Source organism: Centroberyx affinis, unplaced genomic scaffold (genome assembly GCF_046629955.1).
Source record: "Centroberyx affinis isolate AG114_WGS23_722 - 3 ecotype Tasmania unplaced genomic scaffold, CSIRO-AGI_Caff_v1 ptg001979l_1, whole genome shotgun sequence".
Classification (NCBI taxonomy): Eukaryota; Metazoa; Chordata; class Actinopteri; order Beryciformes; family Berycidae; genus Centroberyx; species Centroberyx affinis.
In genome coordinates, this window is record NW_027280325.1 from 1 (window position 1) to 257,660 (window position 257,660).

The window sequence follows — 257,660 nt, forward strand, 5'->3', positions numbered from 1 at the left end:
TTAATAGTCCACACACACACACACACACACACACACACACACACACACACACACACACACACAGGGTCTATATACATTGACACATAGTCATAATGGCCTGGTTATGTAACATATGTACTGAGATGTATAGAGGTTCTGTGGAGCCACAATGGTCCTCTCTTCTCTTTCTCTCTCTCTCTTTCTCCCTCTCTCTAGCATCCTCTATCTGTCATTTTTTCTTCCCCTCATTCTAGTTTTCTTTTTGATCCTCTCTCACTCTCTATCTTTACACCCGGTCCATTCTTTATGCTATTGAAGTAAAAGGGCTTTACCTGTAGCTAAGATTTGCTCCATGAATCAGTCGCTCTATTTTCTCTCTTTATATACAGTTTGTTGAGTGAAAATGGGACTTTTAACATTCAGCTTTGAAGAGAGGTTTTAAAAGAAAGGTATTAGGGTGCTGGTGAAACGGGTAGACTCTCAGAAATGATGTAAGCCGGAGTTATTGGGGGGGGGGATAAATGCTGTAATGGAACTTTAATCACCTTATTCAGTTTATTCACAGTAACTACAGCATTGTGTGCATGTGAATGAACCCAGTGGCTGGTAGAGATGACAGACTCACTGGCCGCCGCCAAAATTGTCCAACATTTATTTGTCTGGTGATAATTTCCCATCTTAAGCCTAGGTCAGACTACAAGATGGTTCAAATTTTGCCCGACAAGTGCAGCTCAGACTAAACGAGCGGTCTTGCTAGCCGTCCCGTCGGGAAGCTGTGCTCACAATTTCCCCTTAATTGTAAATACATTTATGAAATAGACGTTCTGTTACTTCTTGCTTGGAGTGACATTATTACAATCGATTAACAAATACTTTTTTTGGCTGCTGGTCATTGTTTTGGGTTCTCATAATTTGTCATGGTCATTTGTCATTATTTTTGTCAGTTTTATAGACTAATTAATTGATAATGAAAATAATTGTTAGTTGCAGCCCTAGTTCACACTACAGGATAATCAGTCAGAAGAGTCCAGTCGGGCTAGTTTGAATCGGCGTAAAAATCGTCTAGTGTGACCTAGCTTTTACCAACCACAGCCAAAATTTTCCGGCATTTGTCTGGTGGTTGGTGGTAATTTCCCAGCTAACCTTGCTTCCTACCGCTGACTCACAGTAAGCAGAGCGACCACACAGCACCTGGGTTACTGACATGGGGCTTTAGTCTCCGGTTCAAACAATGATCAAGGCTTTGCCCAGCTTCCTGCCCTCGCTCACTCAGTCTTATGACAGGGCATGACTGTGGGTGACTGGATGTATGACTAGCCCTAGTGTGTGTGTGTGAGTGTGTGTGAGTGTGTGTGTGTGTGAGTGTGTGTGTGAGTGAGTGTGTGTGTGTGTGTGTGTGTGTGTGTGTGTGTCAGGAAAAGCCATATCTCCTGTGGCAGTGTGGTTCTCTTTCCTTCTGTTGTCATGTCTTTTGCATGCTGTTGTGGCAACAAACAGCTTTGCCCGCTCCCCTTGGCCTGAAGGACACACACACACACACATACTCACACACACACACGTACATATATGCACGCAAACACACACTGAGAAACACACACAGTACACTTAGAGCCACAGATCAGACTCTGTCTCCTATTCCTCGCTCTCTCTCTCTCTCTCTCCCACACACACACACACTTGCAGGCATTGCTCTGACCTCTAATTCATTTCTGAACACTGAACATTAATCTTAACTGCAAAACACCTCACCATATTCACCCAATTACTTGTGAGGACAAAAATGTCAAAAATGTCCTCACAAGTAGGCAGTTTTGAATCACATGATAGAAGTGCAACAACACACACATACAAACATGCACACACACACACACAAATAGACACACACACAAACACACACACACAGCACTGATGCAGCCACATGTACTCCGGTAATTGGCTTTGTCTCCCTTTTAACACATTCACAGTTGTCTCTTTAACACCACCCCCTGCAAATATGGAGACACACACACACACACACACACACACACACAGCAGTGCATTGCAGCTGTGCAGTGTTATCAGTGGACTCGGCCCCTCCCTGGAGTTTCAATAAACTCTTATCTAATCAGCTGTCTGGACCTTGAAACTAAACCTCACTCTGCTCCGAACAACATTCCTCTGAAACACCAAGGAGAGAGCGAGAGAGAGAGAGGAGGGAGAATGAAGGAGGGAGGGAGAAAATGAAGGAGGGAGGGAGGGAATATGAGAGGAGGGACTGGGCATACGTCTGGAGGAGTTGGCAGTCAAGGCGAGATATAATGAGGGTAATGAGGGCAGAGAGAGGAGAGGAGGATATAAGAGGAGGGGAAGGAAGAGGAGGATCAAAATGGAGGAGAGGAGGGAGAGGACAGGAAAGAAGGGGAGGTAAGAGGGAGAGATGCAGAGGGGAGATGGGAGGAAAAGGGAATGGAGAGAAGGAGGAACAGGGGGAAGGAGGGGAGTGGGGGAGGAAAGGTGAGAGGAGGAGAAATGGTTAGAGAAGGGGGAATGAGAGGGGGAGAAAAGGTGAGAGGAGGAGAAATGGTTAGAGAAGGGGGAATGAGAGGAGGAGAAAAGGTGAGAGGAGGAGAAATGGTTAGAGAAGGGGAGAGGGGAGAAAAGGGAAGAGGAAAGGAAAGAAGGAGAAATGGGAGGACAAATGAGAAGAGAGGAGAGGTGAAGGGGAGAAAAAGGGGAGAATAGTGGATGAAAAAGGTTAGGGGAGGAGAGGAGAAAAACAAAGTGGAGAGGGGAGGAGAGGAGGAGGGCCTGATTAGGAGCTGCTGTCAAAACAGCAGAGGGGGGGAAAGGAGCAGACCGGGGCTTATGTGTATCTAATGGGTTCAGGGAAATCTGAACCAGTGGAGGTGCGCCTGATTAGTCTTTCCAGACCTCCAAACAGCCTCGAAACTGAACACAACTTTTAGACCGTACGCCAAATCAAGCGCTCCTCACGTTTTTTTATGTTTTTTAGAAGGTGTTTACATTTTTGTTTTGTCCAGGTTTGAAAAATATGTAGAGGAGAGTTGGAGAGGAGGATGGAGGAGAGGGTGGAGGGTGGAAGGACAAGGGATAGGAGAGGAGAGACAGATGGAGGAGAGGTAGATGGAGGAAGAAGAGGAAGGAGGAGAGAAGAGGGGATGGGTTAAAGGAAGAAGGAGAAAGAGAGAGGGGTGGAGGAGAGAGGGATGAAAGAGGGAGGAGAAGGAGATGAAAGGTGGAGTGGCAGGGAAGACAAGTCAACAAGTTTTGGCTGCAGCAACCCTTGAGAAGATTCTGCAGCGCTGGCAACACACACACACACACACACACACTCACACACACAGGTGATGATGCAGTAATTACTGACACACACACACACACACACACACACGCAGTGGTGATGCAGCAATAATTACTGATGCTATCAGCGGTCTCTATCAACACCACTAGCGTTATAGATCCTAGTATGGGAGGGTAAGGACAGAGGTAGTCTACTGTGTGTGTGTGTGTGTGTGTGTGTGGTTTGTGTGTATGTGCAGAATGGGTTCATCACAAAATGCTTTACAGTAGGGCTGCAACTAACGATTATTTTCATTGTCGATTAATCTGTCGATTATTTTCTCGATTAATCGATTAGTTGTTTGGTCTATAAAATGTCAGAAAATTGTGAAAAATGTCGATCAGTGTTTCCCAAAGCCCAAGATGACGTCCTCAAATGTCTTGTTTTGTCCACAACCCAAAGATATTCAGTTTACTGTCTTAAAAAATTACTCAAACCGATTAATCGATTATCAAAATAGTTGCAGATTAATTTAATAGTTGACAACTAATCGATTAATCGATTAATCGTTGCAGCTCTACTTTACAGAGCAATAGAATGTAAATACAGAGAATGGAAACCATACATTTTTAAGTAGGAGACCCGTGTGTGTGTGTATGTGTGTGTGTAAATGCCTAGCATGAATGGTTCTGGATTCACTGTACTCTGTGTCTATGCGCCCCGTGGCATCCGAAGGGTTAAGCCTAGTACTAGTGAGTCAGGCGACTCCAGGTGGCACCGTTTACACGCCTCCAGTCATCCGTGACCAATGGGACTCAGGCCTGACACACACACACACACACACACACACACACACACACACACACACACACACACACACACCCACATCGATACTGCAGTGACCTGTGCTGGAAAACTACCACCTCGAACTTCAACATACATCGTCGTCTTTCTTTTCTTTCTATAATTGAATAATTGACTGGGAATGCATGCTTTTTTTCCCAGCAGCACCCTCCTTCACATTCGTCCAGTTTCACACCTGCAAGCGGCCCATTTCAGCCACAGTCTGCAGCTCCAACCTTCTTGCTCAGAGGCACTTAATCAGTAAATTCCTTGGTATAGTTGCTGCTGAAACACTTTTTCGGCAGGTTTGTGCGGACGAAAGGACATGTTTGCGGCAAAAAAATGAAGCACGGGTTTGCACAGGTTCGTTGGTTTAACTAGTTGAATTCGTCGTTCTCCAGACCCCACTCTGTAACTGCAATTGGTCTAAAACATCAAAATTGGTTGTGTCGCCTTGTGGGAAAAGCATCTCCATTTCCTTTTCCAGTTCATTGCCTTTGTTTACATCTCCGTGCTAACTTCTCATGGCCAACAATTTCAAAATGAATCGTTTGGATCTCTGCACCTTTATGACCGATCAAACAGCTTCTAAATCCTCATATTCCCTCAGCCGTCTTTGTCGTTCTTTCACTGCAGCTGTTATTGTTGTTGTGCTCTGAGTTCTTGTCATTGCTATTCCTGGTTTCCCTAGGTGACGGTTACCTCTTTGACCGTCATTCGCCCTCACTGGTGTGGACTGTAATAAATAAACCATGCGAAGCCATAGCGAGTATACATGCACCGTATTCAGCTGTGTTTCTATTTTGGGCAAGTTTGATTTAGTTGTTAACATCCCGCCGCCTTAATTGATTATTGAGGTGAGAGTGCTTCTCGTTCACCTTCCTTACATGTTTTTCCCAGCTGGTCCAGGGATTCAAAACATCTGTGTGTCTAGTCACAAGCCCACTGATCACTGACCTGTAGGCTGCCACCTTTTTCAGGCATTCCTTCTTAATCAGATAGCATGCTGTGCAAATTGACATGGAAAGATGGGAGAGAGATGACATCTGTATCACAAGCTGGATTTGAATCCGTGACAACACGAGTACATGGTTTGCACATTGGCCCACTGAGTCTCCAGGACGTCCCATAATGCCTCTCTTAGCCGAACTACTTCTGTCAAAATGCTCCCGTTATTCCTCTGTCTTTGGGAACTTAAAACAAAGCGCTTCCTTCTTTTATAACCTTTCACTTTTCCTGCTTCCCTTCCATTCAAAGATGCTGATTGGCACTCAAACAACGTCTAGAAATAGCCCAAGTTCATCTGATATATGGGTTAAAGTGGGATCACAAGGAGAGCTTTATTTTCTTGAGGAATTTAGAGCATTTCAAACTTCATATTACAAAGTTTTATCAGGAACTTGTTTCTGCACATATTTTGTTGAGATATACACATGCTGGCGTTTCAGAGCGACACCCTGAAGCAGGTCAGGGTTCAGCGTCTTGCTCAAGGACACCTCGACAGGGACGAACACTTTGTGGCCTTTGCAGGGATTGAACCTGTGACCTTCCATTTATGGGGCTGTCTCTCTAACCTCTAACATATTTGCATCATTGGTTATCCTTCCTGGTGTAGGTCAGATCTTACTGTTAGTGTTCATGGGAACAATAAAAATTACAGCTCCATTCCTTCTTTTGCCAACTTCCGTATTCTGCGCTGGCTTTCCTTTTTTATACACTTGGACCCTGAAGCTTGAACTCGTGTTCGCACAAAGCGGAAGCGTGATAAGCAAATGTTTTCTAAAAGTTTCCCATCATGGCACCCTGTGGTGCGCTGACCACATTTTACAAATCTTGGCCTGCGTGCTTGGCCTGCAACACAGACACTGTTTATACTAGAGAGTGACCAATTATGGATTTTTGATGACAATAAATGATTGTCGTTTTTGTTGTTTTTTGTGTTTTTTGGAGTCCTGCAAATGAACTTAACGACCTCTCTGTAATGGGGGTTAGAAACACTATTTGAAGAATGTTTTCGTTAAAGGTAGAAATATGCTTAGGCTAATTCTAATCATGATTGGACAGATAGAATTACTAACAGATTTATCACAATCATGATATAATAATCAGTATAATTGGTGTAATTTATTAATGGATCGTAGAAATGTCATGACACCAAAACGTACATTTAGAATGAGGAACCAAATTAGTGTTTGTAAGGAGGCACTTTGAACTTTAACTCCCAGTCGAAACTGACAGGTGCTGACACTGCAAAAATAGTTACTGAGAGACAAGACTCATGATATGATACGATATGATACAATACACTTTATTAATCTTCAAGAGGGAAGACTGGATTGTCACCATACATAAAAAGACATATACAACAGGCAGGACAATGCAAAAATACACCCAAACATACCATTTAATACAAGATCATAGTGGGGAGAGCACAGAGCCTCACAAGAATATAATAATCATATCGCTTCATCAAAACAAACACATTTCCTAGCGCAGCAAGTTTACAACATCAATAAATCCTATTCATCTGTCAAATGATGATCGAAATCAATATCATCACCAACAGCAGCGACATGAACATTGTTGGTGAAAGCTGTTATTTATTTTCAACACCGTAGAGCAGGATTGGCACTCACATCCACGATTATTATTGTAAGGAACAGCTCTAATTGGCCCAATAAAAAAAATCTGTTGACCTGTAGATTGTACTGAGTTGTGCACAGTTTAATAACTGGATAAACTCACACACTACTGACAATTGAGGATGAGAGTTTTTTTTATACAAGATGCGTGTTACCTGAAGATATGACGCTTCACTTTTGCTGCACGGCACTTTTACACTTTTTGCACTTTGGCGTAAAACAGGCCGATATCTCACATAAGAAACCTCATGTGTCTGCTTACAGAAAGACTGAGCCTGGAGATAAAATAAGGACGTCATTCTACACATAACTGGAGTTTAATTTAACAGAGACTTGCAAATTCATAATGAAAGGATCCTGTGACTAACCTCAGGCTTCAAATATTTCGAAACTCATTCAGACATTTCAAAAAGGCCTTTGGGATTGTCCAGAGGAGAATTTCAGATATTAAACACTTTGCTCCCCTACGCTCTCCCCTCCCTCAGCAACTAATGCCCTTGAGCAAGGCACTTAACCCCCAGTTTCTCCCATTAAATAAGCTAGGTGTGAATGTGTAGAACTGTATGAATGTGAAGAAGGATGTTGCTGAGAAAGATGATGGTGCTCAGTCAACTTTCCTTGGACAAATACAGGTTAAAAAAAATGTAGACCTGGATTTTGTCCAGTAGTCTTGCTGTGAAAATGACTTAAAACGTGGCAGTGTTTTGACTTTTTTTCTACTTTTGTGTTTGCAGCAACATCATAGTGAAGTTGAGTGTGTGCAGCGTCAAGTGCTGTTAAAGGAGAAAGGTTTTTGATGTGTAGCCTCGCAGGGATAACAGTAATTAAGTAGCTTAATGAAGGCGGTTAAATTGGCAGCAAGGATGGTGCTATTGCTCAGCACGATGGTCTGCAGACGAGACAGGAGCAGCCCAGAAATCTCCCATAATGATGTGTGTGTGTGTGTGTGTGTGTGTGTGTGTGTGTGTGTGCGCTTGCGGGCGTGTTTTTTGGCCACATGCTTGTGCTCTATTGATTTCTTTTTCTGTGGGGTTCACATCTCATTTGCCCTCTCTTTCTTTCTCCGTCTCTCTCTCTTTCTTTCTTCCTCTCTCTCCTCCGGTCTCCCCCTCTCCCTCCCTCCCTCCCTCTCTGCAGTCTCAGGAATGCTCTGAATGTCCTTATCTTTGCCCATGCAAACACAGGGTGAGCCAGCAGCAGAGGTTGAATTCCTCTCCAGATCCGAGGTAGACAGACCACACGCTGGCATCTAGACAGCCCACAGCCAAAACGGCTCCTTACATTAAAAATCCCCCTCCAACAGCACTTGACCAGAGACCCGCCAGTTTGTTGAGACGTAATACCAAGGTTGGAAACTTTTTTTGGTCCACCAACCACAGTGACTGGCAAATCCCAAACTTCATTGCCTACTTTGACTATTTCACCAACCAACTAGATTTTTAGAAAAGAATATGACCTCCAAATTGGTTGCAAGCCAAAGTGGCTAGTAGAATAGGGAACCCAAACTTGCCCAAATTTGGCTAGCAGCTACAGTTGGTTTCCCATTGTGGCCTTAGAAGGAATGTGTGCATGACTTGATTGTCAACAATGTGGCTAACCAGCATGTTGAGGCCTAATATGTGAAGTGTGATCCAACACACACACACACCACATCTGTGCCAAATAGTATTTGCAAATCATCTTTAGTGTTTGTTTTAACCTGCTTGGAGTACCAGATGGGTTGGATTTTGCAATATTGCAATACTGCAATACTAAAAAATGCAGTGCGTGCCACAAGGTATTTTAGACTGTTTGAAAGTTAAACTAGTAGACTGTTTTAGACTTTTCTGTGATTGACAACTTACCTGGCTCTGTGTGTGAACTGTCCAGGCAACACCACCCATCTGGTACTCCAAGTAGGATAAAACAAACAAAGAGAATTATTTACTGTTTCTGCTTGGCCCATACGCGCACACACACACACACACACACACACACACTCACTATGCTGGGTGTAAGTTCTAGGCGATGAGATGTTATTCTCACAGGAGACCTGCGGTGGTGGTGGGGTGTGTGTGTGTGGTGGGGAGCGTGGGGGGGGGTTGTCACAGGCCTGTCAGACTTAACAAGAATCATCTGCCAGCTAGCTCACTGTGTCTTACACACACACACACACACACACACACATGCACACATAGTGGTCAATGCTAACATACACAATCAGACGCAGCAGTTTGTGTGTCTGTCTGTAGTGTGTGTGTGTGTGTGTGTGTGTGCACGTCCAGACAGACAGCCCATAGACACACACTGTAGCCATTGATACCTCCACACAATACATTCTCACAGACAAACACATGGAATCACAATGCTGCGGCTGCTATACACCCTGCCTCACGTATGCCTGTGCATAAAATTACAGTGACAAGGCACAGACAAAAGACAGTCCTGTTCTGTGTTAGCGTCCGCGCAGGCCTCAATACACACACACACACACACACACACACACACACACACACACACACACACACGGTTCACCCCTGTTAGGTCTGAATGGATTTCCTTACAATGTGCTTATAAAGTGGTCTAGCCTAGCCAGTGATTGCTCAGGTTAGTGTGAGCACTCCTCCATCTATTATTTAGCAGAGCAGATGACATTCACGCCTTTCCGACTGTGACCTGAGCTCAACTGATTTTTTTTTTTTTTTTTTCACCCCCTATTCTTTACGTGGTACAGCCCGCCCGCGCATCACTGTCTCACTTTCACTGTCTGGCGTTTGGCTGGGTGTTAATTTACCACAGGAGGGTGGCACATCCTCTGACTAATAATTGATGACAGCGTTTCCTCTGCGGCTTAAGGTAGCAGCGGTGTCGTTTTGGCTTAGTATGGCTGAAAGGACAAATCAACGCTCGGATTCTCTGTTATATATAATTAATCTGTGATGTTCCACGAATTCCAGGACTTATTTTGTGATGAATTGTTGTAATTTACGTTTTTTGGTAAACCCACTTTCCCTCAACCTGCCTTGTCTACTTCTACTTCAGTTAGTGATTTCCTACATTTCCCAGAATGCCTTGTAGGTGGAGTGAGCAACAGCGATAGCATCGTAAGAGCAAGGGAGCAAGGAATTTTCCAGTTAAGAAAAAGCGCAAGTTGTGCTCTTTACTCGGCGTGCAACATGTTGTAGCTGCATTGCATTCTGGTCCGGTCGAGGCTACTGTTGGTGAAGAAATGTATATTTTTGCCTCTTCTACGATGGATTTGTCCGTTTGACTTACGTAGCGAATCTAGAAAGAAGCCCATGCTCTTTTATTCTGTGGGACTGACAACAAAACCTGAAGTTTACCGCTGATGTTTTAGATCGCTGAAAGAGTTTCTGCTGTTAAACTTCATTGTAGCTGCTGGAAATATCTCAACCTGACTTCAAATCATCTATGTTTGGCCAGTTATACAGAGAAATAAGAAAAATACACCACCAAACAAAAAATGGGTACAAAATTCAAAATACTGTATTTCACCAATGGCTTTTTTTTTAACAGTGTGTAAGTGTTAGGGTGGATTTTTCCTTTAATTCGGCTTACCTCTGGTTCCACATCCGCCTCTGTTTCGGTCAAAGTTAAGCATCTATTGCAGGTTGGAGTTTAAAAACATTGTTCTCTGGATGCCAAAACAGACCTAATCCATTAATTCTAAACAATAGGGCTTCTCTTTGTTTTAAATTTGGCTAAATTATACTGTTGCAATGTCTTGTTTTCTCTAGCAGTGGTGGTAGTGTTCTTTCTGTGGTGAAGCTGAACGAACACAGGGGAAAGAAGGCAAGATGGACGCCTTCCTTCTGTATTTTATTTCATTGGATTTTGAGTGGCATTGACATGTCTGATAAAGAAAGAGGAAAAGTGCACTATGCCAAGTTTATTTCTGTCTTTGTAGGAACGCGTATTATGATTCATTCGAGGATTATATTGTCACATCCTATTTCCTCCACCACATCTGCTGAAAGCTCTCAGCCACAACAATGGCTGTGCAGGATGTGTAGCCTCTATACTGTGTCATAGCCATAAAAACAGCCCCACAGATGGAGGATCCTCATTATATCAGTTTCCCATGCATCCATTCAGTGGCGCCCGTGGCCCTCCACTGCTGGGAAGTTTCCCTAAAAAAAAAAAACTACATTTACGTTTTCAGTGCAACTTGGCTTTGAAAGTGTAACCCCTATGAAATTGGAGGTTGAGGTGAAAATAGTTAACAGAAACCCTGAAAGCCTCTAGCCTACTGCAATGGTCTTTAAAAGGGTTTTTTGGACACTGTATCCACATTCATGAAATTAGAGATGATATTTTACAGGATTTCAGGGTTTTTGTACATTTAACTTACAGTTTTCTTGCTTTTATGTGTTCCTGATCACATCCATGTACACATTTTCTGTTTATGTGTAGGATTGTCTAACAAAATTGACTCTTTAGGTTACTAACCTACTAGCCTCCAGTATTTTACTCACTTAACTGCGCATTTTGTGTAGATATGGCAAGACTTTTGCAACATAATATAGTTTCTTCATAGCCATAGAAACAGCCTCACAAATGGAAGATCCTGCATTTGGACACATAACATTTGTCCATTTGTGATGGCAGATTACTGTTTTTCTGCTTTTATGTAATCATGGTCACATTCACAATACACAGTTTTCTTTCAAAACTGATTTTGTAAGCTATTGTGTTATGTAACGTTCAATTTACATTTTTAGGCTACCAGCCTACAAAGCTACAGTGTTTTATTTATTTGACCTTACATCACAGACTTTTGCAACCTGATGTAGACCATATCTTTTGACACCAGTTTCTCCAGAATAATTTGAGGACTGACTTTAATCTTTTTGTGACCCACTGTTCGACCTCGACCCAGACTTTGAACAACTCTGACCTACTGGATATGCTGTAATGAGAGTAAGGGGGTGATCTCGGATTTAAAAAGAAACTAAATTGCCTTTAGAGAGTAACAGCTGCACTGGCACTGAGACACCACACACACACGCACGCACACACACACCATACTGGTCACACTCCGGTGCAAGCTGTAGCATCTGTTTTTATGCAGCAGTGAGAGGCTTAAATCTCTCTGAGGAGGAGAGGAGGGGCATATCTATGATTAATGATAGTGTGGACATGGTAGCATGTTTATGCAATAGTTTGGCTCAAAACACACAAGTGCACACACACACACACACACACACAAACAGCTACACACCTTGCCAATCTGGGATAGTGAATACTGTCTGTGCCATGCTAGCAAAAGCCGCTGCAGGATAAGGCCACAGATTCCAAAACAAAATGGCTGCCAAACAGGAAATACTTCAACTTGAAATATGGGAATGGGAATCTTTTTGTTTTCTGAGGTAGTGCATAAATATGGAGGAATGCTATAAAAGCTTAGGCTACTTCCTTTTACATTTTAAGCATTCTTAGCTGATACTTGCGACTTGCAGTGAGCGAGCAGGTCGGGGTTCAGTGTCTTGGTCAAGGACACATGGCTTTTGTGGGGATCAAACCTGTGACCTTTCTCTAATAGAACAGCCTCTCTAACCATTAGGACACCCTGCCGCTTACTCCAGCCATGCGGTTTTGTTCTTACCCCCTGGTTTCCCCTTCCGATCATCAAATGTTTCCTGTTTTGGATCTTCAGTTTCAGCACAGTCAGCAATGGCAACTTAGACAAGTGGCCAGTGTTTATCGGGGAGGTGGGAGCTGGCTGGGCGTTAAACGCAAACATCTTGTCTCCTGCAAGCACTTTCTGGGAAACGAGTCGTAAACAGATGAGTTGTTGGCGGAGATGTCGAACACTAACATGGAGCTGTAGCGCTCATCTGTGGTCTCTACTGTACTTACTGACTCTTGTTGTAAATTATGATCTGTGATGCCAAAAAAAAAAAAAAAAGAATACAGTGCAATTTATTGTCCCGGGGGAAATACAGTTTGCAAGGCCAGCACAGAAATTGGTTCAAATCAACAGTGGACAATATTCACTTACATAACCACATTCACAGTTAAATCATCAGTCCGGTCTTTCTAGTAATATCAACTCTGAAAAGAACAACATACTCCGCACTCAACCGCTGATCTCATCCTATCTCCTCCCCCTGTTTTGGCTTGTTCAAATATCTGAACATAGTGGAAAATGGCAGGAGAAACAGAGTATCATCACTCTATAGAGTCTGGTGCATTACTGGAACATAATGTAACACACCACTAATACAAAATGGTGTGGTCACACAGGACAACCTTGTGGTATACCTCAACAAATGCATTAGCTTTAGGACTTAAGAGATACACACACAGGCAGGGATAAGTGAATAAAATATAGGGGGGAAAATCACACTAGCTGCAGATTGCCATACAAGCCACATATTTTTAGATTGTTGGTGAATTTTCAAAATCTCTTTTATTTTTGTTTTGTATGTCATAATTCTGGCAGTATCGACCTTTACATACTTGGCTGTCTCTATCAGACTCAAAATTGATAAAACTAAGTCTGTAACAGGTATATTATCAGTATGTTATCAGACGGTATCATTGTTTTTAAGTCTTCTTATCATAGCGTAGTAGCAGCTAACATCAGACCCCAAAACATCACTTTTAGCACTCTACAACAGATGCATGCGTCCACTACAGGACATGTGTTTGATAATAGAGGCACATTAGCTATGAGTTCTTGACTGACAATGCTGAGCACAAACGTTTTGTCTCCCGACAGGTCCTCAATGCCCAGAAAGCCGGCTACAAGGCCGCCATTGTTCACAATGTGGACTCTGATGACTTAATCAGCATGGGATCCAACGATTGTAAGTAACCTCGACTTTCTCTTCTGTACATCAACACACAAACATAAAGCACACAGTCGCCTCCTCATATGTCTCTTTGTTGACAGAGGATATGGCTTTGTTTTTCTCTTTAGCCCAGGCCGGAGGGAGCCAGGATAGCTAGTCAGATCATCTGCAGTCAGAAACCCATCCCCAGCCCCTGATGTTGTTGAGGAGGAATTTGATGCCCCGCAGCACCTTAGCACTATCCGAAGGGATTACCCCGGCCATGAATTCACATTGCCCCTGCTCTAGACTAGATTTATTAGCTACTGTCGTATGAGGGTGTCAGGAAACGTCTGGGTTTTCTTTCACTCCTGTCTCACCTTTGTCAGGCCCCCCGTCCTGACTTGGGTGGGGGGGTGTGGCAGAGTCATGAATTATCCAGAAGGCTTCTTGTCCTGGTTAGTGTTTTTCAGTAGAGCACATCTCCCAATCTGATGTTTTATACATTTGTTATTGCCAGTTGTCAGACAGATTTCCCCTGCCACCTCGAATCTCTTAGCCTAAAAGCTGTTAATACGTCCACACAGATGGACATGAGTAGCATCACAAATTCAGTCCTAAGTGTTTGGGCGCCATAGACACACAAAACATAACCTTTTTAGAATGCTAAATGTTTGTGGTTGGTCAAATTTGCAACTGTTCTGTGAGCCCTTTTGAATAACTCATTTCAGACTCCAAAGCAAAGTCGATAGATATTTAAACAGTGGTTCCTTAGTGTGCAACAAACAAATCCTATTTTTGTATTCCTCTGATGGCTGGATTTTCATTTTCATTTCCAGCCTGAAATGTAATGTTTCATGATCGCTCGAGGGAGCAGGGCATCGATACACAGTCACATAATGTATTAATAGCACTTTCCTCCTTTCTCCCTTTTTAGTGGATGTTATGAAGCAGATAGACATTCCATCTGTGTTTGTGAGCGAGGAGACTGCCAACTCTCTGAAAGAAGACTACACATATGACAAGGGGTAAGTCTAGACCCAAATCTCGCTTTCCTGCCAGTCAATATCGCGTCTAAATGGAGCCCATGGCAGTAGAGGCACTCAGAAGCAGTTCCCCCTTCAGAGTGCTCTCTTAACAATTCTGTCAGTATAATAATTTTGTTAAGAGGTGACTACTTTTATTCAGCAGCTTCACTCAAAATCGCCAGGCCATTCTTCTCTGCTCTCCAGCTCTGGGATACGAGTTTAATGTTATATTGTTACTTGATAATACCTACAACGTGCGCAGTGCTATTTCAAGGCAGAGGATTGGTCTTGTGATGTGTTGTCACTTTCTTAGCGCGCTGCTGCTGAGGTGATAATCTGGTAACGAAATGTCTGGGTCTGTCAAAAATAGCCCAAAGCGCATGCAGTCAGAGCATGAAAGCCCCGTTTCTCCACTTTGATATCAGCTGGTGTGTATGCTGCTTGTTAGACAGATACCTTACAAGTACAATCGGGTCATTCCCAAGTCATCTGCGCAGGAATGAATACCGAGCGTGGTATGTGCAGTGTTTCGTGGACCAAATTAGCCGTAAAAATGTGCGTTGTGAAGAACGTTTTGTTGTAAAAGCAGGGTTGTAAATCGGTGTTACAGCCCCGTAACCCATTATTTAACAGTGTGAAATCTCATTAGGCAGATAGAGGGGCTTTATTGTGACTTTGCAGCTTGTTTAACATGAATGACGCTAAAATGAATCTCCTCATTGCGGCAGCTGACAACGATGAGCCGTAACGAAACGCTGCCATCATCATACGGCCTCTGTGTAGGTCACTGTCATTCAGTGTGCGTCTAATGTCTGCCAACACTAAAGATTTATGTTCTTATTCTTTTCCTCACCTGACAACAGCTCTGCTTGTTTCGCTAGGGGTCATGTCGTCCTCATGCCAGACTTCAGCCTGCCGCTGGAATACTACCTGATCCCCTTCCTCATCATCGTGGGAATCTGCCTCATCCTCATTGTTGTTTTCATGGTAGGTAAACTTAAGCCAGCCTCATTTTAGCTCAGTGATGCGCTCCCTGTATGGAAGGAAATGACGACAATGATGCTTGAGGTCCTAGCGGTCTCCTAAGGAATTATTAAGCAGTTTTTAAGGCATACAGCGACATTACTTTCACTTAAATATAGTGCAATCCGTTATGTATATTTTAGAGAGAGCTTCAGACACGATTTAGATTGGGTCTCTTTTTTTCCATTGTGCCTAGATCACCAAGTTTGTCCAGGATCGACACAGGGCTCGGAGGAGCCGCCTGCGCAAAGACCAGCTGAAGAAACTTCCCATCCACAAGTACAAGAAAGGTATGGAAACATCTCAAACACCTCAGCTCACAGTGGCCATTGCTTTGGATTCAGAACAGATGGCACACTCATTGAAATCTTTGTTTTAAGTAATTCATTACATTAAGCAGGAATAAACCTAATGCAATCGACTTTGAATGTGTGGACTGTTTTCTAGTTTAGAGGTTTAAAGTTCAGTTGCCACATTTTCAATGTATTGTATATGTGGGTGTGTCAGTGTGATGACAAACTATAAAAAGTTCACTTCATTTTGTTTACCAAGCTTTGTTTATCTCACACTCTGCTTCAACAAGATTGTAAAGCTTCCCTGAAACTATAGATTGAAAATCATCTCTATCAACCTTATCCTGACCGTAACCTTTGACCTCAGGGTTGGTAGAGATTATGTAAGCTGTCTTTGGTCCTCTGCCGTGCTGCTCTTCGTCACATGATTTGGTCCAGGAGAGGGATGTCATGAATGCGTTATGACACATTAGTCCTCCCTGGAGCTCTGCACCTTCGAGCTAATCGGATTAATACGGACTTGATTTTTCCACAAAGCCCTCCCCGGCAGATTAGAGTTCCTCTCTGTTGAGACGGGACACATGGCTGACGCTGTGGAATGTAGCCTTGTTCGTGCCCCTGGCTGGACTAGGTGGAAAAGTGTAGTCTAGTTTATCTCAAACCTGTTGTGCAGGTGTACTGTATGTACCACTTGTTTGTAAAAACAGTGGGAGGAGTGGGAAGGAGGAGAGGAAAATTGGAAAGGTAAATATCTGTGTGTGTGGCTGAATGTGTGAGTGGTTCAAGAGGTGAGGGGTTTGTCTGCTACACCTCTGTCCGGACTTTAGCATTTGACTACATAGTTCTGGGGCCTTCTAAGTTTTCCATCTCTGGCTTCCCCCTCTCTCGGTACAAGGGTCATTCTGGATATAGCATTGTTTTGCAATGCAAATCCCTTTTCTGCTATGGTCAAGCTTTGTCTGTGTACAATGTACTCTGTGCATTGTGTACTTTTTTATTTATTTTTTGGTGCACTGAAAGGCATTAGTGGTAGTTACAGGCCGTCTTCCCTCTGGCAGTTGTATTTTGTCGAGGCCCCTGCCGGCTTGGACTGGAAAGCCCCTGACTAGAATCAGCTGTGCAGGGAACACCGGGGAGCTTTATAAAGAATGGGTGGCGCATACTAAGTAGCCCCCTCGCAAAGCCGCTAATTGGGGGGTTTATGAGCCGAGCTCCTCCTCCCTGCCTGGCAGTAACAGATGCACGTGCAACAGCATGGAGAGGCAAGCTGAGCAAAACATTACTGAAAGCAGTGTGTGCTGCTCAGATAGCCATTTTCGTCATGTCAGGCTATGTGGTTTGTGCACAACACTGTGTATCTGCAAGCGACAGCCAATCTGACTCATGGTTTCCACTAGATTCTGGTATAGTCGACCTTGGCTGCTGCAGGGGGTTCAGATGTCCAGGAAACGGCGTCCAGGGCGGCGTCTACGCTCCTGTTAGCTGAGTCAGAGGGTTTGGCGACACGAGCAGGGGACACCAAATCTCTACCTAATCACCTTTTAAGCCCTGCACTCTGGAGCAATGCTAGCTTGGCAAGGAACCGAGTGCCCTGTTTTTGATCATGGGGGGCTGTAACAAGAGGCCCTGCAAGCAATGGGACAGCCCATCTGTTGTCTAACGGGGTTATAGGCTGAGTGTATTCCAGGTAAGAGGAAGACCTTTAAATAACAGGAATGGAATGGAATGGAGTTTGTAATGATGCCTTGTCGTAGGGATGAGAACGATTACATCACTAGTCTGTTAATCGCTGATGTAATAGTCGGCAATAGAAATAATAGCATGTTAAACTAAATTTGCCATAGATAAAACTGCTAAAGCAAAACTGCTTCCCTGGCGTATGAAAAAAGCTTAACTCACATATTTTAGATGTCTTCAACTTCCAGGGGAAAAACTCACCAGGGTTTTATAAAGCTTGGCTTTTTTAGACACAGACGAGAGCTGTCAATTACCTCTCTTTTTTTGACATCTTTGTATTTTTAGACTAGTGGGTTCCATAACTTTATTATTTGCCAAAATTAGTCAAAATTCCCATCCCTGTTCTGTCAAGGCCTGCCATAGGTGAAGGAGTACATCAGCCTCCCCCAGTGATTCCTCGCTGTCTCAGCTAACACTGGGTAAGCTGGCACGGCCCTCCCGAATGGAAAGGCATCCCACTTAACTGGTGGCAGACAAAACACCACAGGAGTTAGGAGTTAGGCCTTAGTATTCCCTAAGGAACATAGGCCATCAACGAAAACCCTCCATCCTCTCCGGTCTTGTGCCCTTCGGTCAAGGTGTTGCCATGACAGCCCCTCAGCCTTCATCTCCTGTTCTGTGCTTCTTCTCCAGGTGGTTCTAGGTCTTCCTCTATTTCTCCTGCCTTGTGGGTTCCATGTTAGTGCCTGTTTAGTGATTGATTTACTGTGTCTTCTGAGTGTGTGGCCTATCCAGCTCCACTTCCTTCTCCTGATTTGTAGTTCTAATAGGGTTGCAGAATTCCGGGAATTTTCAAAGTTGGAAACTTTCCATGGGAATTAACGGGAATTTATGGGAATTAACAGGAATTTATGGGAATAAATGGGAATAAACCAGGAATTTACTAAATTGAAGGTATGCTCTTAATAGGGAACTTAAATATAGTTGGGGAAAATATATTTTAGCATAATCCTGACTAAAACAACCAGATATCATGCAAGTACAGTTGAATATCTATGCTATTCCTCAATCACATGCACACATAGCACACTGCTTACTGCAGGGCTATTGAGACCACGCCCCCTACATGCAACTCAACATTCATGTTTTTGTTCTTCAATGAAAGAATTGATTGTTCAATAAAATATTTAACACTTGATAAAGTTCTACTTACAAATAAATCTGTTTTAATTGTATTATTTTGGATGGATGTCTGCTTATAACAAAACAAATATTTATGCTTGGATATGATACCTTTCCATTAAATTACCCTCAATTCCCAGTTAATTCCCATAAATTCCCATTAATTCCCATAAATTCCCATAATTCCCATGGAAAGTTTCCAATTTGGAATATTTCCAAAATTCCCCAGTTTAACTTCCCATGGAAATTTACCGGAAACTTTCCGGAAATTTACTGGAAATTTTCCACCCCTTTGCAACCCTAAGTTCTAATGGTTCTTGCTTGGTGAGTTCCCACAGGTTGGGAACTCACCACAGCACAAACACCACAGCCTCACCGTATATCCACGTATACAGGAGCAACAAGCAAGAAACAGAGCAGCTGTTCGGTCGCTCAGCTGACCACCGGTGGCCATTGTTTACAGCGCGCCGATATGAACGCACCATCTTTTATATTCATTTCACGAAACGTCAGGTATTTTTAGCCGTCTGTAGCACCGCTCTGTGACAGCTCAGTGCCACACACAGCCGAGTCCCTCTGATGCTCAAATCTCACTGCTGCCACTGCTGCTTCGCTTCTTCCCATCCTGAAGTTTTCGGGCAGCGTGCCCAACCTGCGCGTTGGTGTGTGTGCAGTACAGTGTGGGAAGGATGCCTAATGGCGCCCTTGGCCTCAGCTAAAACAGATAATGCTGAGCTTGGACTCTGGGGGCTTTGAACAGATCCAGCCATAGTGAACGGGAACATTGTGATGCTGTGTTAGTTTTGCTTTTAAGTACTGGCTTATGTTGAGGGAGCAATTGATTCAATCATGATCCATGATGTCTGATTCTGTACTGTAAGGGTGGCGTTATATTTACCGCAGAGGAAGATCCACAAGCAACATCCTTTTACTTTGGACTGAAGGCAGTAAGTGTCATCTTAGTCAGGACAGGACACAAACTTGATGTTTACCAGCCAGCTAAAGTTTTTTTTCTCTTTGTCCTCTCTCCCGCTTTTCTGAGCATCTTTGTGAGGCCTCGTCACATCAGCCACAGTGCGAGGTAACTTCCTGGCACTGGCAAGATGTTCTGATGCGTCTCACTCCGCTGGTGTGAATCAGAGACTTTAAGACGTTATAATTCCAACAAATGTGCGATACGGGTCTTTTCTGAGTGGGTGAAGACATTTGGGGAAGATGTTAGCTAGCTGATTAGCCGTGGCCTTGGCTGCTGCTGCGCTGGCGGGATGCCATTCTGCTGATGTGTGCATCTCCCCCCCCACCTACTTTACCCGGCTGAGGAGCTCAGGCTGGCAAAATCAGTCATCTGTCAAATCACTTCTGCTAACACTTTCTCAGACAGGCTTTTATGTAGTTCTGTTTGTTTTGTTTTTTCTTTTGCCTGTTTCTAATTTATGCCTGACTTTTTTTTGTTTTTGGCTTTCTTTTTTATTTGTTTTATTGTCTGTGAAGCACTTCGCAACTCTGTGTTGAAAGGTGTTTTACAAATATAGTTTATTGTTATTACTACTTACTACCAAAAATCAAACAATATACACTGAGCTCAAGACTTAAAAGGACTGTTCCACCAAAAATACAGCAAATTCATATATAGGACCCAGGTGATGAAAGCTTGATGCTGAAACATCTGTTTGTTGGAAACGGAGATGGAAGGCGTCGGATGATGTCAGACTCACATGTATGGAGACGGGAGTCCACAGACAGAAATACATACAAGCGTACAAAAGGAGTCTCTATGGATGGTGCACAATGGTTGTTGATGAAAAGCACAATACCCGTGTAATTGGCACACAATACCAGTCTGAGCAGCACGCACCATAAGATCTGTGTCAATGTACAGGATTATGTAATACCAGCTGCCACAGCTGTCAGCGTACAGCGCCGCTCTGCCGTTATCTTGACTCGCGGGCTGACTTTATTGCACGGCCTTGCGTCATCCCCAGTTAGGCTGTAAACTTGACGTTTGACGGTGCTCTTTGGGGGTGGAGAGTTTCACCAGCAGACGACCGGCTAGCAGACGTGGAAACCTCAAACCCCGCACCAACACACGCCGAGTGACGGCGACGCAAGAAGAGAGACAAATGAACCGACTGAGGAAACGAAGGGGGGGATTGTTTTTCCCCTTCTCGAGCGTTCAAACCGAGCCGGTGCCCCTTCGCTCAGTCTGGGAGAGGCTGGGCTCTCCCTCTGACCCCTGACCTCCAGTCTGGTCCCTCCCTGAGTATGATGAGTCACTCCACCCCTCCCCTCGGCTCTGTGCTCAGTCCAAGCCTTAGGCGGGGAGCTGACACACACGCACACACACACACAGAGCAGCTGCAGTGGCTCAGCCGTCGGTGTGTGAGGCATGTTGATGTCGATACAGAGGAGCTCTCTCTTCCTCTTAGTCACAGCACACTGGCCTCAGCGCCAGTTGCCACTGTCTGGTTGGCTCAAGCAGTGGCAAGCTGTGCAGAAGCTTTTTTTTTTTTTTTTGTAACTCAGTTTTTCTCTCGCTCTCTCTCTCTCTTTCAGTCGTTCTCTCTCGCTCATACACACATTCACTCCTCATCTGAAGTTCAGTAGGACAGCGTGGTTCCTCTGAGAGCCAGGAATGCTGGCAGGCTGGCTGACTAATGCAAAATGGAGGGGAGAGGACAGCGCCGGCTTTTAACTTGTTTTAAGTTGTGCTACTGGCCCCGAAACTCAGATGTAAGGGATTCCCAACATCTAAGCAGTATGCAAACTGGCAAAACATTAACTGGCTGTTATTGATTGCCCAGGAAAAATACCTTCCATTACCCAACTTCAGAGCTGACTGAACTTAACACATGTCTAACCGAAGCACTTCATATAAGGGCTTGGTAGGACAGGGGTAATTGTCCATAAAGACAGTCTTCATATTAAAAACCCCAGTGGTGGGATGACTGCATCTCCCAAGAGCCGACTGCAACCATTCATTTTCTATTTTAACGCACAGTGCTCTTTAATTATGAAGAAGACAAGCTTGACGCGTCTTGTCAGGTGTCGTCGTCAAAAGCCCGGAGCCTGTTTTCGTACTTACCTTTTCAGACTCCTGAAACCGAATCCTCGGCTCACATGCGAGGTTCATCGTAATGACATTACTGAGCTGACCCTCGGTGGAAGACTCCAGAGATGTGGAGTGAGTAATGTCCACAGCAGCCTCTTTGATCTGCAGCAGTGGTATAATCCGTTCCGTGAGAAGGGATGACCGGACCAGACTGTGAATTTAACTCTGCTGCAGAATGCTGCACTGCCCGGGTTTCTCACTGGACAAAATACTGGGCTGGCTTGTTTGGAAGAAGTTTTTTCGGCTATATGCTCTAGACCAGTGGTTCTCAAACTTTTTCACGTCAAGGACCCCTAAACTGACACAAATTTGACCACGGACCCCCATTTGATAAGATTTTGTCCCAGGGTCCCCCATCTGATAAGATTTTTGCTTTCAGATGTTTTATTACAGAAAGTGTATGAAACCCATGACCAAAATAGTCATACATTCTGTCATTGTGTTACTTATGGATGGAATTATAGTGAAAATAAATTATTCTCCTTTTTGCTGGGGACCCCCTGGAACCCCCTCAAGGACCCCTGGGGGTCCCCGGACCCCACTTTGAGAACCACTGCTCTAGACAATTTAACAAGCGTGTTTTATCGCTTTTGAAATATCTCGTAGAGGTGTCAGTCTTCCGGTGTCTGCGTCTTTTGAAGGTGCTACCTTTGGAAGTTAGGGTGCAAATTAAAAAATTCACACTCGCGCTATCAGGGTCAGAGTCACTTTATTTGCAAAGTACAGGGAAAGTACAGGTTTTTGTATTGGTGGCATTGGAGCAGAGGCATACTGACAACTTGCATAATATCTATCAGTAGTACAGACTGTCGAACAATAGGACCTCACAGACCGTGCAACAGTATAACACATAACGAGAGACGCTAGACTATACATATACACGCCACATTCAGTATCTTTCATGATCTATCTTCCCAGAGCCGAGTCTCTGAGTTCAGCAGGGCACTGAACTCTTTTTCTCAGCTTCACTCAGAATAGCGCAGTCAGTGCCACAGTTCAGCATTTCCTGAGTGTACGCTGGATCCATGCCTGCATAAACGTTCCCTTTCTCTCACCCCTGTGTCCACTGGGTTAAAGGCCTGGGACAGAGAGAGAGGGAGAGAGGGAAGCTGGGTTGGACTGACGGAAAGAGAAGAGAGTAAGGAAGAGTGTTGGACAAAAGATGGGAAAGATAGTGATAGGGATGGTAGGAGAAAGAGAAGACTGAAAGTGAGAAAGGAGGAGGAGGAGGGAGAGGTCGAGTTGAAAACATCGCCTCCAGATTTAAGCTGCTGACGCTCGGAGAGAAAAGGAAGGAGGAGGAGGACGAGGAGGAGGGAGGGGGCTTTCGGCGATGTGACTCCCCATCCTTATACGGTCACATGCAGCCCTGGCACCGACACACAGAGAGCCCGGTCGGGGGGAAAACATGCTCATTTAGAGCTTACATAAACACACCGGCCCACAGCCCTGCGCCTCCCTCCCTCCTCTTCCTCCCCCCCTTCCAGCCGAGGCAGAGGAAGGGAAAGGAAGGGAAGGGAGAAGAACGCTGTGGAATTTGAAAGGGAGTGCGTTGTGAAATTCCTGGGCTTTTAGAGCACCGAGCGTCTTTCCACCTCTTGTAACGTCAGGACTCAAAAAGGAAATGCAGCGCCGGCTTGTTTGGCAGACGCTCTACCTGCTGCCTGTGGATTGGATGGGTGGAAGCGGGGGAGGAAGGGGGGGCACTTTGGGAAATGTGACGCAAAGAGTGTAAGGGAATGACACTCATGAAGCAGTGGGGTTTGTAATTACTTGGCATGTCATGGATGAGCCTGACGTCACTGATATTAAAACAACCAGTTCCTGAAGTTGCAGTTTCCTGACTGTAACTCAACATTGCTGTGCTTTACCAGTGTGGTCACTGTTCTGCCCTAGTGTTGGCCCGGCCATCCTCTATACACTCATAAAAACCCCACACACAAGCTCAGGCTTCATATCTTAAAATTGTGATGTTTGTCTTCTTATGTTTCCCAATACAGTATATGTGTCCTTAATTGCTCTGTAAAGCTCTGTGTGATGAACCTGTGTTGTTAAAAGCACTTAATGGATAAATTTGACTTGTGTTTTTGACCCAGGGGACGCCTACGATGTATGCGCCATCTGCCTGGACGAGTACGAAGAAGGAGACAAACTCCGAGTCCTGCCATGTTCTCATGGTGAGTCTGACCGGTTCAGCGCTACACTCGTGTCCCAGAGATCAGCTGTGTCCTTAAATCCGTTCCTGTCTGCTGTATAACTTCATCTTCTCGATATCTTACAATCTATAGGCAAACAAAAGTGAACATGTGCATGTGATGTAGAGCTCAGTGGCAGGCTGTAAAAGGTTTGATCACACTCCCAGGTTATTGCTTAAACTGTGACTATACATGCCATCTGTCCTCCGTGGTTCAGCCCCTTTAAGATTAGCTCCAGGGTCCGGGATGTACGTGCGGTGACATAAATCGAGTGAAAGCATCTGTTTGTAAAGCATATAGACTGGCAGGAGTTACATCTTCACCTTTGATTATTTAGTAGCCAGAATGTGGTGAGGTTTTATTGCTGTATGTGCATACACATGCTGCATAGAAATTCCTTAATGCAGTGGTTTTCAACCCTGGTACTTGGGATCCAGACTGCTGCTGGTTTTCTAACATACCAGCTAGATCATTGTAGGTAATTCACCTGCCGTCCCTGATTAGATGGTTAGAATGAAAACCAGCAGGTCTCTGGGTCCAGGATTTAAACACTCAGTCTCAACACACAGAGCAGCATCCTTTTGTAAAAAATCCAACTGTAATTTCCCTGAGCATGTTATGAAGGTTTAGGTTCGCAGGTGGTAAAATGTTTGGTCTTCTTCCTTGAACTGTGCAGACTTCTGAGAACAAGTGAACAAGTCCATTCGGCTCTACTGACTGACTGCAGCGGTGATATCTGCTCGCCTGCTAGATGCTTTCTTAGAAAGCTGCCCCAGTTCTTTGATGCCAGGCGCCGGTTCGCTTTTGTGGTATTTCTAAGCAAGCAATTCAGAAGCACATATCTGCACTTAAATAAATAAGTAAAATCTGATTTAAAATGTTTAACGGTTATGTAAATTGCACAAAGATTCATTGCAAACCTGCTAATCCAGACATTTGTCACAAACCAGAATGTCAACATGAAATGGTTAGCTTTGGGTTAAGATCTACTTAATTTATTAATAGTATGGTGATAAACAAAGCAACTTCTTAGCTGCTCTCAGTAGCATATATGAACGGATTAACGTGCCTCTCTTGATGTTGTGGAACAGCTATACGGTATTTCTGCACAAAATCCTACAATCCCCTCTTTATAAGACTATTTCGTTTAAATCCTGTTTGGCTTATAGAATTTATAGGGTCCATTTCCCCACTCATGACACATTTCTTGCATATTGTACCTTTTCTATGTAAGATACAGAAGTCCTCCATTTAGTAGAGATCAGTATCCAGTAGATTACCCTGTTCTCGTACCTTGGCCTTTGCTCTGTAAGTTACAACCACATCTAGGGACGTCAAGGGAAACGCCTTTGTCATGGATGTGCACTCTGACCTACAAGTTGGCTGCTTATCAGGCGTAATAACCTTTTTCCCCCTGATTCTGTCTTTCTTGCCTTCAGCCTACCACAGCAAGTGTGTGGACCCCTGGCTGACCAAGACTAAGAAGACGTGTCCGGTGTGCAAGCAGAAGGTCGTCCCATCGCAGGGAGACTCGGACTCCGACTCGGAGGAGGGCGAGAGCGGCCCGGAAGAGAACGAGGAGGTGTCGGAGAGCACCCCCCTGCTGCGCTCGCTGGCCTCCACCAGCGCCCACTCCTTCGGCACCATGTCGGGAGCGTCGCGCTCCGAGCAAGAGCAGGAGTCCTCCGAGTACGAGGACGACGAGCTGGACAGCAGCGACAGCGAGGAAGAGGTGACCGTGGAGACCGTGGTGGTCCAGCTGCAGCAGCCCTGCTCCGAAGGCCACGGCCACGACCACGACCTGCCCCGCGCTTGACTCACGTTATCGGACTGACTGGTCTCTAGGCCCCGCCCCCTCCCTGACCTCATCCACAAGCTCACGGCAGCAGAGACTCTCGTTGGGGGCTCGAATAAAACAGATTCATCGTTCAAGTTTTTCTGTCACTGCTTACAATATATTTTAATGTATCCTCCCCAAAAGTTAAAATACAAATCACAGTAATTGTTTTATTTTTAACCTGATTACAGGGGACTGGGTAAAGTGCTGACTTCCAGTGTGTGTCTGGAAGACAGCAAGGCAGTCAGCATGTCTTAGGGGCTAATTGGCAGATTTGACAGGACTGTTGACACTGCGATGTACAGTAGACAGTTATACTGTACTCCGGTTAGTCACTATCGGGTGATGCACAGATGTCCTCCATGGTTCATCCACTGTAAGAGGGTCCCAAGGTCCTGGACACAAGATTGGGCTTGACACAAACTGAGTAAAACATTTGTGTATATAAAATGTATAGATCACCGTAAGTTTCATCCTTACCTTTGATTATCTTGTAGCCTACGTGTCAGACGGTGAGGAGGTCTCATTATTGTACATACATACTCATGCTGCATAGACTGATCTCAATAAAAGCGCTATGCAGCATCCTTTTTTGTAAAATCAAACTGAAATTTTCCATGTGAGTATAGGAACATTTAAAAACCACCGGACTGTGGTTTTGCCAATTTATTTCTAGCCTGATATCCAGGAGCCTAGGTGCTCCTCTCAGCGGGTTTTGTGCCACGATCTGTTACATTGACACGCACTGACAAAAACACAAGCCAAACCAGCTCTAGAGGTGCATTCGGCCAAAGGATGTGCTCTACATACGTTGTTCAGTCACGTTATGTTGTGGTTATACTAGGTGAAAGGGTGGAAACACTTCATTTCAATGGTAGCTGTGTCCACACTGCCTGTGGTAAACTTCATTTGGCTGCTCCAGACTTTTCACTTCCTTGTAACACGAGCTGTTATCGGTTCTTAGGTCTCGCAAAATGCATTTGGCTGACCTAATCTCATTTTAATACTGTAAGTAGTAAATACTCTACATGTGATTTTTTTTTTTTTCTAACATGGCTTGAACTGTTTTATGTTGACAAGTCCCGTTGCCTTTCTTTTGCAGTCGATGTATTTTGTCTTGTAAATGTTTTATGCTCACCTATGTCTGTACTCGATATAATTTCACTTCAATAAAGGAAAATGACACTCCAGTTTGTCTTCTTTATGTCTTTGCCCTTGCAAAAGAGAGCATTCTTCACTGTCAGTGCTGTACTTGATTTTATGACGTTGAAAACACGTAATATTTAATATAGTGAGCCAAGAATCCATCATAGCTCACAGAGCTCAACTTACCTCTTTGTTCAGACTTGCATGTAAGAGACTGGTGCCCTGTATACCCATATATCCTGATGACATAACAGGACGTTACCTCATTTCTTGGCTCGACATTTACAGCTGCAATGTGCTCAAATTGTACACATTTTAACAGTGAAAGAAACATGTAGGCTACATTAAATAATTTGTATTGTGTGAAGAGTTTGGTTCAGTAACTTGATTATCTGATGCCAACCTGCCTAAACCAAACAACTCAACATTCAACATATGTTGAATTTTATGTCTTTGGCTCATTAGCAAGTGAAAATTTTACCCCGCGTACACAGGAGGGGTTTCTCCAGCCCAGAAATGTGCCGTTCCCTTGATATGGGACTGAACACCACACCAATCTCCATAAAAATATGGCATGGTTTATGGTGCCTTGCTTATCTGAAAATACAGCTGATACAACCTGACTCAAGACATTTTCCAAATCGTTAGGGCCCACTGAAAAACATGGCTTACAAATGATCCACTAAGCTGCTCGTTTTAATAAAATGTCACGTTTTGTAACAGTTCGCCTGTTATTTGAGCACGCCAAGGGTTTTTCCCCCCGTTTGCCACAGCACAGCTGCACCATACTTTCCACCAGCATCCTCATTCCTGCCAAGCCACTCTTCTTCTCCTGCTACATATTTTTAAGATCCCAACAAAGGGCACTGCAGGTGAACTATTATGCCGAAGGCTGCGACAGGAGCTCCGACCAATTACACAGTCTACTGCCCGGACTCAAACAATTATCACCTGTGCTGCTGTACAAAGCCAAAGAGCAGTAATTGCATGAGAAGTGAAACCAAGAAAAATTTACTTAAATTGACTCCGCTTTAAGTCCTGTCCTGACAAAACTACAGCTGGTACAGATGTGCCTGGCATTTTTATAGCATTTATATGTATATTTTTTGTTGATATGAAATCCAAACCCAAGTCATTACCTTTTCGCCTTTAAAAACAAACAAGAACAACTGCTGTTTGCCTTTGTAGGGCAGTGTGTTCAGCGGGAACAAAAAATCAGGAGGGCACACACACACTATCTGGTTGGAATAAATTTATTTGATCTGTCTGTAAACAAGGTGATAAATCAATTTATGGCATTTCTTGGTTTTATGCATATGAAATCAGATGCGTTAAAGAGACTGTATCCCAGATGTAAGAAAAAAAAGTGGTGGGGAAAAGAAATGAACAGAAATCAGCAAACAGGATTTTTTTATGAGTACACATATCCCACAAGGCCTGAACAGTGGAGCTGATGCTAAAAACATCCCTAAGAAAAAAAGTGCCAATGAAATGACTCCTTAGTGGACAGCGGGTAAAATCCATCTCACAACAGCAACAGATCTCTCTACATTATGGCACAGGATACACAGGTTCTGTAGTTAAGTTTCAACAAGACAACCAAAAGCGTCCTTATTCCAACCAATCCCATCTCCCATTAAATTGAGTGTCATTTCTACTTGTTCTTTTTGAAGGTCTTTTCAGTTGGACGTTACAGTTAGCAGTACCGAGCATGGACAGACCGTTTGATACCACAACTCAGTTGATGACTATAGAGTACAAGGCAATTTATTCCACAGTTTTGTATTCGTCACACAGCATGGGTTTGTACAAATGCAGTAATTCATTTTCCTCTTCACAAAAAAAAAACAAAACACAACAACAGCAGTTCAAATGATGACACTGCAAATTTCCTTCATAGACAAATCCCCCCCTTCTGCCCTGTAGTTTTGTGTTTTTTGTCAGTCATGATAAGTAGCCTATACTGTCTGGTTAGTGTTTTGCCTTCAGCAGAAAAAAAATGAGGTTAGCAGTCATCCTTCACAATGATTTAGAGCAATTGTATAAACACCCGAGCTGCGACTAAAATTGGTCCTATGAAAAACAATTCAAACTGGACACACTCCAGATGGTTATATGCTGGGATATCTACTGTCCGAAAATGGCAGCCTTTCAAAAAAAACAAAAACAAAAAAATAACAAACAAAAAAAAAAAAAAGAAATATATTACAGGAGCTGGCAAACAATAGTATTAAGTGCCTGAGCCGTTGTTACGATGGAATGTCCATGGGTTTGGTGATGCCGGGGCGGTCGCGATGAGGGCGTGGTGGGAGGAGACTCTACCTGCATCTGGACGACGCCGGCTCTTTGCAATGCGACTCGTGATCAATAACCGAGCCGATTCCAAGCACACACACTCACACACCCCACCCCTGAATTTATTCAGTATAAAAACAGTGAGTGTGTGAAGGGAGAGGGGGGTTAGAGAGGACTTAAAAAGGGGGATGTAGTGGTTGATTAATGAAGAAGACGGTCTCCTGTGTACTTATGGAGTGTTAACCTACTATGAGCAAAAAAGTAGATGGGGAAGCAGGGAGGGGGAGGAGGCGGACGATTTTGGCAGGAGTGAATGGGGGCGTTTGGGGTTGGGAAGAGTGGAGGAGGAGGAGGAGGGGGTGGGGTTGGGGGGCAGTAGGCTCAAAGATATGCATGCAGTCTCCCCTCCCAGACATGATGAAAAGGAAGACATGATGAGCTTGGTTACCGCTCAAGTGCTCCAAAGGCATCGGCTGCTCAGAGGGGGGGAGGGGGGGATTGAACTACCGGGCACCATCATACAAAAAAACAAAAAACAAAAATCTACTTCAAATTGTTTAAGAATTCCTTCACTTTTAATGTTAGCATTTATTCACTGAGCATTTGGCCAGAATGTTGCTGGTCTTAGGAAGTACAGATTTGTCATGATGTCCTGTTAACAACATGCGCATCTTACCTACGGTGCAACGACAGTGCCAGAATGGGGGATAAGAGTACACAGCGTGAATGCGTCAAAATTACTTAGGAAATGAGAGAAGGGAGAAGGAAGGCAGAAGGAAAGGAGGGAGGGAGGAAGGGGGGGGAAGATGAGACAGAAAAGGGAAACAACAAAAAAGTAGAGGGGAGAGGGTGGGTGTGGGAGGGGGGGGGGGAGAAACAAAACAAAAGCAACTACCAACTAGAGAACTGGAAGTAGTGTGAAACGCAACAGGGTGGTAAGGGTGAGCTGCTAGGTGGCTGGGTACAGGCTGCTTTAGTATCCAGACTTCCTCAGGTATTCAGCCATTTGAAACGCTTTCTTGTTGAGCTGCCCTCCATGGACACCTTCCTTCGCCATGACTAAAACCAATGCTGGAGCACACAAAGGAAAAACAAACAAAAACAAAATGAACAGACATGGTGGTGGCGGGGTTGGAAAAAAAACAACAAAAGGACAACTTTTTTCCCCCGCTAAATGTGGGGCTACATTGTTGAGGACAGGACCGGGGCCCGGGGAACCCCGCTCTGTCTGCTAGTAACGCTCCCGGGACGTTGCCCGATGGGACTGCTCGAAAAGAGAGAGGGGGGGAAGGGGGGGGGGGGGGTCTTGACAGCAATTGTGTTTTTTGTTTTTATGAGTTTTGTATTTTTTGTGTTTTTTCTTTTCGTTTGTTTTTTTTTTCTCTCTCCCTCAACTACACCACATAGGCTAAGTCAAGACTAAACTAGAACCCTGAATCCCTCAAGTATTTTGCCATCGAGTATGCCTTCTTATTCAATCCGCCTCCATGGACCCCTTCTTTGCCCATTACAAAGACCAAGACTGAAAGAAAAGAGACAGAAAAGGGACATTTAGAGAAGGTGTGAAGTTAGATCACAGGTGAAAAGAAAAAAAAAGCGCACAGAGCCAAAACCAGCAGGCGGACAGGACAGGTACGAGGGAGGACGACACAGGAAGCAAAGCGGCGCTCTGGCCTGCAGGCTACAGCAAGCCTAAACATTCATTTTCTTATCAGTGCTGCTGGCGCTGGAACAGCAAGACATTTGACATTACATTTAGCTGACGCTCTCACCCAGAAAGACCCACAGAGAGTGCAACAGGAGAAGAAACAAAGAAAGCATGCAAAGCCATTTCTGAGTTTGCGCGTTTGTGATGTGAGGACTTCAAATAAACGTTCATGTAGGCTCTACTGCTCTGAGGGCCTGTTGGTGGCAGGTTGACACCACTTTCAATATAATCTGCTAACTTCCACTAAGGGTAAACGCAAAGTGTGGTACTTCTTCAATTAATTACGCAAGAAGCTGCCATACCAGCTAACTTTTCAAAATCAGCTCATTCTGAAAAGTTAGGAATAACTATAAATTGGTTTTATCCTGATCTCCTAATTTCATGTCAGACACTAATTGGGACCAAATCAAAACCAAGATTTAGGCCTAATTAGTTTGTGCCACATGATTTTAGAAGATCAGGCTTTGTTAATTAATACTGCCTCTAACTCTCAGAGCATCCCAATTCTTGGAAGTTTGGCTCAAACTACAACTTGCTGCTTTTTAATTGGCTAAAAACAATCATGTAGGGAGTCCGCCATGGCAGCGCATTCATCCCTTCAATAAATACAGTATTTACACTCAGAATATAAAATAAACTTCAGTTCACTGGCCACAGTAGCTGGGGAATCCCAAAATTTACTAGCCACTTTCACTACTTTACAAGCCAGTTTCATTTTGTTACTTATCCAACGTGGCTGGTAGTGTAGACCAATGTACCAGCTACAGCAAGTATTAACCAGCATATGGCTGGTTTTTACTACCATCTGAGTTTATTTTATAGCTTTTCCGCTCCAAGAGTCTCGTCCTTTACTCGTTTCATCTGTAAACATTATGCACCATGCCAGCAGCGAAGAATAGGAAAGTGAATGCTTCTACTCACTACTAACCACCATCACTAATGTAGTACACATGCGGATACAGCAGCATGCTTGTGGTACCTCTCCTCAATACATGTAAGAACCCGTAAGTGCCACCATGTGAGTATTAATACCCATCTTCACAGGAACAGAGTCGCAATATGTGAGCAGGGGAACGGTTTCACACTTTGAAGAGCTTGGTGAGAGGGAAGGAAGGTGTATTAACCAGGAAGGAGGAAGATGCATGCGGTTCAGGGAGTATTTGGGAAATTCAGGCCAGAAGAGTCAGCCCTGTGTGGAGAGTGGGAACCAGTCTGCCCCGTTACAGTCTCACCTGTATGTTTTAGTAGCAGCAGGGAAAGTGGAGGAGGACGGGGTGTCGGGGCCCATACAGGCGACATGAAAACTGGCACAACTCTCAGGCAAGTCCCTCCATGGGACTTTGAACTTCAATTGGCTACATTGGCATCAATTATGTATGGATAATTTGGCATTTTGCACATTTCAATATCATTGCTAATGTCAATCAAGTCGTGAAAGGGGAGGTTCCATCCAAAATATTGAACATTATCATTCCCTTAACAGCAGAGTTACATGCTTACTTAAAACTCTAAGGGTTCATTGAAAAAATATGCCACCATAATCAGATTCATAAAACATTCCTTCCCTCTGGGCAGCAGATTTATAAGAAAGATACCACAGAGGGGAACAGCTAAAACATTAAATCGGTCTGTTTCAGATTGAGTTATGTTACATTTGCAATATGGATGCTAACCTAACAAACTGTAAAGCATCCAAGTTAAAGGAAATAAGCACATAGCTACAACTGAGGAAAGCTATTGGCAAAGAAGAGATTAAGAATATGTAAAGAGGAATTACCCCTCACCCTGACGGAATTAAGTTGTGACACGAACTTGCCCTTCAACTAAATCAACCTGACTGAGGATCATGCATTCCTATACACCAATTATATTTGCCTATGATGCACTTGTTCCCCTTCATAATGGGCTGACATTCAATAGCATTATCCTAAGACTCACCTGCACTGTAACATCTGAAACGTGTCATATATTGAGGAAAGGTGCATTCCAGGTCTAATCACGCATGCACAGACTACAGACAAGTCGAAAATAGCTAATCTAATGCACTACATCAAAAGTAGGCTATGGTGTCGCTGTAGCACTACTAAAACGCGAGCGGTTTAACAGCAACGTTGAACATGAACATGGCGCTCACCTTTGCCGGCTCTGCCTACGGAAACATTGTATGTTGGCTCTCCCCCTTGACTCTTCGTCCGGATGTCCATTGTCCAGTCGCCGTCGATTTGGAGGCTGTCTCTGATGACGGAGCACTTCTTATTGCCTAAGGTCAGCCCGCTGGTGAAGAATCCCTCCCGGTCCTTTCCTACTAAGACGTCAATTTCTTCACTCTGGGGGCAACACACAGTCAGAAGTTAGGCACATGTGTATATCTCTGCTAAGGTTTTATCTTGAAGGAAGATGCCTGACCATCCCGGTGGAGTGATCCCGCAATGTGAGGCCCTTGCCAGCGTTTCATCCATCCCCGTCCAAGGTGGGCATTGTGAAGCCCTTATGGGATATTCAAATAAACTCAAAGTAAAGTAAATCTAAAGTAAATCCACTACCTCTCTTCTTGGCTCCTAATTTACCAATTTATTTCCCAAGCACTCTATTATGCTACTCATTCCTGTTGAAGGCTTAGGCCTAGCTCATGAAGACTGTGATATATGGTCGGTTTGACTACTGTTGACAAAATGTACTTAATGTAAGTCATTTTGGACAAAAGCATCTGCTAAATGACAATGTAATGTAATCTTACGTGATCATTCCAGGAAAAAGATCTGCATGTTGTGGCTCTGACCCTTGTGCTCCTTACTACTGTTATTTTGGAGATCTAGGATTTGAAGCATGTTCTACTGCTGCACTCACTTTAGGTCACTCTGGATGTGAGCTAAATGTCCCACATGTAAAATACACATTTTACATACATTTTAACTTGAACATCAAAGGGAGTCTGAGCTTAGATAAGACAGTATCAGGGATGTAATTAGGAACCCAAAGCAGCAGGAGGAACTACAGGAAATCTAATCCAGTTAGAAATTAACTTAAGCAGTGTCCGAAAAGTTTTATCCTCAAAACTCTCATTCCTTAAACATGTATGATTAAGATGATTTAAAGCTTGAATTACTTAATTAATGTAGGCTAAACTCTTGCACACATCAACTACAACCATCATACAATGGAGGCAGGAAGGATGTTCACATGCTCTGGTTACGTAGGGTATTTGTGAGTCAAATGCAGCCTGGGACTGCTTCTGCAATTTACTAAGATGATGAGCATGATGAATCTCAGTTAAGTAACAGCTTTGCACTTTCACTGACCCATCTCGGGCAAAATAAGATCATGCCAGACAAAAGAAATGCATTGTCTTTTTTTAAAGGCACAGCAGACTATTATGCCATTATATTATGCCACAAGGCCTGAAATCCTACAGAGGCCTACTTCAGCTGACAATAACATATTATGTTGAGAAAATGTGATCCATTAGCACAAGTTGCCTCACACCTCTGGCCACTGAGAACTTTTAGTTACTGCTTCACCAGACTGAGTATAGAATCTGTTTCACGTCCTTGATATTATTAAATTTTTTTAAAAAAAGGGTTTATTCTGTGAACCAATCTGCAGGGTCGAGAACAAAAGGCGTCGTCCCTCAACTACAGAACTGCACAGTCATACACGAAACCCTTCCCTTCCGGAAGAATTAAAAAAAAAAAGGGAAATCAAAGGATTTGTGCTAGCTCATATAACATTTAGCATGACGGCTAACATGCCGGGGCCCAGTCAATGTATTAGCGCTCTTCCCCAAGGAATCAAATTACCCGCATGTGTACCGCAGTTTCACACATTCTGTGCGTATTGCATGCCACGCACAGCTGATTCCGTTTGGCAAATCTAATCACAGGAGGTTTGGGAAAGCCGCGGCTAACGTTAACGTTGTTAGTTGGCTGGCTAGCCTCCTTGTCGGAACATCAAAACGGAACGAGAATCCCCTTATCAGCTTGTATTAGCTCAGGCCTAACATCAGCGTTTGACACGGACGAGAACACAACCGGTTTCCATTTATTCAGCTTGTTTTTATAAAGTTGTGTAGGATACTCTGGCTCCACAGACCAGAGCGGACACTCCCTGGTCTCAACGGCATACTCGTTCATAGTTCAGTTCTCTGTCCCGTTAGTTATCAGTTCCCAGCAGGCTCGTTTAACGGGCGAGACGTTAACGTTCTGCATCGCCTTGCTTTCAACACACAAGATGTTCTAGCTCGTAGTTTATTTACACGCTTGTTAACCGACAAAATGGAGGCTCCGCCAAGCACCGGGGATAGATGTTAGATAAAAAGAAATTCGGGGAACGTTTCGTGTTTACATGTATGGTGAGCGTTAAACTGCAATGAAAATAGCTAAATGCACAGAGTTGGAGCATTGCTAGAAACGTATTCGTGACCAGGCGTCTCGATTAGCTTCAGTAAATAAAATGAATAAGAAATGGGAGTGGATGCGCCATCTTGGAAAATAAGGGGCGGTAGCGGTGGCCTGATTCACAGAGGCAACTACGAAAAACACGAACGAAAACAGCACGCCGATATGTAGAGAAGGCGTGCGTGAACCGCTAACTTTACGTAGCTAACGTTAGCTAATGATTTTCGAATCTGGATGACCGGCCTGATTTGAGCTAGCTATACTTAGCTAATCGACGTTAACATTATTCCTGCTCAGCACCCCTTAAGATCCCCGCATTGCTGTCTACAGTTTACAAAGTTACATGTTACTAAGGTGTTTTTAAGACACATGTAACAAGTAAAACTAAATTACATCTGTAGCTGGTAATGCTGCTAGAAAATGAATCCATGATTTAGGATCTGATTTACCGAATTGCTCATCGGTCGCTACCGTTAACTGAATGGCATGACAGGCTAACGCGGCTCGGTAACGTTAGCTTGCTAATGTTGCTAACTTAGCCTAGCTCGCATTGCCGTAAAGCATTAGCCTATGTTAGCTCTGTGTGCTAAACATGTTTAATTGGAAAAACGCAAAACTGGTGATTGTAAGGCCACCGATATGACAAAATGTCTGCAAAAACAACACTCGGAAAAGGCTGAAGACAACAGAAAAAATGGTGCAGAAGTGTCAATGCATCTTGTGTGAACACCGGATACCATGTGTACCACACTGCTCGCCTTATCCATTCCGTCTGAGGCTACCCATTCAACAAGGCCCGACTGGCAAACGGACCGGCATGCAAAATGTAGATCGTCCTCTCTCTCAATTTAGCTACTGACATATCAAGAAAATACTAACCGTTATGTTGACAAAGGTACCGCCGGGAAATGATGCCCAAACGTATTTGGCGTCCGTGTACCCAACAATGGCCGAGTCCTGGCAGCTGCCATCAGCCATCAGGGTTTCCACGTAGCTTTGCCAGGACATGTTTGTGAATTAGTTCAAAGATGAAAATAAGTTGGTCAAATAAGTCACAGGTGTTTCTTGAGCGACGGAGAATAGTGAGCAAGCTGTATTGTCGGTGGTTAACAGGCCTCCAGCAAATCCCCCAGCTCCGTCACGTCCCCGCTTTCTTCTGGGTCTGGGCAGCGAAGAGAAGCCACCGCAATCGGGCAGCGCTTGGGTGTAGTCCTCATGAAATCACTCCGCCGGGGCGTTGTTCGCCCGTCGTCCTCATAGGAAAATACACTATATGGCGGATGAATAACTCATGGTAGATCAAGATGAGAGATAGACTGCCTGTGTTTTTTTTTTTACACTTGCCCATTCTTGTATCTTTTATAAATAGGGATTTAGTGGAGGGCGAACGCAGCTAATCTCACTTTACCCTCCTTTAAATTTGCAGAATACAGTTTACTCACTGCTTTAGGTTGACATAAATATCTATTAATTCCTAGTATTTGTCAAAGTAGTATCAAACTGATGCAAGTCATTTGATGTTAAGGTCTTTAAAAACTCACTTTTCTGAAAATATAATTTATATTTTTTATAGGCTATTGGTGATTGTTTGCCTCATGATCACTGGCTGGAGGTCAGAGTTTACCCACCTATTTATTTACCAGTACATCTGTTTGTGTCTATCATGTGCCCATTAAGGTTTGTTTTCTTTTTTAATGACTGGTCATTTGAATTTGAATTACATTCTCTGTGAAGAAAGGCAGGGGCTTGTGAGATAATTAAGCCTCAGATTCTGACAGGGCCACCGGGTGTGACAGCACCTGTGGTTCTCTCTGAAAAGACTTAATTGCCCATCACTTCTTTGAATCTTCAGTTGTACACATGCTGCCTTTTTAATTTTATAGGAGGCAGGAATTTATTTTTGGGAGCATATTACATTAAGGTAGAACCTCTGTAGAACCCTTGGCTCCTTCTGTATCTGTCTTCATTAATGCGATAGTCATTCATTTTCTTGATTTAAGATGATTATGATGCTCAGAGCCATCGCATCATCAGCTGGACAAATTCATCGAAATACACAACAACCAATGTTCACAAAATCCATATTGTTTGTGGTGGATTGTGTTTTTTTCTGCTGACCTGACAGGTCAACATCTCTTAATCTCTTCATTCAGTCATTTTCCATACCGGCTTATTCCTTCTCAGGGTCACGGAGGGGCTGCAGCCTATCCCAGCATGCATTGGGCAGAAGGCAGGTTGCTATGTTCATCACAGGGCAAACACAGATAGACAATCACTCACACTTACATTCACACCTATGGGCAGTTTAGAGTCTCCAAGCCACCTGAGTTGCACGTCTTTGGACTTTGGGTGGAAACTCGCTGTTACAAAGCTCACTCAGACAGTTACAGCACCAATAGTTGATATCTGCACATACACACCAATATGTACACACACAAATTTGGTGTAGGGTCTCTTTCCTTATGTGTGTACATCTATATTTCAGACATAGCTGACACTCTAGAGCAGTGATTCTCAACCTTTTTCATATCAAGGACCCTTCATTTAGTATCCATTAGAGCCACGGACCCTGGATTTTGTCTCTCTGTCCCAAATCTGAGAATATTTATATTGTTAGATATGATTTTGTCCAGAATTCCATGACTTTCTGTATTGCAGGTAGAGAGATAACAGAGAAACTATGACCAAAACAGTCAAATTCTTCCACATTCTCTAACTGTGTTAACTTCTTGTAAATGAAATAATGCTGAAGTTTAACATTTCATTAATTTGCTGGGGATCCCCTGGAACCCCCTCAAGGACCCCTGGTGGTTCCCGGACCCCACGTTGAGAACCACTGCTCTAGAGCATCTTACAGTGAGTCAACAGCAGGGATGTAGTGGAAGGTAAACCAAGCTAAACTCACTTTACCCACCGTTTTATTTGCTGAATTAAGTTTACCCACTGTTTTAATCAAGGATAAATCTTAATGATATAAACTCATAGTATACATCATAGCAGGTAGTATCAAACTGACACAGAGTATATGGGGGATAGGGTGTTTTAAGGGTGAGAATATAACTGATCATTGCTTATATTGGTGTTTGTTTGCCTTATGATGAACCAACTGGAGGTCATAATTCATCCTCCTTTTTATTTACCACATCACTAGTGAGCAGGAAAGCCTTGGGGTTCAACGACTTGCTCATAGACACTTCAGTAGCACACATACCTGTTGATGGACACTCTGCTTGTTCCAGGATCAAACCTGTGACCTCTCGGTTACAGGGCGGCATCGAACCACCAGGACACCGTGCCTCCTCTTGTGCGTGGGGAAACCATCAGTAAGGTAACCACATGACTTGTCATCATTTCTTCCCATTTTTCCACCCTTTCATCCTCTCCTGCCCTATTCATTGTGTGCTATCTGCAAAATTAGCTGAACACAAAGACAGGCTGTGTGATTTGTCACAGTCGGGTCTCTTGAGCTCTCTGCACTTCATGACACAGCTTTGTAGAATATCACACTCTGTACTGGGAACATCTACTTACTTTGTGCATGGTATCTTTTCCAGCACTCTAACGTAATTTTCATATGTGTTCATGACATTGAGGATGGCACTTCACCAGAGGTGTGACCAAGTCAACTTTGCTCGAGTCCCAAGTCAGTCTCAAGTCTTGAGGCACAAGTCTCCAGTCAAGACCGTGTCATTAATGCCAAGTCTCAAGTCAGAACAAATCAAGAGTCGAGTGTCAATTTAATATCTTAAAGAGAACAAACACTTTTCAATGCAATATGGTTTTAATAGGATAAAAACTTGGTAAGAGCATCATGAGTTTGATTTCTATAATCAGTTTCAACTTCAATAAATTCAATCATTCCATACAAATTCAGAAAACAGAATTTAAATTCAGTCGTCTGCTGGAACAAATCTCATCACTTTCAATCTAAGTCATTTACACAAACTTTTATCAAGACTAGAAACGTTTTCAAGTCATCAAAGCAAAAGTCAAAGTCAAGTCCCAATTAAGTCACCAGAACCCAAGTCAAGTCTCAAGTCTTCTCTTCATGCATCAAGTCAAGTCTCAAGTCTTCTCTTCATGCATCAAGTCAAGTCTCAAGCAGTTAAAATTGTGACTCGAGTCCAATTCATGTGACTTGAGCCCCCAAGTCTGCACTTCACTGAAAAGAAAAGCTGATACGTTTAATACTTTATCTCATACGTATCCGAACACTTGTAAAGTCCTGCACAACTTTACTTATTTTGGGAGATTTATGACTGTGACGTTCTCCTCTCAGTGATGTTATCGCTCAGGATGGCTCAGCCCTTTAGTTTTAAACCTTTATTCATCCAGGGAAGAAGGGTTTTTTTTTCTGTTCTGAGCACCCAGGCTCTTTTTCAGCTCCACCCTGGTTCACAGTTACAGTATACAGTGACACACATTCACACCTGAGAGCTGCTTCTCTGTTACTGCTGGTCACTGAGCAGCAACTGGAGGTTTACTGCCTTGTTCAGGGGGAAATCGATGGTGGTTACTGAGGGAGAGAAGAGCATTATTCAGTCACTTTCACAACCTGACTTTCAATGAAATGATCGAGATGACAAATATACATTCCCAAAGCCTCAGTAAGAGATATTATTGGAAAAATATAAGCTCCAAGTTATTAAGCGGCTTCATACACTAAGAAAAGTGATAGGAATTCAAGAATTACAACCAAAAATTGAATAAACTAACAACCGCTGTAAATCAATTTATGGAGGAATCAGTTAATGTTGAAGAATCTAATGTTGAGGAATTTCAATAAGCTGCTTCAACTTCAGCGTCAATTCATATTCCAGAGATGTGCAGAGATGTTACTTGTCATTTTCCTACATGCCCTTTAAAAACAACTTAATTAATCTGTCTTTTTGAAGCCCTTCCATCATGTGACAACTTTTCCCCTTTCTAGAAACTTCCAGCGAATTCAGCCTCTCTCTCTCCCTGCAGCAGAGTAAGCGCTGAAAAAAAGTTATTCATTGACCAGGCAGGAGGAAGTGAGCGGGGCAGGAACATTGTCAATCAGCTGGCCACACCCAGATCCTATTCTCCCATTGGACGCCGCCAGTTTCCATGGCCACCTCTGTTTTGTACTGTCAAAATAGTCCCACTCAGAGCCAAACCACTCAGCCTGCGTCTGTGAGTCAGTGAGGTTAGAAAAAACATAGGGCGACACTTGTTTGCTTTACAAAAGGCTTGCATTTGAACAAAGCCATAGCATGCTGCATTATCATCACACTCTGTCATGCATTAATCTATAAGATCAGACAGCTGGATAAAACAGCAGAGAGCTTATACAACACAGTAAGTGTTTCTGTTGCAGTGTTCTAGTTTCTCCTTCAGGCTGCCGCAGCTTCTGGGTAATCTCAGCCCCTCTCACATCACTGCTGCTGTTGTGTGAAAACCACAAAACTTCCATTTTTCTAACTTGAATTGAATGTTTACACGGTCATTTATATACTGAGTGAGTTTCCTGACCTTTGGGCCCTGCATGGTAAAAACCCCATTGTGTCACAATTTCAACACAACACGTAAAACATTCTTTCAACCAAAGAATGATTTGCCTTTTTCAAGTTGTTTTATTTGATTAATTATCAGAGGAGGCAAAGAGGCTGAAAACTACTCAGTATTTCACAAGAAAAAAAGTTTTATTTTCCATACTTTTATAGCAGAAAAAAGACAATGGGAAACTGTGTATTTTTAGCAGTTACTTCATGGCGGATCATGGCAACTTCACAACTTTCAAAGTGACATGAGTGGCAACATGGTACAGTGATGCATTTTTAGATGTTCACTCCCAAAACCCCTGTTTCCTTTTCCTATAAGACATCATGTTTGCGTCCCGGTGGCTGAAATTTCTTAATTTTGAAGAATCCAGAATTTGTGTGGCTGAAGATTTTGAACAAAGTGTTTCTCAGCTTTTGAACAGCGTTTTTGCGTTTTGTCCCGCCTCAGCATCCTGCTCCAACTGGAAATACATTGAATTACAGAAGCAACACCCCATCGAAATGTTGTCTACTTGTGACTAAATTTTATTCTTGCAAACTCTGATCCTCTCACCTTGTTAGTTTTAACTCCTTTTTGCCATAAACAAGTCAAAGTCTGTCTAGATTGCCAAGTTTTCTCACCAAAATGTTAGATGGAGGGACAATCTGAGGGCTGGGTCAGTTGATAACATGTTCACAGTAATCAAGAGTGTCTGTGCCAGGTTATTTTCTACAGAGGTGCTTGTGTTTCCACAGGCTGTAAAACCGTAACTCTTATCTAGCACTGTCCTCTCTGATAGGACTAACAATGGTGTTACTCAACGCTGCAAGTAAACTCTCTTTGGCCATTTGTTAATCAGATTATTTTACACTTTAAGCATTTGTTTGATGCTTTTATCCAGGGTGACTTACAATCAACAGAATGGAATAGAATAGAATAAGTCAGTCAATTCAATCAGTTTCACCTTTTAAATCCCTTCTAAAACACACTTTTATAGACAGGCTTTTATGTGAATTGCTCCTTAGTTATAAGTAGTTATAAATAGTTGTATCTCCATTTTAGTTTTCATTTCGTAATTGTGTTTCTGGTTTTATTACCTGTTTTTATATATCTATTACTGTCTCTTCTTGTGAACAACTTCTGTTGTACTGTCTGGACATTCATGTGGTTCAGCACACACTTTTATATAAAACGCTCTCTGTTTTTAGTTGTATCTTTTTGTTTTCTAGTTGTATCTGTGTATCTCTTGTATTACCTTTTATTTCAATTTTGTTTGTTTGCCCCGGAGACGACTTGCATTAACTAGTTCATGCAACTCATCACCATTTGTTGTTGTTCTTGCTATTTTCCATACTTTTTTATCCAACTTGAATTGTGGTGCTTTCGCATCACTGTCTGTTTGTGTTTTATTGTATGTAAAGCACTTTGTAAACACTGTTTTTATAAACGTGCTATACAAATAAAGTTATTATTATTATTATTAATTCCTAGATCACCAACATTAAACGCATCCAACAGCGAGGAGGTCAAGGGTCACAGCAGTGTTGTCACTGAGTTTCTGGCTCAGGACCAGTTTTCAGGCTCCAATCTGAACCTTAACTACTGTTGGGGACGATCTGCTTTGTCTTGAACAGCCTGAACAGAATTCAGGCCTTTTTTTCACCTCAATTGGACAGAATTATTTATTCATGACTCTACTTCACTCTTTGTCTTGTGTAGCCGTAGAGAAAGTAGGCCTATTTTTACCTCAATTGAACATATTTAATTGATGACAACTCACTATATCACAGCAAGGTGAGGGCCAAAGCCACTGAGATACTGCTGTAAACTGGAGTTAAAGGCAGAAGGGAGGAATTCATTGTATTCTTCTCTACCGGTCAGCAGAGGGTTAGGGTTATAGCTTCAGCTATATCTTTGGCTGTGGCTTTTACATGCCAAGCTTCACCAGAATGACCATGAGTCAAAAGAAACCGTGAGCTCACCGCCGTTGTGTTTTTCCAGGAGCAGACCGGGCGCAGAGCATTAAATATTGAGCAGCAGCAGGTAGGGAAGATGGAGCGCCGGTGCTGCTCTGTTCCTAGAAAATGTCTCCCTTCCCCTCAGCAGGGCCCGGGCCTGTCACACACACAAAGGAAATCAATAATAACCAAGGCCGGGGGTAACAAAGGAGGCTCATGTGTCTCCACCATTTGAGAGATACAGTACCATGTGGAATGCGTGAGCTTTGACCGATGTGTTGACAGAAATCAATTTCTCCGGCTCTTCAGGAGACACTTGGGATGAGTGTCGCTGCAAGGGTGTAAGTTTATGATCTACACAACTAGGGCAGGAGCTTTAAAAATAACACCGTCAATTGATAATTTATCTGTTCTTCACAGCAACTTGGGATCAAACTTGTGACACTAAGCTCTCCTGCCCTCTGTAACCTTTGCGCCTGAGAAAGTGCAGCATGGGAGATCAAAGGTGGCCAGTGGGACGAGTCTGCATGTGGTAGATGCAGCGGGACGCACAATGAGGCCGTCTGTTCGGTGGCCTACACCCCCCCTCTGTGGAATGGATCAACACCGCCATTGAGTGCGCTCATGACTGCAACGCGTGGATGTCACACACACACACACACACACACACACACACACACACATGCAAATAAGTTCAGAAAATGGGGATCGCATTGCACACACAACAACAAACACACGCTCTGTCATATGAACGCACACATGTTCACTTATATGGCCATGCAAATACACACACACACACACACACACACACACACACATACACACACACACACTCACCACACACACACAAGGTCTGCCCGGTCCACTGGGAACACTTGTGGCATGACGAGGGCAGTGGGTGAGCATCTGACTCTGGGCTCCTCCATTTCCGCCCATCTGCAGCCGTAAACCAGCCTACAGGACAGCTGCAGGACCCCCCCCCCCCCTCCCCTCACACTCACACACACACACACACACACACACACACACACGCGCGCGCACTCACCCATAGATTCCCCCTTTCTCTCCGCCTGCACAGAGACACACCATCATGCAACTGATGATGTCCTCTCTTCTAACTCATTGTGCTCTTGTATAGCTAACTGGGTAGAACATTGCCAGGTTTAAGGGTTTGATTCCCACTGGACTCTCCCAAACTCAGTGCAAAAGCCATGTGGGAGTGACAGTGGTTTCCTTCACTGATCAGAAATTTGATGCGGGAAAGGACTTTCTTAAACCAGCAAGAAGCATCACCTGCGTTTATGGATCTGATCATTTGCTCCAGCTCTTCGTGGGAGTCGTGCCTGTTGCGGTTCGCATGTAAAACAAACGATTGACCCATTGTTTATGAATGAGAATCTGGGTGAATAATCAATAACATTGCCCTTTTCACTTGAATTTGTAGAAACAGTGTTTGTGCTGACACTCCTCCAAGTTAAACAACCTTGAACATTTTCCATTTTCCTTTTTAAACACATTGTTTTGATATTTTACTCTTGTGTTCAGCCAATAATGCGAACCGGGTTTCGACATGACTGCTCTAAACAAACTAGGTGTGAAAATGCCTCAACACAAGCATCCCCACATGAGGAGAAGTCCAACCTGAGGACTTCCTATACTGCATATTGCAACCATACTTGAGTGGTCCATTTCAGTTTGTTTCCCATCATTTTCAAAACACAAATTCAGTTAAAGGATTTCACAGGAATTTGTTGGATTTCTTTATGGCACAAAGGAAGATTGCTTGACGGCACAAAACAGGAAGAAGGAAGGCGCCGTTCTTCCAGAGCAAACAGCTAAAGCTTTCAGAGTTTCTCGCAATGGAAGATGGTTAAATGAGTGAAAGGCCGATGGAAAAATAATTTCCAATGTTTTTATTCCTTTCAGTAAAGTGAGAGAGAAAACAAACATATTGGATCAACGCCAGGGGGACTATGGTCTCATTTGTTTAGGGTAATTATACCAGGATATCACAATTTGACAATGATATATATTGATATATTGATGTGCTACATGGAGCAGCTTTAATCCATATGATGCATATGTGTCGAGACAGATGTGTGGTAAGACTGCGTGACCTTGCAGCCTCTGCTGCCCTGGTATGAAACCCTGCCTGCCTTGTTTCCTGTGCCTCCCTTTACTCTGTAAACCTCCTATTTCTCTTCCTCTGTCCATAAAAATGCTTGAGGAATGTGAATTACCCACCACCCACCCTTTTCTCTTTTCTTTTTTTTAAAGAAAACTTGTCAACTCAGTAGTTCAGTTACAGTAAATGCAGTTCTTTTGATTTGACCTGTAGTTTTATGTCCTTTGTTGCTCTGTAAAGCAATTTAAGACGAACCTGTTTGTTAAAAGCGCTTTCTTAATAGATTCTACATGAGTTAACTTTATAGCTTTGAGCGAAATCTACATTGTGAGCCTGTCAGGAAGGACGGTGCTGTTGTTGTTGTTCTGCACTGCTGCGTTCAGTCCGACTTACTTGAGCAGCATGGTATGATAATGTACAGGCCGGGAATAAAGCCCCACTGTTCTGCACAGATGAATAGTCATGATTCATAGTGAAGCGTGAAGGAGTCTCGCTCTGGATGGACGTCTTAAAGGTCTCATCTGTGATTTCAGCATGGCGCCCTCTGTTGAAACTACTGTTAACTTTGTCTACATCCCACTACTATAATTGGAGAGCAGTTTGTGTGTTTGTGTGTTTGTGTGTCCCACCATGGAGGAGAGGAGAGGAGAGGAGAGGAGAGAAGAAGAGGAGAGGAGACAAGGAGAGGAGAGGAGAGGAGAGGAGAGGAGAGGAGAGGAGAGGAGAAAAGGAGAGGAGACAAGGAGGAGAGGAGAGGAAAGGAGAGGAGAGGAGAGGGGAGAGGAGACAAGGAGAGGAGAGGAGAGAGGAGAGCAGACGAGAGGAGACAAGGAGAGGAGAGGAAGAGAAGAGACAAGGAGAGAGGAGGAGAGGAGGAGAGGAAAGGAGAGGAGAGGCGACAAGGAGAGGAGAGGAGGAGAGAGGAGAGGAGACAAAGAGAATAGAAGAGGAGAGGAGACAAGGAGAGGAGAGGGGAGGAGGAGAGGCGAGAGGAGAGGAGACAAGGAGAGGAGAGGAAACAAGGAGAGGAGAGGAGGAGAGGACGTTTTTTTTTTTTTCACTCTGAATCTTTCTGCCTGACCATTTGATGCCAGTAACAGTGTGTGTCAGCTAACCATATGCTTTACATGGATTTTGAATCTGTACTAGGGTTTTTTTTATATCTGTAATGTCTGCAAACACTGGAGTAAAACTGACCTTTGTGACCGATAAAGACAGTTCCAAGAAGCCTGTTTTCCAGCTAGAAGTCAAACTCTCAAAGAACAAAGAGAATATACCCAAATTGAAAATGGTCAAAGAAATGAGGAGGTATGGGTTACGTCAGGCCAAGCTGGGAGTGTGAAATAAGAAACCCCTTAAAAGCTTCCTAATGATGATGAATGGAGATGTTTCCACTTCCAGCGACCCAAAAATATGACTGAAGTGCCAGTATCCTTTCATCAGCTCAGCTTTCACCGAAAAGGATGGATTTTTTTTTTACCAGTAACTCATAATACAAACATATAGCCATGGAATATATAATGGTTCATTTAAAGTGGTAATCTGCGAGATCTTTGTTCTGGTTTTGGTGACATCCTCAGTGCACATCCCAGAGACCACCTGTCAATCAAACAGTGTGGGCGGGACTGTGACGTCTTTTTCCTTTGATTTACTGTTGATCAAGTTTGAGTTTCTGTAGGTGGCGCTCTTCTCTTTGTCTGTTCGGCCATGGCGGCTATCGCTGCTCATGCTAATTACACAGTTCTTCTTCTTCTGTTTATTCCAAGCAAACTGGAAATTGTGCACAAGAAGAAGACCTACCAGACACCGGGTGTTTAGAACAGCAAATGTAAAAGCTTTCATGAGCTGGGTATAGGTTGATGTACTATTGTGTTATATCAATCAGTAATAAAGAGTACCAAACGGACATTTATTTATATGAAAATGTCACAGGTTATTATTTTAAGCTTGAACTGTGTAGTTCAGTGTATAAAGTATGGCACAAACACTGTCAGGATTAGGGGTTTGATTAATGTCAGAGCCACCCAGACTGAATTTGTATGCAGTCCTGGTGCTGCAGCTGGAAAAAAAAGCATCCGATATGTTATCTTTATATTCTACTCTCCAGCACTCCAGCTATTTACGCACTTAAACTCATTAGGTGCAATGAAGGAGCCGACTTTTCAGGAAGGTCAGTGAACTGCACACATGTTAGTGGCTTTTCTCTGAATCGGCTAATAGCTGTGGAGACGGACGGTGGAAAACAGAGTGGGTTCAGTTATGGGAAAAAGCCAGGGAACCGAGACCGAGAGGCTCTCCTGCTGCGTGTTTATATTCGTGCTCGTTCAATTTACCCCGACGATAAACATGTTTTGAAATCCCTCCAGTGAGGCGTGTGTGACGGTGAAGGAGAGCCGTCTCAACAGTTTGGAGGGAGCCTCTAAATTGACCCTGCAGTTATTTTTTTTCCACCTGCTGGTTCAATGGACGGCCTGTCGGATGGTTTGTGTCAACAGTTCAGGGCCTGGTCAGCCCTTTGAGCGCCACACCCACCGATACGGACACGTGTTCACATGAGTCACAACATGACACACACACACACACACACACACACACACACATCTACACACACAGGCAGCGACCCACACACACACACACACACACACACACATCTACACACCTTGCAGCAGAAATACCACAGAATAAAAATACTCTGTTACAAGTAAAAATCCTGCATTCAAAATGTTACTTAAGTAAAAGAACAAAAGTATTAGCATCAAAATGCACTTAAAGCAACAAAAGTACTCATTATGCAGAATGGCCCATTTCAGAATAATACAGTATATATTATATTATTGAATTATAATTATTGATGCATTAATGTGTAAGCATCACTTTAATGTTGCAGCTGGAAAAGGTGGGGCTGATTTCCATCACTTTATATACTGCTGGGTAGCTTACAGTAATCTATAATAATACATCACAATTTATTAGCTGATTATATTTTGTATTAATAATCTGAATCTGCAAAGTAACTAGTAACTTAAGTTATCAAATAAAGGTAGTGGAGTAAAAAGTACAATATTTCCCTCGGAAATGTAGTGGAGTAGAAGTATAAAGTAGCATAAAATGGTAATACTCAAGTAAAGTACAAGTACCTCAAAATTGTAGTTAAGTACAGTATTCGAGTAAATGTACTTAGTTACTTTCCCCCTCTGCTCACAGCCACCAAGAAGGTCGTGTCTTCAAAAGAGCGGCTGTCATTTGCAAGTCAAATGAATAATAAATAGGAGCCACCAGCGCACTTTGGCGCTTCCCCGGCTCCACTCCAGCCCAAACACAGCCGGGCTCAGTGTGTGTTCGGCCTCGTTCAGCTGGTCTGGGGTCAGAGGGGCAGACATGATTACTGTATTAAAATCCCAGCAGCAGAAAGGTTTCAAGGATGATGAGGAGGAAGGATGAAGGATGAAGGAGCGGTCTCTCTGTCTTTTCATTCAGCGGTTTTGTTTATATCATGATGATGATGATGATGGTTTTCATGATTTCAGTCTGCAACAATATGATATAATGTGATAATGCAATAAGTGAAAGAGGGCTTCTTGCTTTTGAATAGATATTTTGATTATCTCTTTATCTGTTTAAATAGATTGATGCCCCCTCAGATATTTGATACCTAATATCTCAGAGATATGAAATAAACAGGGCTTCTTGTTTTTGCCATTTATCATACTTTAGTACTTCTTTAGTTCCATTTGTATATTGTCAAAATGTTACTATAGCCAAGCTGAAAGTGCCTGTCATATGTGGCGTTATTAGCTATGTTCTGTATTGATTTGCATGGTGGTATGTTCGTGTTCATTTGTGCCCCCCCTCAAAACCTTTAGGTGCTGTCTACGCCCCTGGTCTTCCTCACACATGACCCAGCACTCGTGGGCCTTTTCCCTTCATTTACTTATTAAATTTATTAGTTCTTGACAGTCAACTCTGATGAGATGCAGGCAGCGGTGGATAAAGAAACTCAGCTTTTACTTGTGGAATAGAGTTTAACCACCTTTTTGGTTGATGCAAATATTTGTGGTGTAAATACATAGTATGTATTATCGAAAGTGGTTTCAAATTTATGAAAGTCATACAAGGATAGGGTCCTTTAAGAGAGAAAAAACACATAAATTATTGCTTTTCTGAAAATATAATTGATGCTTTTCCCCCCTTAAAAACCCAGACTGAAGGTTATAGTTTACCCACCTTTTTATTTTACCAGAACATTACTAACTCTGAGTTTGGTTTACTGTAATCTAATTGACAGAATAGATTATAGAAGTAATGGGTTGAATTAATCGCTAGCCATTAAAGTATAAAGCTTAACTGACTGAATTCTAACAGGTCTATTTTTCCCCTTTTAGCTTCCAGGGACTGTAATGCTGTTTCACTGCTCAGTGACGACACCTTGTGGTCATAACTGCTTACTACAGTCTTTACTTAGGCGCTAAATAGGTATTAAGTGGAGTCCTGAGCACAATGTAATATAGATGGAGCACAAGAGCTGCTGGTTAGACAGGACTTGGCAGGCTGACATAGGAAATCCTCAGGCCAAAAAACAACAAAACAAAAAAAGGCTCAGAGCCAGACAGTAGCTGTTGGAAGATATCAAAGGATTCATTACATGCAAATTAACTGGCAATTTTGGTTCCCAACCACCCACTTGGTTGGGAACAGGTTCAATCAATGTAGTGTCACTGTTCTCAGTTAACTGCTGTGTATTTTACCTGGAGAGCAATTAACCGATAAACATGCAGACATGACCCAGTTTTCAAACTGTCATTTTGAATTGCATGTGTGGTTTTAGACTGAATGAGTGCCAGAGACAGTCAGTGGTTTGAGAATATGCATCTAGGTTAATAATATATTACATGTAGAGTGCACATGGTAATTTATCTTCTTCCTTTAGCGATAAAAATCTGTTCCTCTTCCATAAGGTGCTCTTGCATTTGCAGCCCAGTAACAGTTGCTGAAAAACTCAGACAGACAGGCAGGCAGAAAAGGCGGAGATTTGATTTAATAATGCTGCTCCCTCTCCTCAGCATCCGTCTGTGAAGAGTCGTCCTCGTAATTCAGTTATTCACCTTTGAATGTCATGCTGTTTTTTGGCACAAATACTTGACATAACTCAAATTAGGCTATTTTCCTAATGTTTGCTTCTTATCGAGTTACATAATCATAATCCCAAGATCCTAATTTGATAAAACTATCAGCAACATCTCTGCCTGTGCCTAATTCTATCTGTCTATCTATCCATCTATATAACAAGACTTGAATTGTAAGTGGACTGGGTATTACTGGAAATATTTTAAAACCGGTACCATCTCCAATAATTCAAATTAGATTTTCCCAGTATACCTTTCTTTTCTGAATCAAAGCACATTTCATTATTCTAGGTTAAATTATTATTTCAAAGCCATCTGCTTTTCTAAACAGAATCAGACACATTAAATTAAATTCCTTGGTACAAGTTCAAATAAACAAGAGGAAAACTTCAGCTCTCAGTGTAAAAACAGCTTTGAAGATTTTCCACACCTTTCAGTACATTTAGATGCTTTAAAACTGATGATAGGCGCCATTATTCAACAACTCAGCCTTATGTGTGGGTCCACAAACCAGCGTTTTAACACTGGCAGTAGTCATATTGTGGGAATATGTTCTTGGTGAAATGTTTTTATCTGCGTGATTCCTGCTCATATTTCATAGCTGAAATTGATTTGATGGTGCATTTATGAGAGAGAAATATGTTTTTTGGGTGCAAATTGCAACGTGATGAGGGGATGTGTCTGGTAAACCCATGTGGACTGACCATGTGCACAAGACACTGAAATAACCTGGACGAACGAATGAATGAATGAATGAATGAATGAATAAATGCATCAATCAATCAACTGGTTTTCAGCCATAACTGACTTTCAACACCAACTAACCCGCAAAACCTCTTTATTCAAAGGTTTGGAAAAATTCAAACATGAGAGCATTTGCATGAAGACGTTAACTCCATGACCTGAATTAACCCCAATATGAAATGACACATCCATCCAGGCTCTCTTAAAGGGGAATTCCACCAAAATGGACTTACGGTGACTATCGCAAAGTGCAAAAGTGACGATGTCCTAAAATTTCCCCAACCTGCCTGAGCAAGTCATGAGTTGTTTCGTTGTCTCAAGATCACACACTCCTGCCTGACAGTGATACCAATATTACTGTTTTCACAATAGAGATGAGTAAAGTAGCCAATTAGAGCAGCGATCCAACAGAAACGTCTAGGGAAGAGTTTCTATTTCACCTGGCAAAATACTGGAATAATAATACCGATTTGTCATTTGCTTTTCTTGGCTTGAGAACGAGGCTTTTATAGCCTTCGTAGATGAAATGTGACACCGGTCGCTCGCTCGCTCACAGCATCGTCCTCCATCACTGAGCAGTTGAAGATGTGAGAAGGTGGAGGAGGTTTTGTTTCAAAGCCGAGTACGTGCCAGTAATCGTTGAGTCACTGGTATTGGTCAATTGATCAGGAGGTTGACAAGGTTTATAGTCATTTCATGGAATAGAGCAGTAAAATCTTTCTCGTTATATTAGTATGGGACATGAATGTCCTTTACATTTTCTTTCAACCCTCTCATCTCAGGCAATGCAGCTCACTGACGCCATAGGATTGAATTTTCCCTTCATCTAGAGCTGGAGGGGGGCAACCGAGTGCCATGGAGGGCCGAGAGTCTGCAGGTTTTCATCCCAACCAAACCCTACACCAGCTGGTTTAACCGATTAGTTCCTCCTCTCCGGTTGAAGGTGTGTAAATCGTAAACATGGCTGCCTGTCCCTGATCTAGACCTAACTCCAAACTCTAAAACAGTGCTTCTCAATCCTGGGACTAAAGGTTTTCTATTATACCTGGTAGTTGATTACATTTACTCTCTCAGCCCCTGATTACAGCAGGTGAATGTAATCAACTACCAGGTAAAATAGAAAACCACCAGGCTCTGTGGTGCTCGAGTGCCAGGGTTGAGAACCAGTGCTCTAAAGCATCACAAAAAATGATGGGACCTGTGCAACCTGAAAGTCAGTTTCAATGGTGTTCCCCTTTAAATCAGCCTGTCTCACTGTGCACTGTGGCCCCACTTGGGACCAGCGGCTCATGCACCCAGTCCAGTGGCTTTAGATTCAGGGTTTATGAAAACATGTTGACATCCACCTCATCAGACACCCTTTAACACACCCTGAATTAAGAAATTGAGGATTTCTCAGTATTTGGAACACGATGCGAAGATTAAAAGATGGAAGACACCTGGGGCACGTTCAATCTGAAAACGGTGTGCACCGTTTTGCTACGGTTTCCGGGTCGAACGTCATGTTTCCTCGAAACGGTGTGCAACGGGCTTTGAGGTACGTTGTCTCTCGTTTGGTGGGTGTGTCAGAGGTGTTACCCAATCAGGAGCGACGTGTATATAAACCCCGTCGTATTAAAAAGGCAGTGCACACAATGGATCCAACAAAAGTCTTTTACAAATGCGTCCACTGCAGCTTGGTGTCTGCAACAACAACTGAACTAATTAGAAGACATGTTTGTATCTTTTGCTACTGTTTGTAGTTGCAACGCTTGCGTAACACAACAGGATGATCAACGCACCACCGTTTCCGTTTAAATAAACGTTTTGCTACGTTTTGTCGGGGCTGAACGCAGGGCTGCTATTATAAACCCAGGAGGCTATTATGTCCTGTCAGGTCAGAGGTCACTGGGAGGAATTAAACTTATAAAGCTGGTGGGTTTAAGGGCAGCAGCTGGGTGACACAGTGATCAAGTCATGATGCACCGATGATTTATCTCTCTTCATACCGGAGAGCACTAGTTAAATTCCTAAAATGTAAATCTAAATTTAAATCTATTGTACAAGCATAATTTATGCACCATGCAAAACTTGTTAGTGCGGATGGGGCGATGTCCCACATATCAACTGGAGACACTTTAATAAGCAGTTGATCTATAGCAAATAATGTGGATTAATGTGAACTGCCTGACCTGTCAAACTTGTGTACACCTCATTTTCACAAACAAACACTGTCATCATGGCTACAGGCCTTTCAGTCTGGAGTAATGACAACAATTATAAAGATTAAACCCTCAAACGCTCACTATAATTTTCCTCTGCGCACATAAAGAGAAAGAGAAATAGGTGCAGAGCGTGAAATTGGTGCTGTGGCAGTGTGTGTGTGTGTGTGCGTGTGTGTGTGTGTTACTTTCAATTACTTTTGGATTACTTTGCCAAAATCAACAGAACAAAAAAGTTAACTTGACAGTCTTATTTAAATTTGCAGACTGTATGAAACAATACATCAATATTTCTGTCTGTAATTTCACTCATCAAAATACACTAATTTCCTTAAAAATGATTCAGAAAAATCTCATGTTTTCAATTCACTCCTTAAAATACTTTTATAGACTTTCTTTTAAGCACTGTTTTTGACTTTTCCCACTTTTTAACCCTTTCTTTTGAATATTTCTCGATTTTTTTAATCTCCTTTGATATTAAGATATTAAGATATATAGAAGATATTTTTTTAGTCATTTAAGCATTTTTTCCTCTCCTTCTCCTTCTCCTTCTTCTTCTTCTCCTTCTCCTTCTCCTTCTCCTTCTTCTTCTTCTTCTTCTTCTTCTTCTTCTTCTTCTGCTTCTTCTCATCATTACTACTACCATTCCTACTACTATTACTTCTACTACTGCTAATATTAATATAGCACTTTTCAAAAAGCTGTATTAAGTAGACTAGTATGTGCATGGCAATTACAGTTTTTTCTTTTGTCAGTGGCTGTAGCAGCTTAGGGGCACTACTTTTTTGTAATCAGATTACTGCACTGCATTACTTCCTGTCAGTTGCTGAGGTGTTGACAGCAGCAGGTGACAGCAGCGATCAGAAAATCACAGCCAAAGGAAAAAGCCACAGTGGGAACAAACATCCAAACATCGTCTTCCTCTCTCTCTCTTTCCGTTTGAAGCCTCCACGTGTTTTGATGCCTCAGGAATGCTCGCCGGAGGCAGAGGTGAACTGAAGTTGATTTATTTACTATCCGTCATGGTGACAATAATGCCGACCTACTTTTGTCCCCACTTGTTCTCCATAATTAGTGGTGCAGTGGTGAAGTGCAATGCTCACACACACACACACACGCACGCAGGTAAATCACACACAGATGAGCTAATAACAGGGAGGAAATGGTTGACAAGTTGCTGATTGACAAGCATCTCTCTGTTTTCCTACAAAATAATATTATCATTTTGAGATTATGATACTTTTTAAAGGATATCAGGTCATTTAAATCTTTGGTTGACAGGATGATGACGTTTTTACAGTGCCATCGTGTAATTCTCCAATCTCCTCTGCCGAAGCAACAGATAACAGAGAATCACTGATTTAAGTACACTTTAAAAAATACACTTCAAGTTTCCTACTTCTTTATAAGGGTCACTGCTCCACCCTGCTGCCCACAACACTCTGAAATACTGAGTGCATGAAAACAGAGTCGCTGAATCCTTTGGAATCTGCTGCAGGGAAAAGAAAGGATTCACTCCTGTTCCTGGAGTTATTAGATCTGACCTTTAACCTTTTACAGCAAACTGAACCGAGTCACATGGATGTTTAAATGGAGAACTGGTTTGAAAAAGTGCTATAGCACGTGCAGTGTCAACACACACACACACACACACACACACACACACACACACACACACACACACACACAAACACTGTGTGTGGTATTTTACTATTATTTCTCATTTTGAAGTTCATTTTTGCAGACTGTGCATAAACGCACACACACACACATACACACATGGAGGTGAATATGCAAATGCAGACACAGCGTCTCAATGGAATGGATTAACACACACACAGCCTTTCTGAGGAACTGGAGACATTTGCCAAAACAAGTTTAGGGAGGTTTCAGGGAGGTTGGCAGCACAACTTGGTAGCAGCCTTCTCCAAAACAACTGAAGTCAACGGGGACCTGTTCTTTACAGTTCCAAAACAAAAACAGCCAAACAATCACACTGTGAATAGAAAGACCTATACACCATTATTTGTTGCAAATCAATCAGCTGTAGTTAAGATTTGCACTAAATGATGGTGTAAATATACTGTAGGTCTTTTTGGAACTCTGAAGAACTGGTCCCCACTGACTTCAGTTGTTTTGGAGAAGGCTGCTATGGAGTTGTGCTGGCAGCCTCCCTGTGTGTTATATGGACAAACTTCACCTGTGTTTCAACTGGCATGAGGGTGAGGAGATGATGACAGAATTTTTGGGTGAACTATTCCTTTACTGTCAAAGAAGATTTAAAAAAAAAATTGAGAAATATTCAAAAGAAAGGGTTAAAAAGTGGGAAAAGTCAAAAACAGTGCTTAAAAGAAAGTCTATAAAAGTCTTTTAAGAAGTGAATTGAAAACATGAGATTTTTCAGAATAATTTTTAAGGAAATGAGTCTATTTTGATGAGTGAAATTACAGACAAAAATGTTGATTTATTGTTTCATACAGTCTGCAAATTTAAATAAGACTGTCAAGTTAACTTTTTTGTAATCCAAAAGTAATTGAAAGTAACACACATACACACACACACACACACACACACACACACACACACACAACCCTGTGCGTCTGTGTGGGATTTTGGTTATGATTACTATTCTGATTTCTCAATATGCAAATCAGCCTTTCTGAGGAACCGGAGACATTTGCCAAAACAAGTTTGCCAGGCTGCTGATGGATGGATGATAATAAATCTGACCAACATCATGGAGGGAGGGAGGAGGGAGGTTTCCACTGAAAAACATTCAATCTTTTCCTGGTGAACTGGCTGTGAATACCCACATCCTGTCCAGGCAGCCTGATCTCCTGCATCACATCATATAATAGGATCAATAACATATCAGATATCCAAAGAGTAAACATTTTTTTTAAATAGTTTTGCCCTGTTACTATCGTTTCACACAGGCTCTGAACTTTTCACACTCATACACAAACATACACACAGACACACACCGTTACATGTGCCGACGTAAGCATGTTGTTTCCATGGCGTGGCTTAACACGCAACCAGATTCATCAGTCTCTCTCTCTCTCTCTCTCTCTCTCACACACACACACACACACACACACATACACACCCAAAACCACACACAGAGCTCTGGTATGGGCCATACTGTCTAAATAGAGATAATCCTATAGGCCAAGTGCTTGAATAAGGGAGATTTCTAAGACAAACAAGCAGACACTGATGGTGTTTTCATCGGTCATTCCTGCAGCTTTTTGCACAGTGAACCAGAACCTCGTCAGATTCAGGATTCAATCTCTGAAATCTGTGTTATTCACCAGTAAATATGTCTGTATTTAGAGGTTTTAGAGTCCAGTTTTCAGTGTAATTAGCATTACTTTGTGTTGTAAGGGCTTTAAGGCTCCAAGGCTCCCTGACCTTTGCACTCCTTGTTTCTGGTTGCTTGTAATGTAGCTGATTTAGGCATTTAAGCTCTTTCTAATGTTGCACTTATTGTAAGCCCGGCCCTGGTTTAAAATTGTCTGCTGAATGCCTGAAATGTAAATGTAAATGTATTTTTGAGGCGGGGTCCTTGTGCATTCCTATCTGAGCTGTTATTGATCCCTATAGTGCACATCTTCCCTGGAAATTTTTTTAAAAACATTTTTGGGCGTTTCTGCTATATAGGAGAGAGATAAAGGGATGACATGCAACGAAAGCCATGAGCTGGAGTCAAGCTCCACAGGTTCACCCCTCTACCTCTCTCCTCAGCTCTTATTTTTCTTATTTCTTCTTCCAGAGCGACTTAAACTCTCACATGCTCACGACGGCTCTGACCCTTGCACTCTTAATTTCGGCTGCTTGTAACGTTGGTGATCAAGAAACTGAAGCTTATTCTACTGCTCCATTCACTGTAAGTTGCTCTGTATCAGCTAAAAATCAAAAACCTTAATATTTAAATGACATGCTGAGCCGCCCTCCATGTACGTTTTTACAGTTATAAAAACTCTTGTCAGCTTTCCAAGCTTACAAAGCAGCGGTGTGATAGTAAAGGCTCTATTTGTCTGCGAAGACGCCAGGAGGGCACAGATGTTATCAGATCAAACAGCTTTATTGGAAATGATTCACATCTGAAATCAGATTAATAATTTCTAATCTACTTTCCTTGCTTGACACCGCACATGTTAGTCAGAGCATCCGCTGCCAGTCTCCACTCCTCTGCCAGAGGGATCAGAGAGGAGGAGTGATTATTTGAACAATCTTATCTTCTCTTATGAGTTTCTGTCAGTCACTATACTAATAAGTGTTGTGTAATCGTGGTAATGTATGGATTGAGCGTGTGAAGTTCAAGTTCAAGTTTAGTTTATTGGCCATTTGTAGAGGTGGGGACTCGAGTCACATGACTTGGACTCCAGTCAGACTTGAGTCACAGTTTTGAAGACTTGATTCTTGACTTCTTCTGGTCACTTGGGACTTGACTTGTACTTTGACGACTTGAAAAGGTTTCTAAAGTCTTGACTTGAGATCTTGTGTTTGTATAAATTACTCGGATTGAAAGTGATGAGATTTGTTCCAGCAGACGACTGAATTTAAATTCTGTTTACTGAATTTGTATGGAATGATTGAATTTATTGAAGTTGAAACTGATTATAGAAATCAAACGATGCTCTTACCAAGTTTTTATCCTATTAAAACCATATTGCATTGAAAAGTCCTAGATATTTAGTTTTCTTTAAGATATTAAATTGATACTGGACTCTTGATTTGTTCTGACTTGACTTGCTGTTCTACATTTAGACTTGAGACTTAACATTAATGACATGGACTTGACTTGGACTTGACTTGATAATCTACATTTAGACTTGAGACTTAACATTAATGACATAGACTTGACTTGGACTTGACTTGATAATCTACATTTAGACTTGGGACTTGACTTGAGACTTGTGCCTCAGGACTTGACACTGACTTGGGACACAGTTGACTTGGTCACACTTCTGATTGACACAAAACACAAATACAAATACAAATCTAAACACTAAAAAAAAACAGATAACATACATGATCAATAAACACTAAAAACAAGACACTATAAAAACAGACAATATACATGATAATGCATGACAAATGATGTGTAAACGAGGCTGTGGAGGCCTTCTCCACCCTGCTATGAATGTTGCATTTACTGAGTTATTCTTATTTTGCGCTCACGCGACTTTGTGGAGAGTGTATAATCCTGCACTGATGAGTCCTCCTATGGGCTTCTTGTGAAAGAATTCATGAGTCAGTGAAAAATACTGGGGATTAGACACATACCTCAACAGAAAAATACACCAAAGACTTCAACTCAGAGGTTGTCTCATGAATCTTGTATATTTGGAATAACCTTAAATGGCCAAACAGGGACCGAGCTGTTCCATCATACACCTCTGACACAGCAAAGCAATTTAACTCTATTTAATACTTGCTTTTATTAGTAGTCAGACACAGGGAAACAACAAGCAGACGTGTGTTTCTGTGGAAAAGGAGCCTAATAGCCTAAACCCCCCAGCCGTGCACAAGGTTCACGTGCATATTTCATTATTTCAATTTTAGGCCGGTCAAGTTGGCCTGAACCAACCCCTTGTCCTCTTTTCTCCGGGGAACACCTTTTTTAGCGCTTGCTGAGTGATGGCTGGTCAGACTCTTTGTTTACTGTGCTCTCCCGGCCCGCCGAAGGCCGGAGGTCAGCCGGGTCAGGCTGCCGAGAGCGACCGCCGGCCAGGACCCCGAGCCCCAGAATACCGGCGGCACAACGCCCGTCTTGTTGCCGCGGTGGTACCTTGAAAGCGGAGCCAGCGCCGGGGGCCGTGACACGCCGCAGCTCGCCCGGGCAGACGTCGCCCTCAGACCAGAGTAAACAAACACAACCAGCTACACAAACACTTTGGCCTGGACTGCAGAGCCACTCACGGCCCGCCGGTACAGGAGCGCGTCCAAGTAAAGAGGGCTTGTTCGGCCGCCGATGTTGCAACATTGTTTCTCCAGGGCGTTTGTTTCCAGGCCCCAACATCAGCGACTAATAGGAAGTGATGCCCCGCTTATGAACTCATATCTAATCTTGAAACAATTTAGATTTACAACGCATTTTTAGGCTACTGCTGGGCCGAATGAGTTGTGTGCGGCTTCTGAAATGCAGCAAGAACAAAAAAGCAATTGTGTGTTTCATTACCCAGTTTTGACTCATATGATAACTTGTTTTCCATCTCCTCTGTCTTATCTGAGGGCCGCATTGAATTATTCGTCGCTCAGATCTTGTGAGCAGGAGGGGACGTTATGTAACAGTGTAATTCAGTGATTAGTCAGGGATGTCAGGGGAATATGACGGCGAAACTTTTTTAAAACCACATTGTTCACACGTGTAATAAACTTTACAAAAATAGTATGCTTTATTTTTATAGCCCTTTCCCACACATAGTTTCAGAGTTATTTTACAGCAATAAATAAAAGGCAGTATGACAAACAGAATGGGAGGATGGCCTGTTGATTAAAGAGACGGGATGGAAAGGTCACAGGTTTGATCCCCGGAGTCCTTCGTTCTGGCAAAGTGTCCTTGAGCAAGACACTGAACCTCGACCTGCTTCATTGTAAACTGCTGTCGATAAGAGTATCAGCTACATGCTAAAATACAGTGGTGGAAAGAAGTGAACGGGGAGTGAACTGGTGTAAAAATCTACTTTATTAGATTATCATTTAAAATGGACTCAGAGTAAAAACTGAGTTACTTTTCACAAAGGGGAACATTGTTAGAAAAAAGATGATTCTTTCATTGGAAAAAAAATGAAAATTACAAAATAAAGTGCAAAAACAAAGTAAAGCCAGATTACTTTTCTTGGCTTCACAATTGGCCAATTAACGCTGATCCAGTTTCTGATGTTTATTGAGAGCCACAAAATCTGTCCTCTGTAGTGGATGTGAGTTAAAATGTAGCAAAGCACAATACTTCAGTCAAAATGTAAAATACTCAAAAAAGTACAAGTAGTAATGTATATAACGTAATGTATTGTAATGTAATTTAGACAATACACGTACAACATGCTCTTTAGCACAGTCTAGTGGAAACGTGATGCTTCCTGCACTCCAAAAAATAACTCATTTAGTTCAACATATTTCTATTAAGTGGCAAATTTCCACATAAAATAATAATAATAATAATTAGGTTAATCCAACTGTATCTTACCATGTTCATTACATGTAATTAAAATGTTTAGGTCTAGGTGTTTAGGTTTAGGTGAATTGTTTCCTGGATGCATTTCTTTCAGGTTTTTATATTACCTAAACCAACAACTATCATGACCAAAAGATGGCAACTCAACTGGCATTTTAAGATGTTTATTGCAATTCTTTTAAGTGCAATTGACAAATTTCAACGACCAGAATAAAGAGACAGAGAGAAACAGAGAGAGAGAGAGAGAGAAATGCAGAGAAAGAGGGAGAGATAGAGATAACAAGGAGTCCAAATCTGCTCCTGTTAAAAGGTACTTTTACAGAACATGATGTAAGTTCTATAAAAATGATGCAGAATCCTTTAGAAGCATGCTTTTGATAGGGAAATAGCAAAGCATAATTGCTCCAGTTAAGCTCCCTAAGAGTACAACAACTACAAGAATACCAAACATGAATTCAGCTTAAAAATAATCAAGCTTAAAAATAAAAAAACATGCATGATTCTGCCCATCAGTTAAGTCACCTGTCAGGTGTTGTAACATTTCAATGATAAATGCTTTAATGCTAGCCATTCTGAGAGTGACTTAAAGGAATAGTTCACCCAAAAATCTAAATTTGGTGATTACCTATCATCCTCATGCCAGTGCAAACTCAGGTGAGTGTTTTTTCTTCATACAACTTACCTGGAGTTCTCCAGGCTCGCTGCTGGAGGAGCTTCTTCCAAACAATTGCAGTGAATGGGGAGCAGGACGTTCTGCTTCAAAAAGGGCAACAAATGTCCATAAAAAGTTTTCTGATGCCTGAGGATCACTCTATGAGTGGAAAAAAATGAAATTTGATCCATTATTTCATGAAAACCTCACGAGATGCAGGTCACGCACTGTCACACACACAGTGTAGAAGTAAATGTAGTGCCGATCAACTGGATTTTCCTGAAATAATGGATCAAATTTTATTTTTATTCAGAGCCTGGAGAACTCCAGGTAAGTTGTATGAAGAAAAAACACTCAGTTTGTACTGGTATGAGAATGAGTAGATAATGACCGAATTTAATTTTTGGGTGAACTATTCCTTTAAGGATAAATGCAGAAACATTTCCTCCCATAATTACATTTCCCTGACAAAGAAAACAATAGCAACGGTAACAGATCAGAAGTTGACAAAAGGTTAACAACAGCTAAAACACCCAAACAAGGGTAACAAGGTAAACTGTCTGCACATGAGCACGTGCATGTCAGGTAGACAAAAGTTGTGATGTCTACCCACACGTCTTTATTGTACGTTTTTGGACTCCGTTGGACAGTTTCTGTCCATCCAAGTTCAAAAAAAGTTTTTGAAACACCTCAAGTGTATTGCAGACTGGTTGGGTAGCTCAGGTCCAGAGCATAAATCAAACCAAGAAGCATGGTACAGGTGCAGGAAACACTTGGAAGGCCACTGAGCACCGTCACTCCCTCAACGACTACTCCCACATCTTCAGGATCCCAGGACCATCTGCTCCTTCTCTCTCTCCACCAGGTCACAGTCCTTAAAGACACATAACACAGCACAAAAACACTGAAGTTGAGCAAATATCTTTATCATAAGCCATGTGAGAGACCAAGCAAGCAGGCAAAGGGGTCGCAGGTGTAGTTTTCAAAAATTTTATTACCAAAAACTCAAAGTACATCACATCACAAGCCATTATACAATATCTCATGATGCAACTTGGCGGGATCCATGTTTCACCAAGCTCCTCCCCACTTTCAAATTTGAGCGCGTCTGCCAGACAAATCTATAGCAAACAGCTCTTATTCAGTAAATTAATACTGTTTGTCTTGCAGACATTTTGACCTAGTATGTCTTGGAGACGTAAGCAGTCACTAAGTCCAGCTGTTGTAAGCTGCACTTGTCTAACAGACAACTGAGCAAGTGATTTGTCTGCAAGATGCTGCTGGTGGCTTAGTTGTTGTCTCTTGGACATGTAAAGGCTTCAACAGCTGGACTTAGTCAAACAAACAAAGATGATATTAAAAACGTAAACAAAATGCGCTTCGGCGACAGAACCGGAAATGATATTGTGGCCAGCTTCACGGAACTCCCCGCCTTCTCTCCTTTCCCACGTTGTGAACGACTTCTGATTGAGCAACGCAAGACCCGCCTTAATGGGATGACTGACAGGTGGACGCCTGTGACAATGTTAATGCAGTCCTTTCGAAATGCCTTTGCAATTGCATTTTCCCAGGGAATCAGTGCAGTGGTGAGTGTATTAAATGGCAAAGACAGGAGGGGCTTTTTACATTTGGATAAGCATTTACATTTTGCCACCATTACAGCATAATATTGTCTTTGATAATGAAATGTAAAACACTCTATTAGAGAGTGCAAAACCATATAAGGTAATTTTGACACCATTACTGCATAATCACATGAAACATATCTATGCAGTTCAGGAAATACATTTTAATTTTCCAATTTGCATCATCATTTGAAGAAAGCTAAAAATAAAGCGTGCAAATCTCTGTTTAAATGAAATGTCAATACTAGCATAGGAATTGTCAAATGCAAATGACATTAATGAATTTGAATTTGAATTTTGAGCCAAAAACTGCACATACAAGTGGCAAATTTTTATCCAAATATAGGATTACATGGCCATTTTACATATTACATTTCTATTTGAATTATGCATGCGATATGCTTCCATAAATAACTGGATTGAGGACGAATCTTCACAGACAGTTTGTACACAGCTGACATGCGATGTTGAGCAGATCAGCATGCAGTGGATATTTCTGCTATTGATTTCATATGATGGATGAGTGATGTGAGTCTCCAGCGCCAATACAGTCAATGAGATGAAAGATTTCAACACAATGCTGGCTTGAAGACAAGTTATTTCATGTTCATTTTGCATATTAGGTGAAACATTTCAAGATTATGTTTAAGATTTTAACACAGGCATATTGTGGTCCGATTCTCAGCACTATTCACCACACGCAAAATCCACAATTAAGCATGAAAAGTTGTGTGTTAAAGGGGAATACCACTCAGTTCAAGACTTTATATTATTCCTTTGGTGTAGAAAGACCAGTCTGATTAATGCTTCAGAACAACTTTCTGTAACACTTTAGATTAGGCAGATTAAAGTGCTAATAAGTGATTTGTAATGACTAATAATGTACCAATACACGACTAATATGCATGTTAATACGTAACTTATTCATAGTTAATATGTGTTCCCTAATCTAAAGTGTTACCCAGCTTTCTGTTTAAGCTTGGAACCAGATCACTAAAACCTGTGATGTCATCAAGATGTAACATCTGAAGCTGCTTAATTGATAATGAGCGGGAGATGGATTTTCTTTGAGCTTTCATGCCCGAATGAGTTTTAATCTATTGTAATGCTGTTATGCTGTTACAAGATGATGACTTATGAATTTGGATATCGATGTGATTTCATGACTTGGCACAGTTGTTGTAAACATGTCATTCCTTTGGTTTGGCATGCCATATTATCATCAATTTTTTTTTTCCATCCCACCAATAGGCCTAGGTTTTGTGTGTCAAGACAAAATCATTTAATTGTTCTGCAATGGGCCCACGTGCATGAAGTGTGTCCAGCTTCCAGCACAGGACTAGATATTAACACTGGCCACCTGCCAAACACTGGCACATTTTACTGGAAGTCTGTCAATCCTGCCAGCTGCTTTGGCAGATGCCCACGCTGTTGAATCAGTCTCTTCTGCTCTAAAAAACACTTGGTTAAGGAATAAAATTGTCTGGTGAGATTTCTGAATCCACTTGACATGTGACCAGTTTACCAAAAGTTAAGTTTCATGCCTCGCTCCTATATTAATGCCATCCAGCCCTCTCTGCCCGTCTCTACACTGGAAATGCTGGGTGTGCATACCGCTGTGGGATGAGCTGGTGGAAAAGAATGAGATGTAGCGTGAAGTTACCCCACAACGCTGGTCTGGAATCAGTTTTTCCGTCTCCCTACTAATGGTTTAGGTTAGGGGAGGGTGCAGTGAAGAGCATTTTCACCCTGGAGGAGTGAGTGACGTCAGTTGTGGTAGTGGTAAATTAGTAGTTCTTTTTTATCCTGTTTACTATTGTGCAACATGTGCATTACACAAAGTTTTATCCTTCAAAACTGAATTTCCCTCCAGGATAAATGTAGTATTTGTATCCATTTGATTTTTGTGGATATAGCTGTTATGACAACACATTCAATCACTATCATCCTCTTATTGTTAGGCATTATGCTGAGTACCTATAAAGAAATGTTAGTTTAGGCAACCATGTCCCAACGTTTCCCGGAGATAAGATCTGATTCATTCAAGAAAAACTCCTGCCATGACTCAGAGGGTTGAGTCATCACTAAAACTCGAGTGGCTTCTGGAGGTTTATACAATAACTATTCCAGATTTCTTTTGTGTTAGACCAAAGGTAACAGCATCATTCAGATGCTGGACGCATTCGGTCACACATTTCGGTAAAAAAAGATGCTTCCAAAATTATGCCATTTCTGCCAGTATGCCTTTCCCTGTTCGTGGTACGCATATAAATTCATGGTTGCGTAAAGACCGGAATTCTCTATCGATTTCGTCTACGACAGCAGCGCAGCACATTCACTGGCTCTGACGTCTCAGGGCAGACGTTTTAATGGAGCGTTTAACAAAATTATTACCGTTTATGCATTAGCCAGGAATGTATTCATTAAATAGTTAAAATGTCTTCACAAACGGCAATCTTATTAAACTTAACGAACAGTAAATTACGACTACTAGTTCACCAGAAAGCTGCCTTGCTAACAAGTTGTCTACCGGTTGGGGACGATAACCGGAAGTTTCTGCGACGGAAAAAAAATAATTTTATTTTTTTATTAATTTAAAATATGTTGGGACTTTTTAAATATCATATACTATCAAAATAAATGTGGAAAATACTGATAAAGCAAATATTGGCTGTGTCGTTGATTTGTAAATATTTTTTCTGAGATCCCAGAATCACGTTTGACCTCCCTACCCAGGGTGCATTTCACTCTTGCCATCTTGTCGAGTGGTTAGAGGAAGAGCGGCAGTTAGCCTGTTAGCGTACGCTTACTGCCACTGTGGTAAAGTGGATATCTGTCAGCTAGCTGTAGCAGCTCCCCAAAGTGAGCTGTCCACACGGCGAGAGGCTAAACTTCCCTGAGTTTGAGACGTTTCTCTTTTTTATCGGTGGATTATATATTCTTTTTTGAAAGGCCGATGGACAATATGGGTTTGTTTACATCATGATGTTGCACATGCTGGTGCCAAGGTAGGGTAAAGAACTAGCTAACATTAGCTAACTTAGCTAGTCAGCGAGAAATATATGCTTTAGCTGAAAAGGGAGAGTGGGTTGAGAGAACGGGCCCGCCTCAGACTAAAGTACTGGTAGCAGCTGGTGAACAAGAACTGCGACAGGGGCCTGCTTGCAACTCCGGAGCCGGGACAGTGTCTCACGGAGAAGGCCAACCAGGTGTCGAAGAGCCCGGAGGAGGAGAGCGGCAGTCTGCTGTGGGCTGTCACCGGGGGACCGCAAGCTAAGCTCGCACTGACGGGGAGACAACCGAACATATCGGGAGTTTCGGAGGGTCTGGGCTTGTTGTCACACTTTTCTACGACGAAAGAGAGAGAGGAGAAGGCTATGAAAATGTCGTATACGTGTCTGTTTAATTTTTCCCAAGTGTGAATTTCTTCGCTAGAGATTTATCTAACACTTGTTTTTATCTGGGAATAGACAAGATAGACTAACGCAGATATTCAACATGTCGAAAATGCCAGCAAAGAAGAAGAGCTGTTTCCAGATCACGAGTGTGACACAGGCTCAGGTAGCGGCCAGTAGCATCACTGACGACACCGAGAGTCTGGACGACCCGGACGAGTCCCGGACCGAGGACGTGTCATCGGAAATATTCGACGTTTCCCGGGCCGACTTGGCGGTATGTGACAGGAGTTCATCTGAGGAAACCTTAAACAATGTAGGGGAAACTCAAGAGGGCCAGCCAGCTGCAACAGGTCCTGTCAATGGAGGGTTTTCTATTAAAAGTGTAGGCACTGGTCATGTCACCCCACATGTTTTAGGAGGAAGTGTGCCTGTGCCAACTGCGACTCAGCCCTCCGTTGCCAGCTCGGCCACCCAGCCGTTAACAGTCATCAACACGGCTCCTGCTGCGCCGGTCTCTACCAGTGTGGCTCATGCAGCCCCTGCGGGCACCGGCTCTACGTCCACCGTGAGCTGTAGTTCCCGTTTCAGGGTCATTAAACTCGACCACGGTACTGGAGAGCCCTTCCGGCGGGGCAGGTGGACATGCACAGAGTTCTATGAGAGAGATTCGGAAGGCTCGAGTGTTAGCCGGACTGTGGATAGTATAAAACATGCTGTGACCCTCGATCACAGTATAGACAGGGACAGCGGACTAGGGATCACCGGTGGCTCTGTGGTCGTTCCCAGTGCCGTCTCTGCACAGGCTCAGGAGTCGACCGCGGACAGTGGCTATTCAGTCGCCCATCACACCCACCCCCCTGAGCCTCTGCAGCAAGGCTACGGCTTGGCCCCTCAGATAGGGAGCGGAGCAAGTGCCTTCCAGTCCACGGGATATTCGACCGCAGCATCGCAGCAAATACAACAGGCTCAGGTCAATATTCAGCCTGTTGCTCCTCAAACCCTCCTCCCTAGCAGCCTCAACGGTGTGCCACAAGGTGCCATGCTGCAGAAATCTCCCATCATGCCTCCTGCCACGCAGGCCCAGCAGTTTGCCTATTCTACTCACCCTACTGGCCTCTCGGCTGGCCAGCCGGACTACCGTCAGCAGCACTTTGCCCCTCTCCAGCCACAAGGCTCAAGCACTCAGAACCTTCCCATGGCCTCGCTCTCTATGGGGCCTCCACCCAGCCAGGGCCCCTCGCCTGTCATCACCCCTGCCGGCCCCGGAGCCCAGGGGCTGGGCATTGTGGCTCAGGGCGGGGAGGTGGCCTCAGCCCAGGGCCTGCTGCTCCAGGTGGGCAGCGGGACAGCCATGGCCTCCATACTACCAGGAAGTGGCCTCCAGCAGCCTGTCAGCCAGTCTCAGCCTTCAGGAGGGGTAGGCATTGCCCCTGCACCTTCCGTCACCACCGCCACCTCCCACAGCGGTGTCCAGAACGTGCCTGCCACAGTGCCCAGCGCCACCAACACCCCTCCAGGCATGCCGAGCCAGGCGTCTGGTGCAGGAGGACTTGTCCAGGCCCAGGGAGCCCGCGGGGGGGCCACGACAGGCCTTCCCTCTGGCTTCAGTAACCAGGCAGAAGACAGCAGGCGGAAGTCTGATGCCCTACCTCAGCCCAGCGCCAGCGCTTTGCCAGGGAAGGATGGCATGAAGCCTTTCATCCCTGAGAGCCTCAGTCTGCCCACTCCCACCGTCAACAGCCTGTTTGGCATCCCTATTTCCATGGACGGGGACGAGGACAGGTAAGAGAGGGTATAATGTGAAAAACCTGTGTTACACAATGAGTCCACTGCATTAACTACTGTTTACTACTTTGTGTTTTGTTCAGCTGTGTACAATCAGTGATGCAATAATGTACTACGGATGTCTGTTTGCCCGAGTCTCTGAAGAAAACAAAGCTCAGATGTCTGCCTGGAAAGCAGCACTGAGAGATCGAGCAAGGGAGTGAGAGTGTGTATCTGGAAGTTTGCCCTCATGTTAAACATTCCCATGGCATTCTGCAGCAGTGTGGTCATGCTCCGCGCTGTGGAGAACGCCTCCCCCTTTCACCAGCGCCAGCATTAGGTACACTATAACTGGAAATGTTTGGTTGTGTTGCACAGTGCTATTGAAAGAGTAAAATTGTAGTTTGGGTAGGAAGGAGGGATGGGGGACGGCACTGAGCCAATGAGAACTGGCACAGAGGGGAGGAATTTTCTGTGTTTTTCATTAATAGGCTACCCACAAAACACTGGATAGTAACCCGCCTCTTTATAGACACCCAAAGCCCCCTCCTTCAGTCCCCTGTTCAACCAAATGGGCTGTTTGGGTTGGGGGGCGTTAACGAGCCCTTGGATAAATGACAACAAACAAAGTATCTGTGTTTTGTAGCCGACAGTTTCACTGAAAGCAATAACTCAAAAGTAGCAGGTCGGTTTTTTACTCTCCTGTCTGGGAGAGATGGTTAGCGTGCTCGCCCCCGGTTATGATCCGCCGCACGTAACGTCGTAAATACCGACTCCTCAATTGTCTGCAGTACTCCACTAATGTACACACCGTAGCTATTTTTAGGGTCTGTCGGAGGGCCCTCACACAGCTTGAGCTGAAGTGTTGCCACTCTTTGCCATTCTGAGTGAGCAGGGCTGCCGGAGAGGTGATGTCTGAGCCGAGCGTGACCTAAATGAGAGCTGGAGTCCACACACATGCATGGTCTGCCCTGTATTTATGTAGGCCTCCTTGTTTATCAGTGTGCTCTCTTCCTCAGTGCTAGTTGGGAATGGCACAGGCAGAGGAGGGAGGTGTGTGTGTGTGTATGTGGTCGGGGGGGGGGGGGGGGGGAGAAAATGAGGCCTGATTTTATTGCCCCCGTCCATGATATTCCTGAAGCTAATCATTGTTTACCAAGAGACTTTGTCCCAGCAGCATCACACAGGGGTTGTTGATGTGCAAAGGGAGGAAACAGTGTGTGTTGTTCCTGCTCTGATGTCATGAGGGGAACAGCCAGTGCCCGTTTCCTAATCGTTCTCGTGTGTGTGTGTGTGTGTGTGTGTGTGTGTGCAGTGACATCAGTGGCTGTCTGTGTAACCATGGCGACGCTGGCAGCAGGACAGGACGTGTCAGGGAGGTAGAGAGGACAGACAGGCACATAGACCCACACAGACAGACTTGTGGCAATGATAGCAGGCATGTAAGCTTGTGTGGCGGAGGCAGCGATGACACGGCCGGACTGAATCAGCACCGCAAGCCTCTGCCGAACGCTCTGCCGAACGCTCTGCCGAACGCTCTGCCCCTCAGACTCCGGTCCTGGTCAGCCTGGTCCATGTTAACACATCAGCTTTGCTCTGTGTCCTTGGATTGGCTCTCTATTCACTGCTCTCCATTGCTGACTCGTACTCATTATTGATGCTTTTCGGTCTCACAAGACTTTCTATATGGATTCTGTCTTATACGCATGCCTGCTGCATACATGCATGTACACACACACACACACACACACACACGTGTAGAATAATGCTGTGCCAGTTTGGTTAACCTTGAAACGTGTGTATTTTTGAGGGAGGCTGTGGGCCCCAAGGCAACTTAGTAGTTTCTGGGGTTATTTTAACTTTCATCAGTTGTAATTAAGATGCCTCGTTAACTCATAACCCCACTCATAAATCTCAACGAGAAGCAGAAAACGGTATTTTCAGCAAAGAAACCCCTATGTAACGGTCACACGTATAAGATTTCAAACTTTCTCCCCTTGTGAGAGGTGCATTGTTCTGTGCACGAGCTCAGCCTCGTAGGGGAGTTGGTTCCAAGTTTCATTGTTTAGCTCTGGTCTGAATTAGAGTGCATCACAAAAGTGGAACAAAGCATCGGGGGGGTGGAGTCGCGAGATGAGAATGATTCCCCTTCAGCTTGGAATGGTTAGCATCCCTGCTCAATGCGTTGCGTCCCTGCCAAATAAAGTGATGAAGCTGCCCTTGGGACAAATTGGCTCCATTCAATAGGAAGGCTTGGTCTTTAACTAAATTACAGCTCCCAGGACAGACCCCTTCCCCTCGCCCTGTACAGTCTCATTGGAAAAACTAGAGGGGTGTGGCAGATAAGCATGTTCCTGTTAGTTTGTACTATGAGTAAAAGCTGTTGTACACATGTAGAGGGGAGCAGCTAACCTGAATGTTGGGCAATAGTAATGTCATGGCTCAGCACTCCACTGCTCTGTGTGGGCTTTTTTTTCCACCCTTAACCAAGATCCACACAGGAGGGAAGTTTGAGATCTTTTTCTTCTCTTTTTTTTTTTCAACTTGATAGAAAGAGTCTTTTATTCTGTTGGAGGTGAAAAGACTGGATTCAGGATTATTGTGCTTATGGACCCAGTGAGGTCCATATTTTCTTTAGGCCTAATCAGGGATGAACCAATCCTAAATATATGTGGTAAGTTTCACTGGGTGACTCAAAGGCAGAATTGGGTAATGTGGGCAGAAACCCAGCTTTTGGCCATTTGCTCTGTGCTTATGTGGACTGCCCTGCTGTTGCCCTGATGCGGTCATATTGATCTCATATCCGGGGGTGGGAGGGGGAGGTGGGGGGGGGGTTTTCTAAATCCTGCAGTTTAGTGCCCACTGATATGACAGACTGATCCACCTCACTGGGTGCCTGTGAACTAGACTTCTCCCGGGTCGCCGCCATGGCAGGATGCAGCTTTTTCTTTTATTTTTTTGATCCATTGGCATCAATGAATGCTGATACCTCTCCCTTCTTGTCCCACTGTCACTGTTTTACCAACCAGCTAGGTTTTTCGAATAGCAGAGGACCTTAAAATCAGGCTTGGCTACCTGCCGAAGCGGCTGGTTGAGTAGACAAATTTAGTAACCACAGCCAAAGTTTACCAGCTTGTGGTTGGCTGTAATTTCCCAACCTGATCACGACCATTGCTCACCCAGACCTCTTTTCCTCCCCTCCTCTCCTCCCAACTGATTAGTAGACCCTCTACCCTCCCTGCCTCCCTGCCTGTCTCAACCTATCTGGTCAGGCTCAGCAGCTCTTCCCCTCCGCTACAAGGTGTCAGATAAGACTTGTGAAGAGCCAGGCCGGTCAGCCGTCTTTCTCTGATGTCTCTCTATCTCTCAGTCTCTGTCCCTCTCTCTTTTAGTCTCTCTCAGTTTCTCACAAGTTTTCTCTCTCTTTCACTCTTTCTGTCTCTGTCTTTCTCTCTTTGTCAGTGGTTGATGCTGCTCTCTGTGGCATATTGGGCATGCACGCCATCTCCAAGGAGGGTCCGTATACAGGTCTGAAAGTCTAGAAAAATATGGAAAATGAATTTGATAATTTCCAAATGTTGCACAAAGAGTGTGCAACATTTGGAAAAGTATGGAAAGTATTATTGTTATGTTGCAATACAAATATGAATACACATCCTTTGTTTAAGACTCACTTTCATTTCATGTATTATGACATTTGTTGTTGGAAAGAATAATCTTCAGTTCAGAATCTATAAAGGAGAAGTCTGATACATCAGAGCCATGCGTGTGAGCATTAATTGGAGCCAAACCCTGCAGCACTGTTTGTATTGTAGCGGATGGGAAGTATACCTTACTTTTTGAGTTTCAAATGCCCTCTACCTTGGCAATGACACCAACAGCAATTTGATAATTTGTTATTTGGTTTCCCAGCTCATGTTTTGGGTGTTTTCATAGTACATTTTCATTGATAAGAGTGCGAGCTCTTAGACGTATTTACAGGATGTGAGTGAGACGGACCAGAAGCTGTCTTCAACTACTGCTTGGCTCTGATATATCTAACTTTTCCTTCTTTATAGATTCCTTGGCTATGACCATGTTGACTCATATTACCCTTCTGCTATCAGCATGAATCATATTGAACACCCACCAAAATATTCAGGTTCAGTCATGAGGTCTGGAAAAGGTATGGATTTAAGCCCTGTGTAAAATGGGGTTGATAGTATTGGATTATTCGGGCAATTGACAAGGGTGTCGTAATCCATTCACACCAACACACCCACCTGGATTAATTTGCCAGCTCACCTTCGCCATTATGCCTCCACCTTTTGAACGGCCCTCTTGCATTCAGTTGACGTGGGGCGTTGAGTCACATGAAAACATCTTTTGTGCACACTAGGCTTAGTGGGCCAGGTCTTAGTTTCCAGAGGGCCTCAGTCATATCTCCAGCTATCTGGAGTGTGTGCCTCCACCCTCCCTCACTCTCCGCAAAACAGCCTGACACTGTCGGTCGTTATTTACCTCGAGGCAGTTTGACTCTCCCACTGCAAAGCTGTTTGGTCTCTTTCAATGGCTAAAAATGTTGGTGGCCCTGGAAAAATCCTCCGAAATGTCATTTATGACAGCTGACTTACAGCCTCTGCAACTTTTAACACCCTCAGTAATGCTGCAGCGAGGGAAGGTATTGCGTGGGTGAAGAACAGGTAGTGTGGGAGGACCGAAGATAATCTTCCTCATCTTGTCTGTCCTGTCACCTGACTGCCTCAGCTGACTGATGTTGAGAATACACTTTAACCCAAGGAAAGGTTATGTTCAGCACGTGTGCGCTTTTTCAACTCTGCCCTGCTTTACATTTGTGCAACTGCACACATTCACACCTGGAAGCTGCCCAGTATGACAGTCTTCTACTGTTGGCCACTGAGCAGCTCCACTGGAGCAAATGAGGATTAATAGCCTTGCTCAAGGGACCTCAGTGGTAGCTGTTGAGGAAGGGAAGAGCATTACTCTTTTACTCTCTCAGTGAAATGATGAAAAATGAAGCATGCCCAAAGCCTGAGTTATTGTTCCCATCCAGGATGGAGATTTGAACCAGCCACCTTCTGGCCACATGCATAGTTTTCTAAAGTTGACGTTGTATGTTGTTGAAAGACTCAGGCTGTCAGCAGCCTTTATAGCAGCAGGCAGCTGGTACACAACAACATTGGCTTAGCAGCTAGCTAGATGACTAACTTTCAATAGCTGTCAGCTGTGTTGTGTTATCACCATAACAGCACATCTGCCAGTCGAGGCAATATTGGATTGCTTTTAGGTATAATGGAAAATCTTTCTATTTGGTTAGCTACAAGTAATTCACTATTTCTACAACACTTATGCATCTGCAGTCTGATGGAAATCCCAACATGCCGTGTTGCCCCCCCCCCCCATTATTAATAATTACCGTATTACGCTTCACTTCTTGTTGTCTCTTTAATCTTGTTTTTCTTCCCAGCTCGTCTCCTCAGAGTTGAGTGGCTTGTCAAAGCCTGTGTTGCACGACTCAAGAGTTTTCAATCAATCACACATGTTACACAATATTATAGTGGTGACATATGACTTACTGAACCGCATACATCAACATACAGTTTTATTTTTTTTAAAACTTGTTCATTCGGGCAACTGACAAACACCTGCCATTTGTATATTATTTTTTCCATTTGTCCTGGAAAATCGGACAAATGTTAGAGGAATATTTTGTCCTCGTTGTTGCACTTTGGTGCAACAACAAGGACAAAATGGTTGGTTGGTATTTTTATTTTAGATTTTTTGGGGCATTCTTTTTCCTTTTTTAGATAGTTGAAAGTGGAGAGAGACAGGAGAGACTAGGAGAGAGGGGTGTGACATGCAACAATGGTCCCAGGCCGTATTCGAACCCAGGACAGGACATTACCGTTACATGGTGTGCGCCTTCGACCGCCGAGCCACCAGGACGCCCATGGTTGGTGTTTTTATGTACGCCTACTGTGATGCAGCAACCACTAAAAATATGTTGTTTTCTAGGAAGGAAAGCTATTAGGGTTTGATTTTTTTGGCATTTGTAGTTAAATAGGTGAACGCTAGGACATGGAAAATGAGTTATTACGGTCGAGAAGTAATTTTTCACTTCATTTTGTCTCAGAAGAGCTCGCCTCCTCTGAGTGTTTGTGTGTATTTTGAACGTGCACGTGTGTGCAATGCAGCAACGCCTCCCTCCCTTTTACCTCTTGGCAGTGTTAACACGCAGGGGGGAGTGGCGTGCGATGGAGGGAGGGATAGGTTGGGAGGAGGGGGATGGGGGGGGGGAGTTGTGTAGTTTGGTTGCCACGGCGCCTGGAAACAAGGGAGCAGCTCATTTTCCACAGATAGCTGACCTGCCTGAACTTCCAGGGGACGCATTCCTGGAGCGCCCTGAATGGCTCTGATTGTCGGACGCCCCGGGCTGCAGAGCAGACGGCCCGAACCTGCTCTCTGTTTGGGGGTGGGACCGCTGGCCTGCCCCCTGTCTGTCTCCCTCTAATATCACCACTCTATCTCTCCATCTGTCTCTTATTTGACTATTACCTATCTCTCTCTTTTTCTTTCTCTTTAATTTAACTATTCACTCTCTCTGCTATCTCTAAATTAACATTGCACTATCTCTCTCTCTCTCTCCCTCTCTCTCTCTCTCTCTCTCTCTGCCCTCCCATTCAGATCTTTGCGTTTTCCGGTTTAATTAATCAGGAGAGCTGTGCCTTCATCAGCAGCCTTGATTCATACACAGACTTCTCCTCTTCTTTCCCTTAAAATGCCTAGGATTTGGGGTTGCGGGGTCGGGTGTTCAGCATTCACCAGCAACTTTTTACTAGCTTGCTAACTGAGCAGACTCTACTTTAACAAGCTCTCCAGTTCCCCAGTCAGGCTGCTTTACCTTCCATAGTGCTTATTAATGGCTGCCAACTAGCCTTGTTTATGTTTGGTCCTTTTCCCAGAGAGAAAACTACTTTTCCCGTCCAGAGGCGGATCAAAAAATTATCTCCTCTGTTGGTGGAGTGAATTGTTTTAGATTTCAAAACATGTCAAGTCTGTTTTTATTTTTGCCTTTTTTTTTTCTTTTTTTTTAATTTCAAAAAAGATCAGATGGGGCTGTCAGTGCGTGGCCGAGCAGCCAATTGAGTTAGCGTAGCAAGACCCACCCTGTTATCTCAGCAAGATGTGGTCAGGGGATCACTTCCAATTAGAGTAGACCTGCCAAAGCAAGTAAACAACCACGCTCCTGGCCGCCCGCCATAACTAACCCGGTTTGTGCTGGAAGGAAAGCCATTGAATCAGCCACATAGTATGTCGCAGGCTGTTCCAGGAATCGGGCCGCAGTGTGCAAACCATCAGTGTTTATTGTCTTTTCCAAAACGGTCTCGATACAGAGCAGGTCGGACCCCTCCTCCCTCCCTCTCCTCTCTCTTCCCACTACCACCACCTCCTTCCCACAATCTCTTTCGGGTGGTTACAGTATGCGAAGTATGTACCAGCCCATTTCAAGGGAAGTCCTAAGACCAAAGATAACTTGTTGTCAGGTCCTTGTTACCATTCTGTACCTGCTACATAGAGAAGGGGGGGCTGTGTGTGTGTTGAGGGAGTGCGTATATGTTTGTGTATGGCGGGGGAGTGGGGCATTGTAGCCAACGACAACCGATGGATACCTTTGGCACCCATCATTTTCGGAAAGTTCAAAGCGACATTTGTGATCGGCCACACTCTGTGACCCTGGCCTAAACAGCAGGTTAGGATGCAACTCCATACCTAGATTACATGTCTGGTGTGAATATCTCTTTTGTTTTATTTTTTTACCACCCGCCTCAAAGAATGGCAACTATTTTGTTATGCAACAGCAAACACACATAAGAAAACAGACTAAATTAACAAGTTGGTCTGACCGTCACTTGCTTTGTCAAAATTGAGGCCACAGCAGCTGAAATATTACCACCCCCGAAGTGGTTGAGTAATACACTGAACTGCTTTGACCTACAAGGCTTTTTCACTGCATTTTTTCTAGAAGGAATATTAGACCAAGTTTTGTATTGGATCAAGCCCATGTTGTGAGAGTGTGATTGCTGCCACATTTGAATCTTAATCCTCAATATCTAAACTAGGTCTGCTTCCAGTGTCTGTTCAAATAATTGAAGGTGTCTGTTTGTGCGGTGTGTCTCTATTTCACAGTGCTACAGCCAGTGTTAGCAGGTCTGGAAAGTCTAAAAAAGTATGGAGGATGAATTTGATAACTCCCAGCCCTTAAAAAGTTTTGAAATTGAACAAAAACTATGGAAAAAGGTTTTATCGTTCAGCTCAACTGTATATGGCGACACATTTTACATAGCTGTAGGCCCACTGTCATTTCACAGATTGTGATATTTGTTGATGTAACATATATTCAGCGTTGGAATGAAATGGCCCAGTTGACGCTCATATTGCCCAGCCACTGTCAGCATCCATCATACTGAACATCAACCAAATCCTTGGTTTGGGACAAGTATTGAAATTTGGAACAGAAAATGTGTCGGAATTCAATAGCTAATTGCCGCATAATCCAAAAGTATGTGTTTCATAAAACCACATCCTAAGTTTTTGAAAGAAGGTAAGCTGATGAGAGTTCGGGGGACGTGAAGCTAATCTTATTAATAACTGCCTCACAGAGCTGCGTTTGTTGCCATAGCCTACTGTGCAGCCAGTTATTAGGCTAACGGGCATTAGCAGCCACAAGGACTGAATCATGAGAGCCTCACACCTCAGACCGCTCTGCATAGCTACCTTCAACCTCCAGGCACAAATACACAGGAAGCATCAGACATGTGCGTTTTCCAACAAGGCGATTGGCTCTATTGGCCCAATACACACCAGTGTTGTCAAGTGGCATGTTAAACCAGCTTCTGTTCTGAAAGAGGACCAACATGGGTGTTTTTCGCGAGGTTTCTGGAGCTGCGGTGAACACTGACCTATTTTGAGGCAAACATACTTGCAAATATGATTCAATAACTGTAACATGACTAATTGTGGTGACTGAGTAATTTACAGTAGGTCCTAACACACTCGTGCAGATGTATTGACACATTGAAAATATGAGCACTATGTAGTCTAGCTAGTCTGCAAGCAATAAGAAGCAGACTGTAGAAGAGGCCATGGATTATCTTTAATGTCACTCTAAAGAAAGTAGGCTGAAAGTGCTGATAGCCGTCATGGTGGAGAAATACAGGCTGCTTCCAGATCTGCTCCATGCAGCCACAGACGGATCAAATGAAGAGCGTCAAAGGACACATGGCAGTTATTTGAATTGTCTGTCAGTGGGATGTTTCCCTGTGATTCAAGCAACAGCGTTGATGCATCTTCTTGGCCACTGTGACCCTTCAGAGTTGAGTCAGAAGTTGCCATATTTATTTCTGACCTTACAATCACCCACTCTGTAAGTTTACAGTAAAGTCAGATGTTCAGGTGCAAAGTTGAGGAAGTGAAAGAGAAATCTGCGAGTTTTGTCCGCGTCTATTAATGGTACCGTTTCTCTTCAATGTAGATGTAGTGAGGATGCTGCAACTTCTGGGCAGCCAGTGTCACACTTGTGACCTGTGTCAGTTGCAGAGTTACACAGTAGCTGATGATATAAAAAGCCAGTTTTGTCTTGATCATTTACCCTAATAATAATGAAGATGCATTTTATTTTTCATCATACTTAATTAAAAGCACATCTCAAAGCGCTACAGGAAAAAGCAAGTAAACCACAACAGGAAAAGGGGGGAAAGAAAAAAAAAAAAGCAAAGTAATTGGGGTAAATGCAGTGGTAAGGTGATTCAGCAGTTCTCAGACAATGGCTTTCTGTAGTGGAAGGTTTTTAGGCCTTTAGTCTTTAAAGAGGCGGCCGTCTGTGGAGCCCTTGGGGGGTCGGGCAGCTCGTTCCCCCCATGGATCAGAGCTTCGTCCTGGGATATGGAGGAGGAGGCTGTTGCTTCACCTGACGAGTTGGGTGGAAGTTTGCAGGTTAAGAAGTTCTTCAGTCCCACCAACCGGTTGCTGTAGAGACCGCGGAGCCATGTTTTGCGGCCAGTCAATCTCCCGGAGCGTGGAGCGAGGTTTTAACAACGAGGTTTCAGTGTCTGGGGCCCCCCGGAGCCCGAGATGTCTGAATAGTGAGTAATGAGGATGTGTGGAAAGCATGGCAGGCAGCTGCGTTTGAGTCATCCATCCCCTCTCTGTCCTCTCGCTCGCTTTCATTGGGTGTCGCCGACTGATCTGGCTCACTGGTGCCTGTGACTGTTCATCTGTTCTGCTGCTCTCTCTCTGTGTGTGTGTGTGTGTGTGTGTGTGTGTAAGACTGAGAGTGTTAGTGGCTGAGGGAGTTAGAGAGAGACTCGGTGTTAAAGAGAGAGTGAGTTTGAGAGAAAAGGCTTGGGGGCTTTTTGGCTTCATCTCAGCGTCCTCGGTGTCAGGGATTTTAAACAGAGCTTTTTGTCAATGCTTTTCTAACTACCAATCACTGCCTGCGTTATTCTTCCCCAACCCCTCTTCTCCCTCTCAAGGGGGGGTTTAACAGTTCTGTCTGCGGGTTACGTAAGTACACACACAGTGAGACAGATCAGCTCCGGGATGATGAGCAAACCTGAAGCAGATTTGGCCTGTGAGCCGCCATCTTGAAGGGGCCTTATAGGAGAGGAGAGAATATTAAGAACTAGGGATGCTTGATTATAAAGCATAATCCTTGGATTCACAGAAGAGATGCCCAATTTACTTTTTTTTCAATGTATGGAAAGGATGCAATCATGCAACATTCTCCAGTGAACACCTGCTCTGCTGTAACTGAGAAGCCACGACAGACTTCCTCTTCTGTGCTACTTAGTGGGATGACAATTACTAAACTTTATTTTTGTAGCTCTTTGTAAAAACAAATGTTACAACGTGCTTTACAGCATGAGAAAAGGCAAAAAAGTCATAAAGTGCAAAGTACGAGTGAATAAATAAAATCACGGTAGAGAAAATAGAAAACACAGGTGGTAGAAAGTAAAACGGAGCACAAAATAAAACAAAATTAAAGAGGAAATTATAAAAATGGTGATTTTAAAAAGCGTCACTCACATTACTTATGTATTATATCTCATTATTTATTATATTTTCTATAGTAAGCAGAAATTCAAAAGATAAAACAGCCAGGAGCGATCAGGGAATTAAAAGGTCTGATATGTAGTTGGGGTCCAGACCATGCAGCACTTTAAAAGTAAAATCTTAAAAATAATTCTAAAACGAGCTGGAAACCCATGTGGGGACACTAAGAATGGATGTATAGGGTTGTACAAGTAATTGTGTATGATTGGATGTCAAGATTTTAGCCTCCACAATTAATAATTGTAGAATACTGGATTATTGGCACTATTCAAACATTTAATTCAACTAAGAACACACCCTGAAGTTGAGAATAGTCAGTATTTTGGCAAAAGATATAAAAAGTGCATTAAAGCAGTTTGTGAGATTAATAGTGATTAGTGAATAGTTGTGATCACAATATTTAGTAATAATAATCGGGATTAGCAGTTTATCCATAATTGTGCTGCCCTAGTATAGTGTTTTGACATGATCATTGTGTAGGCAGAGCAGCAGATTCACCCTTCAGGGTTTTTTTTTCCATGAGTTCACATCGGGTGAGTGAAGATGAGCAAAACCTGTGAAGGCCAACTAAGGTCATATATCTGTTCTGCAAGTTGATTCTAACATCCAGAAACTGGCAATGCAAATTCGTCAGGGTGATTTTTTTTTTTTTCTTTTTTCTTTGCTTCAGCTCAGATGGGGGCGGGGGTTAGAAGAACCTCAATTTCCTGCATTGCTTTGATGTCCGCTTTCGTATTCTGTCAAACACTTCCTCCGCTCCTGTTCTCATTTTCTCGAGTCAACTTCGTTTCGAGTGTTTCCTCTCGTCAGCATTCGAGCGCTTTCTGTTCCCCCCCGTGTCTTACAGCGAACAGGCCTCTGCAGGGAAGCGGACGTGAGTCATAGCGTCTGAGCCGACCGGTAACAGTTTATTCATTCACCCGACACTGTGGTCTAGAGCAGACGGCACCTAGGCTTATCACTGAATCAGGTTGGATTCGTCATTAATGTGCCCCAACTCATGCCCCCTAATTTCATGCTTTGAGGACATCCAGATGATGTCATCATTTGTCTCCTGGCGCCCAACAATAGACGTGTCTGTATTTATGTGTGTGTGCGTGCGTGTGTGTGTGTGTGTGTGTGTGTGTGTAACCATTACCACGTCTGAAATGTTACTTCTTTTGATTCCTCTTTGTTGAGCGCATTTCATCATGCAGTAGAGAAATTATGTTTGGCACTGGTACACGGCGTCTGCTTTTCTACAAAGAATCAGACTGTAATCACTTGATTTCCTCATTAAAAAATACCCGCAAACTATAAAAACACAAGTTGTCATTGTGACAATCCAAGATTTCCAAGGCTTTTAATCTTCTTGATGCTTTAAATTTGATTGCTTTAATATTGATTTTCTCTTCCAGCCCTATAACAAGCGGTTAACTAACGTGAGCCTGTTCAGCCTTCTGATCTGCACTATGGTGCAATTCCTCGTGCCTCCAGATGATGACGAGTCAGGTGATGACGAATGTATGCGCCAGCTTTCACACCGTCATGCCTCTGTATGCTCAATCCGAGTCAGTCACAGTCACACAGACAGTACACATTTTACATTTTAAATTTTACATTTTCAGGCTTTTAGCTGACGTTCTTATCCAGTGACATACAGCCGGAGAATAAGAGTTAAGTCAGATTAAGCTCATATAAATGTGCTTTAACATTTCAAACCACTGGTAGTAAGGAGTGGGAGAGTCAAAGCCACAATGCCTAGACAATAACAAATATTTTTGTATCTTTTGAATGTTTATATATAATACAGAAGTGCTAAGTAAAGAAATATGAACTGGGTAGATGTGTGTACTTGAAACAAGTGCACATGGGAGAGAGGAGGATGTGATGTGGCTACAATGATGAAGGGAAAGGCACTACTATTTTTGTTTTGCACCCAATCTGTTAATCGGTGTCAGGTGTTTTCACAGGATCCTGAATGGTTGCCGTAAGGACGCGTGTACACAGTGAAATGATTCGATTTGAGGCATTACGAAGGATTAAGTCGAGAAAGTGCTTAGGCGCGTTACGATGCCAACTGTGACAACTTAATCGTGGCGCATTCAGCATCAAATCCCTCTCTGTGCTTCGTCCTTTTCATCCTCATCTGTGGAACTGTAGAAGGGAGGGGAGGCGCTTTAAGCTTCCCGTACTTGAGAACGCTCCAGATCAGGGGAAGTTTTCCTCGGGGCAGCCAGTGAAATATCCGAAAGACACACCCGCAGTACGGTATGTAAAGGGAGTTGGTTGTGATTTGTCACAGGAATCTGCTAGCGCTTCCTCCGCTGCGTGTTTGAGAGACTGGAGATGTGAACCTCTGCCCTCTCCTACATGTAAACTCAGTGGAGTAATGCAACAGCTGAGAAGACGTTGGATCAATGCCATGGTGTGTGTTTGTGTGTGTGTGTGTTATTGAATAGCTCAACAAATACAGCATGGCACTAACCTTGCCATGGTTAGAGGTAGGATTCCCTCCCAATATTATCGTTTATTGTCTTTCAGTAGAATCATATTGTCATGATATGGTGATTTTGGGATATACAATTCTTCTGTCTAAACTGATGATAACAAGCATGTTTTACTTAAAAACCGCACACTGTCTACACTTGCATAATACTTTATTGCAATGTTTTGGTCATAGGACCTTCATCAGGTAAACAAACATCACAGACAATGTTTGCCTGATGAAGGTCCTATGACTGAAACGTTGCAGTAAAGTATTATGTAAGTGTAGACACAGTGTGCAGGATTATATTTCTCTCTCAGTATCTACCTTTTTGGTTTTTGCCCTATGCATCTGTCACTCAAAGACGTTTAGGTGTGCAAAAAATACTTTTTCTTTAAGGAATATTGTTTGAAAATTTCAGTTTTGTTTGACGTCACACCCTAACATTATGATTTGGCACACGTGAGCCAAACTGTGATATACATCGATATTGAAAAAAATCCATATGATGGTATATGTTGGAGAATAGATGCCATTATGTCAGAGTGTTATTACACAGGTGGGTGCATGGCCTGTTAGATGAGCGGGACTCGGCTAATTTTACTGCTTTCATTGTAAAGGAATGAGGAGCTGCAGAATAGATGTTACTGCTGCTGGTTAACACAATATGTGTCTTCAAAAGATCAACTTTTCAGGAACCAGGTAATTCAAGATTCCTTGGCCCTAGATCACAAAACTTGTGATCTAGGGCAAAGACTATGTAAACGTTCAGTTCATGTAACAACATGAAAAAATTGAATGACAGGTGTTTTTTTTGTTTTTGTTTTTCCGAGAATCAGCAACGTGCTGAATCATTTCGGTCTGTCGTGTTAGTGTCCTGCACTACACTTCCCCTTTAGTTCGTGTCAGATCTGTTCTCCTCAGCTGGCCGGCTTGCCCATTCGACCCCAGGCAGAGTCACTGGAGAGTGACGGGGCAGTGTTGTTACAGAGCGGCGCTGACTAGCCCAGACAGAAACAGACCTGGGGGCCGACGTGGCAGAGTTCACTGGGTCAGCGTCACGCTTCAGGACCCAATTCTGCGCTTTATTTAACCGGCTGAGTCAATGAACTTGAGCCCTGCTTAGTGCAATTGAGCAGATAGGTTGGCTTTTGTACCTCTAGGCTGATGCTATCAGCTGCCACCCGGCTGAATGGGCCACCCCAGATTCTGAATTAGCCTGACTCATCCAGCCATGGTAACAATTATGTGTAACCTAAGCAGAAATTAACACCCTTCGCTTACGAGACTGCTTCATATTAGTGTGACATTTTTTCACTCGTCTTTCACTGACTTTACATTTTTGGCAGCCTCGGCAGAAGTGTTGCAGCCTGCCTTTAACAGAGCGAAGGCCTGAGCTGTGATCTTATTCCCAGCGCTCTGTTCAGGTGAGTCAGCGATGCCCCCCCGCCTTCTTCTCATCTCTGTCGAGGTTTAGCCGTTTGATGAGACGCTCACCCACGCCATTCCACTGCAGCCTTCCTACACGCTCCAGCCTTTAGGAGAGGCCATGGTCGGGTGGGGTGGCGGTTAACTGCACAGCTGGGACTTTGCCTGACTAGGTTATGGCTCCAGGCTTTGCCCCATACAGAGAGGCACGGCCCTGTTTCCCAATCAGCCTCTTCCCCTCTCCCACGGTGTAGCCTAATCACTGCTCTTGGAGAACAAATCCATCCACTGCAGCGTATCTCATCCCTCCATCCAGCTGACTCACCCTGCCTGCTGCATCCTGCTGTAAACCTCCCCGCACAATGAGCTTGTGTGGTATGATCAACATATAGTCGTGTAGTCATGTCCGTGTATGGATACTTTCAGCTTCATCCCGTGTGTGTGTGCATAGGAGCAGCAAAGAGCCCGCTATGCAGGAAAAACGACTTCAGGAAAACAAGGGCTCTTGCAGTTCAAAACCGCACTTGATCCTTCATGTTTTCCTGCCTGAAGGAACGGTTCTTATGTTGAGTATATGAACTGAAGACCCCTTGTTTTTAAGTTATTTAAAAGGAGGAAGTGTAATTTTTTTTTTTTTTTACCTTTCATTAAAAGCAGCACTTTTCCTTAAGTGACCTAAGGGAGTGTGCGTTCCTTGATGCCTATCGCTTCCTGCAGCAGCCTATTTCTGAGGAGGCTTTAGGAGTTGAATAGGTTTTATAGGCAAAATCCCACTTGAGACTCTATTATTCAACTTGTATGTGTTATGTCATGATTGTTAACCTGTCAGAGCACAGGGCTTTTTATGGGCCTACTTGTTTTGATAAGTACAGGGAGTTGGACCATCATCAAACCTTACTATTACTATTAGATCATCGTTATATCATCTGTATTGCATTGTTGAATTACCTTTTTTGTTTCTGAGAACATTGTCATCACTGATCAAGTTATGTAACATCCTTCACCTTGGTTGCTGCTGCCAATAGTTCTGCATGTTTGAATTGAAAGGGCCTTTATGTGTGAAAAGGGTTGTGACACTGCAACAGAGGTTCTTTATTGACAGAAGTTCTGGCTGCTAAATCCCTTGTCAAGCAGACATCATGAGACCAGCGAACGCTCTTTCAGATCTGACAGTTTGGCGTGACTCTGCTTCAGGCAATTCACCCAGTGTGAGACCCAGTTTTTGGCACCTCTTTGCAGGGTGGATACTCTGTTTCTAACATAACATAACACAACACAACATAGCATAACATAACTTACTGTTTCGTGGACACTTTTATCCAGAGTACCATAAGTGCACACATTTTTTATCGTGAGTGGCATTACGTTATGTGCTGGTTATGCAATTTCTTTTTGACTTGCAATTTTTTTTTGGGTGAATAATGCCATAACATACCTATCAAATTTATTTTGAGTGCCATATTTGATGGAAAACATTTACAGGCCATGAAAGAGTTACCCATTAAAATAAAGATTTTTGTCTTACAGTACAGTAAGTTATTACATCATCAGAAAATGCAACTTATTACATTATCTGCCAGAAAGTCTTTACATTGTGTCCAGCATTTTACTAAATACATCATGAGGTTTCATTGCATTACATTTTGCATAGTTATTACAATATATAATGGAGTTACAAAGGGCCTTGTTTAACATTTGGACTATTTTAGGGTGACTGTCTTGATTGCATTCATTCTCAAGGCTAAATTTGCTTCCAATGCCCATTTTACAACAATAACCTTTTAATGTGATTTCCACCAAATCAAAGTTCTCATTGTTGAATGTAGCTGCACTGGCCATTCAAGATTGGCCTGTTTGATTATTAAATTAATTTTACTAGTCTGCATTTACTAAGAAGATAAACTGACACAACTTCTGTAAACAAGCAGGAAAAGAGAAGCATCATACTGTTCATTACTGTCCTGTTTAGTGTTTGGTTGTGTTTTATGTAACGTCGGCATACTTTATTAGTAACTCGGGGACATAATTTCAGCTCTAATGCAACTGTTATAAAAGAGTTATAGCCCTTTTGATTTGCATTTAATGAAACTGAGGTGGCAGTATTCAATTCCCTGGAAAGTCTTCCCTGAAAGTGAATAAGTAATCCTCCTCCCTCCCTCAACAGCTACCATCGCGGTGTCCTTGAGCAAGGCACTTCACCTCCAAATGATCCAGCTGAGCTCCTCAGTGACCAACAGTAGAAGACTGGTTGTCCTGAGCAGCTCCCAGGTGTGAATGTGTGTTACTGTGTGAATGTGAAGCAGGGCATTGCTAAAAAAAGAGCATGTGTGCTCAGTCAACTTTTCCCTAGATAAATAAAGTATAAAAAATAGACCCAGGCTACCTACAATACTCCCAATTGCAGGGATTAGAAATCACCTCATACGACTCCGCTCACATCTGCTCATGGTTTTTGACACCACTCTCTCCGGAGTCACGCAAACACTGGACAAGCAGTGGCCTGAACTGCAGGTACTGAGAGGCGTTTTTCATCAGCTAATGCATAAGGAAACCATAAACACTAATTTTTGATGGACAAGCCTTCGCCTGAAAGTCAAGTGCACTTAGGCGCAGATCAGTCAACTGTGAGATAATTATTGTTCAAGTTACTGCCGCGGGGATGCACGAGTGTTCCTCTCACGTTTGCTAGCAAGAATCAACTCGGGGCTGCAGGTCAGCCAGATAAGGTTAAGTTCATTCCACCTTACCTGGCAGCTCTTTGCCTCTTACCTTTACACACACTAAGCTGCTCATTTGACTACAGGAGTATTTGCCTCCAGCAAAGATGCAAGATCCATCCACTCAAATAGGCCAAGTTTGTTTAGTTTACAATGTGGCAGAACTTTTAAGAGTGATACATGTAAAGATGCCTAAAGTATGACTGTAATTAAGTTACCTGATTTATATTTGATGACATAGCAGTGCTTTATTTTACGGTTCATATAGACATTAGGCTTAATTACAGCTTACAACTGTCTATTAAGTATATGAGATATATCAGGCCCAAGTATGATTCACCTCTCTGCTAGGTCGGTTCAGTATTTTTGTCCTTTAAACCATTAACTACCTAAGTTGTTCACTGTATATTGGCCTGTGTATGCTGCAGTGCTGCTCAGAACCCTGAAAAATAGCCTTCTTTTCTTTACAATTTATGTTTGAAGTCAAAAGGTGAACCTGCTGCAGGCGGCTCACGTGAGATGATGCGCCGCTCGTTCCTCCATCCCTCACTTCGATTTTAGGCTGCCTCTTTTCACTCAGCTTCTCTTGTCTCTTTTAGTTATTTCTGCATGCCTCTCTTTCGTCACCCTAATGAACTCATCGTGCCTTCAAAACTCTGTCCCTCCCCAATAAAACCACATATTTTGGCTGTTTCCAAAGCTGTGACAGACAGGCGAGCTCACAGCTGCTGTATTGGAGGTATGTTGTTTGCGTGCTTCTGAAACTTGCAGCGCCTAAACGCCTTACTAGTTCATGAGGCAACTCTTTAAAAACGTGTCCTGCTTATTGGTGAGGCGGGGCAGAGATAAATCTGTCATGGGCTCAGATTTGGAAAAACTCGGCTGTAAATCATCCCTGATAGTCGCCAATACAGTAGTGGATGGATACTGAACTAGAAACTGCTTTTCTAGTTTCCTAGGTGCATTCCGATCTCCCGCCCGCTTTTGTCCTCGTGAAACTGTCCAGTTTACGGTTTTGGAGACCACCCTTGCTCTTATTGTGGGCCAAGTCTCCCATAGGAAGTTTTATATTTGTAGTGCAGACAGCAAGGTCACTGACATCAACTTGGAGCCTGCGGGATTGATGCATTTGCCCAATCTATAAACTGACTTTTCATTTGTGTTTGTTTTTGTTTTGCATTCAGTTTTGTCCAAACAGCATTAGACCCATAACTTTGCATGTCATCCCTGTCATTTTGTGAAATGAGTTTTGGTTCTAAAAAAGGAAATGACTGATTTCTCTATATTGTCAAACTAGGATCAAAAATGTATCGGGTGCTCTTGGAAAACGGGGAAAAAAGAGTGCTACAAACAAAAGGACAATCCAGGCACTCCAAATATAAAAATATAAGCACGAGGAAGAAAATACTTAAAAAAACAGGGTGTTTAAAGCCCTGAAGAAGACCTACAGTGGTCGAAACATGTTTGCTTTTTTAATGATTTAGCCACTACAATAAAGGCTTTTTAAGTATTTTCTTCCTTGTGGTTATATGTTTATATTTGGAGTGCCTGGATTGTCCTTTTGTTTGAGTTTTGGTTCTAGTGAGAATTGTTTTGGGGTTTGATTTCTCATAATGGTTGTAGAACTGCAAAAGCTTTAACAAATTGTTCACATAAATGCCCTGTTTCTTGCACTCCACCTCAGTACACGGCAATCTGGAATTTATTTGACACATTTTAGTATTGCATGTTTGTCTTGTAGATGGAGAATAAGCTTTTAGGAGCCTACTGAGCCCATCAAGACATAAAACACAGATCTGTCTTACACTAGTGTGTGCAAACATTACAAATGTAAACAAACCTTTTACAGGCTCAAAATACATGGGGCCACCCATGCTAAAAATGTATGCACTCATGGTAGTGTAAGGCTCTTTGGGTAAAAGCGTGCACCAAATGGCATTATGTTACATGTAAAACTCACATTTAGCTTTGACATACTGTCAGTCCTTGTATTCAGACAATAAATATGAGGGGGAAAATGTCTTCAGTTCAATATTTTACGAACATTTTCACTTAAACAAATAGATCCTTGTTACAGCCAAGCTTATTAAGTGACCACCAAAACTCTTACTCTTTCACCATTTTTAAATTCAAACTGAGATTTGGAAGCAGGTTGTATTACCTCCAGGGTGAATACCTCCGCTGCTTGGAGTATCCTTTCTGTTCGGCTTGTAAAGTATCCAGTAAATTCATGAAAGTTATTTCCTGACAAGAAATGACACAAAAAGTTAACTTTCTATCCTGATAATCTCTGACACGGAGGTGACATGTGATCCTGTTGCCTGGAGAGGTAATGAAAGTTTGACTCGAAATTCTGTGCTACAAAAATCTGTCGAAATGCATGGTTTAATTTGCCGAAACCTGTAGTCGGCCCCTGTATGGTTTCCACTTTTGTTATTATTCAGAAATAAAAAAGGGATTTTTTTTCAGTCACAGTTGCCTTCATTCAGATTTTGCTCAAAATATTGTGATAATATCAAACCGTGAACCCAGCGTTGTGTATCGAACCGAACCTTGAGCTAAATGTATCGTGACTTCCCTACTACCTTGACGAAAAAGATAATTCTCGCAGCCTGTTGGTGTAGATCCTCTGTTTCCTAAACTAATGTCAGGACTAAAAAATTGGCTGCAGTCCCTTTTCCGGTGGGTCCCGCACATGACAAATGTAATAGTCTATTTTCAGTAGCCTGCATCATAGGGCAAGGCTAAATGTGCTATGATTGGAACACAGGGCCCAAAATGTTTAAGAGCCCTTGGCCTTAATACAACATGTGATTTCTGAATAGCACCAACTATCTCTGACCTCTCAGCGTAGTTCAGACTCTTCCTCTTCTTTCTCTTTCACAGTATTTCTCTCTGTTGGCAAGTCTCTCTTCCTCATCTCTCTCTCTGTGGTAAAGTCTCTCTTCCTCATGTCTCTCTCTCTGTGGGCATGTCTCTCTTCCTCATCTCTCTCTCTCTCTGTGGGCATGTCTCTCTTCCTCATGTCTCTCTCTCCCTGTGTACATGTCTCTCTCCCTCCTCTCTCTCTCTCTCTCTGTTGGCATGTCTCTTCCTCATCTCACTCTCTTGCTCTCACTCTCTTGCTCTCTCTCTCTCTCTCTCTCTCTCTCTCCCTCCCTGTGTACATGTCTCTCTTCCCGTACTCATGTTTCTCCTGTCTCTTTTTTCCCCCCTGTTAAAATACAGGAACCCATCCACTGCTTTCTACCAGGCTTTCCGGCCTAGCAGGTTACGAGGGTCAAAGCCTGTCAACGATAGGTATGAGCTCGGGTGTGTGTCTGCGTGTGTGTGTGTGTGTGGCCTGGACTGGCTGGATACGCCAGACCCTCCACTCCCCCACATTGCAAAATATGTCCATTTTGACCAGTCATTTAATCTGGCAAGGAGTCTTAAAATCATATTTTTTAAACAACATACTCAGTAAGGCGAGACAGTTTCACAAGTTTCTAATGCAGTTTCACTTGTTTCTGAGTTTTTTTTAGAAATGTGACACTATCTTGAAATAAGGCATTTACTGGAATCACCTAGGCTTAGGCTGATATATATCGGTTTGCCCAAATATCCGGCCGATATTGGCCTTTTATTTAATATCCTAGATCGTCTGGTTAATGTCGTCCGCTTCTGATATGATGGAAGTTCCTCACTGACCACAGCTACATAAAACCAGTCTGGAAAACATGCAGTGAGTTTTTTTTTGCCAGCATTTTATTTATTGATTTAATTGTTCAGTTATGTTTTTTTGGATATAAATTCATCAGTTAAAGGCAGAAATGTATCCCACAGTTTCCCTGCCATTGAATAAGAAGTGGCGTCACCCTGCCTTAAAGAGCTACTAACCCTGTGAGAATTTCATTAGTCTGAGTTTCAGTGTAGAGTTTTAGTATCCAGTGATGGTCTAAATGCAGTTTCAGAGGCTTTCCCCATCTTACAACAATTAAATGCTGAGGGAAACACTGAATATGCTGAAAAATGTTCACATTATTACAAGATATTGGAGATATCAGCTTTTAGCGACGTCAGTCTAAAAATATTGGTATCAGTCTTCAAAAACCCATATTGATCGAATCTTAATCTCACCCCATTGGTAGATGTTCTCCCTTGTTTACAGAATAGTAGGATTTTAAGACTCAGTACTAAATTTAATGGCTTGCCAAGCTGGACATTTTTAGCAGTGCACCCGTACCCGCGAGTGTGCAATGCATGGAGAAAGCATGGCATTGTAGGAAGTGTCAGGATGGATTCTGTGACACTCTGTCCTTGCAGCGCTTCAGGACCCGGTGACACTTTGACTGTCCACATTCTGCCAGTCACGAGGATCCGGCGCTCAGGTTTCTTCTTTTGCCCCTGCGGATTGCGCAGCGTAGCACCAGGGGGTTTTAGCGCCGCAAATAGCAGATAACATGACGCAGGCTGTGTTATGTTACGTAATACTCTGTAAAGATGGATTGTCAGTTGTATATTAGGAGAGATGAGAAGCCGATGATTAGTGTCTCATTTTGCCTCATTAACTTTGGGAAAGTGAATACAAATCTCTGAAGAATTTGATCCTAAAGCCAAAGAAATGACCGAGGAAAGAATGAAAGAAAGTAGACTTATGGTCACCATAGATTTATCAATAGAGACAACACTCATAACTGACCAGTAGTGAGCTTTTGGGTCTTTTTGTGTGAAGTGCAACCAACTAAACCGAATTCACCTCAAAGGTCAATTCACAGCACAGTGTTTCCCTTATTCATCCTGCTGTATCACCACAGCGAGAGAAACTACTCCCATGGCTCAAGAACATGTGAAATTACCAAATTTAGCTCAATGTTCTCCTATAATACAAAAAATATAGCGCCAGTGTTTAGAAAAATTATCCCCAACACTACTACAAAAAGATAAAATAAATATTTTGAGAAACACACTGCTGCAGAATTACATTGGGTTAAATAACCAATATTAACCTTAGTGTAAAATGTGTCTTATTGTTCTGCTGCATGGATTTTGGTTCCTGCATAGGACTGGAAAGTCTGAAGTATAGGAAACTGATTTGATCATTTCCAGGTCTTAAAAATGTTTGGAATTAGACATACAGTCTGGAAAAGTATGGAAAAATGCTTTGTCAATTCTGATACACGTATAAATACATGTTTTATGTAGTTGTAGACGCCGCTGTCATTTCATGTTTTGACTTTGTTTTGTTTGTTTTGTTGGTATGGAGATAATTAGCAGCTGTTGAATCATATGGGGTAGTGGACTCGTTTTGCCAAGCCGTTATTTTATTGAACCTTTATTTTACCAGGTTGTCTCATTGAGATGCAATCTCTTTTTCAAGAGAGACCTGGTCATGTATCAGCATACATCATAATGAACACCGACTGAAATCTTCAAAGTCAGTCCAGGAAATTTGTCTGGAAAAAGTACAGTTTTGAAATGGCAAATGTGTAGAAAATCCTCACCGTTAGTTTGTCTTTCTGGTTGCAACCTTGTTTTCTTCCTGTGCAACGGAGTGTGCTCATATTTGCCTCGTATTAGGATATTTTCTTTTTTACTACTTGCTTTACTTTACTCTTTACTTGCTTACGATACAGAGCATTTAGTTGTGGAGCTGAGGAACCTGCCTTGAGTAGATTAGGTTGGTAGAGTAGGTTATATTATCACATGTATTGTTAATTAATCCTCTCTTCAGTACCTGTCAAATAACCTCAGGAGTGCCAGTTGATTTTGATTTTTGATGTCATTTTGTGGTGGTTTTCCGTGGTTTGCATTAGTCATGGCCTCTCTTTTGTTATATTTTGAGGCAGTTGAAAGCGTTCCCATGTGCGGTCTCATCGAGGCTGTTTGAGGACTTGACTCTCTGCCATGGATATTTGATTTGCTGCCAACAAACACCTTTGGAGTTGCTCATAAGGACACATCCCATTCAAAGTATGGTGAACATGTGGGAGGCTTGCCGTGTCGTGAAATTATTTGAGAATGTCTTAAGCAAAGACCCCTAAAGCAGTGATTTCCAAACTGGGTCCAGGGACCCCCTGGGGTCCTTGACGGGGTTCCAGGGTGTCCCCAGGAAGATGATTAGTTTACTTTCACTGGTACTTCATTAGCCAGAAGTTAGCACAATGAGAGAATGTGTAATGTGTATTCTGATCAAAGGATTTACTCACTCCAATGTAATTTCCCATCTACATTACAGGCAAACAACAAGAACCTTAGCTCAGCTGGGGCGTCCCGGGGACAAAACCTCCATTAAATGGCTCTGGTCTAAAGCCGATTTATTTACTTGGCAGTCGTTGACATGAAAAACTTTGGGAACCCCTGCTCCAAGGAGCTGAGCTAATGTATTTTAAATTTGTTACAGCTCATGGCTGTTTATATTGGGTGGAATAGGTGGAGTACTATGGTTTATGCTTTTCTTTCCTAGTCTGATTTCACACTTGTGATGTTAGGGATTGGTCCCATGCATCAATTGATTTGTTAAGCGTTGCACACTGCATGATGGGTGGCATGTGAATATCCCCCATGTTTATCTACGCTCACATCATCGGTTACAGCTGTAGTCATGTAACCTTTAAAAAAGAAGTTCAAATGAGTACTACAGATCAAACTATGTCATGAGTCATATCCAGTCAATAAGTGTTTGTATGTGTGTGTGACGCACTGTGCTGAGCATGAAAGATGCACCATAGTCCGTGTCTTTATTTCCATAATGTTCTTCAAAGCAAGCCTGTCCAGATGAAATGTGAACGTTTGCGTCAAACAACAGTAGTAGTTTTGTAAGTGCGGTGCCTTAGCTGGCTAAGGATTTAGAGCTTCTGTTTGTTCACCATCCAGCTATAGATTGCCTCTGGGCTCCGCGACTAACAGTGAAGCTTTATTCAAAACTGTTTCAACTAACCGCAGGTAAACCTGAGGGAGCCGCCTCAATCCACCTCCCTTTGTCTCGAGCCAGCTCTCTTGCAAGGTTGGACTTGTTGGAAGTGGGGGACTTGCTTGCAAACAGTTTGAGGGCACAAAGGAGCATTCCTGAAAATGATTGCCTTGTGAAAAATGTAAAACCTCAGTTGGGCGGTGTGCTCCCAGATCACTCGCGGTCTTTGCACATCCAGTAATGGTATTTTGAGCAAGTATCTGCTAAGTTGTGGTGATCAAAACATGCCTGCCTGTTTATCTTTACAATGCCACATCTGCAGCCACTCTGCTTAAATCTCTTCCTGTTAAAGGCCCATGTTGGTGACTTTTAATTCAGTTTGTGCTGTTGGCAAATCACCTTAAAAGTGCAATAAATCACCAAAAAAAAAAGGTTTCACCAAAAACTACTGGCTTTATGCTCCCACATTGGTAACTCTGGATGTATCCTTTCCATTAACAATAGAGCATTGATTGACAAGTTGACGGCCAATCACACACTGGAGGTGACCATGCATGTAAACTATAAATAATAATGAAAATCATAAAAATTGTTGGACAGACACAAGCATTAGAGGCAATAGCATATGAAAGGTAACATTACCTGTGAATAAATAGTGGTGGCTTCCTGCAAATCGTTGCTTATTTGAGTTGATTTAATGGAATGACAGGTGTCAACCTGGCAAACTTGGCAAACCCGAGTGTTGAGTCAAATTTAGAAAGCAGTCCGCTGCATGGGGACACTGAATAGAAACGGAGCCATCTGATACGTGCCAATGAAATTACCAATCTCACCGTAAATTTTCCTCTTGGGCTTTGTGCAGGCTGACACCCTGGTATTACACAACAACGACTATCTTTCATGTTTAATGATGCGAATCATTAGCTTTTCAAAAGTAGCAATCTAGTCACAACAGACCAGTCACACTTGTGATAAAGAGGGTCGTGCATTTCCAGGAACTAGGAAAGCTGGGACAAAAAATGCAACCAATTTTACCGTAATTCTTGATGGAAAATATGTTTATGTACATTTAAAACATAACAAAACCTGATTTTCAATTTTCATTCATGACAATTTACAGCCCAAGTAGCCTCATAACCAAGCAGAAAGCTGGAAAATTGTGTTTTTCAATGTAACAGTCCTTTGACAGTTCTACTTTAAACAGCAACAAGCGAGAGATGACTCAGTTTCTTTTAACCTAACTAAATTACAAGTTGAACTTGCATTTGTAAACATTCCAGGAAGGCTATCAGTTGGCCCGCTGAATGGAACCATTGTGAGTTTGTGATTGGTCCCAACTACAGCAGCAGCGGCCCTTTTACTGCCCTCAACCCACAATGAACAACTTTATGATTATGGACAATAAAGAAAAGACAGATTTATATTCCGACTGAGCGCACCTGACCAGCGGCCCCATGCTCTGCCATGGAGAGTGATTTGATCCAGACCAGGTATGCAGCCGCTGTTTATGACATGGAAACAAACATTTCATTATGAAGAGGAGGAAGAAAGTTGAACGTGGGAAAGGGAAAGAGTTTCATTGCTGGTGTGTTAGGAAAGGACCCTGTTCGTCACCTTAGTTTGCCTGAAATGAGAAATTCTCTCATAAAATGATGGTGTTTTTATAAAATGTCACCCATTTATTTAACTTTCATTTTCACCAAATACCCCGTCTTTACTCTTACTATTGCTTCAATTGTACCCCACCCCCCATTGTAATTGCAACAGCCTGCAGGTCATGTCCTCAGTGCACCCAAACCAATTCAATTTCAGGGTTTTGCTAAGGGCCGTACGCAACACTAAGTACATAATTTTGAACGGATTATCAGTGGCTCCACTGGAGGGCCCCCCCCCCAAACCACTGACTGCAGGTCTTGATGGACATGACATGACTCGACATTGCACAGAGCTCAGATCTTAAACTTTACGAGCCTTTGAAACACAGGGAGGAATGGATGGAGATCATCATAACCACCGATGATTTAAAACACTTGCGTAACAGAAGCGTCTCTCAGACTCTGCCCTGTATGGAGACATTTTCATCCTGTCAACTTTATCTTTGGAAACCCCGCTGACATTTGACCTTTATTTATCCAGGATAAGTTTGTTGAGCACACATGTTCTTTTTCAGCATCGCCCACTCACACAGTGAAATGTATTCACACCTGGTAGCTGCCCAATATAGTCATAGGCTTCTACTTCTGGCTATTGAGCATCCTCCCTGGGTCAACTGGCTGAGGGTCAAGTGCCAAACTCATGGGCACCCCAATAGTAGTGAGGGAGGGAGGGGAGAGAGTTATTCATTTCACCTCAGTTTTATCACCTGGTCCAGCGATTCAATCTGGCCACAAACTCACTTTTCTAAACTTCAGCCACCCCCCCCTGCTGTGCAATGTCAAGTCATGACTGAACCTCAAGCTTCAGACAGCCAGGGTGAAGCCGGGGTGAGAAGCAGCAGCTGAGACGCGTATTAGCCCCGGTGTTTTGCAGCACAGCTCCTAACTACATTAAAATGACCCGGGCTGACCCGGGCCCTCCACTTCAGAGAGGAAGCCCAAATGAGGCTAAGTCCTTGATCCCGTGATAAATGCTCCGCTGAATACAGAGGCTCATTAACGGTGAGGTGCCAGGATTTTCCCATTAAGCCTCAGGAGTAACACTATTACTTTTAACACATTCCAGTGGGGTCTTAATCCTCATCGAGCCAAATGAGTGGCACAGGGCCCTATCACTTAGACAAGGTAGCAGAGAGAAGGTAGTGAAATATGATACAGGAGTACACGGTGCGTACTGAGGAGCTGGTCTTACGTGAACGCTTTTTTGGCAGTGATTATTTAAGACTGGAGGACCCTTGCCCTGCTTCCCCCGCTGTGTTTGCATATGGAGTTTGATGGTCACATTACACTCTTGCTCTTTATTGTTTAGGGGGGTGGAGGTGGGAGAGGGTTGTCAACCACTAACAAACATCCCAGCTGGCAGCTATTCTAGCCTCAAGATAGGCCAAAATAACGAGACCCTCCTTAACCCGGCTGTAACTGATGAGTGTGTGGATGAAGCTCGCCTCATTGGCCAGATTTCGGATCTGATCCCTGCATGTGTTTAGCCATTGCGGACCCCCGTCCCGTCACACACTCCCAGTTGTCCTCAAGCCGGCCCACCAGCTGTGACCCCCGTCAGAGGTGCCTATGAGTCCAGGGAGGGCGGGCCGGTGGGCTTCCAGCGCTACATGTGGGGACTTCAGCAGATAGAGGAGCTGTTTGTGCGTCAGTCCCGGGGATTATGCAACAGGCGAGAGAGTGCGAGTGGGCCAGTTCCTTCGGTCTGTTTACAGGGAAGCTCGGTGGCAGCAGAGACACCCAGCTCATGACTCCCATTTAGCACCGGAAAAATAAAACGAGTCCACAGCTTCCATCCGCAGTCCGGGGGTCTCTGAGGTCCCTCTTTTGTTTAGTTTCCGTTGTGTCAACATGAACCACACCATATGTAGACGACAAGTCCCAACAATGCAGCCACCGAAAAAAACAAAACGCCTACCTCATTCAGAGGAACAGATTACCTTATCTCCAGCATCCTGCAGTTGTCATCGTTGGAAAGATGACTACCTGCTTTACAGTGGAATCAGGATCGGGGCACGTCAAAATGTTTTTTTCGCTTTGTGTTTCAGTGCAATATGCAAATTCAAGTCTTTCTGACAAACTTAAAGCATGCATCATCCAATACCAAGCATACCTTGCGTGCTGCCTTGTGTATCTCATTTCCCCGTTGCGCTCTCCAGGTTTCAAGTTGTTCTTTTGGATCATGACAACCATGTGGATGGCCTTTTAATTTCCTTGAAACTGGCCTCCCTGATCAGGTTTATAGTTCCAAAGCCAAGCAGCTCGCGATCCAAATGATCATTTTACTCACACCTACCAGTGAAAAATAAAATCTCAACAAGCAAATGTTACATTTGGTCAGTGGTTGTTAAATCCCCTCAACCAGTCAACCCTCAGCACCTCATTAGGAACTTTACATGGAAAGATTACACTGCAAAAAATGTCTTACATTGAGAATTGAGAATATGTGCCAGTTCCATGAGATAATTTAACTTGTTTCCAATGCGGTTTAAGATGTTTAAAGATTATTATTTTTTTAAACAAAGTGCAATATCTTAAAATAAGGCAGAATAATCTAAAACTAACAAGATAGTGCCACTTACTTGTGGAAAATTCTTGTGAAATCCCACTGGCAGATATTTACACTTATTAAAGAAAAGATTTTAACACTCAGTGGCCCATGAACTGAGTTAAGACATTTATGACAGTGTAAGAGCCAATGGAAAACTGGATGTGAACGCTGCCATTATCTAATTTATCTAACTAAATAGGTAAACATGAGGGCTCACAGATCCCCTGTTGAGAACGCCCTCTTGCAAAAATACTGGCCTCTTTGTGTTTTCAGGCAGGGTGATCATCAGTTGAGCAGAGCGGTGAAGGGCCAGCATGGTTAGGCTATTCAGCTGTTATGACCTTTAAGTAAGCCAAATAGAGAAGTCGCATAAAGTTCAATTGATCACTTTTTTAAGCATTTCACATTTACATTTTAGGCATTTGGCTGACACTCCCATCCAGAGTGAGTTTCAAAGAGCGCAAACAAGCTTCAACTCCTTGATCATTGACATTACAAGCAACAAATGGTAATGAACACAAGAGGCAATGTTGTTGTGACCCTTGAATGATCATGTGAGAGACTTTCTAGGAAAATAAATAAGTTAAGTAAGAGCTAAGGAGAGGTAGATTTTTTTTACCTATTCATTTTTTAAGCCAGCTAAAAACTCCTGGAACTCCTGGTCGACTAATTTCCCTTTAAGCAGCACAATAAATGAATTCATTGTGATCATTCAGGGAAGAAATTACCCAACTGTTATTGCCTAGAGTCGTTCTCTGGGTTTTCACTGAGGTTTTGTGCCATAAGTAATTGGAACCTCTGCTGACCTCATCTGGTTTAGCAACTGTATTGCAGCTATTGAGATGATGAACTACAAGAGCCATTGTATTTAGGCTAATCCAGGTCTCTGCATTTGAAAGAGGACAACAGTGAGTCGTCAGGGAGCGCAATCATCTGTTGTTACACCCCCACCCCCCACCTCCTCCCCCACCCTTTTGTTTTGAGATCCACTCGCAGAGGGGGGTTATCACCGAAAGGCTGAGGTCTGATTTATTCAGCTGCCTCCTCCCACAGTGTGTGTTTGTATGCATTGGGACGGGGAAGTGTGCCGGTGCATCTGTCCCCTAATGGAGAACACATTGGATCTTTTTTGACGGCGTAAAGCATCATGTGATGATGATGAACCCAGAGAGACGGAGGAGACCGCACTCTGGCCCCGCACGTGTCTCCTGTGTTTCAGTGTCCCAAGTCAAACTCATTAACATTTACATTTAGGGCATTTTGCTGACACCCTTATCCAGACTGACATACTGTATAATGAGTAAACAGGTAGGGGCTCAGGAGGAAGGACCCTTAAGCAGGACACATGGCTGTTGATGGGAACACTGGCTGTTCTGGGTATCCAACTAGGGCTGAAAGATATTGACAAAAAATCGAATTGCGATTATTTGACAGAATATTGCAACTATCACCACAAGTTTTTCTTGTTGTCTACTTTTTAGAACTTTGAAATTGTGCAAAGAAAGTGATTTTGAAATAATAGTGCAGCATTTACTGATTTTTAGTATGATGAAAGGTTTTCACCAATATTGTATTTGATTCATGGACCAGAAGATTACCTGGGGCTGTTAAACACCGTCTTGAGAAATCCTTGATTAATTGCAGCCTCTGCAAGTTGGTAGTTGCAGATGTTCATATTGCAATTTTGATTATTTATTCAGCTCTATATCAAACCCGAGACTTTCTGGTGACAAGACAGGTTTGATAACCACTGATCCACCCTGCTGTCCCCCAGGGGAACTTGGATGTGTGTTGTCGCAGCATGCTGGTGGCAGTGACACAGATGTTCCCGCCGCGGTTCGGTCCCTGGAGGCGCTGGCCTGGCGCCCGAGGGTGTCGAGAGCAGGAATGCGCTGCCTCGCGGTCCTGGGGGCTTTTGTTGGGGGCAGCAGCACATGTGTGCACCGCTGCAGCCGGCAGGGAAGGCCCGTGTTGTGGGTAACACAGCGAGCGGTCCTTATATAAACCTCCACATGTCTTCCTCCCGGAATAAAATGTACAGTTTTCCTTGGGACACCGAATGCCAACAAATTTAGTTTGGGTGCCGTTTGTCTGCCCAAGACTTCTCTTCACTCCTCAGGGCCAAATCTCTGGGTCAGTTGACACGCTAAGTTGATCCAACCTGCCTGTCTCTGTTTTTGTTACTGATAAAAAACACATTCCATCCTAACCCGGTGGGCATTCTTGTATCTCTTTGTCCCAGATGTGTAAATGGTCCTTTCAAAGGGAGGAATGTCTTGTTCCCTCTTTGTTTATCAGCCTTCAGATCACAATCAAGCGAGTCCCCGGGTGTGGAATGCGACTCATTTGCCCTACTGTTATCCCATCAGCACGGACCTGTCATTCTCACTCCTGCCTATACATCACCCACAATCTGTAACCTCCACAGCAACCGTCTGTACCTAAACCCAAAAGAGACAAAAGTAGGTCATCACAGCAGGAAGAATGACCCGCCATGTTCAGCTGCTTAGTAGGGAAAATTACCCTCGGGGTTTAAAGACTTTTATTTTGGCTCATATGTTTTGTTCTTTACATTTCCTCTGGAGAGGGAAAAGAGGGACAGACAGAGGAAAATGGAAGAAATGTAGAACATTGCTTTAGAAATTTGATTACTTGATTATTTGATTACACATGAAGTGACTTGCCCTAATTTTATTGACCTAATATAAGCTTAATGTTGAAGTGGAAAAACATAAACATGTAGGCTATGCATTTCTTATTTCACTTTGATTTGGTTATTATCATACTTAAAAATACCAGTTTAATGAGTTCTTCAGATCCCTTTTTGCTGTCAGCCGTAAGTCCCTTATTTTCTGCAGATTTTACAGTTTACAGTTTACAGAGACTCCAACTTGTGTACCCTTAAAATAGAATGATCACATTGAAGGACCATTGGATAACATGGTTATCGTATCTTTAGTAACAAGATAAAAAAAAAAAAAAAACATTTCCTCTGAAGTGTGTACCCATGGGCACCGGAGAAATGCATGAAAGCTTAGAGAGATGAGGGTGAATGGAAAGTTTTAAGAGTCCTAATCAGTTTAAGTGACCCAAGTCCAGTAAATGTGGAGGAATGTGTTTTGGTGACACTGCTGCAGAAACATGTGGAGAACTTAAGAGTTTCACATTACTAGCAGGACGTCATACAGTGTAGTACAGTAGACATAAAACAACATAAATACATTTTCTCACTGTTGATTGCTTTTCATCATTTAAATAAGTCGCGCTGTGCCACGGGTGTCGCTGTGGATATGTTTTGGCTGTACATAAGTTAACTTTTATATAACTCCTCCGGATGAGTACATGAAGGGCTGAGCGAAGGAAGCTGAACTCCGCCCCCTTGTATTCACAGTTCAAGTCCCTCGCCGTGTGACTGTGCGGGTTTTAAAGACCGTTTACACTCTCAGCTCCAAGCCAAAGCACTGATCCCTGTCTTCCCTAAAAGAAGACACAGTCGCGGTTGAATTTGAACACATTGGACTTTGTTGGGTTTTTTTTGTTTATATTGGAACACTTTTGGAGAAACCATGCGCTGCAGAATGAGTTACAGTCTCCCCTGCTCGCCAGGATCCTCACCGACTTATTCGGGACGTTTGGTTTCTTACAGGGCGAGATGCATCAGGTAATGGACTCAGGATACTGTGTGTGTCTTGGCTTATATTCTACGATGTATTACCTTTCATATGATCTGTGCATTAGGTTTTATTTTAGGTTGTATTACCTCGTTTGTGGTGTGCGCATTATGTTTTATTTGGGGTTACACTGCCTCTCACATGGTTTGCGCATTATCCCACTTTAGGTTATATTTTATGTTGGCTTTGTGGCATATTCCTACTACATCAGCCCCCTTTTATTAGTTTTATATTGAGTTTAGACGTTTGGCTCCAACTCAGATGGATCTACTAAGTGCCAATGCCATCACGGACAATTACACTGGTGAAACCCGATCCTCTTTATGGCCATTTGCGCTCAGTTTGTGCCATGGATGTTTTAAGTAGTTTGCCATCAGCTGTGTGGCATTAGGCGAAGTTTTCTCCGCTGGTGGGCAAGACCACAATGTTTTCCTTAAGTGTGCAATTTGTTGCTGCAGTTTGTTTTCAGTGCGCCGTGCGTCTCTCCACGTTTTTCCTTGTGTGCTCCAAACACATGCTGGAGCGCACGTATGTTGTTGTTGGGCATCACGCGGTGATGCACAGGCCTTTCCTTTCCATACACCTATCTATTGTTGCCTGATAGTTTTAGTAGTAATCGTTTGGTGTTTTAGGAGTTTCACAGCATGGGGACTTTTATATATTTATGTTTTTTTTTCCAGTTTCACCAGTTGCGTCTCTAGCTCCATCCTGACCTAAACATAAACAAACATAAGTACACCTCTCCAAGGACGCAGCGTTCCAGACTGGCGAGATGAAATCCTGGGATGTTTGATATGTAGTTTACTTTATTTTCAACTTCCAGCATGGTCATTTGTATGTTTTTTCTTCTTTGTTTTCTTTTTCCTTTTTTTTCTTTTTTTCTTATTTCCATGGAACCGACTTGAGGAAACAAGTGTGCGTGCTGTTTGATCCAGCTTATATCTCCTTATATTCGTCTCCTCACCAGACTACAGTGAGAAATGAGTTATAAATCATAGTTATTCGAGGCTATCTGCACATAATGTTCCCTCACAGAGACAGAATCTCGTCAGAGCTCCTTCTAGCGGTGTGAAACGCGTCAGAGCTTTTTGTTTTGCATCCAGATCCGAGCAGGGCGGTGGGTTGAGCAAGAGAGACCCGTCTGTCTGGAAAAGAGCCGTTTAGACGGATAAAGACCCCGCATTTTTTTCCCTGAACTAAACTCCGATAATTGAAATAATTAAGGAGCTGTTGATCGCTGATGTAAGTTTATCGTGTTTTCTGTTAAAGAGGGTTTACGCTTTTGCACCGGGAGAAGAGGGAGGAGGCGGGTGGTAGAACAAAATGTTACTGCACTGGTCTAATATGATCTTCAATGTTTCAACAAAGTAGGATCCGTGAAGCGATTTGCATGCAACAAATTTCATTAAAACCTTTTGCATCCGTGCAAATCTGCAGCAGTAGCCACATTTACCGATGCTCCTCGAAATTGAGCGTTTGCATTTTTTGCGTTCCAGCCACTCGCAGTTGAATCCGTTTCTTTATCCATGTATTTTTTTATTTATTTTTTTTGCACTGAAATGAAAAATGGCTTACAGTAACAGTGCATGGCTGCTCAGGTTGAAGGAGTTAATTCGTGGGTGCGGCTGATTCGCCACCAGCGATCAATTTACAAATCGGGTGAAAATGTATGAATTCTCTGTTCTCGATTATGAGACATATTTGATTATTCTCTGTTTTTTACAAGCCCTGCTCTGAACCTGATTTGACTGTATTTGCCTCGGAGTGGGCACGAGCCTCTATTGTTTGGATGAAACGCGTCATGTGAGGCTCTTTCACCGCTGCCGGCTTAATGAAGGTTTGCAAAGTGAACTGTATTGTGTCATTGATGTAGGCCAGGAGATCACAGACATGTTCATGCCCAAGGATCCCCAAATTCATTTGATTTAGACCACATACCCCCATTTGATAAGATTTTGTCATAAGGAAGCCCATTAGAGAATATTTGTCTTTATAGAATTGTATTACTGTCTGTACAGCAAGTGTAGAAGCAACAATGAGGAGAGTGAAAGCTATGATCAAAGTAGTCATCCTCAACATTTTCTGATTGAGTTACTTCTATGTAATGGAATAACAGTGAAATGTAATTATTCCTCCTTTTGCCGGGAACCATTGGAAGCTCTCTAAGGGCTACTTTGTGGACTATTTTGCATGAAACCTCTTCACCTCTTGACGTTTCGCCCCTCACCCTCATACTTTTTCATGTAAACCTCTGGCACGGCTAAATTCACAGTCTGGTCTGTGTGAAACAGTTGATAAGAGGACCGTGTTCTTTACTCCCCTCCTCTCCTGTACTGAAAACAGATTTCACATTCAGCCCTGTCTCTGTGTGGGATGGAAAGCGTTCAGCACTGCATTGAAAACATTAAAATGCCAACTCTTATCTCTCTCTGTCAAGTACTTTTGGAAAAGTTCAACATCTTTCTATTTTGGGTCAGCCTCTACTTTGGAAACGATCATGTTATTCTATCTCTGTTTAGCCTCTACTTTGGAAAAGATAATATCGTTGTTTCTCTGTGAAGCTCATTCTTTGGGAGATGATGCCACTCTGACTCTCTTTATCTGCACGTTGGAAAAGGATGTCATGGTTTTGACTCCGATGTACAAGTGAAATTTTATGAGGTCACATTTGACACGCTCAGGCTTGTAATGTTGGCGGTTTTCCATTTGTTACAGAAAACCCATGAGGATCGGTTATTTGGTCATCAAAGCGAATGTGAAACAGATGTTATCGCTCAAAAGGAGTTGGATGACAGATGAGTATCGTGTTGTAACTCTTGTCTTTTCTCTCCACAGTGCATCCGGTGCCAGCGTCGTTGCCATCGATAACAAGATTGAGCAGGCCATGGTGAGTCTGTCACACTTTCGCTGTCAGTGATCATGTCTTGTCTGCCGTGTCGCCTGGAAAAAGAAGTTGGGTCAGATGACACAAATTCTTTACAGGCTTGTATGATGTTTCACAATGACTTGCGGATGTTGGAAAAATGTGACACTTAGAGAGAATGGTTGCTGACTTGAACATGAAACTCACTTGGAGAAACATTTAACATAACAATCTGAGACATTTTCAAAAATAAATATCCATTTTGCTGCTCTCTATGACCAGCTGACACAACAGTGATTTAATCTATATCCAGTTCATGAAAGCTTTTACATTTGCTGTTTGTCTGGTATCTCTTTTCCTGGGAAAAATCCTCTGCCGCGCAGGAAGTGATGCGGTTTATTTTTCCGGTGTGTTTGGAATAAACAGAAGAAGAAGAACTGGGTAGTTAGCATGAGATAGCCACCGTGGCTGAACAGACAGAGAAAAGAGAAACTCAAACTGCATCAACAGAAAATCCAAGATGTCACAGTCCCGCCCACACTGTTTGATTGACAGCGGATCTCTGGGAAGTGCAGTGCAGAAACACCACAGCAATGAGCGCTTAGAGCCAAAGATAATACCAGATTAACAAACAAATACTCCCCAATAAAACAAGGCCTTTGTCTACAAAATAACATTTTTGAGGATGGAATCCACAGTGTTTTTGAAAGATGGAGTGATGAATTGCAAGTGATGATTTTTTTTCTTAAAAATGGGTATGTGGTATTTTGAAACTAAACCCTTTGTATGCTAATGTCAGTCTCTCTCTCCCTCTCTCTCTCCCTCTCCCTCTCTCTCAGGACTTGGTGAAGAGCCACCTGATGTACGCCGTGCGCGAGGAGGTGGAGGTGCTGAAGGAGCAGATCAAGGAGCTGTACGAGCGGAACTCGGTGCTGGAGCGGGAGAACGCCGTGCTGAAGTCTCTGGCCAACACGGAGCAGCTGGGCCAGCTGTCCACCCAGCTCAGCCCGGCCGGCAGCACCTCGCCGCCGCAGCAGCAACAGCAGCAGCAGCAGCAGCACCCCACCGCCGCCGCCACCAACAACAACAACAACACCACAAACGCCCCCCTGGCTCACCACGAGGGCGGCCAGAGCGCCCCGCATCAGCCCAACGTCACCTCGGCGTGATCCCCTCCCCCCCCCCACCCCTCCTCACACGCACTCGGACAGGAGCGGAGGACCCTGTTAGAAAAAGACAATAACTTACTACCGTCCCCCTTAGCTCCTTTTAAAGCAAAAGGCTCCACTCTCCGTTTTGAGGGGAGATGGGGGAGAAAAAAAAACAACAACCCCCCCCTCCCCTCCCCAGCAACAGTGTCATCCTCGTTCGCCGCGCTTCAGTGTGCGCTGCTGCCGCTGCCGCCAACGCCGCCGCCACCGCCACCGCCGGGCCGTCCCAGTATTAAGACAATCACCATCCTGTGAAAAGTCTTCTTCTGGCCCGGGCTGCGAGGAAGCCGGTCGGAAACAAAGGGGGGGGTGGAGGGGGTTGAGGGAGAGAGAGAGAGAGAGCACGGCAGAAGGGGTGAAAAGGCGGAGAGCACTTGATTCGGTGGCGAAGGGGGGGGGGGGAACAGCGGGTGATCAAAGAGGGGGCGAAGAATCCCGGAGAGGGGTGGCGAGGAGCGTCCCGTGAAACATCCATGAGGGACTTTGGCCTCTCCTCCCCCCGATAACCCCCCAACCACCCTCCACCCCACCCCACGTTACTCCAAGGCAAGAAGTGGCCAGAGGGGCAGAGGGAGAAGTAGAGGAGAGGAGTCACCCTCCTGAAGCAGAGAAGAAGAAGAAGAAGAAGAAGAAGAAGAAGAGGAGGAGGGAGGGGGGGGGCGGGGTCGAGAGCCTTGGCTTGTTTTTATGCTGCAACAAGAGCTTGTGTTGTTTTTCTCAGAGCCACCATACTTTGACATGAATCATAATACTTTCATTAGTTCAGTTTTACTGTTTGCATTTATTTATTTCAGGGCTGCTATTTTCATAATGTAAATGAACAATGTCACGGAGATACTTATATTATTAAAAAAAAAACAAAAAAAGAAAACTTTCTCTTTGGTCTTTTGGTATGTTAGAATCGGTCAGGTATTCAATTTGGTAGTCTATTGCGACAAGTAGATCCCAAGTAGGCAATAAGTTCCATTATAGACATTTTTTCTTCTCATAAAATAGTGCTAACACTAAAAAAAGCCGAACTTCTATTAGGTGAAATCCAGGTTGAATGTACATTTTGTAAAGTGTAAAGTATTAAGAGCAGAGGAGGGTTTGTACAGGAGAACGCCTGTTGTTGAGATATGAAATATGGGATGGGATGTTTCGATAAAGAAAACTATTCATTTACTTTTTGCTAGAGTTTCTTTGTCAAAACAAAAAAGAAAAAGGAAATGATTTGCCATACTTTCCCCCGACCTTTTAGGATTCTACTTGTGCATATTTTCTTCTCTTCGGGGCGGGCGGGGGGGCGCTGGGGTGAAAAGCTGTGAAAAATTGTTCGACCTACTTTATAACCAAAGACGCGAAGCTGTGTAAGTCTTTTTATTTTATTTTTTTCCATTTTTAAATGCACACTCTATATGTATTTTTTTTTCTACTTCCTCCTTCCCTTCATTTCGTTTTTTTTGTTGCTGTTTAGCATGTTCTGCATGATCTATAATCAAACCACTTTCTTACCTCATGTTTTTATCCAGCACTCTTATTGTTCTGTCGAGTTGTCAGTCTGTGAACGATGGTGAGAGGAACTATGAAAAGAGAGAAAGGGAAAGATGGATGGAGCAAGTAGATGGAGAGAGAGAGAGAGAGAGAGGGGGAAAAAAGGAATAAAAGATGATTGTGTCAGATGGAGGAGTGGAGGGAAAGGGTCTAGTGCGCAACACACTAGACAGAAAAGGAGCCATGTTTTTTTTTTTTTGTTTTCATGTAAATGCTGTTTTGAATTTCATATGCAGAGAAAAAAAAGTTTTGTTACATTGCAGATTTAAATGTATTTAATGAATGCAACGTTTAGATTCCGATTGTAGAGTGTACCAACACGTACTTCGCTTACAAAAAAAAAAAAATAGAAAATAACTAGACAACAAATATCTGGAAAAGGAAAAAAAAATGCAACAATGGAAACTATTGTACATTTCACACAACTCCGGCTTGAACCCAGTCGATTCTGTATGAGCATATTATGGGATGTCCTGTCTGTGTTACATGTCTTTTGTGCCTCCTGTGCCGTCGCCCTGCTGCTGTCGGGCGAGCTGGTTTCTTTCGTCGTGGCTTAGAACCAAACCAAATGGTCGGTAATTGTACAATCAGTCATCTTTCTACGGGATGGACTTTGATTTCCTTTTTTTTTTTTTTTTTTTGCAGATGGGCTTCTTTCTCTCTTTAGAGTTTTTTTTTTTTTTTTTTTTTTCTTTCGTTTGAAGGAGATGCCGTGTACATGCCAAGTGTACTGTATGAAAGTGATCACTGAGCCTTGGAGAAAATATCTTAAAACGATGCCCTTGTAATGTGCTGTTCGGACGATTTTAGTTTTCAGTCAAAAATAAATTACTGTTTTATTAAGAATGTCTCCCTGTGTTTTTATTTTCCCCTTTTGCAGCCAGTGTCAAGCTATAATGATAAAACTGAGTGACAAATATGGGTATGAAATACTGAGCATAATTTTTAAACACGTGTTCCTGTAGTCACTGATGATTTCTCTCTCATCTTTTTTTATACTTTGTGTCATCATTTTTATATTAGAAAGTTCAGTCATCATATTCCACATTCAATACATTCATATCTTTAGACACTTTTTTTATATTCATTTCCCCTCACAAGTTATACAATACAATACAATACAATATACTTTATTGTCCCTGTGGGGAAATTTGTCTTGGACTCAAATGCTGCACACATATAACTGCCTCCATAGTAGTAATAGTAAAAAACAAACAACGTATAACAAAGTAACACATACTGTAGTAAATCACAACCACAAATTACACATATTGCACATTACGCATATTGCACATATTACACAACCAGTGATAACACCGTGAAGCTATTTAGACTGTATTTATGTATGACTGTACTTATTTAGACTGGAAAGAAAAGAAAAGAAAAAAAAAATAGACCAGATCCAACATATGAATCCCCCCCCCCCCCTATATTTAAATATACACACACTTTAAAGTTAGAATCGTCTTTGCGCAAGTTCATCCAGATTTGAGTATTTTTTTTGCGTAACTGGTAACACATTTCTGGTGGATGTGCTGTTTCCGAACAAGCGGGAAAGATGCTTAGGTTGCACACGTTTGTGAAATCCTAAATGACTGGATCCTTAGTCATCACAGGCCCGACGTGTTAAGGACACAAGGTGGAGACTCACTGCCCGTCCAGAAAGGCACAGAGACGACGTCAGAGCAGCGTAGGCATGCGGCTTCACATCTTTCCCTCCTGGAGGCCAAGCCAACGTCAACACGACTGCAGTTTTGAATATCAAAACTGAAATATCTCACAAATTTGAAATGTCTCTCCGTGACTTTTGTTAGATCCACTTTGTGTGCAAACTAGTGTGAGATTTTCATAATCATGCAAGGAAATAGTAGTTATAATTATAGAGTGTTTTGTTGAACTGACAGCTTGTTGGCCTTCTCCTCGCCTCCCCACATCCACTGGCCGTCAGCAGGGGCGGTCTTACCATTAGGCAAAGGTAGGCGACTGCCTTGGGCCCCACAAAAGACAAGAATAGAATTAATGTAAACCTGTTTTTAATCAATTTGTTATTGAAAAACAGCCCTCTTTTCATTACAATAAATCATTTCAATCCTACTCCCTACTCTGTCAGACTATTGTGGGTTACACAACTTCTAGTGAGATTTTGCTACTTGACTTTAAGCTCATATTCATTGACACTGCATCAGTAGTCGAGCTACTACTAAGTTAAAAACATTTTTTTTTATCAAAGCTGCCCATACTTGCCTTTGCCTAGAGCCCCCAAAACACTAAGTCTGCCCCTGGCCGCTAGTGTTTTGAAAGGCGTGACATGGCCTGCGGACCACAGCGTTCCTAATGCGTATTGATTTGAATGTGGCTCTGGTCCATGAACATTATGCACCAAAGAATGTCTTACCTAACATCCAAATCCTCAACAATTTCCAATCTTCAATCCTTCAACAATTTCCTGAAAAGTATTGCCACTTTATTGGATTTAGTCCGACAAATCTCATGCCAGACGTCCAAGTCGCTGTCGAGGATGATGCGTTATGATGATGCGTTATGATGATGCAAGTCATTAGATATGTTTGGAATATGATCCTTGATGTGAAAAAAAGCCACAGCAAGACGGTGCAGCTTCAGTTCTCCAAAGTGCAAATAACACTGAATGCCAATATTAAGTGAAACTCATCACAGATAATCCACCAACACAGTTCCAGACTGGATCTGCCAACAGAGCCTGCAGGTCTTGGCCCTCCTGTCTGGCACGGTCACTTTTACCTTTTATATCACTTCCTAAAATAAATACAGACAGGCTTTTATTGCATTTCATTTGACCTGTTCACATTCTGTTTGCCTGTTTTATTAACTGGTAATCCAGTTTTATATTAGTATATTTTTTTATTGTATGTCTTGCTTTATTTACTAAGATATTGTAGCTCTGTTTTGAAAGGTAATATTCCAAAAAATCTATTATGATTATTATTATTTTAGTAATAGTAGTGGTAGTAGTAGAAGTAGTAGTATTCGTACTAATAACAGTGGTAATAGTAGTATGCTTGTACTTTTGTTTTTAAAGCAATGCAGCAGTCTTCTTCCCTTATTGTGTAATCATGTTTATTTCTTTTTGTTGATCTTAATGGTGAGGCACTTCTAATCTTCGTTGTACAAGCAAAGTCATTATTACTGTTAATGCAACACAGGCGGTTTAACGTCAAAGGAATTACCGCAGTGTGTGACTCACTGTCATTTCTTGTTGTTGGCGCTACCTGTGCAGGTACGGGCCGCACAGCGTTGTGTTTGGCAGAGGCTCTGAGTCGTTTGTCACGTCCTACATCAAACTGTGAGTGTGCTACGTGATTCCCAACACCTAGAAAGTATCTGTGTGATCAACAGTAATCACTCCTGCTGTCTGCGATGAAAGGGTTTGGCCCGCTATTCACTTCAATCCCACCATGGGCGTTTTTATATAATCATTCCTCAATAGTTCTCTATGGGTGTGTGCAGAGATGTGGTGGAGAATAAACAGGTGAGTAACCATGGACTCCAGCTGCCAGTTGGTAATTGACATAAGGCATCAATTCACAACCACTCGTGCAAACAATAATCCACCCTAACCAAAAAAAAACACATTAAAGGCGTATTAAGTCATCAATGTCTAAAGCCGCTGGAGCCAGGTAGGTTAGGCCATGTAAGATAGGTAGGCTGTTATGTCTTGTTAAAATCCTGTGCTTTGTTCTGCTTCCTTGTGTTTGATCATTCTGTTCTATGGTTGATTGTTGATCAGTTAGATCTAGTTAGGCTCAGTCTCTGTAAAGTCCTTTGAGACATGCTCAAAGGGCTCAAAGGGCTGGTAAAAGGCTATAGACCATAGCCCTTTACCAGGAGCATGTCTATAGCCTATAGAAATAAATCAATTTTAACTTTACCTTGAACTTTTACCTTTATTGGTGACCAGTAGCAATTGCAACAACACTGATAAACTTTACAGCATCATCTACACAGGTTTCAAAATCTTACTTCTCTTTAATTTATGCTTTCTTTCCCTTTAAAAGACCAAATCCTCATAACTCACATCAGTTTGACACCACTCACTATGATGAATGCTACGAATGTAGGTGATACAGATTTATGTGAGGATAATAAGGTGAGTAAACTAAATTAAGGTTGGTTTATCCACCACTACCTCCATTAACAACAACTACAATAATAACTACATTTGTGTACTGCTACAATAATCAGCTATAATGAAGAGAAGACCCATTGGTCCATAAAAATTAAAATAAGAGTCTGTCCCCTCCGTCATGTCCTCGACCTTCACACTTCCACTGAGTGTTTTAGATGTTCAGCGTCTGGTCAGTAGCTTGCTGCCCTTATTTGCACTTCACAGAGCAAAGTGTGGCCGCTGATTTACAAGAGCCACCATGTGAATCCAGTTCCCCTTTAGAGATTTATAAAAGTTAAATGTAATCTGATCAGATCTAATTTAGGTTCAAAGGAAAAGGAAGCACCTTTTTGGCTAATTTGAGTTTTATGATGTTCTGAAAATATAATTGATTTTTGTTAAGAATGGTGGCTGTTTGTGTCATGGTGCTGTTTGACTAGCAGAGGTGTGTATCAAGTCAACTTCACTCAAGTCCCAAGTCAGTCTCAAGTCTCAAATCTAAATGTAAAAACACCAAGTCAAGTCAGTCGAGTCCAGTATCAATTTAATATCTTAAAGAAAACTGAATATCTAGGACTTTTCATTGCAATATGTTTTTAATAGGATAAAAACTTGGTAAGACTATCATAGGTTTGATTTCTATAATCAGTTTCAACTTCAATAAATTCAATCATTGATTTCTATAATCAATTCAATTCAAATTTAAATTCAGTTGTCTGATCAGTTGAAAAATCTCATCACTTTCAATCTAAGTCATTTACACAAACACAAGATATTTTGTCAAGACTTTAGAAACCTTTTCAAGTCATGAAAGTACAAAGTCAAGTCAAATCCCAAGTCACCAGAACCCAAGTGAAGTCAAGTCTCAAGTCTTCTCTTCATGCATCAAGTCACGTCTCAAGCTATTCAAACTGTGACTCGAGTCCAAGTCGTGTGACTCGAGTCCCCACCTCTGTCGACTAGAGGTCATAGCTTTTATTTGTTAGTTTTACCACATCACTACATCACTGTTTACAACCAGAAGCTGCTGCACTGACAGTGCATCAGACAGACTTTGTGGGCTCATATGCATTTGTGTGAACTTCTGCATCCAATAGAGCTTCATATTATGGTTGAGCTGCAGTTAGTTCTCTATGTTGCTGTCCTCACTGAGTGTCAGCATGACACTCAGTGAGGACAGCAACGCCCAAACACAGACTGCAACATTATTTCTCTTAAAATAGCTCTCTTTATAGTTCAAAACTGACGCATTTCGACATACTGTCTTTGTCAAAGTAGGTCGGCTCTTCCTTTTCTTTCTTTTTGTTCACTGAGTGAGAATCTTCCTGTCATTGAGACTTTTTGACAAGCACCCCTATCCCAAGAAAAACTGTTTTGTTGCACCGGCACATTATTAGAAATTGGCAGGACAAAATTGTTTGCTTTGGTCTTTTTTTTTTTTTTTTGGAGATCTTCAATATCCAAATTACACACAGTGAAGTAAGGAATTTGTTGCTGAATATTCCTCTGAGACAGATATGGGATATATTGCGAATTGAAGTTTCTTAGGACAGATTTGGATGCAGAAAGTTTTTGTCTTTCTCACTGCATGGGACAGAAAATTGTCCTCTGGCTCCTCGTGAAAGCACAAAATGAAAACATTAAAAATAATAAAACTGGAACACAAATGTTGAAAAACTGTGAAAGCATAAAACAGTTGTAAATAAACTCAAAAACCGGATCAACCTGATTTTGGTGGCATTTCCTGTTAAGACAATGCCTCTCCACATGTCTGATTACCTCTCTCTTGACTCAACATGCCCACATCTTCACTTTTCCACACTGACCCAGTTTCCATCTGTCATGTGTGCTCATGCCAGAACAGGTTCCTGCTCTGAGTCACTGGCAGCTCATAGAAAGCTCTGGTAAAGACCGGGCGTGTTTCCTACGTCACTGTGAGCAAATACAGCTGGAAAAACCAAGGCCGTGACTGAGGGTTTGAACCAGAATCAATATTTCATCTTCCCATCACTTGATCTTCAACTTCTCCTGAATCCCAGTGTGTGAAATGACGTCTGACATTATTAAATACACACTGCAGAATGGATTGTGTGTGTAATATTGGAATTAGCAGGGAAGACATACACAAGACAGTATATTCCCGAATTTCCCCAAGAGGATCAATGATCTTCTCTTATAATCACTTGACTTGAACTGGTGCTCATAAGGCATCATAATGCATCATAAGTGCATTATAAGCACATTGTGAGTGGATGATAATGATTAAAATCAGAGCATCATATAATAGACACTATGTGGAAAAACATTAAGGGGTTGAAATACTTTATAAGGCGACTGTATAGCCAATAATATGAGGAAAAATATCAATATCAGCATTCAAAAACCCATTATCGGTCAAACACTGTATGAATTATATGAGTCCTGTAGAATATTTAATTGGACCACTGCACAATTAATGACATGATATTAAATTGAATGTGATTTTCTGAATGTTGAATGTTTCTAAGAATATTTTATGCTGTTTATGCAGCTTTTCCATATAGCCAAGAATAAAATTATGGGGAAAACACTGAATATTTGTCATTTTTTGGCATGAAAATAGTCAAATGTAAAGATAGTGAATATCAGTACAAAAAATTTATTATTGGCAGCTTCAATCCAAAAATCTTTTTTTTTTTCAAATTTTTATGGGTCAAGAAGCCGTATAAGAGACCGAGTTTTCACATTGACAAACACATCCTTCTCAAAATAAAGAAAAAGAAGAAAAAGAAAAAAAAGTATATATTTTCAACACTGTACGAATTGTCCTGCTGAATATTTTGTAGGGAAACTGTATAGTTCATGACATAATAATAAATTGAATCTAATTTTCTAATGTTTGTCTGATGATTATATCGTAAAAAAAACTTTAATTACGCTTCTAACGGTTTTATAATCTGGGTGTAATGCAACACAATACACTTCAAGTAAAGTGTTATTCATATTCTGCATCTCACTCTAGATCACGTAATCCATGCAGTCCACGAACACATGAAATTCAGCTGAAAAATATGATAAAAGTACACAACTGACTCATGGAGATGCAGTCACAAGCTCGGTTTCAGCATTTCGTCTCTGGCAATTAATGACTAAGTTCCTGCAAAGCCACTGGATTACAACACACTATTGGAGAGTGGATGAAAACAATCAGATTCCCCTTCACTAAAACTGATTGGACAGTTTGTCCGCTCTCAGCATCACCAGGCAGTACCAAAGAATCTCAGTCACTTGTTGTCCCAGCAGTGTCACACTGCACAGCGGAAGGAAGCCTTATGCAATCCCATGTGGTCAGTTTTGCTTTGCAGGTCCAGCCCATATTATGTGTGTGTGTGTGTGTGTGTGTGTGTGTGTGTGTACATGTGTGTGTGTATGTGTGTGTCTGCATGTCTCCCTGCGTATGAGTATTATGCAACGACCATTAGTCACCATCCAGCCGTCCACAGCCACACCTAAAAGTGAGCAGTCTTGCTGATTGTACTGTGTTTAGTGTAGATAAGATTTACAGCTCCAGTCTGTGCAGCTCTACTGACTCACCAGTGCCATCAAGTGATAAAACTGATCAACATGAACTGGTTAAACAGAATTAGTGGTTACACTGTAAGGCTGTGGTGCCATCAGGTGGCCAGGCTAATGCTCTTCCGACTGTTTGCTCAGATTGATTTTCTCTCTCTCTCTGTTCCTCTCTGTCTCTTTATTCTGGTCGTTGAAATTTGTCTGTTGCACTTAAAAGAATTGCAATAAACACCTTAAAATGCCATTTGAGTTGCCATTTTATGAAGATGATAGTTTTTGGTTTAGGTAATGTAAAAACCTGAAAAAGAAATGCATCCAGGAAACAATTAATATCAGATCAACACAATACAGATATGTTTGACTTGGCCCAAATCACAGTGGATCAACGTGATTTATTTACAGTATGTTTGACTTTGGTACAAATCACATTGGGTCAATGTAGTTTAGATATGACTGACCTAAACATTTTAATTACATGTAATGACCATGGTAAGATACAGTTGGATTAACCTAATTACTTTATGTGGAAATTTGCCACCTAATAGAAATATGTTGAACTAAATGAGTTATTTTTTGGAGTGCAGGAAGCATCACGTTTCCACTAGACTGTGCTAAAGAGCATGTTGTACGTGTATTATTTGTCTAAATTACATTACAATACATTACATTATATACATTACTACTTGTACGTTTTTGAGTATTTTACATTTTGACTGAAGTATTGTGCTTTGCTGCATTTTAAATCACATCCATTACAGAGTGCAGATTTTGTGGCTCTCCATAAGCATCAGAAACTGGATCAGCGTAAATTGGCCGATTGTGAAGCCAAGAAAAATAATCTGGCTTTACTTTGTTTTTGTACTTTATTTTGTAATTTCCATTTTTTTCCAATGAAAGAATCATCTTTTTTCTAACAATGTTCCCCTTTGTGAAAAGTAACTCAGTTTTTACTCTGAGTCCATTTCAAATGATAATCTAATAAAGTAGATTTTTACACCAGTTCACTCCCCGTTCACTTCTTTCCACCACTGTATTTTAGCATGTAGCTGATACTCTTATCGACAGCAGTTTACAGTGAAGCAGGTCGAGGTTCAGTGTCTTGCTCAAGGACACTTTGCCGGAACGAAGGACTCCGGGGATCAAACCTGTGACCTTTCCATCCCGTCTCTTTAATCAACAGGCCATCCTCCCATTCTGTTTGTCATACTGCCTTTTATTTATTGCTGTAAAATAACTCTGAAACTATGTGTGGGAAAGGGCTATAAAAATAAAGCATACTATTTTTGTAAAGTTTATTACATGTGTGAACAATGTGGTTTTAAAAAAGTTTCGCCGTCATATTCCCCTGACATCCCTGACTAATCACTGAATTACACTGTTACATAACGTCCCCTCCTGCTCACAAGATCTGAGCGACGAATAATTCAATGCGGCCCTCAGATAAGACAATATCTGTGCTGGAAGCTGGACACACTTCATGCACGTGGGCCCATTGCACAACAATTAAATGATTTTGTCTTGACACACAAAACCTAGGCCTATTGGTGGGATGGAAAAAAAGAATAGCTGAGAATGTGGAGTGCCAAACTGATGCCAAACCAAAGGAATGACATGTTTACAACAACTGTGCCAAGCCATGAAATCACATCGATATCCAAATTCATAAGTCATCATCTTGTAACAGTATAACAGCATTACAATAGATTAAAACTCATTCGGGCATGAAAGCTCAAAGAAAATCCATCTCCTGCTCATTATCGATTAAGCAGCTTCAGATATTACATCTTTGTGACATCACAGGTTTTAGTGATCTGGTTTCAAGCTTAAAACAGAAAGCTGGGTAACACTTTAGATTAGGGAACATATCCACTATTAATAAGCTACGTATAAACATGCATATTAGTCGTGTATTGGTACATTATTAGTCATTACAAATCACTTATTAGCACTTAAATCTGCACTATTGTGTTCTACAAGTATAGCCCATTAACTATGGTTTTCCCTAAACAGCTTCCTAATCCGTGGTTATAGCAGTCAGTAAGAAAGTTGTTGCACATGAATTGGGCTTTTAGTCTGCTTTGCTCAGTATGGGGCTTATAAGGTGCTAGTATCACATATTATTGAGGGAAATGATCAAACTATTGAGGGAAAACCCATAGTTAATAGTTAATATGTGTTCCCTAATGTAAAGTGTTACAGAAAGTTGTTCTGAAGCATTAATCAGACTGGTCTTTCTACACCAAAGGAATAATATAAAGTCTTGAACTGAGTGGTATTCCCCTTTAACACACAGCTTTTCATGCTTAATTATGGATTTTGCGTGTGGTGAATAGTGCTGAGAATCGGACCACAATATGCCTGTGTTAAAATCTTAAACATAATCTTGAAATGTTTCACCTAATATGCAAAATTAACATGAGATAACTTGTCTTCAAGCCAGCATTGTGTTGAAATCTTTCATCTCATTGACTGTATTGGTGCTGGAGACTCACATCACTCATCCATCATATGAAATCAATAGCAGAAATATCCACTGCATGCTGATCTGCTCAACATCCCATGTCAGCTGTGTACAAACTGTCTGTGAAGATTCGTCCTCAATCCAGTTATTTATGGAAGCATATCGCATGCGTAATTCCAATAGAAATGTAATATGTAAAATGGCCATGTAATCCTATATTTGAATTCAAATTTGCCACTTGTATGTGCAGTTTTTGGCTCAAAATTCAAATTCAAATTCATTAATGTCATTTGCATTTGACAATTCCTACTGTATGCTAGTATTGACATTTCATTTAAACAGAGATTTGCACGCTTTATTTTTAGCTTTATTCAAATGATGATGCAAATTGGAAAATTAAAATGTATTTCCTGAACTGCAAAGATATGTTTCATGTGATTATGCAGTAATGGTGTCAAAATTATAATTTATTTTGACATTTGACATTTACCTTATATGGTTTTGCACTCTCTAATGGAGTGTTTTACATTTCATTATCAAAGACAATATTATGCTGTACTGGTGGCAAAATGTAAACGCTTGCTATGTAAATGCTGCAGTCATCCCATTAAGGACTAATCTCTGATATATTGTTCTGTTTTAGAATTATGTATTTACTGATGTTAAACCATGTTAACCATAACCTAAAGAAAATGCACTTCGGCGACAGAACCGTAAATGACATTGTGGCCAGCTTCCCGGAACTCCCCGCTCTCCTTTCCCACGTTGTGAACAACTTCCGATTGTGCAACGCAAGACCCACCTTATGTTTTTTGGTACGAATACATGACATAACTCAAATTAGGCTTATCAAGTTATATAATCATAATTCCAGGATCCTAATTTTATTAAACTATCAGCATCATCTCTGCCTGTGCCTATAGTCTCTCTCTCTGTCTCCCAGATTGCCAACAGGCCTCCTCTCTTTAACTCAATTAATGACTCGTTAGTGATGAACTGATAACGAGGGGTTATTGTGTGAGTCGAGGCCATACAAAGGCCTGCGCTCATTGAGAACTCTAGGACATTTTGTCACAAGATCATCAATTTGTGACGCGCATGAAAAACATCCGTTGACAGTCATTCAAGACCTGAGTCATGTTGTTCTTGTTATGTATATTCTTTTTATATTTATTTTTTCTGCTCCAATGCAGTGTGAAAACCAAACAGCCCCCCAGTCCCTCTGTCTCTCAAGTGCAATACACACACAAACAATTGATACGATAAAAACATAAAAACAACTATAGATCCAACACAGCTTTTATATTTTCTCTACAACTGTCAAACAACAAACAACAAACTACAAAAGTCCAGCTGTCTTAAATCCTCTGCATACAATTTTGGATGTAGAGCCACTTACAGAATTAAAACAATACAGTTGGTGCATTATTTTTTAAGATATCATTGGTGATATCTTTTATTATGGGAAAAGGGTAAAGGGGGGAGGAGGTGTCAGGGATGGGGTGTGTGTGTGTGAGGAGAGAGGAGAGGGAGTGAGCACAGATGTCAGTGTGCTGAGGTTCTTGGCTTGAAGCAACTCAAGCGGACTCCATCTTCTCCTTTTTGTTCTCCTTTTTGTTCTCCTTCCTCTTAGGGGTAAAGAGCTTAATAAATCTTCTCATTGTGGAAGCCTTCTTGGGTTTTTCGTGGTGTTTTTCATCTGTCTCTCCAGATGCTCCCACGTCTGCCTCTCTGTTGGTAGATTTGAGGGCCTCGTTTTCAATCTCATCGTCCCTCAGCTTGGTGGCCTGCTCCTCCACCTTTTGGCGTGGGGCCTCCTGCTCCTCCTTCTCCACCTCTTTGAGCTTCATGGTCTGCTCACGGTGGCTCAAAGCCTTCTCTTGCTCAAGGTTTTCATTCAGATCTATTTTTTGTAGGAGGGCTTTCTTCTCCTGGTGGAGGGCCAGCTTCTCCTCAATCTGTTCCTTGAGCTTGATTGTAAGCTGTTCAGTGACCAAGACGAGCTCCTTCTGGAGCGTTTTCATCACCTCCATTTCCTGCCGATGTGCCTTCTCCAGCTCATGGGCAGTCTGGAGCTTGTCTTTCCACTCCTTCATTTCCTTACGGAGCTCCTCGTTCTCTCGGCGGAACTCCTCTTTCTCTGCCTGAAGGTTAGTGGCCGACTCCTCATTTTCCATCTCATCGTCCCTCAGCTTGGTGGCCTGCTCCTCCACCTTTTGGCATGGGGCCTCCTGCTCCTTCTTCTCCACCTCTTTGAGTCTCATGGTCTGCTCATGGTGGCTGAAAGCCTTCTCTTTCTCAAGGTTTTCATTCAGATCTATTTGTAGGAGGGCTGTCTTCTCCTGGTGAGGGGCCATCTTCTCCTCAATCTGTTCCTTGAGCTTGTTTGTAAGCTTTTCAGCCATCAAGGCAAGCTCCTTATGGAGTGTGTTCATGTCCCCCATTTCCTGCCGATGTGCCTTCTCCAGCTCATGGGCAGTCTGAAGCTTGTCTTTCCACTCCTTCATTTCCTTACGGAGCTCCTCGTTCTCTCTGCGGAACTCCTCTTTCTCTGCCTGAAGGTTAGTGGCCGACTCCCTGAGCCCCTCCATGTCTTTCTGGAGGACCATATTCTCCTTCTCGCAGGCCTTGAGTTTCATGGCCTTCTCTTTTGTTTCTTTGCGGAGCTCCTCGTTCTCTTGGCGGAGGAAGTCCTCCTTCTCTACCTGAAGGTTAGCGGCCCGCTCCCGTGCTTCCTTGAGGGCCATTTTCTCCTTCTCGCAGGCCTAGAGTTTCATGACCTGCTCCTTCATTTTCCCGCGGAGCTCCTCATTCTCTCGACGGAGGAAGTCCTCCTTCTCTGCCTGAAGGTTAGCAGCCTGCTCTCATTCTTCCTTGAGGGCCATTTTCTCCTTCTCGCAGGCCTTGGGTTTCATGGCCTGCTCCTTCATTTTCCTGCAGAGCTCCTCGTTCTCTCGGCAGAGGGACTTTTCCTTCTCTGTCTGAAGGCCAGTGGCCCGCTCCCATTCTTCCTGGAGGACCATATTCTCCTTCTCGCAGGCCTTGAGTTTCCTGGCCTGCTCCTTTGTTTCTTTGCAGAGCTCCTCGTTCTCTCGGCAGAGGAAGTCCTTCTCTGCTTGAAGGTTAGCAGCCTGCTCCCGTTCTTCCTTGAGGGCCATTTTCTCCTTCTCGCAGGCCTTGAGTTTCATGGCCTGCTCCTTCATTTTCTCGCGGAGGGACTCCTTCTCCTTGTCTGCCTTAGACTGCTCACCTCTGCAAAAGGCCTTCTCTTTCTGGGGAAGACTGGGCCACTCGTTTTCACTCTGGAGGGCCATATCCTCCTTCTCGGAGGCCTTGCAGAGCTCCTGCATTTTCTTGCGCAGCTCCTCGTTCTCTTGGCAGAGGAACTCATAGTCCTTGTCTGCCTTAGGCTGCCCGCGTCTGCATTGGGCCAACTGTTTCCTGAGTGCCTTCAGTTGTTGTTGCAGGCCCATATTTGCATGTATTTGGTCCTCGTGTTCGGACGCCAGTTTCTTGTAGTTTCGGCGTAGGCCCGCCTTCTCTGCCTCACACGCCTTCAACTTCCTGGCTAGCTCGATGGGATCCATGGTCTCCTCATCGTGGAGCGTTCAAGAAGAACCAGCGTGAAAGCCGATTGGTTGAGAAAAGTTGGGAAGATTCCAAAGATTCCAATCATGCACACACTCAAAGAATGGCTTATTAAACTGCTGGCTGTATTTAAATATAACATGTTTCTATTCATACATGTGCATAACTTATTAGATGTACTTTTTAAATGTAAATTTAACAGGTTGCACATGTAATGAGAGTCAAATAAATTGGATTCATGAAAAAGATTTCAGTTGGCCACCGGAGACCGCCTACTGCGCATGTAAGAAACCTGGACGGCGTGCGAGGGCTGTTTGAAAGATTACAGGCGGCAAACAGGACATCGCCAGCTACGTTTCGGTGAGGATTTCGATGTTTTATTATATGTCATGAAGTAGTTTGATAAAACTTAGCTGCAAATGGCCTCATTGCATTATGTTTGTCGCTAGATTGCTTTGGAAGGCCCACACTTGCTGGCAAAAACCGATTCAAATTTCCCCTCGGGGACAAAGTTTACTCTACTCCATTTAAGCTTTATTTGACCCTATATTAATACAAATAGTAAAAATATCGTAACGGCTGTTAGAAGTAGAGTTAGGTTCAGTTTGCTTCTGTAGACACCTGGTCTTCTACCTGCTGTGCACCGCCTTGTTCATTGCTCTGATGGTAGCTAGTTCTGTCTTTGCAGATAAATGCTGAGTTCATGCGGATTACTACGGTTCCACTGCAGTCACCGGTCTTTGGGAAACTGGACCAGCAGTCTGATAAGCTGCTGAAGATCTTCCACAGCGCCAGAGGAGGAGTTGGAAGAAAGATCCATAACATCTTGGCTGCCTTAGATGAGGTATGTTTCGTCTTGGAAATGCAGATTTTGTCACACTGAACACTGAATATCCAATTTATATGTATTTTTGCTTGGGGTGGTATTACTTATTGAATGCATTTATCTGACAGTGTAAAGTACTTGATGTGATTGATTGATATGGTATAAAAACTTACACTGCGACCCCTTTGCCTGCTTGCTTGGTCTCTCACATGGCTTATGATAAAGATATTTGCTCAACTTCAGTGTTTTTGTGCTGTGTTCTGTGTCTTTAAGAACTGTGACCTGGTGGAGAGAGAGAAGGAGCAGATGGTCCTGGGATCCTGAAGATGTGGGAGTAGTCGTTGAGGGAGTGACGGTGCTCAGCGGCCTTCCGAGTGTTTCCTGCGCCTGTACCATGCTTCTTGGTTTGATTTATGCTCTGGATCTGAGCTACCCAACCAGTCTGCAATACACTTGAGGTGTTTCAAAAACTTTTTTTGAACTTGGATGGACAGAAACTGTCCGACAGAGTCCAAAAACGTACAATAAAGACGTGTGGGTAGACATCACAACTTTTGTCTACCTGACATGCACGTGCTCATGTGCAGACAGTTTACCTTGTTACCCTTGTTTGGGTGTTTTAGCTGTTGTTAACCTTTTGTCAACTTCTGATTTGTTACTGTTGCTATTGTTTTCATTGTCAGGGAAATGTAATTATGGGAGGAAATGTTTCTGCATTTATCCTTAAAGGAATAGTTCACCCAAAAATTAAAATTCGGTCATTATCTACTCATTCTCATGCCAGTACAAACTGAGTGTTTTTTCTTCATACAACTTACCTGGAGTTCTCCAGGCTCTGAATAAAAACAAAATTTGATCCATTATTTCATGAAAATCCAGTCGATTGGCACTACATTTACTTCTGCATTACCAAACCTCACGAGGCCACTGTGGCCGTGCAAGGTTTGTGTGTGCGACAGTGCAAGACCTGCATCTCGTGAGGTTTTCATGAAATAATGGATCAAATTTTGTTTTTTTTCCACTCAGAGTGATTGTATGAAGACAAAACACTCACCTGAGTTTGTACTGGCATGAGGATGATAGATAATCACCGAATTTTGATTTTTGGGTGAACTATTCCTTTAAGTCACTCTCAGAATGACTAGCATTAAAGCATTTATCATTGAAATGTTACAACATCTGACAGGTGACTTAACTGATGGGCAGAATCATGCATGTTTTTTTATTTTTAAACTTGATGGAACGAGTGCCTAAAGGAGAAAATCAAAATGTCAGGCGATCACTTTTAGAATTCATGTTTGGTATTCGTGTAGTTGTTGTACTCTTAGGGAGCTTAACTGGAGCAATTAGTGTTTACATGCTTTGCTATTTCCCTATCAAAAGCATGCTTCTAAAGGATTCTGCATCATTTTTATAGAACTCTACATTACATCATGTTCTGTAAAAGTGCCTTTTAACAGGAGCAGATTTGGACTCCTCTTTGTCTCTATCCCTCCCTCTTTCTCTTTCTTTCTCCCTCTCTCTGTTGCTCTCTTTCTCTACATTTCTCTCTCTCTGTTTCTCTCTGTCTCTTTATTCTGGTTGTTGAAATTTGTCAATTGCACTTAAACAAATTGCAATAAACACCTTAAAATGCCATTTGAGTTGCCATTGTATGAACATGATGGTTTTTGGTTTAGGTAATGTAAAAACCTGAAAGAAATGCATCCAGGAAACAATTAATATCAGATCAACATAATACAGATATGTTTGACTTGGCCCAAATCACAGTGGATCAGCGTGATATATAAATGTTTGACTTTGGTACAAATCACATTGGGTCAATGTAGTTTAGATATGATTGACCTAAACATTTTAATTACATGTAATGAACATGGTACAGATACAAGATACAGTTGAATTAACCAAATTATTTTACGTGGAAATTTGCCACATAATAGAAATACGTTGAACTTATTTTTCTGAGTGCACACAAGTCAAGTTTGGAGTATTCAAACAAAAACTAAATATTTTAATTTAGATATAGCTTCAAACTGAGCAAATGTTTTAGTTTAGGTTAGAGGATAAGAGCTTAGTACAAAAAAAGGCAGATATTCCATGTATCTTCTCCTAACATACACTGATAACCATGTTAAAGATCATGTAGGGTGGGGCCCGGGGACCCCCAGGGGGCCTTGAGAGGGGTCCCCATGTAAAATAGGCAGTGGTGGAAAGAGTACAAAAACATCCTACTCAAGTTTAAGTACAGTTACTTTGATGATATTCCATTTAAATAGAAGTAAAAGAAGTGTCAAAATCTACTGAAGTAAAAGTAAAAAAAGTAGCTCATCTAAAATGTATGAAAAGAGAACGTTGTTAGCTGTGATCTTTTCCATGCAAATCTACAAGGATGAGAGGACAGAGTTCAAAGTACATAGATTATTTTAACTGGAAAATTTGGAAATTACAAAATAAAGTGCAAAAACAAAGTAAAGGTTCTTTGTCTGACCGTTCATTGCATATGGCTCCACCATTTTTTCAAGACTTCAGTAAAAAATGTATTTAAGTAAAAGTAGAATTACTGACGTTAAAAAAATACTCAAAAAACGAAGCACACAAAGAAGCTGCTCAATTACAGTAACTTCAGTAAATGTAATTAGTCACTTCTGAACTTGAAAATAAGTGATAGTTAATTCACTAGAAAATGAGAGACCAGAATGTAAGATTGACAATTCTGATCAGAGATTTCACTTTCCTCACTGCTATCTCTCCCCCACTACAATATGCATACTGTATTTAATCCTATCTGCCAATACACAATTCATCAGAAGGGAGGCCCTGGGACAAAATCACTCCTCTGTTATATGACATTTGACACAGAAATCAATATAAGGCAAACCTAAGAGAACAGTAAGAGTGTATTCTGCTATCCAACTCTAACTGAACAATATCAGATGTGTGTGATAATGTGTGTGTGTGTGTGTGTGTGTGTGTGTGGGGGGGGGGGGGGGCGGTTAAAGAGGGGTCAGGAATCATGGTTGTAATATCCCCTTCCAAAAGCAGGTGGCAGCATCGTCAAAGGTTCAGTCTGAGTCAGAGTTTTCTAGAAAGGTCTTATGTATCTGCCGTCTCAGCAGTTTTACCAGTACATTTTATATATGCGCACCGGACTGGAGAGACACCTATTATATAATCAAAACAAATGTGAGAAAAGGGGATTATGGTTTTATCCCAAGGTAAAATATGTAAATACACGGTAAAAGCATGATTAGGGGGGTAAAAAGTGGGCAGAGCACAACATCTCCGCCCCCTTGCTGATGATAGTAGTCATGCGGCTGCTGTGGCCCCCACTGTTTTGATTCCCACTGACAGGCAGGGCGGAGATGTCAGACTTCAGGGAGTCCATGTAGCTCCTTCAAGCAGCCCTGAAGCAGATTGCGGTTTACAAAACAGGAGGAATTAGCGGGGAAGCTGGTAGCTGGCCACGTTATTCGGTTTCCCCCGCAGGACATGGAGATCACGGCGGAGGGAGAAGCGGAGGAGCGCAGGTGGGTGACAGGCTGGGCTGGGCTGGGCCGGGCCGGGGAGCGCGGCGGGGTTAGCCCGGCTAGCTAAGCTACGGCTAACAGACCGTGGTTTATCAAACTAGCAAGTGTATCAAATACAACACACACTGTGGTTAAACGAGACTTCACAGTGCAACCGGTGAGGGCGTTTGGACCCTCGCTAAAATAGAGACTTTACAGATATTATTAACATTACATGGTTAGCTAGCTAGCTGGTAGAGGGATAGCCGTGGCGGTTGACTGACGTTGGACTGCTAGCCACAAAGCTAGGCTAGCAAACCTGACATGTCAAACTTTGACATCTTGGGAGCTACCTAAAGCATGTCAAAGTGACAAATTCTGAACCTGTAGCTGTTACCTCTTTTCTAATAACAAAATATCCAGTTATCCGCTATTTGTTGAGTGTTTGTTAGCACGGAGGCAATAATACGTTAACGTGATTAGGTTGCCTACTAATCGTTAGCTAACCCCTAGCGTTAGCTTTGTGCTAGCCACTCTCAGAGCTGGCACTAGCTAGCAACTGTCAACTGGTTGTGTTTGTTAATAGCAGGCTTGTATTCACACACTTATGAATGGTCATTTAAGGCCCATAATAGCGTTTTTAAATCTGAGATGACTTGGCAAGCTAGAGCGCTTGGAAACTGTATTTAAGCTGCAACTGTTACATGCATTCAAACATAACTTTTGTATAACGTTTCCCTAGGTTTACTACACCAATACCATACATTATTTGAGAAGTGTGTCCTGCGAATATACTGCACAAGTTCACTAATTTTTCACCAGAATATGCTGCAGGAGACTCTGTTAAATTACTTTTCACAAGTAGCCACCATGCTTATGTATACTCATAGGTCTAACTGCAATAGGGTGGATATTTAGCTGCAGAAATCCCTGCGTTGTTATGGCATTAGATGGAAGGATACATACTGATATTAGGATTAGAAAGAAAGGACAAGGATTTAAATTTGGCCATGACAATAGATCTGGATTAATAGGTGAGGCTAAGTTTAAGATACTCTTTGTATGTTAAAGATTTGAACCTCAGATAGGCTAGTGCAGATGATTCAGTCTGGAGATTGGGATCACTCTTTAATGTCTGGCTCCTCTGGTAGCAAACACAAAGAGAGAGAGAGAGAGAGAGTTGTAAAGTTAATCCATAACCTCATCAACCTGTCTGAGCCTTGTGGAATTTTACTCCTTGCCCCCGGTGTACACACACATATACACAGACACACACATATACACATACACACACACACACACACACATCATGCTCTCTACAAGTAGGAGAATGATCTCTAATGTGCAGCCTTTCTCTCTCCAGGTTACTTGATGTGATTTGATTAGCTCAGTAGCTGAACTCGTGATGGAGGTGCTCTCTCTGGAAAAGGCTTGTTGTGTTGTTCATAAATGTGACGCTGTTAGTCCTAAACTTCATGTTTCAGAAACTTCACTGTTCAACCAGCCATTCCTCGCCTCCAGTTCAGTTATTCACTGAAATGTACATTTTGAGTTACATAAAATAATTGGGAATTGTAGGCTCAGATTATAGGCCTACATTGTCTAAATCGGGCTGCCCAAAGTAGGGTTTGCGGGCTCTGTCTGACTCCCCACATAATTCATGTGGATCTTCAAAGCATACCAGAGACTGATAAGATTTTAACTTGATCTATGCAAATTCAGTTATATTTGAGGACTGTTTTTGAGATTATTTACATTGCATATCAACAAACACTTTAGAAACATAAGATCTAAGAAGTGAATGATCACTCAACATGGTTCTAAATCCAGTCTCATTATTTGACGTGTGACCCATCAACCATGTTATGTCTCGGGCCTTCTATGTGTGAAAAAGTTGGGGCACAAATGTCCTCGACTTTAGGAATGCCGCGTCAGGTATTAGTACCTCCAGAGAGGATATATGTGTCACTCTGCTGATGCAACTAGTTCTCAGTAGTATCAAGTTTCAATTTACTGCTGACTTTAGGAAAAAAGAGGAAGTCCTGGATCTGAGCTTGCACTTTATGGCTCTGTGGGAATGTGACCTCATCTCATTTCGTTTTGTGTCCCACTGTATCCGAAAGATAAAGTGTGAATCATTTGATTTCTTTATCTTCATCATACTACCGGTTTCTCTGTCACTTTACCACTCTAATTCTTTCCATATCAGACCATGTACCAATCTGTTTTGTAGTTTCATGGAATAGGTGGTGCATAGGTCTGAATCAGCCAGTATTTGTGCTTTCTTATACTGGTTTCCAGTCACATATCGAAAATGAAGTGGCTAACAGTGCAGCTCAGTTCTGCTTGTGCTTTTCTAATAGGCAGTTTAGGCCCAGGGTCTTACTGTATGTATGGAGTGAGACAGTGTATTTAGGCCAGGACTTGGCACACAGCTCTGCTTGTTGTCACTGCAGTCCAGACAAGACATTTAGTGCAGTCAGCACCTCCACAGTCTCTGAGCTCAGAATAATTGCTGCTTGCTCTGTGGTTAATTTGTACTTAGCTGCTCTTCATTTACTGTATGTTAACTGTTGAAGAACGGTTTCTCTATTTTGGGAAAAGTATTTTTGGCTGTGCGACAAATGACTCAAGCCACCACAGTGCTAACGGCATTACTTTTTCACCTCCCTTCTCGTTCCTCAACTTTCTCCCCCTCTCCCCCATCGTCCTCCCAGGAAGGAGCACTGGAAGCTGCTGTCCAGCCTGAAGACCACGGTGGAGGGCCTGGTGTCCACCAACAACCCCAACGTGTGGTCGCGCTACGGCGGCCTGCAGCGGCTGCACAAGGATATGAACAACATCCTCAGCCACGGACTGAAGAATGAGCAGGTCAGCACTCAGATCTGACCCAGACCACTCTCACTGTTTTTTTTTAAACTCGCTCCACTCTGTTGATGGGCATGACGACTGATTGTCAGGGTAGGAAATTAACTTTTTCACCACAGTAAAGTAAAGAACCAAATTTAAGTTGGAAAAATGGAAATTGTCTTTTCCAGGTTTCGTATCTACTGTCAAACCTACAGTTAAAGGGTCTGTGGTACTATGGCTTCATGTTTTAGCCTCCATAGCTTTGCCCTCTTTTCCCAGGATTTTCTTGTTGTAACTTCAAGAGGTTACGTCATGAGAAATTCATTGAATAACTTGTCAAAATGTAATAAAAATGTCCCCCCCAGTTGGTTGAACATTTTATAAAAACCTGTTCATGTAACAAATTGCTTAATAATGTCATAACATCACATAATGTAATAACATCACTTTATATTAACCAGCGTTTTAAAGGGACATTTTTATTACATTTTGACAAGTTATTACATTGTTCGGCAGGTATTAAGTTACCAGTTGTTACAGACTTCTTAGAATACAGGAGAAATATGCTGAATAATGGGACCTGGTACAAAGCGCTCCATAAAAGCCCATTGTGTCTGTCCTAGCTGGTGTTCTCTGTAACTGGGTCATGCTGCTGTTCTGTAAGGGCTGGTTTTGTGTTGCAGGTGTACTACAAGCAGAGAGACTACTGGCCGTTTGTCTGGTGTGTTCGCTACATCAGCCCGCACCTCGCCTCGCATGTTGAGCAGGTATGTTGGAGTCAGTCAGTACCAACCACACTCAGGGTTGGGATTGCTTTTATTCAGGTTTAATGGGCACACAACTCTTTCATTTCTAATGGGAGATGACGTTTCCTGAACACATTCCTGAAGTAAATTTCCCATTCATTTTTAGCCTTAACGTTTCAATGGTGTAAGGTGGACTGACCCTGAGCTATCACATTGTGAAATGACTATGCATGTTCCCAGAGAAAACATCAGTCAATCTGATTTCAGCTTCGTTGTTAAGAAGTCATATTGGATTCCTCAGTACCTTGTGAAATACTACACTACCAAATCGGAGAGGTCGCTGTTACCGTAGAAATGTCACCCCGCTCCAAAGGTTATGCGTGGTTGGTAGCCAGACCAAAGCAAACTAACATTAGTCAGCTGGCAACCTGTATCGATGATTGGCACTGCTCCACCATGGTTCTGTCAGACATGATGTCTTTTTTTTAGGGAAGAGGATAATAGTGTGCAGGGGTGAAAATCATTTATTCACCTCGATTCACACAACCTGTAACTTTCAAATCTGAGCGTCTGGAGTTTAACTTTGCTGAGAGAATAAACACAGTTAATTTTACTATGAGATGGTGGAGGCCAGGGTGGGAAATTAACACTGCCTACCAACCAAATGTTGGTAAATTGTGGCTGTGCCAGGTATGTTTGTTTGCTCCACCAGCCACTCTGGCGGGCATCCAACCTTCATTTAACTCATATGTTGTATTCTAAAGATCTAGTTGGCTTGTGAAATAGTGAAAGTGACTGGTGAACTTGGAAGAACAGGTAGTTTCTTTCCTTGCTAGTTGTGTAATGTTTGTTGTTAGTTTCAGTATGCAAACTAGCATAATAGTTGGTGAATACCTGGCACCGTTCACACTGTCAGATGCCCGCAATCCCTCCCTTGCCTGCTTGTTGTGTTACCAGTCTAGTGCTTTGCCACTGTTGCTGTAGTGAAGTTCACTGACCCTTAACCCCTCGACCCCATTCCTCTCTTTGTGAAGTGTTAATGGGATTGTGCAACAGCATTGGGATTTCACAGTTGGAATCTAATTATCTCGGCTGTCCTCTCTGTTTCTGTGTGGCTGGGGAGGTAGAGGGCTTACAGCCGGCTCGGCCATGATGTAATCATCATGTGGCAGCGGGTTAGTGTTTTTCTTTTCTGTCCTGTCCTGTTCCTCCAAGCTGTGGTGTGACTCTCACCCTGATCATCAGTTTTCCTCCTACTCCGCCCATCGCTGATTCACTTCAGTCACCTGCCTCCCACTGTGGGCCTGTCTCTTAATTACTCCTGTAATGCTTTTTGTTTAGGTGAATAGATGGAGGGATAAGTTATTTAATAGACTTTATTGGGGTGTAAAGAAATATACACAAACAATTAATCCAACTGAAAAACAATCAGGAAATGTGTAAAGATAGATCTTATGTATGGCACGATATGTATAAAAAAGTAAATATATGCATAAGAACAGTAAGGTTATGTGTAAGGTTGTTACGACCCTGGCTCGGAGGGTGGTAACATAAAGGGACACTGACAACAAAATGGAGTTGCAGATTACCACTTTAAACATTGTAAAAAGCAACAAAGATTGTTGTTAAATGTAGTGTTTCATTTTTTTACCGTCTAACTGTTTCCCATCCTCCTCTTCCCCGGGCATAGCTGTCCTCCCATCTCATATTTCTTTCTCTTTCTCTTTCCGTCCACAGTTCAGTCACCTGGAGCCGGTGCTCAGCAGTGGGGTGCAGAGTGCTGGTGAAAGCTACAAGGCCGAGCGCTGGCTGCTCCACAGCTTGCAGGTTCACATGCTGTCGGCTCAGCTCCGGCCCCTGCTCAGGCATCTGGGACACACACGCAAATACTACAATGGTGAGTCTCATGGTGGTGATCAAATTTAATAAGAAATAATGTGTGTGTGGGTGGCGAGAGTGCAAAATTGAATTAAAGCAAGCCTTCAAATTGTGGAATATCTCTCTCTTTCTCTTCTGCCATTCCCTCCCTGTCTTTCTCTGTGTCTCTTTGTCTCTATCTCTTAATCTCTCTGTCTCTCCCCTTCCCTCTCTCTGTCTCTATTTCTCTCTCTTCTTGCCTCTATCTCTCTCTTTCTCTGTTTCTCTCTCTCTCTCTCTCTTTCAGAGGAGGCCTTTCTGCTGAGTGAGCCCCATGTGACGGCCATGTTTCAATGTCTGGAGGCTGTGGAGCAGAATAACCCGAGACTGCTGGCTCTGGTAGATACTGTCGGGGTGGGTCTCACACACACACACACACACACACACGCACACACACACACACACGCACACGCACTGTAAACACACTGCTGACTCTTGATATAGCTGATTGTGCTGTCATGTGGAAGTGAAATGGAGAGACAAGAAAACTTTGAAGAATTGGTTGACATGATTGTACCTTCAGCACCTTAGCAAGGTTTTGGCAGGGAAAGTTGTGCTTCACTAATGTCTGGTTACTTTGCGGCATTTATATCATGTCACCAACATTTTGTTGTTGTTTTTTTGTCTTTTGTTTCTTTCATTCGTCCTTTTTTGTTTTGAGGTAGGTGAATGTTACAAGCCACTGTTTTTTGTCTTTGGTATTTTATCACTGTAATTTTAGCCCTTCGCTACCGTTGAGGAAAAAAAAAAAATTACCCAGGTGTGCTTAGAGATACCGGAGTGGTTAAGTCCCTTGAGTTTCCAGCCCTCATTAACCTTGGATAAAAATCTGTTTAGTGTCTGAATACAGAATACAGAAAAAATACAAGATGAATGTACCATCTGCTCTTATTTAAAAAAGAAGAAAAGTCACAAAGGCATATTCCCAGTTGATGCGACTGTATCTTGTGGTTAAAAGGATTCTAACAATTTTTCCCCCCCTCTTCCTCCTCCAGTTGTCTCCGCTGAAGGGCCCTCCGTGTCTGGGCCTGTTGAAGAGCCAGAGTCTGTGTGTGCTGCCGGGGGCCGGCGGTGCCTGGAGGAGCATCGACTCGGCTTCCAGAGGAGAGTCTCTGCACCGCCGGCTCACCACCTCCAACTGCTCCCTCCGAGACGCAGACGCCGCCCGCCACAACGCCGGCACCGCTACGGCAGGCGGCTGCCAGAACGGCAACAACACCGGTGAGGAGAACCTGGGCGGACGCGTCAAACCGGGCACCCTGTCTCTATATCCGTTATGTTTGGGGTTGATTCTAAGTGAGGTCATCCTCTGACATGATTTTCAGTGGAGAGCTCAACAAAAAGAGTTTAGTCTCGGACCCGGCTTCATGTTTGTCCCTTTGTGCGAGAGAAGGATTTTGACGTTGGACATGGAATGAAGCAAGGGAAGAGAAAACGGTCTCTATTCTGTAATCAGTAAGAGAGAGGTGGTGGAGGGGAGGGTGGGGGTGGGGGGCTCAGTATGAATGCACTACAGTGTGTTTGTGACTAGACTGACTGACTTAACCATACACTGGCCTGATTGTTCCTAGACATGGTCAGTTATTAAAGAATGTGTTGAGATCAGCTATGCTCAGTAAAATGCCTTGGACAGAATTGATCTGAACAGTATAGTTTCCCTTTTGCATCTTAAAGGAATAGTTCACCTAAACATTTTGTCCTTATCCACTCACCCTCATGTCAGTTGAAACACTGGTGAAGTTTGTATGTCAACATAAGCTTAGCTGGCACAGCTTCATTTCAGCCTTTTGCAAAATAACTGGAGTGAATGGAGATAGTTTCTTTAGAGTTCGAAAAAGGGCAAAAAAATTACCTTAAAATTCCTCTGAACAGCATAATCCAAGTTTTCTGAAGCCAAACCATTGCACATTGCACAGTGGGTCCAAAAGTCCAATATTTATATAAGACACTTGTAGTACAAAATTATTGCATCAAGAAGACTTAACTAAAATAAAACCACTACAGAGGGAGGTCCATAATTGCAGTAGAAGGTACTTTCTTCATACAAAGTATTTGTTCATACAAACTTTGGTCGTAAAGGTGTAACATAAGTAACCCATTTTCCCCAAATTCAATCCAATTTGTCTTTCCGAGTTCTCAAATTAAAGGTTATCCTCTCCATTATAAATTATAAATAAAGTATTTCTGTCTTCAGCCAACTCCTAGTTAATGACTTCTTACATGCCACCAGCATTGTTGTTAACAGATGTTTATCCCCCTGCCTCCGTTCACGCCCCTCCGGCTCCCCTAAATACAGTATTTTGAAGTTAAAAGGTATTTTTGTTTTTATTTTTGTAAAAAATAAAAAGAAACAGTGTTTTTAAAACACTTTATCCACTCTGTCTCAATCTACCCTTTGTGTTGCAGACTCTACCTCTCCAGGCCTGGGCGCTCCCTGGGTGTGTGTGTCCAGGCCGGGGGAGAGCGAGCGGGGCGTGACCCCCCCCCCCGGCCCGGCAGCGGTCCCACGCATCTCCCTGACGGAGTCCCCCTCGTCCACCTCCCTTCACCCCGAGGCCGGGGACTCCGGCGAGGGCGACTACGACGACGGCCCGGAGTACCTGGCCATCGGTAACCTGGGGCAACGCAGTCGCCGCGACTCCCGAAGCTCCACCCCAAGCATTGAGCGGGGGGATGAGACCCAGGAGCAGCCACCGGGGCGGAGCTCCCTGGCCCTGGCCCCGCCCCCTCCCCGACGCTCCTCCTTCTCTGAGGGTCAGAAGGGGCCGGGCCGGGGCACCCGGGGCCACGCCCGCTCCTTTTCTGACACGGGGGTCAATCAGAAACACAGACACGGTAAGTAAGCAGGGAGGGAACTGATATGGAAATAGCTGGGTTTCCATTTAAGTGTTTTCCTGTGTGTTATGTGTGTTGAATCAGAAACGCTGAATTGAAATGGCAAATCTCAATAGAATTTTCTCAATATTGCAAAAAAGTTTTTCTGTGCTTCCTTAAGGCGGAGAAGTGTTGTTGCTGAAGAAATTATGTGATATATATGACAATTGAAACACATTTCTCAAATAAATTACATTGCACAACTTAGCCCAATGCTAATGAATTCTTGGAATGAATTCTTTATCTTGTGATTGTGCTTCCTGACGTAGCTGTCAGGGTATCCGGGTATCTCAAAAAGTCAATGTCTTAAATACACTTTGTAAGAGCTTATTTCTTTCACTGTGCAATGACCTTTGCGATGCATGTCCACTCTTAGATAAATGCACATCAGGGTTAGTGGTATGATATGTAAAACTTATTTTTTTCCATTGTATCTTGACTAAATTCAGTTGGACTTAGTAATCAATTCCCTGTTGTCCCTTTGCTTACATTGCGCATTTATAGTTTCCGAACTTTGACTATCTATGTTTGATTGGGCATACGCTGGTTTTGCCAGCATGGCTTCTTTATTTTGTTTTTGGCTGGACCGCAACAGCGGGGCCAGCCCTATAAACGCGAACGTCTGTCACTCACTTACTGACTGAGTGATGAAGTTACACCACTGGTCGGCCGTGGCACGTGGCACACCCATACACGGTCCAGCCATATACTAGGTTTTGACCCAGTCTTGTTTACATTGATCTTAAATTCAGTTCCATGTAGCATTAATCAGGTAAGAAGTCTTAGATTTGGCTTTCTGAAACCTGCAGATACCATGTACATGCTATGTTCAGGAAGCCTTTTTTCTGCTTCAACCCAAGTAATATACATTTTATTGTTTTGTGACAAATTTGCTTCAGTTGAGATCTAGAAGAAAACATAGCTAACAAGCATGTGTTTATTTGTATGCTTTGTGAGATGTGGCTTGAACCACATCCTTTCTTTCAAGGTGGAAACATTTTTCTACAATAACACCTCTATATTCTCTGCGACGAGTAACACAACCTTTCCCTTTCTTGGCTCTGTGGTAACTTTCTCTCTTTCTGCCCTATCACTCTTTTCCCCTTTCTCTCTTTTGTCTGTTTTTGTGAAGGAGGGGGCCACCGGAAAATCACCATAATAATAGAAGATCCGGTAGCAGGTTGGCAGTGCAGCTCCACTGTGCTCCATCTCTCATTCACACCCCCCCCCCCCCTTTCTTTTCCTCCGCATGGTGATGAGTTTCCTCCCTTCCTCTCATCTCCAGCCTCGCCTTCGGCTCCTCATTTGTGTGGTCGAACTTTGAGTTTCCTTTTTGCTGTTTTGGTTCTTGTATTTTTAGGTCAAAATGAGGTGACGAGGCCAGGGACGCATAAATGATCATTTTCAGTGTCCTTTGTTGTGTTGGTTTTTGTTCATGCACGCTGTTTTCATGACATATCAATGTTGTTGGTCATTCATTGAAAGTATCATGGAAATTATTTATGACAAGTGTCCCTTTCATTACATTCAAGCTAGGGATGTGCTGATACCGGTACTGGTAGTCGATGTCAGGCAGATAGCAGGCTAAGATAAGGCATAGAATAATTTTCCCAACACTAAAATGTTACAACAAGCCATGTGTAACATGTCAGAAATCAAAACAAAGCAACTTGTTTTTCTGTAATGTCTAAGCTCATATTGTTCAGTAAGCTCATATTGTTCAGTAAAAGTGAGAACTGGATCACTACTGTGTATCCGCTTAAAAGTAGAAGTTGTATCTGTGCATCCCTAATTCAAACCATTATTCTGACAAAGGTCAGCGGCCATATTGTAGTGTCTGCATGCATTTAAATGAGTCATCCCCATAGATTTTATTGATTATTATTTCCTTCGGGATGTCAGTCCACTTCTCCATTATCGAAGGCATCAGTGCAGCATTTAATCAGTTGCTTTCCACACTCTGTGTACGAATGGTGATGCATGTTCCCATCAATTTAAGGAATTCAGTGTTGATTTTAGTGACTCAGACCCTCAAGCGATAGGTCGTCCTTAACATGAACTGTTTTCCTCTCAGAATCTACAGGCGACGACTGCTGCATGAAGGACTACAGCCCCTTCTCACCTCAGAGCAGCAGTGATGCCAGCACCCCCAGTTCCCTCTACATGGAGTCCAGTGAGTATGCTGCTATTCAAATCACAAAACCTCTCTACAGTCTGTGCTTTTTGACATTTGCATAGTAGAAACGTAGCCAGTACTCCTAGAGCAACTTAAAATGAGTGCAACAGTAGAAAAAGCTTCAATTTTTAGAGCACCAACGTTACAAGCAACCAGTAGTAAGGGGGTCAGTAGATGTAACAAATATTCCTGTGTCCCTAGAATATTTTTAGCCCATTCTCCTATCCAGAGTGACTTATAGAAGTGCAAGGAAAAGATATAAAAGCCAGACAGAGAAAGCCCAGAAGAAAATCAGGTAGAGGAAGAAGAGGCTGCGGGAAACGGGGGCATGAAGTGTCTGAAGGTAGTGAGTAAACATGGCACTCTGGACCTGAGTAAAAAGGTCATGGAGAAGTAGTTAGGTGTGTTTGTGAGTATAAAACGTTTCATTAGTCACAATACTAAAGTTCAGCTCAGTACATGTAGGAATTCGTGGTTTGGATATTTTGTCTTCCTGATAGGATGTGGTTGGTTTTGGAAAGCTTCTAGCAGTTTTATTTCATTCAATAAAGTGTTTTGAAACATTTTGATAGAACTTCAGTCAACATACACTACCAGTCAAAACTTTGGACAAACACATTTTTCTTAATTTTTTTTTTCTTCACATTTTAGAATACTAGTAAAGACATCAAAACTATGGAATTACACAAATGGAATTATGCAGTGACCAAAAAAGTGTTCAACAAATCAAAACTATCTTATTTTTTAGATTCTTTAAAGTAGCCACCTTTTGCCTTGATGGAAAGGCCTTGGAAAGAAATTCATACGTAGGCATCAACTTATAAACAAACAACAAACAAACAAATTTGAAGCATTTAAGCATAACCCTTTAGATCAAAATAGCTTTAAGATAATGAGAGACATAGTACATTCAATCAGGTGTGTCCAATCTTTTGACTGGTAGTGAATGGCCTCTGGCGTCTGTTTTGACTTACTACCTAAGGAATTTTAAAAGTGAAAGACTAACCACCGATGTATATAAATGATCATCCACCATCTTTATGCCTGTGTTTGTATATATATATATATATCATGTATTTGTGTGTGTGTGTGTGTGTGTGTGTGTGTGTGTGTGTTTGTGGTTGTCTCAGACGGGTCCCAGTACAGCAGTGTCCCAGATGGGATGTTCAGGAAGCCGTCGGAGGGCCAGAGCCTCATCAGCTACCTGTCAGAGCAGGACTTTGGCAGCTGTGCTGACCTCGAAAAGGTCGGAATTGGTCCAGTATGATTCATAACTACCAGTGGGGCTGGGTGTTGAAAATCAATATCATACTGGTTGCTGTTGGTATTGATTTTTAAGGCATCGTATGGAATGGAAACGCTTCAAAATGTTGGATTCTTACAGTGAGAAGTCAGGTTTTCTTGTTAATAGGTGATTGTACGGTGGAAATCAGCTGAGCATGGGCTTCTATTTAGAAAACTCATGAGCATGCATTAGTGTTAAACAGAATGTAATTTACTCATTTTGAAATGTGCATTCGTTAGAAATATCAAAAGCGGTACTGTTATAAAGTTGGTATTTTTATTTCAATAATTGCCCCATGTACCACCCAGGCTACAAACAGGGGCTTTAAACTGCAATTACAAAGTTATAGTCACCATGGTAACCTTTTATTATGCTCCCTTGATTCACTTAATGAAAGGAATACCCAACTTTTCATCATACAGTTAAAGCATTGAGACTTTACCAGAAGAATTTACTAGAATTTGTACTAGAATTTGTTGAATTTGTATTTGGTTTTTTACAACCATCATACAGAAAACCACTCCCACCTTCCACTACTTAAATATCAGAAATCACCTCAAGGATATAATATTTTCAGTGTATTATGCCTTTTTTCAGCCACCAGCCAAATACAAGGACATTTTTGTTGTGGTTGGGAATTTAGTTTTCTCTACACTTTAATAGTAACCAGCCATTATTTTTGAGTCCTGTTGTATTCTGAAAGTCTAGTTGACTGGTAAACTGAAATTGGCTGATGAACCTTGGGATTTACCAGCCACTGTGGCCTGTGAAAGAAAAAAAAAAGGTTTCTATGCAGTTCTAGAAAGTCTGGGAAATTACGGAAAATTGATTAGGAAATTTCCAAGTCTTTGAATGTTTCGGAATGGCACATAAAGTTATTGTTCTGTCCTGATACACATGTAGCTACACATTTTATGTAGTTGTAGACTGTTATTTCACAAATTGTGGCATTTGTTGTCATGGAAAAATAAACTTGCATAGTGATATAACCAAGTTGAAAAAACAAACCTTCAAATCCAGTTAAAAAACCTGTGTAGGAAGCCTGAAAAAGTTAGTTTCCTGCCCTGATTGCTGGCCTCATTTCCCGTCTTTCCTCCAGGAGAACGCTCACTTCAGCATTTCAGAGTCGCTGATCGCGGCCATCGAGCTGATGAAGTGCAACCTGCGGCGGCGGGAGGAGGAGGGCGAGGAGGAGGGCGACAGCGACTGTGAGATCCAGCAGCTCAAGCAGAAGATCCGCCTGCGGAGGCAGCAGATCCGCCGCAGCCGGCTGCCGCCCTGCGCATCCTCTCAGCACAGTAAGCTAACGTTAGCATGGTTTATAAAATGGATAGCTAACAGATACAGTAGCTAGTAAGGTGCTTTAGATAAAAGAATCCATAAAATGTCTTACGTTATCAGTATCCAGGATAAACATGCTCACATGTTTATAACTTGACTAAAACATAGCTTGTTTCTCTCCGGGGAAATGTGCAAACAAGGTGAGAAATAAACACAAACCACTAGTCTAAACCTGTGGTTGCCAGTCTCAAGTCTCAACAGATTAATTTCATTGTTGTTACAGTGTCATTTACTGGTGTTGATTTCAGTTATTCATTTTTCTTTCTCTCTTTCTTTCTCTCTCTCTCCCTCCCTCCCTCCTCCCCTGTAGTTTTCCACTCCACAGACAGCGGAGGCTCCAGGCGGAGCTCCCAGGACTCCTACCAGGGACTGTCCGACTCCGGATCAGCCGAGGAGGTGGAGGAGTGCGAACTGAGAGGTAGAGAGAGGGAATGAGGGAACGGCAGGAAAGATTCACACAAGGAGAGAGAGAGAGAGGGGGAAGTTAATCAGGGTTCCTACAGTGACCTGGAAACTGAAAATGAATTTGATAACTTGTTTTTGAGTTTTAGTATTGCACACAGTCTGAGGAAGTGTGATATAAACTTTTGTTCAGTCCTGATACACATGACTCAGCTGCTGGCGTTTCACATGTGATATTTGTTGTTGTGAAGAACAGCCTTCAGCTACAGTGATATGAAACAGTTGACATATCACCCAGCCACTGTAAACATACATAAATTCAAATCCAGTCTGCAAAGAGTATTGAATTTTGAAATGGAAAATGTAATGGAAGCCTATGGAGAGTTCATCATTTGCCTGTGGGAATCAATCATTTTCTGTGCGAGTCATAATTCATAACCTCACTACCATTGATTTCATATTGCTCACCAAGCAAGTAACATTTCACGTTTTACCATGGCTCATAAACATGGTACTCTGGACCTGAGTAGAGAGGTCATGCAAGAGTAGTTAGGTCTGTTTGTGAGTATAAATGTTTTATTAGACACAGTATTCATACACAAATTCAGGTCAAGTTACTCCCGCACGCCTAGGAGTTATATGGTTCTGATCATTTGACTTCCTGATAGGATGCTGTTGGTTTTGGAAAGCTTGTGTTTTTGAAGCATTTTGATAGAAATTAAGTGAACAGATGTCATCTTTTGGCTCTCGGCTACATGACGAATTTTAACAGCAAAAGACTAACCACTGATGTATAGGAATGATTTGAACAAGCATTGCTGATAGAAATATTAACAGCATGGGTAGTGTGGTTTCATGTGTGCATGTACTTTGTTTATAGGTAATGTGTGTGTGTGTATGTACAGTATGTCTCAGTACAGCAGTGTGTGCATGCAAATGTGTGCTGTAGCTTGGGGCTGATGTACATGCACCTATCAGTACACTACAGTACAGTACAGTACAGTACAGTACAGTACAGTACAGTACAGTACAGTACAGTGTATGCATGCCAGGGAGACCTGTTGACAGCCCAGTGGAGTTTATGTGTGTAAAGTGTGTGTTTGTGGTGGCGGCCGACCGTGCTGAGTGTTAGTTTCTGTCTCTCAGATGGCTGTGAGGGCCAGTCCCTGCTGGCGGTGTCTCAGAACGGCCTCTCCCTGTCGCTCGCCTCCCTCTTCTCAGGTATCTGCAGGCTGGACGGGTGGGGGGGGGGGCGAGGCCGGAGGGCTACAGACAGACTGTCCACTGTGGGGGGCGGGGAGGGGCGCGGGTTGGGAGGAAGCTAATGGCTCCATTCCAAACTGAAAATGTATTTCCTTTCCTTAGCCGCTGCCCTTCATCCCTCCTGCTAAGCGGGATGGCACTCAAAGCATAACTGTGGCCATTTTCCTGCCTTTTTTTTGTCATAATGATCAATTGACAAAATCTTGTCAGTTGCTTCACTATAGAGCTACTTAGTCTTGCTTGCCAGGGACCACAGTAAGTAAGTAAACTTTTATTTATATAGCACATTTCCTACACAGGGAAACTCACATAAAAGCAAAACTTAAGGAAAACAGTACAAATTGTACAAATACAACAAACAAATACATATTACATTCACACATTGGAAGAAAAACAAAACTCTCGAATACAGACGATGGGCCAAAAGTCAACCCCAAAAGCACCCACAGCATGTCAACGTATTGACGCTCACCTTGTAAGGTGACGTGTATATATTTAATTTTCAGTTTATCCATGACCTGACAACTTTCCCTATGTATTTTGCACTACTTTACACAGCGCTGCATGTAGACAAGCAGCCACAGCTGTCTGGCAAAGAGTAAACAAGGAAATGCTAAAGCAGTAGCCAAGATAGCATCAAAACTGCATGAGAAAGGCATGACTTTAGATAGTTTTACACATTTCTTTTCTCATTTCAGAGCAAGCAATCAATGTGTTGGAAAAAGACAACTTTGGGTGCTTTTGGGGTTGGTTTTTGGAGTTTACATTTGCCCGTTAGGACTGTATTGGGGAGTTGCAAGTAGCTCTATAATGAAGCAAATGACATGATTTTGGATGATCAGAAATGGTCAGTATGAGGAAAAAACAGAATCCAGGTTCTTCTTTCTCCAAATCAGATTTGGCTGTTAAACTTTGGAAATCACCGGCTGCCATGTCGAGTAGATGAAAATATTACTTCCTGCTCGGGCTCTCCAGCATGTTTGTAGTCAAGGCAGGAGGGGAAGGCAGTAAGTTTTCAGTTTGGAGTCGAGCCAGCCGCCTCCTCGCCTCAGCTGACTTTGTGCATGGCTGCTTCTGTTGGTGCTTGTCGCTCGGTGCTGCAGGAAAACCTGTGTGCCTGAACCTGCTGGGGTTCAGGGAGGCTGGTGGGAGTAGACTAGTGAATTAGCAAGTGGTATTCTATGTCGTCTGTCACTCCAGGATTCATCCACTCATCCATCCATATATCCATCCATCCATCCATCCATCCAGTCATTCACCCCTTCATTCACTCTCTCCAAAGCACTTCCCATGAGCATGAGGTGTGACTGCTGACACACGCACATCCTACCGCCTTGTAGTTCCCTTTAGATCCCGGAGCTACCATAATGCTAGTCGCTGCTCTTTGAAAACAAACACTATGCCTTTGTTATGGGGATGGGACGATGTATGGAAATTCAATATATCACAATGCAAAAATGTGACAATAGGTATTGTGGAGCAGAAAAATGTATCACAATATTAGCTCCATTTTACTCTGCTGTTGTAATCACAAATGAGACGGCTTGCCCATCACAGTTTCACAAGCTCTCTATCCAAATTATATTATTTGCACTTTGTAATGACATTTTTACATTGCAAGACAATGTCATACTTTGTTATTCATTACATCGTATCGTGGTTGTATCGAATCGTGAACCCCATATTGTGTATCGAATCGTATCGTGAGATAAGCATATCGTCCCATCTCTACTTTATTATCACTTTGCATTACAGCCAGTCAGCTTGAAGTAGTGCTAATACTTTGCCCCAAAACATCACATGGTACAAATGCGGCCAGAGACTTGCAGTGGACAGCTTATATCAAATGATCCTCACACATTTTATTCAGGCCAATCATATTAATGATTATGTAACTGTAGCTTATCTTGATTTATTGTAGAATCATTCCAGTGTGAATTGAGGCGAATTCTGCGCATAAACAACAACAAAGGCCATTTGTTGAATTTCATCCTGGAATTGACTAACTTGCGTATCCAGCTCTTTGGCGCACTGTAACATTGCTTTGACTCTCGCCAGAAGGGCTTTGATATGAACCAGCATGTGCAGACCCATGTGAACTAACAGGCAGGAATGTTCATGTTTTGGTAGAAAGAAGTTTTCATAGCAGTACAAGGGTTCATATAGGCTAAAGCATGCTAGATTAGCTAATCTAGTTAGCTTTCCCAGTTCTGCCAAACCTGTACTGCTTGATGTCTTTGCATACATGTTGTTTTTGGAGTATAAGGAGAAAATATCTCTCTTTCTCTTTCTCCGGCCTTCCTGCATGCTGACCACTGAGAAGAAATTCAAAACATGCTTGAATTTAATCAGGGATGTGATGTTTTTTATTTTTTCAGGGATTTTCAAGGCTTCAAGTTTTTGGACACTCAAGTCCCATGTATTTTTAATGAATGCATTTTTTTTTTACTTTTTTGTCCCCGATCACATCTCTGTTAATTCATTCATTCTCATAACAGAGAAAGCCGCTTAGTTGTAGCAAATAATGTCATCTGACTTGGGGTGGGAAACTAACACCAGCCACTTGCCAACTGTTGGTACATTTTGGTGGTGGAAAGTTTGTTGTTTTGACCAGCCACTCTGCCATGTAACCAACCATCATCTGGACGCTCTTTTCCATTCTAAAACATCATATTTGGCTGGGAAAACAGTGAAAGTGACTGGTAAATTTTGGAATCCATCAGTCACTATGGCCGGTGGATGAAAATGTTAGTTTCCTGCCCTGCTGACAACATGCCAAACTCTCCTCCTTACTTCTTAACACATTTTGTTTATTTTGCTCTTGCTCTCTGTTCCAGATGCAGACATAAAGCGCAGCGTTACCTCCAGCAGCAGGTCGTTCCTCAGCTCAGAGTCCATGTAAGAAACGCAGCTACTTCCTGTTTCCCATCATCCTTTCCTGCCTGGCCTGGAGCAGTCGTTTTGCAAAACCAATTCAAATGACTTTAGTCTGCTTGGAGTACAAGATAGGCAAAGCATGCACTTGTTGTGCCAGGTTACATTAATCACTCCCAGAAAAAAAATATCCATATGGTAATTTGGCCAAGGACTCAGTTGTCATCATGAATCATCATAAATTTAATCTAAAAAGTCTAAACTTCAGTAGAAAGAACGCAGATCTATAATCTCATCCCTAACATGAACCTCACTGGAAATTTTAACCTTAACCGTAAATGAAAACAAAAAAAATCATGATCATCAATTTTCTAAAATACACAATTTTGTGTCTTAGCCAGAAAGAGCAAAATTCTACATGAAACACCGTCTTTATTGCATTTTGAAAATGTGTTTCTCTCCTCCTCTGTCTGGTTTCAGTTCTCCCTCCTTCCTCCAGTCGAACTCGGCTGAGTCGGTAGCCATGGGTTTGCTCCGACAGTTTGAGGGCATGCAGCTCCCCGCTGCCTCGGAGCTCGACTGGCTGGTCCCAGAGCAAGACGCCCCACAGAAGGTATACACACACACACACACACACACACACACACACACACACACACACACACACACACACACCTCCCCCCTACTTACTTGCACAATCCAATGCTCCACATATGGCACTGAACATGCAGTGGCACACGATAATAAACTATACCACTAAACTTGATTCATTTAGCACTTTTCCAAATATAGTCAGAAACTGATTTACAGACAATAATAAGACAACAATAAATTAAAGCCAGTGAAGCAGACGATAAGGAAGCCAGACATGATTCAAAAACAGGGTTGTGGAAGAATGAAACGGGCAAATACACACAAGAACTTGGGTTCAAGTCCCTGTGATGGCAAGAGTCTGTCCAGTTGAGTCGCCTTTAGCAAGAGCAGAGTCCGAAATTAACACCCACCAAATGCCAAATACTGATAAAATTTGTTGATAAATCAATAATTGGTGACTTTTTGAGATGATAACATTTGAATGCCTGTTATATATTGTTCAAATATTTCACTGTACAATCTCTGTTGGGCTGCTGTTCTGTTGCTGACCTCTGACCCCTGTGGAAGGGGGCAATAGAAAAGACAGTTTCCCTATGCGGATCGATGAAGTATCATATTATCATTAAGCACACACTGCTCCACTCCAGTACCTGAACTCTCCTCCTCTGCCGCCCCCCCCCCAGCTGCTGCCCATCCCCGACTCTCTGCCCATCTCTCCTGACGATGGCGAACACGCCGACATCTACAAGCTGAGGATCCGGGTGCGAGGAAACCTGGAGTGGGCGCCGCCCCGGCCGCAGATCATCTTCAACATCCACCCCGCCCCCAAGTGAGTCCACACTGAGTTTTACCTGCCTTCTGCCTTCATGTTCACTTCCTCACTTGCTTTTTGTCGTTTTTGCTTTTGGTGCATGTTCTACGTTATTGGGAACGCCGTTTAATTTAAGAATTGCTGTATGTTATTGCCATGTTCTAAAACAGTTCACTCAATATTTATGAAAATGTACAACTCTATCCCAAAGCCAGGAACCTTAGAATTGAGATTTAAATGTGTGATGTTATCAGGTAGAAAATTGGGAGCTTTTCCACTGAGAATGAACTGGGAAAGTTGGCAGAGGTGACTGGGGGAGCGCCCAGGAGGATTTTCTAGGAATAAAGGGAGATTTTCTGGTTCAGAACTGATAATAAGACTACAGAATAAATCTCATTTGCATGTAAAACCTCTCATAATCTTTTTATGGAGCCACAAAATTAAGTTTCCCCTGTATTGTTTCTAGAGCAGCTGCAGACTTTATACCTGATGACAAATTTAAGACTTAGTTCTCTGATTTTGGGAGTGTTGATGATGTTGGTCCCATTGGCTTGGCCCTAGATCAGAGAAATAACATTTCTAAATGCAGAAATTAAACATTGTATGTACTTGCCTCTCCTCCTTTAAAATCCATCTTGCTTTTATCTCACATACACTTTGTCTTTCCACCTCTCTCAGGAGGAAGATAGTGGTTGCTAAACAGAACTACCGCTGCGCTGGCTGCGGCACCCGCATCGACCCAGGTACAACCAACAATTTTATTTTTTTGGTATTTGGTTGACTCTAAAATCCTAGAATGCCAACATTACATAAAATCAATAATAAGGAGTAAAAGGGACAAAAATACAGATCCCAGACAGTTGGAGTAAAAAAAATCATGTTTTTCTACAGTGTTCACATATTAAAGGAATATACTGAGTTTTTCTGAGATTGGTCCATTGGTCAGTTCACCGGTTAAGTGATGAGAATTTAGACACCAAAAGCATCCATGTGTCCCAAGTACATTTTTAGCTCCAGTGCTTCATGCTAAAACTTTGAGTTGAGTGACCGTAGGTGACATACACTTTATTTTTCGTATTCCATGGCATCCATTTTGTGTCCAATCCAAATCCTGACCCCTTCCTTCTCTTTTCACCCCAGACTACATCAAGCGACTGCGGTACTGTGAATACCTCGGCCGCTACTTCTGTCAGTGCTGCCACGAGAACGCCCAGGCGGTCGTCCCCGGCCGGGTGCTGAGGAAGTGGGACTTCAGCAAATACTACGTCAGCAACTTCGCCCGGGATCTGCTGAGCAAGATCGCCGGAGACCCGCTGTTCAACCCCAACGACATCAACAGCGGCCTGTACAAGAAGAACAAAGCTCTGGAGGCAGTCAGGGTGAGTTTTAGCCTTTTGACTGGTGTAAAAGTAAAGAGGCGGTGACAGAGTGGGAAGTTAGGCACGGTTGTAAATTTTTGTTGTGGTCAGTAAGTTTATCTACTTTACCAGCTACTACAGTAGGAAGCCAACCATGATTTACAGGTTCAATTCTATTCTAAAAATCCTGTTGGCTGGTAACAGTGAAATTTTAGCTGTACCAGCCACTGTAGCCAGTGGACAAAAACTTAACTGCCATGCACTGGGTGGAAGTAGCCTAAATATTAAAGTAGCGGGCTTGTGATCAGAAGTTGCTGGTTAAAAATCCCCGGACTAGCTGAGAAAATCTGGGTGGAGAAATTTAATGAATAACAAACTCCCTTGAAAACTACCATTAAGGTGCCTTTGAGCAAGGCACGTTTACCTCAAATTGCTTCAGTGTAGCTGTAGAAGGACAGAGTTGTACTGGGGCAGCTCCAATGTGTGTAACTGGCTAAAAGAGCATGAATAGTCCAACCCTGCCATGGATAAATAAAAGACAAATAAAGGTTTTATATCTAGGCTATTGCTCCCAGAAGGAGAAATTCATCTTTTCGGTTGCCTGCCTCCACAGCTTGCTGTAATGGGGGATTGAACCTGGGTCTTCCTGTTTAGTGATGGTCTCCATAATCACTTTGCCACCCTGCTGCTGCCCCATCTTCTGTCATGTTTTACAATGTAAGACTGTATGTTCCTGTTCAGTTGAATTTTCCTTTTTGTTCTTGTTCAGGTGTTGAGGGTGCAGCTGTTTCACATGAAAAACCTCTTCAAGACCTGTCGCCTGGCTAAAGAGTAAGCTGTGTGTGTGTGTGTGTGTGTGTGTGTGTGTGGTTTTAGAGTTCACAATAGAAGCTGTGAGCAGCATGTTATGCTTCCTGCAATGAATGGTATTACTGGTATGTCTCTACTGTATACTCTACTCTATACAATAGTGTGTCCATTGTTGAGTTCCCACTATGACAGTTATGTTCAGTATGCTTATGGTATGTGTGTGTGTGTCCCTCAGGGTGCTGGACCAGTTCGACTGCCTGCCAGGTCACCTGACTGAGGACCTTCACCTCTTCTCCCTCAACGACCTCTCTGCCGTGCGCAACGGAGAACTGGCTCCCCGCATGAAAGAGCTGCTGAAACTTGGTTCCACGCATGTAGCTGGCTGTGTGGTGAGATTACTGTTTTTAATGTTGTGTTTTTACCTGAGAGGTGGATAATGACACATAGCTATTATCCAGTTAGTGAAGTATAAAAACAGTGATTAAATGCAGTGTTGAAACAGAAAGAAGACAAAACAAATAAACCTGTCATCCCCCAAGATGATGCTCTCTCCCTCTGGGCCAATCAGTAGCAAATATGTCACTATCTCCATATGTCTTGTTTTGTGTAGCCCATTATTTAGTAGCACAAGGGCAGATTATGAAATGTTTTAGTGAAGCATTTTAGTGTCAACAAATAAACTTAAACTTTATTAATTTCTATAGCACTTTTTCAGTTACAAAGTGCTTTACAAGCTCGAAGCAAAATAAAAACACAACAGAAGAAAAATAACTCTGCACTGAAATAAAATACAGTAAATTAAATACAAAATACAATAAAATAAGAGGGAGGACTAAACAGGGTTTCAAAGTGTGGTAGATACAACACAATAGAATAAGCAATATCAAATAAAACAAAAATAAATACAATTACAGAACATAAAATCATGTAAAAGCTATTGTATAAAAGTGTGCTTTAAGGAGAAAAGACCAAATCTGGCTATTCCATAAATTGGGGGTCCTGACAGCGAAGGTCACCTTTGGTTTTTAAAATAGACCTTTGGATGGACAGCAGTGTTAAGGAGGAATAACCAGGAATTTCTCATATTCAATACAATACATATTCATACAAATTTACAACTGAACCCAACGCCTGTTCTTCCGTCTGCTCCTGTCTCTCCCAGCTGTGCCAGGCCAAGGGCTTTGTGTGCGAGTTCTGCGGCAACGACAAAGACATCATCTTCCCTTTCCAGCTGAACAAGTGCCAGCGCTGCGAAGGTGAGCCCTCTCTGCTGCTGGCCGGCCTGGGTGGCCTGGGCGGCCCGAGAGCACCCCCCCCTCCCCGTCTCCCCTCCGCCGCACTTTCCTGGAGAGACTGGAAGTTCCCCAAGCTCCACCGTGGGCTGGCCAGGGTGCTCTCCCAAGACAAGAGAGAGGGGGAGGGAGGGGAGGAGGATGTAGATGTAAATGAGGATGAGGAGAGCAGTGAAGGAGTGGTTGAAGCTAAGAGTGGAGAGCAAAAGGAGAAGGGTGAGGCGGGAGGAGAGGAGGCGGGGGAGGGGAAGGAAGCGAAACGGGAAAGAGGGGGGATATTTGGAGCTTTCAAGCCTGGAAGGCTGGCCAAAGCCTTGTCTAGGAGTAAGGAGAGCAAGGAAGACGAGGAGATGATTGAAGGGAAAGAGGCAGAACTGAAGGAAGGAGTAGAGGAGAGGGGAAAGGATCAGTGTAGGGAGGTAGATAACAAAGAGGTTGAAAAGAGCGAGGGAAGTGGAGATGAGCAGTCAAGAAGGGAAAAGGGCAGCTTGCTAAAGATCCTTCAAATTGACCGACTAACTAAGAACATCTCAAAAAGAGACAGAAGGGAGAGTCCAGCCAGTGACAGCGGAACGCAAGGCAGCGTGGAAAGTCTAGACGAAGTAGGAACGGGGAAAGACAGGAAAGGACGATGGAAGGTATCAGGGTTTGGGAGGCTAGCGAAGAGTTTGTCAAGAAGGGAAGTAGAGGGGGAGGGGGAAATAGAAGTGAAAGAGGAAGAAGGCAGCGAAAAAGGATTGTTGGGGAAAGGAAATGAAACTGAGGGTGGCGGGAAAGCCGAGGGGAACGATGAGATGCCAGACAAAGACGAGCGCGAAGGGAAGGAGAGGGAGAGGGAGGCAGCTGTGACGGGAAAAGCTGAATCTGGTGCGGTAAAAGCGGAGAGGTTTCCTGGTATGGGGTTGCTAAAACCTCGTAAGCTGTCCAGTATTTTCTCCAGAGAAAGAAGCAAGAGAGAGGGGGATACAGGTGGAGAGAGGGAGGAGAAAAGAGAGATGGAGATTGAGGGGGAAGGTCAAGAGGAGCCAGGGATTGAAACCACGAGTATCTGGAGAGCCCGAAAAACTCGCAAAGCCAGGAGAGTAACCAGAGGCAGGAAGACGAGGGAAAGGGCAGAAAAAGACGAGAAGACGGAAGGTGAAGATAGCGTAGAGATAAATGACATGGACGATTGTATTGAGGGAGGTGCAGGACAAGAGAATGAGGAAGATAAAGCCTAGCGACTAAAGTCCTTCACCGAAAAGAAAAAGAAAGTAAAAGTTGGAGGAGGGGAAGAAAGCAAAGAGGAGTTTAATCATAAACCATGTGTAAAGACGAAGTGAAAGGGGGAAGTTAGGAGGAGAGGGACGTTTTTATTGCCCAGTCCGGTTTTGAAAAGCTGCATATCTTCCAAAGGAAAAGGATTGCAAAGGACAGAGAAACATTGCATGCAGTTACCAAAGTAAAATTGGAATCAGTCGAATTACAGCACATCAAATACCTGATTAATATTTGATTGACCTGGTGGACATTGACAAACAGTAGTCAGTGTGTGTCCAGACAGCATGTCAGATAACAGTTGAACTGATTAAGGGCTTTAGGATTAGTTAAGGGCCGTCCTTATCTAATCCCAGCAAAAGCAAAAGTCAGTTTGGGTTTACACTGGTTTTAATTCACATTGGTCACAGTCTTGTGTTAAAAGGCTCCCAACCCGCCTTCGATTTCAAGCACTTTTCTCTAGGGCTGCACAATCATAGCTAAATTAACAATCCCAATTATTAGTCTTTGATTGATAAACAATTATTTTACTGCACTTTTTGCATCTTATACCAACATTTTACAATTTTCAACAGTCATTCAAAGTAAAATGACATGTTTCAATTATTACCAATATTGCAAATTACGAAATTAAAATATGATGTACGCTAAATTCTATCAACAGATTAATTGTGCAGTCCTACTTCTTTGTTGTGTCTTCTTCTTTCATCTGCTTTTCCATGACCTTTCAACCTTTTGGCTGTTTGAGGCTTTTTTTTTTCTGTTTCTCTTTCTTTTTCTCTCATTGCCATTTTCCGTTGAGTTCTTGTCACTGCGGTGGTTGGTTGTTAGTCTCAGTTCTGTGGGTTTGCAGAGTTGCACAACTGGTGGAGGGTAGTTGCACTTTGTTCTGGCAGCTATTTGGTGGTGGATTTATTTTGGCGTAGATTCTGTATGCGGTGGTGTTGGTGTGTGAAACGTGGCCACTGATACGGATACTCTCCTCAAGGCTGTAAGCCTGAGGAGAGTAAGCCTGTTCTGCTTTCTGTCTTGGGTTCAGAGCTGGTCTCTCCTCTTGTCTTTGCCACAGTCTGTCATCAATAGATGGATAGCTATTGTTATTTTATGGTCATTTTTTATGCTAGAGATGACAAATGATACCAAAGTGCAGTGTCATTCATTAACGTTTACGGTTTTATGTTTGCTCTGGCCATTCATTTCAATTTAGACATGCACAACTTAATCTAGTGCCAATGTTCCCTCTAAACCAGTGGAGAATTATGCAGGTTTTCATTCCAACCAGACACTACTTCATCTCATTTCACCGATTTCTCCGTTCCTCGCTGATTATCAGTAAAATCAGCTTGTATAGTGTTTGGTTTGAATGCAAACCTTCTGCATACTCTTCCACTGGGAACATTGCCTGTTGCTATGCTGCCTCACCACAGAGAGTTTTAAAGCAGTTCTGTTTTTATTGTCATTTTGTTGAAGTGAGATAGTGTTTCATTGTGCGGCTGTGGATACTGTGTCGGTCAGAATGAATGTGTAATTTAAACTTTTTACTTGTTTTTACATCTGCCTGCTATTATTAGCTTCATCTTCGTGTGAATATGAAATAATAAACACTATTTTTGAATTTGAGTTGCTTGTCATTTCATTAATCATCACCTCTGTGTTCGATGGAGAGACAAACTCATGACGGCAAAGGATTACACTCATAACTATCTGTCGAAGTCGCTTAGCTGAGACATTGGAGACTTTTGAAGCAGTTTTATGGCTTCTATTGGAGGATAGGTTTTCATCTGGGACGTGTCTGAACTGGTTTCGGGGGTGGTGCGTTGATCTCAGGTGTTTCACAACCCCTGCTTCCTCCTGCCTTCTCCCTTGCTGCCTCAAACTGCTGCTCCTTTTATACCCCCCTCTTACCCTTCCTCCCCCAGGGCAGACCGTGATTGGCTGTCCCGTCGTGGCATCCTGACGCCTCTTCCCATATTAGCAAAGTGGTCAAACCGGTTGACTTTGTTGAACGCTGCCTCATTGTTTGGTTTAGAAGATGGGAACCTCCCTAAAGCGATTGTTTTCTCTTGTTAAGCATGGAGATGATGATAAATGATTTTAACTGTTCCTGATTCTACTCGTTGCTCTCCATTGACCCATGTTTTGTCCTATTTTTCCCCCTCCAGAGTGCCACGCCTGCTATCATCGCAGCTGTTTCCGGGCGGGTAGGGATTGCCCTCGGTGCCAGCGGCTGGCGGAGCGGAGGGAGAGGATGGCGCGCAAAAACATGGAGGAACAAGAAGACGAGGGAGGCGGGAGCTAGCGCCGGGGAACGAGGAAAAGACTGAGATCAAAGAAGAAGAAGAAGAGCACAACACGACCATGATTGTAGTGACTGACCACTTCCCTTTCCCTTCAGATCCTCCCAGAGCTGGGTTAAAATACTAGCTGCAAATAATCGGGTTTGTTTTGATCTCTTTGGAAGGGCAGATGGGTGGGGCTTACCGCATCGGGGGGGGCATTGGGATCGTGTCACGTGAGTTGTCAGTCAGGAAAGTAACTTCAATTGAGTTTCAAATACTTTCCTGTAATTGCCTAAACTCTCTGGCACTCACTGTACTGTCTTGTGTGGTAAAACCAATCCACCTGACGTCTAAATAGACCAAAACAAACTACTATTCAACCCAGGTTTGATTCCTCTCCTCTCTACAAGTGCAGCTTCTGGCAACTGCTTTAACTCTGGTGATTTTACAGGCTACTGGCTTAGCTGAAGTGTCCGTTTGTTTTCCTTGACCTAAAATGGCAGGTGTTTGTTTTTTAAATCAAACGCAGAGTAAAAAACTTAAGACTTCTTGTTTTTTAAGGTTTGACTAATTCTCGGTGCAGATGTTGGAGTAATCTTGCCTTTTACGTCGAGAAGTTTTAATTAGAAGGTGTTGAAGATATTTAACTAATCCCTTTACTTATCCACAGCCCCTATTGTCCTGTTTTAAGCTATTTTAGCCGAGCTTATGTGCCTCTGGGACCAATGTACTTGGACTGGCAGAGCTAGTGGAGCTACATTGGAAAGTAGACTGGACTTGAGAATGGGGTTTCTGAGTCAGTGTTGCAAATATTTTTTAGATGAGACCGCAAAAGGCGCCATGTTTGTGCTGCTTTGTATGTTGTGTGTGTGTGTGTGTGTGTGTGTGTGAGCTACTAAAAAGATTTGAGTGAATATTATAAGGAGTGTGTGTGTTTGTACACGCACGTCTGCACCTGCTGTACATGCAGCCGTGCACAAACGTTTTGCACCAGCCTAATCGGCACTTAACTGTTTCTAAATTTGTCTTTTTATTTCTGTTTGTGGATAATAGCAAGTCCGAGTCCGACATTTACTTCTTATTTAATTGCACTGATCCTTTCTGTTTTTGTTGGAGGGGCGAGTCGGGACGTCACGCTTTGGGGCTTTTCTGGGGTTCATTGTCTAAATGTGGGCCTTCACCTTTCAATGTTCCCCTGTCACTGTTGCTTTTCTGAAGCTCCTTTCACCTGGGTTGCACTGCTATATGAAGAGTTTCTTTCCAAAATGAGAGATCCACCATTTAAAAACAATTAGGCTTACTCTTACATGATTGCTTGCCTGAAAGCAAAGCATATTATGGGTTACTATTAAGTCATCTTCTGACCTTTGCTCATTAAGAAGTTCTGGTTTTGCGGATAGAATTAACTGAATTTTGATGATGATGAATTTCAGGTAGGAAAATTGTTCTCAAAACACATACATCGCCATTTGGACTGAAATCCTCCATATCTTCAATGGTGTTTTATCCCCTCCAACAGACCTGATTAGACCTTGATCGGATTTATTGATGCACTTTCACCACTCACAGCTTATCTTGAGCTGGGATGACAGAAAGGTCATAATCAGCCACAGAGGCGTTAGACAATTCCTCTTTCTGATTTATCTCAAGTGTCTCACTAGTGGCTCTTAAGTGGTGAGATTAATCCCCCAACCAGCTGCCTGACACCTCATTTATAAAGATGTTATTTGACGTATTTTATTTCAAAGATTCCTAAAAAAAATTCCTAAATTGTGTATATGACATTCATACTTTGATTGATAAAAAAAATAGTTGTGGTTTGTGATATGTTACAGAAAGTTGTGAAACAAAAACATGTAACCCACTGATTTTGGCATCAGGATATCTTTCAAAAATCAAAATTTTGGCTTGGACTTTGGTCATAAGTACAAATTTGTGTGTAGCAACCATAAACTAAACAATGTTTAAACTGTAAACGGGCTTTGCTTTGTGTGACCACTCCCTCATGAGACACTGTTTTAAGCATCGTCGTCCCTAGTCTTTCACAAACAGCCCTCCAGCAACAGAGACAGCAACTCAACCCATCTCTTTGTTCTTTTTAACCAGGCTGCTTTTAAAGGAAACACTGTAGTCTCAGCTCGCGCCCCTGAATGAAGTGACCACTCGATCCTACTGAAAGCCTCCTCAACTTAGCGGATTCTGTGTCCATTTACTGCCTTTTTTTTAACATGGAGGTGTGCGGAGGTTTAAAGTGCACTACAGAGAAAGATGTCTATTATAAATATTGATTATTGTTATTATTACGATTATTATTTGTGTTCGTTCTGCCTTTGTTCTGTAATTATGTTGACAATAAAAGACTGGCCAGACTGTTAATATGTGTTTGCGTTGGATTTGTGTGCTTCAGGGAAGGGTTTGGTTGCAGATTGGAGTTTCAGGTACACAAACATTTCTCGTAGGCAGAAATAATCTAATTGGTTGAGTTAAACTTCAATGGGCGGAGCCAAAGAAACAAATTTTTGTGGCGAAATAAAGTCCAGTGAAAAACACAAGGGGTAAGAGAGGAGGAAGCTAATATTATGAAGCCTAGTGTTCCCATTGCCACCTATATTTTTTTATGTTTTGAGTTCCTTTTTTCAAGTTTTCCAATTTGCTAACTTGCAAATACTGTGGTTCTTTGGCTCTGCCCACTGGGGTTAAACTCAACCAATAAGATTATTTCTGCCTCCAAGAAATGTTTCCATATCTAAAACTCCAATCTGCCATTTGTTTTCATGGAGGGGTGTGTTTCATTTCAGGAAGTGGATTTTGTGTAACATTGAAACTGGTAACCTTTTGCTATAAAAAATGCCCTTTTATTCAATCTATAATAAAAAAAGTAGAAGGAAGGAAGGCTCTATCATGAAATATTTTCTGCTTCCAGTCAGAAGAGCTGAGTCACCTCCCATCCTTCATCATAAACAGAAAACTCATCAGGAAGTCTCTATAACCTTCTCCCACATCTTCCTTCTCTACTCTTTAATTCACTGTCATCACAAATTTCCCTTCTCTCAGCTCTTTTCTTAACACTTCTCCCAGCATTCCTTTCTTACATGATCATATTATTGTCAGGGCACTAAAGGCTCTGACCCTTGACCTCCTCACTAGCTGCTGGTTGCTTGTAATGTTGGAGAAATATACTGAAACTCATTCAACTGTTGCACTTATTGTAAGTCAAAATACTTAAAATGCATTTTACATCTTGAAATGAGTGAATTGGAAAAATCAGCTGACATCAACCCTGGTTTTGAGAGATGAAGAATATGATGAGATAGAAAAAAATGAGGCATTAGGAAGACAAAACTCAGTACACACACACACACACACACACACACACACACACAGACACACACAGACTCGAAATGTAAGTTTTATCACAGTTTTTAATGTTTTATTACATGATATCCTGAGGAGGAACAGGCTAATTAGTCCTAATTAACAGAGCGGATAATGAGGACAGGAGTCAGAGAGTCGAGCGCACTGCAGTTACAGTGTGTGACTGTTTAATGTGATGAACTGAAGAGTTGTACTCCAAATCCACTAATTAAAATAAGTGACACCTGTACTAAAAAATGCTTGAGAGCACGGTATAAAAAACTAATGATGGTACTTTTTAAAGGATAAGAAGTAAATCCTTGGCTGACAAAACGGCAGCACTTTAACAGACTGAATCTGCTATATTTTAGAGATTTTGAATTATTATTATTATTAAGGTAATGATTTTTTTTTTTTAAATCAAAATGTATATATATATATATAAGTCTAAGTCTAGATTTGAGTGGTAGTTTGGTGATGAGTCATCATACTAAGAGATAAGACAGTCATAGAGATAAGCTAAGAAAGCTAAGAAATGACCTATTTAGTTTATTTATCTTTTAGTCAACACAATAAGACAGGAATAAACTGTTGGTTTAAGTACTTCTAAATCAGTTTGGTAACATATAAAATTGCTTTATTCCAGTGTGTTTCACCTGCATATTATTAAAAATGCCTCAAACATCAACTCTGTTCCTCCCCTCACCAGACTGATCTCTACATATCTGACTGTTCACATCAGCTGTGGGATCAATTCACTTTCAATTCACCAGGCAGTTCAGACGCCAAAAAAAAAAGAAAATCATCTTGTTTTTTTCTTCTTGGGTTGTTGCATCTAATCCGTTAGTATCATGCCCATAGAAACTGAGGTGGAATGTGGCCCCTCAGATATTTAATACATTTCTCATCTAAAAATAAATAAATAAATAAATAAAACAAATAATAGGAAATGTCTCCCCTTGATTTTCATTCATGTGTTAATTTGTCATGATTGTACCTGTGCAGTATTTGTACCTCACTAATCCACCTCCCTCTCTCTCATGTTTTAGTCCTTCCACCAATAAGTTGCACCACCAGAGACAGTTTTGTATTTGAAAATGCAACTATTGCCAAACTGTCAACAACTATACTCAATTCTGATTGGCCAATGAAGACATTCTGAAGTCTGTCATTTCTGAAAAACAGATTTGCTGTTTCACATCTAGTCATCACTCTGGAGTCAACAGGTCCAGTTGAGTTTCTAATCAAGTTAAGTAGCGACACCTTGTGGCAGAAAGACGTCACTGCTTGGTTACTGCAGTCAGTCCTGCTGGACTGCTTGTTGGAAACTTCTAAATTACTTTAGATTATAATAATTTAGTGAATATTTCTGTGTAGTAATGTACAGGGAGCTGATCATTATTGCAAAATAAGCAGCTTGAGGGTGATTGGACTGCTGGGATTTATTTTGCAATAATGACCGGCTCTCTGTAAACTGTCCCTTACATATGGTTTTTATAGTTATACATAGCTTTACATTTGTAAGTTGGACAGAGGTTATGTTTATGTTTATGTGTATGTTTCTATCTGATTGTTTTTCTGTTTGTTAGAAAGCCATCTCAAAAAGTAACAAAGTGATTTGGCTGAAAGTTGGTGGACAGATCTCTCTTGTCCCAGGGATCAGTCGATTCGATTTTGTTGATGATTTGGATTTGTGCATTCATGTGCTGGTGGGAAGGTCCGATATCCGGCATTGAATTCATGTGCTATTTCACATGCTTTTTTGTTTGGAAATTAAACCCGGAAGACAAATGTCAAACCTCTTTTAACAAACATGAACTGTTACGGAGGCTGCAGCTTTGCAAGTTGGAGAATAGTTCAGTGTTGGCGGAGGTTTGGAGTGACTTTTAGTTCTACAAATTGCAGTTTCATTTTAATTTTAGAGACCCAGTGAATTGCAAGTAAACTGACCACACCCTTTGTTGACCTTTGACCCCTGACCCCATCAGGTCTGGCTGATCCAGATGCACCACATGCAGATGATGACCATGGCGTAGCAGGAGATGAGCAGCAGGTAGATGCGGAAGAGCAGGAAGTCGAGGACGTATCCCACGTGGCACCACTGGTCCTGCCGCTCGCCCTCCTTCTGCAGAGAGGTGAGGTGAGCGCGCAGCTCGCCCAGGTCCTGGCAGATCTGCTGCAGCTCGGGCACGGCGGGCACCGTCACCACGGCAACTGGACCTGGGATGGGTATAGGGATGGGAGGGATCGCAGTTCATGAATTTGCTAGGTTGAGATTCTGCATATTCAGACTGGAATCAATACGGGAAGAAGAATACGTGGTGGGAATTGGACATAAAAGATTTTCCGTTTTCTAGTAAGTAAACATAATGAGATTTTGATATAACAATACAATAAAATACTTTTTTTGTCTTTTTCTTTGGCACAAATTGTCATGTATGGTATGTATGGTATGATAGTTAGAATAAGCTAAAAGGGCAGAAAAGTCATTTTTCATTTTTCATTGACTTTTAGATTGACTTTTATGGCATTTTGCTTTATTGGGTTGTTTACAGTGTGGAGAGACTGGAAAAGGGGGGGAAGGTCCCAGGCTGGATTGTCCAACTGAGTCTCAACTTTTTTGCCCAATTTCCTCACGAGGATCATTCAAATTTCATCTTATGCAGGGTTCCCACACCTTCTTAAACATCAAATTCAAGGACTTTTCAAGGACTTTCCAGGCCCAATTCCCTCAAATTCAAGGACCCAACACGGCATAGTTTGAGACATGGATCAAGGTTAATTACTGTTACAACACTGAGAATTTTTATAATGAGAACTAGCAGGCTTTACAGAAGCTCACAGACAACAATTAAAAAGAGAGAGAGGCTTGAATGTGTGAACACTTCTCAACTGTGCTGTGTTACAGTGATGGCAGACTATGTGGTCTCTTGCCTTCTCTAACACAAATATATAAATTCAAGCACTATCAATGGCCGATGTCTATTTTCAAAAACTTTCAAGGCCTTGATTTTTCCCCACAAACTTTCAAGGATTTCAAGGACCCGTGGGGACCTGGCTTATAGGTGATCACTAGTATTTTGAGGGTCTACAAAAGTACAATACTGGTGGCCACTGACCAGCTCCAGTTGGTAAAAGATTGATATTTGTGAATCTGTTGGATCAACCTGTTCTCTCGCCCCCGTTGCCGGCGGGGTGCTGGGCAGATCCGGGTGTGTTGGCGCTCGGCTGGATGATCCAGGGACCCGAACCGCCGTCCGACCTGTCAGGTTTGTCCTCCTGAGCTTCAGGAGGGGGCGGGACTTCCTCCGGCCAGCGGTAGCAGATGAGGTTGGCGATGTGTTTGAGGACGACGACCCTCACCCAGCGCGGGACCTCGCGGTACTTCATGGAGTTGTGGTGGAGCACGTTGGTGATGATGACCGTCTCCAGCAGACTGATCACCATGAGGGCCAGACACACCGAGAAGTAGATACCTGAGAGGGGAGGAGACTCGTTAAAGGGGCAATAAGTACCATCTTTACTGTCCTGTAGCACAAAATGACCATAACACATCTGCAGGGGGTTGATAGGATTGTTAATCAATACCAATGACTCAATGATTACTGGCTTACAAAACTCACTTTCTGGCCCATTCTAATGCTTTGGAACACAAAATTGACAGACGATATATTTCCTCTTCACCAGACTATTCTGTTGGATCACTGATCTAATAACCTACTTTAATCGTCTCTATTGTGAAAATGTGACTTTATTATTTGTGTCAATTACAGGCCACTGTAATCGGGACAGGAGGGGTGGGAGATGAGTTCCTACTGGTCACCGATAGAGGTCAATAGAATCACAGATTACTTCATGCTCTTTTAAAGATGTAACACTGATTTGAAAAAAAAACAATTGCCTTATTTTCAATCAAAAGTAATGTGTTTGGGCTGAAAAGGAGAAAACCAATCAGGAATGCATGAGACACCCTGGGCACGACTAACAGTGTGAAATCGTCCCGGTGCACAGGAGGTCATGCGTTTAATGTATTTGAAAAACAAAGAAAATCATCATGCTGCGATCTGCAGGCTGTTTTAGACTGTATATGTGCAGTGTAGCGTGGCAGTCGCAGCTCCGCAGGATTGGCTTCACTGCCTCTGTCTTCAGCTGTTCATAAAAAATAAGTTATATCTTTGAAAAGTCTCCAAGCAGGAAAAGGAGATTGATAAGCATATAACTCTAGATAACTCTTCCTGTAGATCATCAAAAGTCACTAAAGCAACCCGGAAGGATTTATGGGAATTGGAGGCAAAAGGCAGAGGTATAAGTTAACTAACACAAATGTTTTTTTATTTGTAGGTAGTCTATTTCATTCACAATTTATTAACTTTCCTGTTAAATAGAAAGCGATTTATTTACAGTAGGTTATAAGACTCGTGCTTGTTCTGGGGGCAGCTGTTTTCATACAAATGTCTTTTCTTCTTCCTCTACACCTCTGTAGAGCTGTACAACGTTAGCTCCGTTGGACTCGCCGCACAGGGAAGAGGCATAGAAGAAGAGTGGCAGCCATTTTTAAGACATCCATATGAAAACTTACTTTCAAACAATATGATTTACTCATGTAACAGAATAGGGTTCAAGGATGTCAGAAAACTTGTCAAATTGGCAAAATTCGGTCTGGAAACCTTTCCTGCACGTTGTCAAAGTGCCAGAAAAATTTAAAAACACAGGTTTTTTAATGGAAGGACCTGGGACTGGTGCCCACGCAGTGTACTCCCAGTCCCAACGGGGCTACTCTGACCTATGATGGGCGTGCCGTTTGCTGTGCTGGGCAGCAGGTCGTTCATGATGAGCAGGAAGACGGTGTAGCCCAGGATGAGGGTCATCTTGAAGGAGGCGCGGTCCACGCTGTGGGGGGGCAGGTAGAAGGACAGGATGTCGATGAGCATGAGGAAGGAGCTGGGGATGAGCAGGTTGACCACATACAGCACCGGACGCCGCTTGATGACCACCTGGTGGACGAGACAGGGAGGGACATGGGTTTCAGACGTGTGTCATTGGTTCCTATGTTATTTGAAAATGTATTATCATATGTTATCAGAGGCAAAATAGGGTGAGTCAATAACATTGGGATATTTTCAGAAGCTAAAAATGAGGCTGAATTTATTATGAGAAAGAAATTGATGGTAAGAAGTATCAAACTACAGGTACACGTAAACTTCATTATCTGTAAAAGGGAAATTTGTTTTGTTATGTGCATTAAACGCCAATGGACATCCACATGAAAGAAATGCTTTATTGGAGCTGTAAAAAGATGGCCCCATTAACTTCAATAGTCTGGGAGATTTTTTTTAATTTTTTTTTTTTTTTTACTTTTATTTAACCAGATAAGTCAATTGAGAACCAATTCTCATTTCCAATGACGACCTGGCCAAGAGGCAGAAACAGAAGGCAAGTCGGTGCAAGACATTAACACATAAATACAGCAAGTACATAACATTAGTCAAATTTAAGACATCACAATATATACAGTATATACAACAACAAAAATCTATGTACTATGGACCAAAAGAAGCAAATTCAAAAGCAGGTGCAGTGATCAGAAACTATTGCTTGTAATGAGTTATTAAAGGAGGGTAACAGAATGAAGGTGTGGAGTTTTAAAGATGCAGAGATAGAGCTACAGGCGCTAACTCACTGTGTGTTTGGTTTTTCTAGCAACTCCAGTGGAGTTTCAACTGACATGGGGGATCAGTAGTTAATGAGTGAATTTTCATTTTGGGGTGAACTATTCCTTTAAGGGAAAAAAAAAAAAAGCATACACAAATGCATTTCTGAAACATTGTTTTTTATTCATGTTAGTGGTTGTTTGCTGTACGATAATCGCCGACTGGAGGTCATAGTTCACCCATCTTTTTATTCACCGCTACATCAACTTGTTGACGGTTCAAGTTTTAATTTCAAACATAACCATAGTGAGTCCAGTGAGACCCGGACTGTACGACGCCTCACCCAGAAGGTGATGATGTCCCACTCGTCGATGCCAAACCGCAGGATGGAAGACTCTCCCAGGATGACCACCAGCTCCCACTCCCCGCTGGCCTCCAGGTAACGCTTGGAGTTTCCTGACATCTCCTCAAAGGTCAGAGCCGGACTCACCCTCACATCCCGAACTGTGAGGGAAAGACGAGCAAGACAAAGATAGATAGATTGATCTAAGATAACTAAAAGAGCTAAATCTAGGCTAGCTAAATCACTTCATCTTTTAAATGAATGATTAAGACTAATTTTATAAGCCGTTTTGTATGTAATTAATCTTAATTTGTCATTTATTCTTTGTATTCATTTTTTTAAATCTTTTTTTTTTATTTGCTTGTTTTTTTTATTGTTTTTCCATGTGTTGTGCTATTTTTTAGCATTATCACAAAAGTGAGATCTTGTAACAGCTATACAGCTAAATGGTAAGTTATCTTGAAGTCTGTTGGTTTTGTGTAGTTAATTGATAAAATTTACATACAATTTACACAAAAAACATTAGGAAAGAACTATCATGGACTACTTTCCCTGTTTAGGAAGTAAAGGTAGTGGGCAATGGGAGACTAGTGTACAGCTAAAAATCACTGCGCTGTGGATGAATATCTAAAATATTCCCAAAAGTAACACTGAGTTAAATATACATTTTTTTTTATTTATGACTCTACAGGCCATATAATACTAACAGCTTTTTATTCCTAAAAAGTCGGTCTTGTTACTTTGAAATAATACTAGTCACCTACCATCACTCAACATTGTCACGTGTGGGGAAAACTCAGGGACTGGACCCAAATGCAATGACCGGCAGAGAGAGAACTTGGTAGAAGCAAGAGCTTTAATAGCTGAACTTAGGCAGAAGAACAAAAACAAAGCAGGTGATCCATAAAGGCAAAAACTAAAACAGACCAACAGGCAAAAGGCAAAACTAAAACAGGCCGACAGGCAAAAGGCAAAAACTAAACGAACAAAGAGTCCAAGGCTGGCAGATAGTTAGTGGAAAAGACTTACTAAACAAAACAAAGGAACACAGGGAATCAGGGCAGGTAAACAGACGAGGAACACAACAGATGAACTGGCAAAGACAACTGAGAAACACCGTCCATATAAACACACTGAGGCAAATCACAAACAGAGAACAGCTGGCTGGATAGGGAAGAGTCCAGGAGCTGATTGGCAGATGACAGGCAGGAGAAGGCAGAACAAGGACACAAGGCTAACGGGCTGATGACAGACAGGTGTGGTGGTGCAGTAGGGGGGAAAGGTGATGAGGGGAAGTCCGAGGACATCTAGTGGATGTGTACAGGATGGCAGGACTGGGGAGAGAATGGAACGATAGACCAGGAACAGGGGCAAAACATGCCGACAGGGGCAAGACAGGGGCAGATCATGACAAACATAGTGTATGCTAAACTGTTAGCATAGAGCAAATGATCTACCGGGGACACATGGATAATTTTGGTTATGTTCTCATCACTAAATGTCCAAGTTAAACTTTATTTAACAACCTTTAGTGAGAGGAACACCTGTGTTTCCAATCTACATTTATTCATGCGTAGCCTATAACTGGATGAGTTCATGCTTGTATGATTATATAAATTATATAAATGTTTATGGGTGCATGGTTACTGGTGTGCATGTAGGAGCCGAAGGTGAAGGTGCAGTTCTGCACGTCGAAAGGGAAACTGAAGATCTCCAGGTTGCAGGCCGACACCAGCCGCAGCATCCTGTCCCAGCGGATGTGACCTGTGTGGTTGACGTAGACGTAGGGACAAGCCTGGGAAACATCGTCATCCACACTGAGAACAACAGAGGGAAGAGACAAAGAGGTGAAAGAAAGAAATTAAACCACAATGACAGAAAGAAAAATAAGATAAGATGAGATGATACTTTAATGATCCCCACGGGGAAATTGGGTCAGCCGCAAATAGTAATAGGATACAGCAGGGAAAAATAAAATATGAGCAAGAATATAGCAAATGGGGGCTACATAAATACACATAACCAAGAATTTAAACACTAGAATGTGTTAAGTAGAATGAAAAGTATGCAATAAAGTATGGATTACAGCATTATAAGGGTGTGTGTTGACTTAAATATGCACATCGCCATCTATCCTCTTATCAAAAACGCATGATGGAGGTAATGTATGTACAAAAAAATGACACAGTGCAAAAGGAATGTGGATTATTGTCTGTTCTCAATATCACTAAGGAGGTAGCAGACATACAGAAAATGTGCCATATACGCCATTTGAAAGAAAGAAAGAAAGAAAGAAAGAAAGTAAAAGAAAGAAAGAAAGAAAGAAAGAAAGAAAGAAAAAGAAAGAGAAATTGGTTCAGGCAAAAAAAGAGATTTAGGAGGCAAGAAAATGGAAAAGTTCAAAAGCGGTATTAAGGAGAGAGAACCATGTGAAGCGTGAGGTGTGAAAATTTGCAGAAACAGGAGGAGGATTAACAGGAGGAGGTGGAAATTTACAAGGAGGAGGGGGGAGGAGGTCAGATGTGATGAAGGATAAACCTGAACTCAGTCACACTTTTAATGTGTGAACTTAACCCTCCTTTTTTCAGTGGATATAAATGTTTATGATATATCATAAAATGTGAAGTGGAAATAGTGTCTTTCCAAGAGTATAAAACCTATATTTTCTTGTTGTTTGCTCATAGCAGTTCCTTGATGATAACCAAGTTGTTCATAGTCTATCCACTTTTTGCTCTTGTCTTGTAGCAGAAACAAACCCTTTGTAACTCTCTCCTCTGCTGTTATTTCCTTCCCTCACACTTCTTTGGATCACAGGAATATTTTGCTGCATCTATCTTACGAGTGTCACGGCTCCAACTCTTGCAATCCTTACTATTGGTTGCTAGTAATGTTGATGATGTAGGAATTGAATCTTATTCTGGTTTTATACTCTGCATAAGACCATCAGCTAGACACACACACACAAAATAAAATAATTTTACAAGTACATTTACCACTCCATCACTAGGTGGGTGATGGCTATTTTAGGTGACATATCGAAACATCAGAAAAAGAAAACCAGATTCAGATATTTTGTGACCTTGGATTATAAGGGTCTATCTGACCTTTTTGTCAAAACTGACTTAGTCGCATGAACCTATTGTTGACATATGTGTGGTGTTATTTTTTGAAAATAATGATTTTTGAGTCTGTAATTTCTAAAACAAAAGGACCTGTCTCCATTTAACTCAGTGGATGCTGAAAACTTTAAAGCTCAATATCGCAGAACTATCCTGAAGGCAGATAGAACCTTATAATTCTAAGATCACGATTAGCAGGTTATCTTTACAACTCAATATAGTGAATTATTTAGTTAGTGAGAGTGATATCTTCCCAGTGTTGAGCTGGACCCTCAGGGATCCAGCAAAAACAGGAAGATCAATTTGTTCAAACTCACAACTCGTAGACGATGATGTCAGGGGACCAGAGCTGCTTCACGGGGAGAGAAATCCTGGTGACGCCGTCGCACTCGTCAGGGTCCCAAACCAGGAACTCATGGTGCCAGTACTGCAGAGGAATAACATGTCATGAAATACAGTTTAACTCCTAACTTTCCATGTGAACTGCAAACATCTGCTGCAGCCAGTAAATCTCTCAATAGATTTTTCAAGCCAAAAGATGACGTATCTTTATCTTTGATATGTTCCATTTGTTGTAGTCTACTAGAGACTACAACACTACTAGAGTAGATTAGATTAGATCAGATTATATTACATTAGATTACATTAGATTACATTAGAGTAGATGAGGTGGATGGTAAAAAGTGCCACTTACCAGTCTCAGCCACAGGAAGGTAGTGAGTATCTGTGTCTTCTCATTCTGAAATAAAACAACAGACAAACCTCATGTGAAGCTGATTGTTGCCTACGCCACTTTGTCTCCTCCCTCTCCGCACGACTGCAGTGGATTGAACAGGATCATGGCTTTAGCCTGGATCCTGTAGGTGCTCCTAATAGTTTTTGACTCACTCACCACCCCCAGGACGGCGTACAGGGTGAAGGAGATGTTGGTGATGGTCGGATTACTGAGGTTCACCGCCGGCCTGAAGGGTTTTCGGTCAAACACGGCCTGCATGGACTCATAGGTCGGACCGCTGTGGCCTTCTTCACAGGTCAGCTCACTGTGACAGAGGCAGACTGGAGAGAGAGAGAGATAAAGAGAGAGAGAGAGAGAGAGAGAGAGATAAAGAGAGAGAATGGGGTGACAAATTTTTAAAGCGCTTGATTTTTGCATTATTTACCAGGCAGCACTTATAAACATAATAATCATCATTGATTACAAGAAATTAAGAGCCTACACCAAAACATGTAAAAAAAAGTGGCACCATTCTCATTTACAGAACTGCTGACAAATGATTCAGTAATGCAGCATAGATATAAAACAAAAGTAATTGTTACTTGAAGGGGGATGAAACTCACTCTTTTCAGCTTTTTTCAAGACAATTTTATGATGAAACATCCATTCTTCTTGACAATCACATAATGTTGTCTTCCTGGATTTTATGTGCGCAAATCTTGGCTTTTTGATGCCAACTAGCTGTGGAAAAAGTATTCTTGAAATGGTGACGTGGGTATCCTGTCATCAAGTTACCACCCCTAACTCCAAAGGCCACCCCTCCTCCTCCTCCCAAAACTGGGGAGTGGGTGCAGACAGGCAGTTTTATCACCCTTTAAATATCACAAAATATCCCGCGGCATAATTTGGAAAAGGAAGAAAAAAGGAGCTTTAAACAAATATTACATGAAACCCAATGCAAATCCTAGTTTTTTCTGGCATCACGACACTCCAGACATATAATATTTACTCATCATTACAGTTTGTGTGTCATACTGTTGACATTATATAGCTTAGAGCAGATGCTGTCTGATGGTGTATGGCTCTGTAGGACAATCTTTCATCATTTAAAAGTTAGTCAAACATAGCAAGGCATGCTACTCAAATCAGTTCACTGAGAGGGAAGGAGGTTTTTATCCTCGATTTCAACTTCAGTCTCCTCAACTAACTGATCACAGATATTCTTGTCTTCTTTTTTTCATGCCATGCTAAAATTCAAAGTAGTCAAAATTTGACTTATTTCCAAAGGCTATAAGCAGGACTAGAGGAGATAAAGCCTTAATATCAGACCACATCTAGGCAGATTTAAACCCGAAATGTACTGGATAAATTACTTTTCCACAGGAATAACAATAATAACAAAAAGCAACACTACGACTATCGATAATAATAATATTGATAATAATAAGAGGAGGAAGAAGAAGAAGACGAAGACAAAACTGCATTTGTATGAGTTTAAAAGTTCTTCACAGCATGGAAAATGTATGTTCACTGAAATCAACAAGCAAAGCAGTGAATACATGAATTAGAAATGTAAGCCAAGGACTACAAAAATACCACAGTAGTAACATAACAATAACTGTCTGAACACACAGTAAGTTCTCATTACCTGTCATGAAGAGTAAGCCTGAGATGAGGCTGAAGTTCTGCTGAGACAGATTCATGCTGGCTGGTCAGACGCTTCTGACGGACCAAACATCCTCCAGAAATGCTGATCTGATCACTGTGTGAAGCATTCGGTGTCCACACACACACACACACACACACACACACACACACACACACACACACCCACTGTCACACTTGGACATACGTGCAACTACACACACGCACAAACGAACGGACGACAGATGTGTGCATGTTCATTTAGTTTTCTGATCACAAAAATGAAAAGTGTTGGTGTATTTTACTTTAATGCAAACTCCAATAAAACGGTCACATCTCAAATTGCAATATTGTAAAATTAACTGCTCTTTCTTTTGCTCAAACATGGATACACACACACGCACGCACACACACACACCTTTGTATTACTATCCTTATGAGGACCTTCACTTTCTACATTCATTCCCTGACCCCTAACCCTAAATGTAACCCGTATACCCTAACCTAAACCTAATCTTAAATCTAACCCTAAAGTCCTAACCCTAAACTAGGACCAGCAAATAGTCCTCACTTTGCAGGATTTCCCCATCTTTCTATCCTTGTGAGGACATTTGATCCTCATAAGTATAGAAATACAAAAACACACACACCCACCCACATACACCACATACATCCAGATGGGTCTAACCCCACACCCTCTCCCCAACACAGGACTTGTTGTTCAACACCTCCGGTAACCACTCACCCATTGTATTTTTGAACACCTCTACTCATGGGATTTACAATCTGTTCCCTTCTCCAGTGTTGTGTACTTATCTTGTGTCTTACTGTGGGCTTATATTTGGTTTAATGCCATCTTAAAAACCTGTAACTCAATGATCAACAGTAAAGTCTCAGATTAAAATCATAATCATCATTATAATCACAATTATGCCCTACAAAGGCAAACAGCAGTGTTTTAAGATCATGGCTAGGGTTTACATTTCATATCACCAGCAATTAAACCCAGAAACAATATGAGCTTCCACTCTAGGATGACATTAATATTAAATGAATAAAGTTAAGGCATTGGATTTAAGATCCAATGGATGCAGATCCTTGTGGGTTCAAACCCCACTCCTGGTACACTGCTGATCATCAAGTGTGGTCTTTGTAAGATTTTCACCACATTAACAGGTGATGCTGAACTCTTTATCTTTAAAGTGACGGTTTTGTAGGGTTAGGGTTAGGATCAGGATGGCCAAGTATTAAAAGTCACAATGAAACAGCATTTTGAGACCGCCTTAATTTTATGTATTTCCAATTGAAACAGGATGCAGGGAGGGATCATTCAAAAGTGTAAACCAATGGGAAATCAATTAGGGAGAAAAAGGCAGTTTAATTAGATGGAGGGTGTTCAAAAATCTGTGATGGTTTTATTGGTTTGAATTTGTATGTAAACCATTTTTATGTACAACATGAGGTAACCATGTTTTCCAGGAACTAAAAGTAATGCGATTTTGATATAAAAATATATGAAAAATAAAGATTTTGTATTTTATTTTTACATTTTTTCAGGATTTATTGTTAAATAGGTATACGTATATTATGACATGGAAACTGAACTTAGCTAACAAGGTGACAAAGTATTTTTTTATTTTATTGTGACTAAGAGTGAATGTGAGGGAGAAGAATCTGCTCCCTCAACTGTCAGGTGAACGGCCCTCATACATTTACTGAGCACACTTTATGTTTGTACAGTATATGTAGTTTAATAATTATTATGGTTTGACTTGTTATTCTTTAAGTGTTTCTCTACTGGAAGGGGCCCATTTCAGTTGAGCCATCCACTTTATTTTGTCATATAGGTTCATGGACTGTTTTCTGTGTATGGTTGTGGTTTGTTTCTAACCCTATTCTCCTTTGAGGTACACTCCCTGGTTGAGGCCTAGATGAGTGGCAGTGTAATCACCCTAGCGGCAATGTGGGAATGCTGCTGCTGATTAACCTCATTGGACTATATCAAGTGGACTGAATTGGGGAGGGGGGTTGGAATGGGTTTTCTTTATGTAGTTTCTTTCATTTGTTCTTCCTATGTAGGCAGTAGTGTATTTACCGCCTGTGATTAGATGTTGAACACAATATTGATAATAATGTTTATTAGGCCACTACCTGTGAAATGACTGTTAAGATGTTAACTGAAAACTCCCCTGCAGCTAAAGGTAATGGAAAAGTCCGGAGAGTATTTAAGCCTAGCATTTGGATAAGGGCAGTCGCTTGGCTGGGGGTAGGGGAACCCCTAACATCTTGATGCCATCCTAGGCAGTGGGTTTCACCCAGCAACCCAACAGTGAATAAATACAATCTGCCTTGTAAACAGCAGTAAGTGTGCGCTCCACCGTGAGATATCTCAGTGAAAGAAAAACTTGAGTAAAGTACAGATACTTGAAAATCCTACGTGAGTACAGTAATGAAGTATTTTTACTTTATTACATCCCACCTCTGGGAGTAACCTTAGACAAATAAAAGTTAGGGCGCTTTCCCACCTGATAGTCTGCTTCCTGGGTTCGCACCTGATGCGAGAATGACACATCGTTTCCTTTTTCAGTTGCTCCGGTTCGCTTTCACAAAGGCAAAAATCAAAAGGTCCAGAGCTTGTAAACAAAGCCATTTGGTTGAAAATGCTGTTTGATTATTGGTCAGTTAGCGGGTAAAAATACAACAAAACCCTCATAACGTCTGCCTATACTATATCTTACATCATGGAGCAACGTCAGGTTCTGTTCATGTCGGTCTTGATTTGGAGGCAGATCAGCAGACTCTAGAGGAATGCGCATATGAACGCCTGTCAAGAATGGTATTAAATAACAGTGGTGGAATGTAACTAAGTGCATTTACTCAAGTACTGTACTTAAGTACAATTTAGAGGTACTTGTACTTTACTTGAGTATTTCCATTTCATGCAACTTTATACTTATACTCCACTACATTTCAGAGGGAAATATTGTACCTTTTACTCCACTACATTTATTTGACAGCTTTAGTTACTAGTTATTCTGCAGATTTAGATTATTAATACAAATTATAAATCAACTAATAAATTATGATATATTTTTTATAGGTTAAGCTACCCAGCAGTATATAAAGTAATTAAACTTAGCTCCACCTTTACCACCTGCTACATTAAAGTGATGAACACATTAATGCATCAATAATTATAGTCCAATAACATGATATATATGATTCTGAAATGGGCCATTCTGCATAATGACTACTTTTACTTTTGCTACTTTAAATATATTTTGATGCTAATACTTTTGTACTTTGACTTAAGTAAGATTTTGAATGCAGGACCTTTACTTGTAACAAAGTATTTTTACACTGTGGTATTGTTACTTTTACTTAAGTCAAAGATCTGAATACTTCTTCCACCACTGTTAAATAATTTCATAATACAGGCATTTCGAGGAAGACGCTCGAAATGGTGTTCGAATGGTGTTCTCACCAGAAATGAACCGCTCCACAGTTCACTTGGAAGCGGCCTGAGACCATCTCTTCCAGGCGGACCAGAGAGCTGTTGCTTGGTCTGCACCAGGGTTCGATTAGGGTGTTCACACCACCCCAAACGATCCGAACCAAGGGGGTAAACACTCTGGGGTTCGATTCAAACAGCCTAAACAAGGCTGGTGTAAAAGCACCCTTAAGTAACTAAAAGAAAAACTTCCCAAGATCCAGTCGCTCATGCTTTGCCCATCTCAGAAGTACCACATCTCAGAATATTACATGCAAGCTGTTGAAACAAGAAAAACTGTACACATTTATGTTCTTGGTGAAAAAGGTTGTTGTAATTTTTGTAAGTCCCAAAGTGCAGCCATGTCAGTTGAACGTGTTACTCCAGGTCCAGATACAGATGATGGTGACAAAGCTGGTGGTGATGAAGATGATGTAGAGGACGAACAGCAGGCGGTCGATGACTATCCCGATCCTGTGCCATTCCTGCGAGCTCTGGGTCCCCTTGAAGTGTTTCTCCATCTGGCGGCGGATGGCCAACAGATCCCTAGACAGCTTGCTGAGCTCCTCCAGCACCGGGTCCGGAGGGGGTTTCTCTGGAGGCGGACTGCTGGAGAGGCTCCGAAGCTCCACTGCTGAGATGTAGATCTGAGGCTCCGCAGGAGGCGCGACGCTGATACTCTTCGCTGGGTGTATAGAAAAGGAAGAACAGAGTGATGTTAGAATTTGTCAGATGGTGTGACACCTTTTGTCAAATGGCTAATTATTGAGTATTGGCAATGTAAAATATAGATAACTGGGCATCAACATTATGATACCTAATACACTTTGACACTCCAAAATTAGATATCCACTATTTGAAAAAAGCTCATGCTCAAAAAATCACTGAGAGCACAAAATCAAAGCAAATCTGGTACATTTTAAAGAATAGTAGGCTAGCTAACATACAGTTTTGGTTGACAAATTCTTCTTCTTATTATTGGTGGTTGTCGCATGTTATCGCTCCCAGTCTTTCCTGTCTCTCTAATGTCTACTGCACAGTCAAGGGAAAATGCCCCACAAAATAATCTAAAAAAAGATAACACAACCTACAACCGAACACCTATAGCTGCATGCGTTTCTCACAAGCCGCTTCACTGGAGAAGATCCTACCTACAAAACTTGAATGGATAGAACGGTCATTTCCATTCATATCAACGTTCCTGGATGGTCAGAGTGGCGGCCATTTTTACACAAACCATTGGGCTAACTTTGTTTGTTGAAGAGTTCCATACAAAATTGTTATGAGTAGGCCTAGTAGTAGCAATAGTAGAGTTGATAGTAGTAGTAGCAGAAGTAGTAGTGGCTGTAGTAATAGTATAGTAGTAGTACTAGTAGTATAAATATTAGCGTTAGTAGTAGTCACGTTATTATTATTATTGTAATTATCATTATTATGTGCCCACAGTTACCTCTAGCAGATGAGTTGATGCTGACGGTGACTCGGTTGCTCTTTGCTTGGGGAGGGAGGCAAACGACCCGAGCCAGATACTGCAGCACGAGGACGCTCAGCCAGTGAGGCACCGCACCGTGGCTGGAACTGAACTGGATGTTCGTGATGAACACCGTCTCCAACAGGCTGGCCACCATCAGAGCCAGACTGATCAAGAAGAAAACGTCTACCGGAGACAAAAGGAAGGCAGAGTGGAAAGATAAAAAAACCCCACTTTTTTATTCAAGTTGTATGTTTAAAGGGTGGGATGCAGTGGCAGACTGGAGTTTTTACAAACATTTCTTGGAGGCAAAGCTGCTTGAGGCAGAAATAATTGTATTGGTTGAAATAATACTCGGATATTCAGAGATTTTCAGAGCACAAGTTAGCTAACTGGAATCCTGGAATGGCAAAGAAAGGAACTCTGGTCAAAATATCAATAAAAATAATAACAATGACAGTGACTTCTTTTTTCATTCATTCATGATGTTGGAAGGTCAGTCGGCTAGCTAACTAGCTTACCTACATAGCTATGGCTAGTATGGCTATATAGTATGAACTTTGAAGGTCTGCTAGGCTAACTAGCTAACCTAAAAAAATGACTAGATTGCATTTTTTGTTAGTAGCAAGCGTGCTAGGTTCAAAATATTAGCTTCCTCCTACCCCTTTCATTTTTCACTGCTCAGTCTAACGTTACTTCTGGTAATTTTTTGCTCCGCCCATTGAAGTTTAATTCAATCAATAAAATTATTTGTAAAACTTCAATCTGCAACACCATGAGAGCAAGCATTCTCATCTTCTTATGTGCACAGATCAAATGGCAACAATTATAAAGCACAACAATGTAATATAGATCAATCAATATGAAAAGCAAGGTGCATCAGTATGGATAAAATATGTAATCAGCATCAAACAAACAATATGAATATTACAAAAACATGCACATACATTTGTTTGGTGCATAATAAAGATCCATCCTGATACAGCATGTGATATATCCAAGACTAGATAATATCGGGATCTAGTTTGATAAGTTGGCAGCCAAAATTACCAGAGAGATACGAGATAGTGCAATGATTTATGCAGTAATGTACCAACGATAAGCTCACCATGTACCAACAGTTAGCCGGTTTTATTTCTGATATAATAATAACTGAGGTGTATTTCCCTAGGCTCTTAGGGATCTGCACTGCCCAAACAGTTAAATCCCCTTAGCACTGCGCATTGCAAAAAGCATTACACTCCTGCTCCTCCCAAGCAGCTAAAATGCTAGTTAAAATGCTAATATCAGTTCGCATTGATGTGCCATCCTTAATGATGCAGAGGCCATCATGGTAGGCAGCATCTTAAAGATATGCAGTATGTTGGAAGATGTTGCATAATCTAACACAGACATTAAAGTTGCCTGACCTAATTTCTCTCTATTGCCTTTCATAAAACCTACTTTGTTCCTGTAAAAGAAGCCACTGAATGAAAAAGCCACATAAATGAATGATTGTTTCAATGCTCTTCACCATCAGGGGAAAATAAGAGTGAGTTTTTATCTGTAATGGGATTGTTTGTCTGCTGTTTGTGTCAAGCATTGCAGTCCAGGTGCAATGAATGGATTTCCCTACAGGCTTTCATATTCCAATTCTGTAACAACAATGAAGGTTTCTTTGGGTTTACATAAATGAATGGTTTCAATGCTTTTGAGTAGCTTCATGGATAAATACAGCTGCTGACTGGATCATCTATTGTTGGTTGATATTTGACCTTCCAACAAGCATTGTCATGGGACCAGGATGGCCGAGTGGTTAAGGCGTTGCACTCAAGATGCAATGGACACATGTCCTCGTGGGTTCAAGTCCCACTCCTGGTATTCCTGTCTGCAAGTGAGAAATCTCCTCCCATTGGTGTCGGGTCTGTCAAGGCTTTGCAGTATAAGCAGGCATCCTTGTTGGTTTCTAACAATACAGAGTTCCGTGCTTTTGAGTAGCTTCATAGGTAAATACTGCTGCTGACTGCTTTATCCTCAGTGGGGTGGTTTTTGACCTTTCAAGCAGTTGTCTTGTGTGACCAGGAAGGCTGAGTGGTTAAGGAATTGCATTCAAGATGCAGTGGACACGAGTCTCTGTAATCCTCTTGCCAGTGCTGTTGCTTTCTCTGCTTTCATGACTGACAAAATGGAGAGAGATACTCTTCAAAACCCCACCTAATGTTACAGCTTAATTCCCAACCCATCTGCAGTTAAGAATCCTAAGTGGAGTGTATTCTATTCTATTCTATAGGCATACATTTTCATTTTGCTAACAATATGAACCCCCATCCTAGGATGACATTAATAACAAAAGATGAGCCAGGATGGCCGAGTGGTTAAGGCGTTGGACTTAAGATCCAATGGATGTATATCCTCGTGGGTTCAAACCCCACTCCTGGTACACTCCATTCCTGCAATATCAGCAGATGTTTAAAGGTTTTGTAGGAGTTGGGATTGAACCAGTGAGGACATGTGAGCATTGCAGTGACTTTACGTTTTGGCCATACTGATCATACATAAGACACACTTTTAAGATCAAAAATCAATCCTTTAAAAAGGTAAAGAGCTCAGCATTGCCTATTAATGTGGTGAGATTCTTACAAAGACCGCATGTGATGATCAACAGTGTACCAGGAAAGGGGCTTGAACCCATGAGAACATGCATCCATTGGATCTTAAGTCCAATGCCTTAACCACTCAGCCATCCTGGTCCTTCATAAATAAATATGAAACTCAGACCTTTGTGGTGTTTCAGTCACATTCAGTCAATAGCTGAAACTGCCCTTAGGCATTTGGGGTGGTAACCGTTTGAAGCAATATCTTTAAAGTAAGGTGCTCAGTTACTGATACTGTGGTAAGTTAGAGGTATGGGTTTAGGGACGCCTGCTTTCACATCTGTTCAGGCGGATCAGAATTCCTACCTATGCTTGAATGTTTAACTCATGGCCATATTCACTTTGAGCAGACCACACGTAAGTCAGGTGTTCTCAATGTCTTCATTATCTGATCATTCAATCTTGGATTAAAATGTAGATTATTTTTAAATCATCATAGAGTGATCTCAATTCCACAGCGCATTCTTCACCTCTTCAAATCCTGCATAATGTAGGCTTACATTTAACTAAATGTAACCCACAGTGGATAATCCACAAAAATGCACCATGATCCACAAACAAATACTTTTAAAAATGTGTTTGGAGAAACTTTAAATTGTGTTTGCAGAAAGTCACCAAACAGCGCAAGCCAACCACCAATGCAGTGCGTTTCAGAAAAGAGAAAAGGTGGAGCTTCATCTCCCCTCAAGGCATCCATGTAGGCTATTTGCAGATGTATATTAGCACACTGCTGCAGTAGAAAATGGACAAAATTCACAAATAGAGGAAAATGCAAATGTCATGTGGTTCACAAAACAAATGTCATATGATCCACAAATGATCCACAGATCCACAGCCTTTTGTATGCAAAATTTTGCTTTGAAATAGCACTTGAATGTCACCATAAAAACATGCATTTGTAAATTTGGATACAAATTACAAAAATTGTATTACTTGTATTGTATTACTTTTATTTAAGTCCAGTAAAATTTGCCATAGTACTGTGCATCCAGCTGTGCTGTAAACACATTGACAAAAATGTATTTGAGCAGCAGTAGCTCAGAGGTTAGAAAAACCGGGCTGGTGACTAGAAGTTTGCCAGTTCAAATGCCTGGAGTGGCTGTGGCAATCTAGGCAAAGGAAGGTTAATGACAAACACTCCTCCCTCCCTCAAAAGTAAACAACAGGAGACAGTTGTGTCCTCTGGTTAAGTTATGGATTATATTATCTGAAAGTAACTTCAGGTCTGCTATTTTTAAATAATTTCCTAGAAAGGAACTGTTAATTTTTTAGGAAGTTTCCTGCAAAGAACTACGACATTATGTACTAATTGAGAAGAGTTCAATGGTAGTTGGTAGTTGGTAAGTTCCTGGTTATTTCTTGGAACCATGAAATTATGTAGTAGTTATATAGTTTTTTTTAAATTAGAGGAAGGAATTCACCAAATTACTATATTATATAATTATATGAATAATCACTTGGTTTACCAAATTGACCTCTGCCTATTATTTTTTCCAATAAATAGTTTATAGTTTTGCAGTTCTTTCCAGGAAACTTGCCAAGAAATTATCAGTTCCTTTCTAGGAAATTATTAGGATATTGTGGACCTAGAAAATAAAGTGTTACCCACACACCTGAGCTGTGAGGGGGTGGGGGGGTGGGGGGGCTTCAGGAAGTATTCAACAGAGGAACTGAACTTGCTGCCGATCCTACCTGTGATCCAACGTTAGACTCGTTATTGCATATGTAGGCCTAGGCTGAGGTAGGCGCCAGATAAGAACGTCTATGTAGCCCACAGCAATACTTGTGTCAAAGATGGTGTCGCATGAACACTCTCACATAGATAAATATATAAAAAAAACGAAAACACGCCAAACAAATCCACTAATATCACACGTCACACTCACTGATAAGGGGTGTCGTCTCCCCGGTGATGGGCAGCAGGTCGTTCATTAGCAACAGGAAGACGGTGTAGCCCAGGATGAGGGTCATTTTAAAGGCGGATCGGTCCACGCTCTGGGGAGGCAGCAGGAAGCTGAAGAGGTCCACTGTGATCAGGAAGCAGCTGGGGATCAGCAGGTTCACCACATACAGGATCGGTCTACGCCTCAGAACGAGCTCATGAAGACAAACAGGTACAAGGCCTTAAGGTTTTAGTCAGGATTGGGGCATGGAGATCATCAAGTTAGACTTAGTTTGTTATTCTGCAAAAGCTGACATTTCCCTTAAATGTGCTGTGTGTAGCATCAATACATACAATTACCATAAAAAAAACTAGACCATCGCCAAGAAGATTGTCAGCCTCTAACGGCCTCTACTAGGGCTGGGTGATAATTCAATATTATCGTTTAACATCGAGTGGAATTATATCATGATGATATGGTGATTTTGAGATATCGTGACACAATTCTGCTGTCTAAACTGATGATAATAAGCTAATTTTATTTAAAAACTCAGACGAAATTAGGTATTGTAATTTTGTTTGACATCACACCCTAACATTAACAATGAGATGAACATTAATTATCGTGATATACATTGATCTCAAAAAAATTTGTATGATTATCGTGATATTGATTTCGACCATATTGCCCAGCCATAGCCTTTACACTGTGTTTCACATTGTGTGCCACCAGGTCAGATTTTGTGGGAAAACTGTTGGTTTGCTTTACAGCACAAAACAGAAGGAGGGCGCTGTTCTTCTCTTTTCATTTGTTTACAGTAATTATAACAAGATATCACAATTTATTTGACAATGTTGTATTGATGTTTAAAAATGCGACACATAGCATCTTTAAATCTCCCAAGATTTATTCTTCTTGTTTTATGAGTTTTGAGTTCTCAAGAGTAAGGAAAATGCCATCCAATGACATTAAATTATATTGATGGTTGAAAGAAGATGTTGTAGACAGGTTAAGCATTTAATATAATAAAACATAATTTAATATACAGGAAGATGCCCATTTATAACATTTTCTTTCAACTATCTCAGGAAATGAAATTTGAGCATTGTATTTTACTTGAGTTTGAGAACTCCTGACTAAAAAATACACTAAACTTAAATCTAAAACTAGACCAACAGAAAAAAATATTTTTGTTAAAATGTCTGCTTTTGAAGCATACCAATTTAAAATTCAAATTCAATCATAATGGCTTTGGTGTTAAGTTATTGAAGAGTGCAATTAACGATTGAAGACAAAATATCCATCATGTGAAAAAAAATTGACACCTACTCTGACATATGGCACATTTTGGGTTACTATTGAATTCATCGAATCATCTGCTCTTTTGAAATATTGACCAATGCATTTCAGGTCGTAACATGTTAATAACCCAAAATAGATATATCCAGTAGCATTTTTGGAATGATAAATGTGCTTACAAAGTATTCTATCTCATAGTAGCTTCCCTCAGTTAACACCAGGACAGACGGAGATCCTTTGATGTCGAGGAGCTCCCACTCCCCGCTGGTCTGTATCACTTCTCTGGACTCCTCCAGAATTTCCTCGGTTTTAGAGCCCATAACCATCCTTATGTCTGAACCTGGAATGACATTTAACAACACAGTTTACTGAGAATTATTAGACGCCAAAAGTGTTGTGTGTGCTCTGATAAGGGATACACTACCAGTCAAAAGTTTGGACACACCTGATTGACTGTACTATGTTTTTCATGATCTTCAAGCCATTTTGATCTAAAGGCTTCTGCTTAAATGCTTGAAATTAGTTTCTTAGACAAATATAAATAGTGAAGTTGATGCCTATGTATGCATTTCTTTCCAAAGCCTTTGCCTTTCCATCAAGGCAAAGGGCGGCTACTTTAAAGAATCTAAAATATAAGATAGTTTTGATTTGTTTTTTGATTTGACACTTTTTTGGTCACTGCATAATTCCGTTTGTGTTATTTCATAATTTCGATGTCTTTACTATTATTCTAAAATATGGAAAATAGTAAAAATAAAATAAAATGTGTGTCCAAACTTTTGACTGCTAGTGTAATTTTATTGTCCCCATGGGAAAATGTATCTTGGACCCTGCGTTGCTTTGTCACTTAATAAAAAGCATCAGTTCCATACACAGCATCATACATACATACAATCATGCATACATACACTGTCATACAAAAAAAAGTAGAATTTAACACACATTTCTACATACCAAGAAAAGAATGCAGAGCAACCCATTGCGCAACTCCATTTTCATCATACTATGCAACTGAAACTGCATTGAGGTTGCTATCTATCTATCTATCTATCTATCTATCTATCTATCTATCTATCTATCTATCTATCTATCTATCTATCTATCTCACCAAAGTGCAGGTAGGATCCGAAGGTCAGAGAGCAGTTTTGGATGTCGAAGGGGAAAGTGTAGATTACTAGTTTGCAGGAGTTGACCACTCTGACCGGCCGGTCGTCAAACACATTACCCTTGTTGTCCAAGTAAACATAGGGAGTATGGGGAGATTGGTCCTCATCCATACTGTAATAGAATAGAATAGAAGTTTTTATTTGCACATACATATAATTATTGTAACACTTTACAATAAGGCTACACTAAGTTAAGGGTTAGTTAATGCTTAATAAGGGTTAGCTAATGCTTAATAAGCATTAACGAACCCTTAATTAACAGTTAACTGTTAATTAGTTTGCTGAGATTTCTTACTTTCAAAACTCACTTTCCAGTCTGTCCTGTGTTTTGGAACAAAAACTCCCTTATAAAACTTATAAAAACTCCCCCCAAAAATTGTATTTAATTTTATTGTTTGTGTCAATTACAGGCCACCGCAGCTCAAGGGGATGAGAGAAGTAAAGGGGGGGGGGGGGGCACTTCTATCCATTGCATCCCTCTGCTCGCTGATACAGGCTGATTGCTTAACGCTCCTTTAACTTACAACTCAGAGATGTGGACGTCCGGGACCCACAGCTTCTCTCGAGGGACCGAGACTCTCCAGGTTCCACATTCCTCCGCATCCCAAGTCAGCCCCTCTATATTCCACTCCTACACAGAGGAACAGCAGTGTAACAGCGGTCGGTACGCAGCGTAGAAAACACACCTTTAAAACCTTAAATAAAACCATCTGAGAAGTTTAGACTATAGTGTGTCTTCTTCATACTTTCAGAGAGAAGGGTTTCATTCCAAAATGCCATATATCCATTTTAGGAAGAAAAGAAAAGTTACCTGATGTTGATTGCCTGTAATTACATCATCTTAAGTCTCAAGAGACTTAAGAATATATTGACTGAAGAATATATATTTTTTAAATGTTGGATATCTTATTTTGGAATGAAACTCTTCAAATTTATTGGGAAAAAAAGAAGATATTTTGAAGACTGGGAGACTTACAAGGAGCTGCCATAAGAAAATCGTAAGGGATTGCGATTTTTCATCCTAAAGATGAAAAACATTTTGATGTTTATTGGTCCGAGCCATCAATGATCAAATAATATGAAATTAGATCAACTGAATTCAAACATGATGCATTTTATATGCAGACATGGATGGAATAGCTGTGAACTCACCACTCCTATAATTCCCACCAGGGTGAAAGTGATAGAAACATTAGTTGGGGTTGCAAAGTTTTTCACAGGCCGCACAAGGTTTTTAGGGAACAGATCGGTCTCCAGTGCGTTAAACAGCGATTCAGGAGTTGGGCTGGTGCAGTTCAACGCTGCTGCAAAACCTGAGAATAAGAAGGAAGAGTAGAAAAGAAAATTAATTTCATACACCAAATAAGCCTCCACCCAAAATCCTTCATACCTCCTCAACAAAATGTTTCAGTCCTCATATTATCTTTCATGAGGTTCACGTTACACTTACTCATGAAGCAGCTTTCAGACACTACATACTATCATTTTCTTAAATTTTGAATGATTATATTTTTACTATATTTGTACTTGTGTATCACGCCATTATACTTTTATTTGTGGCTCCACTGCAGCGTTCTATCTGTCTGTTTTATACATTAACTCTGTTTTCTGTTTTCTATGCTTTTAATTTTGCCAAAAATAATGACAAAGGCCCATCACAAGTTACCAGAGCCCACAGTGATTCTTAAAATTGCTTAATTTGTCTGACCAGCAGCCAAAAAAAACCGAGTGACTTCATTTTATAATGATATGAAACAGAGAAAAGCAGCAAATCTTAGCATTTGTAAAGCTGTAACCAGCAAATGTTTGGTATTTTTACTTGATGAGTGACTAAAACGACTAATCGATTATCAAAATGATAATCGATTCATTTTCTATTGATCAAGTAATCGATTAATTGACTAATTGTTTCAGCACTAGTTAAGATATTACCTGTTGTTGGTATTTATTTGGCTCATATTTCAGCTGTACAGGAGCAGAAATCCCTGAAAAGCCTTTCAAACTACCAACTTTCTTTCACTCAATATCTTCCTTTTCATTTTGATCATTTTTGTGGATCGTCATAATTTCCTTCTGCCTTACCGTGAAGCAGCATCACCCAGATGAAGAAGAGCTCAGCTGCTTTATTTGGCTCTGTCATCTTGTCAGTCTCTGCTCAACCATTTTCATGATAAATCCCTCAGATTCAAAAGCAAAGGAAAAGGAAAATCATCAGTCTGCTTCGTCACCACAAGAATCCCTCAGCAATGAACTTGGATGGATTTAGAGGCTAATATTGACTCTACATGATGCTACACTATCCACATCATAACTCCCACTGAAAACACTTCCTATCCATATCCAAGCTTGAGGTCCAACCGCCTGCAGAGCTCCACTCCATCTGACGGCTGTGTTTGCATAATGAGTGTTTGGATTGTACAACAGGTTTTTTGGGACATCTTCAGGCACGGCTGTCATATTTGTATTCATGACCGTTTAGGCAAAAACAAACACAATAATATTCAGATGGTTGATTGTTGTCCCAGCCTGCCTGCCCAGAGGGATTGGGACTAAAACACACTCTCAACTTTTTACATGTAGCAATCCTATATGCATCGACAAACTGCTGTAAACCACCGGGGGGGAAGCAGCAATGTTTTCAGGTCAAAATTCATAACGCAAATGTGACATCACAGACACCACTGGTCCGATTTTTCTGTTTTCTGTCATTTAAAAAACACACTGATTGGCCTGATGGGGTTATCAGCTCTCCCTCTCGCTGATCTCGATGTAATTACAGGTAAAAATGTCAAACATCAAAAGGCCATAACAGCTGCACCACCGGTCCAATTTTGACGAAACTTGGAGGGATGAAGCATCTTGTTACCGATTGGCCCAAAGGCTGCCTACATCATTTGTGGGGGACGATATTATTACAGAAAATCAATTTAGCGAGATCGTTTGATCACGCTTCACACAGGACACAGAGGTGAAATATTCCCAGATGGCTCCTTTGAGATACTGCAGCGCTGACTGACTGCATTGCCTTCTGAGCTGCTAGCTTGCATGTCTAACCTATCAAAACACAGTTTTGCATCGTTACATAAAAGACTAATCAAACAAGGATGTGGGTTGTCTTCTTTGCATTTCATTGAAATGATAATCAGATTGTTATTTTAAATGGGATCTCCAGGAACAGCTTTGACATGTCAGGTGTATTAACTTTGGCTGTGAGTCAGGCCTTGCACAAATATAACATATATATAGACACTATATAGATGTGTATATAGATACATATATAGATACATATAGTATAATATATATGCTATATGTAAACACACAGCTCATCACAGTGGAATATACATCAGGTGAGCTCACCTTGTTAATCACATGACGTATGAAATAAAAAGGCTCCTGCAAAGACACATTAACGATACACAAATATGAAACAAGTACTTGTTTCATATTTGTGTATCGTTAATGTATTTTGTGTATGTTCGCTCCAGTTCTGTTGTTGCTGATATGTAAATATGATAGTTTCTTAAACCTTTCAATGTAAACTATTATTCCTGCTCTAACCAGCACCTGAGAAGAGAATCCACAACCTGCAGTGTCATTGTTTGATAATCTATTATGGGACTATTTATTATTTTTTTCATTTTGAACGGGGCAGATAACCAGTCTGAAGGTTTTTTATACCACAGGTTTTCCATTATATGTAGACTATTCAAACCCAGTGCACATGCCTTACTTCTCTTCAACAGCTTACATTGGTCTGCAGTGATCATTTAGGCCCACATGAATGTTTTCATCCTCTCCATAAAACCATAAGACACTTGCCTCCTTCTCTTATCCAGTCTGTGCAGAAACAAATCGTCTGTATCTCCTTCAGATGAAAAAATTGCGAGATGCCAAAACCTGGAAACACAATTGTAAACCTTCTCCATCAATTTGACTTGTCTAATTTTTACACCATTAACTGTATGATCATGTTTGGTCTAAATATCTGCCATATTTTTAAAAATGCCAAATTGCAAAATTATCAGTAAAGTGATTATCAAAATGTCTCTTCACTTTCAGCAACCTAATGCCGATTCTCTTGGAATTCTTAAGGGTAAAAAAAGTTGAGTATTGACTCTTATTGACAGAACAGTGCAACTTCTTATGAATGTGGAAGTTTCAATTACTGAATAGTTTACCAACTAAGTGACATAATCTAGAAATACTTATACTATAAATACTGGTTGAGTATCTTGTGTGGAAACATTTTTACTTCGTTTCAGGAAAATGGAAACATAAACTTTATTGGAAACTACTTTGGTAGGGTCCTATTTGATATTCCAAAGTTGATCAATTACACATTACATTTAATTTTTTTACCTGTAATTTTTAGATTTGATTACATTAATCTTGGTGAGAGGTCAGAAAGAATGCAAGTTTATCTCATTTTCTCCCTTGAAAGGGTACATGAAACTATGCAAAAGTCACCCAAAATGATGAAAGCATCATGCCCCCATATTCCCCGAGCATTTCAGTGTAAAAGCTTTTTTTTAAAGATAATTTTCATGGTATTTCTGCTTTATTAGACAGTTCACAGTGAAAAGGGACTGAAAAGACTGAGACTAAGACACCAGTCCAGAAGTTGCTCTTTCAGAGAATTTCAGAAAATTCACTGGGTTTATCTGATTGTAATCTGATGTAAAAAAAAAACAAACAAACACAAAAGAGATTATTTTCATAAAAGCCACAGTATTTTATTACCCCCAAAATGCAAATTTTTCTACAATGGCATGCAGAACTTAATTACATTCATGTGAAAACGCATACTGTACCAAAGGGACAGGGGAAATTAGGGCAGTTTAAGGGAACACTTCCCTGAGGTCTAAGTGCCACATATTATAGAATGCTAAGTCTTATTTGTTTCGCGTGACACAGAAAAAGTGACACAGAAAAAAAGCAATTTGCATTTCAAGCAAACCTCACACGAACAGTGCAGTCTTAATTACTGCAAACTACTAATCGGTCAAAAGTATTTACATTTTAGGCTTTTGGCTGAGAGTGGAACAGTAGAATTTCCATTAATTCCAAGATTACAAGCAACAATAGTCACGCTTCTGAGCCTTAATGACCTGACAGTATAAATGTAAGAATTATCTTGTTAAATAAAAGTAAAATAAATAAAATAAGAGCTAAGAAGAGAGATGGGATTTTTGAGCGCTTTTACAATGACTAGAGGAGAGGGAAAATGTATGTAACTAAAAATGTATAATGGGAAAAAACAGCCAAAAGCAAAATCACACTATGCTGTACGACTGCACCCAAATGCAGGTGATGGTGATGAAGCTGACTGATATGAAGAGGATGTAGAGGCCGAACAGCAGGCGGTCGATGATGAAACCCACCTGGATCCAGTCCTCAGAGCTCCGGTTCCCAGTCAGCTGCTGCTCCACCTGGAGGCGGACGGCCTGGAGGTCCTTCCCCAGCCTCCTCAGCTCCTCCAGGGCCTCGTCCTCCACCGCCGGCCCCTTGTGCTCTGGAGGTTTCCCGTCAGCCACTGGAGGGCAGGCTTTCATTTCTGTTGCAGAGGGAATAGAGCTGGTGATGGCATCTCTGACTGGTTATATGGCTTTGCACAAAGACACACAGTCCAGAATTACTTATCACTGTGGTAGGTGGCAGCCTAAAAGCTGAAGAGGCAGGATTGTAACTGGAAAGTTCCTGGTTTGAATCCCTAAACAGTCTTATCTACTGCACTGGAAAGCACTTTGAATTGCATTCACTTATACGAAAATTGCATTATAAATAAAGATTATGATTGATTGATTGGTTGATGAAAATGAATGTGCAATGTGCTTTCCTCCCTCAAAACCAATTGTTGAGCAAGGCATATAACTCATAATTCCAATGGGGAATGGGGTTGTTCAGTGGCCAACAGTGAGAGACTTGGACTGGAAATCACTTTATTACCTGTCTTAAGGCCCATTCACATCTAGTACAATAACTATAAAAATAATTAAATCATTAGAGTAAATAGAAAGTCTGTGTTCAACTATAACTACAACTATAAGTGTAAAATCATCCAAAACGATAGTTATCGCTTTGGTTCGATCTCAGAGCGATTTTTGGGACGCAGAGAAAGCGATAAAACATTTTCAACCAATCAAATTAAAGTTGTAAGAAAGAAGGGTGCATAGAATTCGGTAGCTCACTTTTTGCTGAGGAACTGATCACCGATATCGTTGTAGTATGAATGCTTGAGCAACAATGTATCGTTACAGTTCATAGTTATCTTTATAGTTATTGTTCTAGATGTGAATGAGCATTTAATCTGGTTGCTTGAAAAGTTTTGCCGGTGCAAAACCACATCCCAGGTCTGACGTTTTACCTTGTGCTGCAGGATTTTGGATGATTGTGTCTCCTGGATCTCTGGGCTTTGGAGGAAGCCGCACCAGGCGACCCAGGATCCGAAGAACGAACACTCTGACCCAGCGGGGGACAGGAGAGAAGTTACTGGAGCCACACAGCAGGTTGGTGATGAGGATCGTCTCCAGCAGACTGGCCACCATCAGAGCCAGGCAGAGAGACAGGAACACATCTGAGACGGAGAGAGGAGAGAGGAGAGAGGGAGAGATGACTGACTCTTTCTATAGCAGTGGTTCCCAGTGTTTTTGTTTTTTTCTCAGCATCCCTATAATGCACCTTTGAAAGAATCTGTGACCCACTGTCCCCACAGGTAATGTATATGTCAAAGTAAAAGTCAATGAAAGATAGATTTCACAACATCTTATGTAGTTTGTTTTACTAGAAATAACATGTGAAAATGATTGCTGTCCTTTGTCTCTCTCTAATATGATTCCTTTAGGAGTGTCCCGAACCAGAGGTTGGGAACCAATACTGGAGTCAGTGGACATAATATTCTTCAAAGACTCTTTCTTGTGCCATAGATCCATTTGTGCAAAAAAAAAAAACTCTTTTACTTGAAATTCCTCATTCAGCAGTTCAAAACTATAGGTCATTCTATTTTCAAAAATCATACTATTTTGTAGACATTTTGAAATGGACAAAGTTTTTCAAAACATTTTTTTTTTTTCGTTTTTTCAAAAAAAAAAAATTCTTGTGAGCGATTTTTATCACAAATGGATTTAGAATTTTGGGTCAAAACTATTAAATTTATTTTCTTTTTTTTTCAGAATCAGGAGTATTGCAGCATTGCATACTTGGGTCTAGGCCGGATGAATTGCTTTTTTATTACTAATGTTTCATTCACATTCAGGTCAGGCATTTTGCTAACACTTTTATCCAGTGAGACTTACAAAGAGCGCAACAGTAAAAAAAAAAGATGACTTTCCTGAATCAACAACATTACAAGCAATAGTAAGTACCAATAGTAAGGAGTGCAAGGGTCAAAGTCACAGAGGCCACAAGAAACAAGACATTTCACTGAATGTATCTGCAGTATGAGCATTATACTGACTCATGAGAGGAATGGTGTTCCCGGTGATGGGCAGCAGGTCGTTCATGATGAGCAGGAAGACGGTGTAGCCCAGGATCAGGGTCATCTTGAAGGAGGAGCGGTCCACACTCTGGGGAGGCAGCAGGAAGCTGAAGAGGTCCACTGTGATCAGGAAGCAGCTGGGGATCAGCAGGTTCACCACATACAGGGTGGCTCTGCGCCGCACTGTGATCTGGAACGGTGTAAATAAATGTACAGTAGACCGTCATGTTTATTGACACATCTGGTGCTGTGAATGTACTGTGTATAAAATGAGATATACACTCCAGATTATGTCTCATGCCTTCCCACTCGACATGAGGTTCTACTCTCATTGTACCATATTGTGTGTCTGTATGTCCTGAAACTTTATGTCTCGGCTCTAAAGTCACCAAGACAAATTCCTATGTTGCAGAATGTGATTTAAATAATTCTCATTATTTATGTGCCATATATGATCACAATTCTGTAATGATATAGCAGAAATAACAAAATAGCCAGCGGTTAAAGGCCCAATATGTATTTCAGTTTTAACACTATCACCTCACCGCTGGCTTTGTTTAGATACAGATTTATTTAACTGAAATTTACTGTCTGAGCTTTTGATGCAATGGCGGTCAGTATGTAAAAGCTAAACATGAGTTTTATATGTATTTTGAGGCTGTAAAAGGCTGGTTTAGATTTGTAATGCTTAGAAAACAGAACTGTCTTTTAAGTTATGATGGGTTACATAAAGCTGCAAAAAGCTTATTTTGCTTGTACAAAATGAACCCATCAAGAACATTATGTGTAAATACCCAAAATGGCAAAATTCATTCTAAACTGCAGCTTTAAATATAGCAGCCAACTGCATTATCCTGTCTGACAATACAAAGTGACCAAATGTCAACACTAGTTTGACTAAGTACTATCCATTTGTATGGTGGAAAAGTAAACATTGTTATTGTTCAATGGTTGTAATGGCTTTACATACAGCATTCATGTTCAGGTAACTGAATATGATGTTGGTCATGCACTTTTAGTACGGTAACTGTATACTAATAGCCTATGTTACGCTCTTTCAGATTAACATTCAGATGAAAAAGAGAAGTAAATCTCAAAGTGATTTCCCTGGCTAAATAAAGGATAAGCAGTGAAATAATAAGCTACAGCCCAACAGTGGTGAAGTTCATGAAACCCCTATCTCTGGATTCACATGATCCTGAGATCAAATCTCACCAGACTTTTTTATCCTGTGTCCCTCCCTACTCTCTGTCTGAATAAATAACATTGTTCAACATAAAGTCACCTGCTCACTAAAAGGTTACAAACCACAGTAATTCCTTACGTAGAAGCGGATCTTGTCATAAGGGTCATCGGGGGAATGTTCTTTACCCGAAGCAGGTGGCTGGTAATTCTCTGACCTGATGCCGACCAGCTCCCACTCACCCATGGTTGTGATCACGTCTTTAGAGTTTCTCAGAATATCCTCTGCAGACACCGCCAACTTAATCTGCACAGCGGACACTGAGAGGAACATGTAGTTATAGTCAGACTTATGTGAGATAAAAGGTGCTTTTATTATTATAAAACATGTCCAATGTGTACAGTGCACCTTATAACTTTCAACTTGCAGGATAAGAATTACTAGACTGACTGATATGAGTTTTTGAAGGCCGATACAGATAATTTTAGATTGAAGGTGCTGTTAAACTGGGGTACTTACACATTGTGCTGATATTCAAGATCTTTAAACTTGACCATTTTCATGCCAAAACAGTATTAAATAAAACATTACAAGTGTTCAGTGTTGCACCCAGAATTGTATTCTTGTCAAGGTGGAAAAGCCTCTGAAACAGCATTTAGGCCATGGGACACTGAAAATCTCCATTGAAAAACCAAGGCAAATAATGATTATGATAATAATGATGATGATACTACTACTGCTACTACTACTACTACTACTACTACTACTACTACTACTACTACTACTACTACTACTACTGCAAATAACAAAACTCTTCTGTGGAATCTGATCAAAATGTCACATAAGAGTTATATCAAGTTAAGGGCTTCCCTGTCTGGTATTCATTAATTCTACAATAAATATGTAATCAAACAAACTGCATCATATCTATCATATTGGAGGTGGATGACACTGATTGGCTGATATCTGATTTTTAATAAAAAGGCCAACAGCGGCTTGATATATTGGTCTAACCCTAGTGTTATGTTCTGTAAGGTTGAATCACCAAAGAACTGACAAATACAAAAATAAAGATCCACAAAGTTCCTACTTACTACGGTGAAAGTAGGAGTTGAAGGTCAAAGTGCAGTTCTGGATGTCGAAGGGGAAGTTGTAAATGTCGAGCCTGCAGGAGCTGAGCACTTTGACAGGCTGAAAGTCTTTCACCGTGCCGTCAGACCAGAGATAGACGTATGGGACAAACGGTGCCGAGTTCTTCTCCATACTGAAAGACAGGAGAAAACAGGAGTTCAAAAGAAAACATAAAATCAAAGGAAACACAACGCTTTCTTTTATACAAATAAGAATGACTATATTTGCAAAGCATTTTTATTAAACTTGCAAAGTTCTGCAAAATAAAAGGAACAAGTCAAACATATTAGCTACTTTATTATACAAGGCAAGTTTTGGCTGCTGCTCTTAATAAAGGCCCACTCAGCAAAATTCAAAACCCACACACATCTCCTAACAAATAAATTAACAATGCTTTCACTGGCTATCGCTGCTCATGCTAATTACCCAGTTTTTCTTCTATTTATTCTAAACAAACCGCTGTTGCTGCTGCTGGAAACATAAAACGCATTATACTAGTTCTTCTGTCATGTGGAGACCCAACAGGCCAGTGACCTGTTCAAAGTCCAATGTGATCTCAGAAAATTTCATGAAATGAGCACAAAGTCTGAAACGAAGACTACATGTTGGACCACGCAGACCATAATTACCTCCGCCAAGGAGGTTATGTTTTCGGTGCTGTTTGTTTGTTTGTTTGTCTGTTAGCAGGATTACGGAAAAACTACTGGCCCAATTTTCATGAAACTTCGTGGAAGGGTGTAGCATGGGCCAAGGAAGAACCCATAAAATATTGGAGCGGATCCGGATCCGACTCACGAACAAGCAATAATAGCACGAACCTTGGCGGAGGTCTGCGCTCTCCGAGTGCCCTTCTAGTTTGGTTTATGTGACAACAGCATATAATTGGAATGAATTGGACTATTGAATGAATTGGATACTGTTCATCATGTGAAAAGCTAAGTTGGTTAAGGTTAGGGGAAAAAACCCAGGTTGTTGTAGTTGAAGGTAGTTTACCATCACCCTGACCAATCATGTTGCACCGCTACTACCTGTTCCTAGTCGTGCCTCCTTCACGGAATCATGGTGGGAAAGTGTATTTCTCTCACTTTTCTTGCACGGAACATGGATCAGGCTCAGTCCTGATCCATTTATAGCTTTTGTAGAGATCTAGATGGAACTTACAATTCATTGATCACCAAATCTGGCACCCAGAGCTTTTTTCTTGGAAGACTAATCCTTGAAGCACCGCACTGATCTGGGTCCCAGCTGACAAACTCATTTGTCCATGACTGCAACACAAGACAATCACAGGCTTAATTGTCCACAAAAGATGACCTGCTGAATATCAGGTGGTTGGTGCACAAGCACAACCACAAGGACACAAGCAACTGACTCACAGCATTTGCTAATGTCAGCTAGCAATACGTCCTTAAAGCAGTCTGATATAGAGAGCTTTCAGGTGACGAAACACCCTTCAGTCTTCAGCTCTTGGGCAGCTAAAGCTCTGAACAGCTGGTTAGATTGCATATTGAGTACTCACTACCCTTTGCCAGATATACGTTGACAGGACTTGGGCCTTTTCATCCTGAAAAAGAAACCAACATTTAGCTTTTTTATGTTTGATTCACAGATTTTTTTAATGAAAGGCTTTTTTGACCCTACAGTATATTTCAACACATGACTATTTAAAGCCCGGTGAAAATTAGCTGTGTTGTCACCCATAGCCTCGGTAAAGGTACGGTTATTAGATGGCACATGAGTTCGAATGGCATTGTTCTCTTCTGCCAAAATAAACCAAACTAAAGGAGTAAATGCTCTAGGGTTCGGATGAATCGAACCAAACAAGTGTAAAGACCTAACAATTTGTTAAAACATTACTTTAAGCTACATTATAAACTGTTTTGTACATAATTATACTTACAAACAATTACTAATAATACTTTATAAAGTGCCCCGTACCACTCCCAGTATGCCAAACAGGGTGAAGTCGATGTCGATGTTGATGGGAGTTGACAAGCTCCTGACGGGTCGTATGGCGCTCAGGTTGAAGACCGGGCCGAGAGCCTCCAGGAGGGCCGGCGGGTCGGGTCGAGAGCAGTTCACCGTGAAGGCACTGCATGGAGCTACGGAGGGAAGAAGAAGAACGCTTTGTCGGCAGACCAGTCGTATGGTTCTTGAACCTGCACTAGGCGACTTCGCTCCAAATGGCAGCGAGAGGAAAAATGTTGGAATTTCACTACACAGAAATAACAACATACTTCTACCAACAGGTCATACAAAGCACTCGCTCAGTGCTGTTTAGGATAAAGTTTGTATTTTACGATTTTGTCATTTTGTCATTTTAGAGAACTTTTCCCGCCAGTGACCAAACCCGAAAGAATTTCATTTGGGCAAATAGGGCGAATCTACGGCGTCTCATGGGGACGCTCTTCTCTGAAGCCCCCAATCATCTAAGATGATTTGACAGGTGTATTTTTCCTAAAATTCTTGCCTAGTGTAGCTTTAAATAAGAGATACACTAGATCATGCCTGCTGATTAACTGAGTAATGCTTTACTTTCAATGTGTTTTTCTTTTTTGTTTGTCAATATGTTTTTCTGCTTATTTGATTGCACACAGTCGCCTAGAATCTGCTGAGCCACGAGGATGCCCCAATAAATTCATTATCTTTGACATCTTCTGTATGTTAGAATACTAGAAAGTTGCCAGTTATTATTGATTGAGATCATAACAGTACCCTCCATACTCCATAAAATAAACCATCAGTTTCACTAACCCCCCTGAATTAATTCAACCAATGACTTAGGTAGGTAGTTAGGTAGGTAGAGGTAATCAACTCTGTCTTGAACAAGATCATCAGGAGCTGATAATACTACTAAATCTATGAAAAGGAGATTTATGTATAATACTGTATTGTAGGAACTGTACTTACCATGCATGAGCACAGAGATGAAGATGAATAGAACCTTAGAAGGCTTGACTGTCAGCGGGCAGCGCTAAAACATTAACATTGGGTCAAAAGCAATCGTTAGTTTTAGTTTGAGTGGCGTAAGGGCTTTCCTGCAAAGCTGTCTTCACAGACTTTAAGTGGCAAATACAAATATTCACTAGATCACTTGTAGAACATTCTTAGTATCGGTTTTTGACATTTACTTGTCAATATCAGTGTTCTGAAGCCCCACAACTAGGAGTTAGTTAATTGAGAATGTGGCAGTCAGCCATATTATAATTTAAAAAACAAAAACAAAATAGCTCTGGCCTGAATCCCCACAATTACTTAAACTCCAATCAACAGGGAAAACCATACAGCATCAAGAAGATGCAAAAAGTATTTTTCTATTTAAGACTGAAAAGGAAATAAAAAAAGAGTGCAATGCCTAACATAAAAATATTAAAGCAATTTGTCATCAGTGCTAATTTGCTGAAAAAATATCCCTTTGTTCTAAAATTTTAATTATGGATTATGTATAAGGGATTCATCCTTCCTGCTTAAATGTCCCATTAAGAAAACTCCATAACACCTTACATCCTAGGATAGTTCTTCCTACAAGCCAGATAAATTCGATTTTCCAGTCACCTAATGTGTAATGCCATCAAGAAACCCAGTTTGAAATTTACTTACTTTTCAAAAAGTAAAAAAATTAAATGGAGGAACAGAAAAGCTCAGTTGAAGGATATTGTTTTACTAACTGGTGACAGAAATTCTGAATCTTTCTGTAGGATCAGTTATTTATTTATGTATTATTATTATTATTATTATTTTTTTTTTTACTTTGAGATTGTTTTTAATCTTACAGGTAAGGATTATCCTGGTATGAAGGTTTACTTTTGCAGACAGCATGTATTTCCTTTGTTGTTTTTAAGTGGGATAATATGTATTTTATAGATATGCTAATGCTATGTTAGATATAAGATACTCTTAGTAAGCACATTATTTGTTCAATCCATGGGTTTTATTTATTTGTTGGATTGAATGTATGTTTAGTAATGTATCTGCTTTTTTCAGGTTCCATATTTTGACACTTAAAAATGATACGTTAACCACTGTTTATCTTTCGGCATTGATAAGATTTTACTTTGGGGAGCAATTAGCCTATTTTGCTTATTATGTAATTATGTTTAGCTTACTTTAGCTTATTTTAGTGATGCCTGCACAGCCTGGCATAGATGTTACAATTGAAGGCTGATATTAAAAATAAATAAATAAATCAATACAATTTTTGAAACATGTTGATCATTTTGGAAACTTTGTGGAAAATATTTGTATGGGAGTCAACATAATTACTCTGCACACACCACACTGACTGGATGTCAATCATCAAAAACTATGAAATTCTTTTTCCAATAAATTTTATTCTGTATACAATGGTTTCCTCCATTCTACAACGGCACAATATAACACAAAAAGTTAGGCCCATGGTTAAATAGAAACTATGTCTAATAAATGTAGTAAAGCTATTTTTTGTGTCCACTAGTAATAATATGACAATTCATACTTACAGTAATGGTTATATATATAAGTATATATATGAGCTACTGTATAGTATATGTATAGAATAAATGACTTGAATTGCAGAGAAGAATATCAAGAATATCATCATCAGAAGAAAAGTCTAACAAAATTTTGATGTAGGCTATTGAGCAAATTCAACAAACATTTAAGTCACTACATAAATGGAGCCCCTTAAAACAGTCAGCAGTTGTCTACCGCCTGTATGAGCTCGACCAGATAATGATGATGGTAATGAAGCTGACTGATATGAAGAGGATGTAGAGGCCGAACAGCAGGCGGTCGATGATGAAACCCACCTGGATCCAGTCCTCAGAGCTCTGGTTCCCAGTCAGCTGCTGCTCCACCTGGAGGCGGATGACCTGGAGGTCCTTCCCCAGCCTCCTCAGCTCCTGCAGGGTCTTGTCCTCCACCGCCGGCCCCTTCTGCTCTGGAGGTTTCCCATCAGCCTCGCTCTGCTGTGCTGCTACAGGGCCGGGCTTCACTTCTGTTTTTCAGGGAAACACAAGAGAGCCTGTGAGAGCCGGGAATGGCAGGTAATATTGTCAGATGGTTGTGAGTGGTCAAGGTGCCAAAAGATGCCGAGCTTGAAGTCAATTGGTCCTCCTGGCCCATCCCACAATGCAATGCATACCTGCCATTCACTGTGCCAATTGACTGCTGTTCTGAATTTCAGAATTGAAATATTTCAGCCCTGAAATATGTTCCTGACTTTTCCTAGACCGACTTTTCCTAGTGTTGTTAGATTTTCATAATTAATCAAGAAAATGGTAATCAAGAATATTATAACTACATTTACCCACTTTGATATGGTTTCTTGGACTTTTCTTAGACCCCCAAAATCTATTGGCCTTGAAACAGTCATGTGAATGCATTTGTCCCAGTATGTTCTGTTAGCTTCTGTTGATTTAAATTAGAAATTTTTCAAGTTTCAAGGGCCAGGAACTTGGGATTCACTTACAGTAAATGCCCTTGCAATTTTGTTGAGGTGAGATAGCCAAGGCCACACCTGCACCGTATTCAGTGTTTCTATTGTCAACGTTGTTTAAAAGGTCTGTATTGATTGTCTTGTCTTGTTTCTTGTGGTGAAGCCAAAGACAAATTTTCACATCATAGACAATAAAGTTATCGTATTGCATCGCATCGTATCACATCGCATCGCATACAAAGCGCATAACAAAGAAGTTTCAAAAAGTGATTTTGAAAAGTGATTAAAACCTGATTACTTATTATTTCAAGTTTGTTTTAGGGTTCTATAGTCAAACACTTTTATTAAAATACTGTATATCTCCTAACAAGTCTTATACCTGCATCTGTTTGTTCTTTAGGCTTTGGAGGCAGGCCGACAAGACCGCCCAGGATGTGAAGAACGAGCACTCTGACCCAGTGGGGGACGGGAGAGAAGTTACTGGAGCCACACAGCAGGTTGGTGATGAGGATCGTCTCCAGCAGACTGGCCACCATCAGAGCCAGGCAGAGACAGAAGAACACATCTGTGATAGAAATGAGAGAGGGATAGATGACTGAGCCTTTCTACAGCAGTGGTTCCCAATGTTTGCTTTGTTTTTCTCAGCGTCCCTATAATGCACTTTTGATAGAATCTGTGACCCACTGTCCCCGCAAGTCATGTATATGTCAAAGTAAAAGAGAGGAGAGAGAGAGCACACTGAGGATTTGCACAGGGAAGAGCGTGTGCTGTATCACCAAAATGAACAAATCAGAATGCCATTCACTAAGCGTGTAAATTATATGTAATCAATGTGTTATATGTGTCAATATGTTGAATCCACCCTCAATCAGCCTGCATTCAGTTCTAAGACACTGTATCTTCTGCAGAAAATGTTTACGTCACACTTTGCACTTGTAATTACGAGATAGCTAATAAGCTTAAATTCCTTGATTGGCACATTAGAAGTGACTGATAATACGGAGTGCAAGTGGCAAAGACGCAGCAGCCCCGACAACAGATGTAACAGATTTCATTGAATCACTGGAGAGTGTATTTTTGAGTGTATAATACTGACTTATGAGAGGAATGGTGTTCCCGGTGATGGGCAGCAGGTCGTTCATGATGAGCAGGAAGACGGTGTAGCCCAGGATGAGGGTCATCTTGAAGGCGGATCGGTCCACACTCTGGGGAGGCAGCAGGAAGCTGAAGAGGTCCACTGTGATCAGGAAGCAGCTGGGGATCAACAGGTTCACCACATACAGGGTGGCTCTGCGCCGCACCGTGATCTGGATTGGAAAACAAAACAAAACAAAACAAAACAAAACACATTCTTGGTTTCCTTTGTGTCCACATTTGAAGATGGTCATCTTTCCAATGGCGCTTTGTTGCCTGATAAACAATAATAAAACAATGGTCTCTGAGTGCCCTGAAAAGCATTACACAAAATGTTACTATTGTTATTGTTACTAATTTGACTCCCTTTATACCTTCATATAAAGATTTAAGAAGAGATGAAACTTTTTGGGAATATTGGGCCGTTGCTGCAGCAAACGGTAAAGGGATACAGCAAAGAAAAATAGTTACAGTATGTTTACGTACACATCTGACAATTTCCACTCAAGGACATGTTTACATTACAGTTTTTCTCGATCGCTTACACACTATAACTGGGCCTACTAACTAAACATCCCAAACCATGATGTCATCTACCAAAAGACAGACCCATTTCCCAAAACTATAAACACTATTCCCCTGTTTTCACACATGATTCACATTTGTTGAGCTTTTTGTGAAAAACTCTACACACAAATCCCTTCATATATCACTGGCTGCACCATGTGCTCAATTAGAAAGCACTGGCGTTCAATATCATTAACTCAAGTCATCACAGCTCAAACCCAATTAACACACAATTCCCCAGGTGCAAACACTAAGAGTCAAAATTGTTCACACACCAATCAGAACCTCAGGATAAATACATAGATAGATAGATAGATAGATAGATAGATAGATAGATAGATAGATAGATAGATAGATAGATAGATAAAAGGGCCATGGGTCAGTTCACTTGTTTTGGAACAATGGATCCACAAAGACCTGAAGGTAGAGGAGGAGGACACAGGAGAGGAGGTGGAAGAGGAAGGGCAAGGGCAATGAGACAAATAGTTTCTGATGAGATTCTCAAACTGGGATGCTGAGGCAGAATGAATGTGATTTCTTTCTTTATCTACAAACTTTTTTTTTTATATTGGTTTATATTGGTAAATACATGGAAATTATTTTACTGTATTCTACGTTCTTTATCAGTTGCATATTTTTGCGGTACATTTACTTTTTCACTCAATTTCAGTTTATTTTACTACAGTACATAGCGGAATTAAAAATGTTGAAAATGTATACATGTGTTGTGTCTTTATATTGTGTTCATCATGTAAAGAGGTTGTTCTGGGGGAAAACCATAAGTGTCATTATTCATTGCAGTAACAGGTTTTTACAGTAGTGTTTTGAATTGATCTCACCAGTGTGTAATGGCTACTTTGTAGTGTGTGTGTATTTGGTGGCTTTTGTGTGATGTCTGAAGGCAAAGTTTGGTTTAGATGTAAGATTACATGGTTTTGAGTGGAGAGTTTGGTTTTGACATGGAAGTTTGAAGTTTGTGAAGATGAGTGTGCAGTTATGCATTTGTGTTTAGAGTTTTGGGAAATGGAGCATAATTTCAAGAAATGTGTCTTAGCAATCAAGAAAAACTGCAATACATAATGTGTGAAAAATGTGCACATATTCACATTAATGGGTCTAAAGTAGGCCACATATGTACAGAAAATGTACAGAAATCTATTCTACTCTACTGTACTCTTCTCTACTCTGAACTCCAGGATTGGCTACATAAAAAGTATGTATTATTTAACAACAACAATACCACTACTACTACCAATTATAATTATATAATACTAATAATCACCATCGTCAACATCCTTTTCATCCTCCTCATCATAATGCTACTACTGCTACTACAACTACAAATAATAATTATCTAAACTTTTACTTGAAATTTGGCCATGGCATGCAATTTCCAATCTAATCCAAAAAAAAAAAAACAGTAGAAATGGTCTCACTCCAGTCAGACATTAAACATACGTGGAATGCAAGCTCATCGTAAGTAGCATCTTCATCATCATCATCTCCCAGAATGTATTTATGGTAGGTGATGTCCAGCAGCTGCCACTCCCCCATGGTGGTCATCACCTCCTTGGAGTGTTGAATAATGTCGTCCACTGCTCTACCCAGTTTCATCCTCACGTCCCTCACTGAGAGGAGGAGAAGAGAGGAAGATGAGAGGCGGAAGAGAGGAGGGGAGAGGAGAGGAGAGGAGGAAGAGAGGGGAGGAGAGGAGAGGAGAGGAGAAGAGGAGGAGAGGAGGGGAGAAGAGAGGAGAGGAGAAAGAGAGGGGAGGAGAGGAGAGGAGAGGAGAGGAGGAAGAGAGGAGAGGAGGGGAGAGGAGAGGAGGGAGAGAGGAGGGGAGGGGAGAGGAGAGGAGAGGAGAGAGAGAGGGGAGGAGGGGAGAGGAGGAAGAGAGGGGAGGAGGGGAGAGGAGAGGAGAGGAGGAAGAGAGGAAGGGAGAAGAGAGGGGGAAGAGAGGAGAGGAAGAGGAGAGGAGAGGAGGAAGAGAGGAGGGGAGAGGAGAGGAGAGGGAGATGAAAGGAGAGGAGAAAAGAGGAAAGGAGAGGAGATGAAACAAGAGGAGAGAGGAGAAGAGAGGAAAGGAGAGAAAAAGGAAAGGAGAGGAGAGAAGAAGAAAGGAGAGAGGAGGACGAGAGGAGAGGAGAGAAGAGAAGAGAAGAGCAGAGGAGAGGAGATGGAAGGAGATGGAAGGAGAGAGGGAAGAGAGGAGAGGACATCTTCATTATCAATTTGTCTAACAAGTGCAATAATATACAAGTGGCATTTCTCATGGAAAGAAAAATGCAATATCAAAATCATTATTGTCATTGACACTGTCAAAACAAATGACTCATCGTAATCAATGTCAAAGTAAATGGCCAGCTTGCCTAAGCTGTGTGTAATTACAGACACTTTCCAGCCGAAACATTAAACATCAGTTATTTCAAACTGGGGCCGCACAAAATTTGTCTCGGCACTTCATTATCTCTTGGCAAGGATGGAAATGTAGATGTGACTTGTCTCATCTGAAACTTAGAACTGAAATAGACTCATATCACTGCCCAGTTTTTCTCATGGTGCATCTGCAGTAAAACACTCTCCGAACACAAATTGATTGATTCTAAGTTATCTGTAATTGTGACAATGATATCACTCTTCAGTATTTTCAGTAAGATCAATATGCACTTGGGAAATGTTTCAGGAAAGTATATGACTATGTAAAATACAGTATATAATGGCCCAGATAAGGAGATACTCTTCATTAGACGTTTCTGTTGGACCACTGCTGTAATAAACTAGCTTACTTGTCTCTGTAGTGCAATTTTACTTCATTGTTTGTGTCAATTAGAGGCTGGGGTGCTGTGCCAGAGATTTATGTAGGAAAAAAACATTCTGCTGTATTGTAGCCTACTCAGCTACATTTTAAATCCCATCCATTACAGAATACAGATTTTGTAGCTCTACATAAGCATCAGAAACTAGACAATCGTAAATTGACTAATTGTGGATCCATTCACAGTAAGAAGAGAAATCTGGCTTTACTTGGTGCACTTTATTTTGTAATTTCTAATTTTTCCAATTAAAAGAATATAGTTTCAACTCTTTCCTCTTGTCCTTTTAAAATTGCATGGAAAAGATCACAGCTAACAATACTCTCTTTTCTAAAAAGTAACTCGGTAACTTTTACTCTGAGTACATTTTAAATTAGCTACTTTTAACCTTTACTTGAGTAGGCTTTTACACCAGTAATTTTACTACTACTTAATAAGTAAAATATCAGTAAAGTAACAGTACTTCTACTGGAGTGGAATGTTTTAGTACCCTTTCCACCCCTGCATATTCTACTGTAAACATGAAGCGCCTCACCCACGTGGGTGTAGGGGTTGAAGGTGAGCGTGCAGTTCTGGATGTCGAAGGGGAAGGTGTAGATGTTGAGGTTGCAGGAGCTGACCACTCTGACGGGCAGAGCGTCGTGGACCTCGCCGTCATGGTGCAGATGCACATACGGGACGAAGGGGGCGGTGTTTTGATCCATGCTGCAAGACAGGAACAAGCAGACGGGTTATCCATGAAATGTTTGCAAAATGAAAGCATGGGATCTTCAATTCAACTGTTTGCACACTGAAATAGATGCAGCTTCTCTTTTACTGATTTCTCTCTTTTTATGATTTATAGTTTATTCAACTTTTCAAAGCAAAAGTACAACAGACATATACTCCCATAACAGCAAGATACAGAAGTACAACAAGAAAAGAAAGAAAAAGAAAAGGGAAAAACAAAATAGATGCAGCTTCTCAACTGTAGCCCCAGTTTGTGATTAAGGCTGATAAGACGGGTTTATGTTTACAATTACAGAATGAAGATTTTAAGAAAATAGATAGTAGATAAAGAAATAAATAGATAGCCCATAATTATTCCTACTGGTTTCGTTTGCATTGAGACTATTCCTTTACCCAGTTACATACTCTGAATGTAAGAGGACTTAATAGCACACCCATTAGGTGACGTATAGAATATGTGACTGGGTCTCTTCACTCCAACAACACTACAAAACTACACTGTAACCAATCCAATCTTTTCTTTCATGCTTTTCTCATTTAGCCTGTCTTATTTCACTCATTTGATTATGTAAGTTAACTATCACATGTACCTCTTTACTTTCTATTATTTTCTTCTTTTAATGACATGTAGGTGATTTACATGCTCATGACTTATTGATAAAAGAAACTAACTTCTGCATGAGATTTTGTGTGTGTGTGTGTGTGTGTGTGGGGGGGGGGGATTACGGTGTCTTTTATCCTTGATTCTATGTTTTTTGTTTTTGTCTTTCTATCCTTTCTTGCCATGTACTCTATGTTGTTATAAATGTCGTAATGTTCTAAATGTTCTAAATGTTTGGTTAGGTGTAAGCTTCATCTTTACAAATTATATTGTACTGCTCCAATTTCAATGCCTAACAAAGCAATGAAAATAATTGATCACAAAAAAAACAACAGTAGCCTATACTAGATTGTAACATTCTATTATTTTGCCTAGTGTAATTACCTGGTTATACTGTAGTAGGCTACTGTTAAAAACACATAGTAACCTAATATTTCCTCTGTCACTACATTGTTGATATGTGATTTATAACTTAGCTGTACATGGAACTCACAATTCATTGATCACCACATCTGGCACCCAAAATTTGTCTCTGGGGAGAGAAATCTGGTCGGCGCCGCACTGGATCGGGTCCCAGCTGACAAACTCATTCCGCCACTCCTGAAACAAAAGACTGGGTGTAAGTATCATTCTGAGCATTTAGTTTTTAAGTATTACATGAGCAGTGTTTACTATTAGGTACTTTTTTTGTATTACTGAAAAGTATCCTCAAGTAGGCTATACTTGAGGATTGAATTTAAGACAAATTTAAAAACCTAAATAAACAAAGCTGGAAAAACAAGGCTATTTCTGATTGAACATAGCTACTAAAAGTTGTGAAACTATAAACTGGCAGGATGAGAAAAAGGACATTGATTAATTAATTGATCAAGTCCAACTGGGTTTAGTAAAGCAGATAGCATATTGTACTACCATGTTTTTTTCATCTAAGAGTGGAAAAAATGGTGAAAATAAGACCTCTAACATATACATCTAAGACATTTTAATACTTTTTAAGACCTTAAATTTCAACAGTTTATTTTAAGACTTTTCCAGTCTTTTTAATGATCCTGTAAAGTATACTTGTTTTCCTTGTGATATTCACTGGGAAACTTACTTGAGATGTTAGTTTCCTGCCGTTTTATTTACCACTACATCGCTGATTGAGATATGAGATGGAAGAATGTACTACTTACAAAAGTTAACCAAATGTAAGTCGTCAGGAGCTGAGCCTTTTCATCCTGGAAAGAAAAGATAGCTCTCTTAAGGCATAAAACAAAACCGACAGTGGTTACCAAAGTGTGGTCTGGGGACAGCAGGGGTCCTGAAGGGAGTCTCAGGGGGTCCCCAGCAATAAGGAATAGATTAATTTCAGTTTAGGTGCATTTGGTAGAAGTTAGCAGCAGACTTTTTCTGACCTCTCCCTCCACTGTTATCTAACCCACCAGCAGTAGAGCAGACATACATTTCTGCTGTAGATAACACCATGATCCACATAATAACACCAAAATATTTTCAGAATGATGTCCCTGGCCTAAAGTACATCTAATTGGAGATTACTAATATTAAAAAAGTGGCACCTACTCTTACAGAATGATAAATAGCACCATCTTTAAAGAAATTACAGTGATTTTGAAATTATAGTAGATAAGTTCACAGCTCTTGACACAACAGCAATGCTGGAGGCTGTGTGGACAAATGGACACATGGATGCTAATCACTGTCATATATTTTGGATATGTGAAAAGATCAGTGTTTTCTGGGATAAGATATGCTCAGCTTTGAGAAAGATCTTAGGATACGAAATCCCCAATGATTGTAAGGTATTTTACCTGTGTAATATCAGAGGATGTGGTATTAAAATGTGACTGGTACCTTTGTAAGATTTTACTTGTCGGCAAAAAAGCAATCACCAGAAACTGATACAGAAGTGAAGCCCCTGGTTCTTGAACAATGGACGGACATTGTAGGGGAAATATTTGATATGGAAAAATTAACATTTATCCCAAGGACTAAGGAGGATTTATTCCATAGAAAATGGGAGAAATGGAATAGCTACATCACAAACAAAGAGGACAAAGCCAACTCTTGATATGAATAAAAATGGTTTAAATGTAGAACAATGCACAAGATATCTATGAAATATGTACCCCATGCTGTTTAATGTTCATTGTTAACTTTTGTATGATACAATTCCCAATAAAAAATAAGTGATAAAAAAAACATGAAGTCCTCAGCTGACAAATTGAGAACACCTTTACAGACTGGATCCTCTGTATGTTGGAGATACTGAATGATGAACTTCAGGTAATTTCTCAAAACGGACACATACAGTATACAGCGTTTCAGAAACATATACTCCTCGTCTTTATCTTTTGCAGAAGATCTATTGAGCTCTACTGAACATCTACTGAACATACCACTCCCAGTATTCCGTACAGGATGAAGTGTGTGCTGACGGTGGTGCGGGTCGACATGTTCATGACGGGTCGGATGGACTTCAGCTTAAAGACCGGAGCCAGAGCCTCCAGCAGGGCGGGGGGGTCCGGCCGGGAGCAGTTCAGCATGACGCCGCCACATGGAGCTGATGGAGAGATCCAGAAATAACACCATGAATATGCTTCAACTGAGGGGATTATTCAACCAAACAATAGATCTGTGACCAACAGAATGGATTTAGGTAACACTTTACAATAAGGGTACATTAATTAAGTCAATTAATTAAATAATTAATTAATTAACAGTTAACTAATGTGTCTAATGTGTTTACTAATGGTGTTCATGTTAACTAAGGTATTAATTTATACATTATTTAATAGTCATCATTATAAACTATTAAATAATGTATAAATTAATACCTTAGTTAACACCATTAGTAAATTACACATTAGTTAACTGTTAATTAAGGGTTAGTTAATGCTTATTAAGCATTAACTAACCCGTAACTTAGTGTACCCTTATTGTAAAGTGTTACCTGGATGGGTATATTTTAGGGACTTGCCAAATGTTTAACTCGGTAGATTAATTCTTGGTTGGATTAATTTATCATTTTCTTTTTTCTTTTCTTTTTTTTAACTTAAGGACATAATTTATCATTTTCAATTTAACATACAATACCTGGGAATTTAAATCAAATATTACCAGTATTACATTACAAATTGCTTTAATTACAATAGGGTGTCCTTATTATTGTGCATTCATTTTATGTCATATCATGCTTGTCTGTGCTTTGACTGATGGGATATTCAATGAAACAATGATCAACAACCAATAATTTAACAACCAGTGAAGAGACTGACAATCAGAACAAGAGAGGGCTTCATGCAGATCTTTAAGTATTAAATCAGCATAAACAATTGGCCTTAACTGTTGTATTTCTTATTTTATTTTGCTTAAATTCCTTGTTTTATATTTTTCTGTAACTTTAACATTTGCCATTGATGCTGCTTTGTCGGCCAGGCGTTCTTGAGCAAAACTGTAGATTTCAGTGGGACCTCATGCTTCAATAATGCTTAAATAAAATAAACATAATGAGTGATGATGAATGATTATTGTGCTTACCTTGTATGACAGCGAAGGCGATGATGAAGAGAGTCAGAGAAGGCTTGACTGATGGCTGGAGCCACTAGAATTAATATCAGTTAGGGATAAATTATTAGAGAATAAGTTAGGATAGATGCTTGTGTTGTATTAAAATCTCATGTGTACATCGCTTTGGATAAAAGCGTCTGCCAAATGGGAAATTGTAATTGTAATTGATATAATGTCACCAAGAGAAAAGTGTTTATCATAATCATTGATCTTTCAGATGATTATTTGTTTCAAAAATAACCTCACAACTTATGTGCACCATGAAAAGACACTTTACCTTCAGTGTCATATCTTTGGACGCCATCAAAGGGAGATTTTCTGTCCCTGGACTTGTTAGAGAGAAGCTGTTTCTTCAGTATCGCATGCCTGGAGAGACACAGATTTACACATAACAAAGACACATTTGCATAAACCATCACCTTGATTGATCGTCACATCTTCTGCTGCTGCTACATTTCCCAGAAAGTTATGGGAACATTACCTTCTTAGTTGCCCTACTGCAAAAAATGCTTTTTGTGATATTTTTAGTCAAATTATTTCACTGCATTGGCCAATGTGACTTCTTTCAAGAAATCATCACAAAACAATGATGACAAAGAAAATGTTTCTTTCTCCAAAACAATTTCACTTTTACCAAGTAAATAATCTGAAACAAGTTACATTATCTTCAAAATAAAAAAGCTGAAACTGGTCAAATTATCTGCCAGTGCAGTAAGACGATTTCACAAAAAAAAAAATCCTAAAATAAGGTTGATAAGTCTGCATACAAGATAAAATAACTTAACAAGTTTGTCAGTTTTTACAGTGCGTCTAGATAGATATCCATAACTACACAGCAGAGACACAGGTATCCATTACCTACCTGGCAGACAAACTCTTGCAAGTCTAAATTCAGTCCTAGCGGCAAAGATATACATAGTATCCCTCTAAACCCAGCGTGACTCGGATAAAACCCCCGCGCAAATGCTGTGGTTTATGGAAGGCTTTGCCAGGCTGCTGCTTTCCCTGCAGGTGGTTGAATACAAAACAAGTCTTCAGCCACAGTTGGTGCTTGATAAACCGGTGTGTGCCATGCAGATGGTGAAAACTGACCGCAGCAGCATCAGTGTCACACCTGCAGCACCCATGCAAATAAGCAGTGGGCGCCCTGTAAGAAACAGGTGTCCCCCAATTTCACCCCCTGCCCTCCTGCCATCAACCTTTATGCAATTTTCATGTTACAAGTTGATTGTGCAATAATTCCTCACCATAGGTCAGTTACTCTCAACTTTTTTCATATCAAGTATAGTATTTAGTACACATTAGGACCATTAGGACCCCCATTTGATGAGATTTTGTCTCTCGGATCCAGAATTACATGACTATCTGTATTGTAAAGTGATAACAGTGAAACTATGATCAGAACAGTCATTCTTCTACATCCTGTGATTGTGTTAACTTCTTGTAAATGAAGTAATGGTGAAGTATAACGATTCATCAGTTTGGGCCTGGGGACCCCCTGGAACCCTCTCATGGTCCCCTGACCTCATGTTGTGAACCACTACCATAGATCATGGCTATTTTTTTTCCAAGGTTTTTTTTTTTCCAAGGAAAGAGCTAGCAGACACCGGGTGTTCAGAACAGCAAATGTAAAAGCTTTCATGAACTGGCCATAGGTTGAATCACTATTGTGTTATATCAATCTGAGATAGAGAAGAAAAACACACATTTATTTATATGAAAATGTCACAAATTATTACGTTAAACATTTTGGATCAAAATAGCTCAACTTGTAAGAGTTTTCCAGCTAGTATTCATAATTTCAAAAATCCTTGATTTACCTACAGTGAATGCAAATTGGTTTCCATTGTTATTTCGTCTGAGTAAATTTGCATCTTATGCAACTATTCAAGGATTGTAGCAAATACTTTCTCACCACACTATCAAAACACAAACTAGGTATTTCCACCTTGACAATAGATCATATTCACACGACACAAGTAGCAATTAAATTACTTATTTGAATGCAGAAAATACCCACAGTATATACACCACATACAAAGAAAGTTACAGTCTCTTGAATGTATAGGCTTTATTAAATTATTAAATTTTTGTTTGCAAGGCAGCTTGTTTAATGCTTTCAATAGGCATATATTAATATGAAAGAGAAAAGAGATTGCCAACTGTAAGTTGCCACAGAAATTTATATTAACAACAGTTATTCAGTACCAGTTATCTTGATTTTCATGTTTCTGTTTACGTTTTATGTGGTCTTTTATAGATTAGATGTGTTTCATGACATTATGACCCATGACATCCATTCAGAACTCATCATAAAATTTCAAAAATACAAGGCAGTCAATCTGAAACAAATGCTTTTTCCCTAAATTCCTAAGATAACTTAAAAGGTATAATGAAAGCATTACATTACACTACACAATTCCGGTCAAAAAAAAGTCAAAAAAACAAAGTCCCATTCATTGAACAGATGCCCTGCTTACAGGCCTCGCAATGGGCAGCCTCATGGGGTCCTCTGGCCTCCATGATTCTAAAAGGCCGGTTCCTTTCGCCCAGGTCTTCATGGTAGCACTTTATTCTTATCTTTTCCAGCAGCTTCTCCAGGAGGATGCTGATGTTGTCGGCGCTGAATGTGGCCTCCTCCATCGGCGCTTCACTGCACTGTTTGCAGTTCTGACGGAAGCGCCTCACCTTCACTGTTCCCTGGTTCTGCAACAGGCGCATGTGGAAGACCACCATGACCCGGTTGGAGGGCCAGCTCCTCTTACACTTGGAACAGGAGAACCTTCAAAGGAGAGGGAATATATGGATTTATAAATTACAGCATAGGGAATGATGTGATGTACAACGTAGGCAAGAAATCAGTGGTATCCCACACTCAACTGGTCTTTCCTTCTTGCTGTTTTACTCACCCACTATTTAAACACATACAGACACACAATACATCCATTCCCCTACCCTATCTAACCTAAACCTATCAATAATTCTGACCTTAGGACTGACTAAAGTGACTGCAGATTGGAGTTCTCAAAATTTCTCAGAGGCAGAGCTGCTCTGGAAGAGGAAATAATCTCATTGGTTGAGTTAAACCTCAATGGGCGGAGCCAAGGAACCACTTTTTCTAGCTAAGCATTACATTGAAGCCCAGTGAAAAAGACAACAGGTAAGAGAGAAGAAGCTAATATTATGAAGTCTAGCACTCGACTACTAACTGAAAAAATGCTAATTAGCCATACTAAGTTATCCAGGTTAGCTAGTTAGCCTAGCTGACCTTCCAAGTTCAAACTAGCCATACTAGGTAAGATATAGATGCAAGGTAAGATATCTAGGTAAGATAGTTAGCTAGCTGCTGACCTTCCAAGATCATGAATGCCATGGACATGAATGAAGGAAAAAAACAAGTGATAGCCATTTATATTTTATTTATATTTTGAACACAGTTCCTTCTCCGCCATTTAAGTTTGTCAGTTTGCTAACTTGCGTTCAGAAGAACAAATTCTTTGGCTCTGTCCATTATTCAACCAATGAGATTATTTCTGTCTCCAGAGCAGCTCTGCCTCTGAGAAATGTTTGTGTAACTAAAAGTTCAACCTACGAAAATACTTCACTCCAAAGGTCTAAAACTCAAACTGGTTCTCAGAAGCAGAGAGAACAGAGTAGACGTACAAGAACACACACACACACAACCATGGGACACACTTCCAAATAAACATAATGCACATATTATAAACCATATACTGACCATATACCATACAGTATACACATTACTCGACAGCTCACTAACCTTGCACATGCACTCCTGATGTACTGCTCCCAGCCCGGGTTTGGAAGATCAGGCACAAGAGAGTCATCAAACTCCAGACACCAGGAGTCTGTTCGATCCAGTTCGCCTATTTTGGTCTGGAAGATACTCGTCCACTCCAATGTTGTCATTGCTGCTGCCTGGGAAAGAGACAAAACTCTGCCAGCTGATGAGTACAGTGCGTCAGCAGCTTGAGAGAATGACACATCGGTCTCAAGCTGGGGGTATTTGACATCATCCTGGCACTGGAAACAGAAAGTATGCCTATGGGGAAAATGAAACTTATAAGTGAGCCCTCCTGGTCTCCTTAAGTTTCAGTTTCATCAGAGTGTCATTGCTTCATTGGATTGTCTAATTGCCAAATGATGCATATGGTGCAAAGGTCACCTAAACTTTACTCACCTTTTTAATTATAGGAATAAAGTCTTTTACGGGGAAAATATTAATTAACACTTAACTGAAAATAATGTATTTTTGTTTATATTGGTAAACACAAGAAAGCTGATTAGTAAGTGATTAGTGAGTAGTAGTAGATTATGAACTGAGGAGGAAGATTGTTGTTTTAATTTCCTTCTTTAAAATGTGTAAAAAAAAGTGAAGGAATAGTGAAGGAATGCAAGAGAAACGAAACTAAAACGTTTCCAGTTGTACATGTGTAACACTGCCACCTGCTGGAGCAAGACTGCCACAACCTTTAAACAGTACATATTGTCATATGCCCACCATCTATCTATCTATCTATCTATCTATCTCTCTATCTATCTATTTATCTATCTATCTATCTATCTGTTGATGAAGTTTGAGTTTCAGTAGGTGGCGCTCTTTTCTTTGTCTGTTCAGCCATGGTGGATATCGCTGCTCATGATAACTACCCAGTTCTTCTTCTATTTATTCCAAACAAACTGCTGTTGCTGCTGCCAGGAGTCTAAAGTGCATCACTTCCTGTGCAGCGGAGGATTTTCCCGGGAAAGACCTAGCGCACACCGGGTGTTTAGAACAGTAAATGTAAGAGATTTCATGAACTGGATATAGGTTGCAAAACAGACATTTATTTATATGAAAATGTCAATCACAGATTATTACTTTAAACATTTCGGACCAAAATAGCTGAACTTGTAAAAGTTGTCCAGCTGGTAACTTCAGAAATCCTTACAATGATTTACCTGTACAATTACAATGAATGCAAATTGGATCACATGAGTTGTTACCAAGGCAACAGCTGCTCTTCCTGGGGTTCATATAAAAACATATATAAACGCTTACACACATGCATACATACATACTACACTTACAGCGTACGTAATGCGGTAATGCGGGTAATTGGGGTGGGGTGGCACCCCAATATAAACAGCATGAACATTACAAAAAACAAATACAATTACAACATTTAAAAAAAAAATCCATTATTGCAGTACCATGATGTACTATTGTAACCTATTGTAACAATGAGTATTTCTAACCATGTTTACATGTTTATGACCGTGTTTACCAAATGCTATGAGCTACCAATTTATCAGTTTCAACAAAACCAAAGAGAGAGTGCTTTAATTAGAACAGAGTGTTTTATTCTGCAGTAACTGAAGCTTACAGCTCTTCACCAGATTGATGGGCAGTAGTCAAGATGATACAATACTAAGGCTTGTTTAACCTGCAAGGTGGTTCTTGTCTGAGTAAATTTGCATCTCATGCAACTATTCAATAATTTTAGCGTATGCTATCTCACCACACTATCAAAACGCAAACTTCATGTTAGAAGGCAGGAAGTGACGCAATTCACTAGGTATGACCTCCAAGATAGTTTCATATTAATCATATTCACACAAGTAAGACTTCAATTATTTATTTGAATGCAGAAAATACCCACAGTATATACTGTACATCACATATAAAGAAGTGTAGTTAATGTATAAGCTTAATTCATTACATTTCTATGTTTTTTTTTTTACATTTTTCTATGTTTGCAACTTGTTTAATGCGTTTAATAGTCCTATATTAATATGAAAAAAGAGACTGCCGACTCTAAGTTCCCACAGAAACTTATATTAAAGCTTATGTACACATAGATAATAACTTGATATAGAAAGCGATACAATGAAGGAGACCCACAGGAGAGAAGGTCTTGGTGGGTTTGATCCCAGGCCAACATGAGCATAAGTGGCTCCACAGGTAACAGACAGTAGCATCAACAATACAGATCAATGGGCACAACAGATGCTCAGGGAATGTGAATCTTTAAATGATAGCACATCACATCACCGCTACTACAGTTAACACCTTGTAACTTCAGTTTCTTGATTTACTCTACATGAACTATGTGATCCTTAAGCATATTTCATGACCTTATGACCCATCTCATGATAAAGTTTTCAAAAATACAAGGCAGTCAATCTGAAACAAATGCTTTTTTCCTAAATTCCTAAGTTGACTTACAAGCTCCAGTGAAAGCAACAATAGAGAATTGCAGAATCAGAAATGCCTGATGGTCTGATTCATTGAACAGGTGCCCTGCTGACAGGCCTCGCAATGGGCCTCCTCATGGGGTCCTTCCACGTCTATGTTTCTAAAAAACCGGTTCTTTTTGCCCAGGTTTTGATGGTAGCACTTTTCTCTTATCTTTTCCACCAGCTTCTCCATTAGGATGCTGATGTTGTCGGTGCTGAATGTGGCCTCCTCCATCGGCGCTTCACTGCACTCCTTGCAGTTCTGACGGAAGCGCCTCACCTTCACTGTTCCCTGGCCCCGCGACAGGCGCATGTGGAAGATCACCATGACCCGGTTGGAGGGCCAGGTCCTCTTACACGTGGAACAGGAGAACCTTCAAAGGAGAGGGAATATATGGATTCATGAATTACAGCACACAGAATGATGTAATGTGCTATGTAAGCAATAGAGAGTCAGCGTCAGTCCTGTTGGCTCTGGTTCACTCCTGTCTATATACATTGCAGATGACTTGACATAAGCAAAATACAAACTGTACGGTTCCCATTTTGAATATGTTACAGACCAAAATTATATTTATTATCACTCAGCCTGATGTTGGTAGAATCAATAGAGAAACAAACAAGACAACATCCTAGTTTGGAATGTTCCAAATATGTAGCGGGAAACAGGCTTGCTAGTGACAGTTCCTTGTTTGCCAAAACTAACATGATCTCATAAAATTTTGTGAAAAGAGCACAAAGTCTGAAACCCAGATGGACAGGAATTATGATTACGTTCCTCCACCTCGAATTGGATTCAGTGACAATAACACAAATTGGACGCGCCATTTTCACCTAAAGGTTGGCTAACGGTTAAGTTTAGGCAACTAAAACAACTTTGGTTAAGGTTTGAGAAAGGCTTTAGTCATGGTTAAATAAGAAAAACCTTCGCTAAAAATTAAAACTTCAATCATAATATAATCTTCTTTGACTTTGTACAAGATAGGAATTGAACCCAGAGCATGTATTTGCATTTTAAGACTATACTTCTTTCACCAAATTTCACATCAGGCTGGAAGAACTGTGATTCTTTGGCTCCGCCCATTGAGGTTTTATTCCACCAATGAGATTATTTCCGCCTCCAGAGCAGCTCTGCCTCTCAGAAATGTTTGTGTAACTAAAACTCCAATCTGCAAAATGACCTCACTTCACAAAAATTTCAAACTGGTTCTCTGAAGCATAGAAGTACAAGAACACACACACACACACACACACACACAAACATGAAACTCTTCCAGATAAACCTAATGCTGCACTACAAATGACCATATTGTATAAACACAATTTTAATACTGTAGTTATTGTTAAATGTATTGTTTTTTATGTACTACTAACATCTTAGTCCCTGTCCTTATCTGTACTGTATTTTAATGTTTCTGTACTGTATTTTAATGTTCCTGTACTTTCTGATTTAACTCCAAAAGCCTGGCCAGGGACAGGGGTTGCAAATTATCCGTGGCTAAAAACCCGTATGCATGGCATCTATTTTGTATTTTATATATGAAACAATGTTTAATGCATTTGTCCCTGTTAAATAAATGAGTAAATACATAATAAAAACCATTTGCATTGATTGACACTAACCTTGCACATGCACTCCTCTTGTACATCTTCCAGCCCATGTTTGGTTTATCAGGTGAAAGAGAGTCATCAAACTGCAGACGCCAGGAGTCTCTGCGATTGAGTTTCCCTCCTTTTGCCTCAAAAATGCGCATCCAGTCCTGTGTTGTCATTGCTGCTGACTGAGCAAAACAAAATACAAAACTCTGCCAGCTGATGATTACAGTGCACCAGCAGATAGTGAGAATGACACATCAGCCTCCAGCTGGGGGTATTTGACATCATCCTGTTCTCTGTAAACAGAAAGCTTTGGAGAAAATGAAACTTAAAAGTGAGACCTGGTTTCCTTAAGTTTCGGTTTCATCAGAGTGTCAGATGTTAAGCATAAACAACATAATTGTTTAACAACATTATTGTTTATGCCTAATATTGCCAAGTGATTATATGCAGAGGTGTACTGGAGGGTAAACCCACCTAAACTTAATTCACCTTACTTTTAAGGGGAAAACATTAATTAACAGTTAACTGAAAATAATTGTTTTTTGTTTATATTGGTGTTCACCAGATGAAAGCCATGGTTTACCCATCTTTTTTTATTTATTTGTTTTTTTATTTACCACCACATCACTGCTTATATGTAATTAATATTATTCCTGTTTGTGAGCATCACATTCATCTTTGAAAGAGCCAGTATTATGCTCCTAATAATGGCTTTAAACACAAGAAAGCTGATTAGTGTGGATTAATTGAGGAGGAATGTTGATTTAATTTCCTTCATAACAATGTGGAAAAAATAAAAAAGCAGTTGACTAGTGAAGGGATGCAAGAGAGTTGTATCCGTGTAACACTTTGACTATCGAATCGCAACATCCTTTTCCTTCTTAGGCATCAATCACCTCTTTGACTTCCTCATTTCCTCATTTCTGTACTTTGTAGCCTATTTCATGCTAGAGATTAGATAAAGTCTCTTAGTATGCAGTACCACTTCGACTACTGTACGCGCTAAATATATACGTCCATTTTAACAAGTCTTTTATACTTGTATTCCGTCTGAAACCCTTATCTTTTGAAACAAGAGAATAAAAAGGATTCTATAACTTTCTGAAGGGATGATCTCTCGAAACAAGCTGATCTCTCTGCTCGACAGATGAAAACAGAGAGCCTCCCATTAACCTGACTCGATTTCAGCCACCAGTGGAGAAACTACAGGCGTTAAATGGCGCTTGAGATTAAACAATAAGCTCTGAAACCTTTAATCACATGCGAGAAGATTGTGCGTGTAGACTCGTCTTCTCAGCAGCCCTTTATAGTGAATCAATAGAAAAACACATCAAGGCGCTTCTGGCTCATTTAACCTAATTTGCAGGTTTAACGTTACAGCACAGAGTTATTAGATTCATTTGTGAGTCGTAGTCTACCTGGGTTTATTAAGGGCTGCTGGATATTGATGATCAGTACTTAACATAATGAATCACACCCTGTTCAATCATTAGCCTCCATATTAACCCGGGTCATCATGCAAATAGGCCTACGTTCCCCTCCTTTCTTCTTGCCCTGCAGCTGACTGATGAACAATTAACCTGAGCTCACCGTGTTTATGCCTCTGGCTTTTTGACTCAAACGCAATTGATTTGGAATTGAAAATGAGTAACTTTGATTATTCTAATACATCTTCATGTACATCTGAAACAGAACTGTTAGACTGTAAGAAGTCCAACTACCTTGCATTGTTTGTCCTGTCTGGTATTTTTAGGTGACTGCACTGCATTGAAGTGTTTTCTGGATGGAGCAGCTTGGGGAAAAAGCACAAGTTTGACGATAGCTCTATTTCTTTTCTTTTTTTCTTTCTTGGACAATTTAGGCTTCCGTCTATTTAAAGCAATCATCAACATCATCATCAACATCATCATACCACAAGTGGGAGACACAGGAGGCATTTTCATTCCATTCAGCAATCTGTGACAAGGACAGGAATAAGTCTGGGAGGAGATATGGTTTGGTTAAGATGACAAGAAAGCTGAGGCTAGGTCACTATGGCTTGAGGAATTGGGAAACATTCAGATGGGAAATGAGAGTGTTGGGAAATAGAAACTCTGCCTCAAACTCTGAGAGGAGTCTCCTGTTTGGTCTAACTGTATACTCATTGAACATTTTTATTGGAATGAGCGATTGCAGAATAATGTATTTCTCCATAACTGGCTTCTACCGCAGGTGCAGACCAGAATAAGACATGAAGGCCTAAAACCTGTAGAGGGGGCAGCAGTGCGCCATCGCTGCGTTCAGGCTACCAAAAACTCCAAAAGAAGAAGAACCAATTCCCCCATGTAGAAACGTTGTAAAGGTACTCTTATTTTGAAACAGGAAGCGAGGGAACGACGTCGCTATGGTAACAGATACAACCCTGCAAGCCAAAGATGAGCTAGCTAACTAGTTAGCCGTCCAGTTTTTTAATTGATCTCCTCTGGATTGCTTTTTTAATTTTGTGGCATGCTATGGAGGGGTCAGATACATATCTGATACGACCTAATCACCAGCAGAAGTGAGTTTGTCCAAGTGTTAGTGCTAGCAAGAGAAGTTTGTGTTTAGCCAGCGAGTTAAGCTAACGCCAACTCTGATGATAGAAAGCTAGATAGTCATTAACGTAGCTAACGTTAGGGTTAGTTAGCTCACCAGCCGCTACAGTGCAGACAGTTTGTCCAACGTTGGTTTGTCCGAGCCTAGCGGTTATATGGTATATATATAGCTATACATAACCATGAAGACGTTCGTTTTACACCATGTCAGTCTGAATATAGTTTTGTTGTTTTAAACGTCATTTTATTGGTGTCATATGAGTTAACTTAATTAATGGAAGTTTGTCAGCAACGTGTGTTAATTTGCAGTCGTAAATTTTAGGTTGCTAACCAAGGTGGTGCTAACCAAATTTTAGTTACCAGCCTAAGGGTGGTGCATCTGTCTGTGGCTGATAAGTTTGTCTCCTTACTGGTCATGCGGGCATTTAACGAACCATCATTAGGAGATCCCATTCTAAAAATGTAATAATAAAGTAATAAATAACTGGTAAAATACTGAAAGTGTCTGGTGAATTTGAGGATGAACCAGCCACTGTGGACCTAGAAATTAACATTCTGGCTTGCTGCAAACTGTTACTTCTCCCAGGTTTAAGCAAGCCGTTGTGAAGGAGTGTATTCGTGAAATCCTGAGGGAGCGACTGTCTGGGCTGCAGTACGACCCAGAGCAAGTCCCAGACCTGACCCGCTCCCTGGCAGACAGCGTGAAGGACAAAGTGAAGGGTGAGAGATGCATCTTCACTTTAGCTGACTCTCCATCTCTCTCTTTCTCTTTCTGTCTCTCTTCTTTCTCTACACACACACAGTGTCACCTCTCCTCTCTTGATCAACAGGTGCAGGGTTTGACAGGTATAAGCTTGTGGTGCAAGTCGTCATTGGAGAACAACGTGGAGAAGGAGTCAAGTGAGTGATTACATCGTATTGGTGAACTACAAATGACTATTTCAATTTGCTAAACTACTATTTTGTCTAAAGTTTTTCTTTCTATTTAACATGCCTTTTGATAGAGGGTGGGATACAAGTCTATTTAAAAAAGTTGTGAGCCGACACAACAATAACACCTTTTTGTGGTGGGACAGGGGTGCCTGCCAAAAAACAGTCAGATATGCATTAAGAAGACAGCAACTCCCAAGAATGAAGAGCAACCACAATCATCTTTTTTTAATGCACAGTGCTCACAACGCTTTTCATCATTCCCCCTAAGCACTAGACATCATTTCAATGTCGCTTCTATGCTTTACCTCTCAAACAGCCCAGGATCGTTTTGGCTATGTATAGCCCAGTTTTAGGCCAAGCAGTAAACACATTGTTATGTAATTAAACAATGCATGAACAGCTCTAAATATCAAAAATATGCGCCAGAGAAGTCCATATGTACTAAGCTAAGAAGTAGATGTCTGCTAAACGTTCATTTTGTAGCCTAATTTTACTCTAGACAGATATAAACCATTTAGACATCTTTTTAAATGGCCAATCAACGTAAAATTGCTCTGTGGGTTGTGTGTCTTTGTCAAGGCTTGCATGGTTTTGAGTAGACACGCATCAAAAAAGAAGATTGTAGTTGCGATCCGGTCTTGGGTGTTGCTGTCTTGCTGCCAAGAGGGAATCTTTATTCATTGTATTTGATGCACTGTCAGTGACATGAGCGAGCCTGAGCAGGGAATATTAAGTATTGTAGTATATTCTATTATACAGTAGGGTGTCATTATTATTTTTGGCTATTTTCTAGCTTTTATTTATCCAGGGAATGGTGGCTGAGCATACATGCTCAGTTTCAGTAATACCTGCCATCACATTTATTCCACACAGTCACAGCTGGGGGCTGAGAATTGTAAACCACACCTCAGTCAATCACACTCTTCTACTGTCACTGCCACTGAGCAGATCCACTGGACCAGTTTGGGGTTCACTGCCTTGCTCAAGGGAACCTCAGCAGCTGCTGTTGAGGGAGTGGAGGGTGTTACTCACTTACACCGCCTGTCAAAAGTGTGGGGACACCGTGCCTTTTCTACATTTTGAGAGTAGTATTTCATTTTCTCTGTTATTTTTTAATTAAGAAGTAATGAAAAAAAATGCCTGCAATGCTTTTGTTAACATAAAAAAGCTATTTCCTACTTCAATACTTTGGATATATTTATTCAACACTCAGCTTCATGATCATCAAAGTGTCTTCTTTGGTATGAAGAGTTTTTTCTGAAACTAACTAAACTTCTCAAACTAAACCTAGTTAGTCTTTATTGGGGTTAAGTCATTGCAAACCGACAAAGACAACATGCTCATTTATAAAAAATCTTCAAAAGCTAGGTGTCCCCAAACTTTTGATGGGCAGTGTACATGCCCAGATGTTCCCAGCAACTGCAGGGATTTGAAGTGGGGATCCTCTTTCACAAACCTTGAGGCTATCGACACCCCACTTATAAAGAATTATGCCTGACATATATCGGCAGTTCAGAGGTTAAGCATTATTTGTGAATTTTGTCCTTCAAAAGTGACAATCTGTGACCTCCTGTGTATCACCAGGATGTCTTCCAGGTGTTTGTGGGATGCAGACACAGACAACTACGCCGAAGATGTTTTCATGAATGTAAGTGCCTTTGTCCCAGATTTATTCAATCAGTCAATTTCGAGGGGAAAAAAAACAGACTTCTCAGATGGCATCAATTTATTTCATGAACTGTGTTTTGTCTTTGTAGGACAGCTTGTTCTGTGTGGTGGCTGTTTTCGGATGCTACTACTACTGAAGACGAGGAGGACGGATGACAGAGCTTTCTTTCAGAACAGAAAGACGTGATGTGGACTAAAGGTGACAGAACATTCAGTGAATCTGCTTACTGTCAGTGTCCATCATCCAGAGGCCTAATTGTTAATGCTGGAAAGTTGTGTAGGCGACTCCACCAGAGAAACGACCGTTGTTATTTGAAGCGGAAGAGAAGAGAGCATCATTTAAATTCTCACTGTAACAGTGTGTTTAAATTGCTACGGTACATACAGTACTTATGGCTATAATTAAAATTCTGTTTAGAATAACCAATTTTATCTTTGTATACAGTATATTTGTTCGGAAGGTATGTTTTAAATTTGAAATGTGTTTGACTGCTTTAAATTTGTTCACCACAGTCATCACCAACATTTCATCAGTTGTTGGATACAAATTAGGAGTACATTTTTTAATTTTTACACTGCTATCTTCTTAGTCTGGTATTCTGCGGTTGTCTAAGTTAATTGAGCATATAGCAGCTCAGTGGAAGTTATGTAAAAATGTTTTTTACGTGCATATTCATCTCTACATTCTCATTTATTGTGATGAGCAGGGTTCCCACTGGGTTTTAAACTCCTTTGAAAGTTTGCAGATTTGAAAAAAAAAAAAAAAAAGCCTTAAAAGTTTTTGAAAATGAATGGATGTAATTAAAATACAGTGCTCAAAACATCAATATGCATCAGCTCTCTGGCCATCCCAGGATCAACACTTCACATCCTGATGGATATTTGCATTGATGTAGCAGCAGACCACAGAGTATTGAAAAGAGACAAAACTATAGAGAAATACACAGAAAAAAATAGTATGATGATGCACTGAATACATGGTGATCAAGTCACATACTATGCTGACAGTTAACTATTACCTTTCTGTTCTTTTTATTTACCACAGCTTCTACAGTAGAGGTCAGTGTTTGTGTCTGAGTCTCAACATCAAGACAGGAATACTAAGGGCAACTTTTTGGGCAACTCTGATGAGCAACAGTGCCCAAGGAGTTGCAGTGCACCTTTAATCGCACAGGGCATCTTGTTGCTTGGAAACAGAATAGATTTTTGACCCAGTTTCTCACTTTTTTTGCCCAAAATATTGCCAAGTATATCACCACCGTTATGGTCATAAACATTTTTCTATTTTTCTGTTTTTCTACACACAACAGCTATCACTGCATCCTCTGAAGCAGTAGGGGTTTGTTACTATATTTGTCTTATATATATCTTATACTTATATCTTATAGCTATTATTATAGTTAAGGTGTCTGATCCAGGAATAAATATCCAGAACAGAGGCAAGGTGTATTGATAAGTAGAAGATGAGAACAACATCTGAAGAGTTTTGTTTCAAAATGAGATGTGAAATTAACTTATATATCCTATCTATATACACGTATATGTATATATATATGTATATATACTTATATATCCTTAGTAAACAATAGAAAGTAACCTAAGTCCTTGGTTGACAACACAATTTCACTTACAGACTGGATCATTTATAGTTCTGAGATATTAAATGATGAATTTCAGGTCATGTTTTTTTCAAAATAAATAATTTTCACATTCATTTTGAGACATTAGTATCATTACCGTAAACAAAGGAGACCGCTGAGAAGATTGACAGCCTCTACACTGCATTTTATGTTTTATGGCACCGGGTCGGACTTCACCCTTTGTGCTTTAAGGCACAAAACAAGAAGATTGCGCTGTTCTTCTAGTGCAAATGGAGCAAGAAGCAGTGTCCACTTTACCACAGGAAGCAAAGAAGTTTATGGGAAATGTGGTCTTTTTGAGAAACACTAGCATTAACAATACCACTGCTGCGAGACAGAGGGTAACCAATCGTCTCGACCACAGTCTCATTTGTTTACGGTAATTACCTCTACCAAGGAGGTAATGTTTTCACCTGCGTCTGTGTGTCTGAGCACATTTTCAAGGAACAATTCATTTGACAGTGTACACATGGCACCTTTAAAAGATTAAAATATATACTACTACCAATAACTAGAAAATGTGCTCAGTAGGGCGCAGACCTCCGCCATGTCTGACAACACCCCGCAAGGCAGTTATTCACCTTTTGGTGATAAGCCACGCCCACCACCACGCCCCCTTTTAGCCAATCGACATGAAACGTTAATCAGTTCTTCCTTGGCCCATAACCAACCTTCATACCAAGTTTTGTGCCCAACTTTTTGAGATATCCTGTTAACAGACGGACGGACGGACAGACGGACAAACACACAGATGCAGGCGAAAACATTACCTCCTTGGCGGAGGAAATAATAATAACTTTATTTATATTGCACTTATCAAAAACAGAGTTACAAAGTGCTTCACAGGAATAAAAGAAAAGTAATAATAGTAGGAGGAAGGGATACAACACATAATACAAATACATTCCCAGAAAAATAAGTTAATATGACATTTTAAAATATAAAATCTACCTGTTTAAAGCCAGTATGAATTTCCAACCACAGTTTTTTAGAGTTTTTAGAGTTTCTTGATATGCAGGGAAGAGGTCAGTGAAGACTGGTCAGCTGGGAGACATTTTTATATCATTTTTATATCCAGCGGCGAAGTTTGTTGGATTGCTCAGTCTGGTCACTGTGAAAGAATCCGCCTGAGACGCCTCCTGAAGTGACCCAGAGGAGACATTTTTTCCACCTGGCCTTCACCGCATTTGATGGTTTCAGCAGCTTGATTTGCTGGAGGACCTGTGTCCGGCATGACAATGAGGATTTTCATGAGAAAAGTGTCAGAATACAACAACATCATACTATAAAGCTGTCTGTATGTGTGTCCTTCGCATATCTTGGGAACCGTTCGTCCGAGCTACTTGGCGGGTGTATCACTGGGGACCCAAGGACGTGCAGTGTCGGATTGGACGTGCGACACGTTCAATATTAATAAATTTTGAATAAACAAGCGAACAGCGCTCTGTGCAGCAGCGGGGCTCAAAGCGAACGGGCACTGCACTAGTATAATAAATCAAAATAAAAAGTAAATGAAAATAAGAAAGTCAAGGTTTTTCTCTCTCTCTCTGAAATTTTTAAAGGGTCTTTAGAGTGTAGATATTACAATAGTGTTTTTTTTTTTTTCCTGAAGCAGATAGCTTGATGAGGCAGCAGCACATTTTTGTTAGCTTTACCAAACCATTGTGTTATTTTTTTGGGGGGGTTTATACAGTAGGCTATAGATTTTATACAATAGGATAGAAGATTGAGTAAATAATTACATGAATACTTTCAAAATGACTTCTTTATCCTGGTGTCTAATGCTGAAGGTTTTGTTATTTCTGAGGAACAGCAGCAGCTACAGTGAGGCTACATATGTCAAAAATGGAAAATAACTCAATCGACTGCACTCTCTGTTTTATATAATGTGTAACGTGCATTTTGCATTTCTATTTCGGTTATGCATTTTGCTAGCTGCTTTGCGAAGAGCTAATTTTCTCATTAGGTAATACAGTCTTGAAGGCCCACTTGTAATCGTAAAATGTAATTTATTGGCTCTTAATTTATGTATTTTTTCCCCCAACAATATATTACTTTCTCTTTATTTACATATGCATTCATCGGTGTATTTATTGAGTTGGTGCGTTGTAGTGCATTATGCAGTGTATTATAACAAATTTCTATTTTTTCATCCATTTCTTGTAGTTGCCTTGTTCCTGTAACTGATATTTTAAAGTTATCAACTCTAGCAATCAAATCTAATTTAATGGTTTTTCTAAACCATCCTCAGCTACAACACTTGAAATTTAAACTAATTTTGGGATTATGCCCATTATTTTCTACAGCCCGTTATATCCATAAATACCTAATTTGTATCCATTGACACTTCCATACAGTAGCTCAACCTTCATGTATGTGACTTTAAAACACACTGTTACTCGCTTGAGTGATGTTATTTTCACACGACAAAATATTGATCCATTCTGTTATAGGGTTTGCACATGGGGGGAACTACTGCCTGTTATCTCTCTAACAAAGATAATGGATTAGCCAAGCCTCCCTATAATTTGTTGGTCAGACAGACACCGTGTCTGTCTTCAGTTAGACAGGAGGTCATTTCTAGCCATTCATAATTACTCACAGGTCTCTTCCATTAATTTGATCATGCCCACCCGCAGGCTGGAAAATTAGATGCTTTTCAGATATATAAAGAGTAATGAGATAGAAGTGAGTAGTTGAAGTGATCAAGCTCAGATGAATCAATTAGCCAATTGACTCGGATCACCTACAGATGCCACAGCTCATTATGCCGCTCTATTTCTAGTTGGCAAACACTTCTTCAAAAATCAACTCAGATGCAAATTGCTTTTCAGCGGGCCAAACACATCGGTCCTATCATCTGGACATAGGAATTCCCACTCAAATATAATAGTTATTTTGCAGCAATTTGTAGTAATATGTGCCAAGCACTCCTGTATTATTATCGTTATTGATAATGATAGCAAATCTTTCTTAATGAAATATTGATGGAAGCCGTTGATATATGAGTCAATTGCCACATCTATCTAAGCATCTCCCATTTACCAGAGTGACTCTCGGCAGCCCTCAGAAAATAAATGTTCAGTTATTCAATCAATTATTCAGTGAAATGGTCTCTGTTTCTGCTGGTATAAAGAGCTTATTCATGTCAACAGAGGACCTACTTGTCAAAAATAATATAGACCTTCATGCCAATCTCCTGCACTGCACTTCCTTTCCCTTAAAAATCTCAAGTCGAAAATGTATTTATCATTTAATCTTTTCAGAAATGTTTTTATTTTAATTATTTAGTCCAATCTCAATCTTAAAAATTCTGCTCTGTGTGTTTCTGAAGGTTGAGTGAAGGTTGACCGCTTTGACAAATACACTTCCTCCTCCTGTGGGAAGGAAATTTATGCATGAAATGATTTTGGAGTGGATCAAAGATCGTGCAGGGTCTTCCAGATATAGGATGAAAGCGGTAATCTGACTGACCCCGCGCTGCTGGGCCTCTTGTTTCCCAGTCTCATCTTCTCCGGAGCCGTTTTCATCCCAAGCGAAAGAGCGGAACTCACAAACGGCTGCTTTTGCCAAACAAATACCTGCACACACACACTGAAGAAAGACCTGCGTGCTTTTCATGTCTTTAATATCCTGCGGGGCTCAGAAACGATCTGTTCTCCCCTGACAGTAATGAAAGTTTGAATTTGGAGGGGTTGCTACAAATTATAATCAACCTCCATTATCGCATAAAATAAAATCAAACGGCCCGGTCTCTGTCCCTAGAAAGTGATTTTTTTCAGTTTCGGTTCGTGTTCGGACGTCTAGTGTGATGTGTGTGTGTTCATCTGTGTCTAACTGCTTCGGTTGAATTGACTTTATCACTGCAGCAACAGTGTGTGTGTGTGTGGCGGTATTCAGTATGTATCTTAATGCATACGGCAGTTTAGTTGATATAGATGTGCAGCAATATTGGTGTGTATTGTGTGTGTAAGGTATGTTTATTGCATTTGACTCAAAGATGATGTCATTACTTTACATTTCATTTCGCAGACGCTTTTGTCCAAACCCATTTACAATAAGTACATTTTGTCAACAGTAGTCAAATGGACTGTATATCACAGTCTTCATCAGCTAAGCCTGAATAAGATAGGAGACAAGTGCCATCAATTATAATGCTGTACTGCAGAACTGTTTGAGATTTTATTGATGCTGCAATCTCTCTGACAATAGGCCCTTTTCACATCCTCATGGTAACAGCTAAACCGGTGCTTTACAACTGTGCTTTACAACATGAGCTGGGGAATCTAAGCAACCGGTCCAGAAGGTTTAAGGCTTTTAGGAATGTTTCAGACAAATGCAGGACCAGAACCTCACACAGCCCTGAAGCCACTGTGTCCAACCGCATGGACAGTTTGTGATAGAGCTATCAGTGCTGTTCTCAGACAGTATGAAAATGTCTTGACAACTTTAGAAGAACCAGCAACTTTGAGTAGAGCTGATCCTGGTACAAGGGCAAGTGGTCTGCAAGACAGGCTCAACAAGGGGAAGACTGTCCTTGGACGTTAGCATCCAAAGTAATTGGGGAGCTGGAGTGTCTGAATAAATCACTTCAAAAACAGACACTAACCGTGGCAGGAATGCAAGAAGCTGTTGAATATTTCAGATCATCTCTCCAATCCAAGAGAAATGAGGAAAACTTCCACAAATTATTTGAAAACGCTGAGGGAATGGTCAGTTCACTTGGCATTGAGCATATCCAAATGCCACATCAAAGAAAGCCACCACAACGATACACAGGAGGAGCGGAGCATCATTCACCAAAATCCACTGAACAGAACTGAACAGAGCTGAGTTTTATGCAATGCTAGACACTGTGGATTTACAGTTTAAAGAGTGTTTCAGTCAGGTGGACTTAGAAACTCAACACAAAGTGGAGACAGTTCTTCTTACTGGCAATGAGGTTGTGGAGCCACACCCTGAGTTGGACAAGGACAGTTTGAGGGTGCAACTCCAAATGTTCCTCTCAAAAACCAGAATCAAATCCAGTGTGGAAGCAGCTGTTGTTCTCACAGGTATGCCAGTGGAGGTTTGGGGGTCATTTGAACAAGTTGAGGCCTTGGTTAGGCTGCTGTTAGTAATACCTGTATCATTGACAGAGGCAGAAAGGAGCTTCAGTGCACTAAGGTCGGGTTCAGACCGCATGCGTAAGCGCCACGAAGCGCAGCCAGTTTCCCTCCGGCGCCCATGTTAACCGATTTGACCGTTCAGACCGGCCGGCTCGCGATCTGGAGCGCCAGTTTCGGCGTCTGGTCTATTTTTTCCGTGAGTTGCGGCGCGCATTTCACAGGAAAACACCATAGAAAACACTATAGATGGTCATATCTCCATTATATCACCACAGAAGCACAAATATATTAAATGATCAACTTACCAGGGTCTTCACTGTTGTTGTTGATGAATCCATCTGCACTGATGCAAGTTTTAAATGCAACACATTGTAGGATGATGATCTATCTGGTTTTTAATTATCACTTGCCTTTTGAAAATTGCGTCTGTTATTGAATTACCACAAACGTAAACAAGGATACATGTTTAGGTTTGTTTATTTATAGGCTACTTAATTTATTTAGGCCTATATGTCATTATTTAAAGAGATAGAGAGAGGGAGAGAGGGAGAGAGAGAGAGAGAGAGAGAGAGAGAGGGGGAGAGAGCAATATCTAGGTCCCCTAGGCTTTCCTAATTATTGCCTGATCACAAGTCACGACTCTTGCTAAGAAAACAAATAAACATGACAGCTTTGATATGAGGGAGTTTGTGAAGAAAGGGAGAAAGTGAAGAAGATGGAAGATAGACCAGGAGAGCTGCTGGCCGCCCGGAGAAATGCGCTTCCTGTGTGAACAACCCAAATGTAAAACGTTTGTGTCTGTCAGTGACAGGTCCAGGCATTTGAGCCATACACATAGACATTGGTGCCAGTGTTAGAGATTGGAGGCTTGTTGGTGTTTCAGTGTTTGAGGGCTTGTATAGCGTTGTATTGATTGGAGGACTGCTTAATTGCAATAAATTATTCAAATGTGTTTGGACTGGTAATTATCCAACTTTTATTGTGTTCAGGAGTGCTAAATATAGGCATAGAAAGCCCTACTGATTTGTCCCTGCCACTTTCCAAAGTTAAACCCACCTACGCCCTTGAGCACCTGGATGGTTTTTCTAGGTGGGCGAGCTCGTGGAGTCTCCATTCAGATCCGACTGAACACCTGTCCCGACGCACATCTGCAGCTCAACCAGAAAGGGCCTCGTTCAATTATCCAGGCACGCTGCCAGCTCAGGCTGTAATGAATATTCTATTGCTGTGACTGATCATAATTATTCAGGTCTGAAGAGCATTTATAAAAGAGCTGTAACCCCGCAATTTAAATGTCAACCTTACTCACAACCCCTGTTTTCCAGTTTGTGCGCTCCCGCCTCCTTTACAGCACAGATACCACGCTGTCTGACAATAAATGTCTAAAAGGAATAAATGAAAATAAACTTAAGTTTTCCAGGTTTTATGATTGGTGGAAATGTAATGTTTAGTAAGATTCATTTCATTTCGTTTTAAATGTTTTCCACAAGCGGAGCCAAACGCTGCTTTCCCCTCAATATTGTTTCCCAACTTCTGGAAAGGCTGATGACTGCTTTTTGCTTTTGTAAATGTGTGAAACCTTGAATCGATGACACCCATAATTCAGTAAGACATAAACAACCGGCCAAAGAAGCATAAAGCGTAAGGAATATGAGTGAGGGCAACCCGCTGTCAGTATTTTATGTCATATTTTATGGATAAACACTGATCGCTGATTGTACTCTTTCATCCTCCTTTCGCTGTTTGGATCAAAGATAAAATCGATTCGCGTTTTGAATTCAAAGGACCTTTCAAAGTCCCTCATGTCACACTCTCCCCAAGGAATCACATTCTCTCTCTCATACAGTATCTTCACTCCACTTTCATCTTTAAAAATAACTCCCTTCCACCTCTCTCCAGCTCTTTTTCTTTATTTTTCCCCCAGCATTTCTCTCTTACATGCTACTTCTATCACTCTATTGCTCTGACCCTTGCACTTCTTACTATCAGTTGCAAGGAATATTGATGATGCAGAAATTGAACATTATTCCACTGTTGCACTCACTGTAAATTGCTCTGGATAAGAGTTTTAGCCAAAAATGAAATTGTGTGAAATGAGCACACTGCTGTAAAATTCAAATAACGTGAGAAATATGTTTCCCCACCATGAAAGGAGGAGACACGACTAGAAAGAGGCAGCAGTTTAGTTTCACATGGACATGGACTTTTCATGTGACAAACACATGAAAATGAAGCGTCCAATTCATTGTCACACAATTTGTGGTGGAGGAATGTGACCACAACATGGCATCTGTGTTTCAGCGTTCACGCTCATGTCACGAAAGATTTTTTTTGGGGGGGGGCATTTATAGCCTTTATTTGATAGTCGATAATACAGAGAAGCAGGAAGGACTGGGATAGAGAGAGGGGGATGACGTGACAAGGGTCCTGAGCGGGGTTTGAATCCTGGATGTTGCAGGTACATGATTTGCACCATTTCACAAAAGCTTCTGAGACTGCGTTGTCTCGTAGCAGTTGCCATACAAAGTTTGTAACTCAAGCTTAGCCAGAGAAGGTGGCTGACTTTCCTACCTCAAATTAAGTCAGTCTTAATATTTATGTGACAGACCTGAGAATCTAAGAATCTAGTCTGAGGCTTAGACTAGTCTTAAACTAAGTTTATGCAACTGGCCTCTGGTCTTAGATTTCTAAAGTTAGAATAGAATCTAAGATTGTCTGTTGCATAAATATTAAGACCGACTCTTTTTGAGGTAGGAAAATTAGCCACTCTCCCCTCTGGCTAAGCTTGAGTTAAGTATTTTGTTGCTATGGAAACGAGTCGGCCTAATGGTGCATTCAGACTATGGGCTACAAAGCAACAGCAAGTCATTTGTTTTCAATGGAAGCCGGCGACACAAAGCTTCAAATGCCCGCGTGTAAAATGTAGCAGCGTGCCGGGCGAGCACAGCTACAAACTGGAGCTCAGCTGGCTTCAACTTTTGTCCGCGCTCTGATGATGCCGTGAAGCACGAACCAATCAGAGTAGAAGTGTACGTGTTTCACTATTCCCCTTTCCAACGGTTGTTCCCAACTGAAGGTTCGATGTCAATCTGGAGACATTTTAGAACGTGATGACGACTTGAAACGTCAACGACCGCCAAGCTACATTGTCACCAATGCTTAACTCTGATTTAGAGTCAGAGTTAAGTCTAAGACTAGGTCTATCTTTATGCAACTGGCCCCGGTCTAAGGCTTAGACTAGTCTTAAACTGAGTTTATGCAACTCAGACCGAGGTGACTGATCCTCTAGAATGAAAAGAAGAAAGTTCAAGTTCACTCAAGTCTTTTAATCTCATATTGAACTATAATCTCAAATGAAGCCTTATTTTGTAAATTAATATATAGTGTATCAAAAGGATTTATGCATTTATCATTCAGTCCCTCTCCTTCTGAAGCTGATATACACAGCAGGACACTCAGCTTTACTCCACAGATTGATTGAAACAGTCGGTCGAAAATCATTTGGTTGTTGGCCGTGGCAACAGATAGCAGCATAGTGACAGTAACAGATGGGCAGTGAACTGTGCAGCCTGAGTCCAAGAAAAATCCACCAAGCCCAATTATTCATTTGTCTATAAGAAGAAGCATAGTCCTCTTTCAAACGCAATTATTTGTGTCTCAAAGTACACAGTTTTCTGCAACACACTGGGTATCCTAACTGGCTATCCTAATCCTCCACATTAGGATATTAGTTGTAGAGCTCTGAAAGGAGGCAGTCAAATTAGTAATAAGCATAAAGGGAGACAACCTTTAATCCAAAAACAGTGAGTGCTATAGAAAATGTTTCATATTAAATTAATTTGTGTGCATGCGGCATTTAAATGAGGCCCCAGGACTTTTAAATTTAATTAAAGAAATAAAAAAAAAAAAAAGAGCTGCTGTAGTATAACTTTTAAGCATTCTCCAGTGCTGCTGAAGTTTGATACTCCAAACACATGGCATTTAAGGAATATGGGAATAGTCGACAGCTTGTGGCATTCTGCCTTTCAATCTCTCATACAAAGTTTGGTCTAATCCTCTGTAAAACTTCATTTAAAGTCAAAAGGCTTTTGGAAGATCAATACATCAGGCTCTTCACAGCAGAAGAAACAAGCCACAGACTGTAAAGTAAGAAGGCATGCTGGTCTGTGAGAAGGATTATTTAGACCCACTACACAGAGATCACCGTCTATTGATTGCTGGACTGCAGCTTTCTCAAACCCTTTTTTGTCTCAAAGCCTTTTCTGCAGTTTGTTTTTCTTTTATTGCAACAGCTCAACAGCCGAGTTGTTTGTCACTGAGCACATAATATGACCATCATATAATTTAAAGAAAGTGCCTTTAATTGCAATGCTCACATCTGGGTAACAATTTACATTGCAAACTCCATTCAGAATGATTCAAAAATACTACTATAAACTACACAAGAGCACATTCTGTCTATTATTATTTAATATTAATAGTTTGTAGCATTCATGGTAGAAAGCAGAAAACAATGCAAACAAAACAACAGATTTTTTTTCCAGTCAAAAAAAATCATTGCCGACTTTGACCTTGTTTACACTTTGATTACCAAATGTAACACAGTTCTGATTTTCATTGCTGTCTACACTCATAAAAAGGATGTTTCACTTTTGAAGTTCTTTTCATGACATGTACAGACACGTATTGTACGCACATGTATTGAAAATGCCATTCTTTTTTAAGAGTATAACAAAGAACCACAAAAAAGAAAAGAAAATTTGGAAATAAACAAGACTATGCACTCATCCAGGTCACTTATATGAGGGTTTAGAGCGAAAGGGGCATAAATTACATGCAAATTTTACAGGAACAAAATGATAATAAATGATTACATGTGTTTTAATCATTTAACCTACATAAAATAGGAACCAAAAAAAAAAAAAAAAAAAAAACCTGCTGGAAACGGCAAGAAAAACATCAAAGAAGTATGAGAAAGCCACATATTTATGTCTGTAACTGCACACCCGGGACAATGCGCTCGCTGCAAAAGAATCCTTTTTATTTGAGGATCATAATGAGCTACACTTTTTTCGCCTATAGCTTTATCAGGATGAATCCGTAGCTCATTATGAGAGTCAAATAAAGAGGATTCTTTGGCACCAAGTCCTGGGATTTGAGTGTGTGGTTACAGCCTTCAAATATGTGGCAGCTTTTGCTCCAAGAACCCATTCATAGCTTTACAGAGATTAAGATTCACAGAACTGATATTCCATACAAACCTATTTTTGTATTTTAAAGTTAACATTAAAAGTCAACATTAAAAGTTAGCGGGTACCTCAAAACTCACTTTTCACTCACTCTTTTTGCATTGCATGTCTATGACACCTGGGATTTGTAGAGGTTCATTGTAACCAGACAGTCATGTTAATTATTTTAATCCTAAATTCAGCTCTAATAAATCCTCAAGGTGGACCAAACATAAATAAGAAGATAATCAGAAACACTAGTGGTTATAATTCATTTTAATTTACTTAGTTATACAAAGTGTTAACGCTTTTCTTATCAATGTTTGAATGGAAAATAATCTCAAAAGCTAGTATTCATTATATATACAGTTAATGACCTGGTAATACTTCTGTGGTTAGGCCTATATGTGCAGATATCTTCATCCATGTTCTTGAAAGAGCAGACTGATATATTTATCTATTTTTACAGTTGAGAACAGTGAGTAAAAGGTTAATTTATACCATGAATATTTCAGAATAATTCATAATTCATTGAATTTAGGTCAGCCTACTCGACTTAATATGATTGCTATTATCTTAATTGGCATTTACTTCAAAGTGCTCATTCTTAACACATATTTGTTCTTATTAGATCCTGGTTCTCCTTCCTCGGTCTTGACAGGATAGTAGCCCTTCTCATAATGCATCACTCAGTGCGAAGAGGGCAGACCATTATAAAGCTTTGTTCCAGTCACGCCCTTTTTGCACCAAACGTAATCTAGGGTTTACACTTGAGTCTTTTTGTTTTCCCCCTTTATTTTACTTTTGATTATGATTACGCATGTTCTTTTGGTCATCAGGTAAAGCTCAACAAGAGCTTTCCAATCATATATAATACTCATGTTTGGATAAAATGTCACTCACCCTTTCACACCAAACCCTTGATATGCTAATGGTAATGTTAATCCATCTTTATTTGGAGCCTGACAGCTTTTTTGTGGCTCTTTTCATCATTTTAACATTAAAACCCTCTTTTGATACATGGAGATGTGATCACATTTGCTCCTTTATTTATTGGCAACACTTGAATATCTGAAAGATTTGATTTACATATTCATCACCTCAAATGTGCATCTTTCAGGAGGCTGAATATCCCAGCATGCAACTCCAGGGTTGGAGACGGTGGAGTTGCACACGGTGCTTGAATCAAGGTCTGAATCAGGCCTTATTGTTTGCTCTCAAAAGGCAGTAAAGCCAATCATAGACGAGCAGGATCAAGCCTAACTATATCATGGTAAACAAAGCATAGACAGTTAATCATCAGAAAAATTTATTGGAGGACAAAATATGTTACTTTCAACCTTTTCTACTTCACAGTAATAACTCTCCAATTTCATTATGATTCTAATAACATTAGCAGTTGTCTGGCACCGATTTTGTTCTTAAAGTGAGAATACACTTCATTTAAAAATTCCTGTCCAATCTATAATTATGATTACAACTATAATTATGTTGATGCTAATGTGAGTGTTAACTACTCTCTACCAAAGAAACCAGAGAAACTGAATTTTAATAATATATTAGAACCTGGAGCTGCTCCATTAACAATCAGGATCAGAATGTGTGTTAATATGGATGTTATGGTGTCTTAGTGGTTTCTGGTAACCAAAATGTCAAAGGTGTTATCTCTGCAACATGCTGTCAGAAACACTGAAGTGCTTGCTCAGTCTTTTAAAGTTGCTCTGGATAAAGTTGTCAGCTAAATGCCAAAACTGTCAAGATGAAGCTGGTGTTTTAGTGGAGATGGACTCTACTCCAGGGGAGAAACATCCAGGTTCTATCTTGATATCTTGATTAACAGCAGCTATAGAGGGACGTTTTTGGAATCAGTGGTACCTGGGGTGGGAAAGGTGTTGCAGCTTTTCAGCTACACAAAACAAGCGCACCTCAGGCAATGACATGTATCATTCTCAATCTCTGAGGGTCCGCTCATCACGCAGCGTCAAAGGTGGAGAAAACCGCTTGAATGGAGCGCAATCTGTCAGCCGGCAGGAACAAGCACGGCATGGTCGGCTTGGTCAGTAAACAAACATCAATGGACAGCGGGGCAGAAACCGCGGTTGAAGCTGCACTGGTTGACTCAGAGACGTCCCTGGAATCAGAACAACACATTTCCACAACTGCAAGCATGGAGAGCGGTTATGGTTTTGTGTAAGCCTGAACGACATTTATCAATGAACTGTTTCACCCGTCTCTGTTGCTCGCACCGTGCGTGATTGTTTGTTTGGTTGCTACATCTCAAGCTGCCTAAAGCTGCATCTCAACCGGCATGTGGTGGTTTTAAAGAGCAAATATAGGGGCGAAAAATTGGTTTTGCACTGCTCTCTGTGGGTTGAAGCTTTGTGTTTTGCATCAGCTGTCCAAAGCAAAACATCTGCTTTGACATCAACAACAAACAACATGTTTGAAAGATTCAGCCCATACAGAACAGTGCAATAACAATTGGAAACAATGTGATTTAGTGTTGATTTGCTCTTTAAATGGAGAGGAAAGTGACGCACCAGCACACCTTAATAGAATTAACTCTGCATTAACTGTTTATTAACTGTTTATTATACAACAGGTAGTTCTGACCAAGCAATCTGATTGGTCAGCTAGACATTTAGAACGTGATCAAATCAGCATGACAGCACACCTAGCCATGCTCATCACTAAATATTACTCCGCCATATATTATCATACAATATATTTAAATATAACTCTGTTCAGCCTTGATGTTACTAGACGCTCTGGCATCCTCCATCAGCTGTGCCGGTGAGTCGGTGACACGGCGCTACTAGCTTAAAAATACATGTGAAGTTCGCGGACGTAGTAGCTAAATCTGTCCATGAAAAAAATATTTTTTTCAGCAGATATCTTAGTTACAACAAGATTGAGCTAGCAAATCAGTTTTGTGTTTATATGTGTGGTATTTATTCAGTTTGGGAAATCCACAATCTCTAGAAAGCATTAGCTCAAGTTGGCTGGCTGACTCAACAGGTACTAGAAATCGTCTCTGTTGCTAGGTCGTTACTAAGGGTCGGGCTACTTGCTGGAGTAGTAAACTAGGTTCCATTACATAGGAGTCTACTGACCTGACTGATTGTTTTCCAGTTATTAGTCAGACCCCATGTATTTCTAGGGAAACGGAGATAACACTAGCAAAACGTTTTTTATTTTGAGAGCGAATTGCCCCACAATATGAATACATTTTGATTATATCTTTTATTTTGATGGTAACTGTTGTATAATCGCAATATTACACTCGAGGGTGTGCTTTACCGTCATTATTGGCACGACAGTGATGCAGTCAGGACCGAGGCGCTTACGCCGAGGTCCGTAAGCATCACTGAAGTGACCGCATCACTGTCGTACAGCACACCCTCGAGTGTAATATTGCTTAATTAAGTGTTTGTGGACGGGGCATAATTACTATATTACTATGTTTTTTTTTCTTTTCTTCATTTAACTGTTGTAGTGTGTGAAAGTGACAGGAATAAAGAACATTGCACATTTCTCCACTTGAAGCCTCATTTATCAGTGGCGTCCTGGACAAACCTGAATGAATTTCAATGAAAAAGTTCGACCACCAGCCCTCTTTAACTGAGCAGTAGCATCAAAAGGTACCCAGAAATTCTGTGCGAGTGTGAGGGCCATATTTACTAAGCGTTTACAGTTAAAAAGTGCTGATTCTGGTCTCATAACTTGGATGGAAATGGAGTCGACACCTGGCAGGATACTTTTAGCTCGTTTGACCCATTTAATATGAATTTTGAGGAGTGGCAATGGCAGGGTGCAAAAATGGAGGAGGGGATTATTGAAATCTCCCATCGATTTACTAAACCAAACGTGCACAATTGCACGCGATATTTTCCGCCAAGATGAAGCGTGTCCTAACTTCTCACCCACAGAGAGCCACAGAAATAAGAAATAAGAGAGAGTTTGAGAATTACTCGCTTTAAAATGCCAGAGGATGAGGTTAAAATAAATTATAGATTGCCAAATCATATTATATTGTCACTGCTTGATGAAATAAAAAATTAACTGGAACCTCGGACAGAGATGAGTCATGCCATGCCCTCACTGACAAAACTTGTGGCAGCCCTTCATCTGCTGGCCTGCGGCTCAGCTACAGTGGAGATATTACAGTCTGCTCTCTCTCTCCTGTGCTGTCTGTTGCTTTAAGAGCAACGCTGCAGCATGAGGGACTGTGGTTGTGCCTCAGGTATCCCGACTGGAAAATTGGGCCAGGCGATAAATTTTAAAGTTATTACATTTTTAAAAATCCGCTCTTTTTTTGGAGGCAGTTTCAGACTAACTCTTGGTCTTGATTGGCACCCCTGAATGAACAATTACTGAAATCTTTCCAATTAGGTCAGTTTGCAGCATTTGATGTGGAAAGCTTCCACTCAGCAGGTTTGCCTCATTTGAATGAGAGGAGCTGGGGTTGTCAGCCAATCAGAGTCCAGTATTGTGACTGTTCCTGTGAGGACTTGGTCTTTAAGTTCATTCAATTTAACTTTTAACTAAACTGTAATTGCAAAACATCATACAATTACAATTACAATTTCACATTTGGCAGACGCTTTTATCCAAAGCGACTTACACATGAGATTTTGCATACAACACAAGCAAGTTTCTAGATAGGAGAGAAGAACATGAAGAACATTATTCTTATCCGGAGTCACAGTAGATTTGAAAACAAAATCATGACACTGAACAATATGGGACCTTTAAATCTAATGATGACTCAAGCTGTATTCGTTCTTTTACTCATATAGCTTTGAATCAACAGCATCTTACTCATATCATCTATAGACTTCATTCAGTAGTGGTGAGTCTCTATTATACTTGGAGAGCTTCCCTTCTCTTCTTTTATGGACTTTCAGCATGCTTGTGTCATACACACACACACACACACACACACACACACACACATACACAACTGAGTCATCAAGTCTATATGAGTTATCTTTTCTCTTATATAAGTAGTTTACTTTGTAAAACTTTTGCACTGTACATGGACAGGTCAGCCTTGGCCCAGCAATTATGTCATCTCTTGTTATTTAAACCTTCTAGTTTCAGTCCAGAATTGTGTGTTGCCTATACCCATGAGCCTGTGTAGTGATTAAGTCCGCTCTATTGATTTTTCTGTCTAAACTCTCCTCTCCTGAGTCTTAATTGCTTCTCCAGCTTGGAGCCAACAGATGTACTTAAATTCCTGCCCTTCAGCACTTAATCCAGAAGTTCTGCAGTGGAGCTGCTCACTGGTCAACAGCACACGACTGGTGGCACTGGACAATTCCCAGTGAGTGGGTTGGCTGTAAATCAAGAGACGAGTGACTTTCATGGACTTATTGAATCTATGTTTAAGCTTTTATGGCCTTTCTGAGCCAGAGTGTGTAAGTTTACTCTCACAGGACCGTCTTGGATGCTGTCATAGTTACCTTTCCTGCTTCTCTAATTGACTTGGACATTGGAGCGGCATCAAAGATGCAGTTACTCCTGCCATCGTCAATAAAAGGGTTTCTCTTCTCAGACAGCAGTGAATGTTCACTTGTTCAACTTGGATACGACCAGTTTGTTGTCACACAGTGGCACTCTGCTACTACTACTGCTACTACTGCTATTACTACTACTACTACTGCTACTACTGCTAATACTGCTGCTATTACTACTACTACTACTGCTACTACTACTGCTACTACTGCTACTACTACTACTGCTATTACTACTACTACTACTACTGCTATTACTACTACTACTGCTACTACTACTACTGCCACTACTACTACTTCTACTGCTACTGCTTCTACTGCTACTGCTACTACTACTACTAGTACTACTGCTACTACTGCTACTGCTACTACTACTACTACTGCTACTACTACTACTGCCACTACTACTACTTCTACTACTACTACTGCTACTACTACTACTGCCACTACTACTACTTCTACTACTACTACTTCTACTGCTACTACTACTACTGCTACTACTACTGCTACTACTGCTACTACTACTACTGCTATTACTACTACTACTACTACACGCTATTACTACTACTACTACTGCTACTACTACTACTGCCACTACTACTACTTCTACTGCTACTGCTTCTACTGCTACTACTACTACTAGTACTACTGCTATTACTGCTACTGCTACTACTACTACTGCTACTACTACTGCTACTACTGCTACTACTACTACTGCTATTACTACTACTACTACTGCTACTACTACTACTGCCACTACTACTACTTCTACTACTACTACTTCTACTGCTACTACTACTACTGCTACTGCTGCTACTACTGCTAGTACTACTGCTACTACTGCTACTGCTACTACTACTACTACTACTACTACTGCTACTACTACTGCCTATACAACTACTACTACTAGCACTACTACTACCACTGCAATTTCTACTACAAGTACTACTACAAACTTTACTGTAAAGGTATAGGACACTGCGGGGTTACGTGCAAAACTCATCGGCAGGTTTGGCATGATGTTAGAGGTTGAGATCGTGATGCTGCAGTGTTTTTTAATTCATGAATCTGGGTTACAGGGTTTGGTTTTATGGCTTATGTAAGATTTTTATTTTTTCTGTGTTGTCCACACAGAGCATCACTCATTAATTGGCTCCTCTCAAAGTTATTGTTTTTGTCCTATTCCATATTTTAAGGGGTTATTCGTGGTTCAGCTTCACTGCATTAACGTTTGCGAGGCCTTTTTCCAGTGCCCGTCATCCCATTTGAGCATTTGCATATTATACAAAGGTTATTCATCATAGTAGACAGCAGCAGAAAAAAAATGCCAACTGCTGCTTTGTTTCACCTTTGTTACTAATTGGCCATGTGGGGGATTGTATCATTCACTGGTAACGAAATGTTTACTGTTGCCTTGTTATTGTTATATTCAGGAGCAAAGAGCAGGCAAAAAGTCTCAGGAGAGTATTCAGGACCAGTGTTCCCTCTAAACTGTGTGTGTCTGTGAAAGAGTTTGGTGACCTGTGTCTAAAAATGTATCCCATGTAATATCTTGTCAGTCATCAATAATTGCTCCACTTTTCCTATAAATTTAGTCGAAATAAATTGGTTTTGAGGTTTTGGTGGCAAATAATGTTAGATTTAGGGACTTTGTCATACCTTAGGGTTTAGTGAGTCGACCACCTCGGCATCACAGCTATTTCTGAAATAAATGTTAAATATGAAAAAATTGTTTTAATGTTTCAAGTATTTCAATAAATTATGTCGCAAGGTGTCACAACCTTGCTTTAAAGGACAACTTTCAAGCATGAATGAAGCACAAATTTCCCCCCACCTCTTCTCTTAAAAAAAAAGACTCTTAAAATAAAGACTTTTACCTTCCTTTGACAGCCTGTCATGTTTTCAATAGGGCGCAATACATGTGTATATGGGCACGGACAATCAGTAGAGTATGTGTTAAATATGCAACATGTAATTAGCATAATGAATTGACTGGCTGTCACTGTCATGGTTCGGCCATGACCTGCCTGTGTTTCCTTCTGTGTTCCCTGCCTCCCTTGTGTCTCCGCCTCCTGGTTTGTCTGTCAGTGTGTAGCGTGGGTGTGGCTCCCTCTCTCCCCCAGCTCCTGCTCCCACACACCTGTACCTCATTTGTAATCACCCCATGTGTATATTAGTCTTGTTTCCCCAGTCAGTCTTTGTCGGTTCATTGTTCTGTATTGTGTTATGTTTGTGTCAGTTTGTGTAGAGCTCGTGTTTTTGGATTTCCTGTGTCACCTGCTATCTGTTCAATTAAACACCCAGTCCTGGGGTTTGATCACAACCTGCCTCGCTGTCCTGCGTTTGGGTCCTCACCACACCTCCCCGTGACAGAATGAACCGACCAAGACTGGACCCAGCGGACAGCACCCAGCTACCACACAGCCTGCCTTCACCTGGTGAGCCCTGCTTGTCTGTTTGACCTGCGCTCTCAACCTTACCCTCTCGTCCCGGCAGTGGAAGAAAGCTCCGGGGGGTTTCAGCCCCTTTCCCTGCCAGTTTGTCTGGATCCCCAGCACTCTCAAGCCTACCCTCTCGTGTCCCGGCAGTGGAAGAAAGCTCCGGGGGGTTTCAGCCCCTTTCCCTGCCAGTTTGTCTGTATCCCCAGCGCTCTCAAGCCTACCCTCTCGTCCCGGCAGTGGAAGAAAGCTCCGGGGGGTTTCAGCCCCTTTCCCTGCCTGCTTCTGTCTTCCCAGTGTTCTCAAACCTACCCCATAACAGTACGAACTAGCCAACATGGACCCAGCAGACAGGTCTCCTCCCTCTGCAACTGGCATTGAGATGATCTCCCTGTTCACATATTTTGCCCGGCAAGCAGCCTTGTCAGCTAGCCAGCAGCCTAGCTACCAGCCCAAGCCTAGGCCGCAGCAGCCTAGCTACCAGCCCAAGCCTAGGCCGCAGCAGCAGCCTAGCTACCAGCCCAAGCCCCAGCAGCAGCCGAGCTACCAGCCCAAGCCTAGGCCGCAGCAGCAGCCTAGCTACCAGTCCAAGCAGCAGCCGAGCTACCAGCCCAAGTCCCAGTTTGCTAGCCTCCAGTCTGCTAGCTTTGGGCCTGCTAGCTACCAGCCAGCACTCCAGTCGGTTAGGCTCGGGGTTTTGAGCCTAAAACCTGCCTGTCCTGACCCGGCTTTCCCAGAACCCCTGGTTTCTACCAAGGATCATCTGGGGAGCCGCCCTGATGCCCAGCGGTCATCCTTTGAGGGGACTCGTCTTGCCTTTTTCACGGGGACCCGTGGAGGCACCAAGAGGCGGCGAGGTCCCCGTGGCTCCCGACGCCACTGGCTCACTCAGCAGTCCTGCGCTACAGAGTCTCCGCTACCCAGCGCCACTACTGGGGTCCAGTCAGTCCCTGTTCCCGAGCCGCGGCAATCCCCTGTTCCTGTCGGGCCGCTGCAATCCCCTGTTCCTGTCGGGCCGCGGCAATCCCCAGTCCCTGTTCCTGTCGGGCCGCGGCAATCCCCAGTCCCTGTTCCTGTCGGGCCGTGGCAATCTCCAGTCCCTGTTCCTGTCGGGCTGCGGCAATCTCCAGTTCCTGTTCCTGTCGGGCCATGGCGGTCTCCTGTTCGTGCTGGGTCACAGCATTCTCAGCTTCCTGCGCCGCGGAAGCTCCCTGTCGCCGAGCTGCGGCAGTCACCTGTTCCTGCGCCGCGGAAGCTCCCTGCCGTCGAGCTGCGACAGTCACCTGTTCCTGCACCTCGGCTGGTCCCTGTTCCTGCGCCGCGGAAGCTCCCTGTCGCCGAGCTGCGGCAGTCACCTGTTCCTGCGCCGCGGAAGCTCCCTGCCGTCGAGCTGCGGCAGTCACCCGTTCCTGCGCCGCGGAAGCTCCCCGTAGCCGAACCGCGGTGGTCTCCTGTTCCTGCACTGCGGCAATCTCCCGTTCCTGCCGGGTCGCGGCAATCTCCCGTTCCTGTCGGGCCGCGGCAATCCCAGCTTCCTGCGCCACGGAAGCTTCCTGTCGCCGAGCTGCGACAGTCACCTGTTCCTGCACCTCGGCTGGTCCCTGTTCCTGCGCCTCAGCTGGTCCCTGTTCCTGCGCCACAAAAGCGCCCTGTCGCCGAGCTGCGGCAGTTACCTGTTCCTGCGCCGCGGAAGCTCCCTGTTCCCGCTGAGCCGCGGCAATCTCTTGTTCCTGTTGGGCCGCAGCAATCTCTTGTTCCTGTTGGGCCGCAGCAATCTCTTGTTCCTGTTGGGCCGCAGCAATCTCTTGTTCCTGTGCTGCAAAGGCCTTCTGTTCCTGTGCTGCAAGAGCCTTCTGTTCCTGTGCTATTAAAGCCTTCTGTTCCTGGGCTGCAGCAGTCTCCTGTTCCCGTCTTGCAGCAATCCACTGAGCCAGAGGTGCAGCAAATTTCTGTTCCTGTTCTGCTGCAGTCAGCTCTGGCTGTGTTTCAGCAACCCCCTGGTTTCCTGACTTCACCGGCTCACCTGCCGGGCTCCCAGCTGACACAGCCTACACTGCAGCCAGATTCCCAGTTGTCGGCCGCATCTGTCGACGCCCTGCCATTCCCCGTCGGCCATCTCAGACAGCCGTTGCCGGCCTCCGGTCCTGCACTCCAGCCGTTTCTGGCCTCCGGTCCTGTACTCCAGTCTCCGGCCTCCGGTCCTGTACTCCAGTCTCTGGCCTCCGGTCCTGCTTTCCTGTCTCCGGCCTCCGGTCCCGCACTCCCGCAGCCGGACTCCAGTCCTGTACTCCTGACACCAGAAGCTGATCTCGCAGCCTGCCCCGACCCGCAGCCGAATCTTCTGGTGTCGGCTGCATTCCCTGACCTCCAGCTGCGTCGTCGACCTGAGCGGTCCCGCCTTCGTCGTCGACCTCCTGAGCGGTCCCGCCTTCGTCGTCGACCTCCTGAGCGGTCCCGCCTTCGTCGCCGTCCTCCAGAGCTGCTCTGCCACTCTGGTCGTCCTCCTGCCCGTCCTCCAGAGCTGTTCCGCCACTCTGGTCGTCCTCCTGCCCGTCCTCCAGAGCTGTTCCGCCACTCTGGTCGTCCTCCTGCCCGTCCTCCAGAGCTGCTGCGCCTACGTGTCCAGCCTCCAGGCCGTCCGCCTGAGGTTTCCTGCTCCATCCTTCTGTTCCCAGGCCACTTGTCCCTGAATCCCTCCTCCGGACCCCCTCCACCCACCCTGCTCGGTGTTCCTGGCCAGCCTGGTGGGACGTCTGGTAGCCGTCCCTTAAGGGGGGGGTACTGTCATGGTTCGGCCATGACCTGCCTGTGTTTCCTTCTGTGTTCCCTGCCTCCCTTGTGTCTCCGCCTCCTGGTTTGTCTGTCAGTGTGTAGCGTGGGTGTGGCTCCCTCTCTCCCCCAGCTCCTGCTCCCACACACCTGTACCTCATTTGTAATCACCCCATGTGTATATTAGTCTTGTTTCCCCAGTCAGTCTTTGTCGGTTCATTGTTCTGTATTGTGTTATGTTTGTGTCAGTTTGTGTCGAGCTCGTGTTTTTGGATTTCCTGTGTCACCTGCTATCTGTTCAATTAAACACCCAGTCCTGGGGTTTGATCACAACCTGCCTCGCTGTCCTGCGTTTGGGTCCTCACCACACCTCCCCGTGACAGTCACCTGTGCCACTGCTCAGAACTCCTTCACAGCAATCACATTTATGAATGAGTTCTAATTACCAAGCTGCAGGTTTTGCATGAATGTAATTACCAGTGTGGTTTATGAATAACTCTCTGTGCATATGAAGGAATTGGTCGTTTGTTTCCATGGCGGGGAAAATGTGGACACTTTACAGGGACAAATAAAAATTGGTTTCGGTTTGGTATAGTGTTCCCCTTTAAGTCTTTATCCCTATAAAGCTTTCACATTTTCCCAGCCATGGGAACTATAATCTTACCAACACCACCAGCATTATCAAACCTGTTGATATCTTTTCCCCATCTGTTGAAAACAGTGCATCAATCTGTGTCATAGATTGCTCCCTCATGATGTATGTGAGTGGAATACATTCCTATAAATCTGTTTTTTTTTTTTTAGCTGAGACCAACAGCTAGTATAAGTCACTTTGTCGGCCAGTAGGGTCGCTCTCTTGGTCCCAGAAAGTAAAACAAAAACAAAAAACACTATGTATTGATAACTGCGGGATACAAAGATACTTTTCTCGGACACACTGGTGCTCACTCACTAATCCTGGGGTTCGCAGTTGAAACAGTTCGACTCTTGAACCCAGCAAGCACAGAATGTTTACAGTATGCTATTTGACATGGTCAGTTTAAAAGATAGCATTTTTCCCCCAAGATACTAAGAAAAAAAATCTCTTTTAGTTTGATAACATTGATTGATGTTGTACACATGGAAGAATAGGCCTAAGTCACAGATCATTGATTAGAACTATTCTTTTTATTTTTTTATTTTATAACCAGGGCAGAATATAGACACATAAAATAGACAAAGACATAAAATGATATAGATGTAGTATAGGGGATAACACAAAAACATATAATAACAGTAGTCTACATGGGACAACAAAGGCAAATATGGAACAAGCCAGAGAGGGGAGCTTGCACACTGGTAGGGACTGGTAGGAGAGGTGGGAGAAATCAGCTATTAATGACTTCCAGAAAAGGGAAAAGACTTTTGGAATGATTTGGAGTCATTTAAGAGTTATTTAAGAGTTGCAGACAGCTTTTCCAAAGTGGAGTGCTCCGTTAGAAAGTTCAGCCAGTGATTTATGGAAAGTTTTGATCTATTTTTCCAGTTGAGAAGACTAACCTTTTAAGGGAGTAGGACTATTCATGAACATCCTTATTGGTGGCTGCACAATCTAAACAAGTTTTAGCTCATTTTCGGCTATCACTTGTCACTGCACCCGATAAGGTAACCAGCACCAATCTGGTCGCAGTGCGTCATGAATTATACACGTTTAAGTGCAAAGCTGTTCTCCCATTTCATGTTTGTCTTCAGCACCTGCTCCCTGCCTTTGACTTCTCCTACAAAGATGCTGAACCAGAGCTGTGAGAATACTGAGGGCCAATTTGTTTTTACATTTGGCTGTAGTGTCTGTGACTGAGCGGCTGGCAGAGCGGCAGCTGCCTCTCTCTCTCCACTCAGAGCCCTTAGGTGGCACTTTGTATGAGGGCCATGTCTATGATGCACTGTGAGCACCACGAAATGATAAAAAAAAGATGTCTGTCACTTTACGTAAAGCTTGCAAAGACATGCTACAGCGCATTAATCTATAAGATTATTCCACTTGAGAGAGTTATAATTCATAATCTGTTATGATACATCAGAACAGTTCTACAAGTGTCTTTATGACTTGAGTATGAGTTTGGCAGCTTTATGCGCAATGCAACCCAAGCCCCTGCTTCGTCATACACTGTAGTCACCTTGGGTGTTATAAAGCGTTATGAACCCTGAATTTATAATACATTATGCCAGCAATTTATAGTACATAATAAACCCCGTTATAAGGTGTCATGCATAATTATGAACATCTATAAATGAGGTTTACACTACCAGTCAAAAGTTTGGACACACGCATTTTTCTTTTTTTACTATTTTCCACATGTTAGAATAACAACTATGGGGACTCGTCCGGGATCCATTTGGTTGTAACATATGGGGGCTCGTCCTAAGATTTTGTACTCTTCGTTTTGCACTCAGTTTGTTTTGTTTAACTTTGTCAGTCCTTTTACTAGCATGGTCAGTGAGAGGCTGCGCTGCAATGGTAGTGTTTTTGGGGAGTTATACGTCAGAGTGTTTGGTTTTGTTTGGCTTAGTTTGTGCTATGGCTTGGCTTACTGTTGTGCTCCCTCTGGTAAGTTTTTCCTGTTTCATTGGTTGCCTGGTATAATTTATATGTGCCAGTATTTTTGTTGTGTTTGGTGAGGGGAGAGCCATCTCTGGCAGCCGCCAGTGCTGGAGATGTTTGTTTGTGGGGACCTCGGTAAATGGTGTATGGCCTTTGTGTAGCAGTACTGGTTTGGGTAGCCTGGTAAGTTTTGGAGCATTGTTAATTTCCCCTGCTAGGCATAGCAGCTGGCCAGGGGCAGGCAGGTTGGAGACATTAAATGTACAATTTTGTAAACTTGTCTTTTGCTTGTGTTACAGGGGTTCCCGGTGGGACCCTATTTTTATGGAGAGGGGTGTGATGACCCTCCCACTCTCCTGGCTCTGCATCTTGCAGGAGCCTGGTGGGTGGAGTCATCATCAGAGCTGATGGAGTGCACCTGGGCCTGGTGAACTCCTTGGGCTTAAGAAGGCCTCGGACTATCAGTGTCTCTCTCCCTCCTCACCTATGCACACCTTTTGTTCTGTTCTTTTGGTTTGATGTAGTTTGTGTTTGTTTACCCCTTAGTTTTAGTTAATAAATCATTGTTTTAACTTTTACTTTGGCGTATGGCTCCCTCATTGTTACTTCCTTGAGCCAGGTTGTAACATAGTGAAGACATCAAAACTATGAAATAAAACAAATGGAATTATGCACTGACCAAAAAAGCGTTAAACAAATCAAAACTATCTTATATTTTAGATTCTTTAAAGTAGCTTTGGAAAGAAATTCATACACAGGCGTCAACTTCACTACTTATATTTGTTTAAGAAACAAATTTCAAGCATTTAAGCACAAGTCTTTAGATCAAAATGGTTTTGAGATAATGAAAAACACAGTACATTCAATCAGGTGTGTCCAGACTTGACTGTTAGTGTATAATGCGTAATAAATGCATTATAGCAAATGTGCATAGCAAACACAGCTGCTAATCCATTCCTAATCCATTCCTCCTTGTGGTATAACTGCCAAAAATCCATACACATGCATGCACACGTTACACACACACATTCATGCAGCATGCCAGAATGAAATACATGCTAAGGACTTCCTTCCTCTTTCTCTCCACTTTTAGGGTTAAAATGAGTAGGTGTGAATAGGATTTTAATAGTAAAATCTGATCGTGAGTGCCAAATCTGCAGGATGTAGATTGAATCCCCAGATTTTATTCACGTCATGCCGAGCTTTTAGCACTGTATCATTCACCAGATTATTGATAGAGTTCACTTTCTTAATGGCATCTCAACGATCAGGGAGATTACCAAGCAAGAGATTGCCTTGCCTTGCCTATTTGTTCAGTCTGTATCCAAGCGTTATTGGAGTTGTTAAGAACCTGCCATGCCTGGACAGACTGTAATTGCGTCTTCAAAAAGTAATTATTGAAGTTTGATGAAGTTCAGTTAATCCATCAAGAAGCTTTAGATCTTTGTAGAAAGATGAAACGAATTCTCTCTTCACTTCCCTACCGCTAAAAAAATATTAGAAGCTCCATCCAATTCTTCAAACCATCTTAAGGAGGGATAAACAGGCTCAGCTTCAGTGCTGCACATCTACCCACTAGTGACAGGAGAGTGGGAACCGTCCTTCATTCTCTGAGGTCCCATCTGGTTTGTGAGGCCATCCCAACGCTGTATGTAACACTTATACAAATATACAAGCATGCACGCGCACACACACACACACACACACACACACACACACACACAACAATGAACTTGATGTTTGTCTTCTTTATGTTGCATAAAGCACCTTCAAAGTGATAAATGTGCGGGCTAAAGCTGCATTTTTCATTTATTACATGGAATTAAAATAGTTGCTGTTTTAACCGGCGCTCTTAATCCAGTGTGGCCTATAATGAGTGAGGAGGAAGGAGTTCAGTGTCTTGCCCAAGGACACTTCAGCAGGACTCAAGGCAGCTTATGGATTAGCTGTTGTGGTTGTGGAACAGACTCGCCAAACAGTACGCCACCCTGTAGACCCCCGTGAATTTTGTTTGGGCAAAATGAAGGCCAGAATATTGCCACTAGAGAGCGTAGGTGGAGGCAAACAAGCTTTGCATGCAGATTTGTCCTCCAGCATTTTTCTCATTTGCCTTTCAAGGCAAGATGCAAATTAATTTAACCTAATCCTTCCTTGGAGTTGTGCGGTAACGTTCTCTGAGCGCCCGATGTGAGGAGGAAACACTGTCTCAGAGAACACTTCAGCTCTTTGTTGCCATAGATGGACCTGCAGAGGCCACAGAGGACCGCTACGTGCTCGCCTCCACCTTCACGTTCACTGTGGCTTTATCGCGTTTCTATAGCAACATCACCTTAATGAAGAGCGTCAGTGCCCCGAGACACGAGGCATTTAGTGTAAACTGGCGAGATCGTCTCCAGTGCATGGGAGAATGTCACTGGGTTCCAGGTCAGGTGACATGCGAGAGGTTGAAGGAAAAATCCATTTTGAACAGTTTGACACTGTTGAAAAAGCTGTTGGCGATGTACCTTGCATTTCTGGGTCCTTTGTGTTGTTTGGTTTGTCTTATTCCTATTCCTCATGTTGTTATTCCTGCGGATAACTGGCCAAATGTAGATGATGTGACATTGCGTCCTGATATTTCCAGCAGGTCCAGTAGAAAGCTACAATGGAGAAAAATGGGTAACACTTTATAATAACCATCATTAATATTTACTAATTATTAGTAATGCTATAATTTATGTTATTTTATCATTCGTTTGTGTAATATAAAATCATTTGTTTATAAATTATATATTGTATCACAGCTGATAAGAGACGGTAAAAAGGGTAAAAAGCTATGATACAATAAATAATTTATAAACAAATGATTTTATATTACACAAACAAATGATAAAATAACATAAATTATAGCATTACTAATAATTAGTAAACATTATTAATGATCATTTCATTGTTTGTTAACAGTAAAATAACTATTAACTAAAGTTTAATTAACTATCAATTTACCATTTATTAATGATGGTTATTATAAAGTGTTACCGAAAAATGTTGCGACCTAAAAATATCAGCGGTAAACGTCAGGTTTTCAGTCCCTCAGAACCAAAGAGCGACGGTTTCTTTCCAGAGCCGCCAATTTGAACCAATATTCAACAATCAGTCACAATAAGGAGTGCGACTCTCTTTTTTTCTTGGCTGGAAACTCTCCGTTATACACACATATAGTTAATATTATCTGTTGTGTGTTAGTTTGTTTACAATGTCTGGGCATTGCTGGCCTTGGGTAACAGGACAAGACAAGCGATGATTTAATGTTGTTGTACTGCTGATCTGTTTTTGTTAGTTAGTTCTTGTAGAGTCCACATTTTAGCCGACACTTTTATCCAGAGTGACTCACAATGACTGAGTAGGTGAGGACAATTTGACAGGACATGTTGACTGTTTTCGGGAATAGAACCTGTGACTTTCCCCAGCAAACATTTTGACATTGAATAAATGTTAATTCAACCACCTGCAGCAGCGTTGAAAACCCATGTAGATAAAGCGGCAAAATGAAAGTCGTCATTTACGGAAGCCGAGAACGGCCGTGCTTGCAATTATTTTTTTAATGCCGTTATCTCGAGATCACGAGTTAATTATTCCGTTATCTCGAGATAACAAAGCTTGTTTTCTCGAGATAATGGGTTAATTTATCTCGTAATCTCGAGAAAACAAAAGGCCGACTTCGCAAGATAACGAGATAATTTATCACGAGAAAACGACTTTTGTTTTCTCGAGATCACAGGATAATTATGGAGAACTCGAAAATGAGGTTCATTTGATCACACCTGATTTCAGCCTTCAAGATCACTGTCATAACTGAACAGTAAGTCAAGGCATAAATGTGTAGTTTTGTTTGCTGCAGTTACGTTGTTGTCAGTTGTCAAGCCGCCATCTATGCATGCTGGCATGGCACTCCCGATCTCTGATAAAAATTATAAATAATAAGAGGAAACGACGTTTTGTTTTCACGTGATAACGGGTTGATTATCTTATTATCTCGAGATAACAAAGCTTGTTTTGTTATCCGTAATGACTACGGAAGCCGAGAACAACCGTGCTTGCAATTTTTTTTTTTTAATGCCGTTATCTCGAGATCACAAGATAATTAACTTGTGATCTTGAGATAACGGCATTAAAAAAAAATAATTGCAAGCACGGCTGTTCTCGGCTTCCGTAGTCATTCACTGCTACTTGCATAGTTTTGTTAAATCAGAACCTACAACATCTTTCTGATATCAGCTTGAAACCGTTTTCAAAGCTGACTGAGGATGAACTTGTACCTTACCATAATGTGAAACGTTTGGTCTTGTTTGTGTTGATGTTGAACTTTGCTGCCTCTTGCATGTCACTGTCCGTCAAACGCTCGTTGTGTCTGATTGCAGGGTCACTTGGTGAGAGACCATGGCTATATAATGCGGTACCTGCCCCTGTACACCTGTCTAACTGTATGAGTAAGTACGAGCTTGCCCTTGCCCAGTGAGTTCTTTACTGCGAAGGTCTCTGCTGGTTAAATAAAAGTCGACTCATGAAATGATACAATGTGACCCGACGTGTCAGTCTTCATTTTAGCATCCAGTCTGCGCTTCCCTCCCTTCTGCGCTTTGTTCCCAACCAGCCTCTCTCCCGCTGGGTGCCGTCTTAGTTCATGTATAATCAGGAAATATTGCTGCCGGAAGCCAAGACATTTGACACGAGACATAATATGAAATGTCAATGCCTGACACTGGTATGCATTGAAAAAAAGAGGTTCAGTGTGGGCAAAAATGTACAAATTGACAGTGATATTGTCCAAGTCATTTTCATTTGAGAACGCAAAAAACAAGCTGTCAACAAGTCTGTGTCAATCAGGATGATATTCTTCCCTTGCGACTGCATAATTTTGCCCCTCAGTCAAGCTTTTGTTTGCGTTCTTCCAGATGGGCCGGAGTGAAAGCTGTGCGTTTGCATTCACAACCCACTGATGGACGCCGTTCAGAGTTGTGTCCCTGCATTCACAAGGCCTTATTTTCCAATCTTCACCTCGGCCTCCAGGGAGGATTGGCTATGAGGTGCATTCAGAAGAGGATGATTTCAGTGGTAGGCAATATTGCTTCCTGCTTTTTGGTAGTGTCTAATCTATCTTGGCAACCGGCTTCAAGGGCTTCAAGCCTCTGACGCTATCATCCAAATTTGTTGGCTTTACACAGAGAAATTACAACTAACGGTTTTTCCAAAACAGTTTTATAGTTTTTTTGGGGGGAAAAAAGGTTGTCGCCTCATGTTTGTCTCATTGCTCAATATTTCAATAAAACAACTGTTCACATCTAAAATACAACTTACAACTTTTGTAAGCAAACCTCCTTAATTAGCAGCTAACACTTGTGTAGTGAGTCAAGTCTCATGGCAGCAATGGTTTTGTCAGCATGGATCTCATTTTGTAATGAAACTCTCAGTTTATTCTTTCAAGCCTTAAAGTAGCTTTACAGAGGTTGATTTGGTGCAGTAGCATCACAAAGTAACTGAAAGACACTTTAAAAATACAGTATAATCTTTGTTTATATGACCATCAAAGTTTTGACTATATTCACATATTGTATATCCTTGAAGAATCTGACCTGTAGATGGGAAATCTATTGGAACTATCTTAACTTTTCATTAAGTCACTATGGCATGGGCCCAATTCAGACCTTGACTTAAGTGCCGCACAGTGGTTCTTGACTGTCTGTCAGTTTTTATGCATTGCCAATTCCATCCCTGGAGCTGCAGCGGTACATGGCCTCACTTAAGATGCTCGCATGTTAAGTTGTGATAGCTACGTTTGAAGGAAACCTAGGGGACAAATGCACTTAGCCCTCCCTCTCCCCTCCACTACCCACTACCCACCAAACCAGTGGCAATTGGTGCGTAGTTGATTGACAACTTGGAGAAAAGTTCTCCTGCTCTTAAGTTGGTCAATAGGACAGATTCTCGAGCCATAAAATTTACTTTGAAAGAAATAGCAGAGCAATGATGCAACCAATATTGCAGAGATTCTGACATATTGTTGTACTTATTTATGTTGACCCAGCATGGGGATTCATTTTGCTGAATTCAAACAAAATGTCAACTAATCAAACCTGCTAATGACGGCTTTCAGTTCATTTGTATCCATCTTTCTTCCCATTCCCGAAACCCTACGTTACACCTAGAGCTGCTATCAGTTTCCTGATGTAAAATAAAATCTATAGTAATAAACGGCAGACATTAAATAGGATAGTTGGATTTTTGAGTCAAAAAAACTTGAAGGAGATGAATTGGGCTGTGCAACACTGATAACTGGTACAGAGACTATTTGGAATAATATTTAAAGCAATTTGATGACTCTCCACAACGTAACTGTTAAGATTTATCCTAGAGACGGCACTACCAGTGCACATGGAGGGAGCCAAGACAGTGTTTAAATGTGCTGAGTTGAACAGATGCCCAGTGCATCCAGGATCCAGGATTAAGCTGTGCCAGATCTCATATCCCTTCTGCGTGATTCCAGGTAACTTAAAATCTTTCCATCAGTCGAGCAGGTGTTGGGGATCAGTCTGGGGATGTTGTGGGAACATCCCCCCAAAAAATAAAAAATAAATAAGTAAGTAAGTAATAAATAAGTTTTTTATCCACTATCCACTTTTATCCACTGAATTAAAGCCAAACAGCATTTACAAGCATGACATGAGAAGGTGAAAAGTCCATTAACTGAATTTCCACCATACTGACAAGAAGAACAAAGAAGCCAAGGTGTGCTGAAGCAAAGGCTCACCAGAAATCTTCAGTGCGTCCAAGTGTGAATAGGAACAGCTCAAATATGCATATTTCAATCCATGTAAGTCCCACATAACTTCACACATAACTGCAGTCTGAATCTGCCTCTATGTAAACAAAGCCGAGAATAGGAAGACAGTGATTTCAGCAGGACGGCAGACCTCAATTTCAGACTGAGTGAATGGATTTCTATAGGAGACAATGGCTATGTTTACATGCAGAGCAACCCGGCTATTAACCATTCTCCAGTTAAGGTCCTATTCAGGTTATGCTGTTTACATCAACCTTCGATACCCCTCGACTGAATTTCTTTGTTGCCATGAATGAACCAATCAACAGAATATTCCTGTCCACAGATGGAACGGTCTGCCCACAAAAACGGTATGAAAAGAAGCGGCCGCCAGCTACTACTTCTAATACAAATGATTTCAATAATAATAGTAATAGTAAGTACTGTTTGCTGCCATGTTTTCTGTTGACATCAAAAATAGGCATAATGCTGTGAGTCTGAGTTTGTGCAGACAGCGTAGTCCAGGAGTGAAGAAAGTTACATAATACATTTTGTGTCATTCTGGATGCCGTAGATCGGTGGTTCTCAACGTGGGGTCCGGGGACCACCGGGGGTCCTTGAGGGGGTCCTTGAGGGGGTTCCAGGGGGTCCCCAGCAAACTGATGCATTGTTAAACTTCAGCATTATTTCATTTACAAGAAGTTAACACAATTAGAGAATCTAGAAGAAAAGTCTATTTTGATCATAGTTTCACTGTTATCTCTCTACCTACAACACAGATAAATCATGGGATTCTGGAGAAAATCATATCAAACAATAAAAATATTCTCAGATTTGGGTCTGAGAGACAAAATCTCAGCAAATGGGGGTCCGTGTCCCTAATGTGGACTAAATTAGGGGTCCTTGATTTGAAAAAGGTTGAGAATCACTGCCATAGATTAGCATTTCCACCATTCAGTGTGTAGTCCAAAATCCCTACGGAAAATATGAATGGGCTTTTCGAAGTAAGGGCTTCCAGGGGTTAAAACACATCCACTAGCATCACCTTTCATTTACTTTTAATATTGATTTTTGCCAATGAAATGCTAATCATCGGGTAAAGCAGACTACAATATCACTGATGCATTGTTTTGACGCAGAGGTCATGAGCAACTTCCTTTAGTTCTCGTCTCGTCCTGACTGCGTTGTACATTCAAATTAAAATTTTCATATTGTTGCATTGAATAGTTATGTTATTATTCATACAGAGTAGTTGCCTTGTTCTTGTTAGTTGCTATTTAGTTTTATTCCAGTTGTTGTGTTTTGTGGTTGTTGCTAGCTACAGGCTAATGTTGTCACCCCCTTTCCCAAATGATTAGCATTTCACTACCAACAATCAACATAAAAAGTTACTGAAAGATGATGTTAGTTAATGTATTTTATTTTATGTGACAAAGTGTAGTATAGCTAGTAAACCTCTGTACAGACTTTTGGCATTTCATGCAAATCCCGTTCATATTTTCCATAGGGAACATGCTTGGGAAATTTACATTCTACGAAATGACATCAGACGTCGCCTCTCTATAAAAGAGGTTACTTGAGTACCTGGGTTAAGCTCAGAATTCTCTATGCATCTAAACATAGCCACTGTGAGTGCTAGATCTAAGCTCTTACCAAACTATTAGAGGGACATAAGCTTCTGAGTTTAGTCTGAGCGTGTATAAAAAGAGTGAGTGGCTGTGAGGTTGAGAGCCGCGGTGTTTTGAATAATACTCCACATCAAGTGCATTGTGCAAGGTGAATAAAAGATTGAAAAAGATTAAGTGTTCCCTTTTATCTCTCAAGATGCTTATTCTAAGTGTCTCATTCATCCTGACGACACAGAGCTGGTTGGAGCTTGCATATGAAACCATGGTTTCATATGCAAGGCAGGGGTTTGTGTTGGGGAGGAGGATGAAATCGAGACAACTCTCACTTAGCCAAAAGGTGTAATTTGAAGCCTTGACATGCCTTTGAAGCGAGCTCGACAAGCCACAGCTCCCAGTGAAGTGTCCTCATTACACATCTGACCAGGGGCAACAACATAATGCACAGTGGCTCCAAGATGGATATGTGTGCCATACAAATGTCCTGCATGCACCATCGTTTCTACAGTGATCTTGGCATGTGCAATACTACACTGGATAAAACATTCATGAGAGGGAGACATGTGCGCCCGAATAAACATTTATTGGCCATAAACTGTAGCTTAAGGGGCCGCTTTGTGTTGTGAGATAAAGGTAAGGGTCGTATAAATCACCGGTATTCTCCCGGAGTGTGAATTAGTCAGACATGTAAGGTGAATCATGCAAAGCGTCCATTTTTCATGTCATTTTATTTCGCTTGAAAATAAATAGCCAAATGAGAAAAGGTTGCATTCTATCACAGCTGGAGGAAAGTTCTTTATTTTTAATGAACATATTTCTGTGTTTACTGTGTATACTGAAAGGTGTGTTTCACAACATAAAGGGAAATGCCAAAGCAGTGAATCCTCTTGGTAAAACGGCGACAGTAGACTGGAGGAATGCATGCTGCAAAGTGAATGCTCCAGCTGTGGAACTAGAGGAGAATGAGATTGTGCTTCAACAAAATCAATCTTCAGGGGGAGAGCTAAAAAAAAAAAAGAGAAAAAGGGAATTCCATAAAAGCTTCCCATGAAGGAGTAAAGGCAGCACTTCCATCCCCTCAGAATCAAAAGGACAGTTTACTTACATGGCGCTAGTTTATTGAAGTTTCACAACCATCACAAAAACACATTTCGGCTGTTAAGCCTTCATCGGAGTATGAGAATAAAGCAATCAGAAGTTAAATACACCAATTAGTGTCATCACACTAATTGGATGAGAAGTTCAGGTAGAGAAATTAATTGAGTGTACATTCCCAAAGGGACTTTGTTTTATTTGCGTCGATTATGTGTGTGTGTGTGTGTGTCTGTGTGTGTTTGTTTATATGTGTGCAAATGTATGTGGATGTGTTTGTAACTGTGTGACATATGTATGTGAATTTATGTCTGTATGTAAGGTGATTTCACTACAAGCCCTTAAGGTTGTTTTTTTTTTTTTTTTACCATCTGTACTTAGTATACTATTGTATATACTGAATTTGTTCATATTTTCTCTTCTCAAATTACACAAAAAAAGAACCAATGCATTGTTCCTGGTTCCTGACAATACATCCACATAAATCCAGTTGTCATCATACATAAACATTGAAAAAACAGGTTGCACTCCTCAAAATATAGGTACATCCAAGAAAGAAGAAAGAGTACCACCCATTACTGTAAATGTGGGAAAATTATAAATGTATACATTTACCTTCCCCCAGGTAAATTAAGCACATTTCCTGAGTACATTTCCTGGTTAATCATCAACTCATTTCCATCCATGTGTAAAAAGATGTGAACGTGAAAAACATGCTTGCCTCTAAATGAAATTGCTTAAAAGTTATTTTAAAGAATCTAGAATAACTCCAGGAGGCCAGTAACCTGTTAATAAGGCTCTTCTACCAGGAATAGTTCTGTCGACATGCTACCTATGGACTTGAGATGTCAATTTAATCCTCTCTAATCTTTTAGACTCTAGTTTCATCATGTCCAGGTGTGTGCTCAGGGCAGCAGACTGGCCTGGTGGTTAGAAGGCCACAGGTTCACTCAGATGGAAGTCACTCGGGATGAGAGAGCCAGTTTAATGCTTAACATGTAACTGTCCCTGTGTTGCTGGGAAAGTAGCTTGGTTATCTTGTGCAGTTTTCAAATTCAATTAGAGTTGTACACGGCATTGTAGAAAACATCCTGTTATCTCCACAAGGTTGCTCTGCCTCTCTATGCTGCGGCTGCGTTTGGAAGCTGCAGGTTAAAATGATGGCAGGTTACTGATTATTTACTGTTTCGAAGCAGTTACTCAGAATTGCAATTTCCATAAACACATATTTACCGAAAGGATACCAAACCTTGCATGATTAAACTGAAACACATCAAGAGATCCCGAGGAGCAATTAGATCTTTAATTTAATTGATGGAATGATTCTAACACTTTTTCATGGTCTCCCTGCCCTTTGGGATCAGAATGACTTTATTTGCTAACGCCCGGGCCACACCGGCTGCGTGAGCGGCGCGTGTGCGTCGCGGAACCTGTTGCTTTTAATTTCGGCGCCCATGTTAACAGGCTAGAGCAGCCACACGGCCCGGTGAGCGGCGCGTCTCGGCTGCAGCTCATCCAGAGATTCGGCGCGGTTGTCAGCACAAATAGACAGGGAAAATGATCTGTTGGTAGTCATATTGACATCATACCAGCAACATTACACCTTTCAACACAGTTTCAATGTCTATATCTGTAGAATATGTCACAGACATGAAAAAAAAAAAAAAAATCTGTTTCTGTTTCAAATTAAAAGCCTTCTAGCGTTTCTGTGGACAGAATCCCTTCATTTGTTAACACAAGGCGTCTATTGTTAAATATTTGCAGGACCGTGTTGTAGAAAATTCAGTGACTTGCACGGCTAAATTAGTGGAGTACCGGCTTTTAATTGTGGAAATACGGTGGTCATAGCAGAAACCCCACGTAGGCTATAGGCAGTATTTTTCCGGTGCTTGCTCGCTCGCTCTCTCTCTTGCTCTCTCTCTCTCTCTCTCTCTCTCTGAACGAGGGTAAACAAAAACCACGCGACTGCTTCCTTGGTACAACTCTTGACTTTTCGGACCGCTCATCAACATATAAATTACATTTATAATGACATGAAATTAAACATTCTATGGCCATTATCAAAGGCAAACTCAATGTAGAAAGATAGGCAGCGCCGCAGCAGCGACGCTCTCTGTGTGACACCACAGGCTGCGAGCCGCAGCAGTTCAGCGAGGTAGCCGTCACGCACCGCTCACGCAGGCGGTGTGGCCCGGGCGTAAGCGTAAGAGACCTGCAGGGACTGGCCTTGGCGACACTGGCAACAGAGTATGCTGTGTTGCTATGCTGTGTCCTTGTTGCTATGCTGTGCTTGTATTACGCTGACACATGGTACAAGGACCGCATGACCTCACATTTTTACCATCCTCTGCTGTTCTAATATTGAAAAAACCTGATTTGGGAAATTAATTGACTATATGGTGTGTCTTGACACACAGGTCAACAGATTATTACTGTTCTCGGATGTTTCCTAGAGTCAGAAGCCAAAGCCATCTGTACGGATGTTGGTATGGAATGAGGTATAGCCGCAACCTTCGACAGGGTTCAGAGTTCATGTCAGAGCCGGATGCTCAAGTATAACTTACTGATAAGATATACTGCAACTTCAGTCTGGCTCAATGCAGAACACTTGTCTAAAATCACTGAAGTAGCAGAGTGCTGTAGCTCTCTAAATATGTCCTTAGTTACTTATGAACAAAAATGAACAGGTTACCTGTTTGGGCGTGGTTCTTTCAAGTCATTTGATGGGTTTCTTCTTAGTTAAATTCAACAAAGCTTTAGCTATCAGTTCTTAAAGGTAAAGTCCAGAATGACGGTTTTACTGTAAATGCCAAAACTCATTGTCCTACCTACTCTCATGCCTAAAAATAAAAAGTAGTATAAGGCTGCATTCACACATAGTGTTTTTTCCCCAACTGCCAGCGCCCTTTTCTCATTTGAAGTAATGGGAAGCGGCCGCAAGGCGCACAAAAGGCGCCCGCTCCCGAAAAGTGCTGCAGCTGGCGTTTTTTTCAGCAGAGCGCTTTCAAAAGTTGAGAAATGTTCAACTTTTTTCAGAAAAGCGCCGGGTGACATGAACCGCATTTTTTTCTCAGCTGACCAGTCGCAATGAAGCAGAGGCTTGCTGTTCCCCATAACAACAACAAATATGGAGAAAGTCAAAGTGCTGGTGGAGAAATTGGTCGTTGTAATCGTTGTTACCGCTAGACTGATCATAAAGGCAGTATGGGATTATAATGGACGTGTATTGGAAATATCTGGTAAGCCTTTGCTTGTTTCACAACATTGCATTCTCTGCTAGAAGAGCTAACCAGCTGGAGTGAGCTAGCCAGCTACTCGTCTAACGTCAGATGACGTTATCGTGATCCGCTTTTTATTTCTGCTCACAAAAAGTGCTCCAGGCAGCGCTTTTCCCACACAAGAAAACGCTATGTGTGAATGCAGCCTAAGAGTGTTTAAAAGTTTTTAAAAAATTAGCAAACAAAAATAACAAAAATAGCATTACTCTAAAAATCTATCTAAAGTGGATTAACTAGTTGTTTTCCACCTCTGGCCTTTCTGCTTTCCACCTCTGACTTTTTGCAGAATGCATCTACCTACCTACTATACATACATACATACATTTCTATCAGTGTCTTCTATAACTCAGATCTTATTCATCAGGCTTGTGTGTCATCATTAAGGACTAGATCCATTGGCTACAGAGCCTCATATATAGTAAAAGCTCTTGAAGAGATCTATTTAGTAGTGTATCTTTTTATTTGTGTGCTCATGTGTTGACATTATCATTACTAAAAGATATCTACAGCAGCTGTCACAACATATGGTATAACTGAGAGCAAGTCTTGTAGTCTTTTGAAGTGCTGCTGTTTCCAGGATTTTCATAGATTTTCTGTTTATATCACAGTCTGGAACTTTGAGTAATGAACCTGCCTACAGCGGAGCCACAAAATCATGAGTCACTAGCATGAATCCAGTGTTAATTTTTCAAACCATTAAATTTAGTCACAGTCCCAGTCTTTTGACGAAAGTGTCCTTTAAATTTAGATTTTAGTCGTGTCATGTTGATTCAATTTAGTCAATTACTTCTTCCAGTATGGCATAAATGCAGCATAAAACTGTAGATTGGCACAAATTAGCACCACTGCATTAATGAAGATCACATTTGCAACATTCATTCAGACATTTCTCAGTTCATCTGTTGATCTGGCAGCTGCACGCATTCATGCCCTTGGGAATCAGAGTTACTTTATTTGCTATGCACAGTAGACTTGGAGTGATTTGCCTTAGTGAAACTGGTGCGAATACAAATAGACAATTTACATAGCAACACGGTAGATGACACACGGTACAAGGACCTCATCTGTCTCGCATTTTCGGGCATGTTGACAAACATTGCCGTTGCACTGTGTGTGTTAATAATAAACCATGTCTGCAATGATAAGCATGCATTTCTGTTTGCTTGTCTGTGAGAGTGAATGCTGTGACAGTTATGATAATCATCACCTACATTGGTTTTCATTTTGTCATAGGCAACAGAATGAAATAAAATTACATCCAATATCATCATTGTACAGAATTCCACATCCCAGCCATTACTGACTAAATAATAAAAACATTTAAAAAAACGTTGGTCAGTGAGTATTATCTTCATTAATTTCATGACAAGATTAACACTTTTGAATCATTCCTCACTATTTCTTTATAGCATTATTGTCTTTGACTAACATTGATCTACAGTGTTGTTTTCTCTCAGAGGAAGATGGGAGTTCAAAGGTTAAATGCCAAAGCAAAGACAGAAGCAGCAGGTGGATATGTGGAAAAGTAAAGAGGGCAGGTCAGAGTGTGCTGCACATTTACTAATCAAATCGGCCGTTCAGAGATGTATTCGCTTGCTGTATGTCACACAAGTCACTGACTGTGATTATATATCAATGTATGTAATGTGACAGGCGGGGAAAGGAGTGAGCGGAGAAAGCCAGGAGGTCCAGCCGCTCATCAGGATGCACCTTTCTAATATAACCTCTCCTTACCTCCTCCTTATGTGTGTGTATGTTTCAGTAGATACTGGAAGAAGAGCCTGCGGGCCGATGCTGCATTCACATCATATGGGAAAGATGGCAGAACGAGCTCCCTACTTGAAAATACCACTCATCTAAGTTTTCAGGACATAAATACCATTTGTGAACTCGGGGTTTGGCGATGGACCCCGATTTCTCTGACTTCTCTGTCTTCTTCATTCTGATGTCACCAACAAGGAAATACCTGCATTCAAGTAGGGAATGATTATACATATATGATCAAAGATGTCCATGTTGACATTGTAAAAATTGGATTTTGCTTGAGTGGCTAAATTTTAAGACAGCTAAAGGCAATTCCCCTCTCTGAACAATTGCGAAAATCCTTCCAATCGGGCAGTTTGCAGCAGTTGAAGTGGAAAGCCTCCATCCAGCAGGTTTACCTAAACTGAATTAGAGGAGCTTGTGTTGTCGTCCAATCAGATTCCAGTATTGTGACTGTTGTGCCTGTGAGGACTTTGTTTCCAAATTCATTCAATAAAAACCCTTTCAACTACATTTTCAAAACATCTTTAACATTATTCCTGAGACATAATGATAATCATGATAACTGAATAATATGGGACCTATAATACAATCATAATGAACCATTTTCATTACACATGTTCATCATGTCATTTGTGATCACAAGTACCTGCTGGATTTTTAATTTGTGGGTGACACTGCGATGTTTGGTCTGCTGTAAAACATGAACTCAGATGGATTACTCACTAAGTGTATGTGTGTTAAGTCTGAAAAGCTGATCAGGAGCGAACAAAATGTCTACAAAAACTTCAAACATATTCCAACACATGAACAAGTCGTTGCCTTTAAATGTCGAGTCGGTCCTAACACTAGCGTTATTCCCATGTAATGCGAATGGAGCACATGTCAGGAAGACGCACACCATCCGCCTGCAGCGAGGCTGTTTATCACAGAGGCTGTTGGTCTGATCCCTGAAAAGGAGAAAGCTGCTTATCACAGTGACTGCTGGACTCGTTCCCAAAAGGAAGAACATTAATTCAAGAACCAGTGGTGCTGAAGGGATTAAAAATTGAGCATGTTTTGCACTCTTTTATGCCTCTCACAGGCCTTAGTCAGGACTAGGTCACTCACTGTCATCAGCTATTCTTACTATTCTCAGCACTGTCCACACAAGCTGTATTGATGCAATATGTCATAAACTGTCTCATTCAGGGAACGCCTCGGTTTTACGACTCTCTCGTGTCAGCAGATGAGTCAATCATCTGCTCCCATTTATGTCTGTATCCTGATTTAAAGAGGAGTAGGTTGCATAGACTCAGTGCTGTTTACCTCTATGATTCATGACCCTCTTGGTAGTCCACTTTAGCTGCAGATTGTCTTTCATGTTGGCGGCCCAGGTGTGCTTGCTGATTAAACTCCACTGACCTGCTGTCCCTGCTGCCCGTCTCTCTGCCTCCTCATTGACAAGAGTCTCTTATTCTTAGTGAAGGTTGATTGCTTTCTGAGACCTTCAGGGTCTGATTCAGCTGCGGGGCAGATGAGTTTTAAGTTGCAGGCTTTATTCTGTTGGTGCCGTGAATTGGCAGTGGGTGAGAGCCAGAAGCTCCTCTCCAAGTATCCTTCCTGGTTCCATATGGTTATTACCTCCGCTTCGGTGCTGTTTGTTTGTTTGTTTGTCTGTTAGCAGGATTACGGAAAAACTACTGGCCCGATTTTCATGAAACTTCGTGGAAGGGTGTAGCATGGGCCAAGGAAGAACCCATTAAATTTTGGAGCGGATCCGGATCCGACTCACGAACAAGCAATAATAGCACGAACCCTGGCGGAGGTCTGCGCTCTCCGAGTGCCCTTCTAGTTTCAACAGTATTTTTTTTATTTTCAACCTTTATTTAATAATATAAGAAATATGTCACCGTGATACACAGGAGTAAAAGCCTCCTGATAGGGACTATCCATAAAACAAAGTGAAAAAACAGTCAGAAGGCAAATGATTACCATATTAGTTATGACTGTGTTGAGTCAACGCTTCAGTCTGCAGAGCTTTCTCAAGGTTCAAGGTTAGTGGTAGCAATGCAAATAACCTCTATCTCTTTCCTAGCCAAAGAGACTAATTTTCAGCCAAACAAAGTGATTTTAGTGTGTACTTATTCCTACCACTCATTTTTATTTGCTTTAAATCTAAAGTGATAGGGAGAGCAAAATGTCTTTAAAGCCACAAAAATAGTAAAAAGTTCTATATTGGGCATTTAGATGACACTATAGCCCCATTTACATCCTGTATGGCAAATGCAATCTGTCTCCAGACATGCTCTCCTGATCAAGGACAATCCAATCATGCCATCTTCATTAACACCTGGGGCCGTATTCACAAACCTTCCTAGTACTAAATGTGGGTCCTAGTGGTGAATTTCCCCTTAAAAATAAGCTTAAATCCTAGTGATGATAAAAGCGCACAAAGATTGTCAGCCTTTAGGACAACTCCTACGGTGGAAAGCTGTAAAGAGTAGGGAGAAGGACTTAAATAAAGCTTAGGATTTTCTTAAGCAGAGGAGAAAATGGCTGCAGGAGGCGGAGGCAGGAGAAATGTTCTCCAAACGCTGAATGACAGGAAGTTAATAAAGAGCTACAGATCATATCTGCAGGAATAATGTTTGTGGTCGATCTCATTAGAGATGCCCTCATATCTCCCACTCAACATAGTAATGCTATTATGCTATTAACAATATTATTATTATGAAAGTGATCACAACATTAAAGGAATATTAAAAGGAATAGTTCACCCAAAAATCTACGCACCCTCATGCCAAATGAAACACAGGTGAAGTTTGTTAGTCCATATAACACACAGGGAGGTTGGCAGCACAACTTGGTAGCAGCCTTCTCCAAAACAACTGAAGTCAATGGGGACCTGTTCTTTAGAGCTCCAAAACAAAAACAGCCAAACAATCACACTGTGAATAGAAAGACCTATACACCATTATTTGTTGCAAATCAATCAGCTGTAGTTAAGATTTGCACTAAATGATGGTGTAAATATACTGTAGGTCTTTTTGGAACTCTGAAGAACTGGTCCCCACTGACTTCAGTTGTTTTGGAGAAGGCTGCTATGGAGTTGTGCTGGCAGCCTCCCTGTGTGTTATATGGACAAACTTCACCTGTGTTTCAACTGGCATGAGGGGGAGGAGATGACAGAATTTTCATTTTTGGGTGAACTACTCCTTTAAGATATTTGTAAACAGGCAAAATGCTATCTATGCTATCAAAATGCTGTCTATCACCCCTCCATCAGCAGAGTAACCACACAAACAATTATCTTGATTAGAGGCTCTTTCACAGCCTCATATTGTGACTCATTTTACTTCATTCCCACTGGATGTGCACACCTTGCATGCCAGCAAAACAGCATTCATGGATATAGTGAGCAATCATACTAATTAGTCACAGTCTTGAATC

The 257,660-nt window shown here is 41.6% G+C and overlaps 10 protein-coding genes, 3 non-coding genes and 1 pseudogene across 15 annotated transcripts; 6 read left to right on the plus strand and 8 right to left on the minus strand.

Annotated features, from left to right (window-relative positions):
- The first annotated feature begins 13,472 nt into the window (after positions 1 to 13,472).
- Positions 13,473 to 27,042, plus strand: LOC139653797 (E3 ubiquitin-protein ligase RNF13-like). The gene is made up of 6 exons (XM_071530785.1): positions 13,473 to 13,556; positions 14,458 to 14,548; positions 15,430 to 15,535; positions 15,768 to 15,861; positions 23,929 to 24,009; positions 25,467 to 27,042. Exons 1-6 carry the CDS (start codon positions 13,541 to 13,543, stop codon positions 25,841 to 25,843), a joined length of 765 nt encoding a protein of 254 aa, XP_071386886.1. The 5' UTR covers positions 13,473 to 13,540; the 3' UTR covers positions 25,844 to 27,042.
- Positions 27,043 to 28,254: 1,212 nt separating this feature from the next.
- LOC139653794 (profilin-2-like) lies at positions 28,255 to 36,566 on the minus strand. 2 transcript variants are annotated; one of them, XM_071530779.1, is made up of 3 exons: positions 36,287 to 36,566; positions 33,148 to 33,340; positions 28,255 to 30,376 (listed from the first exon to the last, which is right to left on the minus strand). In XM_071530779.1, exons 1-3 carry the CDS (start codon positions 36,413 to 36,415, stop codon positions 30,279 to 30,281), a joined length of 420 nt encoding a protein of 139 aa, XP_071386880.1. In that variant the 5' UTR covers positions 36,416 to 36,566; the 3' UTR covers positions 28,255 to 30,278. The 2 variants fall into 2 exon arrangements, with proteins under 2 accessions (XP_071386880.1, XP_071386881.1); XM_071530780.1 differs by lacking the exon at positions 28,255 to 30,376 and adding an exon at positions 30,730 to 30,827.
- A 28,735-nt stretch (positions 36,567 to 65,301) lies between these two features.
- tsc22d2 (TSC22 domain family 2) lies at positions 65,302 to 105,878 on the plus strand. The gene is made up of 3 exons (XM_071530787.1): positions 65,302 to 67,703; positions 103,014 to 103,065; positions 103,881 to 105,878. The coding sequence occupies exons 1-3, from the start codon at positions 66,022 to 66,024 to the stop codon at positions 104,208 to 104,210; spliced, it is 2,064 nt and encodes a 687-aa protein (XP_071386888.1). The 5' UTR covers positions 65,302 to 66,021; the 3' UTR covers positions 104,211 to 105,878.
- An 11,641-nt stretch (positions 105,879 to 117,519) lies between these two features.
- Positions 117,520 to 119,529, minus strand: LOC139653793 (trichohyalin-like). Its single transcript, XM_071530778.1, has 2 exons — positions 118,825 to 119,529; positions 117,520 to 118,707 (listed from the first exon to the last, which is right to left on the minus strand). The coding sequence occupies exons 1-2, from the start codon at positions 119,527 to 119,529 to the stop codon at positions 117,520 to 117,522; spliced, it is 1,893 nt and encodes a 630-aa protein (XP_071386879.1).
- Positions 119,530 to 123,706: 4,177 nt separating this feature from the next.
- On the plus strand, positions 123,707 to 152,371 carry rubcn (rubicon autophagy regulator). Of its 2 annotated transcripts, XM_071530782.1 has the most exons (22): positions 123,707 to 123,883; positions 126,580 to 126,733; positions 127,396 to 127,479; positions 129,196 to 129,355; positions 129,623 to 129,729; positions 130,371 to 130,596; positions 131,782 to 132,210; positions 133,382 to 133,429; positions 134,324 to 134,422; positions 135,556 to 135,671; positions 136,810 to 137,008; positions 137,362 to 137,469; positions 138,600 to 138,674; positions 141,554 to 141,614; positions 142,071 to 142,203; positions 142,868 to 143,013; positions 143,674 to 143,738; positions 144,136 to 144,374; positions 145,123 to 145,184; positions 145,399 to 145,552; positions 146,326 to 146,419; positions 149,875 to 152,371. In XM_071530782.1, exons 1-22 carry the CDS (start codon positions 123,846 to 123,848, stop codon positions 150,009 to 150,011), a joined length of 2,934 nt encoding a protein of 977 aa, XP_071386883.1. In that variant the 5' UTR covers positions 123,707 to 123,845; the 3' UTR covers positions 150,012 to 152,371. The 2 variants fall into 2 exon arrangements, with proteins under 2 accessions (XP_071386883.1, XP_071386884.1); XM_071530783.1 differs by lacking the exons at positions 133,382 to 133,429; positions 138,600 to 138,674.
- Positions 152,372 to 155,329: 2,958 nt separating this feature from the next.
- LOC139653796 (5-hydroxytryptamine receptor 3A-like) lies at positions 155,330 to 163,452 on the minus strand. The gene is made up of 8 exons (XM_071530784.1): positions 163,351 to 163,452; positions 163,153 to 163,197; positions 162,776 to 162,885; positions 160,987 to 161,156; positions 159,340 to 159,500; positions 158,129 to 158,339; positions 156,525 to 156,821; positions 155,330 to 155,565 (listed from the first exon to the last, which is right to left on the minus strand). The coding sequence occupies exons 1-8, from the start codon at positions 163,450 to 163,452 to the stop codon at positions 155,330 to 155,332; spliced, it is 1,332 nt and encodes a 443-aa protein (XP_071386885.1).
- Positions 163,453 to 168,441: 4,989 nt separating this feature from the next.
- LOC139653802 (5-hydroxytryptamine receptor 3A) lies at positions 168,442 to 178,940 on the minus strand. The gene is made up of 9 exons (XM_071530788.1): positions 178,842 to 178,940; positions 177,912 to 178,072; positions 177,736 to 177,780; positions 177,284 to 177,390; positions 176,702 to 176,871; positions 175,773 to 175,933; positions 174,298 to 174,508; positions 169,752 to 169,964; positions 168,442 to 168,992 (listed from the first exon to the last, which is right to left on the minus strand). The coding sequence occupies exons 1-9, from the start codon at positions 178,897 to 178,899 to the stop codon at positions 168,673 to 168,675; spliced, it is 1,446 nt and encodes a 481-aa protein (XP_071386889.1). The 5' UTR covers positions 178,900 to 178,940; the 3' UTR covers positions 168,442 to 168,672.
- Positions 171,556 to 171,638, plus strand: trnal-caa (transfer RNA leucine (anticodon CAA)). Its single transcript has one exon. It is a non-coding gene; the product is annotated as a tRNA-Leu (tRNA).
- trnal-uaa (transfer RNA leucine (anticodon UAA)) lies at positions 172,115 to 172,197 on the plus strand. Its single transcript has one exon. It is a non-coding gene; the product is annotated as a tRNA-Leu (tRNA).
- Positions 172,425 to 172,507, minus strand: trnal-uaa (transfer RNA leucine (anticodon UAA)). The gene has a single exon. It is a non-coding gene; the product is annotated as a tRNA-Leu (tRNA).
- Positions 178,941 to 181,504: 2,564 nt separating the features above from the next.
- LOC139653800 (uncharacterized) lies at positions 181,505 to 202,255 on the minus strand (annotated as a pseudogene).
- Positions 202,256 to 203,107: 852 nt separating this feature from the next.
- On the minus strand, positions 203,108 to 205,353 carry LOC139653803 (receptor-transporting protein 2-like). Its single transcript, XM_071530789.1, has 2 exons — positions 205,159 to 205,353; positions 203,108 to 204,159 (listed from the first exon to the last, which is right to left on the minus strand). Exons 1-2 carry the CDS (start codon positions 205,305 to 205,307, stop codon positions 203,814 to 203,816), a joined length of 495 nt encoding a protein of 164 aa, XP_071386890.1. The 5' UTR covers positions 205,308 to 205,353; the 3' UTR covers positions 203,108 to 203,813.
- A 958-nt stretch (positions 205,354 to 206,311) lies between these two features.
- On the minus strand, positions 206,312 to 209,436 carry LOC139653798 (receptor-transporting protein 2-like). Its single transcript, XM_071530786.1, has 2 exons — positions 209,241 to 209,436; positions 206,312 to 207,991 (listed from the first exon to the last, which is right to left on the minus strand). The coding sequence occupies exons 1-2, from the start codon at positions 209,387 to 209,389 to the stop codon at positions 207,643 to 207,645; spliced, it is 498 nt and encodes a 165-aa protein (XP_071386887.1). The 5' UTR covers positions 209,390 to 209,436; the 3' UTR covers positions 206,312 to 207,642.
- Positions 209,437 to 211,610: 2,174 nt separating this feature from the next.
- dynlt2b (dynein light chain Tctex-type 2B) lies at positions 211,611 to 215,087 on the plus strand. Its single transcript, XM_071530790.1, has 5 exons — positions 211,611 to 211,755; positions 212,376 to 212,509; positions 212,620 to 212,689; positions 214,307 to 214,370; positions 214,480 to 215,087. Exons 1-5 carry the CDS (start codon positions 211,709 to 211,711, stop codon positions 214,525 to 214,527), a joined length of 363 nt encoding a protein of 120 aa, XP_071386891.1. The 5' UTR covers positions 211,611 to 211,708; the 3' UTR covers positions 214,528 to 215,087.
- Positions 215,088 to 257,660: the final 42,573 nt, after the last annotated feature.

Coding starts and splice junctions, on each gene's coding strand:
- LOC139653797 (XM_071530785.1), top strand. Junction 14,549..15,429: donor GACTACACATATGACAAGGG/GTAAGTCTAGAC, acceptor TTGTTTCGCTAG/GGGTCATGTCGTCCTCATGC. Junction 24,010..25,466: donor AGTCCTGCCATGTTCTCATG/GTGAGTCTGACC, acceptor TCTTGCCTTCAG/CCTACCACAGCAAGTGTGTG.
- LOC139653794 (XM_071530779.1), bottom strand. CDS start 36,415: ATGTCCTGGCAAAGCTACGTGGAAACCCTGATGGCTGATGGCAGCTGC. Junction 33,341..36,286: donor GTACCTTTGTCAACATAACG/GTTAGTATTTTC, acceptor TGTTGCCCCCAG/AGTGAAGAAATTGACGTCTT. Junction 30,377..33,147: donor CGTAGGCAGAGCCGGCAAAG/GTGAGCGCCATG, acceptor TGTGTGCTCCAG/CATTGGTTTTAGTCATGGCG.
- tsc22d2 (XM_071530787.1), top strand. CDS start 66,022: ATGTCGAAAATGCCAGCAAAGAAGAAGAGCTGTTTCCAGATCACGAGT. Junction 67,704..103,013: donor ATGGACGGGGACGAGGACAG/GTAAGAGAGGGT, acceptor TTCTCTCCACAG/TGCATCCGGTGCCAGCGTCG. Junction 103,066..103,880: donor ACAAGATTGAGCAGGCCATG/GTGAGTCTGTCA, acceptor CCTCTCTCTCAG/GACTTGGTGAAGAGCCACCT.
- LOC139653793 (XM_071530778.1), bottom strand. CDS start 119,529: ATGGATCCCATCGAGCTAGCCAGGAAGTTGAAGGCGTGTGAGGCAGAG. Junction 118,708..118,824: donor CCTGCGAGAAGGAGAAAATG/GCCCTCAAGGAA, acceptor ATGAAACTCTAG/GCCTGCGAGAAGGAGAAAAT.
- rubcn (XM_071530782.1), top strand. CDS start 123,846: ATGGAGATCACGGCGGAGGGAGAAGCGGAGGAGCGCAG. Junction 143,014..143,673: donor AACATCCACCCCGCCCCCAA/GTGAGTCCACAC, acceptor CACCTCTCTCAG/GAGGAAGATAGTGGTTGCTA. Junction 146,420..149,874: donor CAAGTGCCAGCGCTGCGAAG/GTGAGCCCTCTC, acceptor TTCCCCCTCCAG/AGTGCCACGCCTGCTATCAT.
- LOC139653796 (XM_071530784.1), bottom strand. CDS start 163,452: ATGCAGGCCGTGTTTGACCGAAAACCCTTCAGGCCGGCGGTGAACCTC. Junction 161,157..162,775: donor GACATCATCGTCTACGAGTT/GTGAGTTTGAAC, acceptor TGTTGTTCTCAG/TGTGGATGACGATGTTTCCC. Junction 158,340..159,339: donor GGGACATCATCACCTTCTGG/GTGAGGCGTCGT, acceptor CTCGTCCACCAG/GTGGTCATCAAGCGGCGTCC.
- LOC139653802 (XM_071530788.1), bottom strand. CDS start 178,899: ATGACAGAGCCAAATAAAGCAGCTGAGCTCTTCTTCATCTGGGTGATG. Junction 177,391..177,735: donor TTTTCTTATGGCAGCTCCTT/GTAAGTCTCCCA, acceptor TCCTCTGTGTAG/GAGTGGAATATAGAGGGGCT. Junction 169,965..174,297: donor GGAGACGACACCCCTTATCA/GTGAGTGTGACG, acceptor TGTCTCCGGTAG/ACGTTTTCTTCTTGATCAGT.
- LOC139653803 (XM_071530789.1), bottom strand. CDS start 205,307: ATGACAACATTGGAGTGGACGAGTATCTTCCAGACCAAAATAGGCGAA. Junction 204,160..205,158: donor ATCAGGAGTGCATGTGCAAG/GTTAGTGAGCTG, acceptor TCTCCTTTGAAG/GTTCTCCTGTTCCAAGTGTA.
- LOC139653798 (XM_071530786.1), bottom strand. CDS start 209,389: ATGACAACACAGGACTGGATGCGCATTTTTGAGGCAAAAGGAGGGAAA. Junction 207,992..209,240: donor AAGAGGAGTGCATGTGCAAG/GTTAGTGTCAAT, acceptor TCTCCTTTGAAG/GTTCTCCTGTTCCACGTGTA.
- dynlt2b (XM_071530790.1), top strand. CDS start 211,709: ATGGAGGGGTCAGATACATATCTGATACGACCTAATCACCAGCAGAA. Junction 211,756..212,375: donor CGACCTAATCACCAGCAGAA/GTGAGTTTGTCC, acceptor TACTTCTCCCAG/GTTTAAGCAAGCCGTTGTGA. Junction 212,690..214,306: donor CAACGTGGAGAAGGAGTCAA/GTGAGTGATTAC, acceptor GTGTATCACCAG/GATGTCTTCCAGGTGTTTGT.